The 265,109-nt window shown below is 41.4% G+C and overlaps 14 protein-coding genes, 1 non-coding gene and 1 pseudogene across 32 annotated transcripts; 6 read left to right on the top strand and 10 right to left on the bottom strand.

Moving 5' to 3' along the window:
* Nucleotides 1-12,741: 12,741 nt before the first annotated feature.
* Nucleotides 12,742-31,174, top strand: LOC110532631 (adenosine deaminase). The gene is made up of 11 exons (XM_021616699.3): nucleotides 12,742-13,110; nucleotides 17,280-17,341; nucleotides 17,933-18,055; nucleotides 23,686-23,829; nucleotides 24,090-24,205; nucleotides 24,957-25,081; nucleotides 26,202-26,273; nucleotides 28,099-28,200; nucleotides 29,953-30,020; nucleotides 30,195-30,324; nucleotides 30,593-31,174. The coding sequence occupies exons 1-11, from the start codon at nucleotides 12,943-12,945 to the stop codon at nucleotides 30,695-30,697; spliced, it is 1,215 nt and encodes a 404-aa protein (XP_021472374.2). The 5' UTR covers nucleotides 12,742-12,942; the 3' UTR covers nucleotides 30,698-31,174.
* A 592-nt stretch (nucleotides 31,175-31,766) lies between these two features.
* Nucleotides 31,767-61,173, bottom strand: LOC110532632 (cAMP-dependent protein kinase inhibitor gamma). 2 transcript variants are annotated; one of them, XM_021616700.3, is made up of 3 exons: nucleotides 60,795-61,173; nucleotides 32,579-32,763; nucleotides 31,767-32,415 (listed from the first exon to the last, which is right to left on the bottom strand). In XM_021616700.3, the coding sequence occupies exons 2-3, from the start codon at nucleotides 32,730-32,732 to the stop codon at nucleotides 32,333-32,335; spliced, it is 237 nt and encodes a 78-aa protein (XP_021472375.2). In that variant the 5' UTR covers nucleotides 32,733-32,763; nucleotides 60,795-61,173; the 3' UTR covers nucleotides 31,767-32,332. The 2 variants fall into 2 exon arrangements, with proteins under 2 accessions (XP_021472375.2, XP_021472376.2); XM_021616701.3 differs by lacking the exon at nucleotides 60,795-61,173 and adding an exon at nucleotides 39,040-39,284.
* A 2,516-nt stretch (nucleotides 61,174-63,689) lies between these two features.
* LOC110532633 (alpha-tocopherol transfer protein-like) lies at nucleotides 63,690-67,727 on the bottom strand. 3 transcript variants are annotated; one of them, XM_021616703.3, is made up of 7 exons: nucleotides 67,632-67,721; nucleotides 67,291-67,385; nucleotides 66,879-67,164; nucleotides 66,420-66,601; nucleotides 65,802-65,995; nucleotides 65,497-65,607; nucleotides 63,690-65,218 (listed from the first exon to the last, which is right to left on the bottom strand). In XM_021616703.3, exons 2-7 carry the CDS (start codon nucleotides 67,310-67,312, stop codon nucleotides 64,934-64,936), a joined length of 1,080 nt encoding a protein of 359 aa, XP_021472378.1. In that variant the 5' UTR covers nucleotides 67,313-67,385; nucleotides 67,632-67,721; the 3' UTR covers nucleotides 63,690-64,933. The 3 variants fall into 3 exon arrangements, with proteins under 3 accessions (XP_021472378.1, XP_021472377.2, XP_021472379.1); XM_021616702.3 differs by lacking the exon at nucleotides 67,291-67,385 and having other exon boundaries at nucleotides 67,632-67,727; XM_021616704.3 differs by lacking the exon at nucleotides 67,291-67,385 and having other exon boundaries at nucleotides 67,636-67,693.
* Nucleotides 67,728-72,493: 4,766 nt separating this feature from the next.
* On the bottom strand, nucleotides 72,494-99,916 carry LOC110532634 (hepatocyte nuclear factor 4-alpha). Of its 4 annotated transcripts, none has more exons than XM_090185181.1 (10): nucleotides 98,964-99,916; nucleotides 80,957-81,131; nucleotides 80,557-80,651; nucleotides 79,780-79,886; nucleotides 79,444-79,599; nucleotides 77,734-77,821; nucleotides 77,224-77,376; nucleotides 76,756-76,992; nucleotides 76,413-76,535; nucleotides 72,494-75,943 (listed from the first exon to the last, which is right to left on the bottom strand). In XM_090185181.1, the coding sequence occupies exons 1-10, from the start codon at nucleotides 99,016-99,018 to the stop codon at nucleotides 75,801-75,803; spliced, it is 1,332 nt and encodes a 443-aa protein (XP_090041307.1). In that variant the 5' UTR covers nucleotides 99,019-99,916; the 3' UTR covers nucleotides 72,494-75,800. The 4 variants fall into 4 exon arrangements, with proteins under 4 accessions (XP_090041307.1, XP_090041306.1, XP_021472382.3 ...); XM_090185180.1 differs by having other exon boundaries at nucleotides 80,527-80,651; XM_021616707.3 differs by lacking the exon at nucleotides 98,964-99,916 and adding an exon at nucleotides 82,626-83,054.
* LOC149981312 (U7 small nuclear RNA) lies at nucleotides 92,548-92,602 on the bottom strand. Its single transcript, XR_016483566.1, has one exon. It is a non-coding gene; the product is annotated as a U7 small nuclear RNA (small nuclear RNA).
* A 715-nt stretch (nucleotides 99,917-100,631) lies between the features above and the next one.
* Nucleotides 100,632-117,987, bottom strand: LOC110532636 (peptidase inhibitor R3HDML). Of its 6 annotated transcripts, XM_090185191.1 has the most exons (7): nucleotides 117,900-117,987; nucleotides 107,415-107,570; nucleotides 104,599-104,958; nucleotides 104,167-104,285; nucleotides 103,859-103,961; nucleotides 103,310-103,425; nucleotides 100,632-102,635 (listed from the first exon to the last, which is right to left on the bottom strand). In XM_090185191.1, the coding sequence occupies exons 2-7, from the start codon at nucleotides 107,553-107,555 to the stop codon at nucleotides 102,494-102,496; spliced, it is 981 nt and encodes a 326-aa protein (XP_090041317.1). In that variant the 5' UTR covers nucleotides 107,556-107,570; nucleotides 117,900-117,987; the 3' UTR covers nucleotides 100,632-102,493. The 6 variants fall into 6 exon arrangements, with proteins under 6 accessions (XP_090041317.1, XP_090041319.1, XP_090041320.1 ...); XM_090185193.1 differs by lacking the exon at nucleotides 117,900-117,987 and having other exon boundaries at nucleotides 107,247-107,417; XM_090185194.1 differs by lacking the exons at nucleotides 107,415-107,570; nucleotides 117,900-117,987 and adding an exon at nucleotides 107,204-107,338.
* A 13,957-nt stretch (nucleotides 117,988-131,944) lies between these two features.
* On the top strand, nucleotides 131,945-138,102 carry LOC110532638 (acyl-coenzyme A diphosphatase FITM2). The gene is made up of 2 exons (XM_021616712.3): nucleotides 131,945-132,186; nucleotides 134,786-138,102. The coding sequence occupies exons 1-2, from the start codon at nucleotides 132,014-132,016 to the stop codon at nucleotides 135,366-135,368; spliced, it is 756 nt and encodes a 251-aa protein (XP_021472387.2). The 5' UTR covers nucleotides 131,945-132,013; the 3' UTR covers nucleotides 135,369-138,102.
* On the bottom strand, nucleotides 136,610-156,808 carry LOC110532637 (ganglioside-induced differentiation-associated protein 1-like 1). The gene is made up of 6 exons (XM_021616709.3): nucleotides 156,275-156,808; nucleotides 145,573-145,765; nucleotides 142,463-142,636; nucleotides 141,479-141,573; nucleotides 140,341-140,455; nucleotides 136,610-139,891 (listed from the first exon to the last, which is right to left on the bottom strand). Exons 1-6 carry the CDS (start codon nucleotides 156,455-156,457, stop codon nucleotides 139,548-139,550), a joined length of 1,104 nt encoding a protein of 367 aa, XP_021472384.1. The 5' UTR covers nucleotides 156,458-156,808; the 3' UTR covers nucleotides 136,610-139,547.
* Nucleotides 156,809-157,659: 851 nt separating this feature from the next.
* On the top strand, nucleotides 157,660-181,005 carry jph2 (junctophilin 2). The gene is made up of 6 exons (XM_021616713.3): nucleotides 157,660-158,746; nucleotides 161,573-162,407; nucleotides 172,749-172,867; nucleotides 174,996-175,900; nucleotides 176,898-176,994; nucleotides 178,811-181,005. The coding sequence occupies exons 1-5, from the start codon at nucleotides 158,368-158,370 to the stop codon at nucleotides 176,976-176,978; spliced, it is 2,319 nt and encodes a 772-aa protein (XP_021472388.2). The 5' UTR covers nucleotides 157,660-158,367; the 3' UTR covers nucleotides 176,979-176,994; nucleotides 178,811-181,005.
* Nucleotides 181,006-184,747: 3,742 nt separating this feature from the next.
* On the bottom strand, nucleotides 184,748-188,615 carry LOC110532640 (tubulin alpha-1C chain). The gene is made up of 4 exons (XM_021616714.3): nucleotides 188,487-188,615; nucleotides 187,046-187,268; nucleotides 186,792-186,940; nucleotides 184,748-186,709 (listed from the first exon to the last, which is right to left on the bottom strand). The coding sequence occupies exons 1-4, from the start codon at nucleotides 188,487-188,489 to the stop codon at nucleotides 185,735-185,737; spliced, it is 1,350 nt and encodes a 449-aa protein (XP_021472389.1). The 5' UTR covers nucleotides 188,490-188,615; the 3' UTR covers nucleotides 184,748-185,734.
* Nucleotides 188,616-189,242: 627 nt separating this feature from the next.
* Nucleotides 189,243-194,840, bottom strand: LOC110532641 (tubulin alpha chain-like; annotated as a pseudogene). The gene is made up of 4 exons (XR_016483559.1): nucleotides 194,769-194,840; nucleotides 190,830-191,051; nucleotides 190,515-190,663; nucleotides 189,243-190,408 (listed from the first exon to the last, which is right to left on the bottom strand). The product of XR_016483559.1 is annotated as a tubulin alpha chain-like (transcript).
* A 2,015-nt stretch (nucleotides 194,841-196,855) lies between these two features.
* Nucleotides 196,856-199,511, top strand: LOC110532642 (tubulin alpha chain). The gene is made up of 4 exons (XM_021616715.3): nucleotides 196,856-197,009; nucleotides 197,868-198,090; nucleotides 198,199-198,347; nucleotides 198,447-199,511. The coding sequence occupies exons 1-4, from the start codon at nucleotides 197,007-197,009 to the stop codon at nucleotides 199,425-199,427; spliced, it is 1,356 nt and encodes a 451-aa protein (XP_021472390.1). The 5' UTR covers nucleotides 196,856-197,006; the 3' UTR covers nucleotides 199,428-199,511.
* Nucleotides 199,512-199,570: 59 nt separating this feature from the next.
* LOC110532643 (melanocyte protein PMEL-like) lies at nucleotides 199,571-202,868 on the bottom strand. 2 transcript variants are annotated; one of them, XM_090185204.1, is made up of 5 exons: nucleotides 202,726-202,868; nucleotides 201,499-201,594; nucleotides 201,184-201,279; nucleotides 200,420-200,625; nucleotides 199,571-199,997 (listed from the first exon to the last, which is right to left on the bottom strand). In XM_090185204.1, exons 3-5 carry the CDS (start codon nucleotides 201,240-201,242, stop codon nucleotides 199,972-199,974), a joined length of 291 nt encoding a protein of 96 aa, XP_090041330.1. In that variant the 5' UTR covers nucleotides 201,243-201,279; nucleotides 201,499-201,594; nucleotides 202,726-202,868; the 3' UTR covers nucleotides 199,571-199,971. The 2 variants fall into 2 exon arrangements, with proteins under 2 accessions (XP_090041330.1, XP_090041331.1); XM_090185205.1 differs by lacking the exons at nucleotides 201,499-201,594; nucleotides 202,726-202,868 and having other exon boundaries at nucleotides 201,184-201,355.
* A 7,696-nt stretch (nucleotides 202,869-210,564) lies between these two features.
* Nucleotides 210,565-217,630, bottom strand: LOC110532644 (uncharacterized). 2 transcript variants are annotated; one of them, XM_090185174.1, is made up of 6 exons: nucleotides 217,509-217,630; nucleotides 217,241-217,415; nucleotides 216,953-217,094; nucleotides 216,752-216,817; nucleotides 215,017-216,629; nucleotides 211,080-212,915 (listed from the first exon to the last, which is right to left on the bottom strand). In XM_090185174.1, exons 1-6 carry the CDS (start codon nucleotides 217,628-217,630, stop codon nucleotides 211,080-211,082), a joined length of 3,954 nt encoding a protein of 1,317 aa, XP_090041300.1. The 2 variants fall into 2 exon arrangements, with proteins under 2 accessions (XP_090041299.1, XP_090041300.1); XM_090185173.1 differs by lacking the exons at nucleotides 216,752-216,817; nucleotides 216,953-217,094; nucleotides 217,241-217,415; nucleotides 217,509-217,630 and adding an exon at nucleotides 210,565-210,918 and having other exon boundaries at nucleotides 211,084-215,419.
* A 6,317-nt stretch (nucleotides 217,631-223,947) lies between these two features.
* Nucleotides 223,948-229,565, top strand: LOC110532647 (SAP domain-containing ribonucleoprotein). Its single transcript, XM_021616720.3, has 11 exons — nucleotides 223,948-224,226; nucleotides 224,729-224,828; nucleotides 226,235-226,284; nucleotides 226,503-226,564; nucleotides 226,681-226,732; nucleotides 226,832-226,905; nucleotides 227,709-227,749; nucleotides 227,930-227,952; nucleotides 228,053-228,124; nucleotides 229,212-229,286; nucleotides 229,395-229,565. Exons 1-11 carry the CDS (start codon nucleotides 224,194-224,196, stop codon nucleotides 229,440-229,442), a joined length of 630 nt encoding a protein of 209 aa, XP_021472395.3. The 5' UTR covers nucleotides 223,948-224,193; the 3' UTR covers nucleotides 229,443-229,565.
* Nucleotides 229,566-234,940: 5,375 nt separating this feature from the next.
* Nucleotides 234,941-245,364, top strand: LOC110532646 (cyclin-T1). 4 transcript variants are annotated; one of them, XM_021616719.3, is made up of 9 exons: nucleotides 234,941-235,398; nucleotides 238,393-238,474; nucleotides 238,614-238,742; nucleotides 240,182-240,242; nucleotides 240,945-241,007; nucleotides 241,200-241,245; nucleotides 241,486-241,649; nucleotides 241,807-241,877; nucleotides 241,987-245,364. In XM_021616719.3, the coding sequence occupies exons 1-9, from the start codon at nucleotides 235,229-235,231 to the stop codon at nucleotides 243,268-243,270; spliced, it is 2,070 nt and encodes a 689-aa protein (XP_021472394.1). In that variant the 5' UTR covers nucleotides 234,941-235,228; the 3' UTR covers nucleotides 243,271-245,364. The 4 variants fall into 4 exon arrangements, with proteins under 4 accessions (XP_021472394.1, XP_090041296.1, XP_090041297.1 ...); XM_090185170.1 differs by having other exon boundaries at nucleotides 240,945-241,006; nucleotides 241,190-241,245; XM_090185171.1 differs by lacking the exon at nucleotides 240,182-240,242 and having other exon boundaries at nucleotides 235,284-235,398.
* The last annotated feature ends 19,745 nt before the right edge of the window (nucleotides 245,365-265,109 follow it).

The following is a 265,109-nucleotide window of genomic DNA, read 5'->3' on the forward strand; positions in this document are numbered from 1 at the left end:
GACTATATACAGGGGGGTACCGGTACAGAGTCAATTTGGAGACTATATACAGGGGGGAACCGGTACAGAGTCAATTTGGAGACTATATACAGGGGGGAACCGGTACAGAGTCAATGTGCGGGGGCACCGGTTAGTTGAGGTAGTATGTACATGTAGGTAGAGTTATTAAAGTGACTCTGCATAGATGATAACAACAATGCAAATAGAGTTCTTATGGCTTGGGGGGTAGAAGCTGTTAAGAAGCCTCTTGGAACTAGACTTGGTGCTCTCTTGGTGCTCTGGTACCGCTTGCTGTACGGTAGCAGAGAGAAAAGTCTATGACTAGGGTGGCTGGAGTCATTGACAATTTTTAGGGCCTTCCTCTGACACCGCCTGGTATAGAGGTCCTGGATGGCAGGGAGCTTGGCCCCAGTGATGTACTGGGGCCATTTGCCAAATAATCTATGGCTTGGGTGTTTTGAGTCTTTAACCATTTTCTGGGCCTTCATCCCACCCTGCCTGATATAGATGTCCTGGATGGCAGGGAGCTCGGCCCCAGTGATGTACTAGGCTGTCCACACCACCCTCTGTAGCACCATTTCCATACCAGTCAGTGATGCAGTCAAAAGGCTCTCAATGGTACAGCATTAAAACGTTTTGAGGATTTGAAAGCCCATGCCAAACTTTTTAAACCTGCTGAGGGGGAAGAAAAATCCGGAAACTATCATTTCGAAAACAAAACGTTGATTCTTTCAGTGAAGTACGGAACCATTCCGCATTTAATTGAACGGGTGGCAACACTAAGTCTAAATTGCAATGTAGAATTGGCCATTTATTTTATTTTTTTATTTTTTATTTCACCTTTATTTAACCAGGTAGGCTAGTTGAGAACAAGTTCTCATTTGCAACTGCGACCTGGCCAAGATAAAGCATAGCAGTATGAGCAGACAACACAGAGTTACACATGGAGTAAACAATTAACAAGTCAATAACACAGTAGAAAACAAAGCAAAGGGGGAGTCTATATACAATGTGTGCAAAAGGCATGAGGTAGGCGAATAATTACAATTTTGCAGATTAACACTGGAGTGATAAATGATCAGATGGTCATGTACAGGTAGAGATATTGGTGTGCAAAAGAGCAGAAAAGTAAATAAATAAAAACAGTATGGGGATGAGGTAGGTGAAAATGGGTGGGCTATTTACCAATAGACTATGTACAGCTGCAGCGATCGGTTAGCTGCTCAGATAGCTGATGTTTGAAGTTGGTGAGGGAGATAAAATGCCATAACCGGCATCCAAAAAGAACAATTACCGATTGTTATGAAAACTTGAAATCGACCCTAATTCACAGTCTTCACGACTGTGCGTGTGTGTTTAGACCATTTTAAGTCTCATTGAACTTACTGACGTTGAGGGAGAGGTTGTTGTTCTGGCACCACACTGCCAGGTCACTGACCTCCTCCCTGTAGGCTGACACATTGTCGCCTACCACCGTTGTGTTGTCAGCAAACTTGATGATGATGGTGTTGGAGCCGTGCGTGGCCACGCAGTCTTGGATGAACAGGGAGTACAGGATGGGATTAAGCACACACCCCTGTAAGGCCCCTGTGTTGAGGGTCAGCGTGGCGGAGGTGATGTTGCCTACCCTCACCACCTGGGGTCGGCCCTTCAGGATGTCCAGGATCCAGTTGCAGAGGGGGGTGTTTAGACAGACTCCTAAACTTGGTGACGAGCTTGGAGGGGACAATGGTGTTGAACACTGAGCTGTACTCAGTAAACAGCATTCTTAAATAGGTATTCCTCTTATCTAGGTGGGTGTGGATCTGTTGGAGCAGTATGCAAATTGGAGTGGGTCTAAGTTGTTTGGGATGGTGGAGTTAGTGTGTGCCATAACCAGCCTCTCAAAACACTTCATGATTACAGAAATGAGTGTGGTAGTGTGGTAGTCCAAAGACGCTCTACCAAATATATTTTGTACTGAAACAGGTCTTATTACATGGCAACGTTAAACTGCATGGTATCTTTAAAGTCCAGACCTGAACAGTAATTCCATAGTAGTTTACAGCCACTATCACACACATGACCATCCTCAATCAACTTGAACACGAAACATAAGTTTCTGTTTTGGGTAAAACAAACAAATGATGTGATGTATACAACTGCCACTTTGATTCATCACACACAATACAGGTTAAACCTGTACCATGAAGCCTACATGAAGCCTAAACATTTTCTTTGCCCGCTTTGAGGATAATACAGTGCCACCAACGCAGCCCGCTATCAAGGACTGCGGGCCCCCTCTCCTTCTCTGTGGCCAACGTGAGTAAGATATGTAAATGTGTAAACCTTTGGCGTTGTGGTGTCAGGAAAACACTGTCTCATTCAACGTCAACAAAACAAAGGAGATGATCGTGGACTTCAGGAAACAGCAAAGGGAGCACCCCCATATCCACATCGACAGGACAGCAGTGGAGAAGGTGGAAAGTGTTAAGTTCCTCTGTACACATCATGGACAAACTGAAATGGTCCACCCACACAGACAATGTGGCAACAGCACCTCTTCAAACTCAGGAGGCTGAAGAAATTTAGCTTGTCACCTAAAACCCTGGCAAACTTTTACAGATGGACAATTGAGAGGATCCTGTCGGGCTGTATCACCGCCTGGTACGGCAATTGCACCGACCAAAACTGCAAGGCTCTCCAGAGGGTGGTGCGGTCTGCACTAGAGGTCAACAGAGTAATCGGCATGGCCGATTAATTATGGTCGATTTCAAGTTTTCATAACAATTGGTAATCTGCCTTTTTGGATGGCGATTATGGTCGATTACATTGCAATTTAGACTCAGGGTTGCCACCTGTTCGATAAAATACAAAACAGTTCCGTATTTCACTGAAAAAATAAACATTTTGTTTTCGAAATGATAGTTTCTGGATTTGACCATATTAGTGACCAACGGCTCGTATTTCTGTATTATACACTGCTCAAAAAAATTAAGGGAACACTAAAATAACACATCCTAGATCTGAATGAATGAAATATACTTATTAAATACTTTTTTATTTCCATAGTTGAATGTGCTGACATCAAAACCACACAAAAATTATCAATGGAAATCAAATGTATCAACCCTTCGAGGTCTGGATTTGGAATCACACTCAAAATTAAAGTGGAAAACCACACTACAGGCTGATCCAACTTTGATGTAATGTCCTTAAAACAAGTCAAAATGAGGCTCAGTAGTGTGTGTGGCCTCCATGTGCCTGTATGACCTCCCTACAACGCCTGGGCATGCTCCTGATGAGGTGGCGGATGGTCTCCTGAGGGATCTCCTCCCAGACCTGAACTAAAGCATCCGCCAACTCCTGGACAGTCTGTGGTGCAACGTGGCGTTGGTGGATGGATCGAGACATGATGTCCCAGATGTGCTCAATTGGATTCAGGTCTGGGGAACGGGCGGGCCAGTCGATAGCATCAATGCCTTCCTCTTGCAGGAACTGCTGACACACTCCAGCCACATGAGGTCTAGCATTGTCTTGCATTAGGAGGAACCCAGGGCCAACCACACCAGCATATGGTCTCACAAGGGGTCTGAGGATCTCATCTCGGTACCTAATGGCAGTCAGGCTACCTCTGGCGAGCACATGGAGGGCTGTGCGGCCCCCCAAACAAATGCCACCCCACACCATGACTGACCCACCGCCAAACCGGTCAGGCTGGAGGATGTTGCAGTCGGCAAAACGTTCTCCACAGCGTCTCCAGACTCTGTCACGTCTGTCACATGTGCTCAGTGTGAACCTGCTTTCATCTGTGAAGAGCACAGGGCGCCAGTGGCGAATTTGCCAATATTGGTGTTCTCTGGCAAATGCCAAACGTCCTGCACAGTGTTGGGCTGTAAGCACAACCCCCACCTGTGGATGTCGGGCCCTCATACCACCCTCATGGAGTCTGTTTCTGACCGTTTGACCAGACACATGCACATTTGTGGCCTGCTGGAGGTCATTTTGCAGGGCTCTGGCAGTGCTCCTCCTGCTCCTCCTTGCACAAAGGCGGAAGTAGCGGTCCTGCTGCTGGGATGTTGCCCTCCTACGGCCTCCTGCACGTCTCCTGATGTCTCCTGAGCCCTAGGACCATGCCTCAGGACTACCTGGCCTGATGACTCCTTGCTGTCCCCAGTCCACCTGGTCATGCTGCTGCTCCAGTTTCAACTGTTTTTCCTGCGGCTATGGAACCCTTCACCGGACGTGCTACCTTGTCCCGGACCTGCTGTTTTCGACTCTCTCTCTCTACCGCACCTGCTGTCTCTAACTCTGAATGATCAGCTATGAAAAGCCAACTGTCATTTACTCCTGAGGTGCTGACCTATTGCACCCTCTACAACCACTGTGATTATTATTATCTGACCCTGCTGGTCATCTGTTATAATCTCCACCCGGCATAGCCAGAAGAGGACTGGCCACCCCTCAGAGCCTGGTTCCTCTCAAGGTTTCTTGAGAGGAACCTAGCATTGCTTGCTGTTTGGGGTTTTAGGCTGGGTGTCTGTATAGCCCTTTATGACATCGGCTGATGTAATAAGGGCTTTGTAAATACATTTGATTGATTGATTGATTGATTGATTGATTGCACGATCTTGAGAATCAGCTGTACATGTGATGGAAGAGTGCACTGCACATGTGATGGAAGAATGCACTGTGCAAGCAGAGGGTTGCAATTCCATTGAATTGGGGATAGTTTAACCAAAATATGCCAAAGACCCTTTGCAACCCTAACTGTAGATATGCACCCTAACATGATACAACAGGTTTAACATGTACTGTAGATATGCACCCTAACATGATACAACAGGTTTAACATGTACTGTAGATATGAACCCTAACATGATGTGACAGGTTAAACATGTACTGTAGATATGCACCCTAACATGATACAACAGGTTTAACATGTACTGTAGATATGAACCCTAACATGATACAACAGGTTTAACATGTACTGTAGATATGAACCCTAACATGATACAACAGGTTTAACATGTACTGTAGATATGAACCCTAACATGATACAACAGGTTTAACATGTACTGTAGATATGCACCCTAACATGATACAACAGGTTTAACATGTACTGTAGATATGCACCCTAACATGATACAACAGGTTTAACATGTACTGTAGATATGCACCCTAACATGATACAACAGGTTTAACATGTACTGTAGATATGCACCCTAACATGATACAACAGGTTTAACATGTACTGTAGATATGAACCCTAACATGATACAACAGGTTTAACATGTACTGTAGATATGAACCCTAACATGATACAACAGGTTTAACATGTACTGTAGATATGCACCCTAACATGATACAACAGGTTTAACATGTACTGTAGATATGAACCCTAACATGATACAACAGGTTTAACATGTACTGTAGATATGCACCCTAACATGATACAACAGGTTTAACATGTACTGTAGATATGAACCCTAACATGATACAACAGGTTAAACATGTACTGTAGATATGAACCCTAACATGATACAACAGGTTAAACATGTACTGTAGATATGAACCCTAACATGATACAACAGGTTTAACATGTACTGTAGATATGAACCCTAACATGATACAACAGGTTTAACATGTACTGTAGATATGAACCCTAACATGATACAACAGGTTAAACATGTACTGTAGATATGCACCCTAACATGATACAACAGGTTTAACATGTACTGTAGATATGCACCCTAACATGATACAACAGGTTTAACATGTACTGTAGATATGAACCCTAACATGATACAACAGGTTTAACATGTACTGTAGATATGAACCCTAACATGATACAACAGGTTTAACATGTACTGTAGATATGCACCCTAACATGATACAACAGGTTTAACATGTACTGTAGATATGCACCCTAACATGATACAACAGGTTTAACATGTACTGTAGATATGAACCCTAACATGATACAACAGGTTTAACATGTACTGTAGATATGAACCCTAACATGATACAACAGGTTTAACATGTACTGTAGATATGAACCCTAACATGATACAACAGGTTTAACATGTACTGTAGATATGAACCCTAACATGATACAACAGGTTTAACATGTACTGTAGATATGAACCCTAACATGATCATTTCATGTAGGCTATAAAAATTTGAATGAACAAAAATATAAACGGAACATGCAACAATTTCAATGATTTTACTGACTTACAGTTCATATAAGGTTATTGAAATAGTGAGGCTCATAAATACTCTACTAAGACTTATTAGTCATACCAGGAACTCTTGACATTTGCATAGATACGAATGACTGAACTTTTAACCTAATAAATGAGTGAACCCCTGTTCACGATCCAGAGAAATGTTAAAGAGATTACCCGGTACTTTTGTATACTTTTTAGCCAGAAGTTCTGAAAGTAGCACTCAAGAGCCAGAAGTGGTCCCAGAAAATTTGCTTTGTCATTTTTATGCGGTATCGTGTGTAGATTGTTAAAAACATTTAATACATTTTAGAATAAGGCTGTAATGTAACAAAATGTGGAAAAAGTCAATGGGTCTGAATACTTTCCGAATGCACTGTATGTGCACCACTTATTGTGCTCTCTCTCTCTCTCTAACTCAGCTGTCACTGAAAAGGTGAGGGGCTGAAGCTCATTGGCTGGAACTCAAATTGTTAGGAGGCTGGGCCACGTAGGGGGAAAGGTAGGGAAAATGGCGCAGTACAGCTATCAAACTAGGGAATTCATGGCTAATAAGACATTAATTCTGCTCATAGATTTTTGCATGTATAAACTACACTGTAAAAAACGTAGTTGTTGTAACTAATTATTATTATTAATTAACTTGTTCTACAGCGTTTTTTTTTTTTACCTGAACTATTAAAAACATTATTGTTGGCCCTAAAAGTCAATCAATTTAAAATTACATGTTGTTTAACATACCATCACCTGGGATTTGAACTCACAACCTCGTGGTTCATGGCATTCAGATCTTCCTGCTATGCCGCCATATCTTTTTTGTTGTTGCAGTGTACACACATTGAGACAAAAGCAGGAGGTTTAAAAAATACTCAGTAGTCACCAAAGTTCCGGAGTAAATCATAACAACATCTGGACAACATTTCTTATCTATGTGAACATAACTTGCTAAACTAATGCTTGAATCATGGAGGCCCCAAAGGCAATAAGGTAATATGTGGCGGAAGCATGTACAACCAGTACATCTAATACCGGAGTAGAAAAAACAACTAAATATTGAGGTTTGATGCAGGTTGAAAGTAATATGCAGTCTAGCTACTTAATTAAACGTATGTGTTGTCACATGTACACTACAGTCATTGGTTTATTATGGGACATAGAACCATAATAAACAAAGGCAGCTTCAGATAACAAACACATGGTGGTGCCACATCCTAATAGTGTTGAGATTTCAAGAGCAATGTGGGGTACCCTAACACTACAAATGTTCTTGATCTTTATACCGTTCTTAATTGCATTTAGAAAGAACAGACCAAATACAAAAAGATCAGTAATTTAAAAAGAAATGGCAAGTACGCATATTATCTGTGTGGAAATGATACCTGATGTCACTGTTCTGTTTGAAATATCTGTTTGTTGATTTTCACTGTAGAGCGTAGCTTATTTTGTTAATTGTTGAGTGTTCTTTAATAGTACAATGAAAAAAAAACTGCAATAAGACATAGATAAAAAAAGGAAGCTGACAAGATGAAGAGGCCCAACTGAAGCGGCCCAGGACTTGATGGACATCAAGTGGTGGTGGCAGATAGCCTAGCGGTTAGTGTTGGGCCAGTGATTGAAAGTTTGCTCGTTTGAATCTCCGAGCAGACAAGGTGACAAATCTGTTGATGTGAACTAGAGCAAGGTACTGAACCCTAATTTCTCCAGGGTTGCTGTTGATAATGGCAGACCCTTGCTGTAACCCCCAGGGTGAGCTGAAATATGCAGAAAAACACATTTCCAATTCACACGTGTATTAATGCACAATTGTAGATGTGTGAAATAGGCAAATATAAGCACCAATATAGTTGTTATTATTATCTCAGTCAGTTTATCAGGGTAACTGGCAGTTAAGACAGACAGCCGCAGAACCTTTCACAATAAGCTAATCATGATGATCTTGAAATTAAAAGGGAAGCACTTTCAATAGTGGCCCCAAGCCAGCAGGCCCCATAAGCTCCTGTAAGAGCAACCTGACACCTGAGTGAGTCCCATGGACATCCCTATATCCTTTTCATTATGTGGTACCACTACCAATTAGGCTACTAGTTTAATCAATTTGAAGAACCATTTAATTATTTACCTGTATGTTGGACTTGTTTCCTTATCAGATGTATACATGATTGGGTAGGTTACTTTCTAAATGTAATCCTAAATGTAATTCTAATTTTAAATGTAATAGTTACATGTACAAAATTGTTATCAGTAACGCAACTTTTGGATGACCCAAACTCAGTAACATAATCTGATTACTTTCAGTCACTTTTGGATTACATTCACCTTAAAGGCCCAGTCAAAATGTGTTTTATATACACTGTATTTCCACACTATGAGGTTGGAATAATACTGTGAAATTGTGAAAATTGTAATAATGCCCTTTTAGTGTAAGAGCTGTTTCAAAAGACTACCTGAAATTTCAGCCTGTTTTCGTGAGATTGAATTTTGGCCTGCCTGGTGACATCAATCAGTATGTGGTAAATTGGTTAATAGACCAATATAAAATAGATTCAAACCACTCTGCCAATAAAATAAAATAAAATGTTATTTGTCAAATGCATGAATACGACAGATTAGAGGGTGCGGGGTCAACATACAGTGCCTTGCGAAAGTATTCGGCCCCCTTGAACTTTGCGACCTTGTGCCACATTTCAGGCTTCAAACATAAAGATATAAAACTGTATCTTTTTGTGAAGAAGCAACAACAAGTGGGACACAATCATGAAGTGGAACGACATTTATTGGATATTTCAAACTTTTTTAACAAATCAAAAAGTGAAAAATTGGGCGTGCAAAATTATTCAGCCACTTTACTTTCAGTGCAGCAAACTCTCTCCAGAAGTTCAGTGAGGATCTCTGAATGATCCAATGTTGACCTAAATGACTAATGATGATAAATACAATCCACCTGTGTGTAATCAAGTCTTCGTATAAATGCACCTGCACTGTGATAGTCTCAGAGGTCCGTTAAAAGCGCAGAGAGCATCATGAAGAACAAGGAACACACCAGGCAGGTCCGAGATACTGTTGTGAAGAAGTTTAAAGCCGGATTTGGATACAAAAAGATTTCCCAAGCTTTAAACATCCCAAGGAGCACTGTGCAAGTGATAATATTGAAATGGAAGGAGTATCAGACCACTGCAAATCTACCAAGACCTGGCTGTCCCTCTAAACTTTCAGCTCATACAAGGAGAAGACTGATCAGAGATGCAGCCAAGAGGCAGGCCCATGATCAAGAGTGGCAAGAAGAAAGCCATTTCTTAAAGATATCCATAAAAAGTGTTGTTTAAAGTTTGCCACAGGCCACCTGGGAGACACACCAAACGTGTGGAAAAAGGAGCTCTGGTCAGATGAAACCAAAATTGAACTTTTTGGCAACAATGCAAAACGTTATGTTTGGCGTAAAAGCAACACAGCTGAACACACCATCCCCACTGTCAAACATGGTGGTGGCAGCATCATGGTTTGGGCCTGCTTTCCTTCAGCAGGGACAGGGAAGATGGTTAAAATTGATGGGAAGATGGATGGAGCCAAATACAGGACCATTCTGGAAGAAAACCTGATGGAGTCTGCAAAAGACCTGAGACTGGGACAGAGATGTGTCTTCCAACAAGACAATGATCCAAAACATAAAGCAAAATCTACAATGGAATGGTTCAAAAATAAACATATCCAGGTATTAGAATGGCCAAGTCAAAGTCCAGACCTGAATCCAAACGAGAATCTGTGGAAAGAACTGAAAACTGCTGTTCACAAATGCTCTCCATCCAACCTCACTGAGCTCGAGCTGTTTTGCAAGGAGGAATGGGAAAAATGTTCAGTCTCTCGAAGTGCAAAACTGATAGAGACATACCCCAAGCGACTTACAGCTGTAATCGCAGCAAAAGGTGGCGCTACAAAGTATTAACTTAAGGGGGCTGAATAATTTTGCACGCCCAATTTTTCAGTTTTTGATTTATTAAAAAAGTTTGAAATATCCAATAAATGCCGTTCCACTTCATGATTGTGTCCCACTTGTTGTTGATTCTTCACAAAAAAATACAGTTTTATATCTTTATGTTTGAAGCCTGGAATGTGGCAAAAGGTCGCAAAGTTCAATGGGGCCGAATACTTTTGCAAGGCACTGTAAATAGTCCGGGTGGCCATTTGATTAACTGTTCAGCAGTCTTATGGCTTAGGGGTAGAAGCTGTTAAATTAATTATTGAGCATTTTGGTCCTAGACTTGGCGCTCCGGTACCGCTTGCCGTGCGGTAGCAGAGGGAACAGTACTTAACTTGAGTGACTGGAGTCTTTGACAATGTTTTGGGCCATCCTCTGACACTGCCTAGCTTCCCCTAGTATATAGGTCCTGGATGGCGGGAAGCTTGGCCCCAGTGATGTACTGGGCCGTACGCACTACCCTCTGATGCCAAGCAGTTGACATACCAGGCAGTGATGCAACCGGTCAGGATGCTCTCGATAGTGCAGCTGTAAAACTTTTTGAGGATCTGGGGACCCATGCCAAATCTTTTCAGTCTCCTAAGGGGGGAACGGTGTTGTCATGCCCTCTTCACAACTGTCTTGATGTGTTTGGACTATGATAGTTTGTTGGTGATGTGGACACCAAGAAACTTGAAACTCTCGACCGGCTCCACCACAGCCCCCTCGATGTTAATGGGGGCCTGTTCGGCCCTCCTTTTCCTGTAGTCCACAATCATCTCCTTTGTCTTGCTCAAATTGAGGGAGAGGTTGTTGTCCTAGCACCACACTGTCAGGTCTCTGACCTCCTCCCTATAGGCTGTTTCATCATTGTCGTGATCAGGCCTACCACTGTTGTGTCATCAGCAAACTTAATGATGGTGTAGGAGTTGTGCCTGGCTACGCAGTCATGGGTGAACAGGGAGTACAGGAGGGGACTGAGCATGCACCCCTGAGGGGACCCCGTGTTGAGGATCAGCATGGCAGATGTGTTGTTGCTTACCCTTACCACCTGGGGACGGCCCATCAGGATGTCCAGAATCCAGTTGCAGGGGGAGGTATTTATTCCCAGGGACCTAAGCTTAGTGATGAGCTTTGTGGGCACTATGGTGTTGAACGCTGAGCAGTAGTCAATGAACAGAATTCTCAAATAGGTGTTCCTTTTGTCCAGGTGGGAAAGGGCAGTGTGGAGTGCGATTGAGATTGCGTAAACCGTGGATCGGTTGGGGCGGTATGCGAATTGGAGTGGGTCTAGGGTTTCCGGGATGATGGTTTAGATGTGATCTGTGACCAGCCTTTCAAAGCACTTCCTTGCTACCAACATGAGTGCTACGGGGCGGTAATCATTTAAGCAGGATCCCTTTGCTTTCTTGGGCACAAGGATTATGATGGTCTGCTTAAAACGTGTAGGTATTACAGACTTGGTCAGGGAGCAATTGAAAATATCAGTAAAGACACTTGCCAGTTGTTCCACGTATGCTTTGAGTAGACGTCCTGGTAATCCGTCTGGCCCCACGACTTTGTGAATGTTGACCTGTTTAAAGGTCTTGCTGACATCGTCTACAGAGAGCGTGATCACACAGTAGTCCGGAACAGCTGGCGTTTTTATGCATGCTTCAGTGTTGCTTGCCTCAAAGCGAGCATAACATGCATTTAGCTCGTCTGGTAGGCTCGTGTCACTGGGTAGCTCGCGGCTGGGTTTCCCTATGTAATACGTAATAGTTTGCAAGCCCTGCCACATCCGACGAGCGTATGAGCCTGTTTGATGGTTCATCAGGAGGGCAAAGCGGGATTTCTTATAAGCGTCCGGATTACTGTCCCGCTCCTTGAAAGCGGCAGCTCTAGCTCTGTGTGGATGATGCCTATAATCCATGGATTCTGGTTGGGATATGTACATACGGTCACTGTGGAAACGACGTCGTCAATACACTTATTGATGAAGCCGGTGACTGAGGTAGTATACTCCTTAATGGCATTGGATGAATCCCAGAACATATTCCAGTCTGTTCTAGCAAAACAGTCATGTAGCGTAGAATCCACGTAATCTGACCACTTCCGTATTGAGCAAGTCACTGGTAATCCCTGCTTTAGTTTTTGCTTGTAAACAGGAATCTGGAGGATAGAATTATGGTCAGATTTGCTACATCGAGCAATAACAGCTAGCTTTCAGTTTTCCCCTCCCCACTCAGACTACTCCCAGACAGTCCTGGCAAAATTCTTGCTTGAGAAATTGTTATTTGCTAAAAAACTATTTTTGTTTCTTTTTGACCATTTTCATTGATACAGTCACAGTAAGGTATTTAATTGTTACCCAAAAATGATATGATATTGAGATCATTTTTTTAATGTATTCAGGTACATTTTTGTTTTGTGTAATCAGATTACATGTAACTGATTACATGTATCACTTCCTCCTTTCCCTGGATGTGTAGGACTTGGTCTGGCTACAGTAGCTCTGGACAGGCCATAATCAGATCATTGGTAAACCTCTAAGCATTTGGCCAACGATTAACCTACTGTATGCTGCTAATCCTACTCACCACAACTAGTCTACTGGTTACACCGTGGAAACATTGTTACCGTGAAAATGTATCTGTAGACCTAATTATCTGGTTACAATACCTTCTATAGTATAACGGTAGATAAACTCGATTTGCTTGCACGTTTATGACAATGGGCCTAATTGCATGCTGTTGTTGGGGGTAGGATCAAGGCGTGTCCCATGTCCCATGCGAGCTAGACATGTATATAATGGTAGTAATGAACGCTATTCGAGTCCTGGGCGTGACAAGCTTGAAGTTGCGCCTCTCATTCTGTGCTATCAGCACTTTCAATTTTACCGGCAGACACAGGAGAGCCTTCACAATGGCAGAACACTTCACTGAACAAATAGTATTTAACAAACCAAAGGTAAGTTGAATTTGACGACTAATGTATCAGGCAGAATGACAGTTGCATTAAATTATTAATTATCCTGTTTACTCTCCTCAACCACTTTGTAACCATTTATTCATTACCCTATTATTCCTTCTCAAACTTGTCACCGTGTAGGCTGTACTTCGTTCAGTAATGATAGGGTTTGACGTCGCTCTTTCATTTGTTTCTAAATTCTAAAATCAAGGAAGCACGTGGTTAGAAGAAACGAAAAGTAGAAAGGGAGCGTAGGCTACAATTGATGAAATGTTGTGCCATCTGTGGGCCGTTCCTGTAGCTTCATTCACACTTCCGTTCATTTGCATCAATACCTAGCTAAACGTTTTAAGAAGATCCTAACTAGATGCATTTTCCATTGATACATTTTCTAAAATGTTGTGTGGTATTTTCACATTCACTTCGGTTTTACATAGCATGTAACACGTTGAGCATTAGATAACATTTCACTGTAATTATGGATGAGCATTGGTGGTGCTGCCTCTTTCTATAGGCAGACTAAGCGCGCTAGGCGTAGGGCACCACGTTAGAGCATCAGTATATATCCACTTATGTCAGTCACTCAAAGCTTTTAGATTGCTAGGTGAGGTAGTCTAGCCAGCTATCTAACCCTTGTATGAGGCCTAATCATCACCAAATTACCAACCAGGCACGCAGGGCATGTTGATTTACTTAGTCACTCTCACACATATATCATGTGAACATATATACATGATATACATGATATGTGTAGAACGGAAATTTGCTTTAAAACTGCTAAATGTTCTCCGCCCCATGGCAAAAATATTAATACTTGCAGATTGCTTTAAAACTTCAACACAGTCTCCCGACCAAATCTCGCCTAGCGTCCCCGAAAGGCTAGAGGTGGCTCAGGGTGGTGGGATTGGCAGGTGCATTTACTGGTGGAGCCAGATATCTTGATGTGTCAAGCCCATGAAGACTACTGGCTGTGTTTAGAGTATCAAAAGACAAGGGGTGACACTGTAGGCCTATATAACACATATATACCATTGTTTAAATATTAATGGTGGACAAATGCACCAAAAACACCAGTAATAAGATAGTTTGGCTGTTGATTATAAGCAGTAGGCTACTCTACTTGTTTCAGTGTTGCCTTTTTAAACTGATGTAGATGGTAATATTGGTTACCCAAAAGTAAGGTTAAGGTTAAGCAAGCTGCTCTTCCTGATAGCACACAACCAATAGTGCTCTTTGGAGTTATGGTCCTGCGTCAGCATAACATGCACAGGGCGAGGAGCTGATAGCTGATAACAAGAACCGTAATGTGTGTGTGCAGTAATACAGTAAACAGGGATGGACAACCTTGAAGAGTGACTTTGTCATTGATAACATCTTGATTATCTACCAATAACTGAATGTATGGGGCGTGATGAGCCTCTCAGCTATCCATGCAACAGAAACATAACTATATGAAGTTATGTAATGACTATACATTACACAACATGTAACATTGTTTGAGTATTAATTGTCTATAAAATGATGCATGCATTTTGTGAAAACGTGCTGTTGGCCTCATGGCTGTTACATAAAGTTGTGTAATGATGGCTGTGACACAAACAAAATAAGGTTGCCGTGCTGTTATAGACACACATTTATAACAACAAGAACACAGATGATTAATAACAGTTTCTTCCATTACATTTATACCTGTTGATAGATAAAAACAGGTTATATGCTTTGTATTGGTCATGGTTAGTAAAGTAGGAAACCACAGAAGAATAGCCCATGAGAAAATGAGTTGTTACTACAATGCCAGAAGATGACTTCATCTGTAAATGACTGAAACAGCTGTCATAGACCTGATCTGTGTATGTATTTAAACACTGTCCAATTCAAGACTCTACACACACGCAGGGAGGCACACACATACAGTTGAAGTCAGAAGTTTACATCCACCTTAGCCAAATTTATTTATTTTTATTTATCTGTTATTTTAGCAGGTAAGTTGACTGAGAACACATTCTCATTTGCAGCAACGACCTGGGGAATAGTTACAGGGGAGAGGAGGGGGATGGATGAGCCAATTGTATTATTAGGTGACCGTGATGGTTTGATGGCCAGATTGGGAATTTAGCCAGGACACCGGGGTTAACACCCCTACTCTTACGATGTGCCACGGGATCTTTAATGACCGCAGAAAGTCAGGACATCCGTTTAACATCCCATCCGAAAGATAGCACCCTACACAGGGCAGTGTCCCCTGGGGTATTGGAATATTTTTTAGACCAGAGGAAAGAGTGCTTCCTACTGGCCCTCCAACTCCACTTCCAGTAGAATCTGGTCTCCCATCCAGGGACTGACCAGGACCAACCCTGCTTAGCTTCAGAAGCAAGCCAGCAGTGTGGTATGCTGCTGGCTAAGTACATTTAAGCTCAGTTTTTCACAATTCCTGACATTTAATCCTAGTAAAAAATCCCTGTTTTAGGTCAGTTAGGATCACCACTTTATTTTAAGAATGTGAAATGTCAGAATACTAGTAGAGAGAATGATTTATTTCAGCTGTTCCGTTCATCACATTCCCAGTGGGTCAGAAGTTTACATACACTCAATTAGTATTTGGTAGCATTGCCTTTAAATTGTTTAACTTGGGTCAAACATTTCAGGTAGCCTTCCACAAGCTTCCCACAATAAGTTGGGTGAATTTTGGCCCATTCCTCCTGACAGAGCTGGTGTAATTGAGTCAGGTTGTAGGCCTCCTTGCTCCCACACACTTTTTCAGTTCTGCTAACAAATTTTTTATAGATTTGAGGTCAGGGCTTTTTTGTCCTTAAGCCATTTTCCACAACTTTGGAAGTATGCTTGGGGTCATTGTCCATTTGAAAGACCCATTTGCGACCAAGCTTTAACGTCCTTGAGATGTTGCTTCAATGTATCCACATAATTTTTCTTCCTCATGATGCCATCCATTTTGTGAAGTGCTCCAGTCCCTCCTGCAGCAAAGCACCCCAACAACATGATACCCCTGTGCTTCACGGTTGGGATGGTGTTCTTCAGCTTGCAAGCATCCCCCTTTTTCCTCCAAACATAATCACAGTCACTATGGCCAAACAGTTCTATTTTTGTTTCATCAGACCAGAGGACATTTCTCCAAAATGTACGATATTTGTCCCCATGTGCAGTTGCAAACCGTAGCCTGGCTTTTTTATGGCAGTTTTGGAGCAGTGGCTTCTTCCTTGCTGAGCAGCCTTTCAGGTTATGTCAATAGAGGACTCATTTTACTGTGAAAAAATATACTTTAGTACCTGTTTCCTCCAGCATCTTCACAGAGTCCTTTGCTGTTGTTCTGGGATTGTTTTGCACTTTTCGCACCAAAGTACATTCATCTCTAGGAGACAGAACGCATCTCCTTCCTGAGCTTTATGATGGCTGCATGGTCCCGTGTTTATACTTGCGTACTATTGTTTATATAGATGAACGTGGTACCTCCAGGCATTTGGAAATTGCTCCCAAGGATGAACTAGACTTGTGGAGGTCTACAATTGTTTTCTGAGGTCTTGGCTGATTTCTTTTGATTTTCCCATGATGTCAAGCAAAGAGGCAGGTGAGGTGTCTGTTTCTCAAACTAGACACTCTAATGTACTTGTCCTCTTGCTCAATTGTGCACCGGGGTCTCCCACTCTTTCTATTCTGGTTAGAGCCAGTTTACTTTGTTCTGTGAAGGGAGTTGTACACAGCATTGTACGAGATCTTCAGTTTCTTGGAAATGTATTGCATGGAATAGCCTTCATTTCTCAGAACAAGAATAGACTGACGCGTTTCAGAAGAAAGTTTTTTGTTTCTGGCCATTTTGAGCCTGTAATCGAACCAACAAATGCTGATTCTCCAGATACTCAACTAGTCTAAAGAAGTCCAGTTTTATTGCTTCTTTAATCAGAACAATCGTTTTCAGCTGTGCTAACATAATTGCAAAAGGGTTTTCTAATGATCAATTAGCCTTTTAAAATGGTAAACTTGGATTAGCTAACACAACGTGCCATTGGAACACAGAAGTGATGGTTGCTGATAATGGGCCTCTGTACGCCTATGTAGATATTCCATAAAACATCAGCTGTTTCCAACTACAATAGTCATTTACAACATTAACAATGTCTACACTGTATTTTATTTTGTCATATTTTTATCTTCAGATTGAGCTGCATGTGCATCTTGATGGCGCTATCCGAGTGGAGACGATCCTAGACGTTGCCAAGTAAGTTCATAAACCTGTTGAGTTCTTAGCATTTTTCTTTTAGTTAAATAATGTGTTAAAATTGGTTATGCCAGTTCTCTTGAATCATGAATTGCCTATTACCCTTCACAAGAAGTCTGTTAGGTTCAATTGACATATGATGTTCTTTCAGTGTTTGTGTTTGGAACATGTAGGTCTAGTTATGGTGCTCTTTTTGAACTAGCAAATGTCTTTAATGTCCATAATATCATTAATTGAAATAATAATAATACTTTTATTTGTATAGTGCTTTTCAATACAAATAACAAAGTGATTCACATAAAATAATCAATTAAAAGTACTAAGAAACAAACAAAGAGAGTAAAAAAATATAGTAAAAAAATACATTTCATTAAAATCATATATTAATCATATATTAAAAGCATCTTCATAAAAGGTTGTCTTCAACAGAGATTTAAAAAGAGGCACTAAATCTGGCAGACCATTTCAAAGTCTAGGGGCCCTAATGGCAAATGCCTTGTCTCCTTTCATTTTCAGCCTAGAGAAATTAACATTGAACAGCTGTAGCTAAATATTGCTGATTGTACTTTTAAAGTCCTCTGTCTGTCTCAGGCGACGTGGGATTACCCTGCCTGCAGGCACAGTGAAGGAGATGACACATATTTGTGTGGTGCACCAGCCTGCCACGCTCACAGAGTTCCTCGGCAAGTTCGCAGAGTACATGCACGTCATTGCGTAAGTACCCTGAACATAAAGATAGATATGAGATAATTAGATGCTGACTACTGTACCTGAGCTTTTGGTTTAATTTACATTCCCAAACTGTAAACCACCTTTTTTTAAGGAACTCTGTCCGGCTTTCAACTCACTCTTGAAAGTTGTAATAGTAGAATTTACAATTTGAAATTGGGTAGTGCATCACCAGTTCCTCTTGTCATGTTAGTCATTGCATACCTTAGAGAGATATTTATAACTTGTCAGAAATGTCCAGATCAACTAGCCCACATCAGCTAGCGGTGCAGGAAGGGTGTTTCCCGATGCTGGAAGGGGTTTTCTTATCATTATCACAGAGGGGGGTTTTCATGGACCTAGATCTATTTGTGCCAATAGTATAACAATGACCATAGGAATTGGTAAGACAGCAAAAAAACATCTGTGAACAAGCTAGGGACGTCAAACTCAAGAGTGAGAGTTTGACAAATATCTTAATAAATGAGGGTCACGGTTAGTTTCCTTCATACTGGTAGTGTTACAGGATTGGAGGGTCTCAAGAGAGAGGGAGAGACACACACAGGGTAGAGAGAGACACAAACACAAAGAGTTATCTATCCAAAACGGAGATGTATGGGTAAACCACTTCTCCAATCTTTTTGGCCCTATAACAAAGAACAAACAGCAAAAACATATACATGACCAAATACAAATCTTAGAATTAACTTCTCATGGCTGGGGGCAGTATTGAGTAGCTTGGATGAATAAGGTGCCCAGAGTAAACTGCCTGCTACCCAGTCCCAGTTGCTAATATATGCATATTATTAGTATATGTGGATAGAAAACACTCTGACGTTTCTAAAACTGTTTGAATGATGTCTGTGAGTATAACAGAACTCATATGGCAGGCAAAAACCTGAGAAAAAATCCAACCAGGAAGTGGGAAATCTGAGGTTGGTCCTTTTTTCAACTCATTCCCTATTGAAGATACAGTGGGATATTGGTCATGTTGCACTTCCTAAGGCTTCCACTAGATGTCAACAGTCTTCAGAACCTTGTTTGATGCTTCTACTGTAAAGGAGGGGCTCATAAGGGCTCTTTGAGACGGTGGTCTGGCAGAGTGCCACAAGCTCGTGACGCTAGCTCGCATTTCTGAAGACAAAGGAATTCTCCGGTTGGAACATTATTGAAGATTTATGTTAAAAACATCCTGAAGATTGATTCTATGCATCGTTTGACATGTTTCTATGGACTGTAACGGAACTTTTTGACATTTCGTCTGCTCCTAGTGAATGCGCTTTGTGAGTTTGGATTTGTTTACCAAATGCACAAAAAAAAGTAGCTATTTGGACATAAATGATTGACATTATCGAACAAAACAAACATTTATTGTGGAACTGGGATTCATGGGAGTGCATTCTGAAGAAGATCATCAAAGGTAAATGAATATTTATAATGTTATTTCTGACTTCTGTTGACTGCACAATATGGCGGATATCTTTTTGGCTTGTTTGGTCTCTGAGCGCCGTACTCATATTATTGCATGGTTTGCTTTTTCCCTAAAGCTTTTTTGAAATTCAACACAGTGGTGGCATTAAGGAGAAGTGTATCTAAAGTTCCATGCGTACCACTTGTATTTTCATCAACATTTATTATGAGTATTTCTGTAAATTGATGTGGCTCTCTGCAGAATCACCGGATGTTTTTGGAACTACTGAACATAACGCGCCGATGTATACTGAGATTTTTTTATATAAATATTAACTTTATCGAACAAAACATACGTGTATTATGTAACATGAAGTCCTATGAGGGTCATCTGATGAAGATCATCAAAGGTTAGTGATTCATTTTATCTCTTTCAGATTTTTGTGACTCCTCTCTTTGGCTGGACAAATGGCTGTGTTTTTGTCAAGTAATTATTTAATCAGTGTTCATAAATTCCAATTATATTTATCTGTCTGATACCCAGAGTTTGTAAAGTTCTGGTCTTAAATAAAACAGACAGAATTCCCAGCTCACAATTGATCAGGTTCCAATTTATTTGCGAGAGCTCCAAAGTTTTCACAAATCCATTCCTTCTTATATCATCCTAAACTACGCACACACATACACACAAACATGGATTTTCTCATGAGTCTAACCACAGTTTATAACCCCTCAACTGACCGTTCCAGGCTCCCCCAGACACCATAACTCTGGAGGAGCCCTCCCTGTCCTCTCTTATCTCCACATACATTCCTTTCTTCCTAGGTACATGCCATATAACCCCTTCCTAATGGACAAACATTATTTAATACTACAAGAAAGACAGGGTAGAATTCTTACCAGTTATAGTGCAGTATACCTCATTTAGTCATTATTGATAAAAATCCCATAACAGTTTTTCTGTGACTTGGCTCTGACCTAACATAATAACATAAAGCCTAATTGAAATCGGACACTGTGGTGGGATTAACAAGAAGTTTATCTTTAAAATGGTGTGAAATACTTCTATGTTTCAGGAATTTTAATTATGGGATTTCTGTTGTTTTGAATTTGGCGCCCTGCACTTTCACTGGCTGTTGTCATATCGATCCCGTTTAGCGGGATCTCAGCCCTAAGACGTTTTAAAGACTACCATAACCCACTGGATTCTCCAGTTACATTGAATGAACTACAGGACAAAATACAAACCCTCCAACCCGAAAAGGCCTGTGGTGTTGGTGGTATCCTCAATTAAATTATAAAATATACAGACCACAAATTCCAATTGGCTATACTTAAACTCTTTAACATCATCCTTAGCTCTAGCATCTTCCCCAATCAACAAAAGTGGAGACAAATTTAACCCCAATAACTACCCTGGGATATGCGTCAACAGCAACCTTGGGAACATCCTCTGCCTCATCATTAACAGCAGACTCATACATTTCCTCAGTGAAAACAGTGTACTGTGCAAATGTCATATTGGCTTTTTACCAAATTACCGTACGACAGACCACGTATTCACCCTAATTGACAAACAAACCAAAACAAAGGCAAAGTCTTCTCATGCTTTGTTGATTTAAACAAATATTTTGACTCAATTTGGCATGAGGGTCTGCAATACAAATTGATGTAAAGTGGTGTTGGGGGAAAAACATACGACATTCTAAAATCCATGTACACAAACAACAAGTGTGCAGTTAAAAGTGGCAAACACAAACATTTCTGTTACCAACAGTTACATGGTGTTGGAAGTTGAGAGTCTATGTACTCTATATGACCGCGATGAATTGGTGTTGTTGCCAGCAATGCAATCAACAAGCTTTTAAAGAACACTTAAGACCAGTCTTGATTGGTCTTCTTCCTGGTTACTGAGTGGATGTAATGCAGGAGCAGGTCATGATGCAGGCAGGTATGTCTGTGGCAACCAACTGAATTTACAGTGTCTAATTGGTCGTTATAGATATCGTTCCCATTACAATACTAGCTTATATTTAACCCTAAAGCTATCAACATATTTCACATTTTTACGCCAAGATGGTACTTTTGAAAAAAAGCAACAATCATAGTAAAATCTAAACTCAAATCTCACCCACTGCTGAAACTAAACAATGTATTAAAATACAACATTTTCTGTGATGGTTCAGCTCCATACCAGACTAACCAGTAACTTTCCACAACCAGTGGTGGAAAAAGTACCCAATTGTCATACTTGAGTAAAAGTAAAGATACCTTCATAGAAAATGACTCAAGTAAAAGTGAAAGTCACCCAGTAAAATACTACTACTACTAAAAGTATGTGGTTTTTAATATACTTAAGTATCAAAAGTAAATGTAATCGCCAAAATATACTTAAGAATCAAAAGCAAAAAGGATAAAGAATTTCACGTTCCTTATATTAAGCAAACCAGACTGCACAATTTTCTTATTTTAATTTACGGATAGCCAGAGGCACGCTCGAGTGAGTCCGCCAGATCAGAAGCAGTAGGGATGAGCAGAGATGTTCACTTAATAAGTACGTGAATTGGACCATTTTCCTATTCTGCTAAGCATTCGAAATGTAACAAGTATTTATGGGTGTCAGGGAAAATGTATGAAGTAAAAAGCACATTATTTTCATTAGGAATGTAGGGGAGCAAAAGTATAAATAGTAAGTAATGTACAGATACCCCAAAAAACGACTTACTACAATACTTTAAATTATTTTTAATTAAGTACTTTACACCACTGCCCACAACAAGTATGAAAAGACCCAATGATGGTTTGTAATAGCAGCCAGGGAAGCTGCTAGCTGTCAGTTATGCTGAATGAAGCATAACTGAAAAGCTGTGTTGTCGTGTAGGGGGGAAGCACCAGATGCAACAACAACATGGGGAACTCGCTAGCTGTGTTTGGCTCATGCAGAATTGTTGTGTGCGTTGGCGGATAGACCGGCACAGAGGGGGGTCACGGGGTCGGAGGGAGAGACAACAAGCATTCAGACCAGGCATGTTAGAAACAGGCATTCACGTCTAGTGTAAATGCTGGTCTGTTTTCCAATCGTGATGTGAAACAGAAACTTTGTTAAGTCAAAAAGCAACAAAGGGAATTGATGCTGGATATATCTGTCCCACTGAGTTTGCAGACATTTCCCACCCCTCCAACCAGAATACCCATTGCTCCACGGGGACTTTTACAGAAATGTCTACTATAAAACAGAATGATATGCACTCAAAATCAAATGAAAATGACAAATGACTATAATATTCTATCATTCCCTATGTCAGGGTTCCAAATAGGTGGAACTCAAGCCAAATTAGTAATATATATATATATATATATATATATATATATATATATATATATATATATATATATAAATAATGATTTTTGTTGTTGGACATAAATGGCTGTAAAATCCCCAGGAAATCAGCTCAAAGTTATTTTAATTTAGGAAATATGTCAAACACTATATATGTTTGGGCTTCTTGCAGTCAATTTGCAGTGTAGGTCTACAAATTATTTATAATTATGTTCCGGCCCCAGGACCATCCACTCAAAAAAGAATTGGCCCGCGGCTTAATGCAGGGTGGTCCCTGCCCTATGTCATCCCTCAAATACTGTACACAGGCTGATCTTATGTCCTTTACCTTCATTATCATACAGGGATAATGATAGTCATATTCTCCTGCTGACAGTTAGTCATATTAGCAGTAGCAGTGCCAGTCAAGTTCAGGTCAGGGGTCACAGGGAGCATTGGTTCAGCCACTTGGCTCTCTCTGTGACAGTAATAGTCCTCCTGGCGTGGCGTGCTGAGGATTTACCATCAGATTACCCTCCTGTCATTTAGAGAAACACTTCTACCATGTAGTAATACCATGTAATACCCAGTACTAACCCTGTAATACCCTGTTACTAACCCTGTTACTAAACCTGTAATACCCAGTACTAACCCTGCAGGCCAAGAGGGAAGAGACGCAAAGAACAATGGGCTGTTCCTAGAACGTTTCCTGTATTTTACATGTCGTAAATTGAAATATAGCTTCTTCCAACATCTTCATTTGTAACTGGATGAACATTATGTGATGAAATCTAAAGCAAATGTAGGGCCTTTGCTGGTGACTAATACTATTCATTATCTGCCATAGTTGAGTAAATATTTATCTTGTTTCTCTTGGGCTTCCTCTGAATTTCTGTGAACTTTGCAGTGGTGACAGAGAGGCGATCAAGAGGATAGCCTATGAGTTTGTGGAGGACAAAGCCAAAGAGGGGGTGATCTACGTTGAAGTCAGATACAGCCCACACTTTCTGGCTAACACTGACGTAGAACCCATTCCATGGAACCAAAAAGAGTACGTGGATGATACTATATGTTTCTGATCCGGTAAAGTAGATGACAGAAAAGCGTGCCTTTTAAACATACTGTATGTGTGATTGATGTCTAATTACTATATGGACATGCGCAATACAGTTCTTTGAGTTACTTGTGCTCTCCGATTGCAGTCTTGTATTGTTCATGTAGGTATCTGTTCTTAGAGATAAAAAAAAAAATGTGACATCGCAATGCATTGAAGAGTTCTCTGTGTGTTGATTTCACTCTCTCTTCCCCCAGAGGTGACTTGAGCCCAGATGAGGTTGTTTGCTTGGTGAACCAGGGTCTGGCCGAGGGAGAGAAGGCATTCAACATCATAGCCAGGTCCATTCTGTGCTGCATGCGCCACATGCCAAGTAATGCCCTCACGGTCCTGTCCTGTCTGTCTGGCCCAACACAGCCCCTCCTTATTGTCTGCCTCTGTCTGTTTTCCTGTCCGTAGTCCTCTGTCTGTGATCCTCATCACACTAAGTTGCAGGCCAAACATCTCCCAGTCAAAAATACTCGCTATACTTCCTGTTTTGGGCATCGTCTGACTATGTCTTGTTTAACACCACTCAATGATGTTGATCTAAATGTGAGGAGGTGTGATGCTGTGCTTATTGAGTTTTCTCCTTAGCTAATGTCACCATTTGCTGACCCTAATGCAGACAGTAAAAAGGGGCTCATTTGTGTAATGTATCACTGAATGAAAAATTGCAAGCCAAATCTCCTATGTTACAGTCCAGAATAGTCCCAGCAGTAAAGGAATTTGGTTATATGTAACTTTCTGACTTCACAGAGCATAGTATCTGTTTTTGTTATTACATGCAACAAAATACAAGTGACTATTTTAGGCAAACATTCCAGTGAACAGTTTTCTGTTGTCAGTATTTTGTTTTTTGGAATTTTGTTCTGCTTTTGTTAACATTAAGTTTGGAACTGAACAATTTGACCTTTACAACCATTGCTTTACACTAGCTTTCACGGAGATGCTTGACATGATTCACAATGTCTCTCATTCGTAGCAGCAGATATTCAGATAACCTCCACACAAATCAAACATCCTGCATTTTAAAACGACCTGTCTCTGGGTCTTTGACCACACTGGGTTGTTGCGTTGCGCAGGCTGGTCCAAGGACGTGGTGGAGTTGTGTAAGAAGTACAAGAAGGATGGAGTGGTGGCTATTGATCTGGCAGGAGACGAGTCACTCAACTGTGAGGCCTACCCAGGACACAGGATGGCCTATGAGGTAACTTACCACTGCCCAACTTTGAACCCTCGTGTCCAATTCATTCTGTATGTGCTGTAGGTAACTGTTCCATGCATGCATGGTTCATGGCCACGATACAAGACAATAGCTAGCCTCAACAGGATATGACGCTAACCACTTTCCTACTGAACGCTGTCATGCAGCATACCATGCTCATTTTTATTGCTTAAAAAGGTGGCAGATCACCCTCCAACTTGCACAAGAATTTCAAATTTGTGACATTTGACACTGTTGGCTACCCGTTGCCAGATAGTAGAGTTAAAGTACAACCAATCTTTATTGGGGCTATTGCAGAACTTCAGACCTTAAAAGGCCTACAATTGGTTGATTTGTTTTATAACTAGCCAATAATTTACACCTTATCATTATAACTCATCAACTCTCTATACATATACCCATAAATGGAGACTTAAAGGTCGCTTTAGACAGACAGTTGGAGGTCTGCAATTTCTTGCAACAGAAAACTCTCTCAAGAGCAATAACTGAATCAGTGAAACTATTCACCATGTTCATGATGACCAAATTTAGGCAATTTGTCCAAAGTATGCCACTTAAGTGTTTCAACTGCGTAGTTTGTTCTATCTCTGGTGGTTCCTGAATTAAACACACAGCCATTCAATCATTCCCCCCAGGATAACATCTGGGAACACTGTGGTAAGGTCAACCAGCGGCTGAAGTGATGAATGTGGACATGTTAACATCTGTTTAAATTATTAGTGTGAAGAAGTCCATTTCCAAACACTAGGAGTCGGAGAATTAACGTGCTCTTAGTAGAGTGCCACGCTGATACTAATACAGACAGTTATAACTGTACAAGCTCTAAATTCAGAGGTCTTAAATTCTAAGCTGGGTTTTGTCAAAAGCAGATCTGACATTTCTCAAATGTTGGTGAGATGCAAATCTTACCAATCAAGCCTTTGGCAAAAAATAATGCATTCTCTTTACCGAAGCATGGGCTCTTGGAATCATGTTATGACTATGTTCATCCATGTATAATGACAGTTTCAAGACAATGGAAGGTATTTCAGTCGGGACTAACTGTCAAAGCCAGATGTTTCTCATGTTAACTTGGTGTTGATGTGAGTGACCTTGTTGACAGGAAGCTGAGAGATGTGGGGTCCACAGAACAGTCCATGCTGGAGAGGTAGGCCCTGCCTCTGTGGTGAAAGAGGTGAGCTTCCCTTTCCTTGTACAGCCTTTGGGGAACATTAAATATTTATTTGACAGTTCAACTTGACCGAAGACTTTCTCTACTTCTCAACACACAACAGCAACACCTACAGTACCAGTCAAAAGTTTGGACACATCTACTCATTCAAGAGTTTCTTTATTTGTACTATTTTCTACATTATTATTCTACAGTGAAGACATCAAAGCTATGAAATAACACAGACTCATGTAAACAAAAAACGTGTTAAGACAAATCAAAATATATTTTATATTTGAGATTCTTCAAAGTAGCCACCCTTTAACTTGATGACAGCTTTGCACACGCTTGGCATTCTCTCAACCAGCTTCATGATGTAGTCACCTGGAATGCATTTAAATTAACACGTGTGCCTTGTTAAAAGTGAATTTGTGGTCATTTCTTTCCTTCTTAATGCGTTTGAGCCAATCAGTTGTGTTGTGACAAAGTAGGGGCACTATGATGAAAATGGCACTCATGATGACCGCTACAGGAAAGGAAGACCCAGAGTTATTCTGCTGCAGAGCATAAGTTCATTAGAGTTACCAGCTTCAGAAATAAGCAATTGACTACACCTCAGATTGCAGCCCAAATAAATGCTTCACAGAGTTCAAGTAACAGACATCTCAACATCAACTGTTCAGAAGAGACTGCGTGACTTCATGATCGAATTGCTGCAAAGAAACCACTACTAAAGGACACCAATAAGAAGAGACTTGCTTGGGCCAAGAAACACAAGCAACGGACATTAGACCGGTGGAGAACTGTCTTTTGGTCTGATGAGTCCAAATGTGAGATTTTTGGTTCCAACCGCTGTATCTTTGTAAGACGCAGAGTAGGTGAACAGATAATCTCTGCATGTGTTGTTCCCACCATGAAGCATGGAAGAGGAAGTGTGATGGTGCTTTGCTAGTGACACTGGTTTACTTAGAATTCAAGGTACACTTAACCAGCATGCTAACAAGCAATAAGCCATCCCATCTGGGGTGCGCTGAGTGGGACTATCCTTTGTTGTTCATCAGGACAAAGACCAAAAACACACTTCCAATATAAGGGCTATCTGACCAAGAAAGAGAGTGATAAGTGCTGCATCAGATGACCAGGCCTCCACAATAACCCAACCTCAACCCAATTGAGATGGTTTGGGATAAGTTGGACCGCAGAGTGAAGGAAAAGCAGCCAACAAGTGCTCAGCATATGTGGGAACTCCTTCAAGACTGTTGGGAAAGCATTCCAGGTGAAGCTGGTTGAGCGAATGCCAAGAGTATGCAAAGCTGTCATCAAGGCAAAGGGTGGTTACTTTGAAGAATCTAAAACATTTTTTGTTGTACACTTTCAGTTACCACATGATTCCATAGTATTGATGTCTTCACCATTATTCTACACATGGTGAAAATAATACAAATAAAGAAACACTTGAATGAGTAGGTGTGTCAAATTTTGCCTGGTAGTGTACGTCATGACGTCTCTCACTGAACTGTTATCATGTTATGTTTTCACAATGCAGTGTCACTTATATCTCCTCTTTTATAAGAACGTGAATACGGTTTGTTTGTCAGATAGAAACAAGTAAAACTACTGAGTACACAGAGCGCACTAGTCTGTTCAGCACTATCCAATATCACGTCACCCTGGAATTCTTCACTGGCCTATGTGAATTACTTTATATGAAAGCCATATTTCTAAAATGTCAGGCAACTATGCAACCAAAGACAGCACGTTGCCAGGAATAGCCAGTAGTTCTGTTCGTGAGAGGATTTTGACAACATTTTGAGAAAAACTGATGACACATATCTCATGACTTCTTCAGGCTGTGGAGGTCCTGAAAGCAGAGAGAATAGGACATGGCTACAACATACTGGAGGACCAAGTGCTGTACAAACAACTCCTGGAGCAGAATATGCATTTTGAGGTAAGAACGTACACATTTATATTTCACCTGTAATGTAAAGTAACATTAGACTTCGTACACACAGAATATTACATGATGTATGAGCATACCTCATAAAACAAGATAAATAGATTGCTTAAACCGACTAGCAAAAACCTAAAAAGTGACCTTTACGTTAACCCTAACCAAATCCTTAACCCCGACCCTAACCTTAACCTAATTTTAATACTTTTATGAAATAAAATATTGGTTTGGGCATCAGGTTGTGGACTAATAGCCTTTTCCTACCATGAAGGCGGCTAGTGCAATGACCTCTGGTGGTCATGAAGAGACATTACACAAGCGTTGTGTCCCAATTAATAGCTCCTTTCTCCCAAAGGGTCTACTTTCTTACATGGATTTGAAAGTAAAATTACTGGTACAGTGCATTCGGAAAGTATTCAGACCTTTTTTTTTCACTTTTTATAACGTTACAGCCTTATTCTAAAATAGATTAAACAGGTTTTTAGAAATTGTTGCAAATGTATATATATATTTTTTTTTGAACTAATACTAATTTACAAAAGCATTCGGACCCCCTTTACTCAGTACTTTGTTGAAGCACTTTTGGCAGCGATTACACCTTCTTGGGTATGACGCTACAAGCGTGGCACACTTGTATTTGGGGAGTTAATCCCATTCTTCTCTGCAGATCCTCTCAAGCGATCAGGTTGGATGGGGAACGTCGCTGCACAGCTATTTTCATGTCTCTCCAGAGATGTTCGATCGGGTTCAAGTCCGGGCTCTGGCTGGGCAACTCAAGGACATTCAGAGACTTGTCCCGAAGCCACTCCTGTGTTGTCTTAACTGTGTGCTTAGGGTCATTGTCCTGTTGGAAGGTGAACCATCGCCCCAGTCTGAGGTCCTGAGCAGGTTTTCATCAAGGATCTCTCTGTACTTTACTCCGTTCATATTTCCCTCGATCCGGACTAGACTCCTAGTCCCTGCTGCTGAAAAACATCCCAACAGCATGATGCTGCCACCACCATGCTTCACTGTAGGGATGGTGCCAGGTTTCCTCCAGACGTGACGCGTGGCATTCAGGCCAAAGAGTTCAATCTTGGTTTCATCAGAACAGAGAATCTTGTTTCTCATGGTCTGATAGTCCTTTAGGTGCCTTTTGGCAAACTCCAAGTGGGCGGTCATGTGCCTTTTACTGAGGAGTGGCTTCCGTCTACCACTCTGCCATAAAGGCCTGATTCGTGGAGTGCTGCAGAGATGGTTGTCCTTCCCGAAGGTTCTTCCATCTCCACAGAGGACCTTCAATGCTGCAGAATTGTTTTGGTACCCATCCCCAAATCTGTACCTTGACACAATCCTGTCTCAGAGCTCTATGGACAATTCCTTCCACCTCATGGCTTGGTTTTTGCTCTGACAGGTGTGTGCTTTTCCAAGGTATTTACAGTTTGTCATTATAGAGTATTGTGTGTAGATTGAGGAACAAATTCATTTAATCTATTTTAGAATAAGGCTGTAACGTAACAAAATGTGGAAAAAGTCATGGAGTCTGAATACTTTTCCGAATGCACTGTATATGGAAAATCCCCATAGCCAACACAATTATTTTAAACTTGTGGGGAGTAGTGAACATGTGCACACTTCAGGAGGAAGGAGAGTTTATTGGGAGGCAACCAAGAACTAGTCTCCTTCCCTAGCCATGTGTCCAACTACAGCCTAGAATCCTGGCAGACAAGGCTACTGTTCTGTAAGGAAGGAATGCCGTGTGATTTTCAGGTGTGTCCCATATCCAGCAAACTGACTGGAGCCTGTGATCCAGACTTCACCAAGCATCCTGTCATCACGTAAAGCCATCTTTCACTACTCATCATATTCTATGAATGATACTTCCGATAAAGTTTCAACAACCCAACACCATAAAGATTGTAACAGGCGTTTGGAAACAATACCTTTTTTTAAACGTTTCATTTTTGTCTGGGTTTACTTTTCCCCTCTGAATGTTGTGTGTGTGTGTGTAGCTTCAGAAAGGATAAGGCCAACTACTCCCTGAACACAGACGACCCTTTGATTTTCAACTCCACCCTGCACTTAGACTACAGCACTGCCCAGAACTACATGGGCTTCACCGAGGAGGAATTCAAGAGACTGGTAAGAAAACACATTTCAACTCTTCCTATTTGGCTTGGCAGCTCAATACCATTAAATATTTAGCCTGGTCCCAGATCTGTTTATGCTGAATAGCTAAATCCTATGGTTGTTAACATGACAATTAATGACCAAAGGAGTTGGGAAGACCGCACAAACAGATCCAGGACCAGGCTATGAAATACTATGCGACTGTTGATAATACCATTAAATACTACAGTATACTCTCCCCTTAAGGTTTAATAAGTCTCTCATTCACCTCGTTTTTCAGAACATAAACTCCGCTAACTCCAGCTTCTTGCCTGAGAAGGAGAAGAAGGATCTTATTAACAAGTTGTACGAAGCCTATGGAATGGTGGAGAACACTGGCTTTTAAATTAAGCACTGATCAGAGCTGCAACAACAACCCAGGCACCAACCACTTTGCCAAGTAAGATAGGTCGTATAGACTATTTGAATCGTCATGCCAACAACTTACATTTCCTTTGGTGGAAATAGAGTTCTTACCCCACATTTTAAAATAAATTGGGAATGCTTCAGGTAAACCAGCTCTATACCAAAAATGATCAAAAATGTAATGTTGTAGTCCTAGTTGTGAGCACTAGGTGACGTACTCTATCTACTGCTGTACTGTTCTCACTTGGTGGAGAGTAAAGCCTACTGAAGTGGTCTTATCGTTTTTAGAGTAACTTCTGTAAGAGGTTTTTCTCAGAGGTAGATTTAGTGAAACATTTTGTAATTTTTGCATTTTACTAATTGAAAAGCAGTTCCATTTAATACATTTATTCCATTGAGGACAATGACGTTAAAATACGAGCAATAACTACAATAAAAACGCTTTTGCATCTTAAAATTGTCATTATTGAAGGAGTATCAGAATCAACTGCAATATGGACCTTACCTCACTACGGACAGTTTAGTTCAAATGTAAACCACTTGAGTGGCAGCTCTTACAGAGCAGCGGCATATCTTACTGGAAAAGCACACGCTGGACCCAGGAACATAGCGCTTGCTCATGAGTACCACTTCACTCAAACATCCCACTTCTTCTCCTTTATCAAAAAAATACAACCTGGAGGTGCTAGGGCGCTGTCCTATATGCTGTAAATTGGCTTCCTGTGACCACTCCAATGTACACTAAACTGCATTAGGAAATATTGATGATAACCTCAAATATTCAACTTCCATCAGCGATGGGTGTCTTTGAACGGGCACATCTTGGCTAACTTCAGTGTTTCAAAAAATCTATAGAAAACTGCACATCTACTTGAGAACTAAATACATCCCACTAGCAGTATTCTGACCACTGAAAGTACAAATTCTGACCACAGAAAGTAGCTTCACTGAAGAAAATGAAAGACTCCAGGAGTGCCTCAGGCAGCAATGGTATTCTGAAGATAAGATCACAGTTGTGCCAACAGCAGAAGTATGCACATACCGTAACAGAAGATACATAAACATTTTATTACAGAAAATAAATGACTATTACAAAAGGTTTCAGAGAACCATCTGAAATAAATATGATACTACAATTATTATTGTGAAACAAAAGGTAAAATAATAAACACAAAAGAAATGGCAAACATGATTATAGATTCTGCGTAGCTCGTTTTTGATGATAGGATGAAATATTGTTGTTCCAAACCTAAGAAAGGATAGTGTTCAGTACATCTGGAGAGACATAGATCCAAAGTTTGGTACATTCTCATAGTGATGTGAGAACATTTCCTTTACCACCGTAGCCCAGCAGCATCTCTAGGCCAAGAACAGATGTAGTCCTACTTGTCAACAACTGTTCTGTCAACTACATTTCCCACAATGCCAATTGATAAAGGAGAAGGATCATGCAGCTGGACCAGCAAAGCTCCATCAAAGCTACACAGTGAGAGATGTCATCACTGTTGAGTTAGGAGAGGGGTAGGGTCTAGTCAGGCAGGACATTCAGGAGATCCTCTCTGTCTTATTCTGTCCCTTCTTCTCAGTGTCCCGCTCTCCACTCCTGTGAGGTGGTTTAGGATGGGCCCTCGCCTCCCTGGGCCTCTTGGCTGGTCAACCCTTCACCCTCAGGGGCTGGTGATGCACCAGAGTCTCCTTCTGAAAGATATGGGAAACATGGTCCATTAAAAACAAAGAAAGTGCCCACAAGTGTCAATAGATTGGAGATGGCTTGGGAGAGAAGGCATGAGGTAATGCTGACTAAGTGAATGAAGATGTAGAACACAAACACCTGGCTATATCTATCTATACACACACTCACCCGCCACCTTCAGGTCCAGCCCTTCCATGTCTTTGGTTAATTCACTGGTGCTGGCTGCTGCCCCCTGTCCCTGTATGTCAGGTACTGCGTTCCTGCGGCCTGTACGATCACAGTTGATGAAGTCAGAGTACGGTGTTGTTGTCTCCACATCCATTATCTGTCCATGACCAGACACCTCATTACACCTGCAGAGAGGGATAGGATAGGATTCATTTTAATGTCCCAAGGGGAAAATTGTCTCAGACACCCGGTACTGATGTATACAAAATAGACACTGTACATTACACACATCATGATACACGTCACATACATAATACTTTCCATATTCCCTTATTCTGTCAGTGGCGTACTAACATAGTTCAGCTTTACTTATTGCTGGTTAGGTATTAGATGGACATGAGAATAAATGTGTGTTTATACCTGTTCAACTTACACGTGGGGACCTTACAGCGTCTGTCTGAGGGAAGGAGGGACCCTACAGCGTCTGTCTGAGGGAAGGAGGGACCTGAACTGAAATCATTTCCTGCTCTTGTCTGATGGAGAGGGGGAGGGAGAGGGAGAGCCTTACTGAGGCCAACAAAACAAAGCTGAGCTAAACCAAGCTGGAACTGTGGAAAAAAAGGAAATATAAAATTTGAACCACCACAATTATGTTCAAGTTGACACGACAGTGTGAGGGGTATGACTATCTCAATGTTGAGCCATACAAATAGTCTGTACCATTCCCAGAGCTCAGAGTTGACAGTGAAATATTGTCCTTTCTATTTCTGCACAGTGGGCTAATGGCGCTAGCGTCAGAGCTAATTTGCCAACCTAATTACAAGTTATTAAAATAAAATAAAAAACGGAGCGTTGATCAGGGACTCAAACCCTCAAGCCAATCACGCACTTAACTTTGTCTAAAAACTACTCGCATGAACAGTGCAAGCTTACAATACGTTCTTTATGCGTATTAAGCCTTTCAAAAGTGCAGAGGCTGACCGGGGGAGAGAGAAAAGAAGAGAGCCTATTGAGCTTAGCACACATTAGCTACTCATTCCTCCCTGCTGGGTCTTCCTCTTCTCAGCTCACATTAGCTACTCATTCCTCCCTGCTGGGTATTCCTCTTCTCAGCTTACATTAGCTACTCATTCCTTCCTCTTCTCCGCTTACATTAGCTACTCATTCCTTCCTCTTCTCCGCTTACATTAGCTACTCATTCCTTCCTCTTCTCAGCTTACATTAGCTACTCATTCCTTCCTCTTCTCCGCTTACATTAGCTACTCATTCCTTCCTCTTCTCCGCTTACATTAGCTACTCATTCCTTCCTCTTCTCCGCTTACATTAGCTACTCATTCCTTCCTCTTCTCCGCTTACATTAGCTACTCATTCCTTCCTCTTCTCAGCTCACATTAGCTACTCATTCCTTCCTCTTCTCAGCTCACATTAGCTACTCATTCCTCCCTGCTGGGTATTCCTCTTCTCAGCTCACATTAGCTACTCATTCCTTCCTCTTCTCCGCTTACATTAGCTACTCATTCCTTCCTCTTCTCCGCTTACATTAGCTACTCATTCCTTCCTCTTCTCCGCTTACATTAGCTACTCATTCCTTCCTCTTCTCCGCTTACATTAGCTACTCATTCCTTCCTCTTCTCCGCTTACATTAGCTACTCATTCCTTCCTCTTCTCAGCTTACATTAGCTACTCATTCCTTCCTCTTCTCCGCTTACATTAGCTACTCATTCCTTCCTCTTCTCAGCTCACATTAGCTACTCATTCCTCCCTGCTCAGTCTTCCTCTTCTCAGCTTACATTAGCTACTCATTCCTTCCTCTTCTCAGCTTACATTAGCTACTCATTCCTCCCTGCTCGATCTTCCTCTTCTCAGCTCACATTAGCTACTCATTCCTCCTTGCTCAGTCTTCCTCTTCTCAGCCCACAGTAAATTGGGTCATGGATCTTGCCAGGGACTACAATACTATACAGCTAGCTCATGGTTTCAGGAGAACAGGGGGGTGGAGGAAAAAAAATCTGCTCCAAAAATAAGAGACAATCTGTTCCTTTTAGAAGTAGGGCCTTCCTCTGGAAAAGAGATGAGGAAGACAATCTGGTAGCCGTTTAAACCAGGCCAAACACGGCACTGAACTATTGTTTGAAACAGTAACACGTAGCAAAATCATTTGTATGCCAGGCTACGAATCTGTCAGACAATTATAGGCAGCTGGACAAGTGGACATATCCTACTCTAACAATCAAACACTTCCCTCCCCCTCCAACCGTCATTAAGAATCAGGCATAGCTGGCCCCAAAGCCTCAACATGGCATGGCCAACAGCATTACAAAGACTTGATTAAACATCTGAACAACAACTAGGAGCATAACCAAATCAAATTATATTGGTCACATACAGTAAACATACTTAGCAGATGTTATTGCAGGTGTAGCGAAGTGCTTGTGCTACATAATCTGCTAGTCAAGGTCACATGTCCGCACAGATAGGCAACTTGGACAAAGCCCTGAACCACAAAGAATGGAGAAAGAAAGTTGGCAGCCAAAGCTAGGCCTTCTCTCTCATGCATTGACACAATAACCCAGGGTCGGGTGTTTCCCAAATACTTTCACTCACATCACATTCCTTCAGTATCACTCAGAGGAATGGCTTCCTCTGTACAGAATATTATCTACCGTGCCAAATGAGAAGTACCCAGGGTCAGAGTAAAGCAGGGCAGCTGTGCCAAACCAGGGCTGCTTTAGAATGAGCAATGAGCAGAAATGTGCAGATAGTCCCATAGAATTACTAGAATGGCCATTCCCATTCAAGTCAATTAGGTGTACCAGTCAAATGGCCGTGGTCTGAGGAGCTAGGTCCGTTCTCCCCTCCACGAGAGGACAGCACACCGGGAAATGTCACTCAAGTGGAATTGCCCTTATAGCACCATAACTTGCACCACTGTATGCCATTAAGCTAATGCACAGCTTTACATTAGAAAAAGAGAGAAACATCCACTCCTCTATTTTCTCTGCAGACAGAAATCCTGTTTTAATGTTCTTTAGACCAACATTACAAACTACCTAATGCAGCTCTGTTTCTTGAATGATGGTCCAGCGTCATTCGGGTTTGGTAGGGGTAGGCCGTCATAAATAAGAATTTGTTCTTAACTGACTTGCCTAGTTAAATAAAAGGTTAAACAACTGATTGGCTCAAACGAATTAAGGAAAGAAATTCCACAAATTAACAAGGCAAACCTGTTAATTGAAATTCATTGCAGGTGACTACCTCATGAAGCTGGTTGAGAGAATGCCAAGAGTGTGCTAAGCCAAATGGTGGATATTTGAAGAATCTCAAATATAAAATATATTTTGATTCGTTTAAGACTTTTATGGTTACTGCATGATTCCATGTGTGTTATTTCATAGTGTTGTCTTCACTATTATTCTACAATGTAGAAAATAGTCTAAATAAAGAAAAACCATTGAATGAGTAGGTGTTCTAAAACTTTTGACCTGAGTGTAGATTCAGCCTAGGTATGACAGTATTGCTGACAGTTTTAAAATGCAGTGTATTTGACCTTTAAAATTGTACAACAAAGCTTATTTAGAGGGGAAACATTTTTTTTTAGATATGACTTTTAGGCCGTATCACTCAGCCCTAACTGCAACCAGGTTTACCCTCAGTTCACCACTTGCCTATGGTCTATGGTTGAAGTTTGTTTACCCATAAGTTACAGTTTAAAAGTCAATGGTAACTCAATATATTAGCCAACAGACCGCTTCATAAAGGAGGCTCCTGAAAGGTCCTGAAAAGGGCAGAGCAGGAGAGGAAACTGGACCCAGCTGCAGCTTCTAAACACTACCAAAGGAATGTCACAGGTGTGCTTTCAGCCCAGACAAACTCCTCCTTAATCCTCTACAGGAAATCGCTACACTACAATAAGTAGCCTGTTAGTTTAGCGCCTCTAGACACTAATGTGCATTTACAATGTCCTATGAATCTCTGAACAAGCGGTGATTCTCAGAAAGAGGGTGGGCTTTCATTGGCTCCATAAAGAATATATCACTATTGTAATGTGTGATAGTGTGGAGGGGGGGGGGGGCTCACAGATTGGATAAAGGGATTTGTTTACAGTATATGAACATCGGTAGCCTAGCGGTTAGAGCGTTGGGTCAGTAACTGAACGGTTACAGTTTCGAACAGCCGAACCGACAAGGTAATTTTTTCCCCCTATGTGCCCCATGAGCAAGGCACTTAACCCTAATTTGCTCCAGGGGTGCTGTACAACTATGGCTGACCCTGTAAAACCACACTTATAAGGTGTAGGTGACAAAACATCTAAACTCTGAAAAAAAAGAAAATAGCCCTTTTTCAGAACCCTGTCTTTCAAAGATAATTTGCAAAAATCCAAATAACTTCACAGATCTTCATTGTAAAGGGTTTAAACACTGTTTCCCATGTTTGTTCAATGAACCATAAACAATTAATGAGCATGCACCTGTGGAACGGTCGTTAAGACACTAACAGCTTACAGACGGTCGGCAATTAAGGTCACAGTTATGAAAACTTAGGACACTAAAAGGAGGCCTTTCTACTGACTGAAAAACACCCAGGGTCCCTGCTCATCTGTGTGAACGTGCCTTAGACATGCTGCAAGGAGGCATGAGGACTGCAGATGTGGCCAGGGCAATAAATTGCAATGTCCGAACTGTGAGACGCCTAAGACGGCGCTACAGCGAGACAGGACGGACAGCTGATCGTCCTCGCAGTGGCAGACCACGTGTAACAACAACTGCACAGGATCAGTACATCCAAACATCACACCTGCGGGACAGGTACAGGAAGGCAAAAACAACTGCCAGAGTTACACCAGGAACGCACAATCCTTCCATCAGTGCTCAGACTGCCGGCAATAGGCTGAGAGAGGTTGGACTTAGGGCTTGTAGGCCTGTTGTAAGGCAGATCCTCACCAGACATCACCGACAACAACGTTGCCTATGGGCACAAACCCACCGTCGCTGGACCAGACAGGGCTGGCAAAAAGTGCGCTTCACTGACGAGTCACGGTTTTGTCTCACCAGGGGTGAAGGTCAGATTTGTGTTTATCGTCAAAGGAATGAGCGTTACACCGAGGCCTGTACTCTGGAGCAGGATTGATTTGAAGGTGGAGGGTCCGTCATGTTCTGGGGCGGTGTGTCACAGCATCATCGGACTGAGCTTGTTGTCATTGCAGGCAATTATGGGGAAGACATCCTCCTCCCTCATGTGGTACCCTTCCTGCAGGCTCATCCTGACATGACCCTCCAGCATGACAAGGCCACCAGCCATACTGCTCGTTCTGTGCGTGATTTCCTGCAAGACAGGAATGTCAGTGTTCTGCCATGGCCAATGAAGAGCCCGGATCTCATTCCCATTGAGCACGTCTGGGACCTGTTGGATCGGAGGGCGAGGGCCATTCCCCCCAGAAATGTCCGGGAACTTGCAGGTGCCTTGGTGGAAGAGTGGAGTAACATCTCACAGCAAGAACTGGCAGATCTGGTGCAGTCCATGAGGAGGAGATTCACTGCAGTACTTAATGCAGCTGATGGCCACACCAGTTACTTTTGATTTTGACCCCCCCTTTGTTCAGGGACACATTATTCCATTTCTGTTAGTCACAGGTCTGTGGAACTTGTTCAGTTTATGTCTCAGTTGTTGAATCTTGTTATGTTCATACAAATATCTACACATGTTAAGTTTGCTGAAAATAAAAGCAGTTGAAAGTGAGAGGTCCTGTCTTTTTTTGCTGAGTTTATATAAGATAATGTAATAGGACCGCAACACACACACCAACATCATCATCAACAAAAGCCTGTGATCAGCCTGGGAATAAAATGAATATGACTCAGCAGTGCTTTCACTGATCCATTAGGGAGAGAGGCTGGTCCAATTCCACCAGTCTTTTAAATCACTGTGTAATAAGCTCACATTATCTGTAATAACCTGCACAAAGAAACTCCACCTCACTGTCTTCTAAACCCATTAAGGCTGTATCCTGCCCAATTTGGAAACTGTCAACTAATTTCACTGCATTTATTGACAGAGGGGAAAGCTAGGCTACACATGACTGAATCCAACTGTCTCTTATAGTAGCAAGAATAGTCACTCAAGATTATCTCTCCTGCCTGGTTGCTTTGTGGATCTGTTCGATATATTTAAGCTATAGTAAAAGGCATTAAGATGTCATTATTATAGGCTAACCATGTTAGTGAGACAATAAGAATGATCAAAACAGCAGCCCATTTTGGAAGGATAATTTTAATAGCAGAATAAAATGTATTTTCTGAAATAGGGATGCAAAATAAAACAGGAAACCATGAGCAACCAGCGGAGTAGAAATGGGACACTCAACTGTCCTAACATTCCTGTCCAGCCAAACAACCTTTCTAAAAAAAAAATATCAAACCATATGGCACATGTTCAGAAAGAAATATGGTAGTTCTCCAGCTTACCAAAATAATCAGCAGTGAAGAGTGTAGCTACACAAACTCCAGTTTTACAGAACCCAGAAGACTGTGTAAAGCAGGCAGCCGTCCATTGAGGCTCTCTCTGGGAAAGAAAGCCAAGTGTGTCTCAGCCATGGCACAGTGCCTCCCTCCACTCCTTCCCTCTTCTAACCCTGGGTGTCAATGAATCACTGGGAGTGTCTGGGTGCTGTCCGTTCTCATGCCTTCAGCAGCTGCTGCCTGCATTGACTACATTGACTACCAGCCCACTCCACAACACTGGGGAGTTGTATTTCCTCCAGACGGCCAGATTAGTATTGTTGTCCTACACGGTTCTTCCGTTTCTTTCATACATAAATAAATAAAACCTTGTCTATTGAACACTGGTGGTGAGTATGTGCCCCAGCTCAGTATATGGGCCTTTCTATGTAAAACTCCCCATGAGCAAGTTCATGGATGCTAAGTCTAGAGTATATTTTTGAGAAATTAAGGCACATACATTTTTCAACCATTTTCCATCCCAAAAATGTGGAATAAACAAAGGCTTTGATTTCTGGTCAAACAGATGGAAAAGGGGCCTTGGAAAAAAATCAAAGTTTAAGAAATATTGCCTAGTGTCTTGTCATTCGGTTACCAAAAACCCACATATTTTAAAATAATCTCCTAAAGACGAAGGATAATCAAAGTTCACAGAAGTAACAAGGCAGACCTATCAATTAGTGTGTTTACTGATAACAATTTGATTTATGATTTAAGTGATTAAAATGCTTCATTCTGTTACCAAATCGGTAATAGAATGAACACTAAACAGAATATAAAAAAAAAAAACTGCAATGTTGATTAAGGGCTTGTAAATAAGCATTTCACTGTAAGGTCGACACCAGTTGTATTCGGCACGTGACAAATACAATTTTATGGACTTTAATATTCATACGAGGCCGCTGGACCTAGGTGTGAAGACTTCATTTCCCCTGATAGTGAGTAGTACAAGTTGTGAGACAGAAAGCTTGCCTGGAGAGAGAACTTCCAGCAGTTTGCGTTTGTCAAGTAAGGAATTCCCCTGACTGACTGAAGGAGAGGAGGGAGGCTGAGGCTCTGACATCTTTGCCAAGTTTTATTTAAACGTGTCACTAGGGCTTTTCAGCACTTTACAACTGCAGCTGCCCTCATTGCTCACTATGTAAATCTCAGCCAAATTGTTCCCATAGCTACAGAGTACAGACCATCAGTAAGGGATAATACACTATTTGATACAATCCATTTTCCCCCTCTTGATGCTGTAGAAACATGTTGAAAGGCAGATACATATAAAATAAAGTGTGTCTAAGTGTTGTTCCCCATCACCAATCCCATCCAGTTGTTGTATATTTCTAACAGCTCAAGGAGAGGTAAAGGTATGACCAAAGCCTGCATAAAACAAAAGCAACTATTAGCATAAAAGTGACAATGAACTGATGAATAAAAACAATAGATAAACGAGCTAGCTTGATGTGTAAAGCTACTTTAAAAAGTTACTGTTAAATCAAAACAAGCCTTAGATGCAGGATAATCTTGACAGGAAGCAGAGCCAACACTTCACAACTGTCAAAAACAACTCAATATTTAATTTGCATTTCTTGAACGATAATTTGAATCATTGTGTGTTGGAAGTGAGTGGTGGCGTGAGCAGAGCAGTAATGGAGTATCAGTGAAAGTGTTTAGTAGCGCAGGCTGTAGCAAGAACATTTTGCACCCGTCATTGACAAGTTCCGTTGGAAATGATCCTACTGTACACAACCCTTCTGCTTTAGGACCTTCGGTTGGAGGATGACATCAGAGGCTTCACCCATCGTCCCTCCCATGACAACTCACCACATCTCAGAAAGTCCTTCATAACTTCCACATGTTCTCAAGGTGCCTATTCAAGTAACTTACTGCTCCCTGAATAACTCACTGCTTCACTGAATAACTTGCTGCTCCCAGGCCAACTGAATAAAAACCTACATAATCTAGGCTACTGTAACACATCAAGTTCAGCCCTGACATCACATCCACTCACGTTGTTTTAAAAATATTCTAAAACCATAGTAGGCCAAGGATCTTTTTATTTATTTAAAGGAGCACAACGTTCATTTTCTTTTTTACCTGAAACGTAATGTGGAAAGAACAGACAGTTCAATATTTATCTTGCTTCACAGGTTCGTCAAGGCAAAGCAGAACCCTACTTGACGCCCAAAACCAGATGGCAAAGTTATCATAAACAAGAATAAATCATGTCACAATACAGGTAAAATACATCCTGTACAGTAGGCGGTCTGTTCTCTTCTTGGCATAGTTCAGTCTTACAGACTGCCTAAAGCTGGGTCAATATCAACTCCCTGTGGACCAGGTTTAAATGACAATGTATGGTCCATGGTGTCTTCAATGGAACCACACCACATGGCCACAATAGAGTATAGTGGCTTCACACTAAGGCAAAGCATCTCTCTCATACACACACACACACTTGAGGGCAAAGCAGCAGATGGTGTCCATGGGTGGAAGTAGCGCTGTAAATGAACTAAAATGAATCATTCCCTTCTACTCTCTTCTCTTGTCCAGAATGCATTAGAGATGTGTGTAGATGACCCCACCCTGTCAGCCAGACACATGACAATGAATGTACTGTAGAAACATGCCCAACCCAGCCTAAACAGTAAGGGGATTCCCCAGTGTGTGTGTGTGTGTGTGTGTGTGTAGGACTCCACACATCACAGCTGAGGTGGCATCAGCAGCAGGTGTTAACAGCTTTAGAAGATAACTGCTGCTGTAAACAGTCCAAAGCACTCATCTTCATAATACACACACATTTTGGATTTTGCCCTTTTCCCATGCTGCTAAATCATAATTGTTTTACTATTGTGATAAAGTTGAATCAGGATAAAAATGGTATGTTATTTTCCAGAGACTGTGGGAAAGTAATCCATGAAACCCAGACGTTCTTCTCTCTCCTGGTGCAGAATGAGTTTAGAGGAAAACAAGGCTAATGAGCCAAGACACCCATAAGGTGAGACACGGGAATCTGAAATGGTACTCTATTGCTTATACACATTGGGCTCTGGTTAAAAGTAGTGCACTAGATCCGAAATAGGGTGCCATTTCAGACGCAACCAGGAACGCACTGGGGCGCAGTAGTGGAAAAGTACCCAACTGTCATATTTGAGTAAAAGTAAAGATAACTTAATAGAAAATGACACTAGTACTAGTCGCCCAGTAAAATACTACTTAAGTCTAAAATTATTTGGTTTTGAATATACTTAAGTATCAAAAGTAAATGTAATTGCTGAAATATACATATAACTCATGCTGTCTGTGTGTTTGGCAAATCCGCCAGATCAGAGGCAGTAGGGACGACCAGGGATGTTCTCTTGATAAGTGTGTAAATTTGACAATTTTCCTGTCCTGCTAAGCATTCAAAATGTAATGAGTACTTTTCAGTGTCAGGGAAAATGTATGGAGTAAAAAGTACATTATTTTCTTTAGGAATGTAGAAGTAAAATTTGTCTAACATATAAAAGTACAGATACCGCAAAAAAAAACTACCTAAGCAGTACTTGAAATTATTTAGACAGAAGACAGAAGGTACAATGTGCCATTTTTATTTATTTATTTAAGATGTGATGCATCTTTCTTAGCAGTCTAAACAAACACTGATCAGCACAATGGAATGTTATAAGGCCTACCTAACCATGTTGAAAATGTTCAAGATTAATGTTCAGTATGACATGTATACTCAAAACATTTACTAATATCCTATTTTGTATACTTTAAAGTAAAAGGCTAAGTTATGAATATGGGTTTATCATGCAGATAATGCTTTGTCTGAGCAGGGTCCATGCTGGTCTCTTCATATCTGTTCACTACCATGGGGAGAGAGGGAGACAAGGGTCATGGTGGTTATGGTGACAGGACCTCATCAATATTAGCTCAAGTCTATTTCTGCTCCCCTATTTAAAAAAAAAATTATAAAAAAGGTCCAATGCAGCTGTTTTTTATCTCAAGATCAAATTATTATTAAAGATCAAATTATTATTAAAAAAAGTCAAAAAGAAGGTTTGGAACTCTTTCTTATTGGTCTATTAACATATTTACCACCTGGTAATGTCACCAGGCATTCCAACATTCCCTCCCACCAGAACAGCCTGACATTTCAGGTGGTATTCTCAAACAGCTCTTACTCCTAATTATCATAATTTTTACAGTTCAATGTCATCTTGGTAAGCAACTCCACTGTATATTTGGCCTTGTATTTTAGGTTATTGTCCTGTTGAAAGGTGAATTTGTCTCCCAGTGTCTGTTGGAAAGCAGGCTGAACCAGGTTTCCTCTAGGATGTCACCTGTGCTTAGCTATACTCTGTTTATTTTTATCTCCTCCAAAAAACTCCTTAGTCCTGGCCGATGACGAGCATACCCAAAAGATGATGCAGCCAATTCCAAGCTTGAAAATATGAAGAGTGGGTCTCGGTGCTTTGTTGTATTTTATCCAAACATAACTATTCAGGACAAAAAGTTCATTTCTTTGCCCCATTATTTGCAGTTTTACTTTAGTGCCTTATTGCAGACAGGATGCAAGTTTTGGAATATTTTTATTCTGTACAGGCTTCCTTCTTTTCATTCCATCATTTAGGTTAGTATTGTGGAGTAACTACAATGTTGCTGTTCCATCCTCAGTTTTATCCTATCACTTTAACTCTAACTGGTTTAAAGTCACCATTGGCCTCATGGTGAAATCCCTGAGCGGTTTCCTTCCTCTCCGGCAACGGAGTTAGGAAGAACGCCTGTATATTTGTGGTGACTGGGTGTATTGATACACCATCCAAAGTGTAATTAATAACTTCACCATGCTCCAAGGGATATTCAACGTCTGCTTTTTTTATACCCATCTTCCAATAGGTGCCCTTCTTTGCAAGGTATTGAAAAACCTCCCTGGTCTTTGTGGTTGAATCTGTGTTTTGAAATTCACTGCTCGACTGAGGGACCTTACAGATAATTGTATGTGTGAGGTACAGAGATGAGATAGTCAATCAAAAATCATGTTAAACACTATTATTGCACACACATTTAACTTAGTGACTTGGTATGCTAATTTTTACTCCTGAACTTGTTTAGGCTTGCTATAACAAAGGGATGGAATACTTATTGCCTCAAGACATTTCACCTGTTCATTTATTTGTAAAAAAATATGTGCAAACATAATTACACTTTTACGTGATGGGATATTGTGTGTAGGCCATTGGCACAATCTCAATTTAATAAATTCAGGCTGTAGTGTGGAAAAAGTTTAGGGGTGTGAATACTTTCTGAATGTACTGTATATAAAACACAGGAAAATGTTGAACTGCACTGGGCCTTTAACAACATAGGACCTTAACAGGACAGGAAGCAGGTGGGTTATCAGGTCCACTTCTTTATGGTATTTTCCTTGTGTGTACGATCAGAGCTAAAATCTAAAAAAAGGATGTGAGAGACTGAACAGACTGGAACGGGACCACCATTGCTCACATCTACTAAGCATAAACAGGGAAGGGAGGAGATAATGCATGTTTATTGTGATTGTGGCTAGGGCTGTGACTGTCATCACATTTTGTCAGCCGGTGATTGTCAAGAAAATAACTGCCTGTGTCACGGTAATTGACCGTTAATTAACATCAACACATTTAGCATCTCCTAGCGTCCATTCATAGCCAACAAGCCACTGATGCAAACCTTAAGAACATCTACATTTTAAAAAGTCTAATAAATCCATGTAATAAAGCCTACACCATCACAATAAATCCATTATTTATTTTGACAGGTCTAAAGAAACATGATATGAAGAAAATGTAGTCTATTTCAGAAAAACAGAATAGCATACACTGAATTGTCCTTATTTTAGGCCCTGATCTGGCTATGCCATATGGCTGTGGGCTACACTAATTAATTTAGTAGACAAGATTTGCTTCGAATTCCATAGCATTATTTTATAGTATGAAGAATACAATTGAACATAGCGATATAAAAAACGATTTGAGGGAGTGCGCACATGCGGCTATTCTGTGTTGAGCGGTTAACCATGAATTAAGATCCCCTATGCTCTTAATTTTGAGTTATAATGTAACTTTAGTTGTGATAAACATTGGGCTATATGTTATGATTTTAATACATTGTAAGGCTGCATGATGCGACTAATGATGATTTGAAAAGTCACATGAAAGGCAGGAGCTCTGCTTTGTTTTTTGTGCAGGCTGTACACACGTCATCAGTCTCTCAATCACAATTTGACAAACACTTGATAATGCCTCGAATTTCGCGGCGGCATCCCCTTTGGGTGTCTAATGCCCCCTAAAAACAAACATGCCTTTTGCGGCCGGGGGCCGCTGTGCCCTTGGGCTGATAATAATAATTATAATTCCCTTCTCCTGGCTGTGTGCTCCGAAGCACCTTTCACTCACATGTCTCTCCGTCCCTTGATCGGGACTTTCTCACAGGCTACAAGTGAAGATAAAAACGTCAGGGACGCAGCGGATTTAGAATGGACCACTATTATGCACCTGTTCCAAAACAGGGGCAATATATACAGTGGGGCAAAAAAAGTATTTAGTCAGCCACCAATTGTGCAAGTTCTCCCACTTAAAAAGATGAGAGGCCTGTAATTTTCATCATAGGTACACTTCAACTATGACAGACCAAATGAGGCTCCTCTGTCCTCCACTCATTACCTGTATTAATGGCACCTGTTTGAACTTGTTATCAGTATAAAAGACACCTGTCCACAACCTCAAACAGTCACACTCCAAACTCCACTATGGCCAAGACCAAAGAGCTGTCAAAGGACACCAGAAACAAAATTGTAGACCTGCACCAGGCTGGGAAGACTGAATCTGCAATAGGTAAGCAGCTCGGTTTGAAGAAATCAACTGTGGGAGCAATTATTAGGAAATGAAGACATACAAGACCAGTGATAATCTCCACACTACGCCACCAGGGACTCAAATCCTGCAGTGCCAGACATGTCCCCCTGCTTAAGCCAGTACATGTCCAGGCCCATCTGAAGTTTGCTAGAGAGCATTTGGATGATCCAGAAGAAGATTGGGAGAATGTCATATGGTCAGATGAAACCAAAATATAACTTTTTGGTAAAAACTCAACTCGTCGTGTTTGGAGGACAAAGAATGCTGAGTTGCATCCAAAGAACACCATACATACTGTGAAGCATGGGGGTGGAAACATCATGCTTTGGGGCTGTTTTTCTGCAAAGGGACCAGGACGACTGATCCGTGTAAAGGAAAGAATGAATGGGGCCATGTATCGTGAGTGAAAACCTCCTTCCATCAGCAAGGGCATTGAAGATGAAACGTGGCTTTCAGCATGACAATGATCCCAAACACACCGCCCAGGCAACGAAGTAGTGGCTTCGTAAGAAGCATTTCAAGGTCCTGTAGTGGCCTAGCCAGTCTCCCGATCTCAACCCCATAGAAAATCTTTGGAGGGAGTTGAAAGTCCGTGTTGCCCAGCAACAGCCCCAAAACATCACTGCTCTAGAGGAGATCTGCATGGAGGAATGGGCCAAAATACCAGCAACAGTGTGTGAAAACCTTGTGAAGACTTACAGAAAACATTTGACCTCTGTCATTGCCAACAAAGGGTATATAACAAAGTATTGAGATAAAATTTTGTTATTGACCAAATACTTATTTTCCACCATAATTTGCAAATAAATTCATTAAAATTCCTACAATGTGATTTTCTGGATTTTTTTTCTCATTTTGTCTGTCATAGTTGAAGTGTACCTATGATGAAAATTACAGGCATCTCATATTTTTAAGTGGGAGAACTTGCACAATTGGTGGCTGACTAAATACTTTTTTGCCCCACTGTACATGTCACCCTCAGACAGAAACTAAAACAAGAAGCTCCCGCGCTGAGGTCTGTTCAACGCTGGTCCGACCAATCTGATTCCACACTCCAAGACTGCTTCCATCACGTGGACTGGGATATGTTTCGTATTGCGTCAGACAACAACATTGACGAATACGCTGATTCGGTGAGCGAGTTCATTAGAACGTGCGTTGAAGATGTTGTTCCCATAGCAACGATTAAAACATTCCCAAACCAGAAACCGTGGATTGATGGCAGCATTGGAATGAAACTGAAAGCCCGAACCACTGCTTTTAATCAGGGCAAGGTAACCGGAAACATGACCGAATACAAACAGTGTAACTAATCCCTCCGCAAGGCAATCAAACAAGCTAGTCAGTATAGAGACAAAGTAGAATCTCAATTCAACGGCTCAGACACAAGAGGTATGTGGCAGGGTCTACAGTCAATCACGGATTACAAAAAGAAAACCAGCCCAGTCACGGACCAGGATGTCTTGCTCCCAGGCAGACTAAATAACTTTTTTGCCCGCTTTGAGAACAATACAGTGCCACTGACACGGCCCGCAACTAAAACATGCAGACTCTCCTTCACTGCAGCCGACGTGAGGAAAACATTTAAACGTGTCAACCCTCACAAGGCTGCAGGCCCAGACGGCATCCCCAGCCGCGCCCTCAGAGCATGCGCAGACCAGCTGGTTGGTGTGTTTACGGACATATTCAATCAATCCCTATCCCAGTCTGTTGTTCCCACATGCTTCAAGAGGGCCACCATTGTTCCTGTTCCCAAGAAAGCTAAGGTAACTGAGCTAAACGACTACCGCCCCGTAGCACTCACTTCCGTCATCATGAAGTGCTTTGAGAGACTAGTCAAGGACCATATCACCTCCACCCTACCTGACACCCTAGACCCACTCCAATTTGCTTACCGCCCAAATAGGTCCACAGACGATGCAATCTAAACCACACTGCACATTGCCCTAACCCATCTGGACAAGAGGAATACCTATGTGAGAATGCTGTTCATCGACTACAGCTCGGCATTTAACACCATAGTGCCCTCCAAGCTCGAGACCCTGGGTCTCGACCCCGCCCTGTGCAACTGGGTACTGGACTTCCTGACGGACCGCCCCCAGGTGGTGACGGTAGGCAACAACATTTCCACCCCGCTGATCCTCAACACTGGGGCCCCACAAGGATGCGTTCTGAGCCCTCTCCTGTACTCCCTGTTCACCCACGACTGCGTGGCCACGCACGCCTCCAACTCAATCATCAAGTTTGCGGACGACACAACAGTGGTAGGCTTGATTACCAACAACGACGAGACGGCCTACAGTTCCTCGGCGTACACATCACAGACAAACTGAATTGGTCCACCCACACAGACAGCATCGTGAAGAAGGCGCAGCAGCGCCTCTTCAACCTCAGGAGGCTGAAGAAATTCGGCTTGTCACCAAAAGCACTCACAAACTTCTACAGATGCACAATCGAGAGCATCCTGTCGGGCTGTATCACCGCCTGGTACGGCAACTGCTCCGCCCACAACCGTAAGGCTCTCCAGAGGGTAGTGAGGTCTGCACTACGCATCACCGGGGGTAAACTACCTGCCCTCCAGGACACCTACACCACCCGATGTCACAGGAAGGCCATAAAGATCATCAAGGACAACAACCACCCGAGCCACTGCCTGTTCACCCCGCTATCATCCAGAAGGCGAGGTCAGTACAGGTGCATCAAAGCTGGGACCGAGAGACTGAAAAACAGCTTCTATCTCAAGGCCATCAGACTGTTAAACAGCCACCACTAACATTGAGTGGCTGCTGCCAACACACTGACTCAACTCCAGCCACTTTAATAATGGGAATTGATGGGAAATGATGTAAAATATATCACTAGCCACTTTAAAACAATGCTACCTAATATGTTTACATACCCTACATTATTCATCTCATATGTATATGTATATACTGTACTCTATATCATCTACTGCATCTTTATGTAATACATGTATCTCTAGCCACTTTAACTATGCCACTTTGTTTACATACTCATCTCATATGTATATACTGCACTCAATACCATCTACTGTATCTTGCCTATGCCGCTCTGTACCATCACTCATTCATATATCTTTATGTACATATTCTTTATCCCCTTACACTTGTGTCTACAAGGTAGTAGTTTTGGAATTGTTAGCTAGATTACTTGTTGGTTATTACTGCATTGTCGGAACTCGAAGAACAAGCATTTCGCTACACTCGCATTAACATCTGCTAACCATGTGTATGTGACAAATAACATTTGATTTTATTTGATTTTGATTTTAATTTGGGAAAAAGTTTGGCGTTGTTGTGACTGAATTTTCGGGGTTTTTTCTTAGCCAAACGTGATGAACAAAACGGAGCGATTTCTCCTACACAAATAATCTTTTTGGAAAAAATGAACATTTGCTATCTAACTGAGAGTCTCCTCATTGAAAACATCCGAAGTTCTTCAAAGGTAAATTATTTTATTTGAATGCTTTTCTTGTTTTTGTGAATATGTTGCCTGCTGAAGGCTAGGCTTAATGCTATGCTAGGCTATCAATACTCTTACACAAATGCTTGTGTAGCTGTGGTTGAAAAGCATATTTTGAAAATCTGAGATGACAGTGTTGTTAACAAAAGGCTAAGCTTGTGAGTGAATATATTCCTTTCATTTGCGATTTTCATGAATAGTTAATATTGCATTATGGTAATGAGCTTGAGGCTATGATTACGCTCCCGGATACGGGATTGCTCGACGCTAGAGGTTACTAGACCAATAAGAATTTCCAAACCTCTGCCAATAACAGCTACTTTTTTTATATTGTTTTACTCAAACCAATCCCAGACAGCCCTAGCAAAATTCTTGTTTGAGAAATTGTGCTTTGCTAAGAAGCTGTTTATTTTTGACCATTTTAATTGAAAACAATCAGAGTCGTGACGTGACTATCATTGTGATGACTGTTATTCATTGAATAATTACCTACTATGTTTAATTATTACGCTATTAAATTAGTCATGTAACAGTTAACTTATTAGGAATTTAGGGCACCACGGGAAAAGTTTATTTAACGAGTTACCGTCTTCAGAATTAACTTAAAACAACAATAAATCCCTAGCGGACAAACACAATGACACTTGTTACACAAGATGGAGATTTAAAGAGAGCAAGAGAGAAAGACAAGCAAAACTTTGATATATTTGTAAACTACGCTTAGTTTAGCACTAATACCTTGCCCCGAACTGCCGTTCCTTTAGGTAAGAAGTAATGTAATGATGTATTTACACACTGAAGGTCTTCCTGGTGTATCTCTGTTGGGCCCTTTGATGGCCTTGTCTTTCATTCTCAGGTGTAAGTCTCTGATTGTCCACAAGAGGTCACAATGTCCTTAGTTGTCTGTGTACTTGCACTCGTTCTGGAAGAGGGGTCTCCAGAGGACAGCTAATCAGCCATGTCGATGATCCCAGAGTGGTGATGAAAGCAGTGTAGGACACGATGATTCGAGGAGAATACAGTGCCTTGCGAAAGTATTCGGCCCCCTTGAACTTTGCGACCTTTTGCCACATTTCAGGCTTCAAACATAAAGATATAAAACTGTATTTTTTTGTGAAGAATCAACAACAAGTGGGACACAATCATGAAGTGGAACGACATTTATTGGATATTTCAAACTTTAACAAATCAAAAACTGAAAAATTGGGCGTGCAAAATTATTCAGCCCCTTTACTTTCAGTGCAGCAAACTCTCTCCAGAAGTTCAGTGAGGATCTCTGAATGATCCAATGTTGACCTAAATGACTAATGATGATAAATACAATCCACCTGTGTGTAATCAAGTCTCCGTATAAATGCACCTGCACTGTGATAGTCTCAGAGGTCCGTTAAAAGCGCAGAGAGCATCATGAAGAACAAGGAACACACCAGGCAGGTCCGAGATACTGTTGTGAAGAAGTTTAAAGCCGGATTTGGATACAAAAATATTTCCCAAGCTTTAAACATCCCAAGGATGTTATTGATAATATTGAAATGGAAGGAGTATCAGACCACTGCAAATCTACCAAGACCTTCCCAAGGCCATCCCTCTAAACTTTCAGCTCATACAAGGAGAAGACTGATCAGAGATGCAGCCAAGAGGCCCATGATCACTCTGGATGGACTGCAGAGATCTACAGCTGAGGTGGGAGACTCTGTCCATAGGACAACAATCAGTCGTATATTGCACAAATCTGGCCTTTATGGAAGAGTGGCAAGAAGAAAGCCATTTCTTAAAGATATCCATAAAAAGTGTCGTTTAAAGTTTGCCACAAGCCACCTGGGAGACACACCAAACATGTGGAAGAAGGTGCTCTGGTCAGATTAAACCAAAATTGAACTTTTTGGCAACAATGCAAAACGTTATGTTTGGCGTCAAAGCAACACAGCTGAACACTGAACACACCATCCCCACTGTCAAACATGGTGGTGGCAGCATCATGGTTTGGGCCTGCTTTTCTTCAGCAGGGACAGGGAAGATGGTTAAAATTGATGGGAAGATGGATGGAGCCAAAGACCTGAGAGTCTGCAAAAGACCTGAGACTGAGACTTAATTAAATGAGTCGACTCTTCACATGGAATGATTTCACTGAACAACAAAAAGGGAATTTTCCATTGCATCTCCTAAAAACATTTTCAACATACATCTGCAAAATGATAGAAACTAAAGTCTAGAAACTAAAGCTTTGGTTGTCTTTCTCTCAGGCTTCCATGTCTTCTCCCTGGACCTTCTCAATGTCCACCTCTTGAACATCAGACTTTGAGGCCTCATCTTCACTGTCACTTTCCAACCTTGAGGATGGCTCATTGTTAGGCTCAAAAATACTCAAATTTGCCCGGATGGCCACCAATTTTTCAACCCTTGTATTGGTCAGCCTATTGCATGCTTTGGTGTGTGTTCCCGGACCAGTTGCGTTCCGAGGCGGCTGATGTTGGTGGGATTTGGAGGATGATGGAGGCAACAGGGAAAGAGCCTCAGATCCACAAAGTCCCTTCCACCAGGTGGCAGATGAGATATGTTGGCATGACTGACATATTTCATCTCCATCCCAAAGCCCTTACTTGGAAGTGTACTTCACCAGACTGCCAAGAACCTTGCCCTCATCCAGGCCAAGGTGGCGAGACACAGTAGTGATGCCACCATAGGACTTGTTGATCTCTGCACCAGACAGGATGCTCTTACCAGCATACTTGGGGTCCAACATGTACGCTGCAGCGTGTCTGGGCTTCAGGCAGAAATCTTCACGCTTTTTGATGTATTTCAGAACGGCAGTTTCCTCTGCTTGGAGCAACAGTGAAGTGGGCAGGGCAGTATGGATTTCTTCTCTTTCATCTGCAAGCAGAGTCTGAACATCAGACTGGATGGCATTGTCTCCCTCAATCTGTGCAATGGCTAATGCTATAGCTTTCAGGAGTTTCAGGTTGCTTACCACTCTCTCCCAAAATACATCACCCAGGAGGATACTCTTGATGGGGCTGTCCATATCAGCAGATTGTGATATGGCCATTTCTTGGAGAGACTCCTTTCCAGGAGACTGTCAAACATGATGACAACACCACCCCAACGGGTGTTGCTAGGCAGCTTCAATGTGGTGATCGTATTCTTCTCACTTTGCTCAGTGAGGTAGATTGCTGCTATAACTTGATGACCCTTACCTAACATAACTAACCATTTCCTTGGCTCTCTTGTAGAGTATCCATTGTTTTCAGTGCCATGATGTCCTTGAGGAGCAGATTCAATGCACGAGCAGCACAGCCTATGGGTGTGATGTGAGGGTAGGACTCCTCCACTTTAGACCAAGCAGCCTTCATGTTCACAGCATAGTCGGTCATCAGTGCAAATACCTTCTGTGGTCCAAGGTCATTAACGGCCACCTTCAGCTCATCTGCAATGTAGAGACCAGTGTGTCTGTTGTCCTTTGTGTCTGTGCTCTTGTAGAATACTGGTTGAGGGGTGGAGATGTAGTTAATTATTCCATTCCCACGAACATTCAACCATCCATCAGAGATTATTGCAATACAGTCTGCTTTCTCTATGATTTGCTTGACCTTCACTTTAACTCTGTTGAACTCTGCATCCAGCAAATGAGTAGATAAAGCATGTCTGGTTGGAGGGGTGTATGCTGGGCGAAGAACATTTAGAAATGTCTTCCACTACACACTGCCTGTGAGCATGAGAGGTGAACCAGTTGCAGACACAGCTCGATCAAGACATAAAACACACTTTTCTGTAGGCTACTAGTTAAAAAAAATAAAATTGCATGTATGCCATATAAAATGTATTCACGCCACCCAGTATTATCATCAAAACTTACCAGAAAGCATGTAGTCCTTGGCTCAGACAGTGTAGTTGTGTGGGATCAACAGCATCTCATTAGTGTGCAAGATCTTGAGAATCAGCTGTAGATGTGATGGAAGAATGCACTATGCATGCAGAGGGTTACAATTCCATTGGGGATAGTTTAACCTAAATATGCCACCAGACCTAGAATCGCCTTGTGTATCCCACAAAGGTTCACCGTTATAAGCTAACTTTTTTAAAAGAATTTAAGCGATATTCCCAAAATACCCGATCTTAACTTCCCATGGAAAATGTACGGAAATTTAACAGATCATTTCCAAACCTAAACGTAACTGATTAGTTTGTTTTTTGTAATCGGATTTTATGTAACTGATTACATGCACTTGTTACTGTCACGTCCTGACCATAGAGAGCCTTTATTTTCTATGGTGGAATAGGTCAGGGCGTGACTGGGGAGGTTAGTCTAGTTTTTATTTTCTGTGGGGTTCTAGGTTGTTTTTTCTATGTTGGTTTCAGTATGATTCCCAATTAGAGGCAGCTGGCTATCGTTGTCTTTAATTGGGGATCATACTTAAGTAGCATTTCTCCATCTGTGGGTTATGGGAGTGTATGTTTTGAGTTAGTGTTGTAGTCACGGTTTATTCGTTGTTGGTTTATTGTTTTGTCTTTGCTAAAGTTTCACTTCTTTAATAAATTGTGTGGAACTCAACGTACGCTGCGCCTTGGTCCGTTAATTCTACAAACGACCGTGACAGTTACTCCCCAACCCTGAATGTAGTAAATTAAAATTATGGAGCAATTAAATCTGCGTTGCTAGTTGGTTACCCACACATGTTATTGGGATATTAACGTTATTCTAAGAGGGACTCAATCATACCCACTTATCCCTCATTCTTTTACATGTCCTTAATGACTAAGCCCACACAGTTATTTTGCTAAACCAATAAACATCTTGACTTACTAAAAAGCCAAAGTGAAGGGTAATATGAAAATCATATGGCGCACGACAAATTAAAGACAAGGAGTTAATTCGGATCAAAACTAATAAAATAATCTATGGTCTATGAGTGTGTATGCCTGCGTCTCTATAATATAATTGTGCATAAGTACTACTTTTCTTCCTGACAGTCACTTGGTCACAAGAAAGAAAGGGTGGTTGTGGTACTTAACTCTTTCCCAGCCAATGATGGAGCTAAAAATCAAATGTCCTATAGCCTAGTCGAACTACAGAGCATGGAACATGGTTAGGTCAGTGGAGTACTGAGTAGGTCACTACTGACAAAACACAGCCTGCAAATGTGTAAACACATCTCCCATAATTAGAGAGGGAGTAGAAGACTAAAATATAATGCCCATTAATAGTTATGAATGTACACACATGCTGGATATTTCTATAGATTGGAGATTGCCTCCAGCCTCCAGTATTTATGCTGCAGTAGTTTGTCGGGGGGGCTAGGGTCAGTTTGTTATATCTGGAGTACTTCTCCTGTCCTATCCGGTGTCCTGTACGACTTTAAGTTTGCTCTCTCTAATTCTGTTTTTCTCTCTCGGAGGACCTGAGCCCTAGGACCATGCCTCAGGACTACCTGACATGATGACTCCTTGCTGTCCCCAGTCCACCTGGCCGTGCTGCTGCTCCAGTTTCAACTGTTCTGCCTTATTATTATTGGACCATGCTGGTCATTTATGAACATTTTAACATCTTGGCCATGTTCTGTTATAATCTCCACCCAGCACAGCCAGAAGAGGCCACCCCACATAGCCTGGTTCCTCTCTAGGTTTCTTCCTAGGTTTTGTCCTTTTTAGGGAGTTTTTCCTAGCCACCGTGCTTCTACACCTGCATTGCTTGCTGTTTGGGGTTTTAGGCTGGGTTTCTGTACAGCACTTTGAGATATCAGCTGATGTACGAATGGCTATATAAATAAATTTGATTTGATATAGAGCAACCAAATGCTTTACACATTTTAGACTGAAGTCTGTGGGCACTATGCTTATAGTTCTGGATCGCTTCTCTCCGTCCAGTAACATATTTTGTATTGTGTAAGAAAGATAGTCCTGAATACTAGGGATGCACTGACGTGACATTTTTGGCCGATACCGATATCCAATATTCAAAATTTTAGAGGCCTTTTAAGCATTCTAGTACAGTTAAATAGTTAACACACACAGCGGTCTAAGGCACTGCATCTCAGTGCAAGAGGCGTCACTACAGTCCCTGGTTTGAATCCAGGCTGTCTCACATCCGGCCGTGATTGGGAGTCCCATAGGGCAGTGCACAATTGGTCCAGCACCGTCCGGATCTGGCAGTCATTGTAAATAAGAAGTTGTTCTTAAATTACTTGCCTAGATAAATAAGTCACACACACACACACACACACATTATGTTGATAGCATTTACATGTCCCCATTACCAGTAAAACATCATAAAAACCTTTTCCACTTAATTGCTGTGCTGTTACATTGTTACTTTGTTCAGTCATTTAATTCTCAACCAGGATTTCCTTATACATGTCAAGCAGTGAAGTTTCAGCTGTCTGTCCATGGCCTCTCTTCCTTGGTGCGCACTGTCACTGTGTCCGTTTCCATCTTGTCCAGCTGTGTATTTTTTTTATTTTACCTTTAACTAGGCAAGTCAGTTAAAAACAAATTCTTATTTTCAATGACGGCTTAGGAACAGTAGGTTAACTGCCTGTTCAGGGGCAGAACGACAGATTTGTACCTTGTCAGCTCGGGGGTTTGAACTTGCAACCTTCCAGTTACTAGTCCAACGCTTTAACCACTAGGCTACCCTGCCGTGTCCAGCTGTGTATGTAACATTTCATGTAAACCCTGTTTCTTGTCTGCGTAAAAGTAGCGGTCCTTGTACCTAGCACCGAGCATGGTGGCGACACTAAAGAGACTCAGAGAGAATGCCACAAATCGCTTGTTCACAGCCTCAAGTACTTAAATAAATTTAACCCCACGGTCTGCATTGGCAGTTTTCTCGAGCAGCCGTTTCAATGCCATGACAGAGGGTATCATGCCTGCTGCAGACGCAGTTGATAAGCTTATTTCGCAAGTTTTTTGAATGGCGCCAAGAGTGTTTTCATGTTGCCAAGTTAACGGTCAGCAGCGGTATGAGAACCAGCACATTCTTGAGCATGCAATACAGCTTCCCTCCATATGAAATCATTGCCTACCTGGTTAAATAAAGGTTAAATCAAATAAAAATCGACCCACTGTGCGGTCAGACTCAGCATGCTCATGGGGCTGACATCACTGGTCCAAATGTCAGTTGTGAAGTATAATAGCAGTGACGCTCATATGTACGTTTCAACAATACTGTAACTCCAGTAGGGCAACATCTGAAAAATAATGTGTACTGGGGCTTGACCAGCCGGCAAAAGCCAACGTCATCCACAACAGAGGACGGTTGATTGTCAAGGGCAATAAATTCCATTATCTTGGCATTAACGGGTTTTGCCTTTGAATTGTCTCGCTGAAATGTTCTTACTTTCAAATGACTGCTCGACTTTAACTAGTTGTTGGAAGTGCGCTTAGTATTTTTCTGTTTTTGTTCTGTGTAGCGGTGTTTTCGTGGCGTCATTACGTCATCTACCTACGTTATATTAGGTATGCACGTCAGCTTTGACATTGGTTTTGCATATCGGCGTTAAGCTAGATATCGGGCCGTTGCCGATGTTGGCATTTTTAGCTAATATTGGCCGATTCTGATATGCTCACCGATATATCATGCATCCCTACTGAACACTCTTAATTGGTGGCAGGTAGCTGGCCAATGGTTGCTGGTTTGAATCCCCATGCCGAGTAGGTGAGAAATCTGTTGATGTGCCCTTGAGCAAGGAACTTAACCCTAATCGCTCCTGTAAGTTGCTCTGGATAAGCGCATCTACTAAAAGACAAATTTAATAGTATGACAGCTCTAGAGTCAGTGGCACAACACATCAGTAGGAGTTGGCAAGATAGCCCAACCAGATCTGGGACCAGACACAAAAAAATGTACTTCCTGAGGGAAGCAAGTAATAACTACAAGATGATAAAACAACCATACACAACTAACCCTTACAACTGACCCTTATCCCCAACCCAACAAAACATACATTTCACACTCGTCCAGAGTATTGTATTCAATCTTAATTTTTCCATTGCTAATAATGTTATTGGCCACTATCAACACAACAGCAGACATCCATTAGCTAAAGGGAAAGTTGGAGGAAGAGGAGAGTGATGCAGGTAGTGCCACTGCTGCACTGCAGATATACAGTACATGACCTCATTATTGTTGATCCATGAAGCCTTGAAGCTGCAATATGTAACTTTTTTGGTAGTTTTTTCCCCCTCTTTTAGTTTGTTGTACACCAGCTTCAAACAGCTGAAAATACATTTGGTTATTGAAAATACAATTCACAGCGGTTTAGATGGTACAATGATTCTCTACTTCTCTACTGAAATTAGCTGCACTATTAGAATTTTAGCAGCCAGGAAATGGCAGAGCGATTTCTGCATAGTGCACCTTTAAATAACTATCTGTATGATAAAAAAATGTTAAGTGTTTTTCGACCCTGGTCCTACAGGTGTGTGCAGGCTTATGTGCAAGCTCATATCAACTGATTCAGCTAATGGTATTGTTTGTCAGGTGTTTGTGCTGCCGGTCTTGAACAAAACCCTGAAAATACACATAGTATCCCTACAGGACCATCAGAAACATGTCGAGGGGTGTATACACTAGAAACCAAACCGATGACTGCCTGAACTCAAATTTTCTGTTAAGTTAGTTTGCACTAAAGCAGGTATTCCCAAACTGAGGTACAAGTAGGGTAAACACAATGTCATTGGGGGTACGCCAAATAAAAATGATTCATATTTAAAAATATATATTTTCCAATGGGGCTATACATTTGGTTGTTTTTTTTCCTCCCTGAGTAGCCTCGTTTCACTGGCAAAAATGTAATTAAGCCATCTAGTGTTCAGCGAAATAACGTCAAATACAGGTAGCCTAGTCAAATAAGTAACATCCAATCACATTAGCCATTCCTCTCCATGGGAAACCTTCACTCTTGCCCAGACATTTAGAAACGAAACGACAATTTGAAAGATAAGCCACGGGAGTTTTTTGAACGAGAATAAAGACGACTTTCGAGTAGTAAGACAAAAGCAACAGATACCATTAAGAAGGGGCTAGAAGTGTCATATATGGTGAGCTACCTAGTGGCTAGACAGGCAAGCCCCATACTATTGTGGAGGACTTAATTGTTCCTGCTGCCGCAGATATGGTTGGGACCATGCTGGGGGAAACGGACAAAAAAACTATACAGACAATGCCTTCCTCAAACAACACTGTCCCACGACACATCAGTGACATGGCAGGAGATGTTTTGAAACAATTACTGCTTTGCATACAAGCCAGTGAATTCTATGTATTACAGCTGGATGAGTCAACAGACGGCCTGGTAAGGCTCCTGGTATATGTCTGTTACGTTTATGGGGGGTCAATTAAGGAAGACATCCTCTTCTGCAAACCACTGGAATCTAGGACAACAGGAGAGGATAAAGTACTGGACGGACAGCTTTGTGATGTCAAAAGGACTTGTGGTTAAGATGTGTTGGTATCTGAACTGATGGCGCAAAAGCCATGGCAGGGAGACATAGTGGAGTGGTAATACGCCTGCAAGCAGTTGCTCCTGATGCCATTTGGGTACACTGCAGCATCTACTGAGAGGCTCTTGCTGCCAAGCGAATGCCTGACAGCTTGAAATTTGTTTTGGATACTACAGTGAAAATGGTTAACTTTGTTAAAGCAAGGCCCCTGAACTCTTGTGTAACTTCTGCATTATGCAATGACATGGGCAGCGACCATGTAACGCTGTGACGCTAGTTATCAAGGGGGAAAGTATTGACACTTTTTTTTAATTGAGAGACGAGCCTAAAGTTCTTTACTGACCATCATTTTCACTTGTCTGACCGCTTGCATGATGACGAGTTTCTCACACGACTGGCCTTATCTGGATTATGTTTTTTCTCACCTTAATGATCTGAATCTAGGATTACATGGACTCTCCACAACTATATTCAATGTGCAGGACAGACTTGAGGCTATGATTAAGAAGTTGGAGATCTTTTCTGTCTGCATTAACAAGGACAACACACAGGTCTTTCCATCATTCTATGATTTTTTGTGTGCAAATGATCTCAAACTTACGGAAAATGTCAAATGTGATAGAGCGAAGCACCGGAGTGAGATAGGTGCACAATTTCGCAGGTACTTTCCCGAAACGGACGGAACAAACTGGATTCGTTATCCCTTTCATGCCCTGCCTCCAGTCCACTTACCGATATCTGAACAAGAGAGCCTCATCTAAATTGCAACAAGCGGTTCTGTGAAAATTGTATTTAATCAGAAGCCACTGCCAGATTTCTGGATTGGCCTGCGCTCAGTGTCTCCTGCATTGGCAAATTGCACTGTTAAGACACTGATGCCCTTTGCAACCACGTACCTGTGTGAGAGTGGATTCTCAGCCCTTACTAGCATGAAAACTAAATACAGGCACAGACTGTGTGGATATGCCCAAAAACATGTCAATACTCTCTCCAATACAGCCCAACATTGCTGAGTTATGTGCATCCTTTCAAGCACACCATTCACATTAACCTCTGGTGAGTTATTCACAATTTTCAATGAACAAATAAGGTTTTACATGTAAGATGGTAAAATAAAGAGCAAAATGTATTTATTATTATTTGTGCCCTGGTCCTCTAAGATCTCTGTCACTTCCCATGAGCCGGGTTATGACACAAACTCACACTCATTCTTATGTTTAATAAATGTATAGTGTGTGTGGCAGGCTTAAAATGGCAATAAACAACATTTGAGAGTACGCAGCTGAAGGTTGAATGTTTGAAGGGGGTACAGGACTATAAAAAGTTGAGGAACAACTGCTATAGCCTACAGCTATCCTACAGACTACAGCTATCCTACAGACTACAGCTATCCTTACTGACCTTCAACAATTAAGTTAACGGGTATTTGTTGAAATCCCTCTGTCAAGACCATTATAAAAGGCATAAGAAAATGTGATTTTTTTAAAAAATTAGAGTATTTGGTTATTTCACAAGATCAGTTTATTTGTTCTGCTAAGTGAGATAATTAGCTGAACTTGTCTAGGGCTATCTGTTGATACGCAAAACTGAAAAGGTTGAATAAAACGTGGAAGATGGTGTTAAAAATATTGGAGTAGTCCAATTTGTCCCAATTTCACATTCAAATCGCCCAGAATAGAGGATAGGCAGTAGCCTATATTCCACCAGACGAGACCACCTACATTGTTCAAGTATATATATAGGCATTCCACTGAGTAAATAACAAAATAAAACGTCCCTCAAGTGCCTAATGTTGGCAAGTTTGACGAACACACGACCTGCATCAAAATCAGAACAAATTCCTCGTAACCAAATGTGCATCCGCCGAGGTTGCGCGGCAACAGTCATTTTCACATAAACATTGTTATAGTGTAACAAAAAGACATGACTAACCTTGATTCGGTTGCCTTAATTATCCACTTGATACAATCGGATCAAACACCAATTCAGTTTCCGGGCCCTTCTGCAACACGTAATGTAAATCTTACAGCGATGACGTCTCATAAAGCGGGAATGTTTCTCTGGCAACCTCCCGAAACAATGAGGGAAGGTTAGGTCTTCAAACAGCTGTTTCCAAAATGGAGTTAGCCATTCCACAGCCAATCAGACATCGTCTTGTGATCCAGGCTCACATTTCACTCACGCTGAAACTCTTCATAACTTCAAATATGAAAACGAATAGAATGTGACAAAATTAAGCTTTCGACTAGGCCTAATTCTCAAGTCGCATAAAGCCTATACGACAGCCAACTGGGCAATCTGGGAATTGACTAAAATAGAGTGTTGTGTTCTATTCTACCCAATGAAACCATCCTCTGTACTGGACATGTAGGCCTAGGGTTTTGCAAAACAAACATCTGAATTTGAAATGTGTTTATTCATCTATTGATCAATGGAGGCCTACTCTAAAATATGAAGAGACTGCAGACATGCTTAGACATCTTAGAGAAATAAATTGATTAGCTTATTACAATATAACATTGTGGAATGTAACTCAATGGCAAAATATATATTTTTTAAACAATTTGGCCTTTCATAAAATGAAGAAAATATAAACTCATGAGTATACAACACATTATGAACACCTGTTTCCATGACATTGAATGACCAGGTGAAAGCTATGATCCCTTATTGATGTCACTTGTTAAATCCACTTCAATCAGTGTAGATGAAGGGAAGGAGACAGGTTAAAGAAGGAACTCAATATTAGGAAGGTGTTCCTAATGTTTGGTATACTCTTTGTCTATTGAGTGAGTTCATCTGCACAATATAACCTAACCTCTAAATGGTCCATGGTAATAATAAAATATTTGGCACAATGACATAGCTCCAGTGTTGCTGGGTGGGTATCCCCATAGCTGGCTTCTGTACCCTGGGTTGAGATTGTAACTGGTAAAACAAAACCTTATGGACCAGTTTCCAGATCACAGCATAGGCAATTTCAATGGCGAATTTCCATTGAACGTGCTTTTTAGTCTAGGACTAGGGTTAATCTGTGTCCAGGAAACCTGCCCTAAGTGTTGTTAATGCAAAGAAAACACAAAGTAGCTGTATCTATCTGTAATGTTACATATCAAAATAGTCTGTGGATTCCAACTTGTCTAGAACAATGCATAAACATGGCCATTTCATCTACATACTAGCTATTAAAATGTCAAAAATGTTCATGTTAACTTTAATGTAATACTAGTTAGTACTTTTATATCATACAACTATCCACAATTTACAATGCTAGTGGTGGAAATCAAATCAGCATGAGTGACAACTGATCATATTAATACTAATTTAACTAGTCCTGAACAAACGTGCATCAATATTGCTTTGGTGTCACTGTCATTTAGGTACACTACCATTCAAAAGTTTGGGGTCACTTAGAAATGTCCTCGTTTTTGAAAAGCAATTTTTTTTGTCAATTAAAATAACATCAAGTTGATCAGAAATACAGTGTAGACATTGTTATTGTTGTACATTACTATTGTAGCTGGAAATGGCTGACTTTCAATGGAATATCTTCATAGGCGTACAGAGGCCCATTATCAGCAACCATCACTCCTGTGTTTCAATGACACGTTGTGTTAGCTAATCCAAGTTTATCATTTTTAAAAGCTAATTTATCATTAGAAAACCATTTTTCAATTATGTTAGCACAGCTGAAAACTGTTCTGATTAAAGAAGCAATAAAACTGGCTGCCTTTAGACTAGTTGAGTGTCTGGAGCATCAGCACATTTATGGGTTCAATTAACGGCTCAAAATGGCCAGAGTTTCTTCTGAAACTCGTCAGTCTATTCTTGTTCTGAGAAATGAAGGCTATTCCATGCAAGAAATTGCCCAGAACCTAAAGATCTCATACAACGCTGTGTACTACTCACAGAACAGCGCAAACTGTCACTAACCAGAATAGAAAGAGGAGTGGGAGGCCCCGGTGCACAACTGAGCAAGAGGACAAGTACAATCGTGTCTAGTTTGAGAAACAGAGTCCTCAACTGGCAGCTTCATTAAATAGTACCCGCAAAACACCAGTCTCAACATCAACAGTGAAGAGGCAACTCAAGGATGCTGGCCTTCTAGGCAGAGTTGCAAAGAAAAAGCCAAATATCAGACTGGCCAATAAAAAGAAAAGATGGGGAAAAAGAACACACACACTGGACAGAGAAACTCTGCCCTGAAAGCCAGCATCCTAGAGTCGCCTCTTCACTGTTGATGTTGAGACTGGTGTTTTACGGATAATATTTAATGAACTTTCTCAAACTAGACACTAATGTACTTGTCCTCTTGCTCAGTTGTGCACCGGGGCCTCCCACTCCTCTTTCTATACTGGTTAGAGTCAGTTTGCGCTGTTCTGTGAGTAGTTCACAGCGTTGTATGAGATCTTTAGTTTCTGGGCAATTTCTTGCATGGAATAGCCTTCATTTCTCAGAACAAGAATAGACTGACGAGTTTCAGAAGGAAGTTCTTTGTTACTGGCCATTTTGAGCCTGTAATTGAACCCACAAATGCTGATGCTCCAGATACTCAACCAGTCTAAAGACCAGTTTTATTGCTTCCTTAATCAGAACAGATTTCAGCTGTGCTAACATAATTGCAAAAGGGTTTTCTAAAGATCAATTAGCCTTTTAAAATGATAAACTTGGATTAGCTAACACAACATGCCACTGGAACACAGGAGTGATGGTTGCTGATAATGGGCCTCTGTACACCTATGTAGATATTCCCTTTTTTTAATATTTTTTTTAAATCAACCGTTTCCAGCTACAATAGTAATTTACAACATTAACGTCTACACTGTATTTCTGATCAATTTGATGTTATTTTAATGGAAAAAGTGTTTCTTTCAAAAACAAAGACATTTCAAAGTGACCTCAAACTTTTGAATGGTAATATGGGTACACTGCCATGTAGGTACACTTTAGGCTTTGGCGCTCAGTAACTCAGACATTACAGGTCTTGAGTGGTTCAGGAAGAGCATGGCGCCAGCAAAGGCAAGTTCATGGGTTTCAATTCCTGCTGGAATTACATACACATGCTATAATTGTACGCTATCCACTCACTGCACTGTACGTTGCTTTGGATAAAAGTGGCATACTTGTATGATTACATACAAATTAAACCCCATTCATAACCCCTTGCATATCTATCATTATCAAAAATAGATTAAGGCAAAGTATGTGTCCTGTAACTACATGGTGTTTGAATATCACCTTGCCGATGAAGAGCCTCGGTACGTGTATTCTGTAACTACATGGTGTTTGAATATCACCTTGCAGATGAAGAGCCTCGGTACGTGTATTCTGCAACTACATGGTGTTTGAATATCACCATGCCGATGAAGAGCCTCGGTACGTGTATTCTGTAACTACATGGTGTTTGAATATCACCATGCCGATGAAGAGCCTCAGTACATGTATTCTGAGAAATTAAGGAGAAAGTGGAAGTGAGTGGCATTTCAAATGGGCACAGTCGAACGTCTTCCTCTATGGGAAATAAATCTTACAATGGAAATCAGAGCCATTTTAAAACTGAGAGGCACAAACTACTAAATAAGTAAACATGCATTAGCAGCTCCTGTAAAGCTTCCTTACCAGAACCTAAAGTTGCCTTATGCTTGGCCAATGTGGAGTGTAGTAGGCCCCATATTCATTTTGATCTCAAAGGTAAAAACGGATCCTGTATCAGCACTCCTACTCTTGAGACGCTTTTTGAATATGGGCCCAGACATCTCTTTAGCTCTTCCTGTAGTGATTTCTACTAAATCACTTTTGCTGCATTTATACAGGCAGCCTTATTCTGATTGGTCAAAAGACCAATTAGTGAAAAACAATCAGATCTAAAAAATATCTGATGTGATTGGTCAAAAGAACAATTAGTGGAAAAAAATCAACAGTGGTGTCCTCAGTCTGGTCCCAGATCTAGTTATGTTTTACCAACTATGGTCAATGTCACATCAATGACCATAGGAGTTGGCAAGACAGCACAAACACATCTGGGACCAGGCTAGTGTCCTCATAGTAGCGAGAGGTGGTGGTGGTCATTATCAGTAACAGTAGTAGAGCTGAGAGCGTAGCCCTCTGAAGGTGTCGTCATCCCTGGCACCACCACCAGGCTGCTCCCCTTCAAACAGCATGGAGTCTGGGAGGACTACGCCCTCTAGAGGATCTGGCTGGCAGAACTCCACTATAAACTCCTCCTCAGAGTCCAGTAATGTCTTTGCCCAGGCTGACATGTCAAGGTGTCTGGCCACTCCACCATACTCCTCTGGCAGGACGGATTGAGGAATTTTGCGGTGCAGAGAGCGCAGGTCTGACCCGTGGAGAACGTACTGTATGAAAAAATAAGGGAATTATGTTAGGCTGATGTCACACAATCACAAAGGATCCTACAGTACTTCAAGAGGGCTTCTGCCACATGTTCATTTGATTAGGTTTATTCATAATGGCTTTAAAACACTTTGGAAATCACTGAAATCATATCACAACTGTTATACGAGATAAATGTAATCTGAATGCAGTGATCAAATTAACAGGTTACCATGTACAGAAAAAGGAGGATATGTAGAAAGACTCCATATTGTGTAAAAGACAAAGAAATGAAACTCACCCTCTCTGCCATCTTCTCCTTCAGGAAAGGCTTAATTATTGCAAAGATCCCTTTGAAAATCCGGGGCTCATTTATGATGTTAACAGCCTTGATTCTTATTGGGAAGCTATCCTGAAATCCAACATTAAAATGTCTGTTATTGACAGAAGACACAAGCCATATCTCGAGGGTGTTATGTTTTCAACAAAACATATTTGATAAGATACATATTCTAGATAGACCTCAGTGTATTTTGATCCTGCTGTCATGGGTGACAATCTCAAAACTTAAATAACAGAACAATAACAAGGTCTTTGATGGCTTACCTGAAGGATGCTGACAACCTTCTTGGCCAGGAACGGGCCCGGATTGGATGCCTGGGACAAGCCCACCCCAGTGTAGTCTGCTAAGATGACGATCCCATTCACCTGAGTCTCCTCTGGCTGAATCAGCTTCTCCAGAGTCAGGTAAATGGCTCGGATGTTGTCCTCAAATGGATAGTCATTTGCTTTCCATTTTCCTGTTGTAAAATAACGTATATTTAGTAACTCTGAAAAAGGCCAAGCATAGGACAATCTGAATCCGTTTTAGCAAGGCTATTATCGGACATGTTTTCAAGATGTAAAAAATTATAGAGGTTTATGGGCAGCTATTAGCACCTATGTCATGCATTATACATAGGTCATAAGGGATAGTAAGTAAATGCACTTATAATTCCGGTTTGGGTAAAGCAGACAACCAATTTCCGTCTTGTATGAATTAATAAAGTATTCTATTATATGAAGAGGGTGTTCATATAAAGTATAATTCTATTCTTCTATGAAGACAGTGTTCATATAAAGTATTTCCAAATAAAGATCAAAAAATGAGTTAGAGCGCTTCTAGGACATAAAACCCTTCTAGGACATAAAAGAACAGTAGATAGTGTGAGCTAACACACTGACCAGGTCTGAGACAGAGGATGTAGCATCCATTAAGGTCCGGATGGGGCAGAACAGTCAGGAAGCCCAGGTCTAACACATGTTTGACCGTGGAGGGCTTCAGGTCCTGGAAGACCTCGGGCCAGGCCCGCCGGCTGGTGTGGTAGTTGAGGAGCAGCTGCATGGCACGGTCATAGTCAAACTTCCTGTTGGATGGACAAGGAGACGGGACAGGTCATCATTATGTAAGCTTCAAGATAGAACATCTTCAATAAGATGACACCAGTGCCCTTATTCATAAAGTGCCTTAGAGTATAAGTGCTGATATAGGATCAGCTTTGCCATTCAAATCATAATAATATTATTTTATGGACAGGGGGACCTGATCCTAGATCAGACCTACTGTGAGACGCTTAAGGCCAGTTTCCTGGATCATTGTACAGATAGCATTATGGTTAGTTACTGTAGTGCATCATGCTTTACCTGGCCCGTAGGAAGCGCAGGAGAAAGGCATCGTCCAGCCTGGTCCGGAGGTTAGGCTGCTCCTTCAGCACCATGTCCCTCAGGGCCTGTGCGTCTCTCAGCCTCCACTCTGGCTTCTCCTGTAGCTCCTCCCGGGCCTTGGCCACCAGCTCAGGAGTCAGAGTGCAGGAGTAGACGGGCGGGGGAGGGCCAGGGAACCAGTGACCAGCCGCTGGTTGTTCCAGAGATGGAGACCCAAGATCAATGTGCCTCATGGGCTCACTTTCTTCAGACATCATTTTGGCCACTAAATTTGTATGAATACCACATAAATGTCGGGATTAAACAACACAGCAGAAATATTCGTGGTACAAAAAAATGGATTGGAGAGCATCACAAGACCGTAGAAGGATGTGCGAAATACCACAATTACCACTAGACATCGCTGAGGTCATCAGCAATTAGTCATACACTGTAGCCACACAATTGACTGTATTCTCTAGTCTAGCAGACAGCAGCAGCAGTGACCTAAACAAAATACATATATTGAAAACATTGCCTTGTAAACATTTATACATTTCTCATAATTGCTGATTTTGACAGCGCTGCACTCGTGAAGCTGAGGCTAGCTGCACGCCACTGCGGCTTCAGAATACCAGCCAATGGAATTAGTATTTCCAGGGTCGATTTTTTTTTGTAATATATCATAATTCCATGTCGATTTTCTGAACGTTTTATCAAGACAAATGCTTGCTAATTCAAAACAGAACCAACCTGCCTGGAGCAATCCGCGGACAGTTCCGGGTGGTGCGACATTTCTTTTCTCGTTGGAGAGTGAGATGAGCTGCGTCACTCTTCTTCTTCTTCTATGGTTATATTGGCAATTGCAGAATTGAATCTGCATCCCGCATTCTACTGTTCAGAATGGAAACAAGACTCCACCAAAAACAGACTCCCCCAAATATTTTTTTATAACGACCAAATTACCACATTTTTTTAAAACCAAATCAAACAGCCTTAATGTTAAAATAAAGGAACACATCTGATCCTTACACAGGCTGAAGGGGAGACTAAGCTGCAGGATTTACTACATTGTAACAACAAATCATCATCAAAACTCACTTAATTCTATTTAGATGGTGATTTTGGTAGCCTACTACTGTAATGAATCTCTTGGTTTGTCTTTTGTGTGATATATCCACAGCTAAATATGCTATTAGGAATTGTGTTGGCTTTAGTTTTATTTATTTTCAATTAGCATTCATGCATTTATGTGTATTAAATAAAAAATATAATTTATGATAAATTTGATATTTCATCCTCGTCAGCCCGTCAGCCTAAAACTGTTAACCTAAGCCTACTATAATGTGAAGTTAAATCCAGGTTTTATACGCACATTGTATCCAATAGATGGTGCAATTGCACCACAGACTTCAGATGATAGGTTTACACCCGACACCAGGGACAGGCAACTTGGCCTACACCCCTAGTGTAGGTTTTAGGCCTATCATTCACTTTTCATCGGAGTGGATTGGTCCCCGTTGCTGACAGGTGTATAAAATTGAGCACACAGCCATGCAATCTCCATAGACAAACATTGGCAGTTGAATGGCCCATACTGAAGAGCTTAGTGACTTTCAACGTGGCACCATCACAGGATGCAACCTTTCTAACAAGTCAGTTTGTCAAATTTCTGCCCTGCTAGGTCTGACCACGGTCAACTGTAAGGGCTGTTATTGTGAAGTGGAAATGGCTAAGAGCAACATCGGCTCAGCCGCGAAGTGGTAGGACACATAAGCTAACAGAACAGGATCACCGAGTGCTGAAGCGCGTAGCGTGTAAAAATCGTCTGTCCTCGGTTGCAACACTTACTACCAAGTTCCAAACTACCTGTGGAAGCAATGTCAGCACAAGAACTGTTCGTCGGGAGCTTCATGAAATAGGAGCTTCATGAAACAAGCCTAAGATCACCATGCGCAATGCCATACGTTGGCTGGAGTGGTGTAAAGCTCACTGCCATTGGACTCTGGAGCAGCAGAAACCTGTTCTCATGAGTGATGAAGCATGCTTTTCCATCTGGCAATCCGACTGATGAATCTGAGTTTGGCGGATGCCAGGAGAACGCTACCGGCCCTGATACATAGTGCCAACTGTAAAGTTTGGTGGAGGAGGAATAATGGTCTGGGGCTGTTGTTCATGGTTCGGGCTAGGCCCAATAGTTCCAGTAAAGGGAAATCTTAACACTACAGTGTACAATGACATTGTATACAATTCTGTACTTCCAACTTTGTGGCAACAGTTTGGGGAAAGCGCTGAACTGTTTCAGCATAACAATACCACCATGCACAAAGCGAGGTCCATACAGAAGTAGTTGTCAAGATTGGTGTGGAAGAACTTGACTGGCTTACACAGAGCCCTGACCTCAACCCCATCAAACACCTTTGGGATGAATTGGAACGCCGACTGCTAGCCAGGCCTAATCACCCAACATCAGTGTCTGACCTCACTATTGCTCTTGTGGCTGAATGGAAGCTAATCAATGCAGAAATGTTCCAACATCTAGTGGAAAGTTCCATGTTTCATGAGCTGAAATAAAAGATCCTAGACATTTTCCATAAGCACAAAATGCTTATTTCTCTTCAATTTTCTGCACAAATTTGTTTACATCCCTATTAGTGAGCATTTCTCTTTTGGCAAGATAATACATCTACCTAACAGGTGTGGCATATCAAGAAACTGATTAAACAGAATGATCATTACACAGGTGCACCTTGTACTGTGACAATAAAAGGCCACTCTAAAATGTGCAGTTTTGTCACAAATCACGATGCCACAGATGTCTCAAGTTTTGAGCCATGCTAACTGCAGGAATGTTGAACAGAGCTGTTGCCAGAGAATTGAATGCTAATTTCTCTACCATAAGCCGCCTCCAATGTCATTTTAGAGAATTTGTCAGTATGCCAACCGGCATCACACCCGCAGACCAAGTGTAACCACGTCAACCCAGGATCTCCACATCCGGCTTCTTCACCTGCGCCACCCGAACAGATGATGATCCTGAGGAGTATTTCTGTCTGCAATAAAGCCCTTTTGTGGGGAAAAACTAATTCTGATTGGCTGGTCCTGGCTCCCCAGTGAGTTGGCCTAACTCCCAAGTGGGTGAGCCTAAAGCCTCCCAGGCCCACCCATGGCAGCACCCCTGCCCAGTCATGTGAAATGTATGCATTGGCCTAATTAATTTATTTGACTGATTTCATTCTATGAACTCTAACTCAGTAAAACATTTTTTTTACTCAAATCTTCTGGGGCCCAAATAAAATAACTCGCAAGCCGGTTTTGGCCTGCGGGCCGCCTTGCTGACTCCTACCCTACACAGATTGAGCCCATTGAATTGAACGCTTGCTTTACAACTGGTCTTCTTGAGGCTTCAAGAGACTTGTCAGAAAAATTATGAATAGATACAGTTGAAGTCAGAGGTTTACATACACCTTAGCCAAATACATTTATACTCAGTTTTTCACAATTCCTGACATTTAATCCTAGTAAGAATTTCCTGTCTAAGGTCAGTTAGGATCACCACTTTATTTTAAGAATGTGAAATGTCAGAATAATAGTAGAGAGTGATTTATTTGAGTTTTTAATTCTTTCATCACATTACCAGTCGGACAGAAGTTTACATACACTCAAATAGTATTTGGTAGCATTGTCTTTAAATTGTTTAACTTGGATCAAACGTTTCGGGAACCCTTCTACAAGCTTCCTACAATAAGTTGGGTGAATTTTGACTCATTCCTTCTGACAGAGCTGGTGTAACTGAATCAGGATGTAGGCCTCCTTGCTCGCACACACCTTTTCAGTTCTGCCGACAAATATTCTATAGTATTGAGGCCAGGACATTGTGATGGTCACTCCAATACCTTGACTTTGTTATCCTTACGCGATTTTGCCACAACTTTTCTGCCTCATGATGCCATCTATTTTGTGAAGTTCACCAGTCCCTCCTGCAGCAAAGCACCCCCACGACATGATGCTGCCACCCCCGTGCTTCACGGTTGGGATGTTGTTCTTTGGCTTGCAAGCCTCCCACTTCTTCCTCCAAACATAACAATGGTCATTATGGCCAAAGAGTTTTATTTTTGTTTCATCAGACCAGAGGACATTTTCCAAAAAGTACAATCTTTGTCCCCATGTGCAGTTGCAAACCGTAGTCTGGCTTTTTTATGGCAGTTTTGGAGCAGTCTCTTCTTCCTTGCTGAGCGGCCTTTCAGGTTGTCGATATAGGACTCATTTTACTGTGGATATAGATACTTTTGTACCTGTTTCCTCCAGCATCTTCACAAGGTCCTTTGCTGTTGTTCTGGGATTGATTTGCACTTTTCGCACCAAAGTACCTTCATCTCTAGGAGACAGACCGCTTCTCCTTCCTGAGCGGTATGACGGCTGCGTGGTCCCATGGTGTTTATACTTGCATACTATTGTTTGTACAGATGAACGTAGTACCTTCAGGTGTTTGGAAATTGCTCCCAAGGATGAACCAGACTTGTGGAAGTCTACAATTGTTTATCTGAGTTCTTGGCTGATTTCTTTACATTTTCCCATGATGTCAAGCAAAGAGGCACTGAGTTTGAAGGCCTATATTGAATTGTCGCTGTTCCATGCTCCTGAACATGCCTGTAAGATAACACTACTCCAAAAAATTGGACCACAATAACAAACTCATAGTAGGCCTATTATGAGAAATGGAGGGAAAGGGGGAAGGGGCAGCGATAGGCTACATACAACATGCTGGAAAAAAAGAGTTGGTTGAGTCCACCTATGATGAAATGCCTAGTCCGTAACCCATCATAAAAGGCATTAATAGTGGGGAAGATATCACTGACATTTTTTCTTTACTCAAGAGGAAATATTGGAAAAGCTTTGAAGTGAGGCGCCTGCTTTCTTTCACCTCTATCTGCAATTACTTTATGACCTTTTATCAGCCTGAAGAAACACACCTACTAATTATCCTGACGATGCACTGCCACGTAAGCCACAGCTTGTATCATTCGTCACCCACTGGCCACACACTGGTTGAACCAAAAACATTTCCACATCCTTTCAATAAAATTAAGTTTAATCAACCTGGAATAGACGTTGAATTGACGTCTATGCCCAGTGGTCAGACACTTAAAAACAGCCAACAAGCAGTTTAAACTGGTTTTGAAATGTCACTCCAAACCTTTAGCCAGGGTTAACCTGTCCTTGATAAAGAAACATTGGATACCATTATGGCCATTGGTTATCATCCATGTTACAATAGCATAATCATTGAGAAATACTCATCTTGATTGTAGGCTTCATCTTCATAATCACAGCTTAGTTATAAATCAGGACAGTAAAATGAAGATAACAAACCATCTCGTTTGCTCATTCACTTAACTTGTACAATATTGACTTAGCCAGCAAAGTGTCAGAGTGTGACAGGGGAAGACCTCTGAAATAATGTTAACAAAATGTTATATTTTTCCTCCTGACATAAGGGTTTACCAGAAGCTATCCTGCTACATTTACAGTTCATCTCCTACAGTTTAAGGTTGCATGTCCTTTTGTAAGTTAACGTCTGCTCTTATTGAAATAAAGCACAATACAATGCAATGTAAAAATAAACCTTGACATTTTATTCATCTTCACATTGTAAGGTGAAACACATTGCCCATCTTTGCAGTACAAGGCAGTACAGATGACAAGGCACCATGTATTTTGTCATGTAGTTATAATGCCGTCACAAAATAACATTCTATGGTAAAAAAATCAAAAAAACACTACAAGGTCTTTACAGTAGAACTGAAGATAAAAATGGAATGGGTAAAACATTATGAATTCATCAACCTGTGAATGCCTGTTGCAGGATAAATCAATGTTGAAGTTTACATAACTGGCCATACACGGATTTATCATTTTACTTTATGGGTTGGTTATGAAGGCTTCTTCTAACCCATTCTTCTAACCCATTGCTTTGTACTACATATGATGATTAAATTATATCTTTACATTAACATATCTAGTATATAAATCCCAAAAATGGATGTAGTAACTACAGATTGCCCCATTTAAGTCTATCAAAAGTGTGCCAGTTCGAGCATGTGTCCATTAGGACTATGGATGTCTTTTTTTATCAGCATGAATTAGATTAATAAAAGCCCCACTTTTATTCCATAGGCTGAGATCAGCACTATGCAGCTGTTGCAAGAGCGCATTTTTCACTGGCGATCCACTGGTTTCAAAAACAATGATTGATAGGCAGCTTAAACTTGTTGAATTCAACCACTATTGTGTTCAAATATACATCAAATTTGTGAACAGCCATCCAACAACAACCACAATCCGTAAGGCGCAAATAGCTAAATGAGAGAGCAGCAGTGTGATTCCCATCAATGCGCTATGTAGATATCAATAGTAAATTATATCCGTATCGCCATAGACTACACCACTGCTGTCATCCTTACCTCCAAGCGTTTATTCAAATGTAATACTTTATGGATACCGACAGCAGTTGCACCATTGGAAGACATAGCTTGGACTGTAGCCTACAAAAGCCCATTCCTGCTCTTTTCCTGCGATCCATCAAACACGTTTGGTGTGTCATCGTAGTGGACTCTGATTTGTGGTCAGACTTGCTCAGGTGGAACAAATTTAAATGTGCGCCTTTTTTCAATGATGATGTGAATGTCATTGAGAAAACAGAGAAGTGTCAAATAGTTTTTTCGCAATCATCCTGTTTTAAGTAATCATCTAGTTTTTCCAAAAGTATCTCATCTGATTGCAATATTTTTGCTTGTAACGTAACGGGTTACAGTTTTTTGTAATCCCTTACATGTAATCCGTTACTCCCCAACCCTGGTGTTAAATTAACTGAGCCGTTTTAATTCAAACATTTAAGCGTTTTACTACACAACTAGCGAATTCCAGTGCATATAGACAGGGATATCTTAAACCTGGATTTCAATGCAACACAACTGTCGTACAGCAAGTACACGATAACTTTAAAAAGCTAAATATGTCCTTTCATAACCAATTGACTGCCTATCATACCTGTATATCTCCATCTCTCACATAATTACATTATTTAAAAACATGATAATATCATAGTATTCTTTTTTCTGGGTACAAATTGTAAGTGACTATATCAGTCAACAAGACTTGTATTGCCATTGACAACAATCTTTAAAATACTGTGTAACAACAACATCATGATCTGCCTCATCACAGATATGAGGCCTGCTTGTAACATTTATACAATTGAAATGTGATTAAGAAAACCTATCTAACATGTATACAGTTATATTTTATTTACCAATTCATAATTTGAACTCTGTGTATAAAGACATAGATAACCCGTACAGCTACAGTACCAGTCAAAAGTTTGGACACATCTACTCATTCAAGGGTTTTTCTTTAATTTGACAATTTTCTACATTGTAGGACAATAGTGAAGACATCAAAACTATTAAATAATACATGTGGAATCATGTAGTAACCAAAAAAGTGTTAAACAAATTAAAATATATTTTATATTTGAGATTCTTCAAAGTAGCCATCCTTTTCCTTGATGACAGCTTTGCACACTCTTGGCATTCTCTCAACAAGCTTCATGAGGTAGTCACCTGGAATACATTTCAATTAACAGGTGTGCCTTGTTAAAAGTTAATTTGTAGAATTTCTTTCCTTCTTAATGCATTTGAGCCAATCAGTTGTGTTGTGACCAGGTAGGGTGGGTATACAGAAGATAGCCCTATTTGGTGAAAGACCAAGTCCATATTATGTCAAGAACAGCTCAAATAAGCAAAGAGAAACGACAATACATCACTACTTTAAAACATGAAGGTCAATCAATACAGAACATTTCAAGAACCTTGAAAGTTTCTTCAAGTGTTGTCGCAAAAACCATCAAGCACTATGATTAAACTGGCTCTCATGAGGACCGCCACAAGAAAGGAAGTCCCAGAGTTACCTCTGCTGCAGAAGATAAATTAATTAGAATAACTGCACCTCAGATTGAAGCCCAAATAAATGCTTCACAGAGTTCAAGAAACACACATCTCAACATCAGCTGTTCAGAGGAGACTGCGCGAATCAGGCCTTCATCGTCGAATTGCTGCAAAGAAACCACTACTAAAGGACAGCAGTGATACGCCATCAGATCTGTTCGGTGCTTAGTGGTACTGTCATTTGTTTTTCAACAGGACAATGACACAAAATACACCTCCAGGCTGTGTTAGGGCTATTTGACCAAGAAGGAGAGTGATGGAGTCCTGCATCCGATGACCTGGCCTCCACAATCACCCGACCTCAACCCAAATGAGATGGTATGGGATGAGTTGAACCGCAGAGTGAAGAAAAAGCAGCCAACAAGTGCTCAGCATATGTGGGAACTCCTTCAAGATGGTTGGAAAAGCATTCCAGGTGAAGCTGGTTGAGCGAATGCCAATAGTGTGCAAAGCTGTCATCAACTATTTTGGTTACTACATGATTCCATATGTGTTATGTCATAGTTTTGATGTCTTCACTAATATTCTACAAAGTAGAAAATAGTATAAATAAAGAAAAACCCTTGTATGAGTAGGTGTGTCCAAACCTTTGACTGGTGCTGTATGTCAAATAGCATACTGTATCAAATTGCCCATGAATGAGGTTGTTCTAGCCGTTTGCAATTTCAGCTTGATACTACATAAAATAATATGAGTAGGCCTACCATAGGTACTGTACCTCAGCTGGGGATTAGTTTACTAATGTATCCCAACTGTACAGTACACTCCCTGAGATTTTTGAAAAATATGTATTTCTCACTAATGAGAATTGTTGTTGCACCTTTATACTGAGCATGTTTACAGAGAAACATATGCTAGTAAAGATGGTAAAATTGTAAATGCTTTGTTGGATGGGTTTGTGGGGTCCAGTTCTGTGTTAGATTGCTTCTTGCTTGGTGATGGTGAGCTGAGGGATGGAGATAGGATGCTTGGGCACAGTGGCTATAACCCCTTGAGCCATTTTATAGTGTTCTGGACTGGAGACTGTGGGAGGAGAGGGGATTGGGGTTCCAGGAGTGGCTGCAACAAACCAGAACTGATCAATTAGTGGAGGAATTAACAAAAGTCGGGTTAACAAACAAATCAACATATTTACCTTGTGGCATGAACAAATATTCATATATTCAGACAAGGAATAAGTACATTTGTAAAATTTTCTGAGGGCATTAAAAATGTTAATAAAAAATAACAGACATTTTCTTTGACAAAGCAAGCCTGATTAGTCTCTCTGAATAACTTCTTAGTGGATTATTCTGCCAAGCTTGTGTGTGCTTCCAACTACCTGACTCTGTTACACATGGCAGTGGATTGATGCCACTGAGCTCACTGTTGGTTGAGAATCTCAAGCATTTTTTGTCTAGTTTTGGGGTCAGTGTCCGGGACACAGCTTTCAGTGCTTTTTAATCCAGAACTAGGCTTAATCTGTCTCTGGGGAACCAACACTTGGAGTTGGACATTTGGGGTCTGGCATGTAGTTATTGATACTCACAGATTTGGCCATTGTGGATGGAAGTAGCCATGTTGCTTGAAACGATGGCATTGTTGCTGAGGTGTTCCTGAACCAGATGTGGATGCAGAGAGTGAGGTGTGTGAGGTGCCTCAGTAGCAGAACCTGAGAAAAACAACACAACATACACCAACCCACCAAACAGTTAATTTCCTCCTTCACTGTCCTTCGGTAATAGAGTATGATATCCAACTAGCATTCTATCATATTGAAGAGTGTAAACTTCTCTAACCAATAGAACTCACGGAAAGTTGTTTTTATTAAATCATTTTGGCATTAGATTGAGACCTTTTACTTTATTTGTAACAATATCAAGATGTCTAACCTCCTAAGAGCATCTCTTGGAGCAGGTTGTCAATCTTGGCCATGCCAAAGAGTTTGACAAACTGTATCTGTTCAATCATCTGCCAGGTGATGCTCTGTAGTGTGGGCAGCAGCAGGAGCAGCTCTCCGAAGCGTCCCCGGGAGTCATACTGCCGGTCGTTGATGTAGTCCTCTAGGCTGACCTGAACCTGGTACCGCATCCGCTTGATCTTACCTGGGTCACTCAGACCTTTGGCATCTGGAGCAGGAGAGAGTAGGCATTTGGTTAACAGCTTGGTCCCTCGCTGCCTGGACACGTTGCTCATGTAACAGGCATTCTTAGTCACTAGTTTAGTTGCTCACTGGTTACATCGTTTTTTGTTTTGCAACATAAATGTTACTGCCCTAGAATGCTTCATATGATGTCTCACTGTTTGAATCAGATGATAGGCTGTTCATTTTAAAAGGGAAGTTGTGTTCCATGTAATACCTGGATCGAAGAAAACAATGGCTTTCAAACAAGCGTATTCATTGTCGTCTATCTGGAGTTCCTGGAAGGACAGCACTAGCTCGTCCAGAATCCTCACTGCTACCCGGCACACTTCCATCTCCGGGCAGTTCCGGGGAATAATGTGGTCATTTCCTATAAGGAACAGAAACCAATAAATGCCATGTATACCGATTCACTCTGTGATTTTTTGATGATTTTGCCCCCCTCCCAAACAAATATCATATTGCTAGCATAACTCTTATATAACTAGTCTATTATATTACATGGTGTAATTATAATAATAATATTACTTTGGTGTGTGCTTATATTTTTACAAGTGTGCATCAGTTACCATATGCATGCGTTAATTGGAAATGTGATTTTTGCATATACCAAATCCACCTGAGACACCCTCGGAGAATGGGGTCACGGCCAGGGTCTACCATTATTAATGATGACCCTGGAGCAATTAGATGGTGTACAGTAGCTAATATCTTATCTTGACTTTACCTAGTAACAGGAGGTCCTTGTACAACATAGACCTCTTTGCAGCTCCAATCAGAAGATTCTCTCCTGCATGGGCTCGCAGCAATGCCACCTGAAATAAAGGAAAGCCTTTCATTATTAATCACTGGGACAAAACTGGTTGAATCAACATTGTTTGCATTTCATTTTAATAAATAAAAAATTGATGATGTTGATTCCAACGTCAAAAACAGGTTGGATTTGAAAAAAGTCATCAACGTGAGGGAATTTTGTCATTTTTGCATGGAAATGTTTTCTGAAATCCAATAACATGGAGAATTTTTGATTTCACATTGAATTCACATTACTTGACAACTCAACCAAATGTAAATCCAAACTAGATGTTGAACTGACTGACGTCTGTGCCCAGTGAGTAGCTTTAACCTTGAAGCTGTCTTGCAGCAAAACACAGCCTCTGAGGGCCTCCCGGGTGGCGCAGTGGTTAAGGGCGCTGTACTGCAGCGCCAGCTGTGCCACCAGAGACTCTGGGTTTGCGCCCAGGCTCTGTCGTAACCGGCTGCGACCGGGAGGTCCGTGGGGCGACGCACAATTGGCCTAGCGTCGTCCAGGTTAGGGAGGGGTTGGCTGGTAGGGATATCCTTGTCTCATTGCGCACCAGCAACTCCTGTGGCGGGCCGAGCGCAGTGCGCGCTAACCAAGGTTGCCAGGTGAACGGTGTTTCCTCCGACACATTGGTGGGCTGGCTTCCGGGTTGGATGCGAGCTGTGTTAAGAAGCAGTGCGGCTTGTATCGGAGGACGCATGACTTTCAACCTTCGTCTCTCCCGAGCCCGTACGGGAGTTGTAGCGATGAGACAAGATAGTAGCTACTAAACAATTGGATACCACGAAGAGAAAACGGGGTAAAAAAAAAAACTTTAAAAAACACCACCTCTGAACTTCTCTATGAAACAATATTTTTTATTAAAAATTGTTTTAACCTTTATTTAATTAGGCAAGTCAGTTAAGAACAAATTCTTATTTACGATGATGGCCAACGCCGGCCCAATCTGGACGACGCTGGGACAATTATGCGCCACCCTACGGGACTCCCAATCACGGCTGGTTGTTGTACAGCCTTGATTCAAACCAGGGTGTCTGTAGTGACACCTCAAGCACTGAGATGCAGTGCCTTAGACCGCTGCGCCACTCGGGAATCCCAATTTGATAAGACATGGGAAATATTACATCACTTCTGCCAATCATACCTAACCATTAAACAAGTAACCTTTCATACCACCCTTAAGGTCACTGAAGAGCTAACCAGAGATTCTCACAGAGAGAGAGAGTCAAGTAAATGTGTGAAGATACACCTGATGGATCCCTCACTAATTCAACATCAGCAAATCAGTTACCAAAGCCCTGGTTGTCACGGTGTTAATGATTCTGGAATAGTTCTGATCAGAGATACAACTATCAAACTAGCTCATCATATTCTAACTGGATTCTGAGGTCTTAAAAAACAGCACTCCATACTCCAAATGCTGATTGAAGAGCTTTATATTCCCTGGACACATAGCTTCAAGTTGTTATTTTTAAGAATCCCAACAATGTCATTATCAGACCGGTTTCTGGCCTTATATTGCATGCTTTTTAGTCCAGGACAAAACAGCCCCTAAAATGCAGTACCCCTGAATGAGAGTAGTATGGTTTAGTCTAACCTAGTCTGTCACTGTTAAATCTAATGCAACCTTACCTGGTCATCCAGGGGCAGGTCACAGAAGGCAGGGATGTACTTGGCCCATTCCACCAACACCAGCAGCTGCTGTTTCATAGATTCACACACATCTGTGATGGTCGCTACCTTTTTTGTCCTGATGTCACCATTCAGTATAGGTCCAGGTGAGGATATCTACACATACAGAATTAAAAATGAATGAGTCTCCTATGTATTCATAGCCAAATTATAAACATAATTTATTTAACCAAAATAAATTAAAATCCATTCTATTCAGTACAACTGGGGCAAATAAAAATGAGTTTTAAATGCTTACAGGATTTCAATCGAAAAAGCCATATCCATGGGCCTTACCTGTCTTGAGAGTACATCTGCCTGGATAAGTGCATTGATAGATGGTAAACTGCTGTCTTCATAACTAGATCTCCTAGTGCTGATTCTGTCTCTCTCGTTTTGTACAGCTGAGAAACAATAGAAACATAAACCGCGGCTATCAGAATAGAATAAATACTCTATTGTTCACTAGAAATGGTTTAGTCAAAGCGTTCCCCATTTTCTCAGACACACTCTAACTCACTTCACAAACCTACAAAGTCATTCAACTCAAACATTCCATTCCATGTGCAGTAAAAAAAACACATGTAATAAACGGTGCATAGATTATCTGACATTTATAGTTCCTAGTGGGTTATTAGCATTGACTCAGAACAGCATTGGGAGAAAACATTCTCCCAGGGCTGATGTGTTTATTAGTATGTGTGGCTATAACTCCCTCACAGAAGTTTTCGCTCAGCATAAGCTGGTCATAGAATTCAGTGAATCATGGAGTGAACATTAACAAAGTGCTGCTCTCGTGGCTCTTGCAACATACCCTACTCTGAGCCATGAGCAGTCCCAATGGCTCTGCTCCTCTCTACAATTCTACGATAGGGACGGGCTGATACAAATGGAACGTTCTAGTTCTTGGATAAACCTTACCAGAGATGATTAAATCATAACTGCTAGCGTCATCACATTGTGTAGAGACTGAGTATAATACGTAATAACACAATATGGCTACATAGGCCACTCTCAATGTTGTCATTCTTCAATTCTAATTACCATTTGAATGAAGTTGAATGAATTGTATACCTTCTTTTTTCATGCCAGCTCGAAAGCATTTCTTCAATCGACAGTATCTGCATTGATTCCTCTTGTCTTTGTCCACAATGCACTGTCTGCTGAACCTGGGAATTGAGTTTGAAGAGGGCTTGATTATTAAGGGCTTATTGAGTAGATTGCAGTTAGAAGACTCTTGTTGAATATGCCAGTGCTATTGCAACCTACTGTAGAAGGTGGAAGTCTATTGGTTTCTCTCAAGGCCTAACTACATCAGTTTGATATTGCAACTGTCAATGAACACCCCATCTATGTACAGGTGCTGTATCCCAATCGCAAAACTTGTCAAATGTAATAGTATTTTATTGTAAATGCCCAAGGATATGATGGTCACTGTCTTTGCTCTTGTGTGTAATATTGGCCTAAACCTCACCTGCATGAATACATGTGGTTTTTGCGAACGCTCCGACGGAAGAAGCCTTTGCAGCCGTCACAGCTGGAGGCCCCGTAGTGTTTGCCCGTGGCCCTGTCCCCACAGATGGCACACAGGGTGCCCGCTCCGAGGTGGTTGGCGGCATTCATGTTGGCACTCTCAGCCGGCGAGGAGTCTGAAGCAACAATGGATAAAGACATATTTTATACAGTATATTTTAGATGTGCGTATCACCCTATGCTTAAGAGTATGGAGTGAGAGATAGAGAGAGATATTCCTTATCAAGTCAGGGGCTCTTTGGGCCATCAATGTTGGACATGAGATAGAGGATATGTGCAGTTATGTGATCCAAAATCAAAACTAAAAGATATTTTTGAGGGCTATATAAAGTAATTAAATAATGAACTGCTATGTTGGTGGAAGATAACCTGAGCGAGTGTAGGGATGGATGTTATGGAATAACTTGTGGTCAACAGTTTGAGAGAACTAGAGGAAAGGTCATTCATTTAAATCATTTGTTACTTTAACCAGAATGTTTTTCTACAAAATGTGAAAAATGTCATCTTTTTTTTAAAACTCTTAGCTCTCTCAGTCCTCATTTATTGACTAATATAATCAATATATTGACTGAATATAACTTAGGTCATTCACTATTGTCCCTCTAACTAACTAACCAACATACTTTCAAAGAAAACAGATATTTTGATTCATTTCAGGTGAGAGCGACATTAATTGGTTAACTGCATCAGGTGATTACATTAAAGTCAGTGGCATTGCTGGTTACTCTTATACTGCTTATACGTCACATTAAGTTACTCTTATTAATACCTGTGCAGTAAAGCTGTAATTAAACTAGTAACATCTAAAGTAGAAATAAACGACACACTGTATTGTATGCTGTTTAAGTATCATAAAACAATTGAATTTTGTGAGGATTAAACAGTACAATAATTAAGGCATATCAAAGATGATATTGGCCATGCAATGTAAGTGTCTTTCAAGGGTCATTGCTTTTTCATCCTGCAAGGAAGTTTCATTTTAGAATCAGGTTCACAGCCAAATGTCATGGGAGAGTAGAAAGGACAATTTCTCACTTTCAAAAAGCATATATCATGCTGTCACACAACTCTGTGAAATGTTTTTCTCATTTTATGGACCTCAAAATGCCGAACATAGATGTAGGTAACAAGAGAGAGATGTCCATGTCTCTTAAATCACTATCGCATAGTATGAATATCTATTCGTTGTAATTCTATCTTAAGTGAAATATGACCACTATACCATAACAATCTACATGTTACAACAGGAGAAGGTAATTCTCTACCAAATGGTTGTTTCACCACCAAATTATCCAGATGCATTGTGTGTATTGTGCAAAACCCCTGAATGTTTTACAACTGCAAGAAGAGGGGATAATATTATCAGGAAAGAAGCACATTCTCATCCATTAGCATCCAATACAAGATGGACAACTGAGAGCTGCTCTTGATAACAGCAACTAAAACCCTCCGTCCACGACCTGTCCAAAAGTTTAACGTATGGGTGGTCCTGGGAATCAAACCCACTATCCTGGTGTTGAACGCCATCCTCTACCAACTGAGCTACAGAAGACCAGTTTAATAGCTAAAAGTCTCAAAGTTCAACCAGGTAATGTGTAACTCTGACTCACCTGAGCCCATGGAGAGCACTTGCATGTTTTCAAACTCCAGGGTGGTATAGGCTGGGTCCAGGGCATCGCTATAGTCTGCCATATCCATGTCTACTAGTTCTTTGGACAAACAAATTCCCTCTCAGCTACCTGACAGTGGGGAAAAAGATTTGTCCAAGAGGCTAAGTGCCCCCCCTGCACCCCTCCTCCCCCTTCTCCCATATTTGGCCAAGCTCCTCCTCATAAAAGTAGATAGAGATACCTCTGAGTATGCGATGGGGACAGTCTCTCCTCCAGAGCTCCGGAGGAGGAGGCCATGAGGAGCCTGGTTGTGACTGACAGGAGGAGCCTCCTCCCAGTTAGGCTGCTAACCAGAGGAGGGCTGGGGTAAATGTCAAGTTGATATTTAACTATACTCCTCTATTGGTGTATCACAGTTGTTTTTCTCTCAAAGATAACATAACTTGGAACTCTCAATCTTTTCCCTTCTCTCTCTCTCTCTCTCTCTCTCTCCTTCCTTCTTTCTCTTTCCACCGTGCTGTCAGTAATAGATCAACGATTATACTATGAGAGACATAAAATGTTGAATCTCAGCCAAATCATTGTGCTTTACTTGCTTGACATCACCTCTTGTTGTTTCCTGCCAGTTTAAACCAGTTGTCCATCAGATAACTGAATGTCTTTGACCAAACAATTGTAGGCCTTTCAAAGAATGCCAAGACACTCTTAGCCCATGCCTTCAGCACCAAAAAAAGCATCTTATCATATGGATTCTTATTGCAATCTGAAATCACACCGATTATTTTAGCCTTTTAGCTAAATGTCTTAATCAAATGTATACTCAACGTGAAGAGAGGTGCAGCTCAACAGGAAGTAATGCATTATGAGGGGGCCTGCCAACAGTCTGGATTTAGATCTACAGTACCAGTCGGAAGTTTGGACACACCTACTCATTCAAGGGTTTTTCTTTAAAACTATAAAATAACACATATGGAATCATATAGTAACCAAAAAAGTATATAAATATATTTTATATTTGAGATTTTTCAAAGTAGCCACCATTTGCCTTGATGACAGCTTTAAACACTGTTGGCATTCTCTCAACCAGCTTCATGAGGTAGTCACCTGGAATGCATTTCAATGAACATGGAATTTATTTTCTTCTTAATGCGCTTGAGCCAATCAGTTGTGCTGTGACAAGGTAGGGGTGGTATGCAGAAGTCCATATTATGGCAAGAACAGCTCAAATAAGCAAGGGGAAACAACAGTCCATCATTACTTTAAGACATGAAGGTCAGTCAATACAGAAAATTTAAAGAACTTTGAAAGTTTCTTCAAGTGCAGTCGCAAAAATCATCAAGCGCTTTGATGAAACTGTCTCTCATGAGGACCGCCACAGGAAAGGAAGACCCAGAGTTACCTCTGGTGCAGAGGACAAGTATATATTTTTAATTTATTTTTCTATTTAACCTTTACTTAACCAGGTAGGCTAGTTGAGAACAAGTTCTCATTTACAACTGCGACCCGGTCAAGATAAAGCATAGCAGTGTGAACAGACAACAACACAGGGTTACATATGGAGTAAACAATAAACAAGTCGACAACACAGTAGAAAAAAATAAAAATAAAAGTCTATATACATTGTGTGCAAAAGGCATGAGGAGGTAGGCGAATAATTACAATTTAGCAGATTAACACTGGAGTGATAAATGATCAGATGGTCATGTGCAGGTAGAGATACTGGTGTGCAAAAGAGCAGAACAGTACATAAAAACAGTATGGGGATGAGGTAGGTAAATTGGGTGGGCTATTTACCGATGGACTATGTACAGCTGCAGCAATCGGTTAGCTGCTCAGATAGCAGATGTTTAAAGTTGGTGAGGGAGATAAAAGTCTCCAACTTCAACGATTTTTGCAATTCGTTCCAGTCACAGGCAGCAGAGAACTGGAAGGAAAGGCGGCCAAATGAGGTGTTGGCTTTAGGGATGATCAGTGAGATACACCTGCTGGAGCGCGTGCTACGGGTGGGTGTTGCCATCGTGACCAGTGAACTGAGATAAGGCGGAGCTTTACCTAGCATGGACTTGTAGATGACCTGGAGCCATATTAGAGTTACAAGCCTCAGAAATTGCAGCCCAAATAAATGCTTCACAGAGTTCAAGTAACAGACACATCTCAACATCAACTGTTCAGAAGAGACTGCGTGAATCCGGCCTTCATGGTCAAATTGCTGCAAAGAAACCCCTACTAAAGGACACCAATAAGAAGAAGAGACTTGCTTGGGCCAAGAAACACGAGTAATGGGCATTAATCGGTGGAAATCGGTCCAAGTTTGAGATTTTTGGTTCCAAAAGCAGTGTCTTTGTGAGACGCAGAGTAGGTGAACGGGTGATCTCTGCATGTGTGGTTCCCACCGTGAAGCTTGGATGGTGGTGTGATGGTGTGGGGGTGCTTTGCTGGTGACACTGTCAGTAATTTATTTAGAATTCTAGGCGCACTTAACCAGCATGGCTACCACAGCATTCTGCAGTGATACGCCATCAGATCTGGTTTGCTCTTAGTTGGACTGTCATTTGTTTTTCAACAGGACAATGACCCAACATACCTCCAGGCTGTGTAAGAGCTATTTGACCAAGAAGGAGAGTGATGGAGTGCTGCATCAGATGACCTGGCCTCCACAATCATCCAACCTCAACCCAATTGAGACGGTTTGGAATGAGTTGGACCGCAGAGTGAAGGAAAAGCAGCCTACAAGTGCTCAGCATATGTGGGAACTCCTTCAAGACTGTTGGAAAAGCATTCCAGGTGAAGCTGGTTGAGAGTCAAAGGCAAAGGGTGGCCTTTGCCTTGTTTAACAATTGTTTGGTTACTACATGGATCCATATGTGTTATTTCATAGTTTTGATATTATTCTACAATGTTAAAAATTTTAAAAAATAAAGACAAACCCTAGTTGTGTCTAAAATTTGACTGGTACTGTACTTCCAAATGTAATATGTCTCTGGTAAATCTCAGTTAATTATTTCGGAATAAACAAGGGAAATAACTATTGCTGAAAATAACTTGTTGCCTTTATGCAAAGGAGTTCACTGTTTCACAAAATGCTGTACACACGTTACATACCAAAGCAGTGTGACCCAACTCTTCAGAAACTTGCTCCTTAGCGTCAAATTCAAGGCTTTTAGAGCACTTTTTGGTCACTAATGTCATTGGTTTGTGATGGTAGGAGCCTATGTTTGTAGGACTGCGTTGGGATACGTTCAAGTAACGTATTAGAAAGCTTCCAGCAGGATTAACAATGTAAAGTGGCTTAACAAGAATTTGAGAACAGAATGCGCTGTCAGAGAAGTATTATAATACTCTAAAGTTTACTATTATATGTTCATAAAATGACATTAAACATTGAATACAGTTGAGTATTAACTCGAATACAGTAAACATTTGTTTCCCCCGGTCTGTAAAGCAACTGATTTTAGAAGAATAAATGTTGCAGAATACGCAAATAAGGTGAAATTGCTTGAGTAAATGTGCCATGGTAAACAGTAGTGTTGTAATTGAAGAAGGGAACGTGCCAGTACACTACAAGCCACAGGTCAATGATCTAGGGTTCACCGAGACCTCAAAGCAGTTAAACGCAGGCTGGTGAACTCGAGAACCACCCACCCAAAGCATATAGATTCATAAAATAAAATCTCTTCTTCCGAGTTTACCATCGTAACATTCCTGTGGTTAAGTCGGTCACTGTGATCCGCCTGAGAGTGTAGAAAAGAGCAAATATTGACTAAAATTGATCCAAATCATATCAGAAGCCAATATGGGAGACACCATCTTGATTAATGTTTGGAAGAATTACATTGTCCAGGATAACCAGTTAGATGGATGAAAACAAGTTTAGCATAACCAATAAAACAGCACCAAAGAACCTTGTCTTCATTAAACTATAGAGAGGAATGTTTGTAACCAATAACATTTTTTATCAATGGATGACAAGAGGTGGTCAAATAGAACATGCAACTAATCTAGGGCCTCGCCAGAGCTTCTGGGTGTCCATGTTTCATAAGTCTGAACAGAGGTCATTACATTGCTTACTTCTCCACATCTTAGGTAGACATAGACTCTAGAGTAACGCCTCTCAAGTGCCCACATTTGCTCATGTTTGCTTGAGCACCAAGGCAGTAATGATCACTCTATTCCCTATATAGTGCCCTATGGGCCCTGGTCAAAAGTAGTGCACTAAGGAATATGGTGACATTTGGGACACAAACATAGACTCTGTTGGAGTGCCCTTCAAGGGCCCATATTTGCTCATTCACCACGGCAGTAATGATGGTGAAGCTAGAGGGAAATCTGTGTGACGGAATAAAGAGAACAAGTCACTTAGAACAAATCTTATCTCCTTAGCCATTAAACGTCTTTATTATCGCCAGCTCACGTCTTCATTTTCTGTGAACTCCTCCAAGGGCAATCATATACTGCTCCATAAAGTGTAATCTGCAAGGTTAAGACTTTCTTAATCACACTCAGGCAGTGACAGACTGTTCAGGTTTAGAAAGATACTGATAGCAACATTTTGGATCATCACCTTAAACTCACATAACTTGTCTACGTTTTAGTAACTGATATTGATTTTTTCACGATTTACATGTCATTTACATAATGATAACAGCATAACATGTCATAGTACTCAAAATGTAATCTTGAATTATAAAATATAATCTTAGTAACTATTTAATTTGTCATGCTTTTGCAAATATGGAGAGTCTATCATATCAGGTTGTATGTTTAAGCAATAAGACACGAAGAGGTGTGGTATATAGCCAATGTACCACGACTAAGGGCTGTTCTTATGCACAATGCAATGCGGATTGCCTGGACACAGCCCTTAGCCGTGGTATATTGGTCATATACCACAAACCCCCCAATGCCTCATTGCTGTTATAAACTGGTTACCAACATAATTAGAGCAGTAAAAATAAATGTTTTGTTTTATACGGTCTGATATACCACGGCTGTCAGCCGATCAGTATTCAGGGCTCAAACCACCCGATTTATAATTAACATTAGTCCCTGTTTGATAGACACACTCCCATAGCACACACATTTCCACCAGCTTCCAGAGTATCTTATCATAGAGTAACCAGAGAAGCCTCCTGATTTAACTAGTTCACTTTAGTCTGTTTTAACACTGGGCCAGACCCTAACACAGCCACCAGAAGACTAGACCATAGCAGTAACATGCAGTCCATAAAACTCCAAAAGTGAAATGTCTTCTAGACAAATAGTTTATTTCTGTGTACTCAACAAGATGATGAATATTTTTTTATGAAGGGTTAACATGACATAACATGTTCCCTCGTGCTCCCGTTTGACACAGTCAATCCTCGTCGTACACACCTGAAGCAGCCATGTTGATGTGTGTATGACGTCTTTCTGTAAGTTCTGTCCTGTCAGTATTATAATGAGTCACACAAGCTGAGACCTGATGTAACACCAGTGTAATTCTCCCCTTTGAAACTAACTTCAAACTCCAGTTTGTGAACAAAGTCCTGTCTGTCTTCTGAATAGGAATCTGAATAGTCCGACCACTGACCAAACTCCATTTGTTAACCACTGCCTATTTGTACCTTCCACTGAATGACTCTTTTTCATTCCACACGTCCGATCCCAATGGAAAGAGCTACTGAAGCTAAAAGAGAATAAGTGGAGACAACAACTGGAGGAAAACCAAGAGTCAATAATATTTGGAATATACTGTATGGGAAAATATTTATTTTTAGGAGAGCTCCAGCACAGGGCAAATGTGAGTGTTTATGATGTGTGTATTCTACACTGTTGTAGATGTTGATAGGAATGAATGAAAGAAGGATGGAGACGTTAACAATGTGCTTGTTGTAGCATACTTGAGGCCAGTGTTGAGCCTGCGCTGCTCTGTCTGTCTGTGTGTGTTAGATGTAGGAGATACCATGTGAGTAGCAGTAGTGTCATGGCAGGCAAAGACCTTGTCAACAGATGATAACTATCTACAAATCACACAGCTTGTGCAACTCCAAGCCCCTTTGGCTGACCAGTGGTAATATGTGTCTGTGCCGTTCGAAATTGTTGACTTAATATATTAATGTTGACATTTGTTGAAATTATTCTTATTAGCTGTTTTTGTTGTTGCTTTGGTTTTGGTAACGCAATTGAAACATTATGTTTACTAGTGAAGGTAATTATGTTGATCCCCCTGTTTTAGCTAGCACTGACCGACACCTCTAGTAGATTGTTTGGTAAAACAGCAGGCAGTAAAAAAATAAGCTGAGGTGAAATCAATGCTTTGACTAACAACCGTTTTGTGCAAATGTTTGGAACAACATTGAATCTTAAACTTGCAGTAGTAGTAGACTCTCAAGCCTTGTTCAGACTGTAGGCCCTAATGCTTTGTTTTTCAAATCCGTTTTGGAATACTGACTGTCCAAACAGCAAGTTACAAGTGAACAAATCAGATTTGTGTGTGTTCAGACATTTGCTGATGGCTACGCTAGTTGTCATAGTAATGATGTGTGTGTGTGTGTGGTGGTGTTGGCTGATTGGTGATGCTCCTGCTTCATCTCACTCAGAAGATGTTGTGCAGAAAGCTAAGGTGGCAATAATGCCTGCCATGGAAGTTTCCTAGTTGCTTAGAATGTTTGAAATCATAGTGTAAGAACACTTTTATAGCCTCAAAGTGGAAGTTCGTCAACATTCAAAACGAGTCATTTTTGGCTAGTCACAGCAGTCAACTAGTTAGCTAGCTAGCTGTTTAGTTTTCTAGCACATTCACTCATTTGTTTGTAAACAATTAACTTAATTATTTAGCTACCACACTTTGTTGTCAAATTTTTTATTTTACCTTTATTTAACTAGGCAAGTCAGTTAAGAACAAATTCTTATTTTCAATGACGGCCTAGTGCCTGTTCAGGGGCAGAATGACAGATTTGAACCTTGTTAGCTCGGGGGTTTGAACTTGCAACCTTCCGGTTACTAGTCCAACGCTCTAACCACTAGGCCCTACCCTGCCGCCCCAAATTGTCAACAGAGTAACTAACAATCGACAAGATATGCCTAACAAAAGTCTAAAAACACTTGAGGTCAAATAAATCCAATTTGACCGTTCAGACACAAGTCACATGGCCAGGAATCAGATTTGTATCTGATTTTAAACCACCTAGGAAGGTGGTTTGAAATTTTCTATGAAATATCCGATTCCATGTGCTTTTTGGCTGCAGGAAAAATATCAGATTCTAATTGAGCAATAATGCGTGCGGGGGTGTGGTATATGGCCAATATACCACGACTAAGGTCTGTTCTTGTGCACGACTTAACGAGGAGGGCCTAGATACAGTCCTTAGCCGTGGTATATTGGCCATATACCACAAACCCCTGAGGTGCCATATTGCTATTATAATACTGGTTACAAACATAATAAGAACAGTAAAAATAAATGTTTTGTCATAACCGTGGTATAGGGTATCATTCACCAGAGCTTTCAACCAATCAGCATTCAGGGCTCGAACCCTCCAGTTTATAATCGGATTTCAGTCACTTCAAACTGCCAGTGTGAACAAGGCCTACACAGTAGGAACATGTTACTTACACTTTGTTCAGAGGGCCTACATTAGGCAGCTTTTAGTCTGCCATCTCAGGACGAAACAGAAAACAACAGAGAGTTATGATTGCGGCACCAATAGTACATTTCAGAGCTCACTATAATTCTGTCTTGAGCGTTATCCCTTTATTTTAGAATGGCCTTCCACTTAGAACGAGCCACAAAAGGACATGACACTGCAGGAGCTCATCTTCTTGAATGAGTTCAAAGCTAGGCTCAAATCTATGGTGGACAGTTTAGTGGGGTCTGTCAATGTTTTGACCCCTAGATGCAACACACCTCCCCAGATATTTATTGCCTGTTCAATGTGTAAATGGTTTGTTTTTAAACTGTAGTGCTTAGTGTTTTATGGTGTAATTATATCTGAATCGCTGTGTGATGCTATTTTGGCAAGGTCTCTTTTGAAAAATAGGTCTCTCTCAATGGTACTAACTTGGTGAAATAAATAAAATCTTTGATTCAAGTACAGAGGAGGAAACCAAAAGCAAAAGACTGCTGTGTACTACTGTCCATGGGATTGACCTTTCAATTACTCTCAATTTCTCAGCAAATTAAAGTTTAGGGTGCCATACAAAAACATGCAGTTTTACCAGTTTTAACTATTCACAAATCCAGGACTCAACTCCTCCTTGTGGATTTACAGAAGGAAAAAGCAAAAATGCATACATCTTCATATGAAAAACATCTCGGATTGTTAAAATAGTTCTCTGAAACAACTGAAATATTCTCATAGTCCTGACCCATGGCTGTTTGGTCCAAGGGCAATGATAAACTTCTAGGGCCTAAATTTGCTCCAAACCCCAAAATAACCCCAAAATTATTGGGCAAAAAAGAAGATAAAGATATTTTAATAGTTGTCGTTAAAAAAGTTGTGAGGGAATATGCTACACTTTGTATGTAGATAACTTTCAACAGTCAAGGATTTGACATTTAAAACTTAGACTACCATCTACATGCAAAACTTGCTAAACTAAAACTTAAACTACCATTGGGATATTTTCTTACACATCCACCCCTAGTTGTTTTTTCCACCATGCAGGAGGAAAACTCAAGTAGCCCCATGTCTGTACACTAAATAAGTCAACAATTGCATCAATAAACATTTAACCCAATGCTCCTCGTAAATCAATCACAGTGTCTTGATAAAGTCCTTTAATCATTAACTGCTGTTTTAGCTGAGAATTCATTTTGCCTGCTAGCACAAATCCTATCTCTCAGCAGACCGCATGGCCGGTTATCACTCTCTCTGCTGCTATAGGCTCTCCCATGATCAACCAATCAATATCAAGAAGGAATCACAAGACACTATAAGCCAAGGAATTCAACCTCATCCTAAATCATCACATTAAAATAAAATGTAATACCTAAGTAGCAGTAGAAGCTGGACGGCAACGACATTGGTGCCTCTTTCATTAACTCTGCTATTTGCCTTCTGCAGATGTAGGATCTGAATTTCATCACCCTGTTGCAGGAGAACTTTCCTGCAATGCAGGACATTTAAAACTTGTAGTGTATTTGAGGTTTAAAAAAGCTTCTGAAAATAGTAATTTCCACTTAAAAATTTCAGACTTGATTTTCCCTTATGAAAAATGGACCAACTCTTACAAAAATGTCCATCAATTATAATCCACCTAATAATTAAACTGTTCTGTTTCTGCAGGATTATTTTCCTAATGTGTTAAACTGGCTCAAATTAAGATCCTACACGTGTATATAACCTTCTTAGAGGACAGTTTCAACATTTTAAAAAAACTCAGTGGCCCCATAATGAGGGTTCATCACCCTTCTACAGTCTACTGACTGAGCTTGATGACTGGCAACCTCTCTGCTACAGTCATCACTCTGTTTGAACAGTTCAACCCAATGGAGAGTTGAAAGAGGATGTTCAGATAGTGATCTAAGTATTAAGCATTAAGATGAATGAGGAGGTAGATTTCACAGGCTGACCTGTATAAAGGGGATTGGAATCACTTGGTAGCAGCACCACCTTGTGGAGGCAGTATCCTATGGTTTTTGTTTGTAATAGAGTTTCTCAAAAAGACTGGTCTGTGACAAAGTAAACTCTTAGAGCAAATTCATCAATCTGCAGTTTTCCCAATTTTGTATGAATACACTCAAGATAAAATATAAATTGATACACATTAACGTTAATACATGGTTTCATTTGGCCTTTTACATTACCAATATGGCCTTCATATAAAAAATACTATATTATACTATGGTTTAAATACTGTAGCATTACTATATTTATACACTATAGTATTTACTGTAGTGTTTTTGCAGACTTTACTGTAATATTTACTATAGTGTTTTTGTGGAGGCTTTCTCCTTGAGGAAACCTACTGGGAAAATACTAAAAGAGCAAATTGTCCATAACCTGCCGATAGGTAGGTATGTAGGACTGGGGTCTGAATGGCTAATTCAGAGATTCTGCTCTTTTCTATAACCTGTACACAATATACTTATGGGTGGCACAAATTGGGATATGGGGCAGGGAATGGGCAGGGTATATGCAAATAAAATACTGCAGTATTAACTATAGTTTAAAAAAAGTTTAGTGCTTCTGTAGACTTTACACTAGTATTTACTACATAGATTTTTCTCTCTCCCAATAATACTGTAGTATTTACTATAGTATTCTACAGTATACTACAACATTCTATAGTAAGTAATACACATGATCGATGGATACTACAGTGTGTAGTATAGTATTCTACAGTTAACTACATAATTCTATAGTAAGTACTGTAGTACTCTATTGTAAACTGTAGTATTTTTTTCATGTGGGCTACCACATCAATATGTATCTATAATAGTGTGTCTATTTTCAGACACAGCTAAATGTATCATATTTTTAAGTCAGAAAGCATTAATTTAACTAACGAACAACATAAAGCTTTGTTCTGTGAGCAGTCCGTCTGCAGCTTTACAGTCCCATCCCACTGTGCACTAACGTCAGTTCAACGTCTAGTTTTGATTTACATTTGGCTGAGTTGTCAACTAATGTGAATTCAACATGAAATCAACAAAAAATGTCACCATGTCACCATTTACGTTAAAAGTTAGAAGATGAAATGCCTTTATGCTCATTACTTTTTGCAAATCAGTTTTCCACATTGATTGGGGGGGGGGGGAATGTTGATTCCACCAGTTTTTGCCCAGTGGGATGGTTTAAAAAGTAAACAGACAACAGAGTAGCTTGTTGTGTGGTGGAATAATCTACTGCATGAAATCCCTCTCTCTTTCCACCAGCTATGTAAAAGTATGTGTAACAGGGTAGTAGTCAAAATCTATTGTACGGTTGTATTCTGATAGTTATAGTACTACAGTTATAGTACAACAGTCATAGAATTACAGAATACTTCCCCGTGACATGTGTTTCTGACTGACTGTACATATGTAAGATCTTAATTTTACCATCCTCTTGCAAGATAACTTTACTGCAATGCAGGAATGTTTTTAATTGTAATGTATTCAAAGTTTAAAAATAATTCTGAAGTTAGTAATTTCCACTTTCAGTCTTCCAATTTTAGACTTGGTTTTCCCTTATGAAAAATCTATCAACCCCTACAAAAATGTCTATTAATCCACATAATAATTCACATTTCCTGTTGCTGCAGGATTATTTTCCTGCTGTAGCAAACTGGCTTAAATGAAAATCCTACATCTGTACCTGGAGTGGTGAGGTGACCATGCAGTGTTCCATGTTCTCCTCCATACATCCTCCTGACTGTGGATAGGTGACCCCTGACAGTGACCAGGCCCAGGGACCAGACTGTATGCCCATCAGCCTCTCTCTCCCCTCTCACCGGGAGCACGCTGCAGTACTCACCCAGGCCCGGCCTGAGCAGAGTGAGGGTGAAGGAGTGTGTGTCTGAGGGAGGGAGAACAAGGGGGGCTGTAGCAGGTGGGGATGTAGGGCCATAAGCCATTCACCAAGGCCTGAGGTAAAATGTGTGTGTGTATGTGTGTGTGTGCGAGCCAGAGGCTGCAGCCACGTGACCATGAAGTGGCAGCAAGGATAATCCTATAATGCCTGTCACAATGAGATTTGATTGGAGTCCTGAACACTGGGCTTCATAGTGTCAAGTGTACCGAGTGTGTAATACCCCCATCCACGCACACTGCTAATGGGGATCTCTGCTGGGTTTAATACTAAAACACATCTAGACCGTGTTAACTCATTATTGCAGTTGAGTCCAGCTCTTCATTGAAAAAGAAATGCCAAACTCAATATGACTTTTATAGTTAAAAAATATGAGGAGAAAAAGTTTCAGCATGTAGCCTATCCAAGCATAGAGAGCAGTTATAGCCAACGAATGAATAGCCAAAGAATGACAAATGAGATGGTTTAGAGATTATGAATGGAGAGATACAGGATGTGTCTGTCTGTGCTCTAAAGCATAAGTCTACTGCACCAGATCAGAAAACTTTCTCCACCTTAGTAAGGTATTTATCATGTTATTTGAAAAGGCAAATGCTTTCCAATGCCCTTTATGCCAACACTGTCACTATATATGAGTCATATACGGCATCTCCTAAATTCACACTTAATCTTCATCTCAAATGGTATATCACTCCTGTCCAATCCCAGTCCAGGAAAATTTTATGAGTTAATGCCAAAGGTCAGACGTCAAACGCTTCTGAATGCCCACACTGTTCCCTATATAGTGCACTAACTCTGGTCAAGTAGTGCTCTATATACTGCAGGCAATAGAGTGCCATTTCAGACGCAGCCCAGTCCACCAGGGACCAGAACTGCAGGTAATGTCCACCAGGGACCAGAACTGCAGGTAATGTCCACCAGGGACCAGAACTGCAGGTAATGTCCACCAGGGACCAGAACTGCAGGTAATGTCCACCAGGGACCAGAACTGCAGGTAATGTCCACCAGGGACCAGAACTGCAGGTAATGTCCACCAGGGACAAGAACTCATAACTACTGTATACCATTTCAGACGCAGCCCAGGTCATGTCCACCAGGGACAAGAACTCATAACTGCAGGTCATGCCTGTGAAACATTAACGTCAGTATTTGTAAGTCTCCTGATGCATGAGAGACATTGTGTAAGCACTATTATGAATTAGAAGAGACCTTATCAACAGTGATTTGCAGCATTCTTGCCAGAAATAAGCCAGAAATAAGTTTAAACAGGGTAGTTGCCAAGGAAATGTATTTGCAACATACAGTACATTTCCTGGTTTGTGAAGCTCTTTTAAGCACTCAGAGGTAACACATTCCTTGAGAAAAATGCAGGTATTGTACTTAGTGTTATTTATTTATATGTTTTTTATTTATCCCTTTTTTTCCCCAATTTCGTGGTATCCAATTGGTAGTTACATTCTTGTCTCATCGCTGCAACTCCCGTACGGACTCGGGAGAGGCGAAGGTCGAGAGCCGTGCACTGCGCCACAGGAGTCACTAGTGCGCGATGGGACAAGGACATCCCTGCCGGCCAAACCCTCCCCTAACCCGAATGAAGCTGGGCCAATTGTGCGCCACCCGATGCAGTGCCTTAGACCACTGTGCCACTCGGGAGGCAGTTATACACTTCTTACGACTAGTCGGCTCTCGACAGTATGAGCCAACACAAAGTAAAGCAACAGCTGGTGTGTTCCACCATATAGAGCACCACAGTGGAGGTGTCATAATACCCATAAAACCTAGCGGTCTAACAGGGAAATGGTTCCAATAGTTGTTCCACCATCCATTTTTCCCATATAAGATTATAGAAACACTTCAAATAAGTGCTGTGTTTGGTGTAGTCTTACACTGGCATGGCGTTTTGATAACCATGTAAATCTCTCTCGTACAAGGTGGCTTTTATCAATATATCCGGCTCTATTTACTCTCAGATTCGAAAATGCTAATTAGCATCAAAGTACAGTGCCTTGCGAAAGTATTCGGCCCCCTTGAACTTTGCGACCTTTTGTCACATTTCAGGCTTCAAACATAAAGATACAAAACTGTATTTTTTTGTGAAGAATCAACAACAAGTGGGACACAATCATGAAGTGGAACGACATTTATTGGATATTTCAAACTTTTTTAACAAATCAAAAACTGAAAAATTGGGCGTGCAAAATTATTCAGCCCCCTTAAGTTAATACTTTGTAGCGCCACCGTTTGCTGCGATTACAGCTGTAAGTCGCTTGGGGTATGTCTCTATCAGTTTTGCACATCGAGAGACTGACATTTTTTCCCATTCCTCCTTGCAAAACAGCTCGAGCTCAGTGAGGTTGGATGGAGAGCATTTGTGAACAGCAGTTTTCAGTTCTTTCCACAGATTCTCGATTGGATTCAGGTCTGGACTTTGACTTGGCCATTCTAACACCTGAATATGTTTATTTTTGAACCATTCCATTGTAGATTTTGCTTTATGTTTTGGATCATTGTCTTGTTGGAAGACAAATCTCCGTCCCAGTCTCAGGTCTTTTGCAGACTCCATCAGGTTTTCTTCCAGAATGGTCCTGTATTTGGCTCCATCCATCTTCCCATCAATTTTAACCATCTTCCCTGTCCCTGCTGAAGAAAAGCAGGCCCAAACCATGATGCTGCCACCACCATGTTTGACAGTGGGGATGGTGTGTTCAGGGTGATGAGCTGTGTTGCTTTTACGCCAAACATAACGTCTTGCATTGTTGCCAAAAAGTTCCATTTTGGTTTCATCTGACCAGAGCACCTTCTTCCACATGTTTGGTGTGTCTCCCAGGTGGCTTGTGGCAAACTTTAAACAACACTTTTTATGGATATCTTTAAGAAATGGCTTTCTTCTTGCCACTCTTCCATAAAGGCCAGATTTGTGCAATATACGACTGATTGTTGTCCTATGGACAGAGTCTCCCACCTCAGCTGTAGATCTCTGCAGTTCATCCAGAGTGATCATGGGCCTCTTGGCTGCATCTCTGATCAGTCTTCTCCTTGTATGAGCTGAAAGTTTAGAGGGACGGCCAGGTCTTGGTAGATTTGCAGTGGTCTGATACTCCTTCCATTTCAATATTATCGCTTGCACAGTGCTCCTTGGGATGTTTAAAGCTTGGGAAATCTTTTTGTATCCAAATCCGGCTTTAAACTTCTTCACAACAGTATCTCGGACCTGCCTGGTGTGTTCCTTGTTCTTCATGATGCTCTCTGCACTTTTAACGGACCTCTGAGACTATCACAGTGCAGGTGCATTTATACGGAGACTTGATTACACACAGGTGGATTGTATTTATCATCATTAGTCATTTAGGTCAACATTGGATCATTCAGAGATCCTCACTGAACTTCTGAATAGAGTTTGCTGCACTGAAAGTAAAGGGGCTGAATAATTTTGCACGCCCAATTTTTCAGTTTTTGATTTGTTAAAAAAGTTTGAAATATCCAATAAATGTCGTTTCACTTCATGATTGTGTCCCACTTGTTGTTGATTCTTCACAAAAAAATACAGTTTTATATCTTTATGTTTGAAGCCTGAAATGTGGCAAAAGGTCGCAAAGTTCAAGGGGGCCGAATACTTTCGCAAGGCACTGTAGATATCATGCAAAACTACAAATCCCTACAAGCTCTAGCTGACACCTTTCCTGACAGGCACTGTGTCCATTTAAAACTTGCACAAGACAGTTCACAGAATTGTCAATTTAAATAAATGTAGCCAATTTATTCATTACCATATTTAGCTAGCATTAGATAGTTCATTCAGAGATTCGCACCTTTGCTTTGATTCGGCAGTCTCGTCCAGATCATCATGGCATTTGTAGGTCTTTATGATAAAAGTCACCTTGCCCTAAAGAGATATACATGGTCATCAAAACGTCACGCCAGGGTACGTCTACAAGAATCACAGCCCTTATTTGAAGTGTTTCTAAAATCTCCTATGGGAAAAATGAATGGTGGAAAAACCATTTCCCTGCTTGACCGCTAGGTTTTATTCACTGAAACCTGAGAAAGTGCTTTGAACATTTGACTGTATTATAAAGGAAAGATGGTACAGTACAATAAAACCAGGAAGGGGCAACTAATATCGTCAGTTTGGTTGGTCAAAGGTGTTTTGCATCTCCTTGACTTATATGTAAATTATACCATGTGTGATCAATGACATAATGACAATAAATCCCCAAGCCATTCATGCATAGGCCACAGTACACTTCTGAAAAGGCATGTTCTGACACTTTGCAGTGTAACTGAGTCACACTCAGTTTGCAGATGCTGTCAGGTGTTTTCCTAGTTTTTCCCAGGTGGTTCCCATGTGTTTTTCAGGTGAAAGTCCAGTGTTGTCCTCTGACAGAGTCTGAGGCTGCCCTCCACACCTTTCCACTATCCTGGCTACAATTCCACCCAGATTCACTCTGACAAAGTGTTTTACAGTGCTTGACACTCTAACAGGACTCCTCCTGAAATGTGTTGTCATGATTACATTCAGCCCACTGCCTATAGCGGCCCTTCATTCATCATGTTATGCTACACTCCGAAGCTTTCACATGGCAGGCTGACATCAGTCTCATCAGTCAGTCTCAGCTTATTATGGGGCCCTTTTTAACAACCTTCATATCGTCGCCACACCTCCTAGATTGCAGTCGTGTCAAAAAAATGGCGATGATATTTTCTACATTGAATGGACCTGCCATAAGAGAAACCCTCTGCAGTGTGTATTGCATGCTACAGTTTAAACAAAGTCAACAGTCGGTGTGAGCTCCACCATAATGCACCGAAACCGTGAGATGATAAAAGACAGAAACTGTGTACTCACCACCAGCGAATGGAAACTCCATGCTTGTACTGACTTGTGAGTTTACATTAACCATCTCTCTCCCTGTTTCTTTCTTATGTGTTTTCTTTTTCTTCTGTATTCCCAAAGTTCTAGGGTTTAAAATATGGAAGTTAGCCACTGGCTGCGTTATAATGAGGAAGGTGGTGTTGGTGCAAGGTAAGGCCCCAGCATTAGGTAGGTACTTCTAGCTGTTATCTTATTGATTTTTCTAATCTGAGAAAAATGTGGGTGGAGATGTTAAACAGTAACCAGGCTCATAAAGAGACCACGTATATACGGCAGGAAGCTATCGCTATAGCAACAAGATGGTAGAAACAAAAAGCCTGTCTGTAGGCAAGTTTATTTTATTAATGTGCATTGAGTAAAGGAAGGAAGGAAGAACAGGAGTAAATGAAGTAACAAAGAACTCCCCTGCAAGAGGGAAGGTGGAAAAAAAGGGACATGAAAGAGAGAGAGGACTTGAGAGGGTGTCACCTCCCCACCTCAGGATGGTGAGTGTGAATTAAGTTTCTAATGTTTTGGTTGAGAAGTCCTCCTATTCTCTCCAGGTTACGCAATGAATGAACCGAAAAACACTGCACAAATACAATAACATACAAATATCCCTGCGAATAGCAGTAAGTTGATAACATGGTACAGGTCAAGTTCTCACACACTGATATTGTTACAAAATAGTTAATTCGTTTACCTTGTGGGAACTTTCACTTTTGGTTGCATGTATGGGTCAGTTGCTGTCCTGAAATGGAATTTCCCATGTTGGCCATTTCCCACAGAATCAGATATCCTCTGAAAATGTTGAAATGTTTGTTGATTGAGTAGGAGTCGTATAATTTCACTCTTCAAATATATTTTACAAGCATGAGCATGTAAAGAGGGGTGTATGCAGTACATATTAAGACTTTATGGTAGAATATTGGGTTATCGGTGTGAACCATTTTGGACATGGAATAAAACATACAAATCATATTTTCATCCCAGTCTCTCATTGTTAATGGACATAAACCAATTGAATCTCATAATTATGACCATAAAAGCCTCATTAGAGTCCAGTTTAATTGTGGAGATAGACTCTCTGCAGATGAATATGGAGAATAAATTAGGTGAAAACCAGTAGAGTGGATTCCCTAGCCCCCCTTACCCTCCCCTAGCCTCACCTTTTCTAGCCTCCCCTAGCCTCTCCTAGTCTCCCCTAGCCCCCTTAGCCTCACCTAGCCTCACCTTTTCTAGCCTCCCCTAGCCTCTTCTTGTCTCCCCTAGCCCCCTTATCCTCTCCTAGCCTCACCTTTTCTAGCCTCCCCTAGCCTCTCCTAGCCTCCCCTAGCCCCCTTAGCCTCCCCTTAGCCTCCCCTAGCCTCTCCTAGCCTCCCTTAGCCTCACTTCCCCTAGCCTCCCCTAGTCTCTCCTAGCCTCCACTAGACTCCTAGTTAAATGAAAACAGATGCAGGCCAGGGGACATTTGAGATAACATGCACATGTAGCCAGTCATAGTTTCCAATGTATAGTATCTATGCTGACATGCTGTGTTTAGGTGTACATTAATATTAAGATGGGATTGGCAAGGAAGAAATAGGAAGAAAATCTCCTTTTAATACAGATAAGTGAAAAAGCAACCTGGAACTGTAAGGTTTAAACACCCACTACTGAGTTAAACTCCTTTCTTTTTTATTCAAATAATTATTGACAGTTATTTCACATTCAGGCCAATCATGAGCTGTAATAAGTGTATTACAATGTTATAAAACATTTTAAAAAATTGGTCTACAAGAGAACAAGTAACCAACATGATCAATGTCTCTAAATCTACAGTAAACAAGTGTTATAAAATAATAATAATAAAAAACAGTAACTATAAAAGTGCTTATTTTTAGCTAAAAGCAGTGCAAACAATTTGTGGATTTATCAAACACGTTGGCATAAGCATACAAATACACTACATGACCAAAAATATGTGGACACCTTCTCGTCAAAGATCTCATTCCAAAATCGTGGGCATTAATATGGAGTTGGTCCCCCCTTTGCTGCTATAACTGCCTCCACTCAACTAGGAAGGCTTTCCACTAGATGTTGGAACATTGATGCAAGGACTTGCTTCCGTTCAGCCACAAGAGCATTAGTGAGGTCGAGCACTGATGTTGGGCAATTAGGCCTGGCTCGTAGTCGGTGTTCCAATTCATCCCAAAGGTGTTCGATGGGGTTAAGGACAGGGCTATGTGCAGTCAATTCAAGTTCTTCCACACCAATCTCAACATACTATTTCTGTATGGACCTAGCTATGTGCACGGGTGCATTGTCATGCTGAAACAGGAAAGGGCCTTCCCCAAACTGTTGCCACAAAGTTGGAAGCACAGAATTGTCTAGAATGTCATTGTATGCTGTAGCGTTAAGATTTCTCTAGACTGGAACTAAGAGGCCTATCCCGAACCATGACAAACAGTCCCAGACCATTATTACCCCTCTACCAAACTTTACAGTTGACACTATGCATTGGGGGCAGGTAGCGTTCTCCTGGCATCGCGATTCATCACTCTGGAGAACGCGTTTCCACTGCTCCAGAGTCCAATGGCGGCAAGCTTTACACCCCTCCAGCTGACGCTTGGCATTGCCATTGGTGATCTTAGGCTTGTAAGCGGCTAATCGGCCAAAACCCATTTCATGAAGCTCCAGACGAACCGTTCTTGTTCTGACGTTGCTTCCAGAGGCAGTTTGGAACTTGGTAGTGAGTGTTGCAATCGAGGACAGACAACTTTTACGATTTAAACTCGATACGCACTTCAGCACTCGATGATCCCATTCTGTGAGCTTGTGTGGCTTACAACTTCACTGTTGATGCTCTTAGACGTTTTCACTTCACAATAACAGCACTTACAGTTGACCGGGAAAGATCTATCAGGGCATACATTTCAAGACCTGACTTGTTGGAAAGGTGGCATCCTATGACGGTGCCACATTGAAAGTCAATGAGAGATTGCATGACTGTGTTCTTGATTTTATACACCTGTCAGCAATATGTGTGGCTGAAATAGAGAATCCACTGTTTTGAAGGGGTGTCCACATACTTTTGTATATATAGTGTACATTGCACTCATCTTCTTAACATTTTCAAAAAAGGCCATAATCAAATGAATACAACAGAAGTACTGTCTGGTTTTTGGTAGCTGGGTTCTTTCTGTGTCATGGCGAGAAAATGGAGCTTTACAACCCAAGAGTTTACATAGAGTTCACAACATCATGACCGAGGGGGAAAAACATTATTTCCCTAACATCCAGTGGATGGATCAAACATTAGTTTATGATAAACACAAAAATAGTGGTACTAGAATTGAATCGCTGAAAAAAGCAGGTCTTGTGCTTTGATTAGTTTTTTATGTTTAGAAATCCTTCACCTTTCTTTCACACACCCTCTCTTGCAGTTGTTTGTTGCTGAGATGAATGGAACAGAATAATTGACCAGAAACAATGAACTCTAAAAAGTCTTCCATTATAACAGGGAAAGTATGACTGATGTCTTTCTAATACCTTTTTCTTTTCTTGGCTTTGGCTTTTGAACCACTGAAGGAACACTGCTTTCTGTTACATGAACCTCCATATTTTGATGGACAGGCAGAGCACGGTTTGCCACTCTTATAGGGAGCCTCTCCAACCCAGTTCCCTCTGGAAGAGAAATAAAACATGGTTAACTTCTGATCTTGTTTGCTTGTTTGTTTCCTGTCATTATAAAGGATATTCAATTAAATATAAGGCTCTGATGAGTCAAGCTTATACAATAGAAAAAGGAGTGTATTAAATGAATGTAAGACAATAGAACACATTAGATTTGGTAAAAGATAATAAAAAGAAAAAAACATGTTTCATTTTTGTGTTTTACATTTTGGCCACTAGATGGCAGCAGTGTATGTGCAAAATTTTAGACCGATCCAATGAATCATTGGATTTCTGTACAAAATGTTGTATCAAGACTGCCCTAATTGGTTTATTAATACATGTTCAAGATCATAACTGTGCACTCTCCTCAAACAATAGCATGGTATTCTTTCACTGTGATAGCTACTGTAAATTGGACAGTGTAGTTAGATTAACAAGAATTTAAGCTTTCTGCCAATATCAGATTTGTCTATGCCCTGGCAAATTTTCTTGTTACCTACAACCTCATGCTAATCACATTAGCGTACGTTAGCTCAACCGTCCTGCATGGGAACCCACCTTTCCTGTAGAGGTTATTAATCTATATTGGGTATGTACTGTATATGTCTATTTGCGTATACTGTAAAGTGTTCATTATAACAAGATCGCTTGCTCTTGCCATGAACAGAGAAGTGTGTACTTACTTGATAGAGTAGTTGCAAACCAGGAACACTGCTGTCCTCCAAGAGCTCCCGTACACATTCATGTTTGAGCATTTGTTGATGGCACATCCCATCTTATTGGTATTGGCCCAGACCATCTGAAATGTGTTGATGTAATGTGTAGTTTTCATGGTCAACATGATCAATCACAGACAGTTCTCACACACAGTCACCCAATTTCTTACTAATACAAATATAAACTATACCAGCAAAGCACAGATCTTCTGTAAATAGAAGACCATATATAGTACATACCACAAAAAAATGTAGGATCTTAATTGGAACACTTTTGTTGAGTATTTGAGTTTTAAACAGGCTTCTAACGTTTGTAATTTACACTTTGAAATGTAATACTTGATTTGCCCTAATGAAAAATGTATCAACCCCTACAAAAATGTACATGAATTATAATACACATAATAATTCACATTTCATGTAGCTGCAGGATCATTTTCCTGCTGTAGCAAACTGTCTCAAATTAAAATCCTACATCTGTACATTCTTATTTAGTGCAATATATATGCCACACACCTGTGTATAGTGGGAACAAACTGGTCCACTGCATGTGTTGGGATAGGAGAAGGAGTTTTTCTCATCTTGCCAGGACCTCACCAGCTCAATGATTGACCAGTAACTAGGAGAAGGAAAAGACCTTTCAGCATTTCATGTTTCTTAAAATACCACCCTACTTCATATTTGACTAGATATACTGTAGCATTAGACAGTGTTCCTATAACAGTCTTTGTTGAACAAAAACACACCAGATCTCCAACAATCACATAAGAAACAGCTATAAAACAGTTGTAAACATTGAAAGAACAGGGCTAGTTCTACAGTACCTGCCAGAGTTGATGGACAGGTTTTGGCCCATATATCTCATGGTCTGTGAGGGTCCATGATCCCATATGCAGCGGGAAGCCCAGGAATCTGCTGATTTAGCCAGTTGCTCATCCCACACCTAAAGCATGGAGAGTGAGAGAGCAGCTGTTCAACACTTCTCAAATATATTTTATTCTAGCGACTCTTTTTCACATTATGTTTGATTTTGTCTGTACTTACTTATGTGAGATTTGACTTATTCAATAAATATACATAAAAAACAATTATTTAAAAAATATAATTCTAAAGTGTCAAATCTAACTGTGTGTAGAGCAAGAATAACACAGTTATGTTTCAGATTTGATTAAGTGTTAGTAAGCCCAGCCATAGAATGTGACAGAGGAGCAGTCCCTTGTTTTCCTGTCCTGGTTCAGCAGATGCAGGGGCCTCACCATGATCTCCATATTGGCAGCCTGAGGGAAGACCTGGGAGCGGACAAGGTTGTGATAATCCAACAAGGAATTAATTTCTCTGGAGGAGATGGCTCGCCTCCTTCGGATACGAGGCACGCTGATGCTGGTAAGATTCAGATTACTCCAGTCAGAGTCAGGGTCTGACTCGAAACCAGGTCTAGTTAGGTGGAGATGGTTAGTCCGGTTGGATTTGGATAGGCTCCGCACAGCAGCAGCTCCAGTGTAAGGCATTAACCACAAGATGGCAGCGAAGAGGAGCTGAGCACAAACAGGACGCATCTCAACCCTCTTCTCTTGTCTCTGGGTCGGGCTCTGGCAACACAGGATTCTAGCAGGCTTCTGTGGAGGGCAGAGGCATTGAGGGCAAGAATGTTAAATAACGTATGTTTTTAAAAAGAGTCAAAAGGGCAAAAATGGTTGGGGGAAAGCTTCTCTAAAGCAACCCCCTGGCTAACTGCCTCGTAATTTTTTCTTTTTTCTAATTTCTGTGCAAAGTGTTAGCTGGACTATATCAACGTTTTTATCAATTAAGAATTAATAAGCAAGTTAATGATTAGAAGTCAGAATCAAGTTTACACAGGAGACAAAGAGAATACAATTGTTTCAATTCCTAACGTATTGTCTGTAGTGTGTGTGGCAAACAATATATATACCAGTACTGTAGGTAGACCCTAATATAGAGACAATATAACCATATTTCAACCATATTAATTAATACATAAATTACACAGACATAATGTAATCATTACATTTTGTAACATACATTATGAGTATTGCTCAAACTGTACTTTAGACACTACCATTTGTAATCAATATAATATTAATTCAATTTGACAAAAAAAATTGTCTGTTGAACAAGTAGCCATTAATTCATTCTCTCATATCTAAAAACATCAATAAATACTAGTAACTTTCTTATTGCATACAGTTATCACATAATCTCATTTATATTCAATAAATAAAAAGGCAGCATGAAAAAGCAGCTGTAACAGTGCCCCAGACCCAGACATTACAGACCTTCATCAGCTGTAACAGTGCCCCAGACATTACAGACCTTCATCAGCTGTAACAGTGCCCCAGACCCAGACATTACAGACCTTCATCACCTGTAACAGTGCCCCAGTCCCAGACATTACATACCTTCATCAGTTGTAACAGTGCCCCAGACTCAGACAGTACAGACCTTCATCAGTTGTAACAGTGCCCCAGACCCAGACATTACAGACCTTCATCAGCTGTAACAGTGCCCCAGACATTACAGACCTTCATCAGCTGTAACAGTGCCCCAGACCCAGACAGTACAGACCTTCATCAGCTGTAACAGTGCCCCAGACCCAGACAGTACAGACCTTCATCAGCTGTAACAGTGCCCCAGACCCAGACAGTACAGACCTTCATCAGCTGTAACAGTGCCCCAGACCCAGACAGTACAGATCTTCATCAGCTGTAACAGTGCCCCAAACCCAGACATTACAGACCTTCATCAGCTGTAACAGTGCCCCAGACCCAGACATTACAGACCTTCATCAGCTGTAACAGTGCCCCAAACCCAGACATTACAGACCTTCATCAGCTGTAACAGTGCCCCAAACCCAGACATTACATACCTTCATCAGCTGTAACAGTGCCCCAGACCCAGACATTACATACCTTCATCAGCTGTAACAGTGCCCCAGACCGAGACATTACAGACCTTCATCAGCTGTAACAGTGCCCCAGACCCAGACATTACAGACCTTCATCAGCTGTAACAGTGCCCCAGACCCAGACATTACAGACCTTCATCAGCTGTAACAGTTCCCCAGACCCAGACATTACAGACCTTCATCAGCTGTAACAGTGCCCCAGACCCAGACATTACAGACCTTCATCAGCTGTAACAGTGCCCCAGACCCAGACAGTACAGACCTTCATCAGCTGTAACAGTGCCCCAGACCAAGACAGTAGATACCTTCATCAGCTGTAACAGTGCCCCAGACATTACATACCTTCATCAGCTGTAACAATGCCCCAGACCCAGACAGTACAGACCTTCATCAGCTGTAACAGTGTCCCAGACCCAGACATTACAGACCTTCATCAGCTGTAACAGTGTCCCAAACCCAGACAGTACAGACCTTCATCAGCTGTAACAGTGCCCCAGACCGAGACATTACAGACCTTCATCAGCTGTAACAGTGCCCCAGACCCAGACAGTACAGACCTTCATCAGCTGTAACAGTGCCCCAGACCCAGACAGTACAGACCTTCATCAGCTGTAACAGTGCCCCAGACCGAGACATTACAGACCTTCATCAGCTGTAACAGTGCCCCAGACCCAGACAGTACAGACCTTCATCAGCTGTAACAGTGCCCCAGACCCAGACAGTACAGACCTTCATCAGCTGTAACAGTGCCCCAGACCCAGACAGTACAGACCTTCATCAGCTGTAACAGTGTCCCAGACCCAGACAGTACAGACCTTCATCAGCTGTAACAGTGCCCCAGACCCAGACAGTAGATACCTTCATCAGCTGTAACAGTGTCCCAAACCCAGACATTACATACCTTCTTCAGCTGTAACAGTGCCCCAGACATTACATACCTTCATCAGCTGTAACAGTGCCCCAGACCCAGACAGTAGATACCTTCATCAGTGATTCTATCCCAGTAGAGCAGAGCAGAGCAGCCAGATAGGAGAAGAGAAGCCTAGCAGATCCACACTTAAACACTAGGCTTTGCAAACAAGACCGTTTGACATCTGTGTCAGGGAAATTTAACTGGGCCAACTCTCTCAGGATATCTGACGCACTCACAAGCCCTCCTGTCTTCTTCTTCTTCTCCTCCCTCTTCTTCCTCTTCTTCTTCTCCCTCTTTCTTTTTCTCCCACAGAGATGTTCCTTCCCAGGGGCCAGAAAACAATTTGATAGGCAATTTGGCTTTCTCAATACACTCATTATGTAAACTCGGTCCTGTAAAAAACACAAACACAAGATTTTCCAGTAATCATTTAAATATATATACAGTGCCATTGGAAAGTATTCAGATCCCTTGACTTTTTTGTTGCGTTACAGCCTTATTCTAAAATGTATTAAATCGTTTTTCCCCCCCATCAATCTACACACAATACCCAATAATGAAAATGCAAAAACAGGTTTTTAGAAATATGTGCTAATTTATACAATTTATATAAATATTACATTTACATAACTATTCAGACCCTTAACTCAGTATTTTGTTGAAGCACCTTTGCAGCGATTACAGCATCGAGTCTTGTTGGGTATGTCCCTACAAACTTGACACACCTGTATTCGGGGAGTTTCACCCATTCTTCTCGGCAGATACTCTCAAGCTCTGTCAGGTTGGATAGGGAGCGATGTTTTATCAGGTTCATGTCCGGGCTCTGGCTGGGACACTTAAGGACATTCAAGGACGTGACGCTTGGCATTCAGGCCAAAAAGTTCAATCTTGGTTTCATCAGACCAGAGAATCTTGCTTCTCATGGTCTGAGAGTCTTTAGGTGCCTTTTAGCAAACTCAAAATGGTTTGTCATATGCCTTTTACTGAGGAGTGGCTTCCGCCTGGCCACTGTACCATGAAAGCCTGATTGGTGGAGTGCTGCAGAGACGGTTGTCCTTCTGGAAGGTTTTCCCATCTCCACAGTGGAACTTTAGAGCTCTGCCAGAGTTACCACTGGGTTGTTGGTCACCTCCCTGACCAAGGCCCTTCTTCCCGGATTGCTCAGTTTGGCAGGGCGGCCAGCTCTAGGAAGAGTCTTGGTGGTTCCAAACTTCTTCCATTTAAGAATGATAGAGGCCAATGTGTTCTTGGGGGATCTTCAATGCTGCAGAAATGTTTTGGTACCCTTCCACAGATCTGTGGCTCGACAGAAACCTGTCTCAGAGCTCTATGGACAATTCCTTTGATCTCATGGCTTGTTTTTTTGTCTGACACTGTCTGTGCACTGTCAACTGTGGGACCTTATATAGACAGGTGTGTGCCTTTCGAAATTATGTCCAATCTCATAGGGTCTGAATACTTATGTAAATAAGGTATTTTTGTTTTTTATATTTTTATAAATCAAATCAAATGTATTTATATAGCCCTTCTTACATCAGCTGATATCTCAAAGTGCTGTACAGAAACCCAGCCTAAAACCCCAAACAGAAAGCAATGCAGGTGCAGAAGCACGGTGGCTAGGAAAAACTCCCTAGAAAGGTCAAGAGAGAGAGAGAAAATACTTAAATTCACACAGGACACTGTAAAAGACAGGAGAAGTACTCCAGATATAACAGACTGACCCTAGCCCCCCGACACATACTGCAGCATAAATACTGGAGGCTGAGACAGGAGGGGTCAGTAGACACTGTGGCCCCATCCGATGATACCCCCGGACAGGGCCAAACAGGCAGGATATAACCCCACCCACTTTGCCAAAGCACAGCCCCCACACCACTAGAGGGATATCTTCAACCACCAACTTACCATCCTGAGACAAGGCCTAGTATAGCCCACAAAGATCTCCACCATGGCACGACCCAAGGGGGGGCGCCAACCCAGACAGTAAGATCACGTCAGTGACTCAACCCACTCAAGTGACGCACCCCTCCTAGGGACGGCATGGAAGAGCACCAGTAAGCCAGTGACTCAGCCCCTGTAATAGGGTTAGAGGTAGAGAATCCCAGTGGAGAGAGGGGAACCGGCCAGGCAGAGACAGCAAGGGCGGTTCGTTGCTCCAGAGTCTTTCCGTTCACCTTCACACTCCTGGGCCAGACTACACTCAATCATATGTGAGACCGTGTCTGTGCCTCGACCTAGGTTGGGCAAAACTAAACATGGCGGTGTTCGCCTTAGCAATCTCACTAGGATAAAGACCACCTCCATTCCTGTCATTATTGAAAGAGATCATGATACCTCACATCTCAAAATAGGGCTACTTAATGTTAGATCCCTTACTTCAAAGGCAATTATAGTCAATGAACTAATCACTGATCATAATCTTGATGTGATTGGCCTGACTGAAACATGGCTTAAGCCTGATGAATTTACTGTGTTAAATGAGGCCTCACCTCCTGGCTACACTAGTGACCATATCCCCCGTGCATCCCGCAAAGGCGGAGGTGTTGCTAACATTTACAATAGCAAATTTCAATTTACAAAAAAAAAAATGACGTTTTCGTCTTTTGAGCTTCTAGTATGAAATCTATGCAGCCTACTCAATCACTTTTTATAGCTACTGTTTACAGGCCTCCTGGGCCATATACAGCGTGTAAGTTGGTGGTTGAAGATATCCCTCTAGTGGTGTGGGGGCTGTGCTTTGGCAAAGTGGGTGGGGTTATATCCTTCCTGTTTGGCCCTGTCCGGGGGTGTCCTCGGAGTGGGCCACAGTGTCTCCTGACCCCTCCTGTCTCAGCCTCCAGTATTTATGCTGCAGTAGTTTATGTGTCGGGGGGCTAGGGTCAGTTTGTTATATCTGGAGTACTTCTCCTGTCCTATTCGGTGTCCTGTGTGAATCTAAGTGTGCATTCTCTAATTCTCTCCTTCTCTCTTTCTCTCTCTCGGAGGACCTGAGCCCTAGGACCATGCCCCAGGACTACCTGACATGATGACTCCTTGCTGTCCCCAGTCCACCTGGCTGTGCTGCTGCTCCAGTTTCAACTGTTCTGCCTTATTATTATTCGACCATGCTGATCATTTATGAACATTTGAACATCTTGGCCATGTTCTGTTATAATCTCCACCCGGCACAGCCAGAAGAGGACTGGCCATCCCACATATGCTCTCTCTAATTCTCTCTCTCTCTCGGAGGACCTGAGCCCTAGGACCATGCCCCAGGAATACCTGACATGATGACTCCTTGCTGTCCCCAGTCCACCTGACTGTGCTGCTGCTCCAGTTTCAACTATTCTGCCTTATTATTATTCGACCATGCTGGTCATTTATGAACATTTGAACATCTTGACCATGTTTTGTTATAATCTCCACCCGGCACAGCCAGAAGAGGACTGGCCACCCCACATAGCCTGGTTCCTCTCTAGGTTTCTTCCTAGGTTTTGGCCTTTCTAGGGAGTTTTTCCTAGCCACCGTGCTTCTTCACCTGCATTGCTTGCTGTTTGGGGTTTTAGGCTGGGTTTCTGTACAGCACTTTGAGATATCAGCTGATGTACGAAGGGCTATATAAAATAAATTTGATTGATATGACCTACTGCAGAGATGAGTCTTCAGTAAAGACTTAAAGGTTGAGACTGAGTCTGCGTCTCTCACATGGGTAGGCAGACCATGCCATAGGTCTCTATAGAAGAAAGCCCTGCCCCCAGCTGTTTGCTTAGAAATTCGAGGGACAATTAGGAGGCCTGCATCTTGTGACTGTAGCGTACATATAGGTATGTACAGCAGGACCAAATTGGAAAGATAGGTAGGAGCAAGCTTTGTAGGTTAGCAGTAAAACCTTGAAATCAGCCCTTGCATTAACAGGAAGCCAGTGTAGGGAGGCTAGCACTGGAATAATATGATCACATTTTTTGGTTCTAGTCAGGATTCTAGCAGCCATATTTAGCACTAACTGAAGTTTATGCTTTATTTGGGTTGCCGGAAAGTAGAGCATTGCAGTAGTCTAACCTAGAAGAACCTAGAAGAAACAAAAGCATGGATTCATTTTTCTGCATCATTTTTGGACAGAAAGTTTCTGATTTTTGCAATGTTACATAGATGGAAAAAAGCTGTTCTTGAAACAGTCTTGATATGTTTATCAAAAGAGAGATCAGGGTCCAGAGTAACGTCGAGGTCCTTCACAGTTTTATTTGAGACGACTGTACAACCATCAAGATTAATTGTCAGGCAGAGACAGCAAGGGTGGTTCGTTGCTCCAGAGCCTTTCCGTTCACCCTCCCACTCCTGGGCCAGACTACACTCAATCATATGACCCACTGAAGAGATGAGTCTTCAGTAGAGACTTAAAGGTTGAGACCGAGTTTGCGTCTCTGACATGGGTAGGCAGACCGTTCCATAAAAATGGAGCTCTATAGGAGAAAGCCCTGCCTCCAGCTGTTTGCTTAAAAATTCTAGGGACAATTAGGAGGCCTGCGTCTTGTGACCGTAGCGTACGTGTAGGTATGTACGGCAGGACCAAATCAGAGAGATAGATAGGAGCAAGCCCATGTAATGCTTTGTAGGTTAGCAGTAAAACCTTGAAATCAGCCCTTGCTTTGACAGGAAGCCAGTGTAGAGAGGCTAGCACTGGAGTAATATGATCAAATTTTTTGGTTCTAGTCAGGATTCTAGCAGCCGTATTTAGCACTAACTGAAGTTTATTTAGTGCTTTATCCGGGTAGCCGGAAAGTAGAGCATTGCAGTAGTCTAACCTGGAAGTGACAAAAGCATGGATTAATTTTTCTGCATCATTTTTGGACAGAAAGTTCCTGATTTTTGCAATGTTACGTAGATGGAAAAAAGCTGTCCTTGAAATGGTCTTGATATGTTCTTCAAAAGAGAGATCAGGGTCCAGAGTAATGCCGAGGTCCTTCACAGTTTTATTTGAGACGACTGTACAACCATTAAGATTAATTGTCAGATTCAACAGAAGATCTCTTTGTTTCTTGGGACCTAGAACAAGCATCTCTGTTTTGTCCGAGTTTAAAGGTAGAAAGTTTGCAGCCATCCACTTCCTTATGTCTGAAACACATTCTTCTAGCAAGGGCAATTTTGGTGCTTCACCATGTTTAATTGAAATGTACAGCTGTGTGTCATCCGCATAGCAGTGAAAGTTAACATTATGTTTTCGAATAACATCCCCAAGAGGTAAAATATATAGTGAAAACAATAGTGGTCCTAAAACGGAACCTTGAGGAACACCGAAATTTACAGTTGATTTGTCAGAGGACAAACCATTCACAGAGACAAACTGATATCATTCCGACAGATAAGATCTAAACCAGGCCAGAACTTGCCCGTGTAGACCAATTTGGGTTTCCAATCTCTCCAAGAGAATGTGGTGATCGATGGTATCAAAAGCAGCACTAAGGTCTAGGAGCACGAGGACAGATGCAGAGCCTCGGTCTGACGCCATTAAAAGGACATTTACCACCTTCACAAGTACAGTCTCAGTGCTATGATGGGGTCTAAAACCAGACTGAAGCATTTTGTATACATTGTTTGTCTTCAGGAAGGCAGTGTATACCAGGGAGCTAGTTTCTTATGACAAATGACAAATGTTTTTAGGGGTGCAACTGCATCTAGGGTATTGTGCAAGGTTAAATTGAGTTCCTCAGTTAGGTGGTTAACTGATTTATGTCCTCTGACGTCCTTGGGTAGGCAGAGGGAGTCTGGAAGGGCATCAAAGAATCTTTGGGTTGTCTGATAATTTATAGCACGACTTTTGATGCTCCTTGGTTGGGGTCTGAGCAGATTATTTGTTGCGATTGCGATTGCAAACGTAATAAAATGGTTGTCCAATAGTCCAGGATTATGAGGAAAAACATTAAGATCCACAACATTTACTTCATGGGAAAAAACTAGGTCCAGAGTATGACTGTGACAGTGAGTAGGTCCAGAGACATGTTGGACAAAACCCATTGAGTCGATGATGGCTCCGAAAGCCTTTTGGATTAGGTCTGTGGACTTTCCCATTTGAATATTAAAATCACCAAAAATGTGAATATTATCTGCTATGACTACAAGGTCCGATAGGAATTCAGGGAACTCAGTGAGGAACGCTGTATATGGCCCAGGAGGCCTTTAAACAGTAGCTATAAAAAGTGATTGAATAGGCTGCATAGATTTCATGACTAGAAGCTCAAAAAGACAAAACGTCAGTTTTTTTTTTGTAAATTGAAATTTGCTATCGTAAATGTTAGCAAAACCTCCGCCTTTGCGGGATGCACGGGGGATATGGTCACTAGTGTAACCAGGAGGCGAGGCCTCATTTAACACAGTAAATTCATCAGGCTTAAGCCATGTTTCAGTCAGGCCAATCACATCAAGATTATGATCAGTGATTAGTCCATTGACTATAACTGCCTTGGAAGTGAGGGATCTAACATTAAGTAGCCCTATTTTGAGATGTGATATATCACGATCTCTTTCAATAATGGTAGGAATAGAGGAGGTCTTTATTCTAGTGAGAGACTCCACTAAGCTGGCAGGCTGGCTAACAGCCTGCTGCCTGGCCTGCACCCTATTTCATTGTGGAGCTAGAGAAGATAAAGCCCTGTCAATGTTGGTAGATAAGATGAGAGCACCCCTCCAGCTAGAGTCCGTCACAGGCCAGGCTTGGTCCTGTTTGCGGGTGTGTCCCAGAAAGAGGGCCAATTATCTACAAATTCTATCTTTTTAGAGGGGCAGAAAACAGTTTTCAACCAGCGATTGAGTTGTGAGACTCTGCTGTAGAGCTCATCACTCCCCCTAACTGGGAGGGGGCCAGAGACAATTACTCGATGCTGACATCTTTCTAGTTGATTTACAGGCTGAAGCTATATTGCGCTTGGTGACCTCTGACTGTTTCATCCTAACATTGTTGGTGCCGACGTGGATAACAATATCTCTATAATCTCTACACTCGCCAGTTTTAGCTTTAGCCAGCACCATCTTCAGATTAGCCTTAACGTCGATAGCCCTGCATACATTTCTAAAACCCTGTTTTCGCTTTGTCATTATGGGGTAGATTGCTGAGAAGTTTTATTTATCTGATCCATTTCAGAATATGGCTGTAACGTAACAAAATGTGGAAAAAGTCAAGTGGTCTGAATACTCTCCAGAGGTACTGTATATACTGTACTTTATGAATTCTCTTCTGTTTCTATAGAATTGTTAAAACATTGCCATTTATTTTTGTATTTTCTTGTTTAGATTACTTGAAAAATAGTACCCCTGAATAATTAAGATTGTGTGGTTCATCCTTCCATATAGATTAACCCAAAAGATTAACAATAGAATGAGATTTTTCAAAAGACGGAGCAGATTATTCAGGGGAGAAAACGGCTATAAAAACTATCCATTTCGTTTGGAGTTTGGGACATGTATATTTACCAATATTTTTTTGGAGTGTTTAGGTCTGCCTAAAGAGCTATTTGTCATCGTAGAACACATGCTTTGGCTGGCCCTCTACCTCCCGACATCCCCAGGTTGTTTCAATAAAACAAAATAAAAAATAACAATAAATAAGCAGAAAGCCTTTAAGAATAAAAAGAGAGAAGAATGCATGTTAAGCATTAATGGTCCTATTTTGAAAGTCCCTGACACTGCAGCATTAGCATTCATCTCCAGCTGTCCTGGTGATTTCTAGGAAGGAAGGTTCTGGCACTGCCAATGTACACTACACGGCACAAGTGCCATGGAACTGCCAAGGTACACAACACGGCAACAACTGGCAAAGCTCTACCAGCAGAGTGAGGTCAAAGAGATCACCAAGACACTGGCATCGTCAGTGGAAAACTTAAACTGTAAATGGCAAAGGAGAGGTAGTTACAGTGATTAAATCAGTGGTTAGGGACTTAATCAAAAGGTTTTTATACCATAAATACAGTTGAAGTCGGAAGTTGACATACACTTAGGTTGGATTCATTAAAACCCGTTTTTCAACCACTCCACAAATTTCTTGTTAACAAACTATAGTTTTGGCAAGTCGATTAGGACATCTGCTTTGTGCATGACACAAGTAATTTTTCCAACAATTGTTTACAGACAGATTATTTCACTAATAATTCACTGTATCACAATTCCAGGGAGTCAGAAGTTTACATACACTAAGTTGACTGTATCTTTAAACAGCTTGGAAAATTACAGAAAATTATGTCATGGCATTAGAAGCTTCTGATAGGCTTATTGACATCATTTGAGTCAATTGGAGGTGTACCTGTGGATGTATTTCAAGGCCTACCTTCAAACTCAGTGCCTCTTTGCTTGACATCATGGGAAAATCAAAATAAATCAGCCAAGACCTCAGAAAAAAAATTGTAGACCCCCGGAAGTCTGGTTCTTCCTTGAGAGCAATTTCCAAATGCCTGAAGGTACCACGTTCATCTGTACAAACAATAGTATGCAAGTATAAACACCATGGGACCACGCAGCCGTCATACCGCTCAAGAAGGAGACGCATTCTGTCTCCTAGAGATTAACGTATTTTGGTGCGAAAAGTACAAATCAACCTCAGAACAACAGCAAAGGACCTTGTGAAGATGCTGGAGGAAACAGGAACAAAAGTATATATATCCACAGTAAAACGGGTCCTATATCAACATAACCTGAAAAGCCGCTCAGCAAGTAAGAAGACACCACTCCAATACCGCCATAGAAAATTCAGACTACGGTTTGAAACTGCACACGGGGACAAAGATCGTCCTTTTTGGAGAAATGTCCTCTGGTCTGATGAAACAAAAATAGAACTGTTTTGCCATAATGACCATCGTTATGTTTGGAAGAAAAAGGGGGAGGCTTGCAAGCCGAAGAACACCATCCCAACCGTGAAGCACGGGGGTGGCAGCATCATGTTGTAGGGGTGCTTTGCTGCTTGAGGGACTGGTGCACTTCACAAAATAGATGGATTATGAGGGGAAATTATGTGAATATATTGAAGCAACATCTCAAGTTATCAGTCAGGAAGTTAAAGCTTGGTAACAAATGGGTCTTCCAAATGGACAATGACCCCAAGCATTCTTCCAAAGTTGAGGCAAAATGGCTTAAGGACAACAAAGTCACGGTAATGGAGTGGCCATCACAAAGCCCTGACCTCAATCCTATAGAAAATTGGGGGCAGAACTGAAAAAGACTCAGTTACACCAGCTCTGTCAGGAGGTGGGCCAAAATTCACCCAACTTATTGTGGGAAGCTTGTGGAAGGCTACCCAAAACGTTTGACCCAAGTTAAACATTTTAAAGGCAATGCTACCAAATACTAATTGAGTGTATGTCAACTTCTGACCCACTGGGAATGTGATGAAAGAAATAAAAGCTGAAGTAAGTCATTCTCTCTACTATTATTCTGACATTTCGCATTCTTAAAATAAAGTGTTGATTCTAAGACAGGGAAGTTTTACAAGGATGGATTAAATGTTAGGAATTGTAAAAAACTGAGTTTAAATGTATTTGGCTAAGGTGTATGTAAACTTCCGACTTCAACTGTAGTTACACATACGGTTGGCATGTCAAACGGTTACAATTGCATATTATGTTTCTCTAGAAGACTGTGAGTACTGTGTACATGAGGCACTATTCTATACTTTAGTTACAATAACGGAGAAAAAAAACAGCAAAGTCTAACCATTGACCACCAAACCTCTGAATGTATTGTGGAATTAATAAAGAATGTGTCACAGCCAGGAAATACCCTGGATGTATGCCATGGAATCCTATGGAAATGTCTTTACTTTTTGGAGGCTCCATCCATTCTCTTCCCCAGGGTTTGCCAAACTTGATCCTAGCACTACACATCTGATTCAAATCACCAACTCATCATCAAACTTTGATTATTTGAATCAGCTGTGTTGTGCTAGTGCAAAAACCAAAATGTGCACCCAGGGTGGGCCCCAGGACCGAGTTTGGGAAACCCTGCTCTGCCTCCATGCCATGTCCCAGGAGAAACATGGTATGTGTACAGAATTACCAGCAGTCTTTAACTTAGGTCTTCCAGTGAGTCTCTCACATTGAGTGGATAGGAAAATCTTGGGATCGCAGTCCTTATTTGTTTAACCAGTTTATAGTAGAGAGTTTAATGGATTTCAGTCAAATTGGCCTAAATGCTAACTGCAATAAGTACAATTTTTTCATGCAAATGAAAACCCATAATTTTGTCAGTAAAATATAATAGACTTCCTGAAAAGCATCCTGGTTTGAATAAATCATTGAGGAACAACTGTATTGATGCCTGCTGTAGGTACTAACTGGACCTATGGTGAAATAATTGACATTCCCTCAACTCTGGCTAATCTTGACATCATGTTGGTGTGAGAGGAATGTGACACTCATGGAACAAGGAGCAGCTAATGGAAAAATTAATAGGAAATGAAAATAAACCCCATACATTTTTACAGAGTATTTATGATATATGGACATAGACTTTCCCATTTGAATGACCTGGCAAAAATAAATTGCCCGGACAGTGTGACAGAGTAGTGTGTGTACTGTATATGGGACGTCAAATTCAATAAAGCAAGCTTGAGAAAGAAAACCAGGTATACCGTCTGTATAGGAGCATGGCAATACAGCCTGCACATGCAGGTAATCCACCTCTTCCTTTCTATTCCACACAGCCATCGTGAATACAAACCAAATTACAGTAAAGGTGTTGTGCGATATCTGCTCCCTCTTTACCTCAGGTCTGCACAAGATGTTTGGAACCTGTAAGTGTGATCTTTCTGATGAAGCTTCGGATACTTGAGGTCACTACCTTAACCAGGAATGTTCAATTCTGGTTCTGGAGTTTTTTTTTCTACCTGGTGGTTAGTTGCAATCACCTGGTGTCCTAAACTCTTAGAAAAAAGGTGCTATCTAGAACCTAAAAGGGTTCTTCGGCTGTCCCCATTACCTGGGACCAAAGATGTTCCCCTACAGCAGGGCTGCCAAACCCTCTTCCTGGAGATCTACTGTCCTGTAGATTTTCAATCCAACCCTAATTTTGCATATCCGATTCAGCTAGTTAAGGTCTTGTTGAGCAGATAATTAGTAGAATCAGGTGTGTTAAATTAGGGTTGGACTGAAAACCCACGGGACTGTAGATCTTCAGGAAGAGGGTTGGGCAGCCCTGCCCTACAGAGACAGCCGAAGAACCCTTTTTTTTCTAAGAGTGTAGGTCTGAATTAGTCCCTTATTAGAAGGAGAGGATGAAAGTGTTTTGGCCCTCCAGGAGTGACATTAAACAGCCCTGATCTAAACACCAAATTGTACTGCCATTATTCATAAAAACCTTATATAATTCACTGACAGATTGTCTGTGTTAACTTCGGCATTATTGGTATGTGAAAGGATGAAAACAGGGTGTATTGCAGAAATCGATACAATACCAAAAAGCAGAATCAGCACTCTAGATTCTGTTGAGTTGTCATCAAATTTTGACTTGAGAGGTTTGTTTTTAATCTGTAAATCAAGACATACTGCCAGGTTGACCTAGTCCAGTTAGGATCGCCATGGTGACAGTGATTAGGTTAAGGAATAGGTTCCAGAGAGTTCTGGAACTCTGACTATAGGCAACTGAGTAGAAACACAAGCATTTTGCCCTTTTGAGTTACATTTGACATGCTCTTGTGATTTATGTTAGTATGTAGGTTATGAAAAGCATGGTGCCTTAATTTCCTCGCCAGCCACAGTCTTTGTTGCTTCATTAAACATGTCCTCCTTTTTTCAAAAGATTGGCAGGCTGCCCATGCAGCCATGGTCAAATGCTTACAAACAACCAATCTTGAACCAAAGCCAATTTCATATGCCTGTAAAACCTGATCACTCAATTGTATGCCCCAATTTCAAAGCCTTCAAAAATACCTCAACACAGTCTAGTAGTGTTGTCAGACTTTACGATTGAGTGTCTAAAATGCACAGCAAACTCCTTCAAAGAGTCTGTGTGAGCTTAGGAAGTCATAGGAGGTCACCAGAAAGCTATAGACCCTTGTCTGTGTCAAGGTTTACTCTCAACGTCTGGTGATCTTCAATCTTCACTGATTTGCAGTGGTAGTACCACAAAAGACGTGGACATTAATGTCGTACTTTATTTAGACAGTTGTTTGAATGACTTGTTATGGGAAGAAAACAATTAGAGAAATACTTTATTTCACTTAACATGTTTGTATACTTTAATATGTTGGATATATGTGCCAACCAGCATGATTAGATAATAGACACTGACCTAATGGTCTCTTAGCGCTGTGTCATACAGTTGCTGTTGCCATCATTTTTAAGCAATTGGCTTTTTCCAGTGACACTGGCCTGAATCAAACTGTTATCTTTAGAGTTACATCAATGGAATGTTTTGGTGTTGGTTATGATAAAATAAAGGATGACCATGAGACACAAAGTGCCAGGTCCACGACTGACAATAGAGCCTTGTCAGGGCTAGCATTTAAATATAGCAACAAGCACACCCATGTCAGTTCTGCCACATAGTTACCAGTTCTGTCATCACACATCAAAGGGGAGGAAAAATGTTGTGGCAATATAAAATGAAACCTGCACAGTAGTAGCCTACAAGAAGGAGGACATGGACTATCATGTAAGATTTAGATGAATGATGCAACATTATGGGATGGAACAGGACATGTTGGGTGATTGTGTTATTGGTGTGTTTGGGTGTAATGTAGGCAACAAGCTTGTCAAAAAAGAATTTCCTCCTCCTCTTCAGACAAACTCATTGCCTTAAGAGTCAGTACATATGAGCAGTCAGCAGTGATATTTCCTTGTTTTCTCCCAGTCCCAGGCCAGTTGGATGTTGAATAACAACTAATTGTAGACATGAAGGTCAAGGAGTGCACAGCTGTGTGGTTTTCCCTCCCCTCCCAGTCAAGGAAATGGTAGAGTAACGCCTAGCTATCCCTGTGTGAAGCACGTCATTTAGCATAAATCCAAGAAAGAGTCCTGCTCTCTATGCTCCTGCTGCTTCCATGTAATGAGCTGTTGTTTTTTTCATGTCAAAAAACTTTGTCCAAACTTTGTTTTGGCAGCAAGAAAACCAAATGTACCCAGTGATGTAGCAGCGAGCCCTTCCCGGACCGACCAGTGAAACATAGAGAGACGGAGGGAGACAGTGACAATTGGGGCATCATTCCTGGTGGAATTTAGAGGAACTGAAAGAATTGAACATTCTGCTTTCTAGGAGAAACTTTCAGCCAGGCATTTAGACACAATTAATGGTTTGACAGGTGTTATGAAGGTCCAAAAATGACAATGTTATAGAATTGAATCCTTCACACATAATTAGGCCTACTTCTGGAACATGTGTGTGTTTTATGTACGTCAGTGAACTTTAGAAAGACAAGACACTGTTATTCCCAGCACCGCAAGTAGAGAGGAAACTATGCTGATTGACACATTAGCCACAGCGTAATATTGTGCTATATAATGTGTATCAGACCTGGGTCAAATACATTATGTCAAACACTTCAAATAATCAAGCTGTGCTTGATTTAATTGGCCTGGTACAATGGAACCAACGGAAATAGTCCCAAAAGTGTTTGTGTGAAATCCAGCACAACATTCACTCAGTCTTCTCTTCCATGTATTTTTTTGACATTTACTGTACATGATCACAAACTACGCGATCCCTCAAGCCAAAACAACTAGGCCTACTCTTTTAGAAGATGATGTCACTTAGTATTCAAGTAGCCGATCACCTAAAACACCAAATTAATAATTGCCAGGCTGGTATATACTCAAATACTTTGAGAGTTTATTTTAGCCTGCCTGGAGTGCCAGGTGGGCATGGTTTGCACTTTTGGGAGTGCTTTATCGCTTACATTTCAACAGGAAAGCTTAACAATCATGCACAGCTAAAGTATTTAAAATCATGTCAAATAGTATTCAAACCCAGGTCTGGACTGGTGATTTATCGTTTGGAACTCTGCTGAAGCATTGCTAACTGTCCAATAAATCTGACCAGACCTTTCTTCGGGAAAGCTTGGAGTAGGTCAGACTGAAGCCTGGGAGGATGATACCCAGACCAGACAATCAGGCCAGAGACAATCCCACCCCCTGGCCCTGCAATATGACATCATCTGTCTGGGTCTAGACAGAGTTGACTGTGGCCTTGCATACAAAAGCACACTGTGACCTCGTGGTGTCTAGGTAGTGCCAAATGCATGGCACAAAAAAATCTCTGCACACTAAATGGACGCCATATTTACCTTCAGTGAGCATAAAATCAACCTTACAAAAAAAACTGTATTTGAAGTCCCTTAGCCACAGCATTCAATTTTCAGCCAGCTAGCTCCTCTTCACCCTGGCTACATTAGCAGCTGGTGCCTTGAGGGAAGAGGTTTGGCAGGTGAAATATAGGCTCTACCTCTGTGTCACAGCAGACACACAACTAACAGTCTAGAATGTACAGCAAATATATCCCATAGTCAAGGGGAAAATAACACTGACTGCATTACTCTCCAAGCAAGGATATCAAATAAAGAAAAAACTTGGTAGGAGTACTTGATACTTATGTCAATTAGGGAAAGGTCTCAGACAAAGTTGGGTCTGCTTTGTTTTTCAGCTTGAAGTCAATAAACACATGGACAGTAAAACAGACAGTAGTCACCATGCCAGTCATTGTGGGGGAATGCATGTAGAGTTGGCACCCTATAAGGCCAGGTCAGGGGAGTTTGTTTAAAAAATGTACAGTCTAAGTGTTGTACTCTGGGTAAGTCCAGACCCTCTTGATCATTGGGCCAAAATGTCTGCAGGACAGCATCCAATGTTTTATCTCCTGCACAGTATTTGTTCAACATTTTGAAACTCCAGAGAAACTTGGAAAGGGTCTCCCTCCACACTCTTGCCAACTGACTTTTAAATTAGTTTGCAGTGATTTTTTGCACTCAATTTGAACAATGACTGGATTTGTTGAGGCATTCAATACCATGTGTCTGTGATCATATTTATCATACATTTTGCAATGCATCATAATCATAAATGTTTCTTGTCCTCGCTTGAAAACAGACCAACAAAAATACTGCAAAAGCTGCCTGCTCTTGCTTGGAAAACATATTGATCCAACCAACATGTGTCATCTCTGGCTGCTCACCAATCCATTAAATGTTATATTGACAAATGATCAGAAAGCACTGAGCCGGATATCATAACCACCTTTATCATTCCGCTAAGGACACAGGGTTTGCCTGGAAAAATGTAGACTACAATAGTCTCTGAACAACAGTAAAGTAAGTTTAGTAAAGTATGTTCATGTCACTGTTATAAAGCAATGTCAATCTCAAACTGCAGTGTCTACTGTAATGTGCAACACATTGAAATATGTTCTATAACTCGTCTTGTACCAACACATGGTGAAGATTTGACTCAAGATTACAATTGGACGTCCAAATGTAACTAGCATATTCCCTCTAAACTATGCCTGCCTCTGCCAGACATTGTTGAAATCTGTAACCATTTAATTTCAAACACCAGTGTTTCACCTCAACCCAGCCCAGACTGTACAGTCAGGGATTCTTGAGACAGAGTGATCTCAAGAACAACAGCCAAACACAAGACACTGATGGAGAAATGTGATTTCTAAGAGAAGCTTATTGGCCAAGTCCAAGTGCATCAAGCTACACTGAAGGATAGCCCACTTCTGAACCCTTGAGTTCAATATCCCTCATGCTTAGACAGCCATCTAGGGGCCATGCGATGCCTGGTCCCATACCGTTGGGACACTGATATAACAAAAGCCTATATAACTGAAAACTACTTATTATTCTGTAATAATAAATGAAGCAGATTTATTACATTTGCGAACAAAAAGGTCTAAAAAAAATGGATGCCAATCTTTCTTTACATTTTACTTTAGAAATGACTGCATCGTGGTGGTAACTCTACAAGTATCTGATCTGTTAGATATAGCGTTATCTATGACAAAATACAATCCGAATTCTGTGTTTTTCAGATATGGCTATACTGATAGGACAATTAGGCAATTCATATTATCAAGCACTCAAATGTATTTATAAAGCCCTTTTTACATCAGCAGTTGTCACAACGTGCTTATACAGAAACGGAATCTAAAACCCCAAAGAGCAAGTAATGCAGAATCATGGTGGCTAGGAAAAACTCTTGAAAAAGCTGGAACCTAGGAAGAAACCTCGAGCAACCAGGCTGTGAGGTGTGGCCAGTCGTCTTCTGGATATGCCGGTTGGAGATTATAACAGTACATGGCCATAAAGGCCAGATCGTTCTTCAAGATGTTCAAACGTTCATAGATTAGCAGCAGGGTCAAATAATAATCACAGTGGCTATCAAGGGTGCAACAGGTCAGGACCTCAGGAGTAAATGTCAGTTGGCTTTTCATAGCCGAGCATTGAGGTCGAGACAGCAGGTGCAGTAAAGAGAGAGAGTCGAAACAGCAGGTCCAGGACAAGGTAGCACGACTGTTGAACAGGTCAGGGTTCCATAACCACAGGCAGAACAGCAGCAGACACTGGATCAGCAGCAGGACCAGGTGGATTGGGGAAGGGGATAGCCAGGAGTCGTCAGGTAGTCCTGAGGCATGGTCCAAGAGCTCAGGTCCTCTGGGAGGGGAGAGATGGGAAATTAGAGGGAGCAAATCAGGTATCACACAGGACACCAGATAAGACATTGATGTATTCATGTTGATTGTTTTCTGCCCAGGGACTACAGATGAAAGTGAGCTATCTAGCTAAATCTGGTGCAATGGCATGTTATACATGGTCCCTGACAAATAAACATAATAATAATAAAATAATTGCACCAGATATTGTAGACTGACCCTAGACCCCTGGCACATAGACTATTTCAGCATAGATACAGGAGATCTTGTCCAAAGTTACTCCCAGACAGAGCCAAACAGGCACGATATAACCCCGCCCACTTTGCAAAAGCACAGCCCCCACACCTCACTAAAGGGATATCAACAGACCACTAACTTACTACCCTAAGACAAGGCCGAATTTAGCCCACAAAGATCTCCCCCACAACACGAGCCAGAGGACAGGAAGGAAGATCACGTCAGTGACTCAACCCACTCAGATTGAGTATAGCAGAAAAAAGCCTGGCACGACGAGATAAACCCCTCCTAGGGACGGCATGGGATAGGGTGACTCAGCCCCCATAATAGGGTCAGAGACCCTCTCCCAGTGGAGAGAGGGGAGCCGGCCAGGGTGGTTTGTCACTCCAGTGCCTTGCCGTTCATCGTCACATCCCCGGCCAGACTACACTCAATCATAGAACCTGCTGAAGAGATGAGTCTTCAGTAAAGGATGAAACAGTCTGCGTCTCTCACATAGATCGGCAGATCATTACATAAAAATGTAGCTCTATAGGAGAAAACCATGTCTCTAGCTGTTTGCTGAGAAATTCTAGGAACAATAAGGCAGCATGAGTCTTGTGGTCATAGTGTATGTGTAGATATGTATGGCCCGACCAATCAGCGAGATAGGTAGGAGCAAGTCCTTGTAATACTTTGTAGGTTAGCAGTAAAATCTTGAAATCAGCCCTAGCAATCAGCCTTAACAGGAAGCCAGTGGCAAGTACTGGAGTAATATGATCAAATGTAGTTTTAGTCAAGATTCTAGCAGCAGTATTTAGCACCAGCTGAAGTTTATGTAGTGCCTTATCTGGGTAGCCAGAGAGTAGAGCATTGCAGTAGTCTAATATTGAAGTGACAATAAAGCATGGATTAGCGTTTATGCATAATTTTGGGACAAAACGTTCTGATTTTTGCAAAGGTTGTACTTGAAATATGTTTTATATGTTCAACAAAAGAGAGATCAGGGTCCAGAGTAATGCCGAAGTCCTTCACAGTTCTTTTTGAGACGACTGTACAACCGTCAAGATTCACTGTCAGATCCGACAGTAGATCTCTGTTTCTTGGGACCTTGAACCTCTACTTTTAAACTCGGACAACACAAATAACTTTTTCACCATTCAGTTCCTTATATCTGAAACAAAGGCTTCCATGGTAGGCAATTTTGGGGCTTCACCATGTTTCATTGAAATGTACAGCTGTGTATTGTCTACATAGCAGTACAAGTTTAGATTGTGATTCTGAATGACATCACCAAGAGGTAGCATGTATAGTGAAAACAATAGTGGTTCTAGAATGGAACATTGAGGAACACCGAAACTAACAATTGATCCACAAAGATTAACTGATATCTTTCCGACAGATAAGATCTAAACTAGGCAATAACTTATTCGTGATGGCGCAGACGGAGATGGCAGCATCGCGACTAGCTCTTAGGAAACTTTACGTTCTATACTATTCTACTGTATCTTAGTCCATTCTGTTCTGACGTCACTTGTCCATATGTATATAGTCTTAATTCATTCCTACTTAGATGTGTGTGTATTAGGTATTTGTTGTGTAATTTGTTAGATATTACTTGTTAGATATTACTGCACTGTTGGAGCTAGAAGCACAAGCATTTCGCTATACCCGCAATAGCATCTGTTAATCAGGAGAGGCATTATTACTGCCACTTTTAGAGAGTTTGGCACACATCCGGAGGAAAGGGAGACATTTAATATGTTCAACATAGGAGAGTCAAGAACAGGAAGAAGCTCTTTCAGTAGTTTAATTGGAATACGGTCCAGTAGACAGTCTAGCAATCCAAAGTTTGCATGTTCAGGTAGTGTCGGGGGCAACTGTAGCATTTTAGCTAACCCACAACACAATTTGTTGTGGGTTAATTTGTTCTTAACTGACTTGCCTGGTTAAATAAAGGTAAAAAATAAATTGAAAAAATAAAAATAAAGAAGGAATGGATCAGAACAATGAAGTCCTGATCTGTTAGAACCCGAGAGTATCTATTTGGACTGCAACATTTGTGATGTTTGTGATGGGCTAATTGTGCACTTTTTTGAGTGATGTGATTGTGAAGTCAGAGGATGAAGACAAGGAGGTGCAGGCTTGCTTCTCTACCATGGCAGCTAATGGAACTGGGTAAGGGGTCATTCAGAGCGTAACAAAGGTACTATTCTTCTTATTGGATTGATGATAGGCTTTTCATATTTCTAAGTGAAATAAAGTCAGGGGAGGAAGTCCAGGATACGAACGGAGACCCAGCCTGGCTCATTTACGATTTTAGCGAATGGCAAATGCTCCCCACATACACGTCACACACAGAGCAGACTAGCCAGAATCCCCCCCCCCCCCCCCCCCCCCCTTCGCTTGAACGCGCGCACACTAAATTCTTCATTGCTGCGACTTGCTTGCTTGTTTAAATTTCTGCTCCTCACTCCATTGTCAGTTTAGCCTACATTTCACTGATCTTAGTTGCAGAAAGCATTTTATATTTGTGTCCTTCAAGGCAGCTGTCAATGATCATGTTATGCTGCGTTTCATTAGAACATGTTATGGCTGTTTGATCTCAGGGGAGGCACTAGTCATGTCTGCAGGTTTCGTTTTGGCTATTTGTTTCAGGTGTATTAGTCAATAAATAAATACACTTTCCAAAATTCGTCATATCTCCCATGTCTTATTCAACTAGTAATTGTTCTGAAATGTTTATTGCTTGCCTACATTTTACTCTCTCCTTTATGTTTAATATAACACACATACATTAATTATTAATTGTGGTTGCACGTGAAGACTGTTCTATATAAAGTATTTGACTCTGATGTGTGCTACAGAAAGTATTAGACCAGTGACAAAAATAAGGAAATTAGAAGGGGGGGGGGGGGGGGGGGGGGGGGGGTTTAAGGTAAGGCCATTGACCTGGTTCCCAAACAATGGGTTTCTTTCCAGCCAGGCCGCCTGGGGTGCAGCTGGATCCTACCAACTGGGCACAGATGTCAGTTCAACGTCTAGTTTTGATTTACATTTGGTTGTTTTCAACTAATGTGAATTCAACGTGAAATAAAAAACTATTTAACCATGTCATTGGGTCTAGGTTAAAGGTTGGGTGAAAACAATAATAAATTCAATTTGTTTTTGAATGAGGATCTTGTGTGAGGATCTTGTGTGACAACACCAACAAACAAGCGACCATAAACATAGCGAGAGCGATAAAATACGCCTGGACGGGCATCACTGTTCTAGAGTTTTACCAATTCCTAGGGCTTCTCTTCTACATGTCTGGTCAAGTTGAAACCTATAAGAAACTACTCGAAAGTGAACAGCATTTTCTCCCGGTCCTTTCCAGGGTCAGTCATGACCAGGAATGGATTCCAAATGTTGCTCGTGAACATTCACATGACCGACCCCGAGAAAGACTGCATCCCTGAGTATGACAGCCTTTGCAGTATTAAGCCATCGATGAGTGCCATGCGGATTGCAAGTCGAGCGTATTACCATCTTTCCAGAAATCTGTCCATTGATGAGCAAATGGTGGCATCTATGGCTAAATCTTAAAAGCCTCAGTGCATGAAGAGCAATGCCGGTCCAGTGGGGCTTCAAGCCCTTTGATTTGGCTGACTCCAGCAATTGCTACACCATTGACTTCAGTGTGTACACTGAAAAGTCCAACTCCTCTGGCAATGGACAATGCTATGACGCTGTCATGAGTGTCATTCAGTCTTCCTACTTGGGCACTGGTTACCATCTCTGCTGTGACAATTTCTACACAATTCCAAAACTGTTCCAGGATTTATTATCCAGGAAAATTGGTGCTTGAAGACCCTGATCACGTTGAGATAAATGCCCTGACCATGAAATCCCAGAGTGGATCCATAAGGTGGAGGAGGGAGGGCAACCTGCTGTATGTGAAGTGAAATAAAGCCAGCAAGGTCTCGATGTGTGGTTGCCAACATTTAAGTAAAACATTTATTTTAATGTGTAAATGTATTAAATATGATATAGTCAGGGCAAAAGCCAGTTGTTACGTATGAGATTCTGAAGTTGCTAAGCAAACAAGCTGGTCATTCATTGTTTTGGGATGTTTTAACTCAGTCGTTCATTATATTCATTCCATGTTGCTATGCTGAACAAATCCTTGGCATGTAGCTAGCTAGCTACAGTAGCTAGTAGAGGTTCAATGATCACGAGAGAGAAGAACTTCAATAAATAATAATTTAATAAATAATGTATAAATAGGCAAAAAACTGCTGATTATCAAGTCAATAATGCAACGTTAACGTTAGTTATGGAGGATAGCTCGGCTAATTACTTTACTTCTCATTTGCTAGCCAACTACACACAATCAGATCAGGCAGCTGAAATGACAGCAAACTATGTGCATTTGTGTTTGTTTTACCTGCGTGTCTATACTGAACAAAATTATAAACGCAACATGCAAACATTTCTAAGATTTTACTGAGTTACAGTTCATAGAAGGAAATCAGTCAATTTAAATAAATTAATTTGGCCCTAATCTATGGATTTCACATGAATGGGCTTTGTCACAGCCATGGGTGGGCCTGAGAGGGCATAGGCCTACCCACTTGGGAGCCAGATCCACCCACTGGGGAGCCAGGCCCAACCAATCAGAATGAGTTTTCCCCCCAAAAAAGGGCTTAATTACAGACAGAAATACTCCTCAAGTTCATCAGCTGTTTGGGGGGCGCAGGTGAAGAAGCCGGATGTAGAGGTCCTGGGCTGGCGTGGTTACACGTGGTCTGCGGTAGTAAGGCCAGTTGGACGTACACTGATTCTGATTCTCTCAAATGACATTGGAGAAGGCTTATGGTAGAGAAATTAAGATTACATTATCTGGCAACAGCTCTGTTGGAAATTCCTACAGTCAGCATGCCAATTGCATGCTCCCTCAAAACTTGAGACATCTGTGGCATTGTGTTACAAAACTGCACATTTTAGAGTGGCCTTTTATTGTCCCCAGCATTTTTTATTATTTTAATTTTAAATGTAACCTTTATTTAACTAGGCAAGTCAGTTAAGAACACATTTTTATTTACAATGACAGCCTGTAAGTTGTTATAAAAGGGAGAAATGTACTTTTCAACAGTTTTGGAAGGTATAGCCTACCTTCCAAAACTCGAGATGACCTCAGGAGAACCGTGGGTGTTGAAGATGTCCACTATCACCTTGGAGGTGGCCTCACCAGTCTTGTCCTTGATGGGTATCATACAAAATAAAAATAAATGTCTGGTTCCAAGCATCCTTTTTAATGGGTTACAGAAGGGAATTTAGAGTTAAGCACGTTCTCTTCCTTTACTGACCTTGGCATTGTGCATGGTGATCTTAGGCTTGTGTGCGGCTGAGCCGTTGTTGCTCCGAGATGTTTCCACTTCACAATAACAGCACTTACAGTTGACCGGGGCAGCTCAAGCAGGGCAGACATTTTATACACTGACTTGTTGGAAAGGTAGCATCCTATGACAATGCCACGTTAAAAGTCACTGAGCTCTTCAGTAAGGCCATTCTACTGCCAGGTTTTGTCTATGGATATTGCATATATACCTGTCAGCAACGGGTGTGGCTGAAAATACTGAATCCACTCATTTGAAGGGGTGTCCACATATCATTGTATGTACAGTGCATTCGGAAACTATTCGGACCCCTTGACTTTTTCCACATTTTGTTAAGTTACAGCCTTATTCTAAAATGTATTAATAAATAAATAAATAAAACATCTCAGCAATCTACACACAATACCCCATAAAGACAAAGCGAAAACAGGGTTTTACAAATGTTTGCTGATTTATTACAATGGAAAAACAGAAATACCTTATTTACATAAATATTCAGACCCTTTGCTATGAGACAAAATTGTGCTCAAATGCATCCTGTTTCCATTGATCATCCTTGAGATGTTTCTTCAACTTGATCGGAGTCTACCTCCGGTAAATTCAATTGATTGGACATGTTTTGGAAAAGCACACACCGGTCTGTAAGGGGTCCTACAGTTAACAGTGCATGTCAAAGCAAAAACCAAACTATGAGGTCAAATGAATTGTCCGTAGAGTTCCGAGACAGGATTATGTCGAGGCACAGATCTGGGGAAGGGTACCAAAAAATGTGTGCAGCATTGAAGGTCCCCCAAGAACACAGTGGCCTCCATCATTCTTAAATGGAAGAAGATTGGAACCACCAAGACTCTTGCTAGAGTTGGCCGCCCGACCAAACTTAACAATTGGGGGAGAAGGGCCTTGGTCAGGGAGGTTACCAAGAACCTGATGGTCACGCTGACAAAGCTCCAGAGCTACTCTGTGGAGATGGGAGAACCTTCCAGAAGGACAACCATCTCTGCAGCACTCCACCAATCAGGCCTCCTCAGTAAAAGGCACATGACAGCCCGCTTGGAGTTTTCCAAAAGGCACCTAAAAGACTCAGACCATGACAAACAAGATTCTCTGGTCTGATGAAACCAAGAGTGAACGCTTTGGCCTGAATGCCAAGGGTCACGTCTGGAGGAATCCTGGCACCATCCCTACGGTGAAGCATGGTGGTGACAGCATCATGCTTTGGGGATGTTTTTGAGTGGCAGGGACTGGTAGACTATTCAGGATTGGGGGAAAGATGAACGGAGCAAAGTACAGAGATATCCTTAATGAAAATCTGCTCCAGAGGGCTCAGGACCTCAGACTGGGGTGAAGGTTCACCTTCCAACAAAACAATGACCCTAAGCACACAGCCGAGGCAACGCAGGAGTGGCTTCGGGACAAGTCTGAATGTTGTTGAGTTGCCCAGCCAGAGCCCGGACTTGAACCCGATCGAATATCACTGGAGAGACCTGAAAATAGCTGTGAAGCGACGCTCCCCATCCAACCTCATAGAAACTCCCCAAATATAGGTGTGCCAAGCTTTCAGCGTTATACCCAAGAAGACTTGAGGCTGTAATCACTGCCAAAGGTGCTTCAACAAAGTAGTGTAGTGGAGCGGGTTAAGAGTTTCACGTTTTTTGGCGTCCACATCACCAACAATCTATTATGGTCCAAACACACTAAGACAGTTGTGAAGAGGGCACGACAACGCCTTTTCACCCTTAGGAGACTGAAAAGATTTGGCATGGGTCCCCAGATCCCCAAAAAGTTCTACATCTGCACAATTGAGAGCATCCTGACCGGTTGCATCGCCGCCTGGTATGGCAACTGCTCGGCATCCAACCAGAAGGCTCTACAGAGGGTAGTGCGTACGGCCCAGCACATCACTGGGGCCAAGCTTCCTGCCATTGAGGACCTATATACTAGGCGGTGTCAGAGGAAGGCCCAACAAATTGTCAGACTCCCATTACCCAAGTCATAGACTGTTCACTTCACTTCACTGTTCACTACATTCCATACTCCACACATTTTCCCTGACACCCAAAAGTACTCATAGCATTTTTTATGCTTAGGAGGATGGGAAAATGGTGAAATTCACGCACTTATCAAGCGAACATCCCTGGTCATCACTACTGCCTCTGTAAACACAAATGCTTTGTTTGTAAATTGTGTCTGAGTGTTGGAGTGTGCCCCTGGCTATCCCTAATTATTTTATTTTTTTAAACTATAAATTGTGCCATCTGGTTTGCTTAATATAAGGAATTTTAAATGATTTCTTCTTTTACTTTTGATACTTAAGTATATTTTAGCAAATACATTTACTTTTGATACTTAAGTATATTTAAAATCAAACTTTTACTCAAGTAATATTTTACTGGGTGACTTTCACTTTTACCTAAGTCATTTTCTATTAGAGTATCTTTACTTTTACTTCAGTATGACAATTGTTTACTTTTTCCAACACTGCTCTATTCCACCTCGTCAGAACCGCGTGGAATTTACCAGAGAAGAATACATCCTGTCGTAACACCAAAATGCAACATTCAAAGAGTTCATTGGCTAGAGAGGGCTGATATACCTACCAATCCCCAGATCATTCTTGTTCCAAGTGTCCGCATTTCAGCATGGCAGCCGTGGATGTCATCGTGGACAACTTTGCTGCACTTTGGAGTAAACCTTTTAACCGTGTTATATTGGCTCAGATTTTTTTTGCTATTTCAATAGTGGGATCCTTTGTAAATTGGACACAGCTCGTTCCGGAGACATATTTCAGCAACAGAAGAAATGTTGTCAATATGTAAGTAGCGGTTACCCATTAGCAAACTAGCTAGCCACAATGACAGCTCGATAATCAGTGAGGCTGTAGGTTAGCTAACACCTAAGGTAGCTTACGAAGTGCCAAACCCTTTCGAGCACAGCCATGATGAAAATGTTTTGTTTTTTTGTCAAATATTGTACAGTGGATAGGTGCAGACGTTTAATTTAAGTAATGAGTGACAAGTGAAAATAAACATTTTTACATACGTTTAAGTTCGGGATGTTAAAATCAGGTTAATTTTCGGTTCTGAATGAAAGTGGAAAATACGTATTTCCCAGATGTTGGTTCTGAATGAAAGTAGAAAAGACGTAATTGTCTATGTTTGGTCCAAATCAAGGCTGGTCCAGAACGGACATAATCTGAACCAAACATAAACATCTATGATTTGGTCCGGACTAGACCAAAAACCAATACATGCGTACACCAATACTTTTTTCATGCTACCCAACTTCATCGGGAGTTATTGTGAGCCTATTTTGCAATGTGTTTACACAGTGGGAAATGCAAAGTATTTTGTTTTTGCTATGATCAGCTTGTCAGATACAAACTTGAACCACTGATCATGGCAATGGGGTGAAATTCTTGGACAACAGTTGTGATTGTCCATTCTTATATTGTCCACTTTACTTTGCACTGGAGAGGCGCGCTGGGAATATGTTGAGCCCCTGGCTTTGACAAAATGGGCACTGCTTATCACTGGACGGTATCAAAGTTCACCTTATGGCACTGGTTGAGAGATTGTCGACTACAAAATAATAGATTCCTCAACCCCTTGCCTGTCGACTCAAGTAGCGGAATCGACTACTAAGATTCAGTATTTTTGCAACAGAGGATACTGAGTAGTTGCTATAGGCTACTTCAGAGAATGCAATCTCTTGCATCTTTAACAACAAAGAGAAGGGAGAGTGATGGCATTGGTAGGCAGGTCGGCCAGCAGGCCTACAGTCAGAACTGCGGTAATCAAAATATGTATAGGCTGTCACAGTGCTGTAGGCTCTCGCAATTTCTTGACTTGCACTGTCTCTCAAGTTCACTAAAGTAGGGCTGAAATATTCTACATGCAATAGACTGAACCATACACAGTACAGTATGAAGATAGGATAAAACTGCGTCTCCAATAGAAAAGGAAACAGTCACCGGGTCTAGCAGTCGTCTCACGCCAAACTCTGCATATATAGGCCGTCAAATCAAAGGCACTCCTTCAATATAAAAAATGTCAGTTTGTCGCCTTCACAAGTTTGGAGTAATAACATGTTCAACTACTTAAGACATTGGCCCGAATCTAGGTTGTGCCTTTAGATTTCAAAATGTACAACTAAGGCACACTTTTTACTTCTTTCATGGACTTCTCAAACCCCAAACCTCTGCCTGGTGTGTTTCGCAAGCATTCCCAGAAGTCTTGCGATGTTGCGCCTCTGGATTTAGAAACTCTGTGACTGAACACACTCGCATCTTTCATAGCAAAGAAAAAGAGCAGGTGAGCCAGCAAGGGATATTGATAATCTGTGTCTTTCAATGTCTTGGCTTGAAATGCCTTGTAAATTCACCAAAAGTATAGCCTAATCTCTAATTGAATATCAATGAGTATGGCTAAGCTACAATACATAGTGCCAAGTGAATTGAAGTTGAACATCGCCAAATGTGTCAGTTGAATTAGGCTTAAATGGACACCCTGGCTGGCTGTTGGTGTCCTAGAGCAATGCATCGCAAAGCAGGGCATCCCCTCTAAAATTTTTTGGAAATGGCAAGTTCACTTTCTCATTCATAAACGCATCTCAAGTACAAGTACTGTTCAGCAGCGCAAATCAGCTGGATGGGTGGTGGTGGGGGGGGCATATTTATTTGGAAGGACATCTACCATGGATCGCTAAAATACCATTATGGCACTTAATATAGTTTGCCTAATTTCAGTTAATGTGAGAAAACAAGCAGTAGAGTCATTGTACCATCTAAATATATTTTTATATATTTCCCATCAACAACAAAAACAAATATTTTCAGTTTTTTTAAGCTGGTGTGTACAAAACTAAAAGATGGGGGGGGAAAAACTCAACTTAGAAAGAAAGAAAAGGCATAGAAATAGCACACAGAACAGATCTACTGCTTCTTAGACTTGCATTCAATTAGAATGACAGATCTATAACTCACATTTCTATGCGAATGTGGTCATGGTTAGTTAAATGGCAGGGTCAGTTTAATGGCCTGGGGATGGAACCTCTTTATCAGTCTCTCGGTTGTAGCAGGGTGAACAGGTTGTGGCTCGGGTAGCTGAGGTCCTTGATCTTCTTGGCCTTCCAGTGACACTGGGTGCTGTAGATGTCCAGGAGGGCAGGCAGTGTGCCCCCTATGGTGCGTCAGCCCATTGCACCATCTTTAAATTGTCAAGAAGGAGTGACATGGGGCTAAGATGGCTAGCTACAACAACCCCTTACCAAATTCTTCTTCTAGGCTCACGTTAGACACACGTCAGTCAGCGAGAGAGTTTGCCTGCAGTTATGTATTTACCAACACCTGCAGTCTGGTTCTCAACTGTGTGTGACAGTGCTACCTAAATGACCACTTCCTGTATCTCTTCCAGGTATTTTGTCAAAGTTTCCTGGGGCTGGTCTTTGCTGCTGTTGACCCCGTTCATCCTCTTCACGTCATACAAGAACTTGACCTTTGCCCTCCGGCGACTGAGCTCATTGGTGGTGGCCACAGCCATTTGGTACACCATCACCAAGTTTTTTTCCTACATCAACAATGCCACAGGTACCTGTCACGTTCCTGAATCTGAAGCCATGGATCAAGTCCCTCATGATGACATCACCTCATGCAGGAATGCTGGGGGTCAATGGGACGGCTTTGCCATCTCAGGACACTCGTTCATTCTGTCGTACTCTGCACTCATCATTGCCGAAGAAATGGCACCTATGGTGCACCTGGTGAAGAAGAACAGGAATACTGTTTTGGATTTGTTATATGTTTCCCTTAATTGGATAGTAATCACCTGGATATGGATGTTTGTGTGTACCTCGGTGTACTTTCATTCTTTCCCTGAGAAGCTTCTCGGGACAGTTTTGGGGATTGTGCCATGGTTTGTCACATATCGGATATGGTATTCAATGTCCTTCTCTCCTGGTATCCCATATCAGCCAAAAGAGCAGAGACAACTAGCTTAAAACCAGCACTACTTAGCACTAGGCTAGACCTCCTACTCTCCTAATGTATTGGCTCTGTAACATGTTTGACTGCCACCTTCAAAACACTCACGTTAAAAACATTGACATTCTTCTCACGTTCCAAGTTGACTGTTGCTATTTAAAGTTTTTTTTCTGTCCTTCAGAAAGGTCATTGGACAGGGGGCCAGGGTTGGTTTGCACACGCGGGTCTCGACTCCCTGTGTGGCTGTAGGCATCTGGTGTTCTTAAAATGACACTGATCTCATCTGAGATCAGTGCAGTGCATGGCGTTGATGCCTAGGCCTATCCACTAGCTAGTCGTCCCCAGGGTTGGGGTCAATTTCATTTCAATTTAAGCAGTAAACTGACTTTTTTTTAAGATAAAGGTGTGCACCCCAACGTAAAAATAAATGAATTCACCACAACTCTGGGGGTCGTGCTATTTGTTTTGTATACTTCATCTTTTAAAAGCCAATGTTGTTGTGAAAGCCTTTGCAGTATGTGTATGTAGGGTTGGAGAGTCATTTTAGTGTTAGTTCATTTTCAGTTTGTTTCAATTCTCATTATTTTATTTGTATGGAAATGTATATTGGAGAGAAATATATCAAGTAATCAATTTTAGTGGCAAATGTAGTGGGGAACACTTGAGAATGTTTACAATTAAATAGTTTAAGGTATTTTTAATGTTTTTGTGCTTTGCCAACTCATTTTTTTGTAACACAACCCTCCAAATAGAAATTAGATCTGTTCTTATGTGGTTGTGCCACCTAGCTATCTTAAGATGAATGTACTAACTGTAAGTCGCTCTGGATAAGATGCTAAATGACTAAAATGTAAATGCCAAATGTCTTGAATGTCCAGCAGCTCTCAATCAACATTGTGTTTTAGTCATAAGGTTTACATAGCCAGACAAAATTATATCCTAAATGTTTTTTATTTTTTTACAAATCATTAAGGACAACATGCAATTATTTCCAGAACCAAAAGGTTCTATTCATATTATGGCTACTACTAGCTGTAGGCCTATCTGTTTATTCTCAGCACTACCAAGGGAATATTCAGCATGATGTGCAAGTAAAATAAAAGGTATTTTTAGTAGGTTGCCTGACAGTGCATTATAACACTTCATAACCAGGAGAATTGTCTGTTTTGCTTGGCATTGTGAAAAGCCATATAGTACAAAATAAGAGAAAATGCATTACATTCAATCATGTTGAAATAACAATTCTGTAAACTGCAAGTTATGTTTTTCATTTTCAGAATTTATTTTTCCTTGATGACAATTGAATAAATTAAGGCTTATGAACAGACATCATCAAAAACACTAAATAAATGCATATTTAGAAATATAAAAAATACTATTGTGAAATATATTGGCCACAAATAACACCTAGGATTACTCAACATGTTGAATTCCTTGGCTTGAGAGTTATGTGAGCCATATGAAATAAATACATCATTTGCAGGAACTCCGTTTTAAGAGGCAGTGAATTATTGGTAACAATGGTGATTTGTTATAATGAAACCTAGAAAAACACTGACAATGATAGGCTAGTTATGGAAATGTAATTTCTCAATTGGTCTCTGACATTACACCCAGACAGTGTTAGTTTATGTATCAGTGAAAGTCCCAGGAAAAAACCCACCAAATGAAGTGGATTGTAGACACACTTGATTTGAACTACTGTATGGCTAATAATGAAAGCCAGTGTATTAGTTGAGTACTAGGCTAAATGTAAAATGTGTTAACTTGCTTACTTCCAGCAACAACAAAAACATCTCAAACTTCAGATTTTCAAACCTGTGCCCTTTTATGTTATTGTTGTTAGACAGGGAACTACTGGTGTCTCATGTTCTTTCCATTACATAGATCTCCAAAGCTCAACATGAAGAAAACACCAGACAGTTATTCAGTTGTGAATGTTTTCTTCTCACCAACAAACACCCAATGTGATGAGATGAACTGTGACTTCTCAAATTGCTGTTTTCAGATGAACATGTAGGGCTGGTTTCCCAGACAAACATTAAGCCTGTCCCTGGACTAAAAAGTTATGTCAATGGAGATTCTCCGTTGAGCATGCTATTTAGTCCAGGGCTAGCTTTAATTTGTGTTCAGAAACCGGATCCAGGTGTGTCTTGACAAGTATTCAAAGTGAAACCTTTACGTGAATCCAAAATTACACCCTATTCCCAACATAGTGCACTACTTTTGATCAGAGCCTTATGGCCCCTCGTCAAAAGTAGTGCACTACATAGGGAATAGGGTGCCATTTAGTACTTAAACATAGGGACCCCACACAGCTGACACATTGTTAATGAAACATTGGCCATCGTTTTTCAGCCATGCAGTCTGTTAACAAGCATACGCACGGTTACTCTGTTCACTCAAAAATCTTGCCTTTTCCTTTTCCTACAAGGAAGAAACATGTCCTTTGTCGAAGTCTGCTGCCCATGACTTCACAATGAGATGGAACTGAAGATCCAAGGTTTCTCTTGTCTTCTACTTTAATGCTCTCCTGTCACCTCACTTCCCTCTCCCATTTTGAAAAGGAGGACGGGGGGAGGACATGAGGAAAGACTATTGAGAAAGAGCTATTTCAGTGGCAAACCAGAACTGGATCTTACTGTCTTGTATGTTGTCTTGTTATGCATTGAGTGTCAAGTTACTGTATGTTTTATTTTTTTTACCCAGACCTTATTTAAATTGAAATAAATCCTTGTAGTTATACAATTATAACCCTTTTGACATTCAGCTGTGTACATGCTAGCACTTCTGAGCAGAGGGGAACATTGTATAGGTCAGTTAGACTCCAGAGGATTTGGGTTGCAAAATTCTGGGAACGTTCAATCGACTCCCTGGTTTTCCAGGAATCCTAGTTGGAGTATTCTGGATTTCCTGCTTATGCTCTCCTAATTCTGGGAATCTTGGAGAGAATAAGCAGGAAATCTGGAATCCTCCAACTAGGATTTCTGGAAAAACCAGGGAATATGGTGAAAGTTCCCAGAATTTTGTAACACGTCACAGTTTTCTAAGAGGTTTGTAGTGTACCAGTTTAGTTTAAATGGCTAGTCATACAAGTTATGGAGAAAAAAAAGCTTGGATTATTGAACTAAAACTGGTGCTGCTCAATGTTGCTGGGATCAAACCAACATGTCAGCTATACCAACATGTGACTATTTAAATGAACCATGTATAAGTTCATAGTCAAAAGCCGCTGAGTGATTCCTCGCTCAATATTTTGGACGGCTCAATTGACACTTAAAGTATTTCTCTATCAGACCCATCCTCTCTGACTTTAAAGTCAGAGAGCACTTCATGATCAGCTCAAGACTGTGGTGTGAGAAATGACAATCACATTTTATTAATGAATGAATTGATGGAGTGCATATACTCTCATAGTGCTTTAAAGGGAGTGCCTTTATATGGCTGAGAGTGTCTGTATACAGTCCCAATTCACTCCTTACCCCTTTCCTTTGGCCAGATCCTTCAATGTTTGCATAACTGGAGGGTCTGGATTGGTATAAACAGTGGTGAAACTTACAAATCTGCAAACAACAATTATGGTCAAAGGGGGAAAAGGAAAGGAAGCGAATTGGGACCGACTGGACGTCTCACTATCCTATCTTCTCATCTGGCAGTTTCTGGCAGCACAGGAAGTATCAGAAGGATTTAATAAAATAAACCAATGGCCAACAGAGGCATGAAGGGCAATAGGTGAACGCCAAAACTGTGATGAAAAACAACTTAATAAAACTATAGTGACATGCAGGGTGTGGATGAGCCCCACTTTGGATATGGCGATGCAATGTCAAAACATTGTCTCTCGTGTGTAGGGAATATGACCCTAATGATCATTAAAAACAAATAAGTTTGTTCCGTTAATAAAAATAACTGGATAATGCATGCCTCCAAAATGAGCTAATTAGAAAGTAATACTGTAGGTTGATAGAAACCTGAAGAAGGGAGCCAGAAATTAAATAGATGAAGGCATTGGAATACCAGAAAAATGTGCTGTTAACAATTCCTTTGTGTATGGAATGTTCTAATCTTTGTTCACCTAGGTAAGTAACAGTGTTCCCTATATAGATTCATATTTTCCTCCTGTTGTAAAACATTACAGAAAAATTGAAACATCACACAAATACACAGACATTTAAGACATGGAGGGGGGGTGTTCACTACACATATTTCTTTTTTAGAAACCAATAGGCAAAGTACCCCATCCCTCCCAGAGAGCCCATGAGGAAAGAGGCCCCGAAGAAAGATGGCGGCTTCTTTTTTACCATTCGGAATGCATTGGGTAGAACTGCTGACAGAAGGGTTGTGTGGATGTCGCCCAGAACTTTTCGGAAAGCGTAGCGTTTTTGCACCCGCTCGAAAAAGGACTGGAGGTTGGGTCGGCTGCCGTCCTCCCAGTATTTCTTTGAGAGTCCCAAGAACTTAAGCCTGTGCAACAAGGCTCCCAGGCAGACATCAGCTAATGTAAATTCAGGTCCACATAGCCACAACTCACACTTTTGACCTGCCAAAATAAAACATGCTACTGTAGCAGAGTGGGACAAAGTAGCATGGTTCCACATCTGTTTGTGCTATCTTGCCAACTGCAACTTCTATGGTCATATAAGACGGGACAAACAGATCTGGGATCAGGCTAGCAAGATGAAACAGTCGCCATGTCCAAATACCCATACTAAATAGTATGCGGAAAAACTAAAAATAGTAAGCCGAATGCGTCATCTAATGCATGATTGCGTTGACTCTCGCCATTCGTTCATTTTGGTACAGCTCGTCAATTTATCTGATTATCAGCTGTTGTCGGAAAAGAGGAGTGAATTCTACTAGACCAAATGGTTGAAATGAATGTGCAGTTTAGGTGTGTCGTGCGGTAATATAGGTATTCGGACACGACCATGTTTGATAATGTAATGTCTGAACTGAAGGACATAAACACCAGTAATAATCTGCACTCACCTTCATACTCGATTTTCCTCTTTTCCAACTCGGCCTCTACCTGATCTAGTACCATGGCCAACTCTCCAAGGATCTTCTTTAGGTAGGTCACATTATCGTGGTCCAATATTTTTGCCTGTGAGCACAAGAACAAGCCCATGTCTCATGTGTACAACCCATCAATATGTCTGTCTATGCAGTCTCGTATTGTCGCTATCTGCTCATAGGTGAAGGCCACAGAAAACATTGGTGGACAACATCTGCCAAGAGACTGGTCTCAGAACAGAGCACCTACTAGCTGTCTTGAACAACAGAGAGCTATGGCATGTCTTCATCTGGGGTAAGCAAGCATCTATGTCTCCTCGAAATACAATAACAGAGTAAAAGAAACCTATTTGTAACAGTGTAACTAATAACAATGGAAAATATAGGTACTGTCTAAAGGGCTGATCCAACCCGTTAAAAGGAAACCAGCAGATTGGCCCTGGCAATGACAGCTATCCATGTTGATTCATCATGGGTCCATACAGAACTAGCACAGACCCTGACGCAAGCAATTAGGGTCATTTTGAAATATCTATCCTACATCACACTCAAACATTGTAAATAACAACCACGTTGGAATTGCTCTTCTTCGTAATAACTTACTCTAACTCATATTGCTTGATGTTTGTGTACAGTATGTGACAATATGAGTCAGACCATTATCAGGTCATCTTAACAATCTTGTGAGGCCATTTCATTTAATGAAATCCTAATATGCCTCTAACATACAGAAACACATGCACACACATAAATGGTAAATAGGGTGACTGTAAAAGTCTATTGTTGCTATTGCATTATATCAATCATTGATTCGCCCTTTTTACGCTTCTCGTGCGGTGTGGTGCCATGCTAACCCTAACCCTTCTCGTGCGGTGTGGTGCCATGCTAACCCTAACCCTTCTCGTGCAGTGTGGTGCCATGCTAACCCTAACCCTTCTCGTGCGGTGTGGTGCCATGCTAACCCTAACCCTTCTCGTGCAGTGTGGTGCCATGCTAACCCTAACCCTTCTCGTGCAGTGTGGTGCCATGCTAACCCTAACCCTTCTCGTGCAGTGTGGTGCCATGCTAACCCTAACCCTTCTCGTGCAGTGTGGTGCCATGCTATCAGTCTCACCATGAGCTTCTTCTGCTTGGAAAGATATGGCTCTGTCAGCGTGGGTTCCTCGTGGTCCAGCTTCATCAGCTCAGACGCAGCGTTGGCTAAGTGTCCTGAGGACAGAGAGATAGAGACATTAATGACTCCTGGATGAAATACTGCTCTGAGTTAAGAGACAATAGTCAGTGACTATCAGAGGAAATAGTCATTTGAAACCCTTCTGTGGTCTAAAGCAGTACCAAAACAGAGAGTGGATGTTCAGTAACAACAAATTATAACTAGTGTATACTTTCCTACACACAAGAATATAATGTGTTAGAAATACACAATTTACAAATGTGCAGAGACCCCATTGACTATTCTGTTTTCCTGCTAAATCTTAATTTCCCAGCTACAACCAATTTCAGTTATAAAATGTGAGAGATAAATCAATAAAGTGTTGTTCATGAAAACACATGAATGACTGATTAAAATATTAACATCATCGGTGAACTTCCTCAAACAAATAAACAACAAATAAAGCATCAACATGATTTAACAGACATCACACTGGGCAGGGGGATCTCTGGTTAATTGATTCCACTGCAGGGTTTATGCCGGACCAGACCTTTTCTTGATTTACACAAACACGTCATTGAAGGAGCAATGCAATGCCTGCAGACTCAATTACCTAATATCTCCTACAGGGAATTAATGACTTTGCTCCAATGATCTTTGCTGTGATAAGTATTTTAATTTTAAACAAGGTCAAATTGGACAGCATGATTTGGTTGAAACACAACCTGTTAATAGGAAAATGTTGTGAGAATGCTGAATAGTGCATTATTAATGGAAAATTGCAGATACTATCAATCAAATTTATATGAAATAATGATATGCAATATTATATTGAATGTTATTTACATGTGTGTTTTCATGTCCTCCATATTCTACAGCAATATTTATCATGAATTGTGAATGGGGTGTTCCCACTGTGAAACACAGAGTTCTGACTTGACTTACTACGTATTTCAGCAGTGGCGTACTTTGGGATCATGGAGTCTGTGGTGAGCTCTGGGTGCAGGATACATCCGTGTGTGTAAGCATCCATGGGCAGGCCGTCCAGCAGCTTACGGTACTGCTGCACACACTCGTGGACAGGAGAACCAGCATCGGGAATCAGCTGGGCCACCGTTTCTACAAGGACACCAGGTTCAAACAGACAGAGGTGTGCACAGCACTGTGACATAATTACACATATAGGAGCGTACAGCATTCTAACATATTAGGTCTGTAACATAAAGATACAGTATACCAACTTCAGCCTTTACTTTATGTGCAACAGTCCACTTAACATATCACAATGGATAACAATGGTGCATTAGGGGTATTTTCCTGTGTACACTCAGCTACAAAACTGTTTCTGAGAATGGGATCTATAGGCCAATAGACAGACATATAAGCAAACATTCCACCATATTAACAAATAGCTCTGTGTTTTTACTTTAAATTAGGACACCATAAAGGTAGGCTATGGGTTGGAGAAGGCTTACTGATGATGACTGATGATTGGGAGTGGGGACACAGGAAAGGCCCAGGGATATTCCAGTATGTGCTGATTCTCCGGTTGCATGGCTCTAGGGTGGAGCCGATGCCCGGAGCTGCACCTGGCAGAAGGCCAGACTACTGACTAATCAGTCAATCACTAACATGCTGACCTGGGCATGGGTGTGGCTGTACGTGCCCTGGCTCTGGAAATCTGCTGGTGCTCTCTGCTGCAGCGCTAAGCAGCACAGGGGTGTGAATATCAGAGCAGGCTCCTTAAATCAGTTCTTAGGACAAACAGGGGGCATGGCCTTGGCTTGGGCACACAATACTACTGGACCGACATGATGATGGTGCACAATGAAATGTCACACAGGAGAGAACCCAATGATTTCTGACTGTGTTACTGCTCAGTCACATTTAAACTCTTAGAAAAAAGGTGTTCCAAAGGGTTCTTCAGCTGTCCCCATAGGAGAACCCTTTTTGGTTCCAGATATAACTCTTTCAGGTTCCATGTAGAACCCTCTGTGGAAAGGTTTCTACATGGATCCCAAAAAGGGTTCTACCTGGAGCCAAAAAGGGTTATTCAAAGGGTTCTCCAATGGGGACAACCAAATAACCCTTTTAGGTTCTAGATAGCACCTTTTTTTCTAAGAATGTATCAAGCAAATGGGCTACAGCTGACAAAATACCAAAACAAGATTCTCCCTGAGAAAGCATAAGGAGAGAATATGGAGAGCTTAGGGCTCTAAGCTGTCATAAAAGACTATGCGATTGGGCAGTGGATTACACCTTGCTGGAGGTAGGATTTCACCTGGGTCCACTACACCATAGGGTAACTTGAGTTGCCTTGGCAGGAGATTCTGTCCACTACTCTAATAGGATTTTCTCTGCTGCACCATCTGCACTTCCTAGGCCAGTTCCTTCCCCTTTGGCAGGGTGCATTAGAAATTACACAGAGTTGAGAAAATATCTGTAAATCAAGCAGCTGAATGACACAACATCCTCTTTAGAATGAGCATGAGGTCTGAGTCATGTTCTTTAGGCAGAAAGCGTTTTCCAACAAAGTGAAACGGGGAGGTATACCACAGTGTGAACTTGTCAAATAAGCAAATGCTAAACGCTTTGCTACACTGTGCCCTGCTGAACACAAATCTGTTATTAAATTCGTACATTAAAAATATCAACTGAAAATAATGTAGATGTCATCAAAATAGCTACATTTGTTTAAAGTCAATGGGCTTCAAATTAGCAAACGGACATTAATGACAAGAGCTGGGTTAGGATATTGAGCAACCATTGAACCATAGCCTATCCGTTGCCTCTGAAATCTGAAATCAGTGTACAGTAGTTGGCAGCTATAGCACCAAGCTTCTCTGTCATGGGGGGGTGAGCATGAAGTATCTCCATCTGAACTGAGAAGTCGTCCTTCATCCATAGGCCATGTTCAATATCCCCTCTAGCTTTCCTGGGGTCATTCTTTCAGGACGTTACATAACGACCCACAATCATCAGCACCTAAAATGACCCATAGGACCATGATAGGACAAACAACATACATACTTGAATTACACTTCCCTGATGAAAAACAGCAACATCTTACCAATGTTTATAAACCTTAAAATAGCAACCTTAGGCTCAATAGAAACCTTAAAATATTCATAATCTTTGCTATGCAGCCGTCAGCCAGTCACTAACTTCATGGAAGATCATTTATCCTTGAGCTGCAATGAACCATATAATTGGCCAGTTAGATGTATCTCTGACATGTTTCTAACTGCACCTAATATGATGATTGATAGGAAAAAAAATGGTTGATAGAGATCAGTATTCTTAAAATGTGCATACTGTTTCCTATGGTGTCCATCACTGACTAACATCATCAACAAAAGAGATCAAGTTAGTCTAAAAAACAATACTTCTCCCAAAGTAACCGTGCAGACGGTATGCTGTTTTACTATGCAGTCATTCACTAAACATCAAGGACACCGGAAGTGATGAGTAGTCTGAAAAGCAATACCCCCTCCCAAAGTTAGTCTCTATTTACTCAATAATCTGGTTGTAATAAGCAAACTTAAAAATACATAAAAATACTATGAAAATAGATCAATAGTAATGTCAAAAGCAATACCTCTCCCAAATTCAGTCTCTAAGTAGTCAATAACCTGGTAGATACTGTTTACAGTCACTAATAAAGATATGAGTAGTCTGAAAAGTAATACCTCCCCCAAAGTAGACTTGGCCAGGGTTCTACATGGAACCCAGAAGAGCTCTACCTGGAACCAAAAGGGTTCTACCTGGAACCAAAAATGATTATTCAAAGGGTTCTCCTATGAGGACAGCCAAAGAACCCTTTTAGGTTGTAGATAGCACCTTTTTTTTACAAGAGTGTATACTCTATTATCTGATTGTATACTGTATGCTGTTCAGTCACTACTGTAACATCATGGATGAAAAAAGATGAGTAGTCTGAAAGGCAATACCTCTCCTAAATGAACCTTAAAAAGAGCATGTGCAGTCACTCACATCAGATCACACTGCAGTCACTATCATAATGGAAAGAAATCAAGTAGTCTAAAAGGCAATACCTCCCCCAAAGTTAGCCTCTAGGTACTGTATGATTTGGTTGTAGTCTGAGACGATGGTATCTCCGTGGATGAAAACAGGTACCTCCTCCCCCAGGTTGAGCCTCATAAACCAGGGCTCATTGTGCTCGGCTATAGGGAGACTCACATCCCTCTCGTCACACAGCAGACCCTTCTCATTGATCACCAGACGCACCTAGAGGAAGATTAACACAGAGAAACACGGGGAACAGAGAGACAAGTTACCTCATCGTCTCATAGCTTTACTCTTGTTTGTACGTGTTTTTGTGTTTTAGTACAATCAGTACTCTAATGGTCTATGTTATTACAATTTTATAACACATAAATGTGCTTGGCAAGTTACTCTGATAGAGAAACTCATTCAGGTCTACAAAGGTTAATATTCAAAAGCAAATTGTAATTTGCTTTTTGCAATTTGGCTTATTGCTGCTACTTGTAGTCTACAATGTTTTGTTGAAGAACAATTAAAAAAGAAAACAATGATATCTCTATTTCTAACCAACTGCACACCTTAGAGCAGGGAACCCTGCTCTACCTACACAAGTACAGGCATAAAACAGGCCGTTAAAAGGCCTTAGAAGAAGTAACACTCATGCACCATTGCCAGACATAGGCCCTACATCTTTTGTTTTCCTATCCCCAGGCAAAATAATGTTTTGTTGAGCTCAATATGAAACAAAAATGGCTTCTGTGAGGCAGGCAATATCCATTTACAGTGTCTATTTAAAGCCATGCCAAGTTCCATGGAGATGCATGGAGGGTCATTTGTAGAAATAAGATGAATGAATGTACAGTCAGCACTTGACTTGGGCAGGAGCTCACCGGAGCTGAGTACCGGCACCTCAAATTTTCTACAGTTTGAGTTCCTGTTCCTCTCATAGAATATTAGCTCAAAAGTATTGTGGAGCTCCTGCACCTAAGTATAAACAGTCCCGGCACTCATCTATTTCAGTCCAAGTCAAGCACTGTGTACGGTAGATCACACTATGGAGGTGAGGGGGCCATGGAGTGAGAAACGTTGGACTTTTGTTGTAAACTTTTAACAAAACATCACAAAGTGGGAGTGCACCGACTGAGTAAACAGTTAGAATAGGAATTGTTACCACACCTTTCTAGTACAGGAAAACCTTGCTATTGAGCACAGAGGGATGAAGTCTGGTGCGCAAGACAGTACAGAACCTTGTAGCTCGCTCAATTTACTGTATAATGATTTTTTTTTTTTAAATACTGCAACAATTCCCATCACTGATTACGTATGTATTAGCATGAAACCTCAACTTTAACAGTGACTGGAGTAGATGACTGTAGAGAAGGATTAGGGGATACAATCAACCAGACCAAGTGATTCAACAATGACAAATATTTCTCAATCATATTTATCTCTTAATCAATGACATCATCTCTGGTTGCAGCAATTGTATCAATCTAATTGCTAACCAGACAATTAATGACACCCTAACATTAACTCATCATCATAAACTGACATGGATCCACTGACAACCTCTGACATCTGAGCTGGAACCACCAGAGCAACAGATAGTTATAGAGATATCTTACTCAGAGAACTTCTGATATCTGAGTTAGACTCACTGACACCTGAGTTGGACTCACTGACACCCGAGTTGGACTCACTGTCATCTGAGTTGCTGACTGACAACTGAGTGTTGACTACTGTATAGATCTAGCAGTAGAGACCTACAAGCTCTGAGTTCTACTATCATGACGAAAGTGTAAATCTTCAACCTGCTGCAGCAGTTTAGAATGACAGACAGTGGAGTATTGATCTTCAATGGCTTCCAAATATGTGGTTACATTAAGTTATCAAACTCCCGCTACAGTCATTCCTCTTGTGTGCACAATCCATCATTTACTGTATGACAGATGGATCAGTGATCAAAGGAACTACTGTATGAGAGAACTATTCTGAAGTAGTTTAGATATCTTGATGCATTTCCAAAGACAGCAAGAAAAACAGGTTTATACAGAGTAGTGCAATGACACAGCCATTTTCTGTCTGTCTCAGCTATATTTGCAGCATCTTGGACAAAATCCATATGGATCATGTGAATTGTGCAGGGACATACACTACATGACAAAAACTATGTGGACACCTGCTCATCGAACATCTCATTACAAAATCATTGGCATTAATATGGAGTTGGTCCCTCCCCCATTACTGTTTTAACAGCCTCCAATCTTCTGGGAAGGCTTTCCACTAGATGTTGGAACATTGCTGCAGGGACTTGCTTCTGTTCAGCCACAAGAGCATTAGTGAGGTATTTTATTTTATGTATTTATTTATTTCACCTTTATTTAACCAGGTAGGCAAGTTGAGAACAAGTTCTCATTTACAATTGCGACCTGGCCAAGATAAAGCAAAGCAGTTCGACACATTCAACGACACAGAGTTACACATGGAGTAAAACAAACATACAGTCAATAATACAGTATAAACAAGTCTATATACGATGTGAGCAAATGAGGTGAGATACGGGAGGTAAAGGCAAAAAAGGCCATGGTGGCAAAGTAAATACAATATAGCAAGTAAAACACTGGAATGGTAGATTTGCAATGGAAGAATGTGCAAAGTAGAAATAAAAATAATGGTGTGCAAAGGAGCAAAATAAATTAATTAATTAAATACAGTAGGGAAAGAGGTAGTTGTTTGGGCTAAATTATAGGTGGGCTATGTACAGGTGCAGTAATCTGTGAGCTGCTCTGACAGTTGGTGCTTAAAGCTAGTGAGGGAGATAAGTGTTTCCAGTTTCAGAGATTTTTGTAGTTCGTTCCAGTCATTGGCAGCAGAGAACTGGAAGGAGAGGCGGCCAAAGAAAGAATTGGTTTTGGGGGTGACTAGAGAGATATACCTGCTGGAGCGTGTGCTACAGGTGGGAGATGCTATGGTGACCAGCGAGCTGAGATAAGGGGGGACTTTACCTAGCAGGGTCTTGTAGATGACATGGAGCCAGTGGGTTTGGCGACGAGTATGAAGCGAGGGCCAGCCAACGAGAGCGTACAGGTTGCAATGGTGGGTAGTATATGGGGCTTTGGTGACAAAACGGATTGCACTGGGATAGACTGCATCCAATTTGTTGCGTAGGGTATTGGAGGCTATTTTGTAAATAACATCGCCAAAGTCAAGGATTGGTAGGATGGTCAGTTTTACAAGGGTATTATTGGCAGCATGAGTGAAGGATGCTTTGTTGCGAAATAGGAAGCCAATTCTAGATTTAACTTTGGATTGGAGATGTTTGATATGGGTCTGGAAGGAGAGTTTACAGTCTAACCAGACACCTAAGTATTTGTAGTTGTCCACGTATTCTAAGTCAGAGCCGTCCAGAGTAGTGATGTTGGACAGGCGGGCAGGTGCAGGTAGCGATCGGTTGAAGAGCATGCATTTAGTTTTACTTATATTTAAGAGCAATTGGAGGCCACGGAAGGAGAGTTGTATGGCATTGAAGCTTGCCTGGAGGGTTGTTAACACAGTGTCCAAAGAAGGGCCAGAAGTATACAGAATGGTGTCGTCTGCGTAGAGGTGGATCAGAGACTCACCAGCAGCAAGAGCGACCTCATTGATGTATACAGAGAAGAGAGTCGGTCCAAGAATTGAACCCTGTGGCACCCCATAGAGACTGGCAGAGGTCCGGACAGCAGACCCTCCGATTTGACACACTGAACTCTATCAGAGAAGTAGTTGGTGAACCAGGCGAGGCAATCATTTGAGAAACCAAGGCTGTCGAGTCTGCCGATGAGGATGTGGTGATAGACAGAGTCGAAAGCCTTGGCCAGATCAATGAATACGGCTGCACAGTAATGTTTCTTATCGATGGTGGTTAAGATATCGTTTAGGACCTTGAGCGTGGCTGAGGTGCACCCATGACCAGCTCTGAAACCAGATTGCATAGCAGAGAAGGTATGGTGAGATTCGAAATGGTCGGTAATCTGTTTGTTGACTTGGATTTCGAAGACCTTAGAAAGGCATGGTAGGATAGATATAGGTCTGTAGCAGTTTGGGTCAAGAGTGTCCCCCCCTTTGAAGAGGGGGATGACCGCAGCTGCTTTCCAATCTTTGGGAGGGCACAGATGTTGGGCGATTAGGCCTGGCTTGCAGTTGGCATTCCAATTCATCCCAAAAGTGTTTGATGGGGTTGAGATCAGGGCTCTGTGCAGGCCAGTCAAGTTCTTCCACACAGATCTCAAAAAAACATTTCTGTATGTACCTCACTTTCTGCAAGGGGACATTGTCATGCTGAAATAGGAAAGGGCCTTCCCCAAACTGTTGCCACAAAGTTGGAAGCACAGAATTGTCTGGAATGTCATTATATGCTGTAGCGTTAAGATTTCCCTTCACTGGAACTATAGGGGCCTAGCTTGAACCATGAAAAACAGCCCCAGATCATTATTCCTCCTCCACAAAACTTTACAGTTGGCACTAGCGTTCTCCTGGCATCCGCCAAACCCAGATTCGACCGTTGGACAGCCAGATGGTGAAGTGTGATTCATCACTCCAGAGAAAGCATTTACACTGCTCCAGAGTCCAATGGTAGTGAGCTTTAAACCACTCCAGCCAACGCTTGAAGCAGCATTCCCCAAGAGAGGATGGCTTTCACTTCAGCAGTAATAAATTAATGAACTCCTTTGAGGAAAAGATCATGATCATTAGAAAGCAAATGATGGACCCCTCTTTAAATCTGCATATTCCTCCAAAGCTCAGTTGTCCTGAGTCTGCACAACTCTGCCAGGATCAAGGGACACACTCAAGTGTTTTAGTACTATATCTCTTGACACAATGATGAAAATAATCATGGCCTCTAAACCTTCAAGCTGCATACTGGACCCTATTCCAACTAAACCAACTAAAGAGCTGCTTCCTGTGCTTGGCCCTCCTATGTTGAACATAATAAACGGCTCTCTATCCACCAGGTGTGTACCAAACTCACTAAAACTGGCAGTAATAAAGCCTCTCTTGAAAAAGCCAAACCTTGACCAAGAAAATATAAAAAACTTTTGGCCTATATCGAATCTTCCATTCCTCTCAAAAATAAGTGAAAAAGCTGTTGCTCAGCAACTCACTGCCTTCCTGAAGACAAACAATGTATACGAAATGCTTCAGTCTTGTTTTAGACCCCATCATAGCACTGAGACTGCACTTGTGAAGGTGGTAAATTACCTTTTAATGGCGTCAGACCGAGGCTCTGCATCTGTCCTCCTGCTCCTAGACCTTAGTGCTGCTTTTGATACCATCGATCACCACATTCTTTTGGAGAAATTGGAAACCCAAATTGGTCTACACGGACAAGTTCTGGCCTGGTTTAGATCTTATCTGTCGGAAAGATATCAGTTTGGCTCTGTGAATGGTTTGTCCTCTGACAAATCAACTGTACATTTCGGTGTTCCTCAAGGTTCCGTTTTAGGACCACTATTGTTTTCACTATATATTTTACCTCTTGAGGATGTCATTCGAAAACATAATGTTAACTTTCACTGCTATGCGGATGACACACAGCTCTACATTTCAATGAAACATGGTGAAGCCCCAAAATTGCCCTCGCTAGAAGCCTGTGTTTCAGACATAAGGAAGTGGATGGCTGCAAACTTTATACTTGTAAACTCGGACAAAACACTTTTAGTGAGCTTGTTCTAGGTCCCAAGAAACAAAGAGATATTCTGTTGAATCTGACAATTAATCTTGATAGTTGTACAGTCGTCTCAAATAAAACTGTGAAGGACCTCGGCGTTACTCTGGACCCTGATCTCTCTTTTGACGAACATATCAAGACTGTTTCAAGGACAGCCTTTTTCCATCTACATAGCATTGCAAAAATCAGAAACTTTCTGTCCAAAAATGATGCAGAAAAATGTATCCATGCTTTTGTTACTTCTAGGTTAAACTACTGCAATGCTCTACTTTCCGGCAACCCGGATAAAGCACTAAATAAACTTCAGTTAGTGCTAAATATGGCTGCTAGAATCCTGACTAGAACAAACAAAAAAATGATCATATTACTCCAGTGCTAGCCTCCCTACACTGGCTTCCTATTAAGGCAAGGGCTGATTTCAAGTTTTTACTGCTAACCTACAAAGCATTACATGGGCTTGCTCCTACCTATCTTTCCGATTTGGTCCTGTCGTACATACCTAGACGTACGCTATGGTCACAAGACGCAGGCCTCCTAATTGTCCCTAGAATTTCTAAGCAAACAGCTGGAGGCAGGGCTTTCTCCTATAGAGCTCCATTTTTATGGAATGGTCTGCCTACCCATGTGAGAGACGCAGACTCAATCTCAACCTTTAAGTCTTTACTGAAGACTCATCTCTGCAGTAGGTCATATGATTGAGTGTAGTCTGGCCCAGGAGTGTGAAGGTGAACAGAAAGGCTCTGGAGCAACAAACCGCCCTTGCTGTCTCTGCCTGGCCGGTTCCCCTCTCTCCACTGGGATTCTCTGCCTCTAACCCTATTACAGGGGCTGAGTCACTGGCTTACTGGTGCTCTTCCATGCCGTCCCTAGGAGGGGTGCGTCACTTGAGTGGGTTGAGTCACTGACGTGGTCTTCCTGTTTGGGTTGGCGCCCTCCCTTGGGTTGTGCGTGACAGAGATTTTTGTGGGCTATACTCGGCCTTGTCTCAGGATGGTAAGTTGGTGGTTGAAGATATCCCTCTAGTGGTGTGGGGGCTGTGCTTTGGCAAAGTGGGTGGGGTTATATCCTGCCTGTTTGGCCCCGTCCGGGGGTATCATCGGATGGGGCCACAGTGTCTCCTGACCCCTCCTGTCTCAGCCTCCAGGATTTATGCTGCAGTATTTTGTATTTATGCTGCAGTATTTATGCTGCAGTAGTTTATGTGTCGGGGGGCTAGGGTCAGTCTGTTTTATCTGGAGTATTTCTCCTGTCTTATCCGGTGTCCTGTGTGAACTTAAGTATGCTCTCTCTAATTCTCTCTTTCTCTCTTTCTTTCTTTCTTTCTTTCTCTCTCTCGGAGGACCTGAGCCCTAGGACCATGCCTCAGGACTACCTGGCATGATGACTCCTTGATGTCCCCAGTCCACCTGGCCATGCTGCTGCCCCAGTTTCAACTATTCTGCCTGCGGCTATGGAACACTGACCTGTTCACCGGACGTGCTACCTGTCCCAGACCTGCTGTTTTCAACTCTCTAGAGACAGCAGGAGCGGTAGAGATACTCTCAATGATCGGCTTTGAAAAGCCAACTGACATTTACTCCTGAGGTGCTGACTTGTTGCACACTGGACAACTACTGTGATTATTATTATTTGACCATGCTGGTCATTTATGAACATTTGAACATCTTGGCCATGTTCTGTTATAATCGCCACCCAGCACAGCCAGAAGAGGACTGGCCACCCCTCATAGCCTGGTTCCTCTCTAGATTTCTTCCTACGTTTTGGCCTTTCTAGGGAGTTTTTCCTAGCCCCCGTGCTTCTACACCTGCATTGCTTGCTGTTTGGGGTTTTAGGCTGGGTTTCTGTATAGCACTTTGATATATCAGCTGATGTAAGAAGGGCTATATAAATAAAGTGATTTTATTTGGCATTTGCATGGTGATCTTAGGCTTGTGTGCGGCTGCTCGGCCATGGAAACCTATTTCATAAAGCTCCCGACGAACAGTTAATGTGCTGACGTTGCTTCCAGATGCAGTTTGGAACTCGTAGTGAGTGTTGCAACCAAGGACAGACGATGTTTAAGCACTATGTAAAAATTCCCATTCTGTGATCTTGTGTGGCCTACCACTTTGCGGCTGAGCTGTTGTTGCGCTTAGACGTTTCCACTTCACAATAACAGCACTTACAGTTGACCGGGACAGCTCTAGCACGGCAGACATTTAGAACCATCTGTGGAAAGGGTTTTTCCCTGGAACTAAAAATGGTTCTACCTGGAACCAAAAAGGGTTCTCCTATGGGAACAGCCGAAGAACCCTTTTGGAACCCTTTTTCTAAGAGTGTAAGTCTAAAATATACTCTATTTGCCTGTGTACAGGCCACATTTACAGCTGCTGAGAGGACAGAGGAACCAGGGTATCCTAACATTCCTTGTTCATTATCTCAACATGAATGCCCCATAACTATCATTAAACCAACCTCAATGAGAAGACAGGGTAGACTTTGCTTAATGACAGTCGCACTGTTTAACCTAAAGGAATGCAGCATCTCTAAATCCTGTATTGAGTGGAACCACGACAATGAGCCTCATGTTTTACTAGTACTGTTGAGTGACAACAGGCACAGATCAGCAGTAGCTTCCAGAGAGGGTCTGGAAGACAGACTAAATCACACATCTTTGCCACATGGGGAGTGGAGCAAAGCTAGCTGAGCACAATACAAACAGCTGTGAGAGTGGATGTCTAATCAGGTGCAGAGCAACACTGGCCCATGTTGTCTGCATCGCATGATATTTCACAATGATTAGTAACTTACCATACATACAGTGGGGCAAAAAAGTATTTAGTCAGCCACCAATTGTGCAAGTTCTCCCACTTAAAAATACGAGAGTGGCCTGTAATGTTCATCATAGGTACACTTCAACTATGACAGACAAAATGAGAAAAAAAATCCAGAAAATCACATTGTAGGATTTTTAATAATCTAATTTGCAAATTGTGGTGGAAAATAAGTATTTGGTCAATAACAAAAGTTTATCTCAATACTTTGTTGTATACCCTTTGGTATTCACACACTGTTGCTGGTATTTTGGCCCATTCCTCCATGCAGATCTCCTCTAGAGCAGTGATGTTTTGGGCTGTTGCTGGGCAACACGGACTTTCAACTCCCTCCAAAGATTGTCTATGGGGTTGAGATCTGGAGACTGGCTAGGCCACTGCAGGACCTTGAAATGCTTCTTACGAAGCCACTCCTTCGTTGCCCGGGCGGTGTGTTTGGGATCATTGTCATGCTGAAAGACCCAGCCACGTTTCATCTTCAATGACCTTGCTGATGGTAGGCTTTGTTACTTTGGTCCCTGCTTTCTGCAGGTCATTCACTAGGTCCCCCCGTGTGGTTCTGGGATTTTTGCTCACCGTTCTTGTGATCATTTTGACCCCACGGGGTGAGATCTTGTGTGGAGCCCCAGGTCGAGGGAGATTATCAGTGGTCTTGTATGTCTTCCATTTCCTAACAATTGCTCCCACAGTTGATTTCTTCAAACCAAGCTGCTTACCTATTGCAGATTCAGTCTTCCCAGCCTGGTGCAGGTCTACAATTTTGTTTCTGGTGTCCTTTGACAGCTCTTTGGTCTTGGCCATAGTGGAGTTTGGAGTGTGACTGTTTGAGGTTGTGGACAGGTGTCTTTTATACTGATAACAAGTTCTAACATGTGCCATTAATACAGGTAACGAGTGGAGGACAGAGGAGCCTCTTAAAGAAGAAGTTACAGGTCTGTGAGAGACAGAAATCTTGCTTGTTTGTAGGTGACCAAATACTTATTTTCCACCATAATTTGCAAATAAATTCATAAAAAATCCTACAATGTGATTTTCTGGATTTTTTCTAATTTTGTCTGTCATAGTTGAAGTGTACCTATGATGAAAATTACAGGCCTCTCTCATCTTTTTAAGTGGGAGAACTTGCACAATTGGTGGCTGACTAAATACTTTTTTGCCCCACTGTATCATGTCATATTGGTGCTAGGTGTCAATGTAGGGAAAGGTAAAGAATTCTGTCTCTACATTCAAAATGCATAATATAGATTCGGTCTACACCTTTCATTGCCAATTTACATGTCCTTCAGGGCTTGAAATGTAAGCATTATGCCTGAGTATCGAAACATACTGTAGGCCTATCTATTACATATACTGTACATTGAAAGCACATGCAAAGAGGATAGAATAAGATCAAAATGAGATGGACATTATTTTTTCACAGAAAATGTTAGATGAGGCAATAATCTCAGACTTTGTCATCCGCCTGTTTCTTAAATTCGTAATCTGGAAAGCTGTTGATAATAATGAAAGGAGATTGAAGCTCTGTTATAATGCAACATTTCTCACAGACGCCCCACGGCTGTACGGGTATAAGTGGCACTAACTCAAAACGCCGAGATGTTAAGGCATTGAGCTATGGTGGTCTGCAGACAACATGAATAAGATCATGCTCTACACATCTGAAGGGAAAGATCTCTGTTTCACAAAGACTCATGTGGGGTTCTACATCCTATTTGAATAAAAATTGCCAAGTCTATTAATATATTTCAGAATAACTTACAAGCGCTGCACTGAGAGAAAGCCACAGGGAGGGTTGAAATGTTGCCTATCTTTTGTTTTTCACGGAGATACCTCATTTTACATAAATTATTTAGATTTGTCACGTCGGACCACATATGCGGTGTAGACTGATTTCTCATCGATGAGGGGACAACTGTCAAAACAACGTCTTGTTAGAATTAGACACCATCTTCTTCGCTGAATCATCCATTGTTATATAATATTGATCACCTATCCAGCTATAGCCTATCTATCTCGTATAAACCAATGTCAAGGAAAATGTCCACACATGCTGCAGACGTTTCATAACGTCTCATATTGGAAATATTGCCAGAATTAAATCATTTCTAACACAGACCTATAACATTATATTTCAAATCATTATTTTCGAATAACACATTTAGCTCCTATAGCAGATATGACATGTAAGAGAGAGACACCCCCATTTCGTTTTCATTATGTCTGTGTTGTTACCTTTTGAGAGATGAAAGACTGCGTCCAGTGATACAAAACAAGCTTGTCTTTAGAGAAATTAGGTTTTGTCTCGATAGCTGGCTCCTCGCTTTTCTCTCCGTCTGTCATTTCACCGTCTTCATCCAAGGCTGAGATGGGCCACCAGCTACAGTTGGTAGGGGTAACATTGTTGGAAGACGCCATGACAGAGGGGTTTGTGCGTATGAGATAGAACCAAGGGAGGGATAGAGGAGAGATGGAGGGAGGGAGGGACAGAGAGGAAAGGAAAGAGAGCGAAAGCGTAAAGGATTTCAGCACCACGAACGGAGCATCATCAATTCAACGCGATGTGCTATAATCAGTCCCGGACAGCGACCGGGACTGAAATCTAGATCTCTTTCGATAAAGGTAGCTTGCAAAAATGGTACCGCGTAATCCACAGAACGCTAACCCTTAATAACTAAAATATGTAAATACGTTTACGATTAAATCAAAGTGTAGACGACATCACACACGCACAAACATGCGCGTTGGAAACCCCTTGCCAGTGATGGGAGGAGGGTGCATTTGACATGAAGATCAAAGTGCTCTCTATTAGAACAGGGTGTCGGAAAGCAGTTAATTAAAGACCTTAATTCAAGAAAATATTTTTAAAACAATAAATAATAGTTTCCAACATTGATAGTTCCATTAAAACTCACCCAAAGGAAAATGTGTTTAGGTGGAAATAAGATGCAGCCCAATCCCGCGAATGATAGCCCAAAAAGCTCCATTGAATTCCTTGCAGTTCATGTGTTAATTCCACATACACCCCCCACCCCACCACCCCGCACCTGTGTAAAGCAATTGTTATGTTTTTTGTGTTTTTGAACCGCAAATATTGCAATGATTGACCCGTGCCAGTAGAGGGGGCGACATACATGTTTGGGCTGAGCAATCAGGATCCGAGTCACTGGACTTTAGTGCCAAAAGATATCACAGGCAAGCCTCAAGGCGGCGTAAAACTAAGTGTGCAAATCAAGTGCATAATGAACGAAGGGGTGTGAAAAATATGAAATGTTTCAATAGAAATTCGGCCACTGTAAATGCAGAAATGCAAGTTTTAAGATGCGTCAAATGAATAAGCAATAAGAGTGTGGTTGCAGCTAAGTTTTAGTACAATTTGGTTGAGTATTTACCGTTATAGCGTACTTATTTCCCATCCAAGTCGTTGTCTATTGGTCCCAGTAAAGGGAATACTTACTGTATTTTAGCAGTGCTACTATTTAGAAATTACTAAACTATTACGCGATCTTTTAAATATTTTGACATTTTACTTTCACCATACGTTGTTGGTGGTGCACAATTGGTTGAAGCGTTAAATAGAAGATTGGGGCCTATTTAAAATGCACTAGATTAGAGTATGTGACTGTAGATAGACCATATGCACGCCCAACCCCGAAGTGGCAAGTGATCTGGCATCACTCCTTGCAGCAGCGTAAGGATTGGGTTGTATTTTTGGAACAGTGTGTGTGGATCTGGTCGCCTTGTTAGGTCTGCTAAAACATTTCCAATAGCGCCAACTGTTTGGTGATAGCAGCGCCAGTGAGGGGAGGCAGGGACAGGGGCAAGGGGCTTTTCTATGGCCACCTTGGAAAGCCATGCAAGATCCCTGGCTCAACCAGAAAAAGAAGACATCCAAAAACTGTTCAACTAAATAATCGCATATTAGTAGGAAAAACAACCGTAACAAATTTTACTCAGTCAGCACAGAGCCTTTATGAAGTTCATGACTCTGAAATCGAACAGCGATCAATAGAAGAAGAGTACTGAAATAATCAAAAGGAATAAGAGATAATTAAGTAGACTAAAATGCGCGTCTGAAACAAATTGATTTGAAGTGTCTATAGAGTGCAAGGCTACATGGAAAATACCCCAAAAATATTCAAGAACAATACAAAGAACATATTCTAAGCACAGTGCCAAGGATCTCTTAAATCGTTTTTGATGACAGGTGAAGGCGGATCCATTCTGACAGAAAATATTTGATCTTTACCAACATTTTCAAAAAGTCATTGATTTGACTCCTCCTTTAAAACTACATTTTTTTTGTCTGCAGTCACAGAAGGGAAGGTATGAGTGGAGGTCGTTTTGAATTTGATGATGGTGGAGCTTATTGTGGTGGTTGGGAAGGTGGCAAAGCCCATGGGCATGGGATCTGCACCGGACCTAAAGGACAGGGCGAGTTCTCCGGCTCCTGGAATTACGGGTTTGAGGTGGTTGGAGTCTACACCTGGCCAAGCGGAAACGCCTATGAAGGCTTCTGGTCGCAAGGGAAGCGCCATGGTCTTGGAGTTGAGACTAAAGGACATTGGGTTTACAAGGGAGAATGGACTCATGGCTTCAAGGGGAGATATGGCTTGAGGCTGAGTGTTGGTAGTGGGGCGAAGTATGAAGGAACGTGGAATAACGGATTGCAAGATGGATATGGCACAGAGACCTATGCTGATGGTGGTATGTTTTTTATTCCTTTATTTATATGTTGTCCTGAATCTGGTGGAGTACTTCCTAGACACATCATGTACTTCCTAGACACAACATGGGAATGTTGCATTTGTAATATGTAATAACTGTGTAATAACAATAGGACATCTATTAGCCTCATTGACATCTGTCATACCTGACATTTAACATTTGAAGAAGGTAAAGGGTAGAGGTAGTTAATTACATAGGACAGGTATGCAGTTTTGGTTTCTGCTGATATATCCAGGTGCAGCTGAGAATATAAGAGCAGGAATATGAGTGGTTATCAACAAAGCATAGTGGGCTATACACTACACTACAATACTAATGTTCCATTTGGGTGTTTTATGAGAGAATGAGTGACTCAAGCTTGCAGCAGTGAACCAAGGAGAGGAACCCAAGTGTTGCTGCAGATGGTCCATTGGGATCTTGCCCATTCCTAAGGGCCTCTTGCCAAACGATAGTGGCAGTGGATGGCGCATTAGCAGTGTGTGTCCATACAAAGTGTGTGCTATGTTGTGGGATGTTAAGCTGTGTTTTTATGTGGAAGTTATTGTTTCAATTGCTGTCACACGAACGAACACGCATGCAAACACACACACACACAATAAGTCATGGGCCTAGTGTAAAAGTGTGGATCTAGAATCAGGTCCCCCACTGTCCATGCAATTGTATTCATTATGAGCTAAAAGGAAAAACTGCACTCCTACTCTGAGACATTGTATGGGCCCCAAAGAACCGGTGAGAGTAAATGAAAGAAACAGGAGGAGAAACACTGATTGCTCTACTGTTGAATGAACTAATAGTCAGAGGAGTTGACAAACACACATACAGTAGAGATCTCGGACCAAGCTATATTGTCCTCATACTGGCACTACACTTGAACCTGCTGAGAGATCACACCAATGATATTGGTGGCAGTGCTGTCTGTTTAAAGCCCCTGGTGTCCTCAGTAGCTGACTCATCAGTTTTGGGCCCTTTTGATTGGTTGATTGGGAGGTTCTGACACCATGTGTCAGGAAGTAATAATAGCCCAGCAGACGGCCTAGCTATAGCTACAGCCGATGGCATCCAGACACATGTCTGATTTTGCATGAGAGACCCATGATAAGTTTGAGCCACATTAATAACTTTAGTTGAACTACAGACTTTCCAACTACCCTGAACAAAAATATAAACGCAACATGCAACAATTTCAAAGATTTTACTGAGATACAGTTCATATAAGGAAATCATTCAATTGAAATACAGTGCCTTGCGAAAGTATTCGAACTTTGCGACCTTTTTCCACATTTCAGGCTTCAAACATAAAGATATAAAACTGTAAAACTCTTTTTTAACAAATCAAAAACTAAAAAATTGGGCGTGCAAAATTATTCAGCCCCCTTAAGTTAATACTTTGTAGCGCCACCTTTTGCTGCGATTACAGCTGTAAGTCGCTTGGGGTATGTCTCTATCAGTTTTGCACATCGAGAGACTGAATTTTTTTCCCATTCCTCCTTGCAAAACAGCTCGAGCTCAGTGAGGTTGGATGGAGAGCATTTGTGAACAGCAGTTTTCAGTTCTTTCCACAGATTCTCGATTGGATTCAGGTCTGGACTTTGACTTGGCCATTCTAACACCTGGATATGTTTATTTTTGAACCATTCCATTGTAGATTTTGCTTTATGTTTTGGATCATTGTCTTGTTGGAAGACAAATCTCCGTCCCAGTCTCAGGTCTTTTGCAGACTCCATCAGGTTTTCTTCCAGAATGGCCCTGTATTTGGCTCCATCCATCTTCCCATCAATTTTAACCATCTTCCCTGTCCCTGCTGAAGAAAAGCAGGCCCAAACCATGATGCTGCCACCACCATGTTTGACAGTGGGGATGGTGTGTTCAGGGTGATGAGCTGTGTTGCTTTTACGCCAAACATAACGTTTTGCATTGTTGCCAAAAAGTTCCATTTTGGTTTCATCTGACCAGAGCACCTTCTTCCACATGTTTGGTGTGTCTCCCAGGTGGCTTGTGGCAAACTTTAAACAACACTTTTTATGGATATCTTTAAGAAATGGCTTTCTTCTTGCCACTCTTCCATAAAGGCCAGATTTGTGCAATATACAACTGATTGTTGTCCTATGGACAGAGTCTCCCACCTCAGCTGTAGATCTCTGCAGTTCATCCAGAGTGATCATGGGCCTCTTGGCTGCATCTCTGATCAGTCTTCTCCTTGTATGAGCTGAAAGTTTAGAGGGACGGCCAGGTCTTGGTAGATTTGCAGTGGTCTGATACTCCTTCCATTTCAATATTATCGCTTGCACAGTGCTCCTTGGGATGTTTAAAGCTTGGGAAATCTTTTTGTATCCAAATCCGGCTTTAAACTTCTTCACAACAGTATCTCGGACCTGCCTGGTGTGTTCCTTGTTCTTCATGATGCTCTCTGCGCTTTTGACGGACCTCTGAGACTATCACAGTGCAGGTGCATTTATACGGAGACTTGATTACACACAGGTGGATTGTATTTATCATCATTAGTCATTTAGGTCAACATTGGATCATTCAGAGATCCTCACTGAACTTCTGGAGAGAGTTTGCTGCACTGGAAGTAAAGGGGCTGAATAATTTTGCACGCCCAATTTTTTAGTTTTTGATTTGTTAAAAAAGTTTGAAATATCCAATAAATGTCGTTCCACTTCATGATTGTGTCCCACTTGTTGTTGATTCTTCACCAAAAAAATATAAATCAGAGGCTGACAAAGCTTCATTTTTTATTGGCTATTTTGGCTATTTTGCCAGATATTTTAACATATCTATCAATTCCCTCTCTTGTCTTTCCAGGCACATTTCAGGGCCAATTTACTGGCGGCATGCGACACGGGTACGGAGTACGCCAGAGCGTGCCTTACGGCATGGCGGCGGTGGTTCGTTCCCCTCTCCGCACTTCCCTCACATCCCTCCGCAGTGAGCAAAGTAATGGCACCCTGCTTCAGCAGGACGTCCCCGTCATCATCGCCACCAACGCCGCCGGCCAGGAGGCCCGAGTCACCACACCCACCCAGCTGGGACCCTCCCGGGGTGGCTTTGCCCTCACGCTCCAGGTGGACCCAGACGCCGTCAAGCCCAAGAAGAAGGGCCTGTTCCGAAGGGGGTCTCTCCTGGGGAAACTGAAGAAGTCTGACTCCCGTACTTCCTTATCCAGCGTGAGGAGCAAGCTAAGCTTCCTGGGAGCGAGGAGCGAGTCAGCGTTGAGTTCAGCGGCCAGCGATGTGGCCAGCGATGCCAACTCCACCATCAGTCTGGGAGATGAGAGCCTAGCCGGGGCAGAGGATTTCCCCCCTGTGGAGGCCGACATCGATGCCACCACGACAGAGGTTTACATGGGTGAGTGGAAGAACGACAAGCGTTCAGGCTATGGAATAAGCGAACGTTCCAGTGGGCTAAAGTATGAAGGCGAATGGCTGGACAACCAGCGACACGGCTATGGATGCACTACCTTTGCGGAAGGAGGGAAGGAGGAAGGAAAGTATATGAACAACATGCTGGTGAAGGCCATGAAGAAGAGGGTTATCCAACTGAAGGGCAGCAAGATCAGGCAGAAAGTGGAGCGCAGTGTGGAGGGAGCTCAGCGGGCGGCAGCCATCGCCAAACAGAAAGCAGAGATCGCTGCCTCCAGGTATGGAAAAGACCATGCATATTCCTTACTGGGATAGACTAGGTGATCATGATCAGACACATTTTCAGTAACACTTTTTAAATCCTTCAAGTACACCACATTTCTTCTCTATAACAACTCACCCTATGCCTCTCCTCCCACTATTCCTTTTAGCAATTCCCCAAGAAATGCACCCACAAGAGCAAGGCTCTGCTTCAATGTCAATGTTCAATGTTTTAGACACTGATGCCTACCTCTGCATAACAGTACATGGACAGGAGGGCTACTGTATGGCACTGAATTGTAAAAATAGGTTGATGATGGCAAATAAAGACGCCATTGAATTAGATCAGATTCAGCAGTTGCAGGTGTTGCTCCTGTGATTTCTCTGGCTGTGGTCACAATAGGAGCCATAGAAGACAGAGAGAAAAAAGTGACTTATTCTGTGTGGAGTCATTATATACAGCTTGTAACAGACTGAAGAGAAAAGGACAATGTCTGTGTGCCACCCTGTCTCATCTAGTCTTTTTTGAAATTCTTCTGCATTCTGCATTCTTCTAGTTTTCCTGCTTCTCTTGTGTGCTATACAGAGGGCAACCGTTGTAGTAGAAGGCTGTTCCTTGACAAATTAGCACCACTGTTCGTTGACAGCACAGTGCCTCAAACAACGAAGGCCATTCTTTTCCTGCAGTGTATGGGGCAAAGTCAGCCATGTCACACAGAAATCAATGTCAAGTTCGACAGCAGAAGCAATGCCATGGTTTCAGTTTATTGTGCAGCCCCCCTGGCAAGGTAAGGGGGATGGATGTCAGGGAACCAAACATACTTTTTAGAGAAAGGCCATGTCACCATTACACCAAAGTCTGATTGATTACGTGACACCCCTCTTACCTCTGTCATTTGTGTGTGTGTTAGGCATTGTGGCAGGAAATCATTATCTGCAGTGCACTTCAATTTATATTGATACAGTACACTTTTGAGAGAGGGTGTTGGTTGAGACTCCCCTATTTGCTTAAACTGATAGGGAAGGAAATCTCTGAGGCATCTCTTTACAATTAAGTTTTGAATAAGATTTTGTTCTTTGTTTACTGTAGGCCGGCTAGACCTAATTTGTCCATACATGCTTATGCTACCGACACAGAGAAACCCAGTCGCTGACTTTCAAGATGACAGAGGTTTCTTTCGTGCCTCACCATAGAAGGCAGCAGCTTTTAGATCTACTGTAAGCCACAGCAGCACCTGAAATAAGCCCTGTGTTTACAACAGTAGGTTTACGTCCCAAATGTCACCCTATTGCCTTTATAGTGCAATACTTTTCACCAGGGCCCATAGTGCTCTGGTCAAAATTAGTGCACTACACCGGGAATAGGTTGCCATTTGAGACATATACTCAGGCTGATGAACTGCAGATCCTGTGCTGACTCTTAGACAGATGGAAATCTAAATATTTTACCACTGAGACAAGCAGTATTACAAGAATTATGGGCCAAATGTATTTTGTATTGTTTTAAGGCTCAGCTACATCATCTTCTAGACAGGCCTAGTCCCGAAGACTCCATGAATAGACATCTGAAACAACCAGAAGCCTTTTGAGGACTTACTGTGGAAACACACTTTGTGGATTAAGGACACCACAGTGGTTATAACCTATCAGGTCTCTTTACTTTTTCATCAATGGATGAGGTCAATTCTGATTGTCCCATACATCCAGCTCATTTTAGTGGTACCCAGAATCTCTAACAGCCAGTAATGCAATAGTGATGCAAAAAAAATAATATTCTACTTAATCATATTGCTACTCTGGAAACAGTCATGAGAAGATTGTCACTTGTATTCTAGAAATAGAACTGGGAAGTGATTGAATCACCCCTATATCCAGAGGAGTTTTCCATTGAAGCCTTCTGCTCTGTTGTTGTGGGGTGGAGGACAGGGCAGGGCAGCTAGCCAGGATGGTATCCTTTTGCATGACGTGAACCATGTCCCTGACAGCAGAGCAGCAGTGCTCCCTGTCCACTGCACAGGCAACAGCCAAGGTGCCAGGGCCAAACAACCATCAGCCATTAAGTCAGGGGTTTATAAATACAACCTATTTATTCAGCCTGGTCTCATAGTATAGACGTATCATAATAAATGTAAATCCGGGACAGTCAAATTACTAAGATATGTTACGTTTGGTATGGTTACATAAGACAGCAGTTTATTTAAGGCAAAAATGAGTGTGGTTGGTCGGGGTGGATGGGTGTGTGTATAATGCGAACGGCTAGCAACCCTAAGGTTGCATGTTCGAATCTCATCACAGACAACTTTAGCTCATTAGCAACTTTTGAACTACTTACTACTTCTTAGCCACTTTACAACTACTTAGCATGTTAGCTAACCCTGATCCTAACCTTAACCCTTCCCCTAACCCTAACCTTAACCCTTTAACCTAACTCCTAACATTAACCCTAACCTTAACCCTAAGCCCTAGCCTAGCTAATGTTAGCCAGCAAGCTAATGTTAGCATTAGCCACCTAGCTAATGTTAGTCACAACAAATTGGAATTCGTAACATATCATACGTTTTGCAAATTTGTAACAAATTGTAAGTTTGTAAATTCGTAACATATTGTGCGAATTGCAATTCGTAACATATTGTACAGATTTATAAGAAATTCTCTGAGACGTGGTTGGTTTATTGAGACACTCAGCCGCCCGCAGGTTAGGTTAGTTAATGCTCCCTCTCTGCCCCCATGCCTCCCTGCCATGACTTTCAGTTAATATTTTGAGTTGTCCCTGGTATTGTGTGTGCGCACGTGTGTGTGTCTGATGTGGGCTGAGTCTCTTCAGAGTATCTGAAGGAAGAAGAGGCCACGGCTGTCTGGGACTGTCTGGGTGTAAATGACGCACAGATAGAAAAAGGCCTAGTGTCAGTACTCAGTACAAACTGGAGCCCTGACTGGCTGGCTAAATAAGGGCAGGCACACACTGTTGCTGTATCACAATCACAAGGGAATGCAGGCAACAGCTGATTGCTGTTGCTCTCCCGTCTTCCTTCATCTTTCCTGCCCAGTCACAGTAAGCCACAGCCAAAGGATGTTTTCTCTACTAAATAGTCTACGCTCTGTCTGACACGCTAGACTAGTAACGTCACATCATAGTTTACTGTAGAAGTAGTACTGCTGTAAAACAGCTCATCAATGAATTAAACAACCAAGTCTTGCTTACTTGAATGACTACATACTTGCTTCTTAAGACCTAAAAATGTACTATGTTTATGGTGTTAGTATCCTCAACTAAACCTGAAGACAACATTGTGGTCTGTTGGAACAGTTTGCTAACCAGTCCCCCATGCAGTGACAAGGCTCTCAAATAGGTTTTAGAACTTACTGACTGGTATCTAGCAGACAAGAAACCAGACCTGGGTTTAAATAGTATTTGACATAATTTCAAGTACTGTAGCTGGGCTTAAATGAGCTTGCCTGGCGCAATACAAACCTCACCTATCTGACATTGCAGGCAGGCTAAAGCAATCAATAAAAGTATTTGAACAATTTCAAATAGTGTTTAATTAAACCCAGGTCTGCAAGTAACACATCATGGACACGACAGCAGTTAGTAGCCTGGCGGACAGGCAACACATCATGGATTCTGGGGCAGTCAGTAGCCTAGCAACATATCATGGATACTGGGGCAGTCAGTAGCCTAGCAACACATCATGGATACTAGGGCAGTCAGTAGCCTTGCGGGCAGGCACCACATCATGGATACTAGGGCAGTCAGTAGCCTAGCTACAAATCATGGATACTAGAGCAGTCAGTAGCCTAGCAACACATCATGGATACTAGAGCAGTCAGTAGCCTAGCAACACATCATGTATACTAGAGCAGTCAGTAGCTTAGCAACACATCATGGATACTAGGGCAGTCAGTAGCTTAGCGGACAGGCAACACATCATGGATACAAGGACAGTCAGTAGCCTAGCAACACATCATGGATTCTAGAGTAGTCAGTAGCCTAGCAACACATCATGGATTCTAGAGCAGTCAGTAGCTTAGTGGACAGGCAACACATCATGGATACTAGAGCAGTGGAGGTAAGAGTTTGGCATGTACATTCCCACTGGGCAAAAACCTGTTGAATCAACATTGTTTCTATGTCATTTAATCCAAATAATTCACCGTGATGATATTGAATCAAGTGGGAAACTGATTGTTTTTGTAAAAATTCATCAACGTAAAGGCATTTTGTATTTTTTTTTTTCACTTTTAAACTTCATCTAATGACATGGTGACATTTAATGTTGATTTCACGTTAAATTCAAGTTAGTTGACAAATTAACCAAATGTAAATCAAAACTTGAAATTGAAATGACGCTTGTGGGTTTTGTCTCAATGCAGCCAATCATATGATTAGTAAATATGAGTGTTTGGGATAACACTGTCTATTCTAACCGTTGTACTGTACATACACTTCCTCAATACCCATTTAGAGTACATTGAATGTCTATTGTCAGAATTAATGTGATGCTGAAAACTGTAAAGTAATGAGACAAACTTTTACCTGACTATATTGTCAGCAGTTTTCATGTTTACATTGTTTCAAATCAGAAGAGGTAATGAAAGTCTAATGTTGGTGTCCTTTCACCCAGAACAACAAACAGATACTGTATTGCTTGACTGCTCAGTCAAGTAGCACATCCATTCTGCTAGTAGTACTATAAAACCCTCCCACTGGCACAAGTTCAGGACCCCACTCCTCTGCAGAGCTCCAGTGACAGGCACAATGACAGAGTATCTCCTGTGACTGTCGTGTGAAGTCTGAGCTGTAGCATGACGAAAAGCAGACTGACCTAAATGTAATGTCCAGTGATAGTCATGGCTAATGAAGGCTTTTTAAGGAAAATTGCATTAGCTATTATTTTTCAAATGAATGTCAAGCTAGCTTTATGTTAATGTTTAAAAATATATACTGAACAAAAATGTAAACGCAACATGTGAAGTGTTGCTCCCATGTTTCATTAGCTGAAATAAAAGATACCTGAAATTTTCCATACACACAAAAAGTTTATTTCTCTCAAATGTTGTGCACAAATTTGTTTACATCCCTGTTAGTGATCTCCTTTCCCAAAATAATCCATCCATCTGACAGGTGTGGCATACAAAGAAGCTGATGTGCAGTTTTGCCACAGATGTCACAGATGTATCACAATGCCACAGATGTATCAAGTTTTGAGGGAGTGTGCAATTGGCATGCTGACTGCAGGAATGTCCAACAGAGCTTTTGCCAGGGAATTGAATGTTAATTTCTTTACCATAAGCAGCCCCCAACGTCGTTTCAGAGAATTTGGCAGTATATCCCAACAGGCCTCACAACCACAGTCCACGCCAGCCCAGGACCTCCACATCCGGCTTCTTCACCTGCAGATCGTCTGAGGATGGGGGGGGGGGGGGGGGGTGCTGAGGAATATTTCTGTCTATGACAAGTTTGTGACGACCAACTGAGTGTCTTGCGTTCACTGGCTTCTTGCCCTCAGAATAGTGCATAGGTATTTAGGTTGCAGCTTCACATAGACTTTGTTCAAGAAACTTTTTGAAGTGAACCAATGAGTAGAGCTGCCTTGGTTCAGGAGCAGTGAGCACTGATGATTCTGTAGCCTGGGCCCAGATCTGTTTGTGCTGTCTTGCCCACTCCTATGGTCATTGTCATGCAATAGGAGTTGGCTGTACAGCACAAACAGATCTGTGACCAGGCTACGTAAAACCACCAGTGTAGGCTGGTCCCAAATCTGTTTGTGCTGTCTTTCTTGACAATTCCTATGGTTATTACCGAACCATAGGAGTTGGCTAAATAGCACAAACAGATCTGGAACAAGGCTACCATCAGTAGTTCAGAAGCAATATACTAGCATTGGTGGCCCTCTCCTCGTCGGTTAACTTCACACAAACAGATCTGGGATCAGGGCCTACACTGATGGTTTACTTTACAAGCAATCTAAGAGGACTGTGAGGAGTACTGCAGGTAGTCAAGAAGCACCATCTGTCATGACACTCCTCCCACGTAAAGGCATAGCACTGCCTGGCAACCCAACAGAACGGCCATTTTAGAACCTCTAAACACTACACACCAGATCATGTTTGTTATGTATTCCTTGGAGGAGCCCGTCGTATCTGTCAACTGTTTACATTTTAGGTATATACTGTATGTTCATTGAAGTCCCACTACACTCACTATACTGTTATAACACTATACTGCTATAACTGCCATTCTAGTCTAGAATAATTGAATTTGTTTAAGTAATCATTTTGAGTTTTAGTGTTCAAGAGTTTGTTTTATATTAAGATATCCTAGTTCATAAACTTGTAAACGGCAGATGGGCTTGTCAGCTGTTCAATCGAACAGACTCTCTGTCTCTCTGTTTGCCATTTTATCAAGACCTCAGTGTGTCTGAGACTACTGTATAAGAAACAGTGAAGAAGCCCTTAAAAGAGGGATTGTTGACTTAAGAGCAGACAGTTGTTGATCTACTGTACTATATGAAGACAGGGATTCTCAGCCTCAACCTAATTATTATGTTGGGGAAGTGCTTCCCGCATAATTAGAAATTAGAATACCAGAATTTTTGGACCATTCTGGAACTTTGAGGGTTTATGACATTGTCCCTCTAGTAATTTAATATGATCTCTCAACCTGGTCTCATAGACTAGATGTAACATAGTAAAGTCAATCCAGGACACTCAAATTTGTATGTTGTGTTTGGTATGGTTAAGGGTAGTTGGTCGGCGTGGATGGGTGAGGGTATAGCGCAAATGTCTAGCAACCCAAAGGTTGCGTGTTCGAATCTCATCACGGACAACTTTAGCATTTTAGCTACTTTGCAACTACTTACTACATTTTAGCTACTTTGCAACTACTTAGCATGTTAGCTAACCCTTCCCCTTTAACCTAACCCGAATATTAACTGTAACCTTCACTACAACTTTAACCCCTGACCCTAACTCCTAGCCTAGCTAATGTTAGCCACCTAGCTAACGTAAGCCATCTAGCCACCTAGCTAACATCAGCCACAAGAAATTGGAATTCGTAAAATATCATACGTTTTGCAAAACAGTAACATATTGTACTAATTGCAATTCATAACATACAGTATCATACAAATTGTAATTTGTATTAAACATTTCAAATGAAATGGATGATGGACAGCCACAAATACCAAATGGAAAGTGAAATATCAGACTAATTGTAGTGTCCTGGATTTACATTTACTATGTTACATCTACCCCTGAGTCCAGGTTGGATCTCGATGGTGCTGCCTACCCCTCAAAGTCTTCAAGTGGATGGATCTATTTAAAGCCCCAGTGTAACGTTACAGTATGTCAAGTATTCACGGAGTCATCACAATCAGTAAGACTCAGCCCCAGCCTGGGCCTGGGGTAGATATCAGTAGCATTGAAGCCCGAACACACTCACTCCTTCACTAGGGTTTATAATAACACACTCACTCCTTTACAAGGGTTTATAATAACACACTCACTCCTTCACTAGGGTTTATAATAACACACTCACTCCTTCACTAGTGTTTATAATAACACACTCACTCCTTCACTAGGGTTTATAATAACACACTCACTCCTTCACTATAATAACACACTCACTCCTTCACTAGGGTTTATAATAACATACTCACTCCTTCACTATAATAACACACTCACTCCTTCACTAGGGTTTATAATAACACACTCACTCCTACACTAGGGTTTATAATAACACACTCACTCCTACACTAGGGTTTATAATAACACACTCACTCCTTCACTAGGGTTTATAATAACATACTCACTCCTACACTATGATTTATAATAACCCTGTGAGGTAACCAGAGAAAAAATAGAAGAGAAATTGTTGGGCGGGAGGAGGAGTCTCTGTAGATTATACAATACAGTATACATCTTGAAGTGCTGTCAAGGTCCAACATTTGATATACATTTATTTAATGCAATATGATGTAGCCATTATGCCACAGACACATTGTGCAGACACAATATACTGTATATGCATTTTATTTATTTTTCAAGTAGTACACAGCAAATAGGTCAACTTTTTTAATGGAGTCCCAGCAGACTGGGAATGTTAATTTATTGTATTTGCCTCTTATACAGTATTCGAATTAAGAAATAACTTAATTCATAAATTCACATGATAAACTAATACTTCTGTGAATATAACATACAGGATAACGCCCCCTGGCAGTATCTCGTTGTCTGGGTTGAGGTGTTAAAGAGTCATTTATTTCTGTTCCAGTTCTCCAACGGCAGAATAGGACACCCTCTCCAGCTAATACTAATAATAAACCTTGCAACCAACTCAACTCCACACAACAGTCCTATCAAATATTTTTTTAAAGATGAAATATTGTAAAGAATAATCTCTGTAGTATTTTGGTCCATCTGAGTCTGGTTTTGGATTGTTACAGTAACGTTTGTTTCTTACAGCACAACCCCTGAGTTTTTAGTTCGTACCAGTATAAATCTCTTGGACTAAAGGGCTAGCTGGCTATAAGGCATGGGAACAGACTCTTAAGTGTTGGGGATGTTCTCTTTGCTTTTTATAGTCCAGCCAAAGTATCTTTCCAAATAAATAGTAGGGAAATTATGTCTATGGGGTGCTTGGGTTTGCAGTGGCAACAGTGATCACCTAAAACCTAGTGAAAGGGTAGCAGAATATCCCAATTATTTTCACAGACAATTGTCATGATCAATGATCAGAATCTGATTAACAATATTTCAGCTTTTAGGTCAGATCTGTTTATTTGAACATTTTAATATTTGATCACGTAAGTAGCTACAGATTTAGCCATTGTAAAGTTTAACAGACAGTGTTCACTAAACATGCACTTTTGTGGTCCTTTGCTCCGCTAGGAGCTATAACCTCTTGAGACCCAGCAATACATTTTTGTCCTGTCTAGGGGACATTCGTTTTTGGTCCGTAAGTCTAAAGCCACACATGCCACTGTGTACCTTTTGAGAGGATATTCTGGGCTTTTCAAAGATATTTCACGTGTGGGGGTGTCACTGTGTGTAATTATCAATTTTGTGAGTAAAATTGTTTCTAATGGGTAAATATCTCAGGAATAGTTTGGTGAGTTTTCAGAGTAGTGTAATATTTTCACATTAAATAAGAGCTTAATAAAAGCTTGTTAATACGTGTCCTCTGTAGTGGAAATCAGGATGCTCTAACGATACTTTATACCCACTACCCCATTTACTGTGAGACTAAATGTTTCATAATTACCATCAACTGAGACCTAATGGCCAATACACATACGTTAAAAGTCAATACAAATATTTGTTCAGTGTATTTTTCTTTGTAACATGTTTTTTTCAACCCAAACATTTATGTGATGTAAAAAAAAAATTATATAAACAGTGCATTCGGAAGGTATTCAGACCCCACATTTTGTTACGTTACAGCCTTATTCTAAAATTGATTTTTTTTTTTTATCTCATCAATCTACACACAATACCCCAGAATTACAAAGAAAAAAATGTTTTTGAGAAATTGTGAAAATGTATTACAAATAAAAAAGTAGAAATATCACATTTACAGAAGTATTCAGAACCTTAACTCAGTACTATGTTGAAGTACCTTTGGCAGTGATTACAGGCTCGAGTTTTCTTGGGTATGACGCCACAAGCTTGGCACACCTGTATTTGGGGGAGTTTTCCCCATTCTTCTTTGCAGATACTCTCAAGCTCTGTCAGGTTGGATGGGGAGCATCGTTGCACAGCTATTTTCAGGTCTCTCCAGAGATATTGATTGGGTTCAAGTCTGGGCTCTGGCTGGGCCAGTCAAGGACATTCAGAGACACTCCTGCATTGTCTTGGCTGTGTGCTTTTGGGTCGTTGTCCTGTTGGAAGGTTAACCTTCACCCCAGTCTGAGGTCCTGAGCGCTCTGGAGCAGGTTTTCATCAAGGATCTCTGTACTTTGCTCCATTCATCTTTGCCTCGATCATAACTAGTCTCCCAATCTCTGCTGCTGAAAAACATTCCCACAGCATGATGCTGCCATGCTTCACCGTAGGGATGGCTGGTGTAGGCCGTCATTGTAAATACTAATTTGTTCTTAATTGACTTGCCTAGTTAAATAAAGCTTAAATTTAAAAAATACAACAATTGTGTGTAGTGTGATGAGGGAAACATGTATTTAATCCATTTTAGAATAAGTCTATAGTGTAACAAAATGTGGAAAAAGTCAAGGGGTCTGAATACTTTCCGAATGCACTGTATATAGTATATCAGGAGAATAAGGAATAAGTCAAGTAAGTCATTGTTAGGTTGGGTTTGTGGATATTGAGTAAATTAGGCGTTGTCTGTTTCCCTGCAGGACGACCCATGCTAAGGCCAAGTCAGATGCTGCCGATCAGGCTTCCCAGGCCTCCAACCAGGAGTCCAGCGTCGCCAGGGTGGTGGCCAGGGAACTGTCCCCTTCCTTCTATCAGCCAGGTATGTGAAGTGGACTTCTCAACTGTATGATCCAGGGCATGATACGGACAAGAGATACAGTACCCAAGAACCTGGATATCCAGGCTTTCTCACATACCTTCCAATAGCCAAGTGCTGTACAAGACCTGGAAGAACAGTAATGCAATACTTTCAAGAACAGTATTTAAAAGTGAATTGAACGATATTACAAGATTTTAAAAGCAAAGTAAAGTCCTGTTCAAGGTATCTAGCATCTTGCTGTACAGACCGATAGAAAGATCTGTCTTGCTGCTGTTTCTATTCTTTGCTTGGCTGAGGTAGGCTCTCCGCAAGGGTAGTCACCTTTGAAGGTCTAAAAAAAGAAGTGTCTTACTTGGGTAGAGGGATCATATCAGTTTCCTTACAGGTCTGTCAGTGGCTCAGGGCCACACAGTGTGCCCCTGCATTTCTTTCTCCTCTCAGTCACTCACTACCCACCCAGGACACCGTGGAGTGCTTTGCAGATCTAAAAAGACACTGATAACAAGTTGTCACTGACTGTTGAGTGCCTGCCTGAAATGTCTGTGTCTTATGGTACAAATGGGCATAGCCCACTGTGAATTCCACCATCAACTATTACTAACACACAGCTGACAGGGAGAAACATTGCTAGAGGATAAAATATTTCCCAGATTCTACCTGCAAGAATTGTCTTGGATCTTCTTGAATGAAAAATTGGGATCCAAACAACAGTATGTGATCGATCTTTTCTCACTCCATCTATTAGTCTTTTTGTCTGGGTCCGTGTTTGCTTGTCTGCCCTTTAGGTCAGATAGTAAGTGTTTACATCAGAGCCTGTAAATAGAAGGCTCTGACAAGTCAGTATTTAAAATCCTACCATGCAGAATTATGTTATAGGTTGTACATCAAGAACCAGCTCGCAGTTCATATTTCATTAGGCCTATATTACAGACTCAACTTGTTTGGATTGGCATATTGCAATTCAGCTGTTAAGATTAAAGGTCCACTCTGTGATATTTACAGCCTAAAGTACCATGTTTTTTTTATTAGACTGTGAAAATGAGAACTATGAATAATCAATCTTAATGGGATCTTTAATGGGATCAGCAGTTGCTCTGTTTTCTCAGTTCAGCTGTAGTCCCCCCACATGAGGTTTTCTAGCAAGACGTTCCTGGTGTGACTGGAACAAGCAGACAGAGTGGCTCCAAATACAAATAGAGACCTTGGTGATACCCCTCAAATAGAGACCTTGTGATACCCCTCAAATAGAGACCTTGGTGATACCCCTCAAATAGATACCCCTCAAATAGAGACCTCGGTGATACCCCTCAAATCGAGACCTTGGTGATACCCCTCAAATAGATACCCCTCAAATAGAGACCTCGGTGATACCCCTCAATTAGAGACCTTGGTGATACCCCGGAATATCCATCCTTCACTGTCTCCACTTCTTAGCTAAACAAATGAGTCTGATCTTTATCTAGTCTGATCTAGTCTTACATATTGGCCAAACCGGCACAGCGCGTGCGCCATCATGCGCATGTTGATTTTGTCTGTCCCCACCAGACGCTTTCATGGCACGAAGGTTAAAATACCAAAACAACTGTGAACCAACTATATTAATTTGGGGACAGGTCGGAACACACATGAAACATTCATGGATGTTTAGCTAGCTTGCTATTGCTAGCTAATTTGTCCTGTGAGATTTGGTTTGTTATTTTACCTGAAATGTATATGGTCCTTTCTGTCTGGGTCTTTGGAAAATTTTGACCCATTTTGAGTCCTACAAAATCTTGTGTTCTCTACTCTGACAATCCACAGATAAAATAGGAAACTTTGTTTGTTTTTCCTTAATGAATCTCTCCTCGTTTATCTTTCAATCACCAACGTGGGTTAGTATGCTCGTGAAAACCAATAAGTAGATGGAAGAGGCAGGACTTGCAGCTCATCAAGGGTCTCAAATAGAACCAAGTTCTATTTTTGCTCCTGGCTACGCAAACGCCCGTGAGCAGTTTTGATAATTTGATTAAATAACATGTATGTGTACATTTATTTTGCAACGCTCGCATGGCCAGTCTAGTCAGGGTGTTACCTTTTTGTTGAGATTAGAATCTCATCAAACATAACATTTATTCATGTTGTTCCACAGGCCCAGAGTACATGAAAAAGAGAGCATTACAGGAGATCTCAGAGGCCAATGAGCACACAGACCCTATAATGCATGAGCAACTGTTAGCAGAGCAGCCACTGACACCTGCTGAAAGCCCAATGCTGCACGACAGGCCTGGCTCCACTCCAGCCTGCACACCCTCCCCCAGCCCAGCCATCACCCCTCCAGCATCCAGGCACTCCAAACAGGGCAGCATCAGCAAAGAGGACTCCCATCTACTCGGCCCTGCTGGCTGGAACGGGGACAGAGGTGGTGGAAGTCGGGGGAGCAGCCGTCCCAACAGCAGAACCAACAGCCGACCCACCACCCCCTCGTCCAATGTGGCCACCACCACTGCTCCCCCTGAAGATTGCCCCACTTCTGCCCCCATCCTTAGCAGCCGGGGGAACTCCCGCGCCTCCAGCCGCCTGAGCAACAAGATAGAGCAGGGCTCTGACCTGGAGATCAAGCCCCTGGAGAAGACGGCCTCTGAGGCTAAATTGTCCAACGCTACTCCCTTGGTAAGGACCAGTGTCACCTACTCAGAAGAAGAAGTCCCACCCCCTCATCCCGCCTCCAAAGAGTCTTCCAAAGCTGCCGTCACCCCCGAGCTGAATGAGGCAGAGCCCACACAAAGAACAGAGTCGGTCAATGAACGACCAGTATCCGCTGTATCTGAGAGCAAACCAGGGTCCAGCGCTCAGTCTGTTAATAAAGTGTCACCCAAGCCATCGCTGTCACCCAAGCCATCGCCAAAACGAGAGGCCAGTCCGGCTTCAAAACCTGCCACACCTGCACCCAAACAAGCACCTAAGGTTGAACCCAAAGCGGAGGCCAAGCTGATGAAGAACATGGTAAAGAGCCCAGGTACAAGTGAAGTTACAGAGCTAGATGAATTTGAGCAGGTAAGGCAATTCAAGCAATTAATATCTCATGTAATGAACAGTGTTGAGAACAAATTCAGTCAAATGAAGACTCTTCTTACATATTCTGTAGTACATTCTCCCATGACCTGAGTTCTAAAAGTAGACTCATAGCATACAGTAGGTCCTCTCTCTCCTCTAAGTGCAAATTTGTAACATGATGTTACTCTGGAGACTGTTTACTGCCATTGGTGCTGGTCCTTTAAACCAGACTAATCAGACTCCCTATCTCAGTAACCTCCCCTCTTCCTCTACTCTGTTATGTTAATAATAACCCCTCTAGTTATGTTTGTACATATTCTCAACGGCATTTACGTTTTGACTAACACAATCAATACAATTCTCCCATTACTGGTTGGGAGCGTACAAGTGAAATTATGAACAGATTACATGACAAACATTTTTCTCCAGCAACCAACAGCTACCATCAGTAGTTCTAAGTAGCTAAGAAAATTCCTATTTTGTCATCCAGATGACCAATTCCCATCGATGAAAATATGTCAATAAACATAGGTGACTGTTACATGGGTGTTTACAGAAGCAACAGTTGTTTGTTCAGAATTATTATTTAGATTTTAGATGCCGTGCAGACTAGGGGTTTGACTGGTACGTGAGCCCTAAGAAGTCTGCCCTATAAGGCATGTATTCTAGGGGAGGTTTTCCAATAGCCCAGGCTAAATGTTGTTACTAGAGTCATTACAGAATTGCTACACAGGAATAGATGCAGCTTCATTGTAAAATGTTACCATAAGGCTCATTGAGATTTTATGTTCATCCCATTCATATTTCTGATGTTTTATAGATCTATAGGAGGTTTAAAATACCTTACCGGTATATTCATTGTTCTAACAACATCTCCTGCTATCTTGACTGCTACTATCTTGAACAGGTCTGTCTTGCAGAATTTATCACAACATGATAAACCTGTATAAATAAAGGTTGAATAAAAGATTAAATAAATCTACTCTCTCTCTTTCAGGGTCCGAACACCATCGTGATAACCATGGTGATTCTGCTCAACATTGGCCTGGCCATTCTCTTCGTACACATCCTGTCATGAAACTCTGTCGACCCAGGTAACTAACACAGCTCTCTGACTGTCCTGCCAGTTACAGATACAGTGGGGGGAAAAGTATTTAGTGAGCCACCAATTGTGCAAGTTCTCCCACTTAAAAAGATGAGAGAGGCCTGTAATTTTCATCATAGGTACACTTCAACTATGACAGACAAAATGAGGGGGAAAAATCCAGAAAATCACATTGTAGGATTTTTAATGAATTTCTTTGCAAATTATGGTGGAAAATAAGTATTTGGTCACCTACAAACAAGCAAGATTTCTGGCTCTCATAGACCTGTAACTTCTTCTTTAAGAGGCTCCTCTGTCCTCCACTCGTTACCTGTATTAATGGCACCTATTTGAACTTGTTATCAGTATAAAAGACACCTGTCCACAACCTCAAATAGTCACACTCCAAACTCCACTATGGCCAAAACCAAAGAACTGTCAAAGGACACTAGAAACAAAATTGTAGACCTGCACCAGAATGGCAAGACTGCATCTGCAATAGGTAAGCAGCTTGGTTTGAAGAATTCAACTGTGGGAGCAATTATTAGGAAATGGAAGACATACAAGACCACTGATAATCTCCCTCGATCTGGGGCTCCACGCAAGATCTCACCCCGTGGGGTCAAAATGATCACAAGAACGGGTGAGCAAAAATCCCAGAACCACACGGGGGGACCTAGTGAATGACCTGCAGAGAGCTGGGACCAAAGTAACAAAGCCTACCATCAGTAACACACTACGCCGCCAGGGACTCAAATCCTGCAGTGCCAAACGTGTCCCCCTGCTTAAGCCAGTACATGTCCAGGCCCGTCTGAAGTTTGCTAGAGAGCATTTGAATGATCCAGAAGAAGATTGGGAGAATGTCATATGGTCAGATGAAACCAAAATAGAACTTTTTGGTAAAAACTCAACTCGTCGTGTTTGGAGGACAAAGAATGCTGAGTTGCATCCAAAGAACACCATACCTACTGTGAAGCATGGGGGTGGAAACATCATGCTTTGGGGCTGTTTTTCTGCAAAGGGACCAGGACGACTGATCCATGTAAAGGAAAGAATGAATGGGGCCATGTATCGTGAGATTTTGAGTGAAAACCTCCTTCTATCAGCAAGGGCATTGAAGATGAAACATGGCTGGGTCTTTCAGCATGACAATGATCCCAAACACACTGCCGGGGCAACGAAGGAGTGGCTTCGTAAGAAGCATTTCAAGGTCCTGGAGTGGCCTAGCCAGTCTACAGATCTCAACCCCATAGAAAATCTTTGGATTTTCTCTAGAGGAGATCTGCATGGAGGAATGGGCCAAAATACCAGCAACAGTGTGTGAAAACCTTGTGAAGACTAACAGAAAACGTTTGACCTCTGTCATTGCTAACAAAGGGTATATAACAAAGTATTGAGAGAAACTTTTGTTATTGACCAAATACTTATTTTCCACCATAATTTGCAAATAAATTCATTAAAAATCCTACAATGTGATTTTCAGGATTTTTTTTCTCATTTTGTCTGTCATAGTTGAAGTGTACCTATGATGAAAATTACAGGCCTCTCTCATCTTTTTAAGTGGGAGAACTTGCACAATCGGTGGCTGACTAAATACTTTTTTGCCCCACTATATACTGAAAGACCCCATGTTGCTTTTGTTTCAAGCAGTCGAAACACAATGGCGCTCAACTTCTTACCCTTGCAACATGTAAGGAAATGTCTGTTTGATCTGATTACACCAAAAGTTACTGTTTTGACTCTGAGGTACTTCAAGGTGATAATTATGATGAGACATTTTAACTTGTCTTCATATTTGTTTTGTCTGCTTGAACTTTTTCCCACAGGTCACCAGCTTGCATTGGTGTTGAGATAAGATTGCCCACATTTTTAAGCAAGGATCATCCAGAACAAAGAGACTACCAAGAAATTCAAGCCTTATATGGAAGGAAACTGACAACAGCTTCTCCACACACAGCCTCTTGTGACTGTGTTGAGGCTCTTTAAGACCAAACTGATTTTCAGAGTCTTGGAATATCTGGAGCCGAATTGAAGGACTTATGAATCCTTATGAATCAAGACTGAAGGACATCAATGAATCTGAATGTCAGGAAGAGGGTCTGAATGGACACGGTGCTTGTAGAGGGATCCACTGGTGAGTTTCAGTATCTACACTGGAGATGTTGTTGCATGTTATACACAAGTTAAGTCTACGCTCAACGGCTTAACACCGACAGATTGGAGTGGTTGTTGACTGGACAGGTGAGGTTGTGTTCACACAGTTAGCCCAATTCTGATATTTTTTCCTCTAACTGGTCTTTTGACCAATCAAATCAGATCTTTTCACATTAGATTTTTTTTTTAGAGATGATCTGATTGGTCAAAAGACCAATTAGTGGAAAAAAAAATATCAGATTTGGGCTGTCTGTCTAAACGTAGCCTAAGTGTCATTAAATAATTAGTTATGTAATTAGATATTCATTTAACTGATAGCTTGCCTATAGAAATGTAGTCTCTTGGAAAATCTCAAATAAACTGAATATCCATCACTAATTTGTTCCTTGAAATTTAGTTTGATAGATCAGGTTTTCCCAAACACTGTCCTCTGGATCCCAAGGGGTGCATGTTTTGGTTTTTGTCCTAGCACTACACAGCTGTTTCAAATAATCAACTAATCCTCATTTGAATCAGCTGTATAGTGTTAGGGCATAAAACCAAAACTTGCAATACTCAGTGTTGCAATTGATATATTATGCCACCATTAGATTATCTGTTTTCTTTTTTTGGCATATTCTCAGCTTTCTTCAGTAGACATCAGTAAAGAGATCTCACATTCTCTTTGACATCACAGGGCTCTTGTAAGACATGAACTACAGAATATAGATTCGACAATGTCTGAGAATCAGTGATTCTTTTAACCACAATGGCAACACAACCCACCACAGCAGTGCAATCAGTCATGTACGGTTTTGTTTTCACATCAAATATTCGCTTTCCAAGGCAAATGTTTGAGTGAGTCACACTGGACTTTGTGTTTAAAACAATATCTGTAACGGGAGTGGTACTGCACTAATAAAAGGCGTTGTATAATTCAGTAAGAGGTTTTCAAATGACACAGAATAGAGGATACATTTTAGGACTTTAACCAGTGTGTGTGGTATTGAATTTCTGGTGTAATGTCTACTGTATGTAAACTGTCTTATGTTTGTCTGATCAAAAGTAAGGTAAAGCACTCTATTTTAGGGTTTGACTTCAATAAAAGCATGACTCAATGGAGTCACAGTGACAAACGTGGGTGGGTGGGGGGTCAATTCTGTCAAAACAATTGGGGAACACTTTGTAAAGATTTTGAGAGGGTAATTATTTGAACAAATGGGTTTGCTTTGTTAGAATGTAATTGTGAGCAGTTGTTTAGGGATTTTGTTGGTCTGTATGTTTGAGTAGGTCACACTATTTAAAATGCATTTCATTCAGAACAAACAGCTTGCGCTTCAAAATCAATTAAGCAGATTTTCCTCCCAACTTTTGTAAGCATCTGGGCACTGTTTGTTTGTGTGTGTGTTTTTGTACCTTTTTTGAAGTACACATATTTTAATCTACGAAAGTATTGTGTTGTTGCATTTTTGAGTAATATCCAATCCCACATATATATTTTTGTTGTTGTTGTAGAGTCAATGAGATTATACCTCATGTTTGGGGGAGAGAGGAAAATGCAGCGTATTTTAATTGAGAGCACTCTGAGATTGTGCATTGTGTCTAAATCATTAGAGATTGTGTCTAAATCATTATTCCTAGCTTTAGTTTCCCTATTGTCCCAAAAGGTTGTCTTCGCCTCAAAAGATGATTGATAAATAAGTTGGAAAAGATATTTGAGATAAGGTACTCTTGCCAGTTTCCTGGTAATGTAAAAGAGGACTCAGATCTATTTCCTTACTGTTTCAACTCCCCGCTATGGACAATGAACTTATATCATGGTCATAACTACATAAGACTCCCTACCAGTTTCCTTACTCTCCATGAAATTATTTTGTAAAACATCAAATGTTTCTGTAACATATTTTCATTACAATAATACACTAAAGAGGCCCACAATCAGAAGTGACTTTAGTTTGACCCAGCAGCCAACATGTATTTATTTTAAAAGCTCTTAGATGTAATGTCCCCTGTTTAGGGGACCTGCGTTGTTCTGGTACCGGTTTCGACCGCCATTTTCAATTATAAATCAATCTGTGGACACCATAGATTGAAATGGCTTGCATTGAGTGATAGCCCTGGTTCCCACGGACATTATATTTTCTGAGTGTGTGTGACGAAGGATGTGAAATCTGAAACCACTTGAATCTGGGATGCCCCTCCTTCCATTTAATGTGCTCTCCCGAACTGTCCATCAAATCCTAGCTGAACATTATGTCAAAACAACTGACAAAGCACATGCCTGCAATCCTTACATCATAGCCCACCAGGAGAGTGGTTTCATCACTGTAGCATATTCAGAGATCGATTTATAGCCATTCATCTAAAATCATTCATGTATTTTAAAGAAAAAAACACTTTCTCTTTGTCATAGACAAATACTAATATGAGAAGAAATATGAACAAGTTCAGGAAGCAAAGCTAGAGCTCTGTGAGACGTTCACTGTGATGAGGGCAGATGTTTTGATCAAGAGAGACCTATAGAAAGTTGCACATTCTCTCTAACACTAAAAATACAAATACAGTACACTAGATTACCAAAAACATGTGGAGACCTGCTCGTCGAACATCTATTTCCAAAATCATGGTAATTTGTATGGAGTTGGTCCCCCCTTTGCTGCTATGACAGCCCCCACTCTTCTGGGAAGGAATTCCACTAGATGTTGGAACATTTCTGTTGGGACTTGCTTCCATTCAGCCACAAAAGCATTAGTGAGGTCAGGCACTGACGTTGGGCGATTAGGCCTGGCTCGGAGTTGGCGTTACAATTCCTCCCGAAGGTGTTCAATGGGTTTGAGGTCAGGCCTCTGTGCAGGCCAGTCAAGTTCTTCCACACCGATCTTGACAAAACATTTCAGTATGGAACTCACTTTGCGCACTGGGGCATTGCCATGCTGAGACATGAAAGCGCCTTCCCCAACGTTGGAAGCACAGAATCATCTAGAGTGTCATTGTATGCTGTAGAGTTAAGATTTTCCTTCACTGGAACTAAGGGGCCTAGACCGAACCATGAAAAACAGCCCCATACCATTATTCCTACTCCACCAAACTTTACAGTTGGTACTATGCATTGAGGAAGGTAGCGTTCTCCTGGCTTCCACCAAACCCAGATTCGCTCGCTGGACTGCCAGATGGTGAAGCGTAATTCATCACTCCAGAGAATACGTTTCAACTGCTCCAGAGTCCAATGGAGGTGAGCTTTACACCACACCAGTCAATGCTTGGCATTGCACATGGTGATTTAGGCTTGTGTGCAGCTGCTTGGCCATGGAAACCCATTTCATGAAGCTCCTGACGAACAGTTCTTGTGCTGATGTTGCTTCCAGAGGCAGTTTGGAAGAGGCACTCGGTACCGAGTGTTGCAACCGAGGACAGACAATTTTTACACTCTTCAGCGCTTCATGGTCCCGTTCGGTGAGCTTGTGTGGCCGTTCGGTGAGCTTGCTCCAAGACGTTTCCACTTCACAATAACAGTACTTACAGTTGACTAGTGTAGCTCTAGCAGGGCAGAAATTTGAGCAACTGACTTTTTGGAAAGGTGACATCATATGACAGTGCCACAATGAAAGTCACTGAGCTTTTCAGTATAGGCCATTCTACTGTCAATGTTTGTCTATGGAGATTGCATGGCTGTGTGCACGATTTTATACACCTGTCAGCAACGGGTGTGGCTGAAATAGCCAAATCCACTCATTTGAAAGGATGTCTTTGTGTATATATAGTGTATACTAATGTTTTATTTTTTGTTAATTGAAATTAAATACAAATATTACAGAGTATTTTGTGTAGATAAAAAAAGACAAATCAATTTTAATCCCAGTTTGTAATGCAACAAAATGTGGAAAAAGTCTTGAATATTTTCTGTAGGCATTCCATTGCATTTCCCACATTTTGTTATGTTACAGCCTTATTCTAAAATTGCTTAAATACATGTTTTCCTTATCAATCTACACACAATATCCCATAATGACAAAGTGAAAACAGGTTTTCAGAAATGTTTGCAAATGAAAGCAGAAATACCTTATCTACATAAGTATTCAGACCCTTTGCTATGAGACTCGAAATTCAGCTCGGGTGCATCCTGTTTCCATTGATCATCCTTGAGATGTTTCTACAACTTGATTGGAGTCTACCTGTGGTAAATTCAATTGATTGGACAGGATTTGGAAATGTACACGCCTGTCTATATGAGGTCCCACAGTTTATTGTGCATGTCAGAGCAAAAACCAAGCTATGAGGTCGATGGAATTGTCTGTAGAGCTCCGACACAGGATTGTGTCGAGGCACAAATATGGGGAAGGGTACCAACAAATTTCTGCAGCATTGAAGGTCCCCAAGAACACAGTGGCATCCATCATTCTTAAATGGAAGAAATGTGGAACCCCCAAGACTCATCCTCTTCCAAACTGAGCAATCAGGGGAGAAGGGCCTTGGTCTGGGAGGTGACCAAGAACCTGATGGTCACTCTGAGATGGAAGAACCTTCCAGAAGGATGAAACCAAGATTGAACTATTTGGCCTGAATGCCAAGTAGTTCTGGGACCATTCCTACTGTGAATCATGGTGGTTGCAGCATCATGCTGTGGGGATGTTTTTCACCTGCAGGGACTGGGAGACTAGCCAGGAAAGATGAAAGCAGCAAAGTACAGAGAGATCCTTTATGAAAACCTTCATTTTCAATACATTTGTAAAAAAATGTATCTAAAAACCTGTTTTTGCATTGTCATTATGGGGTATTGCATGTAGATTGATGAGGGGGGGACTTAATCCATTTTAGAATAAGGCTGTAACATAACAAAATGTGGAAAAAGACAAGGGATCTGAATACTTTCCGCTTGCAATCTATATGTTATTTTCTCCACGGGGCACATTCTTGCACATGACTAATGATCTACAGTACATATTGTTGTTTTCATCCTTCTGGTCTCATGACATCAGACCCTCGTGAAGCCCCTTGCTCATATATGTATATTTTATCAAAATCGGGGGATAGCTTTGACCGGGACCTGGACACAGGTCCAAGCAACTGTCAAGCCAACACCTTAACTGTTATGCCACAAGGTTCAAACCTCTTGAAGAGGTTGCTAGGCAGGTAACAACAATATAATTGTAAACGAGCCTATATCATGTTTTGCATCTGCAGTCGTCCTGTTTAGGTCCAATCTAGACACATTGGGAACAGTATTTTTAAACCACACCTGTCCTGTCCCACAGCTTGACAGATCTCCCCCATGACAGGGCAGGGTATGAATACCAGGACCTATTTTAGATCAGGGCTGTGAACTGGGACTGGGCTCTTCTCAGGCCTAGCTGGCTTTCACATTGGTAAATTGGAGAGTACATTTCACAGTTCACATTTCCAATTCACAATGAATGTAGATAACATAGAATGTAATATTCTGCATGTATTATTTGTTTGCATCCTGAGGGTGAGAAAATGCAGAGTCTACGTCTACCCTCTATGCAGTTATGGCTGTGATTTTCTGAGTGTGTTGTTTTAATACTACCTTCATGATATTTTGTAGCGTTCAGGAAAGTATTGATTTGTTGGGGTATGTATTGGGAATTGTTGCCCGTTCATGTTCACAGAAGGAAATGGACATGTATTTATTGCACAACACTGCCCTCTAGACATTAAAGTGGTTAGGTAGCAAAGCAAACTAACAAACACAAGCACCACTCTTTTAAAGAAAAGGTCTCATGACAAAGTTCAATACTGAAATTATTTAAACTTTAAATTCTTTAAGTTAGTAGTTAAAACAAATAATTTCTAGATGATTATGAATCCATAATAGACAGCAGCGCTGAGGGAGGACAGCTCATAATAATGTTTATCAGTGGAGGCTGCTGAGGGGAGGACAGCTCATAATAATGTTTATCAGTGGAGGCTGCTGAGGGGAGGACAGCTCATAATAATGTTTATCAGTGGAGGCTGCTGAGGGAGGACAGCTCATAATAATGTTTATCAGTGGAGGCTGCTGAGGGGAGGACAGCTCATAATAATGTTTATCAGTGGAGGCTGCTGAGGGGAGGACAGCTCATAATAATGTTTATCAGTGGAGGCTGCTGAGGGAGGACAGCTCATAATAATGTCTGGAATGGAGTCAAAGGAATGGTATCAAGCACGTGGTTTCCATGGTTTCCATGTGGTTGACACCATTCCATTGACTCCATTCCATCCATTATTATGAGCTGTCCTCCCCTCAGCAGCCTCCACTGATAAACATTATTTGAAATTCTGTGACTGTTAACAGTGTTCCTAGAAACCAATGAATTTGTCTAAGCCACCTATATAAGAATACACATAAGGGAGAGGATTATAAACTAATGGTATGAACACCTCTAAAGGGAAACCTGAAAATTACGACAAGTAAAATTGTAGTTTTCCATACAATGTACATTTCTTGTCAAAATTAAAGTGCTTTTTGACTGAGGTTAGGAGTGTAGTGGATGGAAATAATAGAACATGTGGATCTATGAAAAGAGAAATGAAAAGATAAAGGTGGATATATGGAAAAGAGAAATGAAAGAAGAGGGTGATAAAGAGTTTGAAAGACAGAGAAAGAAAGACAGCCATTTCTAATACTCTTCCCCGTCCTCATCTCCTTCACCGCTGTCACGTCCCACCTCTTCATAATCCTTCTCCAGGGCTGCCATGTCCTCTCTGGCCTCAGCAAACTCTCCCTCCTCCATACCCTCACCCACATACCAGTGCACAAAGGCACGTTTGGCGTACATCAGGTCAAACTTGTGGTCAAGACGAGCCCAGGCCTCTGCCACAGCAGTGGTGTTGCTCAGCATGCACACAGCCCTCTGGACTTTGGCCAGGTCTCCACCAGGGACCACAGTGGGAGGCTGATAGTTGATGCCAATCTTGAAACCAGTTGGACACCAGTCAACAAACTGAATGGAACGTTTAGTCTTGATGGTGGCAATGGCAGCATTGACATCTTTGGGTACCACGTCACCACGGTATAGAAGGCAGCATGACATGTACTTTCCGTGACGAGGGTCACATTTCACCATCTGGTTGGCTGGTTCAAAGCAGGCATTGGTGATCTCAGAGACAGTTAACTGCTCATGGTAAGCCTTCTCTGCAGAAATAACTGGGGCATAGGTGGCCAGAGGGAAATGGATACGGGGGTAGGGCACCAAGTTGGTCTGGAACTCTGTCAGATCAACATTGAGGGCACCATCAAATCGAAGGGAAGCAGTGATGGAGGAAACGATCTGGCTAATGAGCCTGTTGAGGTTGGTGTAAGTAGGACGCTCAATGTCGAGGTTCCTACGGCAGATGTCATAGATAGCCTCATTATCCACCATGAAGGCACAGTCAGAGTGCTCTAGGGTGGTGTGGGTGGTCAGGATGGAGTTGTAGGGCTCCACCACAGCTGTGGACACCTGGGGAGCTGGGTAGATGGAGAACTCAAGCTTGGACTTCTTGCCGTAGTCAACAGACAGGCGCTCCATCAGCAGGGAAGTGAAACCAGAGCCGGTCCCACCTCCAAAGCTGTGGAAAACCAGGAAGCCCTGAAGGCCTGTGCACTGGTCAGCCTGAGGAGAAAGAGAAACCCATCAATGGAAGGACATGTATTTCGTAACATATTTTACTGATATTTTCATTCATCAAACCAACCAGTTTGCGGATCCTGTCCAGCACCAGGTCGATGATCTCTTTGCCAATAGTGTAGTGTCCACGAGCGTAGTTGTTGGCAGCATCCTCTTTGCCAGTGATGAGCTGTTCAGGATGGAATAACTGGCGATAGGTCCCAGTTCGCACCTCATCTGAGGAGAGAAAATGAGCAGCTCATGGAGGAGCTCAATACCACAAAAGCAAAAAATCATATCTAACAAACACCTTTGACTCAATGTAGGAAACATAAAGCTTACCAATAACTGTGGGCTCCAGGTCCACAAACACAGCCCTGGGGACATGCTTTCCAGCCCCAGTCTCACTGAAGAAGGTGTTGAAGGAGTCGTCTCCTCCTCCAATGGTTTTGTCACTGGGCATCTGTCCGTCTGGCTGGATCCCATGCTCCAGGCAGTAGAGCTCCCAGCAGGCATTTCCAATCTGGACTCCAGCCTGACCCACGTGGACGGAGATGCACTCACGCTGTGGAAAGAGAGTTGTTTACGACTTTCTCAAACCAATAACTACTTTTCATTTGAAAATCGATCAAATATGAACTATACACATAAGTTCAGTTATAGTCAAAAGTTCTACTGTACAATCTTCTGAAAGAACTACTGGGCACAGATGTCAATTCAACACCTATCCCAAGTTGGTTCAACGTGATTACATTGAAATGATGTGGAAACAACGTTGATTCAACCAGTGTGTGCCCAGTGGGCAAACTGTTATATCTGAGTACATCTTTGGACACAATAGACAATTGTACCAAAACATTCATCTAAAACTGGAATAGCAACGACAATATTTAATTTGTTCAAAAATGCCAATAGGATTGTTTGTTCTACATTATTCTTAGCAACTCTGTAGGGGAGGAGAGGGAGGAGAGGTGTGGGCACGGGGCATGACAGAAAATGCTTTCATTGTAGAAGAAGATAGGCTACCGGCTTAAACCAGAACACATGGGGACGCATCACCTGACTGAAGAAACAAGTGATCAGCTGTTGAACAGACAAACAGACAGTGTTTTTGAAGCCAAATGTCCGACATAGTTTACTGTGGGTGGTTCATTTGACAAATCATTCCCATCTGACCAACACAATGCATTTTACTTCAAATGTATTTAGTAGACCTTTAATGCTAACCAAATCTATTTTAATATGCAATGTTAAATCAAGGTATTTAATATTGCATTAAAAAAATGTAATAGCATATCAACAAAGCAGTTTGAACTTTGATATCATCAGAAATTCTGAAATATCTCATGAAATATTTGAGTTCTAAATACATTTTACAGGATAGACTTGCCTACTCATTACTTATAGCCTAGTTCATAAACGAGGCAATTATTTGAATATATTATACAATAAGTCATCTTCCCTGGGTCACTTCTAATGCAGACAATCCAGATATCAAAGCAGAGAGAGATGTCACTGACAAATATGCCTCTAAGCAGAGACATCCATTTTGACATCAAGTTTTGTTGCAGTAGTTGACTGGAATTATCAAAATAATTGGGACTGTTTATCATTTTGGTTTGGGTTAGGCTACAAAACTAAATCTGTGTAAGAGTATGACTTCAAAAATTGTTTTAGTCGAATTGACGAAGTGTGTTGAAGAAATAAAATAGAAACAGCCTTCATCCGAACACTGAGACAAAATGAATGAAAGCAACAATAATAGTATTTGTTTTATACTCACCATGTTTAAGCTGAGAAGATTCAAGATTTGGTGCGGAGAAAATGAATCTTCTTTTAGTTCAACACTTACAGGCAGACCTTTAGGAGTCTGTTGTAAGAAGTCAGTGTGATACCAAATTCGGTGGGTGGGGCCATTTATAGTTCCACGATACAGTGGACAGACAGGCTTTGTCGAAACTGATTGGAAGATCTTATGATATGCCTGGTCCCAATTGGCTATCAGAGTAGAATACTACACAGTATCTCATAGGCATGTTGAAACTCTGCATGAGGGTTTTTCTCTGATATAAGTGTAAGCATCTTCAGAGCCTACTTGTGCAAGTTGAAGTAACACTGTATAACTGCAGTTATATGTCCAAAATATTCCCATTCACTGTAGTATGCTGTATCCAGTGATTTTGCAGTTCAACTGCAGTACTACAATTTCAGAATTCATATGTCACCAAATTATTAAGATTTTACTACATTGTAACTGCAGTATATTTTTTATTTGCTCTTATCCAGAGCAGCTTAATTAAAGGAACAACTAGGGTTAAGTGCCTTGCTCAAGGGCACAATGATACATTTTTCACCTAGTCAGCTTTAGGATTCAAACCAGCAATCTTTCACTTAGTGGCCCAACGCTCATTTAACCGCTAGGCTATCTGCCTCCAAGGTCTATTGAATGCAGATTCCTCTACTTCCGGTAAATATGTTGGTTTTGAAAACATAGATAAGTAATTCATGAAATAGTATGCAACAAAACATATACATTGGAAACAATTTCAACACATTTTATTGGTGAATCTTCAATGAGACACTCATTTTTTCCCCCTGTGACTGTCACTATGTGTTTTAAACCTAAACAAGCAACAATAAAATATGAAACCGTAAAAATAAATGCATTGCTTTTTTTATTGTGCTTTTATAAGATATGGGAGCCAGGGGCATCCTTGCATGAACACTCAGTATTCCTCTCCATCCTCCTGTCCATCACCCTCTCCAGAGTCAACCCCTACTTCTTCATAATCCTTCTCCAGGGCTGCCATGTCCTCTCTGGCCTCAGAGAACTCTCCCTCCTCCATACCCTCACCCACATACCAGTGCACAAAGGCACGTTTGGCGTACATCAGGTCAAACTTGTGGTCAAGACGAGCCCAGGCCTCTGCCACAGCAGTGGTGTTGCTCAGCATGCACACAGCCCTCTGGACTTTGGCCAGGTCTCCACCAGGGACCACAGTGGGAGGCTGGTAGTTGATGCCAACCTTGAAACCAGTTGGACACCAGTCGACAAACTGAATGGAAAGTTTGGTTTTGATTGTTGCAATTGTTCATTGACATCTTTGGGCACCACATCGCCACGGTACAGAAGGCAACAAGCCATGTACTTGCCGTGGCGAGAGTCACATTTCACCATCTGATTGGCCGGCTCAAAGCAGGCATTGGTGATTTCAGAGACAGAGAGCTGCTCATGGTAAGCCTTCTCTGCAGAAATAACTGGGGCATAGGTGGCCAGAGGGAAATGGATACGGGGGTAGGGCACCAAGTTGGTCTGGAACTCTGTCAGATCAACATTGAGGGCACCATCAAATCGAAGGGAAGCAGTGATGGAGGAAACGATCTGGCTAATGAGCCTGTTGAAGTTGGTGTAAGTAGGACGCTCAATGTCGAGGTTCCTATGGCAGATGTCATAGATAGCCTCATTATCCACCATGAAGGCACAGTCAGAGTGCTCTGGGTGGTGTGGGTGGTCAAGATAGCGTTGTAGGTCTCCACCACAGCTGTGGACACCTGGGGAGCTGGGTAGATGGAGAACTCCAGCTTGGACTTCTTGCCGTAGTCAACAGACAGGCGCTCCATCAGCAGGGAAGTGAAACCGGAGCCGGAGCCACCTCCAAAGCTGTGGAAAACCAGGAAGCCCTGAAGGCCTGTGCACTGGTCAGCCTGAGGAGAAAGAGAAACCTATTAAAAAAAAGGATAACACAAGATCCATAATATAATAATTTTGTTAATAAAAAAATGCTGTAATTCACTTGTTCATTAAACTCACCAGTTTGCAGATCCTGTCCAGTACCAGGTCGATGATCTCTTTGCCAATAGTGTAGTGTCCACGAGCGTAGTTGTTGGCAGCATCCTCTTTGCCAGTGATGAGCTGTTCAGGATGGAATAACTAGCGGTAGGTCCCAGTGCGCACCTCATCTGAGGAGAGAAAAACAGCAGCTCGTGAGAAGCAGAAAGGGGTATCTGAAGGAGTTATTCTTCGGAGATGAGGGTTAATAAGGGGATCAATGGCAAGAAAGCAATAAATACTTTCTACCACACCGCTTTGACTCAATTCCTATTCAATAAGAAACAGAAATCTTACCGATGACTGTGGGTTCCAGGTCCACAAACACAGCTCTGGGAACATGCTTTCCAGCCCCAGTCTCACTGAAGAAGGTGTTGAAGGAGTCATCTCCTCCGCCGATGGTTTTGTCACTGGGCATCTGTCCGTCTGGCTGGATCCCATGCTCCAGGCAGTAGAGCTCCCGTTGGCATTGCCCATCTGGACTTCAGCCTGACCCACATGAACTGAGATACACTCAAGCTGTGGAGAAAACATAGGCCTGTTTAGTCTGGACAACTTTTCTATACATTCAGAACATCTTGAAAATAAATCACAGAGAGGTGTAATGTTCTCAAAAGAAGTTGTAAGAGAGTTAAGTATGTTTTCATGTAGGTTTGTTTTGAAAGAAAGGCAACGCCTTAGGAATTGCTCTGTGCTAGGCATTCATGTATCAGTGTAGACTTTATACGGTAGTTACGTTCTAACAGCCTTCACAGTATCAGAATCTCTCAAATAATAATAATAGCTCTATAATAATATGCTACATTATCCAGAATAATTTCTCTCCTCCATCACCGGCAACATACATTTTTGATGACTATGATGCATGCTGACAGTGCATTTCAGCAAACGAGGATAATGTTTCTTTGGGCGTAAGGCATTCGATGAAATAAGAACACTGTGCATCCTCCATTTCGATCTATTAAGCTAAATTATCCCACTGCAGTCGGGGATGAGAAAGGAAGCGGTGAACATATCGAAGATCGTGCTATTTTATTTACATAAACACCGGGACAAAACGGAACCGGTTGGCACCGTAGAGATACATTAAATTGTTCTAGCCTATTTAATTTTATTGTTAGGCACCCCTAGTGGTTGGCATATTCTACGGAATTCCGTTCACATCACAACCTTCCTAACCCCCGTTTTGTCTGGGACATTACGCCATTATTCTAACATACGCTCGAATCTGGTATTTCATGTTATATTAGGCGCAGACATAATTTGAGCAGAACAGAAGTCTGCCTTGGATATCTATTTAATACTAATGCTATAATAAAAAAATCCTATAGAATCAAATGAAACACTTAACAAATATATATATAATAACAATAATAGCTGTTTAGGCATAAACGGTTCTAAATCAGGCTCTTATTAAAGAGTTTGATATAAATGTCACATTTTTCAAATATACAATTTAAAATTATTCAGTAATTAAATGTAAATACAATAAAAACAATCTTACCATATTTATTTTTGTTCGGCTCCTCGATAGGGCTTAAAATATGACTGCAAGGGAGTCGATGTACAGTGCGTGTGCTTGGCCGGTGAGCGCGTTCCTGTAAGACGTAGAGTCGCAAGCTCTTTGAAAGGAGGGAGTAGTGTAACGACCCTGGGTTTATAAGCGCGGAAAACGAACCTGCCGCACGAGCATGCTTTTGCGGCACAGTCGATAGCGCGCCGGACCTCGGGCTAGAAGGTGGGGTTCGAGACCTGCTCCCTGCCTGTTTCATTACAATATGTTCCAGACTGCACCAATTTAACGTGAGTTCATGCTTGTCATAGAACTACTGTCTGCGATAGAGGTCAAATGACTCAATCCTAGATCTAAGACAGGGAGAAACAGACACTCAACCCCCCTTCCTCCCTGGCTCCATCCGTTGCTAGGTAATGAATACGTTGCTTGGATACAGGCCTAGTATCCACATAAAGCGTCTTTATCTCTTAGTCACATGACCAAGCTTGAATAACAGCACTAATGGGGAGGAGGACAGAGCTGCAGCAGTGGGGGGTGTGGCTGAGGCTTTCCTCCCAGACAGTCCCTACCCCATTCCATGTTTTTATTTTCGCTCATCCTGCGTTCAATGAAACAGGGACAATGCTGTTTCTCTATGTAGTATGTGCTGGAATAGAACAAAATATAGAGAAAAACAAGCATGCTGGCAGATACCCATGGACTTCCAGTCATTGCGCTAATTAACGCTAGTTAGCACTGGCTTGCGAAACTGCCCCTTACTTCCTTCACACTGGGCATAGAGACAACATTCATACAACATTCATCCACGAGTTCATCTGACTCTGGTTAAGTAGATAAAGGGCTTAATTGGCAAAATCCCGAAGTATCCCTGCAGTGGAATGACAACAATCAGTAAGCAAATAAACATTTTCACAGTCAACAATATGCTTATTTTTCAAAAGTGGCTTGTATCAGTCTCTTTCATTCAATAGAGAAGCTTCAACTTGTTCATAGAGATCATCAGTAGGCCCAGAGGCGTCATGCTCATAAGGGGCACAGGGGCACGTGCCCACTCAGATTTGTACTGTTTAATAATAATAATAATTATAATACTGTAATATTACTAGCCACCTGGCAATTTTCTGATGAAGAAAAGTAATCTAGATTCTAGATTCTTCAGCTCTTAGCAATTTTCGGAGCCAATCTCCAACCATCCATTCTTAAGCAAAATTCTGGAGAATTTGGTTTTCAAACAGCTAAATGTTTTTTTTAAAGTGCCAACTGCAAATTAATTACTTAAAAATCATACAATGTGATTTTCTGGATTTTTGTTTTAGATTCCATCTGTCACAGTTAAAGTGTACCTATGATAAAAAATTACAGACCTCTACATGCTTTGTAAGTAGGAAAACCTGCAAAATCGGCAGTGTATCAAATACTTGTTCTCCCAACTGTATGTTACTCCTTGGCAACGTTATCAGAAAGCACAGCATTGATTTTCACTGCTGTACAGACAATACACAATTTTTTATTTCTTTGTCACCAGAGTATTATAGTTCCACGGATAAATTATTAGACTTTATTAGTGATTTAAATACTTAAATGGCTCACAACGTCCTCCAGCTAAATCAAGACCGAGGTACTTATTGTTGGAGCCAAAGCACAGAGAGAGAATTTAGCTGCACATTTTAATTCACAGGCAATAAAGATAAAATACCAGGTAAAAACCTATTTCAGATTCTGAACTCAATTTCAAATCACACATTAGTAATTTTACCATAATAGCTTTTTACCACCTGAGGAGCATTGCCAAAGTGTTTCTCAGGTGGTAATGGACGAGTCTCTCTGATACATGTTTTTATTACAAGCAGGCTTGTCTACTGTAATGCTCTCCTGTCTGGTCTACCCAAGAAAGCCATTGGTCAACTGCAAAACATACAGAATGCACGGGTACTGACCAAGACCAGACAGAGAGCACACATTACAGAGGTGTTAAGGTCTCTGCAGTGGCTGCCTGTGAGTTTTAGAATTTATTTAACGATTCTATTAGTTCTACTTGTTTTTTTACTGTAGCACATTGTGTTGCATTCCATGTCTGGAATGTGCTGTATAAATAAAGCTTGATTTGATTTGAAGTTGGCTTTAGCTATCCCAGATAGGTTCCCAATTTCCCAACCTCTTAAAAACTAGCTACCAAGAAGCCATTTCAGGCTATCAAGTTATAGTAGCTACCTGCTGGGCACACACTGATTGAATCAATATTATTTCCACATCATTTCAATAATAATTACATTGAGCCAACATGGAATAGACATTGAATTGACATCTGTGCCTAGTGAGTCTAACTATCTTAGCTGGCAAACCTTGCTGGCAATGTTGGCAGACTTTAGAAAATCAAGTAATAACTAAATGTACTGAATAAGACTCACAATCCTTCAATCTGTTACCCAGATTTTAGCATAGATGCAGAAGAGCATACAGTATTTATTGAAAAAAAAGAAACACCAGTCAGGAGGATATAGACCGCTCAAGAGGTATGTTTAGATATGCAGAGACAAATATACCTATTTTTCACTTAGAATTAAGCATAATGCTAAATTCTCCAACTTCCGGACATTTTTTACTTATCAGTCATTTACCAGAAGCTCTGGACTTAAAGTGTATACATGTTCATACTTTTCCCCCTGTACTGGTCCCCTGTGGGAAACGAACCCACAACCCTGACATTGCAAACGCCATACCAACTGAGCCACAGGGGCCAGCCCCCACAGTACCACTCCTCCCACAGTACCCACTCCCACCCACCCATCCATCCTCACGTACTTTGTGCCCCCTTAGATTTTTGGGGCGCATGACACCCCTGAGTAGGCCTATGACTGCTTTTTGACTGCATTGAAGGCTTTGTATTCCATTAAAGGCCCAGTGCAGTCCAATACATGATCTTCCTGTGTTTTATATACTGTATATTTCCACACTATAAGGTTGGAATAATACTGTGAAATTGTGAAAATTATGATAATGCCCCTTTAGTGTAAGAGTTGTTTGATAAGACCGCCTGAAATGTCAGCCTGTTTAGGTGGAATGGAGTTTTGGCCTGCCTGGTGACGTCACCAGGCGGTAAATTAGTTAATAGACCAATAAGAAAGAGAATTACAAACGTCTCTGCCAATAACAGCTAGTTACTCGGACTACCCCTCCCAGGTAGTCCGAGCAAAATTCTTGCTTGATAAATAAATAAGCTATTTTTGTTTATTTTTGATCATTTAAATCGAAAACAATCACAGTAAGGTACTTAAGTGTTACCCAGAAATTATTTTATTTTGAGATACTACAAATTTCTACAATGGACCTTTAAAGGAAAAGTGTGCACATTCCATGGAGGACCACTCCCATCTCAAACACTCCACCCTCTTTTCGCTTGCAACTGTTTAATGTCAGGCTCCTCCTTGTCCCTCAGCTGTTGGGGAATGAGGACCTTCTACTGGAACAGTTTTCATGGGGCCACACGTCTTGTTCTGACTAAATCACACTTATACTTACTGTATTACCCCACACTTTACATATTTGTTGCTTGGTAAGCCACCCAGTGAGCAAAACTGATTGAAAATATGTAATTTCAACCATTTTTGCTCACTGGGTGGGCTATATTTAGAAAATTTCAAATTTAAGCTCTAAATAGCTATTTGTATTTATTATGGATCCCCATTAGCTGCTGCCGAAGCAGCAGCTACTCTTCCTGGGGTCCAGCAAAATTAAGTCAGTTTATACAATTTTAAAACATTACAATACATTCACAGATATATACAACTAGTGTAGTTTGTGTCACAGATGCTTTTGAGTGGATTTTGGAGAGACTGTATCGAGGCGACAATTCACTTTGTAGTACATGACTTTGTAGTACAAACTGATGTAAACTTTAATTGAAATAGCTGCCAGACAAATTCCAGTATTCAGGATAGTCTGACATAATGCAGGATTTTCAAGCATCGGATGTTGTGTAATCCTTCTGGGGAACATGAGTATCATGATGTACGCTCTGGCTTTATCAGAAAGCTTGGATTACCAAAATGCACTTGCAGAGACCTGAGCCCTAAAAGTCAATACATGTTTGGTCATCGTGGGTATTGAATTTGATAGATGGGTTGAAAGAAAAACGGATTACTTCCTTAACATACATACACTAAGGCCAGCACAGTGCATTTAGCAGCAAGACACTGTGATCACGTGATCAGCCCAGATGGATGACATCATCATTGCAGAGAGTCTAGGACAAAGAGGAAGGAGAGATAGGAGGAGGATAGTGAGAAGGATTGGCTCCTAATTCTGCCATTCTACATGATTTATCCGGTACTGTTCCACAAAATGACTTTGGATGCAAATCTATATATAACCATACTTAAAAATGTGGGTATTTGTTTTAGGTATGGTGATATTGCCAGTTTTTTTTTTTTTTTTTTGCATTCTGACATGGCTTCCACGGTCACTCCCATTGATTTGTCATCAATTATAATGATAAAGCTGTCCCTACATCTAAACATTGGATTGCTCACTTTCTATTGTATCCGTGATAAGATGCATTTTTAATTGGGTTGAACTATCCCTTTAAACGGGGTGACAGAGGACATCCTTTACGGTAAATCCACTACCTTCCCATTCATTCCCTCAATTGGGAAAAATATGTTTTCTCCCTACATATATATATATATTTTTTTCAATCGCAAAGCACAATGAGAAAAATATCAAACAAACAAAAAGCTTCGTTTTAAAAACGTAAATGTCAGCCTCATACAGGCACATTACATAGTGTGCACTGGCTGTGCATAAATCTGGGAGCGCCGCCCCTCTCCATCAGCAGTTGTTGCGTCGGCGCTGACGGGCAGAGCATACAGTACACCCATTAATTCAGACACAAATAGAGATCTCTCTGCGTAGGCTATTTCTTTGTATTTTCCCTTATTGTTCGATCCTCCTCAGAAAAAATGGTAAGTCATGTAGTTTTTCAGCAATAATAAGCCTGAAATAATTACGTGTTTGATGTTTTCTGTTGAGAATTTCTCAAATGATGAGACAATCACTACACGACCGTATAGTGGCTAAAATGGGTCGATTTTTATTGTATCGGTCAATGAATTCGAAATAGGGGCGAATTTGCAACATCTTGGTGTTGCTAACCCATTTTTAAATGACGAATTGAGTTGGACTGAATCAACGCGTTTGGGATAGGTATTGCATGCTATTTCGGTTTATCACAAGGCTATTACATAAAGTGGTAGGCTAATTGAATGGGGATGGAATGAAAGAACAAAGCACTACATTTAGAATGCATACTTTTTGGTAGCTATTGAACACAGTTGAATTGTACAGTATTCATCAAATACAGCAGCATTTATTTATCTATCCAGGTAATGGATATACAATTGGAATAAAATGGGATTATATTCTTAAAGTCATCCATTGTGTTGCTAGGTGGGAGAGGGCAGACTAGGTGGGGACAGAAGGGGAATATATGTCTCTACTGTAACATGTGTCTACAGTTGTAGACTGTAACATATATCAATGTTAATATGTCTAGTTTAACCCTGAAAATAAACCTATTCCACTCCAGCTTCCTTTTAATTCCTTAGTGATGTAATATGACCTCCTTGTCAGTTTAGTAATGGTCATAGGTGTAAATGGCAAAATTCCTCTGCACATCAGTTGATTTGTCTCCATTGTAACTGTTCTCTAGTTTACATGTAGCCTAACCATTCTTCCACTAGGTGGTGTTTTTGCCAATTGTACATTTTTGTCAAATGTATTGTAATTCTGTTAAACTACATGTTTTTCCATTTATTTTCCAGCGTGAGTGTATCTCTGTCCATGTGGGTCAGGCTGGAGTCCAGATTGGCAATGCCTGCTGGGAGCTCTACTGCCTGGAGCATGGGATCCAGCCAGACGGACAGATGCCCAGCGACAAAACCATCGGCGGAGGAGATGACTCCTTCAATACCTTTTTCAGTGAGACTGGGGCTGGAAAGCATGTCCCCAGGGCTGTGTTTGTGGACCTGGAACCTACAGTTATTGGTAAGATTTCTGTTTCTCTTTTAATTGAAACAAGGGTATGTAAAATAGGTTTTCCTTTGCTTTCTTGCTATTGAGCTCCTTAATGAGCTGCTCATTTTCTCTCCTCAGATGAGGTGCGCACTGGGACCTATCGCCAGTTATTCCATCCTGAACAGCTCATCACTGGCAAAGAAGACGCTGCCAACAACTATGCTCGTGGACACTACACTATTGGCAAAGAGATCATCGACCTGGTACTGGACAGGATCCGCAAACTGGTTGGTTTGATGAATTAATTAAATATTTGATCAACTATCTGATCATAATGTGGACATCTTTTTCTGCCCATTTATTGATGTGTTCCTCTTTCTCCTCAGGCTGACCAGTGCACAGGCCTTCAGGGCTTCCTGGTTTTCCACAGCTTTGGAGGTGGCTCCGGCTCTGGTTTCACTTCCCTGCTGATGGAGCGCCTGTCTGTTGACTACGGCAAGAAGTCCAAGCTGGAGTTCTCCATCTACCCAGCTCCCCAGGTGTCCACAGCTGTGGTGGAGCCCTACAACTCCATCCTGACCACCCACACCACCCTAGAGCACTCTGACTGTGCCTTCATGGTGGATAATGAGGCTATCTATGACATCTGCCGTAGGAACCTCGACATTGAGCGTCCTACTTACACCAACCTCAACAGGCTCATTAGCCAGATCGTTTCCTCCATCACTGCTTCCCTTCGATTTGATGGTGCCCTCAATGTTGATCTGACAGAGTTCCAGACCAACTTGGTGCCCTACCCCCGTATCCATTTCCCTCTGGCCACCTATGCCCCAGTTATTTCTGCAGAGAAGGCTTACCATGAGCAGCTCTCTGTCTCTGAAATCACCAATGCCTGCTTTGAGCCGGCCAATCAGATGGTGAAATGTGACCCTCGCCACGGCAAGTACATGGCTTGCTGCCTTCTATTCCGTGGTGACGTGGTGCCCAAAGATGTCAATGCTGCCATTGCCACCATCAAGACCAAGCGTTCCATTCAGTTTGTCGACTGGTGCCCAACTGGTTTCAAGGTTGGCATCAACTATCAGCCTCCCACTGTGGTCCCTGGTGGAGACCTGGCCAAAGTCCAGAGGGCTGTGTGCATGCTAAGCAACACCACTGCTGTGGCAGAGGCCTGGGCTCGTCTTGACCACAAGTTTGACCTGATGTACGCCAAACGTGCCTTTGTGCACTGGTATGTGGGTGAGGGTATGGAGGAGGGAGAGTTCTCTGAGGCCAGAGAGGACATGGCAGCCCTGGAGAAGGATTATGAAGAGGTAGGGGTTGACTCCATTGAGGGTGAGGGAGAGGAGGAGGGAGAAGAGTATTGAAATGCCCCTGCAGGCAAGCCATTGTGAAACACTTACTGTTGCATGATCTTATTATGATACCTAATAAAACATTGAATTAAATTAGCTATTTGTGCTCTTGGACTTTATTCACCACCTTATCTTGACAAAAAGAAAGACATTAGTACAGTTTTGGATTTTAATGGGGAAAATACATGTAAATGTCTGACTTCACAGTAGTTTACAATACTATTCACTGATAAAACTTCCAGTATAAATATTTGAGGATACACATTTAAGTTTGATGGTAATAAGCCAAATTATATCCATTATTGAACTTTCAGTTAAAAAATAAATGTATAAAAAATCGATTAAAGAAAAAGCTAAACATTTCAGATGACAGATGTTTCTATGCTGTTGTGTATTTGGCAGTTGAATGGGTTGTTTTCCATTCACACCAGCCTGTCATCGAGCAGTGGGCTGTTCTCTATAAGGTCCCATCGACTCAGAAGGTTCCAGAACAGTAGAGGCCCAGAGCTCCAACCAGGACTGCTCTGGGAGGTGGAGCCAACCACAGACTCCTCCTTCAGAGGAAGGTAGGCTTTGAATCGTCTGTGGAACAAAAGGAAAATTATTAATTACATTCATTTTTTCCAAGGCTCACTTACATACATATGTCAATCTCAATGTGACTCATCTGGTAAAATAAAGGATGAAAAGGTAATGAGAAAAGTGTTATCAATTGTACAATATGCTGCATACAGTTGCCCTGAGACAAGGCTATACAGTGTAGACACCATAGGGGTAATGTCTCAAGCAAGCTGAAAAGGTTATACCTTGTGGTGATATGGAACTCTTCAGAGAGCTGTGACTAGAGTAGACCAATGCTGATTTGTGACTATGCTGATTTGTGACTATTGTTATTTCCAATAACAATAGGTGTTGGACTGAAGGTATTGGACTGATTGTCCCAGGGACCCAGATTCAAGACGTGGCGAGGCAGATGTGCAGAGCAGACATCTTACAGTACATACCCACGGTCATGCTATATTTGGCGCTGGTGACTGCCAGACTGACATCGTTGGTCATGGACACGTTGATACAGAAGATGCCGGAGTCATTGAAAAAGTGACGCAGTACCAGCTGGCACTCATTAGAGGGGGCCACTGTGTTACACATGGTGTGGATGGGCATAAAACAGTCTGCATCAGACACCACCGTGCACACCTCTGTGGGAAGGCTGGGTGGAGAACAGACACAGGGTCAGAAACACTTGTTGAAACTAAGGACCGGATTCCTTTGCTATTTATTTTTAGATGTGATATGTTTTATGACTGCTGCAAGACAAATTGCCTCTCTGAGGACAATACAGTTTTCTGAATCTGAATTCCCTGACCCAGACTAATCCTGGACTAAAATGCTAGAATGATTTTAAATCCAGGATTAGGATTAATCTGAGGCACAGGCGGCTGGTTTCAATTTAAACAGGGAGGAAGGGCTCATAGTAATGGCTGGAACGGAGTGAATGGAATGGTATAAAACACATTAAGCACAAGGTTTCCATGTGTTTAATACTATTCCATTTACTCCAATCCAGACATTATTATGAGCCATTCTCCCCTCAGCAGCATCCAGTGATTTGGGGCAATGAAACTGATCCTAGTGCCTAAGTGGTGGAATATAGGTCTACATACCTAGTGGATTTGTCTGTGGATCATGATTCTGCTTAGGGAAATAATAAATGGTGTGATTGTCTGAGACAGTCTCCCTTAATTGGGTCTGGAGAAGGAATACTCACCTCCCTTGGCAGGTGACAGTTAGATCCACTACGTTTCGTTCAACCTCAGATTCATCCATCTTGATCACAGCATTGTCCACTTGCACTATCTTCAAACTCAAAAATGTCCACACATTTCAGTGTTATTCCAACCTCATGTGTGGAAACATATATAAAACACAGGAAAATCTCATTTTGGACTGCATTGGGCCTTTAAACCCCTTTTACTGCATGAGCAGCAGAGGTCATCCACAAATGTCCACAAATTTCACAGAGATATTCCTGTCACCATCAGTGTACACACATTGTGTTGAGACAGAGGATAACTGTGCATACCTTTCCAAAAGTCTTTGCACTGAGGATCTTCATCTTTCCAGACTGGATACATTTTCATATTCCATGATGGATATCGTGTGAAGCGACTTTTGGACTCTGGAATATAATCATAGAAATGACATATAAAGCAGAGCATGCATTCATTAGAGTTGAAAAGGAAGGAGCTGACCACACTTTCAGTTGCAACCTTACAGGAGGGCACTGATAAACACTGATTATTTTCATATGCAGTAGTAGTATGTTTTATTTTTAATCCTGAATTTGGATTGAACGCTGGGCATCCACAAATGGCACCCTAGCCAAAATCACAACATGGATATTCCAATTGGAGGAGACCGCAAGGTGCTTATCAAGAGTATTATTGTTACAATAGGCTACTGTATTGTGCAATGATCCCACCAACAGTACAAGTTTACTGTTAAATTAAGAATTAACAGCCGCTGACAGATACTTTCTATATTGTTTGGAATTCATGTAAACTGCTGATTGGTGACAAATGACACTCTTGATTTTTAACAATTAATTTAAAGCTCATGCTACTTGACCTATGTTGAAGATAGCATGCATTACTGCATTTGATCTTCCTAGATGCCCAATGACTGCAATGATGCTTCCCCATAAAATCAAGGATGTCAACAGGTTTAATTCAGATTTGTGCAATGTTTGAAAAGCATTTGGCTATCAAAACGGACAATCTCCATTGAAAGGGTTTTTGTCCAGGACTAGGCTTAATCTGTGTCTGGGAAACTGACCCTTGGTCATGCAAAGGGCACATAGTGTTGCACTGTGGAGCCTCTTTCATAAAGCATCTAAGACAAGACCAAATGCAGTGTTCCTCAATACACTGAAAGGTTTGAATAAAACAAGTGTTGCCTGAAATGCCAGATGTGCTGGCCCAGTGGGCATGTCTAACTTGATAATTTTTTTGTGCAAAATGATCATTATCTGACTAATAATGGGGGCCTCAAGGGGGAAAAAAATGGGCAGGTGTGTTAGAAATTCCTTGAGGCACCCTCACCGAACCATTTTTTCCCCTTGAGGCCCTCTCACAGGACCATTTTTATCCTTAAGGCCACACTCCCACATTGGGAAATCCTGGTGAGCCACAGCCTTAAATGAGGAATAAATCCCTTTTGTTAATTTAAAAAATACTTTCTTGAAAACATAAATGTAGATATGCCTGGATTATCTGGTATACATAATGATATCCAGAGTGGCTGTACTTACTTGCTGTAGCAGATGAAAAAAGTGCCAGCACCAACACTGCAAGAGCTGTCCCTCTCCTCATGTCCTAAGTGTGCACGCTTCCTTTCCACCTTAAATATGAAACATCCCTTTTCTTCTCCTGCACTGCAGGTTGGAACAAACTGACAAAAGCATTGTGATTACTGGCTTTATAAATGCTCTAATCTCTGACATAACAGCAGTAGTACTAGACCCCTCCTACCCCACTGAAACCTGTGATCCCACCTCCCCCACCTCCCCAAAGGCACTTGTGACCTATCTGGTTTTCCTAGAACAGTAAAGGAGGGCTCACTTATGTAAAGGCACATAATGAAATGGAGATTCAAATGTATTTTACATGCACTTTTTAGGTTGACCTTTGTAGACCATGTGTACAAGATTTCAGAAGATACCTGAGTGTAAGAAAGAAGTTTAACTTGTCTGGTGACACAGGGAGTGATATTATTTGGGGAGTGACGTCCACCAATCCAGTTAAAAGTAAGACATGAATAGAAGAGAACACACCTGTTGTGATTATTTCCCATTAGGCTGTGCAGAGTCTTGGGACTTTTGTCTATTTCTGTCTTCTTTATCTTAATTTGTTTCCATACAGTAGCCTTATAAACTCACTATTACCTACACATCTTCATGAGTGAATTTAGATTCATACTGTATTTGTTAATCTGATTACGGATGGGTGCAACAACAACTATTTATAGAGCCCTTTGTAAGGGATTTCCTCAGGAATAAATGTCAGTTGGCTTTTCATAGCCGATTATTCAGTGCATCTCTACCGCACCTGCTGTCTCTAGAGTTTAAAAAACAGGGCCAAACAGGCAGGATATAACCCCACCCACTTTGCCAAAGCACAGCCCCCACACCACTAGAGGGATATCTTCAACCACCAACTTACTATCCTGAGACAAGGCCGAGTATAGCCCACGAAGATCTGACCGAAGTTAGCTTGCAGGCCCCCGGCCCGCCAGAAGGAGTCGCTAGAACACAATGAGACAAGGAAATCTTCCCGGCCAAACCCTTCCCTAACCAAGCAGAGCCAATTGTGCGCCGTCCCATGGGGCTCCCGGTCACGGACACTGTGACATAGCATGGGATGAAATCCTAGACAGCAGTGGCGCCTCAGCACTGCGATGCAGTGCCTTAGACAGCTGCGCCAAAATCACGCTATATCTACTGTAGCTTTGATTGGACTAATCATGTCAACATCATACCTTCAAAATCTTAGCTAGCAAGCTAGACAAGCAGCCATCTTCATGAATCAAGTCGAGAATCTACAGGCAAATCCTTTTCAATCTTTGTGATATGAAGAGAAATTATAGATAAAACGTATATCAGTGCTCATCGGCCATTGGACATTACACAACAAGTTGGAAATCACAAATTCAACATGAGCGGTTTGGAAGGAATCAGTGGCTAACTGCAAGAGTTGCAAAGCAAGCATTATTTTGCTTCCCCTGCTATTCGGTGGAGAGGGTGTGTGGTCTCCTTTTCCAAGCTTAAAAGGATAAACATTCACACGCAACACCATGGGCCAGAAAAGGTTGAATATATTGGTGTGACCTCTGCTGAGTTCAAAACAACTGGAAACTCAGAACTGGGAAATCTCATATTTCAGTGAGTTCAAGACAACTGGGAACTCTGAAAAGAACAAGCTCCAACTAGGAAAATACGTTTTGAGCGGTCATCCAATTCGAAATTCCAAGTCAGGAACCTCTTTCTAGAGGTCCGACCTGAGGTCATGATTAAACATTGTTTTTTTCTGAATTCTCAGTTGTCTTGAAAGCACCATACATTCAGAGAATGACAGACTTTGATGACAAAGTTTCATGACAAAATTTGCAAGCAAGGACCGCCGCGCCACCTTCCTGTTCAAGTGAGCACAGCACAACGGTGAGTCCAAAAATGTCTTGTATACTGGTGCATAAATTATGTAAAATACCAGGGAGATTTTTATTTATTTTCATTTAATTTCACCTTTATTTAACCAAGTAGGCTAGTTGAGAACAAGTTCTCATTTACAACTGCGACCTGGCCAAGATAAAGCAAAGCAGTGTGACACAGACAACAACACAGAGTTACACATGGAATAAACAATAAACAAGCCAATAACACAATAAACAAGTCAATGACACAGTAGAAATAAAGAAAGTCTATATACAGTGTGTGCAAAAGGCATGAGGAGGTAGGCAATAAATAGGCCATAGGAGCGAATAATTACAATTTAGCAGATTAACACTGGAGTGATAAATGAGCAGATGATGATGTGCAAGTAGAGATACTGGTGTGCAAAAGAGCAGAAAAGTAAATCAAAACAGTATGGGGATGAGGTTGGTAGCTTGGGTGGGCTATTTACAGATGGACTATGTACAGCTGCAGCGATTGGTTAGCTGCTCAGACAGCTGATGTTTAAAGTTGGTGAGGGAAATTAAAGTCTCCAACTTCAGCGATTTTTGCAATTCGTTCCAGTCACTGGCAGCAGAGAGCTGGAAGGAAAGGCAGCCAAATGAGGTGTTGGCTTCGGGGATGATCAGTGAGATATACCTGCTGGAACGTGTGCTACGGGTGGGTGTTGTTATCGTGACCAGTGAACTGAGACAAGGCGGAGCTTTACCTAGCATAGACTCAGTACCTTGACTCGGTACCTTGAGCGTGGCTGAGGTGCACCCGTGACTGACTCGGAACCCGATTGCACAGCGGAGAAGGTACGGTGGGATTCGAAATGGTCAGTGATCTGTTTATTAACTTGGCTTTCGAAGACTTTAGATAGGCAGGGCAGGATGGATATAGGTCTGTAACAGTTTGGATCTAGGATGTCACCCCCTTTGAAGAGGGGGATGAGCGCGGCAACTTTCCAATCTTTAGGGATCTCGGACGATATGAAAGAGAGGTTGAACAGGCTGGTAATAGGGGTTGCAACAAAGGCGGCGGATAGTTTTAGAAAGAGAGGATCCAGATTGTCTAGCCCAGCTGATTTGTACTGGGCCAGGTTTTGCAGCTCTTTCAGAACATCTGCTATCTGGATTTGGGTGAAGGAGAAGCTGGGGAGGCTTAGGCGAGTAGCTGCGGGGGAGGGGGGTGTTGGCCGGGGTTGGAGTTGCCAAGAGGAAGGCATGGCCAGCCGTTGAGAAATGCTTATTGAAATTTCAATTATCATGGATTTATCAGTGGTGACCGTGTTACCTAGCCTCAGTGCAGTAGGCAGCTGGGAGGAGGTGCTCTTGTTCTCCATGGACTTTACAGTGTCCCAAACCTTTTTGGAGCTACAGGATGCAAATTTCTGCTTGAAAAAGCTAGCCTCTGCTTTCCTGACTGACTGCGTGTATTGGTTCCTGACTTCCCTGAACAGTTGCATATCGCGGGGACTATTCGATGCTATTGCAGTCTGCCACAGGATGTTTTTGTGCTGGTCAAGGGCAGTCATGTCTGGAGTGAACCAAGGGCTATATCTGTTCTTAGTTCTGCATATATATTTTTGAACGGGGCATGCTCATCTAAGATGGTGAGGAAATTACTTTTAAAGAATGACCAGGCATCCTCGACTGACGGGATGAGGTCAATATCTTTCCAGGATACCCGGGCCAGGTCGAATAGAAAGGCCTGTGTTTTAGGGAGTGTTTGACAGTGATGAGGGGTGGTCGTTTGACCGCGGACCCATAGTGGATACAGGCAATGAGGCAGTAATCGCTGAGATCCTGATTGAAAACAGCAGAGGTGTATTTGGAGGGCAAGTTGGTCAGGATAATGTCTATGAGGGTGCCGATGTTTACGGTTTTAGGGTTGTACCTGGTGGGTTCCTTGATGATTTGTGTGAGATTGAGGGCATCTAGCTTAGATTGTAGGACTGCCGGGGTGTTAAGCATATCCCAGTTTAGGTCACCTAGCAGAACGAAGCTTCTGATGTTAACATGCATGAAACCAAGGCTTTTTCGATCACAGAAGTCAACAAATGAGGGTGCCTGGGGACACGCAGGGCCTGGGTTTACCTCCACATCACCCAAGGAACAGAGGAGTAGGATGAGGGTATGGCTAAAGGCTATTAAAACTGGTCGCCTAGAGTGTGGGGACAAAGAATAAAAGGAGCAGATTTCTGAGCGTGGTAGAATAGATTCACGGCAGAATGTGCAGACAGGGGTATGGTGGGGTGCGGGTACAGCTGAGGTAAGCCCAGGCACTGAGGGATGATAAGAGAGGTTGTATCTCTGGAAATGCTAGTTATAATGGGTGAGGTCTGTAACTAAGAAAGTGTACTGTAGCTAAGAAAGTGATACTAAGTTTATGTTGTGTAGTAAGCTGTTAGTAGCCCATGTGCCTCACCATATTAATTTGGTCCCTTTCCCCTTCATAACTTAGCCTACTGTAACTTAGCCTACTGACTTGGTGGTGCACATGTACAGTTGAAGTCGTAAGTTTACAAACACTTAGGTTGGAGTCATTAAAACGTGTTTTTCAACTATAGTTAACAAACTATAGTTTTGGCAAGTCAGTGAGGACATCTACTTCATGCATGACACAAGTAATTTTTCCAACAATTGTTTACAGACAAATGATTTCACTTATAATTCACTGTATCACAATTCCAGTGGGTCAGAAGTTAACGTACACTTGACTGTGTCTTTAAACAGCTTGGAAAATTACAGAAAATTATGTCATGACTTTAGAAGCTTCTGATAGGCTAATTGACATAATTTGAGTCAATTGGAGGTGTACCTGTTGATGTATTTCAAGGCCTACCTTCAAACTCAGTGCCTCTTTGCTTGACATCATGGGAAAATCCAAAGAAAGCAGCCAAGACCTCAGAAAAAAAATGGAAGACCTCCACAAGTCTGGTTAATCATTGGGAGCAATTTCCAAACGCCTGAAGGTACCACGTTCATCTGTGCAAACAATAGTACGCAAGTATAAACACCATGGGACAACGCAGCCGTCATACCGCTCAGGAAGGAGACGCGTTCTGTCTCCTAGAGATGAACGACCTTTGGGGCGAAAAGTGCAAATCAATCCCAGAACAACAGAAAAGGACCTTGTGAAGATGATGGAGGAAACAGGAACAAAAGTATCTATATTCACAGTAAAAACGAGTCCTATATCGACATAACCTGAATGGCCACTCGGCAAGGAAAAAGCCACTGCTCAAAAAAACGCCATGAAAAAAGCCAGACTACGGTTTGCAACTGCGCATGGGGACAAAGATCGTACATTTTGGAGAAATATCCTCTGGTCTGATGAAACAAAAATAGAACTGTTTGGCTATAATGACCATCATTATGTTTGGAGGAAAAAGGGGGAGGCTTGCAAGCCGAAGAACACCATCCCAACTGTGAAGCATGGGGGTTGCAGCATCATGTTGTGGGGATGCTTTGCTGCAAGAGGGAAATAGATGGCATCATGAGGAAGAACAATTATGTGGATATATTGAAGCAACAACTCAAGACATCAGTCTGGAAGTTAAAGCTTGGTCACAAATGGGTCTTCCAAATGGACAATGACCTCGAGCATACTTCCAAAGTTGTGGCAAAATGGCTTAAGGACAACAAAGTCAAGGTATTAGAGTGGCCATCACAAAGCCCTGATCTCAATCCCATGGAGAATTTGTGGGCAGAACTGAAAAGGAGTGTGTGAGCAAGGAGGCATACAAACCTGACTCAGTTATACCAGCTCTGTCAGGATAAACGGGCCAAAATTCACCCAATTTATTGTGGGAAGCTTGTGGAAGGCTACCCGAAATGTTTGACCCAGGTTAAACAATTTAAAGGCAATGGGAATGTGATGAAAGAAATCAAATCTGAAATAAATAATTCTCTCTACTAGTATTCTGACATTTCACATTCTTAAAATAAAGTGGTGATCCTAACTGACCTAAGACAGGGAATGTATTACTTACATGTCAGGAAATATGAAAAACTGAGTTTAAATGTATTTGGCTAAGGTGTATGTAAACTTTTGACTTCAACTGTAGCTTAATGCCTGTTTTAGAGAAATGTCATCATCGAATATTGTAAGAGCTTTCATTGACTGCTTATATGCCCCCATTATTTATCCTATGATTCTGACTTGGTGTACAGGGAGAATACAGTAAGAACAGCCTATGTTTTGAATTCTGTTGCTGTACATTTAAAAAATGCTGAACAAATAGTTATATTGACTATTTCCACCTTAAATTGCTCATTACTGTCTTCTCAAAATTACGGATTGCCTCTTATCTGCTCATCGGTCCCTTATGCCATATTTTGTGCATCTCAATTGTCAGTAGAAACCACATTCGTTTAAGCAAGTCAGCCATGTATTCAGTGAATGTGACAAATAAAGTTTGATTAGATATCTGCTATGTTTTTTTTAAAGGCAGTAAATGAGGCTGAATGAACTGTTTCGCTGCCAGACAAGGCCCCGCTGATAGTCAGGTGTTGTGGTGGTAAGGATTAACGCCATGGTGGTGAAAAGAAGGCTCTGCTGTTGGGACAGCTTTATGCAGGCCCTAACAGCTTGTGGGTGCCTTTTGTCACTGTTATAGTGCAATTTATGTGTTGTTTAGCTTTGCATGCATGCATCAACAACAAAACAATTGGGGAGTTTGCCCCACCAAGAGATTTACATGCTAAAATCGGCACTAAATATCTACTATGTTATGTACAGTAGATGTACTTCTTATAGGGTACTGTAAGAAGTCTAGTGAAACTGCTGGAGTGTTGAGAATGTTACTAGCTTTTATTAAAATTGGGTAATTAGCAGTGATGTATATACACCCTGGATTGGTAATGCTATGTATTGGCTATGCTATGTATTGGCTATTGAGAGGCGTTGAAAACACCGGTCGGCCATATTGGTACTCCCCAGTAGAAGCATTCCTCCATAGGAATGAATGGAATTCTACAGTATTTCAATTAAATGTTTCAACAACAAAATGACATGTATTTAAGTATTCTGTAGTGGGGACATAGATTTCAGTAATCTCTAAAAAAAATTATACTTCAGGGAAAAAATTGTTTTGTATGTTTAGCTCACATAATATAATTTAAAAGTATGCATTAAGGTTAAGGTGTCTGTAATATGATAAACGTGTCACAAACAAATGTAGTCATTAATAAATTAATTTCTATTGCATCCAAAATATTTTGTACAATTGTGAGGGATGTCTTATTGGTCATCTAGTGTAGCTTATATATAAATCATTGGTGATTACAGTGTCACGTGAAAACTGTGCTAATAAGTGAATAGCCATCTTAAAATACCACCTGACCCATTGCATTTAGGCCAATCTCGACTCAATATGTCCCAAAGTAGTCCTAATGATTCTGGGATTTACACTCAAATAGTTGCAGCTCTATTCTAATGAGGCTATTCAGTATTAAAATATTCTGACAATCTGAGCAATAATGATCAAATCTTGCCAGAATAAACAGGGAATAAAATACCACAACACTCTTGATGCATAAATTCAACAATCTGAGGTATAATAACTGGAATGCAGAGTAAGTTGTACTGATTAGTGAAACGTTTCTGTGTCAACAGAACAATAGGTCATACAATGCTGTTAAGAGAGACTGCTTACAGGCAGGAAAAATGTCAGGAATGTAAAGTTAATAAGGATTACTGGGGCGCTTGTGACTCCTAAGTGCATCCAGCTTTGTCCTCTCCTCCCTTCAGAACCATAAAAGTCACAGTGTAAAAAAAAAAAGTGTATTAATATTTTATTGTCAAATTGTGAGACTGTTTAAACAATGTCACCATTCAGAGCAAAGATGTATAATTACTCTCTCCTAACTTTCAATTTAATGTTCCTAACTTAACACTAACATCTAAGAAAAACTACATAGTGTAAATAAATGCTTTTGTCTTTTTTAGAAAATAAATGCATTCTTTAATAGCTCAATGCGATTCAAAATAATGTAAGCAAATGCTTCTATCATGTATGTCCAAGTAAACATGTGAATCTCTCTTCAGTTATCACTCTCGCTGTGAGGAGAGGTGTTGGAGGCAGTTCAGGAATCGGTGCGGGGTGTCCCACTCTGAGCCAAAGTGTTGAGCATCACATTGTCAGATGACAGCACAGCCAGATTTGCGGCCAATTCGCTCTGCTTTGCCTCAACAACGTCCTCCCGAACAGACAGCATTATCTCTGCGACGAGTCTTTTGGATGAGTCTATATTAAAGATAGACTCCTTGTCTGAGCTGTCCACCGCTCTTAATGAATAAAAAATACATTTAATTTGTGCAGCACTTTTCATAACAGAGTTCTCAAAGCTCTACAAAAATAGAAACATTTAGAATCAAGGCTGTTCAAATAACAACAGTGGGCTAGGTGCTAAAAAGCTTTTCAGATTAGGACTATGAGAAAGACAGTATTACCTTGGCCTCTGGGACTCTGGAGTTGAGAAGTCTCCCTCGGGTGATGATGGACTGGTCGATTGCATTGTCTCAGTTGGGAAATGAAAAGCATCCCTGTGAACTGTGTAAATGTGCATCTTGTTGGGGGGCTGCTCTGGAACCTTTCTACGGCGAAGCACTGGGCGCCATGGCAGCCTCACCTTTGGCTTTCCCTCTGGAGGAGTAGGGACGAGGCCAGAGACATTGAAGACTGATTTGGAAGAGGTCAGGAGGGATTTGGACAGACTGTCTTCTTCGTCTGTGGAGGAAATCCTTTGGGCCTCTTCGTCGATAGGGATATCAGATCCAGTGGAGGTAAACTCCAATGAGCTCCAACAGTTGCTCATGGCATAAAGTGAGGATGATGCAGAGACATCTTTTTGCAACTGTGTCAGTTTCAATTCTGTGCCGTATGAAACTTCCTTTGAGGTTGAAGTAGGCACACCAATTACGGAGAGAGAGTCAAGGCTTCTACTGAGGTGAGTAGCATTTTCAATGTCTTCAGGATTCTTCAAAGCATCAAGGTAGGACATTGACAGGCATCTTTTGACAGGCATGCAATTGACTGGGGATGCTGGTTTTGAAGTAATTAACTTCTGAAGATCAAGGTCTTCCTGTGAGGATATTGCACCAGCGCTCCGTCTGAGGAAACCATCCTCATCCAGTAGGTCATCACAGACAGTGTCCATGAGGCCTGAGGCAATATATTTTATCTTCTGGGATGACATCCAGATCCCTGGATATGCCTCAAAAGCTTCAGTTGAGTAAGATGCTACATCATCTAGGTCAGGCTGGAGTCCAGCCACATCAGGAACAAATGGTGTGTTGCTTGCCATGAGAGAGGTTCCCATAGCACCCAAAATGTCACTGACAGCATTGATGGCAGTCTGGCTTGCCTTGGAGGAAATCGCCCTGTTGGGAGAATCTTGTCTAATCATATTGATTATTATAGTCTTGACCTGCTCCAGAACTTTGATGATTAGGTCTTTGGCAGTAGACTGTAGTTTGGGGGTAAGTGAAATGGCATCTACATTGGCATTCATGGTCTCACTGGCTTTCCCGGTCAGCTGACAGGCCTGGTCTTTACTGAGTTTTCTGGATACACTTTTCAACATATCCTCAATCATTTCTTTCTCTGAGCAGTCCTCACTTTTGAGGTTCACCGATCCAAATTGAGGCAAAGAGACAGAACGTCTTACCTCATTCCTCACAGATTGGGCCAGTATTTCTTTGAAAGGTTCTGTGCTAATTTGGTCCAGAACTCCATCCACAAGGGTGACATAGAGGTTAGGGAAAGAGGTGCTTCTGGTGGCCTTGTGAGCTTTCCTTCTAGGGGATGAGTCAAAGACATAACTTACTCTAATTACTCTTTTTTCATCCGTATTCTTCTCGCCTGGAGATATGAGCGCTGTGTCTTGAATCAAAATTGGCTTTACCTCATGGTCTTCAATCTTTACTGCAGGGACCTGTGATTTTGTGTGGCATTCATCACATCCAGACAGGCTGCTCTGAATTGGTCCAGGAACAACAACATGTGATGGACCTTCTTCAGGATCGCCATGTAGTAGAGCTAGTGGCTGGTCGTCTAAAATCATTTCACTGCACATATCGATGGCATCTTCCACTAAATCATCAGCGATCAACTCAACTTTTGCAGAGGCCATTGATTTCGCTGGGTGCTCGCCTGTTGCCTCAGAGAGCATTCCTTCCATATCTGCTCTGGAGGTAGTACAAGAACATGGAACACTGGCCATCACAGTTGTCTCCATGTCACCCAGAAGACTGCTCACAGCATTGATGGCTGTTCGGCTTACCTTTGGAGATAGAATCAGAATACTTTATCGCCATGCAACAAATGCAGTGGTGTAAAGTACTTAAGTAAAAATACTTTAAAGTACTACTTCAGTAGTTTATTTGGGTATCTGTACTTTACATTTGACATATTTTGACTACTTTTACTTTTACTTCACTACATTCCTCATGAAAATAAAGTATGTTTTACTCCATACATTTTCCCTGTCATCCAAAAGTACTCTTTACATTTTGATTGCTTAGCAGGACAGGAAAATAGTCCAATTCACACATTTATCAAGAGAACATCCCTGGTAGACTCACTAAATACACATGCTTCATTTGTAAATTATGTCTGAGTGTTGGAGTGTGCTCCTGGCTATCTGAAAATTTTAATTACAAAAAAATGGTGCTGTCTGGTTTTCTTAATATAAGGAATTTTAAATGATTTATACTTTTACTTTTGATTCTTAGAAATATTTTAAACAAAATACTTTTAGACTTTTACTTAAGTAGTATCTTACTGGATGACTCATTTTTACTTGAGTCATTTTCTATTAAGGTATCTTTACTTTTACTCAAATATGACAATTGGGTACTTTTTCCCCCACTGAACAAATGATACTAGGAATTTATCTTGGTGTTGCAAATAGAAGCATCCCCATCAACAATCACATCAACAGTCAATCAGTTTGCCATCAACACAGATTAAACATCAACACAAATACATTAACACCTGCTCTTTCTATGATATAGACTGACCAGGTGAATCCAGGTGAAAGCTATGATCCCTTATGGCGATGTCATTTACAAAATAGCCTCCAATACCCTACTCAACAAATTGGATGCAGTCTATCACAGTGCAATCCGTTTTGTCACCAAAGCCCCATATACTACCCACCATTGCGACCTGTACGCTCTCGTTGGCTGGCCCTCGCTTCATACTCGTCGCCAAACCCACTGGCTCCATGTCATCTACAAGACCCTGCTAGGTAAAGTCCCCCCTTATCTCAGCTCGCTGGTCACCATAGCATCTCCCACCTGTAGCACACGCTCCAGCAGGTATATCTCTCTAGTCACCCCCAAAACCAATTCTTTCTTTGGCCGCCTCTTTCCAGTTCTCTGCTGCCAATGACTGGAACGAACTACAAAAATCTCTGAAACTGGAAACACTTATCTCCCTCACTAGCTTTAAGCACCAACTGTCAGAGCAGCTCACAGATTACTGCACCTGTACATAGCCCACCTATAATTTAGCCCAAACAACTACCTCCTTCCCAACTGTATTTAATTTATTTATTTATTTTGCTCCTTTGCACCCCATTATTTTTATTTCTACTTTGCACATTCTTCCATTGCAAAACTACCATTCCAGTGTTTTACTTGCTATATTGTATTTACCTTGCCACCATGGCCTTTTTTGCCTTTACCTCCCTTCTCACCTCATTTGCTCACATTGTATATAGACTTGTTTATACTGTATTATTGACTGTATGTTTGTTTTACTCCATGTGTCGTTGTATCTGTCGAACTGCTTTGCTTTATCTTGGCCAGGTCGCAATTGTAAATGAGAACTTGTTCTCAACTTGCCTACCTGGTTAAATAAAGGTAAAATAAATAAAAAAATAAAAAAATGGATATCTCCTGTTAATTCCACTTCAAATCAGTGTAGATGAAGGGGAGGAGACAGGTTAAAGAAGCATTTTTAAGCACTGGGACCATTGTATGTGCCATTTAGATGGTGAATGGGCAAGACAAAACATTTAATTGCCTTTGAACGGGGTATAGTAGTAGGTGCCAGGCACACCGGTTTATGTCAAGAACTGCAACGCTTCTAGGTTTTTCACGCTCAACAGTTCTAAGAATCGTCCACAACCCAATGGACATCCAACCAACTTGACACAACTGTGGGTAGCATTGGAGTCAACATGGGCCAGCATTCCTGTGGAATGCTTTCGACACCACTCAATATTAGATTAGAAAGGTGTACCTAATTCTTAGTATACTCAGTGTACATGACCTCCCTTGTAGGAAAAGTGTCATGGCATCACACAGCACATATAAATGTTGCATACAACATTACACATTACACAGTACATATAACATATTAATATATTGACTTACTTTTGGGGATAGACATCTCTTGGGAGAACCCTTCTTGATCTTGAACACAAAATGTGTCTTGACCTCCTGGAAAACTTTCTGTATCAGTTGTGCTGCAGCAGATTCTAGTCTGTAGATCTCTTCTTCATCTGTAGCCTCTTCCACCATGGTGCTAGAGCTTGTTCCTGCGCACTGTCGGGATACTTCCTTCAGCATATCCTCTAGCATTTTCCTCTCAAAGTAATTATCAATTTGAGTGTTCAACAATCCACAGTCAGGCATAGAAAGGGTACGTCTCACCTCATTCTTCACTGATTGGGCCAGACTGTCTTTGAAGGGTTCTGTGCTGAAGTGGTCCATAACTGCATCCACAACAAGTCCATACAGGTTGGGAAGAGAAGTGCTTCTGGTGGCTGCATTTTCTCTCTTCACCTTGTGCAAGAGAGTAGGCTTTGAAACAACTTCTTCAGTATTGACTGAGGGGACAGAAAGGGTGTTGTCTGTTTCACTGGTGTTACCATTCTCTACTCTTTCTTCTTTGCATTCTACAGTGGTTGTGGTATCCGTCTCCTGGGGCGAGGTTGATGCAGCTGCGGAGGCCACTGAGCTGCTTGTCTTACTGTTGTTTTCTGCAACCTCTGAAGTGTCAGATGAAAACATCATTCCATAACTGGGAGAGTTGGATAAAGATGAGTTCACTGGCTCTGAGGGAAGTATTTCCAGAGTCAGGGAAGGAGCTTTTTCTTCAAAAGAGATTTGTATGTCACTTCTGATAGCCCTTGAGTTGCTTGGTTGTTCATCTCTTTCAACCTGAAGCTCAGGAAAAGCCAGCTCAAATAGGAGGCTGTCATATGCAGTGCTAATAAGGTCACAGGCGACACCTTCTAGTTTTGAAAAGGAATCTGGGCGGTTCTCAGGGTCTGCCTTTTTTAATGCAGGTGGCTGACTGTTTGATATGCCTGAGGTGCCTTCTTCAGCATCACAGTCTAGTGCAAGCTTTTCAATGTTTTCCTCATTTAATAAGTGTCTAATGTCTTCCAAAACATTGCTTACCACATCAATGGCTGTTTGGCTGGCCTTTGCAGAGACAACTCTGAATTGGGTAGGGTAGTCTTCTCGGATCATTACGATAACCTGCTCCTGGACTTCCTCCAGAACGTCAGTGATCAACGTTGTCACATAGGTATTTATGTCTTCTCCGTTGGCCATCCACTCCTCTGGTTCTGGATCATCTGCTTGAGCATTGGGTTTGATTGTGTTTCCCCCACGGAGTCTGCAGGCAGGTTCATTGCTAGGATTGGCCGCTCGAGAGACGCACTTCAACACATCGTAAGCGATTCTGGCACTCAGAGCCCTTTGTGCCGCTGGTGTAGACCCTGGAATCGTCAGTTTGACCTCATCCCTGATTGACTCCGCCAGTTGCTTCCTGACAAGCTTGGAGCCTAAGTGGTCGAGGATGACAGATCTCAGCTGAGCTCTGTCTGGGATGCTTTGTCCCTCGATGGCTTTGAAGATCCTCAAAACAGGTTCTTGGAAACCCTTCAGCGGTGCCAGACCATCCAGGCATGGTCTCCTCTGGAGTGGTGCAAGGCCTGGTCTCCTCTGTAGCATGGCTGGCTTTTCCTTAGATTTCCCTATTAATAACACACACACATTTAAAAAAATGTGACTAAATTTAGCATTCACTGGCTATGAACATACTCTGAAAGATATTTCGTAATGAAATTATGGTTCTTTAGTAAGGAAATGTTCTTACCTGACAGAGAAACTGTTTTCTTTACAGTTTTGGAGTGAGCAGGTTTGAGAGCAGGCTGAGCAGATGCTATAATAGTTTAAAAAAAATACAAAATATGAGATGATATACAGCACAACACATTCAACTGCTCCTATTAGGTTGCATTTGGCATAGTCATTTAAACATTGCTTAACTGTGTGATGAATTCAAAATAAATCTTACCTGGTTTTTTAAATATTTCTTCCAGCAGCTTATTTGGTTTGATAGAGGCCTCTCTCAACCTCTCAAACTCCTGGAGGTTTTTCAATTCCTCTTCCATTATCCTCAACCGAATAGCCTGTTTTTGTTCCATAATGCACATTTTCTGTGAAGAACATAAGAGTCCAAAAATAGCAATTTAGCATCCACAAAAGTTGATGTAAAATTATTTCTTAATTTTCATGATTTATTCAAACTTGAAAATAATTGTGGGTAGTTTTGTGAAGTATGATGAAAGTGTGACATTTGTACCTTTCTGATGCGCTTTTCTTTGGCCTCTTTCATATACTTGGCCTTGTTCACATCGTGCCTCACATCCTTTTCAATGAGTTTCAGCCTGGAACGCTCCATAGAAACCCAATCCTCTTTAAACTCTCTTTCTTGGTCATACAACGCAGTTTGCAGGCCATATTTCTGTCCCCTGTCCCTATCAATACATTAAACAGAGGAGTCATGACATTGCCAACACAGAGTAGGCCTATATAACTCTACTTTATTACCTCATGCACTTCTTGCCTACCTGGAACCAATGGTTGACTGCAGATGCTTCAGGTTCTGTGCTCCTTTATTCATTAAGTACTCTATCATATCTTCCAGGGTAACATCCTTAGGTATATGGCCTTCCTCTTGCAACTGAACCATTCTCAGTATCTGTTCCTTCTTAAATAGGATAAATACAATTTTTGTACATTTTAAACACTTATCTACGTAATAAAATACATGTTAGAGTAACATTGATTTTAGAGTGATGAATGATCATTTCACATTTTCTCGTGAAAATAACATGTGTGATCTTCACAGAAGTTCACATTTAAGAACGCAGTCATACTGCCCACATACCAACTTTTTGCTGTAAGTTTTATGATGGTCAGTCTTGACCGTATCCAGGTAATGTTTGTATGTGTTATACTCCTTTAATGAGCATACAACCTTGAGAAGAGAGAGAATCAAAATGTTTCCTGATATAATACTCCTGGAGTTAACTATCGGTAAAGCTTATAGTTTTCTACTACACTGTTCAGAAACAACCATATTAACTTCAAACTTACATTGTCCTCTTTAGTGATGAAGTTTCGCTTCTTTAACTTCTCATGCATTTCCTTCTGATGGTAGTATTTATTGAGGTTTGGGTCATGCAAACTGTTGTACGTCGGCCTCATAATGTGACAGTTTGGGTCACTGAGGTTGAAATCAGATGTAGGCTGATACAACTGAAGGAACAACGATGTAAACAAATAAAAAATAAACATTCTACTGCACCATTATACTGGATACTTCTTCCATTGTACTGCACCATTATACTGGATCCTTCTTCCATTCTACTGCACCATTATACTGGACCCTTCTTCAATTCTACTGCACCATTATACTGGATCCTTATCCATTCTACTGCACCACTCTACTGGACCCTTCAACCATTCTAAAGCACCATTATACTGGATCCTTATCCATTCTACTGCACCACTCTACTGGACCCTTCAACCATTCTAAAGCACCACTCTACTGGACCCGTCTTCCATTCTACTGCATCATTGTACTGGACCCTTCTTCTATTCTATTGGACCCTTCTTCCATTCTACTGCACCATTATACTGGACCCTTCTTCCATTCTACTGCATCATTGTACTGGACCCTTCTTCTATTCTACTGCATCATTATACTGGACCCTTCTCCAATTCTACTGCACCATTATACTGGATCCTTCTTCCATTCTACTGCACCATTATACTGGATCCTTATCCATTCTACTGCACCACTCTACTGGACCCTTCAACCATTCTAAAGCACCACTCTACTGGACCCTTCTTCCATTCTACTGCATCATTGTACTGGACCCTTCTTCTATTCTATTGGACCCTTCTTCCATTCTACTGCACCATTATACTGGACCCTTCTTCTATTCTACTGGACCCTTCTTCTATTCTACTGGACCCTTCTTCCATTCTACTGCACCATTATACTGGATCCTTATCCATTCTACTGCACCACTCTACTGGACCCTTCTTCCATTCTACTGCATCATTGTACTGGATCCTTCTTCTATTCTACTGCACCATTCTATTGTATGCATGTTCTTTAAAAAAATGTTATACCGTATCCTGTTAAATATATGTTCTGCTTACCTTTTTACCCAGGCTGGCTCTATAAAATTTAAAGGCGACCCCAGGTAGGAACGGAAGCTTTGTCATGGCAGGCAATCTGCTGTTCACTGACGGCTTTGTTTCTATCATGATCTGAGGAGGCTTCCCTTTCAGTGGACGAGTTTGCTTCTCTGGTTGCGAGGGTATCTGACACAGGGGCTTTGAGGTCTTTTCCTGAAAACAGCAACATAGCAATAATGTATTTCTTACAAACTCACCTGTGATAGTTCATCCGACCATTATGACATGGCGGCGAGCCTGATATGTCATCATAGGTTGACGCCCAATTAACTACTGTGGCCATAGCCTGAGTGCCAGTCTATTTTTATATCATCTCCCTGCCACTCACTGTCATGCCAAATATGATGTTTGGCTTAGCTATGAGAGCAATTCAGTTGACAAGAGCACAAACAGATCTGGGCCCAGGCTACTGTTGCCATAGAGATTCTAATTATGTGACCTGTGTCTGACCAGTAGCGGTACATGTGTAAAATCACTGGGGAAGCCAAGACACTAAAAAAGCCATATTACAACCTATGTTGATATTTGCTCTTTATACAACGGCGGGATCTAATCCTGAATGCTGATTGGTTTAAAGCGAATTCCAGCCGGTGTCTATTCCACAAGTTACCACCGGGCTAAATCTATGATGTTAAAATGCCTATTTACTCTGTTCCATCTGACTGCGCAATCCACTGTCTCCTCAGTCCAGGTAGGGAAGGTATAAACTTGATCTGCACTGCAAAAAGCATCTAGACATTATTTAACATTTCTTTTAGACTAACATTTGGTTTTCAACAGCAGAGATTTGTATAAACCTTGCTGTCTGTCTCTTGGACATTTGCAACATTGTTTCATTATTCACATTTTATCTCCAACTGTCCCATACAACGTGTAGGGGTAGGGTGTTGGGACGAGAGAGAGAGGCAGACAGCATTTCTCAGCCAGTCAAAATCACGAATCAGCTGGCATGATTTTTATGGATATATACAAAGAGATGTCAACTGAAAAAAGGTCAAATGAAACTAAGTGCAGGTAGTTTACAGTCTTTCCAGCTTCAGTTTGAAGTTATTGTGTTAGCTGTGTTGTTGGCTAGCTCCTCTGAACAACAGTGTCCTAAGAACAGAACAGATGGTGCCGACAGATATGGCAGCTCTGCTTCTAGCTCCTAAGCAACTTTGCAGTATTTTTTTTGTGTGTGTTATTCCTTACATTATTAGCCCAGAAAATGTTGTGTGTTATTAGATGCAGCCGGAAAGAACTTTTAGATATCAGAACGGCGGTACCTCACTTTCCGGAATTGGATCCTTTGTTCATACCCCCCAGGGTAATTTAACTTATTCCAGAAACTGCTCCAAAACACTGCCGGCGGAGAAGAGGTATTTGGAGTGGACTTCTAGTCCGATTGTGGAGACGTGCACACCATCCACCGCTTCCGAGTATATTACTTGCTAATGTTCAGTCTGGATAATAAAGTAGACGAGCTCAGGGCGAGGATCTCCTTCCAGAGAGACATCAGGCATTGTGACATACTCTGTTTCACGGAAACATGGCTCTCTCGGGATATACTGTCCCCGTCCATACAGCCATCTGGGTTCTCAGTACATTGCGCAGACAGCTATAAAGAACTCTCTGGGAAGAAGAAAGGCGGGGGTGTATGTTTCATGATTAACCACTCATGGTGTGATTGATATAACATACAGAAACTCAAGTCCTTTAGTTTACCCGACCTAGAATACCTCACAATCAAATGCCGTCTGTATTACCTCCCAAGATAATTTTCTTTGGTTATAGTCACAGCCGTGTATATTCCCCCTCAAGCCGATACCACGATGGCCCTGAAAGAACTACACTTGACATTATTCAAACTGGAAACCACAGATCCTGAGGCCGCATTTATTGTAGCTGTGGATTTTAACAAAGCAAATGAGGAAACGTTACTGAAGTTCTACCAACACATTGACTGTGGTCAATATTCCCCCTCAAGCAGATACCACGACAGCCCTCAAAGAACAACACGGGACTTTATGCGAACTGGAAACCACATATCCAGAGGCCGCATTTATTGTAGCTGGGGATTTTAACAAAGCAAATTTGAGGAAAACGCTATCGAAGTTCTACCAATACATTGACTGTAGTACCCGCGCTGGTAAAACATTTGACCACTGCTACTCAACTTTTCGAAATGCCCTCCCCCACCCTTCCTTCGGCAAATCTGATCACGACTCCATTTTGCTCCTCCCTTCCTATAGGCAGAAACTCAAACAGGAAGTATTCGTGCTAAGGTCTATTCAATGCTGGTCTGACCAATCGGAATCCATGCTTCAAGATTCAAACCCACGCTTTTAGTTTATGCTTTCATAGGCTACCTAGCTAAAATTTGTGCTGCCCTAACTTCCTTACATGGGCAACAATGAACCAGCTATGTTAGCTAGCTAGTTAATGTGAGTCTACTAGGCTACATATTGAACTTCAATCGTCTCAGGCCAGTGGCATGAATTTATGGTTAGATCAGAATTGCCGTTATAATCATTGGCCTGTACAGAGAATTATGTCAAAACCTCAAGTCCAAATCCCTATCTCCATCACCTCAAGTTTAAATCCCCATCTCCATCCATGGCTTGGAAAAGGGCCGATTAAGCAAATTAGCTAGATTAAGCGCCTGCAAGACATCAACACAAGAAGACTAGAAATCAACACCTTTTCCTGACATGATGACGTTTGCTCAGGATGTGATTTGATTGGATTTGGCTTCACACCAGATTGGCCTCCCTTGGGGGGCATTTTGCTGCACCAGGACAACCCACAGTTGATTGGCAAATGCTGATTGGCAAATAAAAAAATCAGAATCAATCAGATTCAGCCACTTGCAAATTTACAGATGATTATGATAACACAGAGACAAAAGTTAAATTATTTTTATTGGTCAAATATTTGGGAAAGCCTGGCTTCCCTTGGCATCTATGAATACACGCCACTGTGTCTGACTTAGTTTGAACTGGAGTCATCTGCATGCCACAAGACTGTGTTAGCCCATTGCTGAGCGAATGCCTAGGCTCTAGCTCAAGTATTATTCTGTTCACGGAACCACCGCTACACTTCATCCCTCCCTTGACCTTCTCTCACCACACCCCAGCAGCTGATAGACATAAACTGTGCGATCAAGGTCCAATGGCACCAATGAGACTGACTGTGTTTGAACCCAGATCATATCCACGCCACAAGACTGATACCTCGGTGGGAGGAGTTTGAACTGTGTGAAATGTGATTGCATTCGTTTTGGAACCGCACCGCCTCCCGGGGGTGAGCCAGGTGCCCCGCTCTGGCCGAAGGCGAAGTCAGCTCAAAACAAAAGTGACGTAATTATTAAGCTCATGGAGTGATGAGTAGGATTATGTGTTTTCACATGCAAAAGTGATTGCTTTGATAAAAACGCTTTATCTGCCTTCCCAATGAAAAATAGTTTGAAAATTCAAACACCTATTTTATGCAAAAGAGATGTGTTTCTGGAAGATGCACCATGCTGCCTTGTTGACAACATGACCGACTGGCGCAGATTACTGTTTCATTGAGAAGGGTGCTCCTTCCTCCCTGCTTTCACCCAATGATGTGACTGGCCATTGCTCGGGTCAACCCGGGCCAGCGTAATAAAACTCCCTCACTGTGTGTGTTGGCCAGAGGGTTGTTGCCAGGGGCCGGCTCCATAGGATGTCCCAAGGATACCGCCTAGCATCAACCATGAGACTGACTGGATTTGAACCGAGGTCAATCTGCATGTCACAAGACTGTTATCCCACCGAGCTTAAATCTAGGCATTAGCTCAGGCAGATAACACACATTTCAGGCAAGGTTACTCATCGCACAAGAATAGTTCACTTTGTAGTCCTTTGTAGCTCAGTTCAGAGCATGGGACTTGTAAACTTTGATGGCAATTAAGCTTGATTCACTTAAATAGTAGGACTATGTTCAGACTTCATATTATTGGAGTACACAATTGCCTATTTTACCTTTTCAAATAGGCTAGACAATTGTTTACAAGTTTAGCAAAATGCAAAGGTGAAAGCAAAAGTGTTTACCTGATTGCTTTTAGAAACGTCGTTCTCCATTGCACAGCATGACAGGAAAGAGCAACATGCCGCTGAACATGATTATTTGTCAATAAATATGCATCATAATGTAGTTAGAATACTGTACCATCTGTGACGCAATTCATTAGCATATCCGAAATTCCATTGATTATATCGCATGTATTGGAGTCAAATTGTTTAATTGTTCCCTTCTAAATCTGTTGGATAAAAAAAAGTATGGATCAATGTATATAATTAACGACTTAGGCCTATCAATAAAGATATTTTACATGAAAAACTGGGCTATACATTTCATTGTGTCAAAGCAAATTACTAAAATTACACCGAATTTACACACAAAAACAAAAAAAGATTTATGATAGCAATGTACCAACTCAAAGCGGTTGGGATTTTACTGAAGAAGCAGACGGGTCGATTTCTGATGGATGAACCAGATTCCGCATCTACTCATCCAAGTAGTAACAGGCATTCCGAGTCTTTTCGGTGACTGGTATCATTGGTCTACATTCCCCTCAGGAGCCGTTAATTCGGGCTTTTCGTTCAGTAGTTCTTAGGAATGGACCTAAAACCATGATGAAATTGTCAATATATAATTTAAATCCTAAAAAGGTTGCCTACTAGATCGTGAAATTTGAGTTCAAATACATTTTTACCTGACCAGATTATTAGATGGCCTGCAAATACAAATTGAGAAAAAAATGTAACGCACTGAAAAAAATGAGCGCGAACCAGACTGAGGCTCCTCACTAGATTGTTCCTGCACTGAGCAATTACCATCTTCAGTGAATATTTTTATAATTTGTCAGCAGATAATCGATGTCTGGGGCTCAAAAAGCAATAACAGTAGGCTATGCAAATCAGGAAGCCAAATTAACGGCTCTTTCACAGTTGCAATTCGGTTCCCGACGGTCACCAAAAAGAGCCGTTCAAAAAGAGTCGTTCGTTCGCGAATGACCTCCCACTACAACAAAGCAAGATGGCTGAAGTTGTGGAGCTCCAGAAACTAAAGGTTGTTAACCCGTTTTAGCTTAGTTTGAAACGTCTAATACCGGTGTTATATTTTGGGGAAATCAAGTATTGTATGTTGTTAGCTATCTTTGCATTGGAAATCATGATCTAGCACGCTGGGGATCTTCGGACACAAAGAGTCGTAGGTAGCTAGTTAGCAGATGCTAGCGGACAGGACGGAAATAGTCCATGCTTGCTGCACGGTGAAGCTAGCTAACAAGGCATTTTGAGGTTAAAGATATCCACGCGTGTATTGGGTTGGGTTGGCTTTGTTATTCAACGAGGGCCAAAGTTAGCTCTGCTACTGCTGTGAAGTTGGCAACTGACATCGGCGCATGCGCGACTACAAGTGAATGAATGAAATTGTACAGAATGTGCTTGAGAATGTTAGGCCAAACTTCGCTGTTGGGCAGTAACATTTGAATTGCAAAAAAATGCCATTTAGTGGGAAATCTCAAATGTAATCTAACCAGTAATCTACACTCATGCCTGACCTCCCACAGCTTGCTGAACTGAAGCATGAGTGTGAGACCAGGGGTCTGGATGTGAAGGGCAACAAAGTGGAACTGATCACACGACTACAGGCTTATCTGGAGGAACATGGTGAGCATGCAATAATGGATGGACTAAATACACATGGGGTCAGGTTCCCATACTCTAATAAAGCCTGGTGCTGTTTCCAATCAATCAAATGTGTTTAATTAGCCCTTTTTACATCAGTTTATATCAAATCAGCCGATGTCGATCAAATAAAATGTTATCGGTTGCATACACATATTTAGAAGATGTTATTGCGCATATAGCGGAATGCTTGTGTTCGTTGCTCCAACAGTGCAGTAATATCTAACACACAAATCTAAAAGTATACAAGTGGAATTAAGAAATATAGAAATATTAGGATGAGCCATGTTGAGTGTGTGTGTGATGGGATGTATAGACATTATGGACAGTGTGGATATAATATGTAGTATATCTGAAGAATACGTGAATAGAATAGTTTATGTACAGCAATAGTTGAATAGCATGGCCTTGACTAGAATACAGGATATACATATGAAATGGGGGGAAACGGTATTAAACATTTATTAAACTGACCAGTGTTCCATGTCTATGTACATGGGACATCAGCCTCCAAGGTGCAGGGATGAGAAACCGGGTGATAGCCAGCTAGTGACTAAGTTCAGGGAAGGATACTGGGTGGAGGCCAGCTAGTGATAGCTATTTAAGTCTGTCTTGAGATAGAAGCTGTTTTTCTGTCTCTTGGTTCCAGTTTGGATGCACCTGTACTAACCTCCTTCTGGATGATAGCAGGGTGAACAGTCCGTGGCTCATTTGGCTGAGGTCATTGATTATGTTCTTGGCCTTCCTGGGACACTGGGTGCTGTATATATCCTGAAGGGCAGGCAGTGTGATATGTTGGGCTGACCGCACCACCCTCTGGATAGCCCTGCTGTTGTGGACGGTGCCGTTGCCGTACCAGGCAATGCTACAGCCTGACAAGATGCTCTCAATGGTGCATCGGTAAAAATGTGAGGGTCTTAGGGGCCAAATTTCTTCAACTTCCTGTTGCGCCTTGTTCACCACACCATCTGTGTGGGTGGACCATTTCATATTGTCAGTGATGTGTATGTTGAGGAACTTTAAGCTTTTCACCTTCTCCACTGCGGTCCCATCAATGTGGATGGGTGCGAGCTCCCTCTGCTCTCTCCTGAAGCCACGATCAGCTCCTTCGTTTTGAGGTTATTTTCCTAGCACTACTCCGCCAAGGCCCTCACCTCCTTCCTGTAGCATGTCTCGTCATTTTTGGTAGTCAGGCTGTTGTCATCTGCAAACTTGAGGATTTGAATTGGCCTATGAAAGTGTAACTTGCTGAATTCCAAATCAACTTCTACTAGCCCCTACCCATTGACACCCTTTTATATTTAAAAGGTGTGAGCAATATGGTGAAAAGTCTACCCAGTCTATGAAATGATAAGGTGAATCATAAACCTGATTTTCATCCTAAACAGAGGATGACATGGGCCTAAATGAAGATGATGTTCTGGGAGAAGAGCCAGAGGTAAGCCTGGTTTTAAACCATGTTTTAAACCACTATAGCAGCAATGGCACTTCATGTATGGATTAGATGGGTTCCACCATGTCCAGTATGATTTTGATCATACAGTATAAAGTCACTTTCTACATGCTGCAATTGCTTTGGTGAAATATCTGCTAGGAAAATACATGTAAAATCATAGGTGCATTTCTTAATGATGCTTTATGCATTTGAACATGTAGGACCTCACGAAAGAGGATGCCATCACTGAGGATAATGACAAGAAACCCATAGTGTCTGAGGAGTAAGTTTTTCCTTTTATGTGAACACACATTGAAGAGTGACATTTTCCCTCCATTTTCCTGATGATCTGATGTCCCTATTGAAATATGTTAGTCATGTGATCTTAATGCGTTTCAGGACGGCTGAAAAGAAAGTGGTAAAAATCACACCCCCAGCGTCTGTGGATGAGGTAATATGATGCTTGCTGCACTCTCACCAGTCATGACAAGTCGTCAATGCAATGGTGGTGTGCTAACCTTATAATTATTTTTTTAAATCCTGTTTTCAGAGGGTACAGAAAAGAGCAGAACGCTTCAATGTCCCTGCGTCAGCTGATGGCAAGAAGGCCATACGCGCTGCCCGGTCAGTATCCCACAAATATTCCCCACACTATTGATTGGGCATATCTATTAACCTATATTGACAATTTGCATTGTGTGCCCCACCCCTCCCTTTTACTCTGCTCTCATATATGCATAGCCACTTTAACTATACATTCATGTACATACTACCTCAATTGGGCCGACCAACCAGTGCTCCCGCACATTGGCTAACCGGGCTATCTGCATTGTGTCCCACCACCCGCCAACCCCTCTTTTACACTACTGCTACTCTTATGTTCATCATACATATGCAGTCACTTTAACCATATGTTGGAAGGGACGTTAAACGGGTGTCCTGACTCTCTGAGGTCATTAAAGATCTCATGGCACTTATCATAAGAGTAGGGGTGTTAACCCCGGTGTCCTGGCTAAATTCCCAATCTGGCCCTCAAACCATCACGGTCACCTAATAATCCCCAGTTTACAATTGGCTCATTCATCCCCCTCCTCTCCCCTGTAACTATTCCCTAGGTCGTTTCTGCAAATGAGAATGTGTTCTCAGTCAACTTACCTGCTAAAATAACAGATAAATAAAAATAAAATAAAAAATGTACATACTACCTCAATCAGCCTGACTAACCAGTGTCTGTATGTAGCCTTGCTACTGTATATAGCCTGTCTTTTTACTGTTTTATTTTTTTACTTACCTATTGTTCACCTAATACCTTTTTTGCACTATTGGTTAGAGCCTGTAAGTAAGCATTTCACTCTAAGGTGAAAAATACCTGTTGTATTTGGTGCATGTGACAAACTTTGATTTGATTAAATATGCATTGTGTTCAGGTTTGGTTTGCCTGCTGCTGCACCTCCAACTTCCACCCCAGGTCAGTGTGAATCTTCCAGTCATTTTCACAGTTCATGTGTGGTTTTAATATTCTTTTTTTTCCAAGAACCATAACCTGCAGTCAGTTTATAAACAAGTGTTGAACAACCTCTATCACAAGTAATGATGTTTTCTCCTGCATTTTCACTCTGGTTTTAATTAGTGTTTCTCTCTATCAAAGGTGTTACTGTGAATAAATCCACTGTGAGTAATCCAAATATGAGAAACAGTGACCTCCCCTCATTTAAATAATGTAACCATAAGTGACCCAGAATATTTAATCAAACATCTGTGTTCTGTGTAGGCGGTCAGTGTTGAACAGCTAAAAAAGCGAGCAGAGCGATTTGGCGGGAACGTTTCTTCAGTTTCCAAGAAGGTGAGCGCCTAGGGGTAGGGCAGCTTCTATCCTCTCTGGACAGCTTATTAGGTACACCTATCTAGTACTGCCTTGGACCCCCCTTTGCCTCCAGAACAGACAGAATTCTTCAGGGCTTTCTAAAAGGTGTTGGAAACATTCCACAGGGATGTTAGTCCATGCTAATGCGATAACATCACGCAGTTGTTGCAGATTGGACGGCAGTACATTTATGCTGCGGACAGCCTGTTCCATCTCATCCCAAAGATGCTCTACTGGGTTGAGGTCTGGGGACAGCGCAGGCCACTCAAGTAAACTGAATTCACTGTCATGTTCCGTGCAATGTTTTTCCACTCCTCAAATTGTCCAGTGTGTGATCGCGTGCCCACTGGAGCCACTTCTTGTTTTTAGCTGATGGGAATGGATCCCGGTGTGATCGTCTGCTACAATAGCCCATCTGTGACAAGGATTGATGAGTTGTGTGTTCCGAGATGCCGTTCTGCACACTACTGTTGTACTGCGCTGTTATTTGCCTGTTTTTTGGCCTCCCTGTTAGCGTGCATGATTCTTGCCATTCTCCTTTGACCTCCTCAACATGTTGTTTTCACCCACAGGAGTGCCGCTGACCAGATGTTTTTTTGTTTGCTGCACCATTCTTTGTAAACCCTAGACACCGTCATGCATGAAAAGCCCAGGAGTGCGGAAGTTTTTGAGATACTGGATCTGGTGCACCTGGCACCATAGATTATACCACATTCAAAGTTGCTTAGGTCACTCCTTTTGACAAGTCTAACTTTCTATCGAGCAGTAACTGAATGCCTCTGCCTGCTTTATATAACAAGCCACAGCCACGTAACGCACTGTCTTTAGGGGTGATCCATTTTTGTGAATTGGGTGGTGTACCTAATGAACTGTATGGTGTGTGTATTAGACTACAGGGCATCCTGAAAGAAATGCTCAATCGAAACCTTGTGATTACTACACTAAAGCATTTCTGATTAAGTCACCTCCAAGTTACATATTTAAGACCATGTCAAATCACATTTTATTGGTCATACACATTTAGCAGATGTTATTGTGGGTGTAGTAAAATGCTTGTGTGTTACAGGTTGAGGAAGATGAAAAGCTGAAGAAGCGGAAAGAAAGATTTGGGATACTCGCTGCTGTTACACCTGACGTTGAGGTATGTTTTCACATTCTGTATTGAATCAATACAGGTATTATACAATTTCTTTGATACTTAATACCGTAAAGATTTTATTTTTTAAATGGTTTAATTTTTTTCCCACAGGCAAAGAAACGGAAGCGTTCTGAAAGATTTGGAAATGTGACTGTGTAAATTGTGGTATTTACAGATGTTTTATGTTTTTTTATTTTGTTGCAAACAGAACTGAAATGTACTGTATATAGCTTGTCAATTATCAGTTGCATTACATTTAGTCATTAAAGTCGTTTTCAATAATTTTCTGTGATTCTTTCTATGGGTTTGCTACTTGATTATCATCTAGTTATACCAAGTGGAGTACACGGCCTGGTAGCAGGGCACCCGCCTCATTGGGTCCCCCAAGATAGCGGCCTGAAACAGCATGCTGGACCATGTGCTTACATTGCCAGACCTGTGAGCTGACAAGTCAGGACCTATCTCACTAATCAGTATCAGTATAGGAAGCCAGACAAGTAAAGGGAAGAGTTTGTGCAGCCTTGTCTCGTTGACTAGACGCAACATAGTAAATGTAAATCCGGGACCCCCCGCCCCAACAAAAATAAAGTTGGTGGGGTGGGAGTATAACGCAAATGTCTAGCATCCTAAAGGTTGAGAGGTCAAATCTCAGACATTAGCATTTTAGCAACTTTAACTACTTACTTTTTAGTTACTTTGCAACTACTTAGCATGCTCACTAACCCTTCCCCTAACCATTTTTAGCTAATCTTCCAACTCTAATTTAACTCCTAAATTTAACCCTTAACCTAGCTAACAGTTATCTAATGCTAGCCACCTAGATAAAATTTGTACTATGAAATTGGTGATGGACATCCACAAATTAATACATACCAAGTGACTCGGATTTACATTCAGGATAATATGAAATGTCCTGAGACCGGGTTGGTTTGTTTGTTGGGTCATTCTGCTAAGTAGTAATAAGAACATTAATGGATTTATTTTATATAGCAATTTATAAGAAGAATCTCGGTCGCTTTTAAAATGAGAAATATTTGGGATTTATTGGGCGATGTCTTCCACACCTTCAGATGGGTTTAATTTGTTTATTTATTATACATTTTATTCATAATACAAAAATCAACTTACATTGCTACAGCAAACATGTCTAGCAAACCAAACACAGGTATTAAAAATGCTCAAACATACACAAAAGAAACAATTTAAGTGCAATTATATTCACTTTGAAAATATCTTATTATAATTATTCATGAAGATGTTATTCTTGTTACTCAGTAGGGTTAGTGTTTTAAGATAATTCAATCAAATTTAATTTTGGTATAGAATTTTGGAATTTTTGTTTGTGTATAAAGTATTTGGCAACAAGAATAAAAAATTAACAATAATTTCAGTGGTTTTGTTATCATTGCAATGGTAACATATATTTTATGTTAAAATTATAGGCAGTGTTCATAATGGTAAATAAGTACTTTGCAAGGTTTTCCCAAAACTCTGATGCACATTTACATTCAAAGAACAAGTGAGACAGATTGTCACCCTTTTCACAGAAAACGCAGATATCATCAATAGCCACAAATTTGGAAATCATAGAATTACATGGATATCTTGTGTAAAATGGCCTTAACCATGCATTTTTTCAGACGATGTCAGGAATAAGCATGTTCCAGAAAAACGTTTCTCTCTGTGTAAGTTGGTTTTGTGAATGAAGAATTTGTCTTTTATATTTATTACAACAAGATTTCTCAAGTAAGCCCACGCATTCCAATCTGAGTTCTGGATAAACTTTGATCACTCCCCAAATTAAGATGACTTCATAAGTGTAGTTAGACCACTGGGAACGGCTTTGATCACATAAACTCTCTGAAAGGTATTGGAAACTATTTCAATGATATAAATTGTTCATATGTGAGAATATTACCCTTGTTGTCGAAAATATCAAGAACAAAGTCAATATTCCTCTCATGCCAGCTGGGGTAGAACAATGACTTATTCCTTACAGTTATGTCCTAATTATTCCACAAAAGAGCTTTATGAGGGGAACAATTGTGCAGGAAACATATTTTCCATGCCAGTAAAGCTTGTTGGTGAAACCTAGCCAATTTAGCAGGTAACCTTTCAGGAAAATAATTACATTTCAGTAAAAACTGAAGACCTCCCAATTTATTAAACACATTATTTGCAATGAAATACCATATTGAATCAGTATCGAGCAAACATTTTTTCAACCAGTATATCTTGAAAGTGTTATTTATGTCAACAAAATCCAACACTTCTAGACCGCCTTCAGCTCTTTTGTTAGAAAGGACATATTTTTTTAGTTTGTGAGACTTATTTTTCCAGATGAAGTCAAGAAAGGTCTTATTGATCTCTTTACAAGTATCTGGATTTACACATAACAATAATGAGGGGTACACAAAACGAGATAGTCCCTCTGCCTTGGACAGAAGTACTCTCCCAAGTATAGAAAGATCTCTTTGTAGCCAATTATTAAATATATTTTTTAGTTCTCTTAATTTTTTTGAGAGAAATTCAAATGTCTGACTAAGTGTTTTTTTTTTATACATGTATTCCTAAATATTTAACACAGTCCTTTACAGGAATATTTTTCAATTTCTTTATCATCAGAGTCAAATAAACATAAGATTTCACATTTAGAAATATTCAGCATTAATCCTGATGCAATAGAAAATGCAGTTATAGCATTAAGGCATGTGCGACCTGGTCTTTGTCTCTTAAGAAAAGAGTAGCATCATCAGCCAGTGGCGAAATTTTGATTTCTTTGTTAAAAATGGTTAAGCCATACAAATTTGCATCATTCAGAATATCTAGAGATAGAAGTTCCACAACCAAAATGAATAAAAATGGCGAAATTGGGCATCCCTGTCGTACACTTCTGTTGATACTAAATATTTTGGAAATATTAAGGTTTAGTAGCACAGAACTATTTATATCTTTGTAAAACATGTGAATTACTTTAATAAAATATTCACCAAATCCAAAAAGTTTAAGAGACCTAAAGAGAAATTCATGTTCAAATGTGTCAAAGGCTTTACAGAAGTCCAGAAATAGAACAACCGCATCTGAGTCAAATGCATCTGAATAATCTATAAGGTCCAAGACTAAACGCATGTTAGAGTTTATGTGACGGCCCTTCATAAATCCTGTTTGAGTCTCATTTATAATGGTATCTATTCATTTCTTTAATCTTTTGGCATAAACCAGAGCAATCAATTTGTAATCAACATTTAATAAAGTAATTGGTCTCCAATTGTCAATGAGAGAAGGGTCTTTATCAGGCTTCGGAATCAATGAAATAAGGCCCTGTTTCATAGTGGAGACCATTTCCCCATTTTTAATGCAATCTTGAAACATATTGAAAATCGGGTCTTCTCGTAACTCCCAAAACTGTCTATAGAATTCAACTGACAGGCCATCAGGGCCAGGTGATTTTCCTTTTTTCATTGAATTCAGAGCCTCTCTAATTTCTCCAATTGTCACAGGTGAATCGCAAACTGAGTGGAAATCATCCTCAATTACAGGGACACAATTCTGAATGTGGCAAAATGTAACTTTCACAACCATCTTCCTGAAATTGAGAGCTGTAAAGGTTTTCATAAAAGGAATTGACAAATGATGATATTGTAATGGGATCTTTGCATAAAACATCGTTAATTTTGAGTGCAGTTATAGATTTTCTTTTGTAGTTTCTCTTTTCAAGTGCAAAAAAGTAGTGTTTGTTTCCCCCTCTTCAATACATTTAGCTCTTGACCTTACAAAGGCACCCTTTGCCAGATCCGTGTAAGTCTGTTCTAATTCTAGTTGTAAAGACCTGAACAGACTCCTCTTCTTCAGATAGATTATCTTTCTTTAGAAAACTGTCAAGCTTGCTCATCATCTCCTTTTTCTCTATGGTTTTTTAATTGCATCAGCTCTTTGGCGCGTTTAATGTCTACCACTCTTGACTTTATATTTGAAATATTCCCATCTACTTCCATGACCCAAGTCTTTTCTAGCAAAAATATCTTTAGCTAATGATTTAATGTTTTCAATGAGATCAGTATCTTTAAGAAGTGTATTGTTTAATTTCCAATATCCTTGAGTACCTTTTGATGTTTTAGTAGCTTGTAAATTCAGGGAAATCAAGTGATGATCAGAAAAGGGAGCAAACGGATGATCTACATCTATAACAAATTGTAACAAAAAACTGAAAATTGGGAATAAATCTATTCTAGATTTACGTGACATAGTTTTGTTGGTCCAGGCATAACCCTTAGCATCCGGATTGAAATAACACCAGGCATCCTCAACACAGATCCTTGCATAATGTAATGATAATGTTACTATTTTGAGGGTTTTGACTCGTTCTAGGAGGAAAACGATCAGGAGATGCATTAAAATCACCTGAAATAATTAGAAAAGCCTCTGAGTATTTGTTGTTTAAATCCTGTACTTTCCTGGTAAATTGGGTAAAAAGGGTCTTATTAGGAGCATGTGAGTTATGTCCGTATACATTACAGATGATGAAAATAGCATGGTCAAGTTTAACAGTTACTATGACCCATCTGCCGTCTTGTGAAGATGTGGATTCTAGAATGTCACCTTTAAACTTGTGAATAAGTGTCAAAACACCAGCAGACTGATTTGATCCATAACTGAAATAGGCCATATCTCCCCATGGTGCTTTCCAAAATTTCAAATCACTTTCACCCTAATGAGTTTCCTGAAGAAGAACAAAATCTGCATTACTGCGTTTACAGTATAAAAATGAAGCTTTCCTTTTTGTAGGATTTCTCAAACCCCTAGCATTCAGACTAACGATATTGAGTGAATTGAAAACGAACTCCTGCATTAAAAAAGAAAGAACACAAATTAGATAACAAGTATTAATGTGAACAATAAAACAAACAGTGAACCTTGAGAGGATTACTCCACGGAAAACTACGCTCAGATGAGGTAGCTGTGGTCAACAGAATAACAAATCTATTAACTTCCTTTTCTTTGGCAAGTGTTCATCAGTTGTAGTTCGAACGGTACATGTATAATTGGCAGTACATTAACTGTACTCATGGTAGTACTCACAGTTCCAATTTGGTTAATGTCAACAGAGTAACCCAGTAATCATTCGTCCTTCGATAAACGCGTAAGGGGCCCTTGAACCCCGCCTTCTTTCCCTCTTGTCGCGCCTTCTGTATAAACCGCCACAGTTTCTCTCTGGCAGCCTGATCCTGCGGTATCAGAGCTTCTTTGATGTGGAGTTTCTTCTCGTCCAGAAACTTGTTCCCCTTGGCCATTTTCCATATGATGTCCCTGTAATGGCGCATAGTTAAGCGCAATATGATATTGCGAGGGGGTCCATCAGATCTTCGTTTCCCAAATCGATGTACCACATCAATCACGTCTCTTAGCCTGTCGTTGATGCATGGTGCCACTTTTCCCAGGATATTAATGACTACTTCTCTAATATCCTCTACCTCTTTTACACCTTGGATTTTCAGATTCCACCTGCGAGAGTACCTTTGAAGTTCATCTACATTCTCACACAGCCCCGGAGTTCTTCATAGGGGACATGATCGTCTGACGTTCACAGCTCCTCCTCAATTGGTAGGCTGAATTATCCACTACCGAAGGGTGATTATTCCGCGACTGTAAAAGCGACCAGACTACACCACACCTGCAATAAACCAAAACAGTCCCCAGACGAGGCGATATTCTGCATCCCTCGTCCAAACCAGGAATATGTTATAGATTAACTCACCCTTGTCTGCTGATTGTAGGCCCTTCGCATTTACTTTTCTGTCAGGCCATGGATACCAGAGAGGTTTCGTTTATTTGCCACAGATGTTTAGAAATTATGTTTAGGGACACATGGCACATTTACGCCATCCACACCATTGACGTCAGTTCCTGTGACGTACCACGAGTCTAAAAAATTGTCCTTCTCAGTAATGGCGGCTTCGTTCCCTTCTCCTTCTGGAACAAACAACAAATGGTACTTCACCCGAGAACAGATCGAGAATAGCCCATCTCGTCGTGTGGGACTTGATCCAGACAAGGAATTATCCTACAGACAGCAAGCCGCGAACCTTCTACAGGACATGGGACAGCGACTCAATGTGTATCTTTTGTCGGGCCGGGGACGATTTGTGCCTGCTAACGGCTAGCTATAGAGATTGATGCCGGTTTGGCGGCATGGCTTGTTGCTATCTTATATGGATACTGTATTCATGTTAGCCTATTTATTCATCTGTGGTGTGTACAGACTGGCGCAGTTAATAGCTATTTGTAACAAGCAGCCCAGACATGCTGCTGTGACTCGCGAGTGCTAGGGAATTGGGTTCTATTAGCACAACTAGATAGTTAGCCTAGACAGTTAGCTAACGTTTAGTGTAGGCCTCTGCGGCCTAGGCATAAGCTTCCTGTGGAGAACAAAAGCCGAGCAGGGGCCATTTGACAGTTATTTATTATAAACGGGGTTCAGGTGTATTAAACACGTTCTTATATTTTGATAAAAACATTGGTTTTGTTGGCCATAGTGTTAGGGTGATATCAAAGATATGTGGCGCTGTTATGGGAGCTAAGCTGGCAGTCTTTATCTGCTATTACGAGTGGCTAGCTAGCTAGCTAGCGAGTAGGCTAAAAACATCCTGGGGCAAGCGAACGTTAACTGGCGTTTACGACATAATATAAATGGTATTGGTGAGAGGTCCAATGCTGCAATGTGATAAAAATTCCCCTGTGTATTAAAGCTAGTTAGTTTCTTATTTCTGAAACCATGTCATTGGCTTCTTCGTGGCCACTTATTAATTACTTCCTTAACTACAACAAACTCTGACCCAGAATGCCAAACTGGTCTCAGAGCATGTATAATTCTGTTACTAAAGCCAATAAGCATAATTTAGTATGATATGTTACAAATTAATACATACCATACGAAATGTATCATCCATTTTGTATATGTTACTAAATACAATCCTTAGCAAAACGAACAATATGTTACGAATTCTAGCTATGTGGCTTACATTAGCTAGCTCACTAATGTTAGCTAGGTTATGTTTACGTTTAGGAGTTAGCTAACCCTTCCCATAGCCCTTTAACCTAACATAAAAAGTAGTTAAAGTTGCTAAATTACATTTTCCGTGATGAGATTCGAACTCAACCTTTGGGTTGCTAGACATTTGCGTTTTACCTCACCCATAGCAAATGTAACATACTAAATGGATTGACTCGGATTTACATACAAACTCTGAGACCAGGTTGAGAATGCTGTTATAGCCAGCTAGTATGTTGTTCTAGCTAGCCAGTTAGTGCCTTGCGAAAGTATTCGGCCCCCTTGAACTTTGCGACCTTTTGCCACATTTCAGGCTTCAAACATAAAGATATAAAACTGTTTTTTTTTGTGAAGAATCAACAACAAGTGGGACACAATCATGAAGTGGAACGACATTTATTGGATATTTCTAACTTTTTTAACAAATCAAAAACTGAAAAATTGGGCGTGCAAAATTATTCAGCCCCCTTAAGTTAATACTTTGTAGCGCCACCTTTTGCTGCGATTACAGCTGTAAGTCGCTTGGGGTATGTCTATCAGTTTTGCACATCGAGAGACTGATATTTTTTCCCATTCCTCCTTGCAAAACAGCTCGAGCTCAGTGAGGTTGGATGGAGAGCATTTGTGAACAGCAGTTTTCAGTTCTTTCCACAGATTCTCGATTGGATTCAGGTCTGGACTTTGACTTGGCCATTCTAACACCTGGATATGTTTATTTTTGAACCATTCCATTGTAGATTTTGCTTTATGTTTTGGATCATTGTCTTGTTGGAAGACAAATCTCCGTCCCAGTCTCAGGTCTTTTGCAGACTCCATCAGGTTTTCTTCCAGAATGGTCCTGTATTTGGCTCCATCCATCTTCCCATCAATTTTAACCATCTTCCCTGTCCCTGCTGAAGAAAAGCAGGCCCAAACCATGATGCTGCCACCACCATGTTTGACAGTGGGGATGGTGTGTTCAGCTGTGTTGCTTTTACGCCAAACATAACGTTTTGCATTGTTGCCAAAAAGTTCAATTTTGGTTTCATCTGACCAGAGCACCTTCTTCCACATGTTTGGTGTGTCTCCCAGGTGGCTTGTGGCAAACTTTAAACAACACTTTTTATGGATATCTTTAAGAAATGGCTTTCTTCTTGCCACTCTTCCATAAAGGCCAGATTTGTGCAATATACAACTGATTGTTGTCCTATGGACAGAGTCTCCCACCTCAGCTGTAGATCTCTGCAGTTCATCCAGAGTGATCATGGGCCTCTTGGCTGCATCTCTGAACAGTCTTCTCCTTGTATGAGCTGAAAGTTTAGAGGGACGGCCAGGTCTTGGTAGATTTGCAGTGGTCTGATTCTCCTTCCATTTCAATATTATCGCTTGCACAGTGCTCCTTGGGATGTTTAAAGCTTTTTGCATCCAAATCCGGCTTTAAACTTCTTCACAACAGTGTCTCGGACCTGCCTGGTGTGTTCCTTGTTCTTCATGATGCTCTCTGCACTTTTAACGGACCTCTGAGACTATCGCAGTGCAGGTGCATTTATACGGAGACTTGATTACACACAGGTGGATTGTATTTATCATCATTAGTCATTTAGGTCAACATTGGATCATTCAGAGATCCTCACTGAACTTCTGGAGAGAGTTTGCTGCACTGAAAGTAAAGCGGCTGAATCATTTTGCACGCCCAATTTTTTAGTTTTTGATTTGTTAAAAAAGTTTGAAATATCCAATAAATGTCGTTCCACTTCATGATTGTGTCCCACTTGTTGTTGATTCTTCACAAACAAATACACTTTTATATCTTTATGTTTGAAGCCTGAAATGTGGCAAAAGGTCGCAAAGTTCAAGGGGGCCGAATACTTTCGCAAGGCACTGTATGTCCTACTATGTACCACCAGTCAACATCAGGAGTAGTTACAGCAGATCACTTAGCTACACCCACAACTAGCTAGTTTAGTTGAAAATAAGTTGGTAGCTGCAGTTACATAACATTTCCGTAATTTCTCAAAATGTACTTTGAGTTAAATATCACTGAGATATCATATGTTACAATCCTTAACCCTTATGCATCAGGTCCCAGCTAACAATTAATACTGCTATTGTGTATATGCACCGATTCTACATGATCCAGTCCTTCACCAGGTTCCACAGAAATGTAAGTACTTTTGCACGCTGAGCCTCCCTTGCACAATTGTGTCTTGTAAAGTTAATTAAATCTTTTGTGAAATGCATAATGTGTAGCACTAACAAGACACCAGTTTTGAACAAAATGTACAATTTTTTTTTACCCCTAGGTCATAGCTCCAGCGACACTGTTCCTGGCTGCAAAGGTTGAGGAACAGCCCCGCAAGTTGGAGCATGTTATCAAGGTGACCCATGCATGCCTCAACCCTCAGGACCCTTCACCAGACGTCCGCAGTGATGTAAGTGTCCATGGTCTGACCACTCCACTTCAAACTCACTATGACACTTGCAGTGTGATCCTCTGACCACAAACTGATTGAGTGTAGATCCAGTGTTCTATCTTTTTTGGTATTTTTAAAGACCCAAAGTAAGTACTTTTGTGTCAATATGCATGATGGTAGTTGCATCATAACTGTTTGACATGGATTTCTCCGCTTGCAGGCTGTTGGTGTTATATGAAACAATTTTTAAAAATTATTTAGATATTGCTTTATTTGATACAAGTTCTGGCAAGAAACGGAGCAATAACATTTAATGCAACTTGACTTTAAAGTTCTTGATAACATTTGAAGTGGTCTTGATATCTTTTGTGACAAAGACATAGCTCCAATGCATTCTCTTTCACAGGTTGTGAAAGAGGGTGTTGATATTCTCCACACACTCACCATCTTCCTTTCAGACGGGGAGATCTGTAAACAGTTCTGTCCATACCAGGGGTTGGAACCAAAATTATTTTGTTCTGAACTTCTTCTTTTTTTTGTCTCAGCAAAATAAAGTTCTGACTGGTTTGAACCCCACAAAAAGTGCTGGTTTATATAATACCTTTCTGTTCCTTTCTTAACCTGTGAAATCAATTTTTTAAAACTTATCTCATTCAATTTCTTCACCAATCAGTGCAGATTGAGCGGGCAAATCTACTAATTATATGCATATTCTAGCTTCTGGGCCTGAGTAACAGGCAGTACTCTGGGCACGCTTTTCATCCAAACTTCCCAATGCTGCTCCCTATCCCAATCCATCAAGGTAACTAGGCCTATAGTATCCTTAACTAGCATTGAAAAAAATGTATCCATTCTTCTCTAGCGAATTATAAATCTATCTCCCTATCTTCTGAATAATGCTTCTAACGTCAGTACCGTAGCCTATGCTTCAGAGGGGGAGGGGCAGGTAACCGGCACAGGCAAAGATTTTTAGGTTGCAAACAGACACTGGAATAAGTTTGAGTGATCGAGTGAGGGCGTTGCATGGACATTTTGTTGGGACTAGGAAAAAGGTGCCTGGAACATAAAATAGTGTTATTAACCGGTTCCCATGCTTTTAAAATAATGGTTTTGTTCCGGAACAGTGGATCATTTTCATTCCAGGTTCTGTTTCCGTTCCTTAAATGCCATTGTTTTCGGTTCTGTTCCCTTAACCGGATCCAACCCCTGATCCATACTCACTGCTTTTATCTGTAGAAATTTTAAAGCTATCCTGCGCTTTGGGGTTTTCCTTTTTCTCAATCTTACCTTTACCATCATGCTCCTTTAAGTAAGAAATTGGGTTTTCTGAGGCAGTTGTACCTCCTTGAAGGTAAGACTGCGTAAAGGGAAAGCAAGAGGTGTGAGTGAGACATGAGGGGTGAGAGAATGCCTCCTAGTGAGTAATGCCTGTCTCCTGCCTGTCCTCTCAACCTCAGGCTTACCTGCAACAAGCCCAAGACCTGGTCATTCTTGAGAGCATTATACTCCAGACCCTGGGTAAGTTGGGATGGACAAATGAATGGGGTCTTTGATTTCATCCCAAAATAGAGAGATGTGATGCTTGCCTACTGATAATATTAACCTCTTTGTTCTTGTCTACAGCAGTCTTTGAGTAGCAGCCCATTCCATTGGAAGGTCACATCTAGTCTTCCATGCTCACTTTATCAGTACTGTCTTGCATTTTCGGTTCCCCGCTGTTTTCGTCATTAACTTTACAGCGCAGCACTTTCTTTTACCTTTTCCTCTTGACTTTAAGCCATTCTTTTGAGTCACGTAATTGTTGTGATGGAAGATATGTTGGTTGTAATCACATTAGAGATAATGAATTTAGTACAGTATTGATAGAATTTGGATGGCACAGTAAAATGCCCATTCACCACCTATAACCCTTGTCTCAATGACTGGCTTAAATGTTAATGCTAAACCTCTAATTCTCAACTCATTCATTTACATTTGTCTTATACAGGGCCTGTCATCTGAAGATCTAAAGCAGTGCATTCATTCACTATTTACTGTAGTTTCATAAGACTTTGGTTTTCAGGGAATTCTTTTAACGCACAGTGAGAAACTATTGAGCTGAAGCTATTTTGACTTAACACCCTCAGGTTCCCATAAATCAGGATAGAAGATTCTAGAGTGTTCTTAGAAATTCTGTTGCTCATGACACCTTTTGTCTCCACTCTACCCCCTTCATTACAGCTTTTGAAATCACCATTGACCACCCACATACTCATGTTGTCAAGTGCACCCAGCTGGTCAGAGGTAAGAATCAACAAACCCCCTTTCTTAGGCTACTGGTGAAGTTTGAGAACCCTAGTACTTTTACAAATAGCATAAATGGTTCTTACCTATTTAAATGTATTATGAGTGTTTTTATTGCATGTATTTAATGGCATTATTTTGAACGCAGCAGGTTTTAATTGTATTTTCTTGTTTCTCGTGTTGTTGTCCCAGCGAGTAAGGATTTGGCCCAGACCTCATACTTCATGGCTACCAACAGGTATGCTGTTCACTCTGTGTTCAACTTTGAGCTTTACATTTGTCAATTCAATACAAATGCAATGCAACATTGTCTAAACTGAAAAAGGAGATGTTCTTATGACCTGTATTAGAATGAAATCACCACCCATTGATGAGATGCACAGTCCTTTTTCATCGTATTCTGGAACTTTAATCGGTTTCTTCTTCTCCCCCCCCCCCCCCTTTGGATTGTTGATCTGGGACCCAACCTGCTGTGTAGCCTACACCTGACCACATTCTGCCTGCAGTACAGCCCACCCATAGTGGCCTGTGTCTGCATCCACCTGGCTTGCAAGTGGTCCAACTGGGAGATCCCTGTCTCCACAGACGGCAAGCACTGGTGGGAGTATGTGGACAACACTGTCACCCTTGAGCTGCTGGATGGTATGTTTGAATTTAATTTTGTTGGATATGATGATGTAACATGATAAACAACTCATGGCTGTCAGCTGAGCCACTTGCTTTGAGATGTACTGCAGATGTTGGTTATATTGTAAGGAAGTGAATTGCAGAGCCCCTTGTAATACTTTGTTACCCACAGAACTCACTCACGACTTCCTACAGATCTTGGAGAAGACACCAAGCCGATTAAAACGCATTCGCAACTGGAAAGTAAGTTGTAGTTTGTAACATACTTGCACTGATTTTAAATTCTCATAGCTCCATTTCATTCAGGGTATTTCCTTATATTGTTCCTTAACGCGATGGTCTCTTGTCCCAGGCGGCAGGTCAGACAGTGAAGGGAGGGAAGTCTAAGGTGCCAGAGGACGGGGACCAGACAGATTGTATGATGAGCATGATCTCCATGTCGTCCTCTGAGACCACGCTGGCCAGCCTCTCCAACCCTTCCTCTTCATCCATGGCTCCCATACTACTGGAGCTCAAGTCGACCCTGGGCAGTGGCTCCGACCAGCCCAACCACGTCGAGCTGCACGCCCCAGCCAAGGTGTCACTGAGTGAGTACCGGGCCAAGCACGCTGATGTCCTGGCTGCTCAGAAGAGGAAGCTGGAGAACATGGAGGCCAGCGTGAAGAGGGAGTATGCCTCGGCAGCCCAAGCTCTGATAGGCCAACATCAGAGGAAGGAGAAGTACAACCGTGATCAGCTGCAGTCCAGCTCCCACCATTCCAGCTTAGCCTCCTCTGACCTCAGCAGCCCCTCGCCCATCATCCTCAAGATCCCCCTGGAAAAGGAGAGGGGCGAGCGCAGCTCCCTGAAGATGCGCCTCCCTCTGGGGACTGGGGGAGGAGGGGGGCACAGTGGAGGAGGGAACAGAGGAGCCGGAGGAGAACAGGACATCAAAGTGAGAATCCGGGTGCCTGAGAAAGTACGCAGTGCAGGCTCGGGAGAGGAGGGGGGCAAGAGTAGGGAGGGCAAGCATCGAGATCGCTCCCACCACCACCATCACCACCACCACCATCATTCATCGTCGTCTTTGAGCGGTGCTTCCGTCTCTTCGTCCTCGTCACATAAACACTCAGCCAGTGCTGCTGGAGCTGTAGGAGGAAGTGGTAGCAAAAAGACCCCCAGTGACTCATCTAGAATGAGCTCCTCCTCTGCTTCTCGAAAGAGGACACACTCCACTGAGTCCCAGGGATCCCACCCCTCCAAAGTCTCTAAGTCCTCCAGGAACTCAGCCTACCAGCTACCTGCTCTGTTAGCTGCCTCCAGTGCACACTCCCTGGGGGCGCAAACTGCTGAGATCCTCCCATCCCTGGGTCTCCCCTCCCTCCACCAGGGAAACTTCTCTCACTCCAAGGGGGACAAGACTGACACTAACGGACACAATGCAGGCGGGGGAAGCCAGTCAAATGAGTACCAGGACACATTTGAGATGCTGAACTCTTTACTGAGTGCTCAGGGGGTCCAACCTGCTCAGCCTCCCATGTTTGACTACCGGTCTCAGTACGGGGAGTACAGATACAGTGGAGGGTCGAGGGGGGGCTCTCGACCGCCACCCCTGCCTGCTGAACCTCCACCCCCGCTACCCCCTTTACCCAAATGATCCCTGATGAAGGGGTGAATTACTGACAGTATCTGTAGACGCCTCCACATCCTTCCATAAGACATTTGCACTGTGACTTTGGGTCCCTTTATGTGTTTGAAGGAATCATGTTGTGGTTTTCAACTTGACAGCAAAGAAATGTACTTCCAATACATACTTATCAGTGATGCATGTACAGAAGTTTCTCCCTTGTTACATCATCATATCCAATACATCTGTGGGGCAATAACAGGTGTGAAAGAAAACAAAAGGAATTTATTTATAAAAAAATGTAAATACTATTTTTGATGTTATTCATTTTTGTATTGTGATATGAACTCAAATCCAATTTCATGGAATGACTGGACCTGATACTTTAAACATGGCTGTTTTAAGGAATTTTGAATGCACAGTAGAAGAAACAAACTTGTCTGCTTCACTTCTTAAATTGTGTATGTCTCGCTAACAATTAGTATTTTTCAGAATGTTTTTAAATGTACTATTTATTATTAGTGTTGAATGCAATTAGAACATTTTGCCAACTGCCTCCCCTGCGCTTTCTGCTGTGTCCTGTTGAACTGAATGATAGTTGAGTGCTCCTTACACAAGTCTATTTGAGAATGCATGTCTTCAAAGCCATCGTTTGAAATGTTTTTGTTTAAAAAGTAGTCACTGAATCAGATCTCCCCCCCCCCCCCATTTTGTCTATTATAGTACATTTTTCCCCTCTGCATTATTTGCAACACTTTATATATTAATTATGTAAAATGACTTTAGTGGACAAAATATTTTCACATTTAGTTAAAAGTTGCAAAAAATACTTGAAATTTAAAAGGAACATTTCAGTTTTTCTACTTCATATTCATCTCTAGCACCACCCCTACATCAACATGTGAAAATTGTGCATTTTTTTTTTTTGTAAAAAATAGAGTAATATAAGTGTTTCCAATGAGTATGCAATGCCAACTCGTATTTGGTTTAAATCCAATGGTGCATATTAGGAAAACTTATCTTCCTCTCTTTTAAATTTTAAATGTAATTTTTTTACTAAACATAAATGTGCCATTTTCACATGTTGATTTTGGGTAGATGCTGGACATGACAAATATGAAGTTGACTTTAAAATTTTTTTTTTTTTATTTTCCTTGAGGCTTGTATTTTAGTTTCTAGATTTGAATGTGTTGCAGTCATTGTTTTAAATGGTTGTAAAATGTTAGTCATAATACTCAAATAATTACACTAACGTACAGAGTTTATACTACAGTACTTATCTACATATTCCTACACATTTTGATAATGGACTGATTTTTGTCTTAGTGCTTTGAACAGAATTCATAGTGTTGCTTCCACTACTGTTTTAACGATAACTGATGTCTTCACTCGTACATTTTGAATGCAACAAATTGTATTTTTGTGAGATTTTGATAAGGTGCATAATCATTTGTCTATATTATTTAGATAATTTGTTTTTCTGGTTTCATGCCACACCATATGGTTGCTTGTGGCAATCACACCATGTGGTTGCTTGTGGCGATCACACATGCTCAACTGAGGGACTTTTTTAGAGGTTTTAACATAACATCTCCGGTACCACTGTGTCAACCATCACTGTCTACATTTAATTTCAGTGAGAATGACCTGTTCAATTAAGATAATCTTTCCCTTCATGTTCCAGACTTGCTATTTGTCATGCTTATGAACAAACTGGTATAGTCTTTCTCCTTGAATCATGTTTAAAATTGTATGATAGTGGAAATGGGCTTGAACTTAGCTCTGACATGTTTCAGACCGTTTAACAGAACTCTCTTTGTCCAATGGATGGGTTAGCTGACAACGTCACAAAAACGATGCACATGTTTCAATGGGGCAGAAGTCTGTGTGTTGTGATTCTGGATGGCCAGATGGCTAGAACCAATACAAGAGACTGCTCATTTCAGTTAGTTTTCTTGTTCTTGATACCATGTCTTGTTTTTAGGTGTTTTGACTGATGTCACATCTTTGCTAATATGGCTAAACTTCACAAGCTAGCTAACCAACAACTGTAACAATGTATTTGAGAGACAAGTGCTCATTGTGCAAATGTATTTATGTTTTCAATAAACATTGGAGACTAAATATAGTTTACATGTCAACAATTTAAGCCAACACTGTCTGTTTTCCCCATAGTTGTGCACACATCGCTTTTGCTTAGCAACCAACCAATCTATAAGCTGCCAATGGGCAATTAATCAGCTGAAAATCATGTAACACAGCTGTGGCATACTTATTTGATGTGGTATTTTGCTATTGATTGGTTTTGTATATAATGGAAAGAGTTGACATTATGGGAGCTGTTTCCTAGTACTTTAACTGATGTATTAAGGGAACAGGTGTACGGTTCTACTGTTTCTACAGTCTGCTCAGTTTCTACAGTACTTGAGCCCAACCATTGATTCTTGTCACTCAGGTAAGCCTTTATGATGATATATGAAGAAGAACACATGGATATACTTTAAAATGCACTGAATCTCTATCCCAGCAAGATTGTAATCAAACAGATGTTTTATTGTTAAAACTGAGGAAATTGTATTTTGTATTACCAAGAGCATTATGCTTCCATTCTGTGTTTTGTATTATAAGATAAGACACATTATCGTACTATATTTAGTTAAGGATCGACTGGGACTGATACATGGATAACTGTATGCAGTCTGTCTTGTGTGAATGCTTGTTGAACATGAATGACTACAAAATAACACTGATATGAAAATAGAAGGAAGACATGCAACCAAGTGCAAAGTCACTGCTACTCATCTACTTCATAATCTTTTCCAAAAGTTGTGTCGGTTTGTACCTATTGTCACATCTTGTTAATGTTGTCGTGGTACCACAAACTCAGGTCTGGAATAGGAATGTTTGGGCTATCTTTTGTTTAAAATGTATCTAAAAGTCTGCATTGTTTTGTTGTGAACATGGTTATTTAAAAAAAATGTGTTTGATATAATCCCATGTCAATAAATGTTTGAAGAAAAACCCCTTTCTAAATGTTCTTGTGTATCTTATCATGCAACAAACTTGGTTTTACAGACATTACACTGAGGGGGGTGCAACTCAATATTAGGAATACGTTCCTAATGTTTAGTATATTTAGGCAATATGGTCCGAGGAGGTGGTGGGTTGTTCTTAGGCTAGATGCATTGAATATCTCCGCTTGCTCAGATGTGGGTTCTCTAACTTGACAGAGAGGTCTTTCAAACAATCGTGTGTCACACCCACAAGTCTACACCAATCAAAACTCAAATGGGGCGGGTATCTTCTCAACTCAGGGTGTGCGGGGGAAAAAGGCGCAGTTGCTTTCGATAACTGGTTAGGTAACGACATGGTAAACTCCTCGTTGTATCAACCAAAATGCTTTTTAAAAGTACTTTTCTTGTCCATTACATATTTTGGTTACATCAGAGGGCAACTGTACATTGACAGCGAGTAAATAACTATTTTGCTACATCGAGGCTAACGAACGCTAAACAAACATGACTACTAAAAGCTAGCTGGCTAGCAAGATAACAAAAAAGCTACAGTTTGCTGAATTTTTGGCTAATAAAGAGGCGGGCCTGTTCCATGTTGCACGTGATTGGGTTTATGCAGGATCCTCATTAAGGTCCCGAACAGTCATTCTGATTCCCATGTAAAAATAGCACTTTGAGGTACAAACATAGCAGTCATTTTTTTTTAAATGTTACGGATAGAAATGCTCAATTTAAGTTAAAAAAAAATCCTCATTGCTAACTACCTTAATTTATGGTTAGGCCTAAGGTTAGCAGTGTAGTTAAGGTTAGGTTTAGAATCACGTTTGAATAGAATTTGTAGAAATAGGAAGGGTTTATGACTGTGGCTTTGGTAACTAGCCATGACCCTGAGTGGGCGGGGAGCTTATATTCTTGTGCTTGCCTTGACTGACAGCTCTTTGAAACGCCAATGTCAAGAAACATGGATGGAACATGGATGCAGTTAAATACATTTTCAAGAAAATCTGGTGATGCATAAAGCACCTCGAACCACATTTTAAATAGCATTTTATTATACATCTCCCATTTGGTATCTCGTGATGTGGTTCACAGCAGCAATGACATGACAACTCCCGCAATATAGCTATATTAACCACGCCCCTCGGCAAACATGACTTCTCTGATTGGTTACAAGGTGGTACTTATTTAAATTCAGTAAGGGAATATTACGTTACCGTTGATGTATTAAAATGAGTGTTAGGGTGAAACACCCTATCCTCTTAATAAACCCGCCTCCTGAATCCAAGAGTTTGACATGGGGAGGGGACCAGTAACTTTATGATTTGAACTTTTATCAATGTACAGGGTTCGCACAAAGTGCTTGAGGTTCTTAAAGTACTTGGATTTGGCACTCTGAAATCCAAGTAATAGAATACCTTAAATCAGACATTTTCTCAAGTTGAATTAAAATGAGAGAATAGAAAATTATAAAATATGTTAATCCTAAAAATATTAGAAATGTATTGGTTTTACGAATACATTTCCAGGCAGACGACAGTTTCATTTTCTCACGTGTTTTGCGCACTGGCTGCCAGGCAAGCTCGCTCATTCTACCCACACTGCCACATACACCGAACCCAAACCGGCTGTGCACATGCTCATCGTGCATACATTTATGCTGTCCCCTCACCCTGACTACACCGCTCGCGTCGCGTGCGCTGCAAAATAAATGTAGAAATCTATGTTATTCAATAGCCCTTATGCACATTCCATGATCGAACGTTCTAAACACACTTCCTATCCGTTTGGCAATTTCCGGTCAGTCTAGTTGTTATCGACGATATAACGTTGCTACCACTATGTCGCAGTTTTTTACTAGGTGTCTTCAGGATTTGCCTCAAATTAATATTAATGATGTACATCGAATTGTTACATCAGCCTCCGAGACTCCAGCTAGCAAGAATGAAAAGGGGTTCAATATGTATGTAGGAAGTTACATAGACAACTATGAAGGTGAGTACCAAGTCAGTGAGATAACGTTAGCTAGCTACAATCATTAGCTAGCTAATTGAACTATTAACTGTAGCTAGCTAGTTACTTCGTAAAATGACGTAAGTTTGACAATCTACCTGAGAATGTGTATATTTTCGTTAGCTTGGTTAAGTTCTGCTTGCTAGCTTAAAATAATTGTTATTCATGTCTTCTACACAGTATCTAACTAAGATACATTGACAGGGGAGATCACCGTGAGGGCTGCCTGCCACAGGTCCATGAGGAAGAGTGAGAAGCTGCACAGCATGAGAGTAGGGAAAGGTTATAGATAGCAACACATCATGGTCAAAATGTGTTGGAGACGGTGTCAATGTTTAATCTTATCAGTAGATCGATTTTAATGATGGGTCCCAATCCCAATTTAGAATTGCCCATTTAACAGGTTAGTTGGTAAATCAAATGTATTTATATAGCCCTTCTTACATCAGCTGATATCTCAAAGTGCTGTACAGAAACCCAGCCTAAAACCCCAAACAGCAAGCAATGCAGGTGTAGAAGCACTGTGGCTAGGAAAAACTCCCTAGAAAGGCCAAAACCTAGGAAGAAACATAGAGAGGAACCAGGCTATGAGAGGTGGCCAGTCCTCTTCTGGCTGTGCCAGGTGGCGATTATAACAGAACATGGCCAAGATGTTCAAATGTTCATAAATGACCATCATGGTCAAATAATAATAATCACAGTAGTTGTCGAGGGTGCAACAGGTCAGCACCTCAGGAGTAAATGTCAGTTGGCTTTTCATAGCCGATCATTAATATTATCTCTTCCGCTCCTGCTGTCTCTAGAGAGTTGAAAACAGCAGGTCTGGGACAGGTAGCACATCCGGTGAACAGGTCAGGGTTCCATAGCCGCAGGCAGAACAGTTGAAACTGGAGCAGCAGCACGGCCAGGTGGACTGGGGACAGCAAGGAGTCATCATGCCAGGTAGTCCTGAGGCATGGTCCTAGGGCTCAGGTCCTCCGAGAGAAAGAAAGAAAGAGAATTAGAGAGAGCATATTTAAATTCACACAGGACACCGGACAAGACAGGTGAAGTACTCCAGATATAACAAACGAACCCTAGCCCCCCGACACAAACTACTGCAGCATAAATACTGGAGGCTGAGACAGGAGGGGTCAGGAGACACTGTGGCCCCATCCGATGATACCCCCAGACAGGGCAAACAGGAAGGATATAACCCCACCCACTTTGCCAAAGCACAGCCCCCACACCACTAGAGGGATATCTTCAACCACCAACTTACCATTCTGAGACAAGGCCGAGTATAGCCCACAAAGATCTCTGCCACGGCACAACCCAAGGGGGGGGGGGGGGCGCCAACCCAGACAGGAAGATCACATCAGTGACTCAACCCACTCAAGTGACTCACCCCTCCTAGGGACAGCATGAATCACGCCAGTGATTCAGCCCCTGTAATAGGGTTAGAGGCAGAGAATCCCAGTGGAGAGAGGGGAACCGGCCAGGCAGAGACAACAAGGGCGGTTCGTTGCTCCAGAGTCTTTCCGTTCACCTTCACACTCCTGGGCCAGACTACACTCAATCATATGACCCACTGAAGAGATGAGTCTTCAGTAAAGACTTAAAGGTAGAGGCCGAGTCTGCGTCTCTCACATGGGTAGGCAGACCATTCCAATAAAATGGAGCTCTATAGGAGAAAGCCCTGCCTCCAGCTGTTTGCTTAGAAATTCTAGGGACAATTAGGAGGCCTGCGTCTTGTGACTGTAGAGTACATGTAGGTATGTACGGCAGGACCAAATCGGAAAGGTGGGTAGGAGCAAGCCCATGTAATGCTTTGTAGGTTACCAGTAAACCTTGAAATCAGCCCTTGCCTTAACAGGAAGCCAGTATAGGGAGGCTAGCACTGGAGTAATATGATCACATTTTTCAGTCCGGATTCTAGCAGCCGTATTTAGCACTAACTGAAGTTTATTTAGTGCTTTATCCGGGTAGCCTGAAAGTAGAGCATTACAGTAGTCTAACCTAGAAGTAACAAGCATGGATTCATTTTTCTGCATCATTTGTGGACAGAAAGTTTCTGATTTTTGCAATGTTACGTAGATGGAAAAAAGCTGTCCTTGAAACAGTCTTGATATGTTGGTCAAAAGAGAGATCAGGGTCCAGAGTAACGTCATCAAGATTAATTGTCAGATTCAACAGAAGATCTCTTTGTTTCTTGGGACCTAGAACAAGAATCTCTGTTTTGTCCGAGTTTAAAAGTAGAAAGTTTGCAGCCATCCACTTCCTTATGGATGAAACACAGGCTTCTGGCGAGGGCAATTTTGGGGCTTCACCATGTTTCATTGAAATGTACAGCTGTGTGTCATCTGCATAGCAGTGAAAGTTAACATTATGTTTTCGAATGACATCCCCAAGAGGTAAAATATATATTGAAAACAATTGTGGTCCTAAAACGGAACCTTGAGGAACACCGGAATTTACAGTTGATTTGTCAGAGGACAAACCATCCACAGAGACAAACTGATATCTTTCCGACAGATAAGATCTAAACCAGGCCAGAACCTGTCCATGTAGACCAATTTGGGTTTCCAATGTCTCCAAAAGAATGTGGTGATCGACGGTATCAAAAGCAGCACTAAAGATCTGTTGATGCAGTGTTTGGTAGTTTTGTTACTGAAACACAATGTATTCCTGTATAGTTAAATGAGCCCCTAGTTAAGAAGACTAGACACTACTATGTTTATTGTTATTTATTCTCACTTTAGTCTTTCATCACACTTATCTTCAGAGATGGTGTTAAAGCACTCCGTACCAGTGATAGTGGTCCAAAGCCACTGCTCCTGTGTTGCAGAAAGTGTTATGTGTATGCAGACCATGAAGATGAAGAGGGGGCTAGCCATGGAGCCAGTGGCTGTACAGGAGTACTGCACACTGAAGAATGTTAACTTCTTTCCGTGTGGCTTCGTAGTGCACCCAAATGCTCCGTGTTTAGGATCCTCTCCAGATGGAATCATATTTGATCCCAGTGTAAGACCACACGTTGGACTCTTAGAGGTCAAGTGCCCAAATGTACCAAGTTATGTTGACTGCCCTTACCTGAAGATACAGAATGGAGAGCTGAAGTTGAGATCTCATGCTTACTACTGGCAGGTGCAAGGTCAAATCCTTCTCACAGGTTGTAGCTGGTGTGACTTTGTCAGCTGTGCACAGGAGGACATCCTAGTTGAAAGGATATATTAAGATCTACAGGTTTCAAAAACTATAAGAGAGAACGTTGACCACTTTTTAATTTTTACCACTACTTGCAGAAGTGTCTCGCACCTGAATTGATCCCCTGCATGGGTGCCAAATTTAGTGGTTTTATGAAAAATAAGTATTGATGTTCTTGTGAAGAAATCTACAGTAGAATAGATTTGTTTAAAAAATGTTCAACAGTTCAGTTAGTCAATTACACATCTTCAACATCGTATTCAATCTTGCATTCTGGCTATTCTGTGTTTACCTGATTTCTTCCCCCCACCCCTGTTACTCATTGCCTAATTAAAGACAATACAAGCTCCACACAAACTGATATTCACTACAACACAAATGATTGATACATGTCATAGATAAACAAATGATTATTTTTCTGCTAGAAAATAAACACGTACATTTACACTGGCTTGGCCCATGCTCTGACCAAAGGTCCGTTTTGATAGTTGACCAACAGGCACGCCACTGCAAATAATTGGTTGATGCTGCCTGAGATGGTCAGGGGGATGACTGTGTCAAACAGCTTGTGCTCCTTTACTCTGCGGATCATTCTTTCAACATGTACTCTCAGCCTGGCAATGGATTGGGTCTCCCTAACCTCATGCGCTGGCATCTGTGTGGGTCTTGACAGAAAGGCTGGCCGGTAGACCTTGCACGGAACAATGTAATCTACGAGAAATCCCTTATCCACCATAATGGCCATGTCAGGGGTGAGTAAGGAAATAATTCCAGACTGCTTGAAGATCTCCTCGTCACTCACAGATTCAGCATACAACGATGACACAAAAGCGACAGCTCCATGTGGTGACATTCCCAACATGCCCTTAAAGGTACAGTGTGACTTGTAGGAAGAAAACACCTCACTCTGCAGTAGTAGTGAAGATGGTGTCTGGCAGCGGAGTTCAGTGCAGTCAATCACTACCTGGGTGTCTGGATAGTCCTTGAACTCAGGTGGCAGGTGGGCTTTTACAGTTTTCTTGGGGATCCATATCCGTGCTCATCCAAGCAGACAGTAGAGGAAGTTGGCCCAAGAGATGATAATCCGGCTCACTGTCGATTGGTGGATGCTGAACCGATGGGCTAAATCCTTCTGCTTCAGACCCAGCAACAGATAAACAAGAAGAATTCGTCGATTGATGGCAGTGTCTGAACTTAAAGAAACCCATTTTAGTACAATAGTCCTTATATTCGGTCCATAACAAAAAGTAAATAATGTTTAACAATTACAGTAAGAACAAATAATATACTCAAGTATTTAATGAAGTTGTCCCTTACTGGTTTTCTTCGAGTAACACTTGTTTCAGATGGATTGGTGCTTGTGACTCTTTTAAACTTGGTCTCTGCTGCCCGCTCAATCAAGTGCCAGAAGGCCATCAGGTGGGTGTAGCTTGCAAATCTAAAGATGGACCCAGAGTATTTGAATACCAAAAAAGCTCAATACTGTTATTGCCCATCTTCTCTAAGCACTAGACATGACCTAGCTGCTATTGTAGCCTCGTTTCTTGTTACTGCAATTCGTACTGTAATTCACAGCAGCTATCAACACAGCAGTGAATTTGTTTTGAATGTTCTGTTATTTAACATGGAAAGTGGACTAAGAACCAAATCTTATTTGAAGCAACGACCTGGGAGCATTTTTGGGGGTTAACTGAAAACTAATGTAAAGACAATATACATTCAATGTGCCTACTTAGGCTAAGATATGCTAGCCTAGTTTCAAATAACAATGAACATGTACTTAAAGGTAAGATGGACTTTGGGATAATAATACTAATAATTAATAGTAAATAATAAACAATAGTAATGCTGGATAATAAAAAAACATTACTGTACCTTGTGTAAAAACGTATATCCTCGTCAGAACCAGCAAATCGCTGTAGACCAAAGCCGCGTTGGGTGGTCAGTTTCTCCAGCTTGGCTCAAAGCTCCTCAATTTCTCTTGTCCAGGGCTGCGGGTTCAGGGACTGCACATTAATCATGGGTCTGGACCCCATCAGAGACGGCACAGTCCATAGGCAGCGCACCTTGTTCTTCCTCCCCCTCAGTCGGAGCAGGAGGTTTCTGTCTTCTTTCCCAAACACCAGGTCTCTTTTTAATGTGCCTGTTCCACGCAAAGACAGTCGGAACAACACCCTTTTTTAGGTATTGTCCCCCCCCCCCCACAATTTTTCCCTCAACTAAGTCACTTTCGACAAACTGTGTTCTACACACCTTTGTGTGTTTGGTGACCGTAAAGTTGTCAAAACGTACTGCCACCAACCACCTTTTTCTGAGCTCTACATTGACCGGGAAACAATGGTTGCTCACAATACCATTACATTTGGAAGAAACTGAACACAGAGGCACTGAACAATGTTCATTAGCACCTCCTTTGCGGTGCTGTAATTTAAACGTAGTCATTGCGAACGATTTCAGTCAGAAATGCATCGACGATAGCTAGTAAGCTAATGATAAAAACCAATAGCAGAACTCGCTCCGGAAGTCATCAACCCGGTCAGAAGTAAATTAGAACGTTGGAGGCGGTATAATGCATAGAGCCTATTATTGCACCCATACTGCTCGTGCGCGTCAATGAGCGTCTGCGTTGCCAAGGACTAAACTAGAAGTCCTTTCTATTTCTGACGCAGATCGCGCTGCAAGTCCTGCCTCTCCCATCTCCTCATTTGGTTTATAGAAGCAGGTACCCACGTGCCATCTCCTCATTGGTTATACCCATGTGGGTGATTGAAAGATGAACTGTGTTGCAGGTCGTGGTGGTAATACTATTAGTTTAGATGCCAATCACCATATAAGTTCAAAGATGGAAAAAGCCGGTTGACTGTTTTATGTGGATTAATTGTCGGAGTAGAGGACCTTGTGCATTTCAACAACAACTCAATGTTTATATCCCAGGCCAAATTAGCTAGCAACAGCAAGCTAGCTAAATAGGACAAATTAGCTAGCAAGTGCAAGCTAACTAGCTAAATTGCCATACATGTGTCATGCTTTTCGACCTGTCCCCAAATGAATGTAATTGGTTCAGTTTGTTTTTATATTTTAACCTGCATGTTGTGATCGTGTTTGGTGTAGGGGGACAAAATAAATGTATGCATGATGGCGCACTTGCACAGCTGGTGTGGGTTCAGTGTTAGCCAGGCAGGTACAGAACTGACTAGGCGCCTCCAAACATCACATTGTTAGCTAAAATGCAGGGCAAATGCAGATTCAGTTCTGCCTTGCAGGATATTGATGTTTAGGAATGGCTTTGCCAGACCCATCCAGCGACGTAGTGGAGGGTAAATAGCGTTTACGCAATTTTTTTATAATCCTGTGTAGCTCAGTTGGTACAGCATGGCGCTTGCAATGCCAGGGTTGTGGGTTCGATTTCCACTGGGGACCAGTACTAAAATGTGTGCAGTCACTACTGTACATCACTCTGGAGAAGAGTGTCTGCTAAATGACTAAAATGTACATTTGTGAAATGGCATTTACTCGCCTTTTTTATTTTAATTATCGTTTATCCACATATTATTGCCTTCCCAGTGTTGATCAACGCTCAGAAGGCTTCTTGATCTGAGTTCTAATCTCGCCTACCTATGCGAGTAGACCATGTTAGTGTTCAAATACTGGAGAGTTGAGACCAAATCACGGACGCTGGACAGAGTGGATTTCAGTTGTAACAAAAGACAGTTTTAATGAGTCAGAGATATCTTGTCCCGCAGTTTTACGTGCACGGACCTAGTTCACATAACTCGGCAAGGAGCCAGGTGAAAAAGAGGCCTATACAATGGTTACATACATTTTTATACATAGAATAAAGTAGGTGGAGTCTTGTCGTTTCGGTCTTCTTGACTGGTCGGAGGGTTGGAGGCGGGCCTTGCTCTAGCCAGAGCGGGCCCCATTGGTGCACAGCAAAAGTTCTTTGCTCTTGGGACCGGCCAGTTAGAGGGAGATGAGATGTGTGTTTATATAAGGAAGAGGGGGTCAGTCTTATGGCTGGGTGTATGTGTTCTTACGACGGAATGTCTTTGTTTATATGAGCTATGTGTATGAATATTTATATAACAACCACGACATAGGCCGAGAGGTGAAACAAACTACTTCAAAATAGACTTTTAGTGGCAAATGGCAGAGACGCTGCTGACAGTGGGAATTTTTTTCACATCCCTCAACTCCTGCCGCGACAACAGACATCCCCCAAACAAAACCCCCTGACTCTTGGAGAACGAGTATACAACTGGTAAATAGTCGCTGATATTTCAATCAGATGTCTAGCTAGCTAGGTAGCTCAAGGGCTGTATCACATCCGGCCATGATGGGGAGTCCCATAGGGCGGCGCACAATTGGCCCAGCGTCATCCGGGTTTGGTTGGGGTAGGCCGTCACTGTAAATAAGAATTTGTTCTTCACTGACTTGCATAGTTAGTCGGAAGTTTACATACACCTTAGCCAAATACATTAAACTCAGTTTTTCACAATTCCTGACAATTAATCCTAGTAAAAATTCCCTTAATTAAGTCAGTTAGGATCACCACTTTATTTTAAGAATGTGAAATGTAAGAATGATAGTAGATATTTATTTCAGCTCTTATTTCTTTCATCACAATCCCAGTGGGTCAGAAGTTTGCATACACTCAATTAGTATTTGGTAGCATTGCCTTTAAATTGTTTAACTTGGGTCAAATATTTCGGGTAGCCTTCCACAAGCTTCCCACAATAAGTTGGGTGAATTTTGGCCCATTCCGCCTGATGTAACTGAGTCAGGTTTGTAGGCCTCCTTGCTCGCACACGCTTTTTCAGTTCTGCCCACAACGTTTTTTATAGGATTGAGGTCAGGGCTTTGTGATAGCCATTCCAATACCTTGACTTTGTTGTCCTTAAGCCATTTTGCCACCCCCGTGCATCATGGTTGGGATGGTGTTCTTCAGCTTGCAAGTCTCCCCCTTTTTCCTCCAAACATAACGATGGTCATTATGGCCAAACCATTCTATTTTTGTTTCATCCCAGAGGACATTTCTCCAAAATGTATGATCTTTGTCTCCATGTGCAGTTGCAAACCGTAGTTTGGCTTTTTTTAATGGCGGTTTTGGAGCAGTGGCTTCTTCCTCGCTGAGTGGCTTTTCAGGTTATGTCGATGTAGGACTCGTTTTACTGTGGATATAGATACTTTTGTACCTGTTTCCTCCAGCATCTTCACGAGGTCCTTTGCTGTTGTTCTGGGATTGATTTGCACTGTTCGCACCAAAGTACGTTCATCTCTAGGACACAGAACGCGCCTTTCTCCTGAGCGGTAAGACGGCTGCGTGGTCCCATGGTGTTTATACTTGCATACTATTGTTTGTACAGATGAACATGGTGCCTTCAGGCGTTTGGAAATTGCTCCCAAGGATGAACCAGACTTGTGGAGGTCTACAATTTTTTTTCCTGAGGTCTTGGCTGATTTATTTTGATTTTCCCATGATGTCAAGCAAAGGGGCACTGAGTTTGAAGGTAGGCCTTGAAATACATCCACAGGTACACCTCCAATTGACTCAGATGATGTCAATTAGCGTATCAGAAGCTTCTAAACTTGGTATTTTATTGTTTAAAAAGTGTTTATTTATAAAGTATTTTCTTTACTGCATTGTTGGTTAAGGGCTTGTAAGTAAGCACTTCACTGTAAGGTACACGTGTATTCAGCGCATGTGACATTTTGACGTTTGATTTGATGTCTTGTTTTGAGGTGTTTCGACTGATTTCACTTCTATGCTAGCTAACTTACTAACAATTTATTTGAGAGATGGGTGCTCATTGTGCAAATGTATATATGTTTTCAATAAACATTTGGAGACTAAATATAGTTGGGTAACAATCTAAGCCAACCCTGTCTGTTTTGCCCCAATGTTCCGCATGCATCGGTTTTGTTGTTAAAAAACCAACCGTAAAACCACTCTGCTTGACCTTCTATGTACAATACAGTGCCAGTAGAGGGCACAGTGTGATATTTTGTTGCAGACTGCACAGATAGTTTGCCATATTTCGTGAATAACTTGTTAGCAAATGCATGTGAAACCTCTGTTCAATATGTATTTTGTGTTAAACTTGAAGCTGAAGTTTTTGTTTGAAGATTTTAATCTTTTTTGCCCTGTTATTGTGTGTTCTCTCTACAGGTCCGTACAGTGAGATCCAACCAGAGGTGTGTCTTCTACGTGGAGGGGACCCGCTGCTCTAACCATTTTATCCCAATGACACGACACTGCATCTCTCGTATCCGTCATAGTATGATCTATGATCCATCATGGGTTGATTTTAAAATGTGCACGAGTACAATAACTTACATGGACTTATGTAAGTTATTAATGCTCTTTGTGGCAAAATCTACAACATAAGCTTGGATGTTGCCATGTTAACCAGCCAGCCTCGCTACTCTGACATTTGTGCCCTTACATGTGCTTGAACTGAAGAAGATGCACCTGCATTTTCACACTCCCTCTTATTGTGAACGTGGCCTTAAATCAAGTCTGGCAGCTTGTTGTAGCTGTCCAGATCCAAACCAGGGCAACATTAACCTCTTCCCATGGTCTGTTGGTTTTCCCCCATTCTAGCAAAGGGGATAGTCAATTCAGTTGGAAGGAACAAACACCTCCTTTTCTCCTTAACAAATGATAATATCATTATTTCAAGCAGATGCATACATCCAACAATGTTTTCAAACGTAACCTGCTTACAGTGCATTCAGAAAGTATTCATACAACTTGACTTTTTCCACATTTTATTACGTTACAGCCTTATTCTAAAATGGATTAGATCGTTTTTTTCCCCTCAATCGATCAGATTCAAATCCGGGCTCTGGCTGGGTCACTCAAGGACATTCAGAGACTTGTCCCGAAGTCACTCCTGTGTTGTCTTGGCTGTGTGCTTAGGATTGTTGTCCTGTTGGAAGGTGAACCGTCACCCCATTCTGAGGTCCTTAGCACTCTGGAGTAGGTTTTCATCAAGGATCTTTCTGTACTTTGCTCTGCTCATCTTTCCCTCGATTCTGACTAGTCTCAGTCCCTGCTGCTGTAAAATATCTTGGTGGTTCCAAACTCCTTCCAATTAAGAATGATTGAGGCCATGGTGTTCTTGGGGACCTTCAATGCTGCAGACATTTTTTGGTACCCTTCCCCAGATCTGTGCCTCGACACAATCCTGTCTCGGAGCTCTATGGACAATTTCTTCGACCTCATGGCTTGGTTTTTTCCTTGACATGCACTGTCAACTGTCGGACGTTATATAGACAGGTGTGTGCCTTTCCAAATCATGTCCAGTTAATTGAATTTACCACAGGTGGACTCCAATCAAGTTGTAGAAACATCAAGGATGATCAATGGAAACAGGATTCACCTGAGCTCATTTTCGAGACTCATAGCAAAGGGTCTGAACACTTATGTAAATAAGGTATTTCTGTATTGTATTTTTGTATACATTTGCAAAAATATCTAAACCCGTTTTCGCTTTGTCACTATGGGGTATTGTGTGTAGATTGATGAGACAACAGTAGTTTAATCAACTTTAAAATAAGGCTGAAATGTAACAAAATGTGTGGAAAAGTCAAGGGGTCTGAATACTTTCTGAATGCACTGTATAGTCACCAAGAGTAAGCTGAACATAATGACTGATGTAGCAAGTGATTCAGCTGTTGATTTAGCATGTTTTTCCAAGAATCAATAAACCCTGATTTAATTCAAAGTAAAGCTATTGTAAATGAGGTACAGAGTATCGTTGTACAAAACCAATCAACCTTGTAAATAATTTGCACCTTCCAGCTTTTCATACAAGTACCCAAATACGGTTATTGTAGTGAGCGTAATGCTGGTAATCGCTGCATAAGTCTAATTCATAGTGTAATTATATTACGTTTATTGGTATGTGGTAATTGTAGTAACCCTGATAATCTCCATGTTATATGTGTTACTAACTGGTAGATGTTTGTTTCTGTTTAACTTCTTAATGCCATATGCATCTATGGAAATGCAATAACATCCTATAGACTTAATATCCTAGATCTAATAGTCACGGTCTGATGGTGTTTTCCACAAAGATGCAATCTAATACTTTATTTAATTAAGTGTTTATCCTTGACCATAAGACTAAGACATCTACAAGGACAGTAACCAGGTACTGTTTAACATGTGTCCGGGGCTAAAAGATGTTCCGTGTGATAGGCCGGTCCACATGGGCCAGTCTGAGGAGCCTCGCTGCCCCCTGCATCTCTGCCTGCCGCCCCCCATGTACCAGCCTGAACAGCAGACAGCCCTGGCCCCAGAGCAGCTAGATGCAGTACTACCCAGAGACATGTACCGGAGTGCTGCAGCGTTACAGCCCACGGAGAGCCTGCCGCTAGAGCTCAGCGACGTACGTAAAGTCTGACTCCCACCAAGTTTCCTGCTCTTATGATATATCCATAATATAATGATTAACCCATGGCTAATATACCCAGAATTTTTTTTCAACTGATTTTCACTCCAAATATTAATTTACACTCTCCCTAATCAAGTCTGGCAGCTTGTTATAGCTGTTCAGATCCAAACCAGGACAATGTTAACCTCTTCCCATGGTCTGTTGGTTTTCCCCCTTATTAACAAAGGGGATAGTCAATTCAGTTGGAAGGAATAAACGCCTCTATTCCTCAAATGTTCACCCCCAAACTGTCTAAAATGTTGCATGTTTTGACTCCCATGTTTTAAGTGTTATACACTCTGGTGGGGAATGCGCATGAGTGCAACTGCACTCTGCTCAAAGCTACTTCCTGCCTTTGCAACACAGCTGTCTAACGTGCTGACCACACTGCCAGCGTTGCGAGCGTTGAATAACATGTATGTGTACATTCTATTTTACAATTTTATCCAAACTGCTCGCCCGCATCAATTAGCATCTGCGTAGCCAGGCACTAATATATTACTTTGTTCTATTTTTTATATTTGTGCGCTGCAAGTTCGTCCTCTCCCATCTCCTCATTGGGTTTTAGGAGCATATATCCCCGCGTGGGGGATTCAAAGATGAACTGAGGTCCACACTCAAGTCCAGTTGGTGGTGGTAATGCACCTTTAAAGTTAGTTGCCAACTGCCATATAAAGTCCACAGAAGACTAAAGGAGGAGAGATTACTAGAAACTAACTAACTGTCAATTTAATTGTCAGAGTAGGGAACACGCTTTTTTTGTGACTCAAAAGGGGTCAAAATTCTACAAAGATCCAGAAAATAGCAACCCAATGATTATATTCCAGGACAAATTAGCTAACAACAGCAAGCAAGCTAGCTAGCTAAATGTGCATGACCTTTCCTCAAATTAATCTAGTTGGTTCAGAGTTCGTTTTGATATTTCAATCTGCGTGTCCTGATCGCGTCTGTTGTGGATGGACAAAATCAACATGCCCAGTCTAGTCAGTATGTAAGAATGTGTTAAAAAATTAACCATGACCGTCTCCAGGATTTGCACATGATTTCTCGCTTGATTTCCTGGGATGCCAGACAAAACCCAATATAAAAGTTCTGGCTTTTTTTTAAGGCAAACTTAAATGATGGGTCTTTGATACCAAAATAGCTTCTAAAATACTTTGATACTAAAATAACACTTTGCTACACACACCTCCTAGAACAGCGTTAACAAGGCTTACAGTTTGGTTGTACATGCTCACAAAAATCAGCCTTTTACTTCCCCTGCAGCCTATTTAGCTGTATTAATCTACTTTGAGGAATATAAACTTCTTGCAGCGTATGTCCTCCCCCCCCATCTGTTAATTTCCTGTTGGACACCCCACTACATCCAGGTCCTATGTCCATTCTGACGTGTCACACAGCCTTGGCCCTGGAGAACCAGGCTATCAGGGCCATTGCTGAGGCCCCAAAGGACTTCCTGACCAGGGCTGAGCTGAACACCTCAGGACACGACGACTCGGCTGACATGGAGCTCTGTGAGAGAGAGATGGTTTATAGAGGACCAGGTGAGATGTCATGTTTAATTATTGATAATGATTGTGGACCAGTAGCCTTGTGAACCAGCCAGACCTGTCTGTAGCTCACTCTTGTTAAATGGAATGGGGAGCGCAAAAATCAGGCTGGTCCTACGTGGCTAGTGGACCAGAGCCCTATATAGGTGTTTGTCTACCATTTTATTATGGTACTCTGCATCAACCCTCTTTAGCTGCAGCACTGTCAAAGCTGTTAAATTATATATTGACATTTTAGTCATTTAGCAGACGCTCTTGTCCAGAGCGACTTACAGGAGCAATTAGGGTTGGGTTAAATTCGGAAGACACATTTCAGTTGAATGCATTCAATTGTACAACTGACTAGGTTATCCCCCTTTCCCAAGTAGGGTTAAGTGCCTTGCTGAAGGGCACATCAACAGAATTTTCACCTAGTTGGCTCGGTGATTCGAACCAGGGACCCTACGGTGACTGGCCCAACACTCTTAACTGCTAGGCTACCAGCACAACAATAATTGTACATTGTAAAAGTAACCGTACTCCATAGAACAGTACATTGCTCTTAGTCATAGTCTTAGTTACTGTACAGTGCATTCAGAAACTTTTCAGACACTGAGTTTTTCCACAGCCTTATTCTAAAATTGATTAAGTAGTTTTTTCCCCCCTCAATCTACACTACCTGAATGACAAAGCAAAAACAGATTTTTCTAAATTTTATCTAATGTATAAAATAAATGGAAACATTGACATAAGTATTCATACCCTTTTCTCAGTGCTTTGTTGAAGCGTCTTTGGCAGCGATTACAGCCTCGAGTCTTGGGTATGTGGCTACAAACTTTTTGGGGAGATTCTCCTCTGCAGAATCTCTCGTTCTTGTCAGGTTGGATGGGGAGTGTCGTTGTACTGCTATTTTCAGGTCCCTCCAGAGATGTTCGATTGGGTTCAAGTCCGGGCTCTGGCTGGGCCACTCAAAGACATTCAGAGACTTGTCCTGAAGCCACTCCTGTGTTGTTCTGGCTGTGTGCTTAGGGTCGTTGTCCTGTTGGAAGGTGAATTTTCGCCCCAGTCTGAGGTCCTGAGTCTCCCAGTCCCTGTCTCTGATAAAAAAAATATCCACAGCAGGATGCTGCCACCACCTTGCTTCACCTCCAGACATGACGCTTGGCACTCAGGGCAAGAGTTCTATCTTGGTTTCATCAGGCCAGAGAGTCTTGTTTCTCATGGTCTGAGAGTCCTTTTGGTGCCTTTTGGCAAACTCCAAGCGGGCTGTTGTGTCTTTTACTGAGGATTGGCATCCGTCTGGCCACTCTACCATAAAGGCCTGATTGGTGGAGTGCTGCATAGATGGTTGTCCTTCTGGAACTCTGGAGCTCTGTCAGTGACCATCAGGTTCTTGGTCACCTCCCTGACCAAGGCCCTTCTCCCCTGATTGCTCAGTTTGGCCAGGCGGCCAGCTCTATGAAGAGTCTTTGGAGCCACAAACTTCTTCCATTTAACAGTGTGTTCTTGGACCTTCAATGCTGCAGAAATATTTTGGTACCCTTTCCCAGATCTGTGCCTCGACACAATCCTGTCTCAGAGGTCTATGGACAATTCCTTCAACCTAATGGCTTGGTTTTTTCTCTGACATGCACTGTCATCTGTGGGACCTTAGACAGGTGTGTGTGCCTTTCTAAATCATGTCCAATCAATTGAATTTACCACAGGTGGACTCCCATCAAGTTGTAGAAACATCAAGGATGATCAATGGAAACCGGATGCATCTGAGCTCAATATCGAGTCTTAAATATTCTGAATACTTATGTAAATAAGATACACTACCTGTCAAAAGTTTTAGATCACCTACTCATTCAAGGGTTTTTCTTTATTTTACTATTTTCTACATTGTAGAATAATAGAAGACATCAAAACTATGAAATAACACATAAAATCAAGTGTTAAACAAAATCAAAATACATTTTAGATTTGAGAATTCAAATAGCCACCCTTTGCCTTTGACAGCTTTGCACACTCTTGGCATTCCCTCAACCAGCTTCACCTGGAATGCTTTTCATACAGCCTTGAAGGAGTTCCCACGTATGTGGAGCACTTGTTGGCTGCTTTTCCTTCAGGAGGTGTGTTGGGTCATTGTCCTGTTGGAAAACAAATGATAGTCCCACTAAGCCCAAACCAGATGGGATGGCGTATCACTACAGAATGCTGTGGTAGCCATGCTGGTTAAGTGTGCCTTGAATTCTAAATAAATCACAGACCGTGTCACCAGCAAAGTACCCCCACACCATAACACCTCCTCCTCCATGCTTTACAGTGGGAAATAAAAGTGTGGAGATCATCCGTTTACCCACACCGTCTCACAAAGACACGGCGATTGGAACCATAAATCTCCAATTTGGATCATCAGAACAAAGGACAAATTGAAGCAAATGTCCATTGCTCGTGTTTCTTGCCCAAGTAAGTCTCTTCTAATTGGTGTACTTTAGTAGTGGTTTCTATGCAGCAACTCGACCATGAAGGCCTGACTCCGTCTCCTCTGAACAGTTGATGTTGATGTCTGTTACTTGAACTCTGAAGCATTTATTTGGGCTGCAATTTCTGAGGCTGGCAAGTCTAATGACAGCAGAGGTAACTCTGGGTCTTCCATTCCTGTGGCGGTCCAGTTTCATAGCGCTTGATGTTTTTTGCGACTGCACTTGAAGAACTTTCAAAGTTCTTAATTTTCCGCATTGACTGACCTTCATGTCTTAAAGTAATGATGGATTGTCGTTTCTCTTTGCTTATTTGAGCTGCTGTTGCCATAAAATGGACTTGGACTTTTACCAAATAGGGCAGTCTTCTGTATATCCCCCCTATCTTGTCACAACACAACTGATTGGCTCAAACGCATTAAGAAGGAAATCAATTCTACAAATTAACTTTTAACCAGGCACACCTGTTAATTGAAATTGATTCCATGTGACTACCTAATCATTAAGCTGGTTGAGAGAATGCTAAGAGTGTGACAGCTTTGCAAAGGCACAGGGTGGCTGTTTGAAGAATCTCAAATAGAAAGGATGTTTTGATTTAACACATTTTTTTTGCTACTATACGATTCCATATGTTTAGACGTCTTCACTATTATTCTACAATGTAGAAAATAGTCAAAATAAAGAAAAACCCTTGAATGAGTAGGTGTTGTAAAACTTTTGACCAGTAGGGTATCTGTTTTTAATTTTGAATACATTTGCACACATTTCTAAACTTTTTTTTTTTTTTTGCTTTGTCATTGTGATATTGATGATTTATTTTTTATTTAATCAATTTTCGAATAAGGCTGTAACAAAATTTGGAAAAAGGGAAGGGGTCTGAATACTTTCCAAAATACACATTTATTTATCTGAAAGCTTTACATAGGCAGAATGTTGAAGAAAATTGTTCCTATGTTGTTGAAATGACTATGGAAATTGTCTTTGTTTGAACTGCATTTCTTCTTGTTCTCTCCAGATTGTCATGGAGGTGATGGGGAACCTACAGAAAACTCAACAGAACTGGACCATGTTGCTGCAGATGAGAAGATATTTACCTCAACCTATGTTCTAATAGGTTGAAAAGACTAAATCCCACCCATATAAAAAAAAAATATGTTGAATTCCAGCATCCGTGCCTGACCTCACTAAGGCTCTTATTTTTATTTAACTAGGCAATTCAGTTAA

This window comes from Oncorhynchus mykiss, chromosome 9 (assembly GCF_057628025.1).
Source record: "Oncorhynchus mykiss isolate SJ-2025 chromosome 9, ASM5762802v1, whole genome shotgun sequence".
NCBI classification, from domain to species: Eukaryota; Metazoa; Chordata; class Actinopteri; order Salmoniformes; family Salmonidae; genus Oncorhynchus; species Oncorhynchus mykiss.

Bases quoted from the DNA above. Each gene is read 5' to 3' on its own strand.
- jph2 (XM_021616713.3), top strand. From the start codon at position 158,368: ATGAGTGGAGGTCGTTTTGAATTTGATGATGGTGGAGCTTATTGTGGT. The intron at 172,868-174,995 runs GTATGTGAAGTG...GTTGTTCCACAG, and splicing joins CCCTTCCTTCTATCAGCCAG to GCCCAGAGTACATGAAAAAG. The intron at 175,901-176,897 runs GTAAGGCAATTC...TCTCTCTTTCAG, and splicing joins AGCTAGATGAATTTGAGCAG to GGTCCGAACACCATCGTGAT.
- LOC110532633 (XM_021616703.3), bottom strand. From the start codon at position 67,312: ATGACCTCAGCGATGTCTAGTG. The intron at 67,165-67,290 runs GTAATTGTGGTA...ATACAAATTTAG, and splicing joins GACCTCAGCGATGTCTAGTG to TGGCCAAAATGATGTCTGAA. The intron at 65,608-65,801 runs GTAAGCCATCAA...GTTGGATTTCAG, and splicing joins AGGTTGTCAGCATCCTTCAG to GATAGCTTCCCAATAAGAAT.
- LOC110532647 (XM_021616720.3), top strand. From the start codon at position 224,194: ATGGCTGAAGTTGTGGAGCTCCAGAAACTAAAG. The intron at 224,227-224,728 runs GTTGTTAACCCG...GACCTCCCACAG, and splicing joins TGGAGCTCCAGAAACTAAAG to CTTGCTGAACTGAAGCATGA. The intron at 226,906-227,708 runs GTCAGTATCCCA...CATTGTGTTCAG, and splicing joins AAGGCCATACGCGCTGCCCG to GTTTGGTTTGCCTGCTGCTG.
- LOC110532638 (XM_021616712.3), top strand. From the start codon at position 132,014: ATGGCAGCCGTGGATGTCATCGTGGACAACTTTGCTGCACTTTGGAGT. The intron at 132,187-134,785 runs GTAAGTAGCGGT...TATCTCTTCCAG, and splicing joins AGAAGAAATGTTGTCAATAT to GTATTTTGTCAAAGTTTCCT.
- LOC110532636 (XM_090185191.1), bottom strand. From the start codon at position 107,555: ATGAGTGTATTGAGAAAGCCAAATTGCCTATCAAATTGTTTTCTGGCC. The intron at 104,286-104,598 runs GTGAGGCCCCTG...TCCATGCTTTAG, and splicing joins CTGCCAATATGGAGATCATG to GTGTGGGATGAGCAACTGGC. The intron at 102,636-103,309 runs GTAAGTACACAC...TTTCTCTTCCAG, and splicing joins GTTTGCAACTACTCTATCAA to AGGGAACTGGGTTGGAGAGG.
- LOC110532644 (XM_090185174.1), bottom strand. From the start codon at position 217,630: ATGGTTCAGTTGCAAGAGGAAGGCCATATACCTAAGGATGTTACCCTG. The intron at 217,095-217,240 runs GTACAAATGTCA...TGTTCTTCACAG, and splicing joins AAGAAAAGCGCATCAGAAAG to AAAATGTGCATTATGGAACA. The intron at 216,818-216,952 runs GTAAGATTTATT...AAACTATTATAG, and splicing joins AGAAATATTTAAAAAACCAG to CATCTGCTCAGCCTGCTCTC.
- LOC110532632 (XM_021616700.3), bottom strand. From the start codon at position 32,732: ATGGATGTGGAGACAACAACACCGTACTCTGACTTCATCAACTGTGAT. The intron at 32,416-32,578 runs GTGAGTGTGTGT...CATATCTTTCAG, and splicing joins GCTGGACCTGAAGGTGGCGG to AAGGAGACTCTGGTGCATCA.
- LOC110532640 (XM_021616714.3), bottom strand. The intron at 186,941-187,045 runs GTAAGCTTTATG...TTCTCTCCTCAG, and splicing joins CCTGGAGCCCACAGTTATTG to ATGAGGTGCGAACTGGGACC. The intron at 186,710-186,791 runs GTTGGTTTGATG...CTTTCTCCTCAG, and splicing joins TGGACAGGATCCGCAAACTG to GCTGACCAGTGCACAGGCCT.
- LOC110532637 (XM_021616709.3), bottom strand. From the start codon at position 156,457: ATGGCGTCTTCCAACAATGTTACCCCTACCAACTGTAGCTGGTGGCCC. The intron at 142,637-145,572 runs GTATTGCCTTTT...GTGTCCTTGTAG, and splicing joins AGAGGCTAACTTTGGGGGAG to AAACGGTGGCCCAGCTGATT. The intron at 140,456-141,478 runs GTGAGACTGATA...TTGTGCTCACAG, and splicing joins CCAAGCAGAAGAAGCTCATG to GCAAAAATATTGGACCACGA.
- LOC110532634 (XM_021616705.3), bottom strand. From the start codon at position 82,713: ATGGATATGGCAGACTATAGCGATGCCCTGGACCCAGCCTATACCACC. The intron at 81,132-82,625 runs GTGAGTCAGAGT...TTGTTGCTTCAG, and splicing joins AGTGCTCTCCATGGGCTCAG to ACTCCTCGCCGGCTGAGAGT. The intron at 77,377-77,733 runs GTAAAGTCAAGA...TGTTCCTTATAG, and splicing joins CAAGGACCTCCTGTTACTAG to GAAATGACCACATTATTCCC.
- LOC110532642 (XM_021616715.3), top strand. The intron at 198,091-198,198 runs GTAAGATTTCTG...TTCTCTCCTCAG, and splicing joins CCTGGAACCTACAGTTATTG to ATGAGGTGCGCACTGGGACC. The intron at 198,348-198,446 runs GTTGGTTTGATG...CTTTCTCCTCAG, and splicing joins TGGACAGGATCCGCAAACTG to GCTGACCAGTGCACAGGCCT.
- LOC110532631 (XM_021616699.3), top strand. From the start codon at position 12,943: ATGTATATAATGGTAGTAATGAACGCTATTCGAGTCCTGGGCGTGACA. The intron at 17,342-17,932 runs GTAAGTTCATAA...TGTCTGTCTCAG, and splicing joins ACGATCCTAGACGTTGCCAA to GCGACGTGGGATTACCCTGC. The intron at 23,830-24,089 runs GTACGTGGATGA...CTCTTCCCCCAG, and splicing joins ATTCCATGGAACCAAAAAGA to AGGTGACTTGAGCCCAGATG.
- LOC110532643 (XM_090185204.1), bottom strand. From the start codon at position 201,242: ATGGATGAATCTGAGGTTGAACGAAACGTAGTGGATCTAACTGTCACC. The intron at 200,626-201,183 runs GTGAGTATTCCT...TTCTCCACCCAG, and splicing joins ACTGTCACCTGCCAAGGGAG to CCTTCCCACAGAGGTGTGCA. The intron at 199,998-200,419 runs GTATGTACTGTA...TTTGTTCCACAG, and splicing joins CAAATATAGCATGACCGTGG to ACGATTCAAAGCCTACCTTC.
- LOC110532646 (XM_090185170.1), top strand. From the start codon at position 235,229: ATGGCGGCTTCGTTCCCTTCTCCTTCTGGAACAAACAACAAATGGTAC. The intron at 238,475-238,613 runs GTAAGTACTTTT...TTTTACCCCTAG, and splicing joins TCACCAGGTTCCACAGAAAT to GTCATAGCTCCAGCGACACT. The intron at 241,246-241,485 runs GTATGCTGTTCA...CCTGCTGTGTAG, and splicing joins TACTTCATGGCTACCAACAG to CCTACACCTGACCACATTCT.